Source organism: Ranitomeya variabilis, chromosome 4 (assembly GCF_051348905.1).
Source record: "Ranitomeya variabilis isolate aRanVar5 chromosome 4, aRanVar5.hap1, whole genome shotgun sequence".
Lineage (NCBI taxonomy): Eukaryota > Metazoa > Chordata > Amphibia > Anura > Dendrobatidae > Ranitomeya > Ranitomeya variabilis.
In genome coordinates, this window is record NC_135235.1 from 495,949,233 (window position 1) to 496,237,590 (window position 288,358).

Here is a 288,358-nt window from a genome sequence, read left to right on the forward strand (position 1 = left end):
CTATCCACCACAGAATCCACCCCAGGGCAGTCAGAAGGTTCCACATGACCCGAAGAAAAACGAGGGTGGAAACCAGAGTTGCAGAAAAACGGCGAAACCAAGGTGGCGGAACTAGCCCGATTATTAAGGGCAAACTCAGCTAACGGCAAGAAGGTCACCCAATCGTACTGATCAGCAGAGACAAAACACCTCAAATAAGCCTCCAAAGTCTGATTAGTTCGCTCCGTCTGTCCATTAGTCTGAGGATGGAAAGCAGACGAAAACGACAAGTCAATGCCCATCCTACTACAAAAGGATCGCCAGAATCTGGAAACGAACTGGGATCCTCTGTCTGACACAATATTCTCAGGGATGCCGTGCAAACGAACCACGTTCTGGAAAAACACAGGAACCAGATCGGAAGAGGAAGGCAGCTTAGGCAAAGGAACCAAATGGACCATCTTGGAGAAGCGATCACATATCACCCAGATAACAGACATGCCCTGAGACACCGGAAGATCAGAAATGAAATCCATGGAGATATGTGTCCAAGGTCTCTTAGGGACAGGCAAGGGCAAGAGCAACCCGCTGGCACGAGAACAGCAAGGCTTAGCTCGAGCACAAGTCCCACAGGACTGTACAAATGACCGCACATCCCTAGACAAGGAAGGCCACCAAAAGGATCTGGCCACCAGATCTCTGGTGCCAAAAATTCCTGGGTGACCTGCCAACACCGAGGAATGAACCTCGGAAATGACTCTGCTGGTCCACTTATCAGGCACAAACAGTCTGTCAGGTGGACAAGAATCAGGCCTATCAGCCTGAAATCTCTGCAACACACGTCGCAGATCTGGAGAAATAGCTGACAAGATAATACCATCCTTAAGAATACCAACAGGTTCAGCGACTCCAGGAGCATCAGGCACAAAGCTCCTGGAAAGAGCATCGGCCTTCACATTCTTTGAACCTGGTAAATACGAGACAACAAAGTCAAAACGGGAGAAAAACAATGACCAGCGGGCCTGTCTAGGATTCAGGCGTTTAGCAGACTCGAGATACATCAGATTTTTGTGATCAGTCAAGACCACCACACGATGCTTAGCACCCTCGAGCCAATGACGCCACTCCTCAAATACCCATTTCATGGCCAACAACTCCCGATTGCCCACATCATAATTTCGCTCCGCAGGCGAAAACTTCCTAGAGAAAAAGGCGCAAGGTCTCATAACAGAGCAACCAGGGCCTCTCTGCGACAAAACGGCCCCTGCTCCAATCTCTGAAGCATCCACCTCAACTTGAAAGGGAAGCGAGACATCAGGCTGGCACAAAACAGGCGCCGAAGTAAACCGACGTTTCAACTCCTGGAAAGCCTCCACGGCAGCAGGAGCCCAATTAACCACCTCGGAGCCCTTCTTGGTCATATCCGTCAAAGGTTTCACAATGCTAGAAAAGTTAGCGATAAAACGACGGTAGAAGTTAGCGAAACCCAAGAACTTCTGAAGACTCTTAACTGACGAGGGCTGAGTCCAATCAAGAATAGCTCGGACCTTGACTGGGTCCATCTCCACAGCAGAAGGGGAAAAAATGAACCCCAAAAAGGGAACCTTCTGTACACCAAAAAGACACTTTGAGCCCTTGACAAACAAAGAATTTTCTCGCAAAATTTTAAAGACCATCCTGACCTGCTCCACATGCGAGTCCCAATTATCAGAAAAAAACAGAATATCATCCAGATAAACGATCAGAAATTTATCCAGATAGTTCCGGAAAATGTCATGCATAAAGGACTGAAAAACTGAAGGGGCATTAGAGAGCCCAAAAGGCATCACCAAGTACTCAAAATGACCTTCGGGCGTATTGAATGCGGTTTTCCATTCATCCCCTTGCTTAATGCGCACAAGGTTGTACGCACCACGAAGGTCTATCTTGGTAAACCACTTGGCACCTTTAATCCGGGCAAACAAGTCAGACAACAGCGGCAAAGGATACTGAAATTTGACAGTGATCTTATTTAAAAGCCGATAGTCAATACAAGGCCTCAAAGATCCGTCCTTTTTAGCCACAAAAAAGAATCCCACACCAAGAGGGGAAGAAGACGGACGGATGTGTCCTTTCTCCAGAGACTCCTTGATATATGAACACATAGCGGTATGTTCAGGTATCGACAGATTAAACAGTCTTCCCTTAGGAAATTTACTGCCTGGAATCAAATCTATTGCACAGTCACATTCCCTATGAGGAGGCAATGCACTGGACCTGGACTCGCTAAAGACATCCTGATAATCAGACAAGTACTCCGGAACTTCCGAAGGCGTAGAAGAAGCAATAGACACAGGCAGGGAATCCTCATGAATACCACGACAGCCCCAACTAGACACTGACATAGCCTTCCAGTCAAGGACTGGATTATGGGTCTGTAACCATGGCAGCCCCAAAACAACCAAATCATGCATTTTATGTAGAACGAGAAAACGTATCACCTCGCGGTGTTCAGGAGTCATGCACATGGTAACCTGTGTCCAATACTGCGGCTTATTTTCTGCCAATGGCGTAGCATCAATACCCCTAAGAGGGATAGGATTTTCTAATGGTTCAAGAATAAAACCACAGCGCTTAGCAAATGAGAGATCCATAAGACTCAGGGCAGCACCTGAATCTACAAACGCCATGACAGGATAAGATGACAGTGAGCAAATCAAAGTTACAGACAGAATAAACTTAGGATGCAAATTACCAACGGTGACAGGACTAACAACCTTAGATATACGTTTAGAGCATGCTGAGATAACATGTGTAGAATCACCACAGTAGTAGCACAAGCCATTCCGGCGTCTATGAATTTTCCTCTCATTTCTAGTCAGGATTCTATCACATTGCATCAAATCAGGTGTCCGTTCAGACAACACCATGAGGGAATTTGCGGTTTTTCTATCACATTGCATCACATCAGGTGTCTGTTCAGACAACAACATGAGGGAATTTGCGGTTTTGCGCTCCCGCAACCGCCGGTCAATTTGAATAGCCAGGGACATGGTATCATTCAGACCTGTGGGAATGGGAAAACCCACCATAACATTCTTAATGGCCTCAGAAAGGCCATTTCTAAAATTAGCGGCCAGTGCACACTCGTTCCAATGTGTCAGCACGGACCATTTCCGAAATTTTTGGCAATACACCTCAGCCTCGTCCTGGCCCTGAGACATAGCCAGCAAGGCTTTCTCTGCCTGAATCTCAAGATTGGGTTCCTCATAAAGTAAACCGAGCGCCAGAAAAAACGCATCAATATCAGCCAATGCCGGATCTCCTGGCGCCAACGAAAAAGCCCAATCCTGAGGGTCACCCCGTAAGAATGAAATAACAATTTTTACTTGTTGAGCAGAGTCTCCAGACGAACAAGGTTTCAGGGACAAAAATAATTTACAATTATTCCTGAAATTCCTAAACTTAAATCGGTCTCCTGAAAACAGTTCAGGAATCGGAATCTTGGGTTCAGACCTAGGATTTCTGGTAACATAATCTTGTATACCCTGCACACGAGCGGCAAGCTGGTCCACACTTGTAATCAAGGTCTGGACATTCATGTCTGCAGCAAGCTTAAGCCACTCTGAGGTAAAGGGGAAAAGAAAAAAAAAAATGAGAGAGGGAAAAAAAAAACTCAAAATTTTCTTTCTTATAATCCCACTTCTGCAATGCATTAAACATTTAATACTGGCCTGGCATACTGTTATGACCCCAGTGGACAGGGTCTCAGAGGAACGTGTAAGTATGCAAGATACAAAAATCCAGCTCATAGGGCTGTGGTAACTGGGTTGACCAAATAGCTACTCCTAACGCCAACACTAGAAGTAGCCGGGGATCATGCCTACGGTGATCGCTAGATGACTCGCGCCAGCCGGAGAATCTAATTACCCCTAGGAGAAGAAAACAAAGACCTCTCTTGCCTCCAGAGAAAGGGACCCCAAAGCAAGATACAAGCCCCCCACAAATAATAACGGTGAGGTAAGAGGAAATGACAAACACAGAAATGAACCAGGTTCAGCAAAGAGAGGCCAGCTTACTAATAGCAGAATATAGCAAGATAACTTATCTGGTCAACAAAAACCCTATAAAAATCCACGCTGGAGATTCAAGAACCCCCGAACCGTCTAACGGTCCGGGGGGAGAACACCAGCCCCCTAGAGCTTCCAGCAAAGGTCAGGATACAGATAGGAACAAGCTGGACAAAAACACCAAACAAAACAAAAGCAAAAAGCAAAGAAGCAGACTTAGCTTGAAAAACAGGAACCAGGATCAGAGGACAAGAGCACAACAGATTAGCTCTGATTTCAACGATGCCAGGCATTGAACTGAAGGTCCAGGGAGCTTATATAGCAACGCCCCTGAACTAACGGCCCAGGTGAGGATATAGAAAAAGACAGACGCTCCAGAGTCAAATCACTAATGACCACTAGAGGGAGCAAAAAGCAAAATCACAACACAGGAGATCCTGCATTGCTTAATGTAGATGCGTTTTTTCTGGCGCTTGGATTGCTTTATGACAAACCGAATTCAGTGGATCAGGCAGAGAAAATCTTGCTAGCTTTGTGTCAGGGTCAGGATGAAGTGGAGATATAATGTCAGAAGTTTAGAAAATGGTCTGTGCTTACTCAATGGAATGAGTGTGCACTGGCAGCAATTTTTAGAAAGGGTCTTTCTGAAGCCCTTAAGGATGTTATGGTGGGATTTCCCACGCCTGCTGGTCTGAATGAATCAATGTCCTTGGCCATCCAAATTGATCGGCGTTTGCGCGAGCGCAAAATTGTGCACCATTTGGCGGTGTCCTCTGAGCAGAGGCCTGAGCCTATGCAATGTGATAGAACTTTGACCAGAACTGAACGGCAAGAACACAGACATCAGAATAGGCTGTGTTTTTACTGTGGTGACCCCACTCATGCTATCTGTTATGGACCTGGTGGTTAGGTGCACCAGGAATGACCTGATAGTTAAACACGGAATCGGGACGAGCTCTAGGGAAATGGGAACTCTGCTGACCGCAAACCCTACTCCTATCAACACAACTAGAAATAGCCGTGGAGCGTGCCTGACTCTGCCTAGACGCCTCTTCACAGCCTAAGAGCTAACTACCCCTAAAGAAAGGAAACAAAGCCTCACTTGCCTCAGAGAAATTTCCACAAAGGTAAAAGCAGCCCCCCACAAGTATTGACTGTGAGTTAAGAGGAAATCACAAACACAGGATGAAATAGGCTTTAGCAAAGAGAGGCCAGTCTAACTAAACAGATTGAGGATAGAAAAGGGATCTTTGCGGTCAACACAACAAACTACAAAAACCACGCAGAGTGTGCAAAAAATACCCCCGCACCGACTCACAGTGCGGTGGTGCCACTCTGCACCCCCAGAGCTTCCAGCTAGCCAGGCAGTTTCATGATAGCAAGCTGGACTAGAACTTAGCAAGAAAAACCATAAGTAACAAATGAACAAGCCAGAACTTAGCTTTTGCTGGAGTAGACAGGTCCTTAGAAAGATCCAGGAGAGATCTGAACCAGTACTAGAACATTGACAGCTGGCATGGAGTAACGATCTGAGTGGAGTTAAATAGAGAATCCTAGCCTAGCCCTAAATGAGGGCAGCTGGGGAAGGAATCTCAGAACCAGCAGCTCCCCTCACAGCCACCAGAGGGAGTCCAAGGACAGAACTCACCGAAGTACTATTCATGACCACAGGAGGGAGTTCGAGAACGGAATTCACAACAGCTATCTCTGATTGCCCTAAGCGCACTAAGCGGTTCGCTAAGTCTGTCACCATTGGTACTGTACAGCCTAAATTTCTTTTGTCTGTTACTCTGATTTGCTCTTTGTCATCCTACTCGATTATGGCATTTGTGGATTCGGGCGCTGCCCTGAATTTGATGGACTTGGAGTTTGCCAGGCGCTGTGGTTTTTTCTTGGAGCCTTTGCAGTATCCTATTCCATTAAGGGGAATTGATGCCACGCCTTTGGCCAAGAATAAACCTCAGTACTGGACTCAGTTGACCATGTGCATGGCTCCTGCACATCAGGAAGATATTCGCTTTTTGGTGTTGCATAATTTGCATGATGTGGTCGTGTTGGGTTTGCCATGGCTACAGGTTCATAATCCAGTATTGGATTGGAAATCAATGTCTGTGTCTAGTTGGGGTTGTCAAGGGGTACATGGCGATGTTCCGTTGGTGTCAATTTCTGCTTCCACTCCTTCTGAAGTCCCTGAGTTTCTGTCGGATTACCAGGATGTATTTGATGAGCCCAAATCCAGTGTCCTACCCCCTCATAGGGATTGTGATTGTGCTATAAATTTGATTCCTGGTAGTAAGTTTCCTAAGGGCCGACTTTTCAATTTGTCTGTGCCAGAGCACGCCGCTATGCGGAGTTATATAAAAGAGTCCTTGGAGAAAGGGCATATTCGCCCGTCTTCATCACCGTTGGGAGCAGGGTTCTTTTTTGTGGCCAAGAAGGATGGTTCTCTGAGACCCTGTATAGATTACCGCCTTCTCAATAAAATCACGGTCAAATTTCAGTACCCTTTGCCTCTGCTGTCTGATTTGTTTGCTCGGATTAAGGGGGCTAGTTGGTTCACCAAGATAGATCTTCGAGGGGCGTATAACCTTGTGCGTATTAAACAGGGCGATGAATGGAAAACAGCATTTAATACGCCCGAGGGCCATTTTGAGTACCTGGTAATGCCATTCAGGCTTTCAAATGCTCCATCTGTGTTTCAGTCCTTTATGCATGACATCTTCCAAAAGTATCTGGATAGATTCATGATTGTATATTTGCATGATATTTTGGTCTTTTCGGATGATTGGGAGTCTCATGTGAAACAGGTCAGAATGGTATTCCAGGTCCTTCGTGCTAATTCCTTGTTTGTGAAGGGGTCTAAATGTCTCTTCGGAGTTCAGAAGGTTTCCTTTTTGGGCTTCATTTTTTCCCCTTCTACTATCGAGATGGATCCTGTTAAAGTTCAGGCCATTTATGATTGGACTCAACCTACATCTGTGAAGAGCCTCCAGAAATTCCTGGGCTTTGCTAATTTTTACCGTCGCTTCATCGCTAACTTTTCTAGTGTGGTTAAACCTTTGACTGATTTGACAAAGAAAGGTGCTGATGTGGTGAATTGGTCCTCTGCGGCCGTTGAGGCTTTTCAGGAGCTGAAACGTCGTTTTTCTTCGGCCCCTGTGTTGCGTCAGCCAGATGTTTCGCTCCCTTTTCATGTCGAGGTTGATGCTTCTGAGATTGGAGCAGGGGCTGTTTTGTCTCAAAGAAGTTCTGATGGCTCTGTGATGAAGCCATGTGCCTTCTTTTCTAGAAAGTTTTCGCCTGCTGAGCGTAATTATGATGTTGGCAATCGGGAGCTGCTAGCTATGAAGTGGGCATTCGAGGAGTGGCGACATTGGCTTGAGGGAGCCAAGCACCGCGTGGTGGTCTTGACGGATCACAAAAATCTGACTTATCTCAAGTCTGCCAAGCTGTTGAATCCTAGACAGGCTCGATGGTCGCTGTTTTTCTCCCGTTTCGATTTTGTGGTCTCATACCTTCCAGGTTCTAAGAATGTGAAGGCGGATGCCCTTTCTAGGAGTTTTGTGCCTGATTCTCCAGGAGTCCCTGAGCCGGCTGGTATTCTCAAAGAGGGGGTAATTCTGTCTGCCATCTCCCCTGATTTGCGGCGGGTGCTGCAGGAGTTTCAGGCTGATAGACCTGACCGTTGTCCAGCGGAGAAACTGTTTGTCCCTGATAGATGGACTAGCAGAGTTATTTCTGAGGTTCATTGCTCGGTGTTGGCTGGTCATCCTGGGATTTTTGGTACCAGAGATTTGGTGGCTAGGTCCTTTTGGTGGCCTTCCTTGTCACGGGATGTGCGTTCTTTTGTGCAGTCCTGTGGGACTTGTGCTCGGGCTAAGCCCTGCTGTTCTCGTGCCAGTGGGTTGCTTTTGCCCTTGCCAGTCCCGAAAAGGCCTTGGACGCATGTTTCCATGGATTTTATTTCAGATCTTCCTGTCTCTCAAAGGATGTCTGTCATCTGGGTGGTTTGTGATCGCTTTTCTAAAGCTACGTTCACATTTGCGGCCAGCGCCGCAGCGTCGGGCGCCGCAGCGGCGCCGCATGCGTCATGCGCCCCTATATTTAACATGGGGGCGCATGGACATGCGGCGCACTTGCGTTTTGCGCCGCATGCGTCGCTGCGGCGCCCGCGTCGGGGCGCAAAGGACGCAGCAAGTTGCATTTTTGCTGCGTCCAAATTCAATGAAAAAAACGACGCATGCGGCGCAAAACGCAGCGTTGTGCATGCGTTTTGCTGCGTTTTTGTTTGCGTTGTGCGCTGCGGCGCCGACGCTGCGGCGCACAATGCAAATGTGAACGTAGCCTAAGATGGTCCATTTGGTACCCTTGCCTAAATTACCTTCCTCCTATGATTTGGTGCCATTATTTTTTCAACATGTGGTTCGTTTGCATGGCATTCCGGAGAACATTGTGTCGGACAGAGGTTCCCAGTTTGAATCTAGGTTTTAGCGGTCCTTTTGTGCTAAGATGGGCATTGATTTGTCTTTTTCTTCGGCTTTCCATCCTCAAACAAATGGCCGAACTGAACGAACCAACCAGACTTTGGAAACCTATCTGAGATGCTTTGTTTCTGCTGATCAGGATGATTGGGTGACCTTCTTGCCATTGGCTGAGTTCGCCCTTAATAATCGGGCTAGTTCGGCTACTTTGGTTTTGCCTTTTTTTTGCAAGTCTGGTTTTCATCCTCGTTTTTCTTCGGGGCAGGTTGAGCATTCTGACTGTCCTGGTGTGGATTCTGTGGTGGACAGGTTGCAGCAAATTTGGACTCACGTAGTGGACAATCTGACGTTGTCCCAGGAGAAGGCTCAACGTTTCGCTAACCGCCGTCGTTGTGTTGGTCCCCGACTTCGTGTTGGGGATTTGGTTTGGTTGTCTTCTCGTTATGTTCCTATGAAGGTTTCTTCTCCTAAGTTTAAGGCTCGTTTCATTGGTCCTTATAAGATTTCTGAAATTCTCAACCCTGTGTCATTTCATTTGGTCCTTCCAGCTTCTTTTGCCATCCATAATGTGTTCCATAGGTCGTTGTTGCGGAGGTACGTGGCGCCTATGGTTCCCTCCGTTGATCCTCCTGCTCCGGTGTTGGTTGAGGGGGAGTTGGAGTATGTGGTGGAGAAAATTTTGGATTCTCGTATTTCGAGACGGAAGCTTCAGTACCTGGTTAAGTGGAAGGGCTATGGTCAGGAGGATAATTCCTGGGTTGTTGCCTCCGATGTCCATGCTGCCGAGTTAGTTCGTGCCTTTCATTTGGCTCGTCCTGATCGGCCTGGGGACCCTGGTGAGGGTTCGGTGACCCCTTCTCAAGGGGGGGGTACTGTTGTGAATTCCGTTCTCGGACTCCCTCCTGTGGTCATGAATGGTACTTTGGTTAGTTCTGCTCTTGGACTCCCTCTGGTGGCTTCGAGCGGAACTGCTGGTCACTGAGGCTGGCTTATCAGCTGCTCTCGTTTATTGCTATGCTGGCTTCCCTATTTAACTCCACTCAGATCGTTACTTCATGCCAGCTGTCAATGTTTCAGTATTGGTTCAGATCTCTCTTGGACTTCTCTGAGGACCTGTCTACTCCAGCAGAAGCTAAGTCTTTGCTAGTTCATTTGTTGTTACTGCTTCCTGAATATATTTCTTAGTACTGCTAATTTCTAGTCCAGCTTGCTATCATGATATTCCTTTGCTAGCTGGAAGCTCTGGGGTTGCAGAGTGGCACCTCCACACCGTGAGTCGGTGTGGGGAGTCTTTTTGCTTACTCTGCGTGGTTTTTTGTAGTCTTTTGTGCTGACCGCATAGTTCCCTTTTCTATCCTCTGACTATTTAGTTAAATCTGGCCTCCTTTGCTAAAACCTGTTTCATTCCTGTGTTTGTGACTTTCCTCTTAACTCACAGTCAATATATGTGGGGGTCTGCCTTTACCTTTGGGGAATTTCTCTGAGGCAAGGTAAGGCTTCTATTTCTATCTTTAGGTGTAGTTAGCTCTTAGGCTGTGAAGAGGCGTCTAGGGAGAGTTAGGTACGCTCCACGGCTATTTCTAGTGTGTGTGATAGGAGTAGGGTTTGCGGTCAGCAGAGTTCCCACTTCCCCAGAGCTAGTCCCGATTTTGAGTTTACTCATCAGGTCATTCCGGGTGCTCCTAACCACCAGGTCCATAACAGCAAAGTATTGCTATATATAGCCCATTTCATGGTCTTCTACAAACACCTGCTAGAGGTTGGTATTCACAGGTTTTCCTGTCATGACAATGATGAGGTTTTCTGCAGGACTCGCACTGTAAATGCCGCTGTGAGAGAAGGACAGCAGCATGTAACAGGTTATCAGCTTCAGGCACAGCTCAGCTTTATTCATGGCTGTTGGAAACAGAGGATGGCTGAGCAACACAACCATCATCTGCTGAGAAAGAGGCAGGCTCAAATCTTGAGCCCACTCCATTCATTCACTACTGATGGCGCTCATCGTTATGGGATCAAGTTAAAAAATCTGTAAAATTGCAACTTGCTTATAAAATCAATTTAACTCCCATTAAAAATTCTCTTCATTCTTGAAAACACAAGGATTTATTTTTCTGTACAGCTCAATACCTATGTTATGTCAGTATTCACCTACATTAATGGGTAGATGGGCAGCCTGAAGCTGAAGCTAACTTTCATTATTTAATGAATATATGTAAAATGGTGTCAACAAAAGTGAAAAAAGCTGGGGGTATGTGGTTTGCTGAGGGCCGGGAGCGGCTATGCTTCTACTGAGCTCATAAACAGCCTTCAAAAGAAGCCACAACATCAAGCATTTTGTGGGGGGGGGGATTATTTTAGCACCTAATGTGCTGAAGATTCCCAGAATTATGGCAGATCAACAATATGGAAGGAAATTCCCTTGATTAATGGAGAATCAAGCTTTTTCAAAGCTGGTTGGGAAGCAGCTGAAGGCCACAAGGCCTGTCTTCATACTATCAGCTGCATCACAGAAACAAATGAATGGACCTAGGCCTGCAAAGAAAAACCTTAATTCAGCCCATTCCCATGGAATACAAGGGTCCCAGGACAAGAAGAGTACAGCTGTGCTAACTAATGGACAATGTCAGAGAGACACAATGCAGAGGAACAGACTTGTGATATGAGACAGGAGACTGAGGCTACCGCTCACCCTGAGTCTGTGATCGACAGGGGAGAGTGAGTGGCCGTGGTTATACCTACATAAAGTGTAGAAGACATGCTCCAGCATCACTGTCCCCAAACTGGAGACAAAAACTTATCCCCGTACCTGATCCCTTCAGACCTGTCTTGTCAATGAAGGGAGACATGCATGGGAGCGTAGAGCACAGAAGCTGGGGAGAGACAGGATGTAGAGGCATAGTCTCTATAGAGCAAGCCGGAGGGTACCACAGCTGAGTGCCTCCTGACGAGAATGGATAAGAGGCAAATAGGTGATAAATGGACCAATGAAGAGAATTTGGAGACAAATACCAGGAAGGGATTGTCTTCCTGTCGGAGATATGAGTCCATAGATAGTGACTGTTCACAGCAAGAGAGTGTCCGGGAACTGTCAGTGGCATTCACAGACCACTATTTCAGTATAAAACCTTGTTTCTCCAGCCAAATAACTCCTTAATGGGTTAAGAACAATAAAGGAGTAGAGAATTAATGGAGAGTTATAGGGAGTTTAATCCCTTATAAAGAAACACCTATCTATGCTTCCCCTGAAGTATGTCCAGATGAGGAGCAGTCAGAATCAAATGATCATAATTCCAATTCTTTAGATAATGAAGAGAACTCAAAAAGGGTGTCTCCCACTTGTCAATCCCATGCTGAATCTAATCAAAATACTGACACAATGGTTTTAAATCTACAATAGAGAAATATAGAATCAGCAACCTTACAAACCAAGGGTTTAAATTATACTAATACATACTCCATCTTCTTCTGACTCAATTCAATCTGAATACCCCTTGGACATGTCAGATTCAAGCTCTGAAACCTCAAGAGGCATCCAATCACAAAATAATTATAACAAGTCTAATGGTTGTCAGTCATCTGAGGTAATGAATAATTATTTAATTAAAAACATACAAGCCACAAATGAACCTGTAATGGAAGAGTTTGAGGAGAATTTGCAATGCTCTACTTCTATCCCTTGAATGTCGTTCCATCCGAGCTCAAGTTAATAATTTAGACAGTACTTAACTAACCGAGAAGGTAATTTTCCTCACAAAACTACGACAGCAACCGATGAAGTTAGCCTTATTGAAGCAACTCCATCCGAGACATTCATTAAGGATATATTTTTGAAGGTCAAAATATATCTTAAAAAAAAAGTCTTGATTCACATAGTTTAATTACATCCTCTGAAATTACAAAAACAAAAGTAAGAATCGATAAGGTAGAGAAAATCTAAAAAGACAACACAAAATCATGCGGAGACGGCAAACTCAATTCTTTACAAAGGGAAGTCTCATCTTTTAAAGCTCGGATATCCAATTTTGAAGATATTTCTAGAAGGAACAATTTGAAAATATTCAATTAGATAGCTTTATCATCAAAATGGTAGCTCAACTAATTTCAAACATATAGAACGATAAGATAGTCGCCAAGGCTTATAGAATCACAAAGCCTCATTACATCTATCCTGATATTCCAAGAGATGTTATAGTCACCTTCGACTCCTTTCAAACAAGAAATAGCCTAATAACATTGACTGGGAACTCAAAAAAACTATTGGCCCTTTATAATTTCATCTCTTTATTTAAAGATCTATCAAGAGACACTTTACAAGCCAGGGAATCTCTACAACAAACTACAGAAGAACTACTTTGTGTGGGAATAAGGTACCGTTGGTTCGAAGCAGCAACTTTGCAGGTCAATTTAGGAAGCAAGACTCATTTAATTTCTTCTACAGAAGGACTAAATCTTCTATGAACATTAAAACTGTAAAATATCTCAAACAAGTCTAATCCCAATGCTAATTAACATCAACTGGAATAAAATCCTAGTGTCTCTCCTAGTAATTTACTCAAGTCATCACAGAATACATTGTAGCTAAAATCTATGGATTATATCATTATAACGAGTTAGATTACAATTAGCACTAAATTAGATTATAATATAGGGTCTCTGCCCTGGAATTTATCTGGATTATAATAAAAATATTTAGAATTGAGAGCCCTCAGTGGTTGATACCTTTTAATGGCTAACTGAAAAGATGGCAACAAATTGCAAGCTTTCAAGTCTACAGTCTCGAAAGCTTGCAATTTGTTACCATCTTTTCAGTTAGCCATTAAAAGGTATCAACCACTGAGGACTCTCAATTCTAAATATTTTTCTATCTACTGGCTAACACAGTACCAAGATATATATCTTTCCTGTATCTGGATTATAATATAATTTTCCAGTTTGGACTATTATCATTGGATTACAATCTATATTCAAAAGCCAGATTACAAATAAATCATAATCATATTTTTTCTTCACCTTCCAATTGAAACAATCTTCACGATTTGCAGTAGGTCAGCGAACTTATATTCATACTTCATTCTGACTGAATGGAAACTTGATCCGAACTCCAGGTCCAGGGGTGCCCCCTTTATACCATAACAGCTTTCACACTGCCCCCTATATACCTATATACCATAAGAGCCTGCACACTGCCTCCCTATATACCGTAAGAGCCCATACACTGCTCCTCTATATACCGTAAGAGCCCCCACACTGTCTCTCTATATACCATAAGAGCCTGCACACTGCCCCTACATATCGTAAGAGTCTGCACACTGCCCCCTATATATCGGAAGAGCTCGCACACCGCCCCCTGTATACCGCAAGTGCCCACATACTACCCCCTATATACTGTACTGTAAGAGCTCGCATAATGTAAACCTTTATACCGTAAGAGCCCGCACACTACCCCCCTCTATATGGAAACAGCCCCCATACTGCCCCATGTACAGTATGAGCCCTCACACTGACTCCATGTGCAGTATGAGCCCCCATACTGACCCCATATACAGTATGAGCCCCCACACTACCCCCATGTACAGTATGAGCCCCCACATAGCCCCCATGCACAATATGAGCCCCCACATAGCCTCCCATGTACAACGTGTGCCCCCACATAGCCTCCCATGTACAGCATGTGCCTATGTAGCCTCCCATGTACAGCATGTGCCCTACATAGCCTCCCTTGTACAGCATGTACCCCACATAGCCTCCCATGTACAGCATGTGCCCCATGTAGCCTCCCATGTACAGCATGTGCCCCATGTAGCCTCCCATATACAACATGTGCCCCACATAGAACCCTATGCACAGCATGTGCACCACATAGCCCCCTATATAAAGCACAAGCCCCACATAGTTTCTTATGTACAGCATGTGCCCCACATAGCCCCTTATACACAGCATGAGCCCCCCATATACAGTATGATCCCCACACGGCCCCTTATACACATAGAAATATCCCATACACATGAAAAAAACAACACATACTCATCTTTCTCTGTCCCCCCGCTGCACTGTCTCTGGTGTCTCTGATGCACTGACTCTCCTCAGTGCACAACTGGTGCAATGAAATGAAGTCATTGTGACTGTTAGCTTACATGCTGATTGGTGGAAGATAGAGCCAGCGGCGCCATCCTCCACCAATGTATTCACCTATGTCTGCATCCAGAGGATGTGGAGAGCAGTGACAGCAAGCGGCGGATGGCCGGTGGGCGGGGAAGACCCGATGTGGCCCGTGGGCCACTGCTTCAGCCTTTCGGCTGTCACGGTCTGCGGGCCTAACTGGAACAGCCAGAGGGCTGTATGTGGCCCACAGGCCGCACTTTGCCCAGGTCTGCTGTAGTCATATATTCTTTTATGACACCTATACAGAGAAGGAGGAGGAAAAGACAATGCCAGCTGTAGTCCTTGAAGAAGCAACTGTAGACATAACATTACAGATGCCAGCGGAGAAACATTTCCAGCAGTTTGCCCACAGCTCAAAGTTCCCAGAGAAACCGGTATACTTTCTAAGTTTGTGCACCCAGATTTACAGTTCAGATGGAGAAAAGAGTGGTTCTGATCACGGGATGCTCCTCAGGAATCGGACTAGGCTTAGCTGTACTCCTGGCTTCTGATTCTGGACAAAGATTTAAAGGTAAGTTAAATATTTTTTTTGTGTTAAGAGTACAGTAATTTAGGATAGTTGTATATGAGTACCTGCAAAACTTTTGCTCATTGCACCAATATGAGCTAAGAGCAGAGATCCAAAAGCCAAAACTCTGTTGTAGGCTGATCTTGTGCAAAAAAAAATTCAATTTAAAGCTTATCTACATCTATCAGTGATAAAAAGTCTGATTACTTTTATCAGCACAATGTTAGGAGCTCCTTCCCCAATGGAGACCTTCTAATCTTTCAAGTATGCATTTGGTGACTTTTAACATCCTAATAGTAACCATAACAAACGATCTTCGGCTACCTTGGCCAAATGAGCAGACTGAATATTCTTTACCATTTATCAGATCTGTGGGGAAAAAGTACTGGCATTAAGTGGCCAAAAAAAATGCAAAAACACAGTCTGAATGACCATTCATTGGCCCATACCATATTTGCCTCATGTATATTGGGGTCTTAAATGTTCCTGCTGCTGAAATGCCAGAGTACCTGTCACTTGCCATAAATACACTGATGAGCAAAAGGGTAACAATGTTTTGAACTTTCGACTTTCAGGTTCCATATCTCATTATCTTCCACAGCTTCGAACGTGAGACTAACATCGTTTTATAGACAATCATCTTGGCTATTTCATACATAGTTTTACTTGCAACTATTTAGCATATGATTAGTTATATAGATTATTGTCTTGTCACTGCATTGCTACTGTTTTACTCCTAAAAATCTAAATTTTAATTTTTATTATTATTATGTTAGTATTTTGTAAATCCATATTTGGCTTTCAAAACAGTCTTAATCTTTCTGGGCATGCTTTGGATCAGATTCAAGCATGTCTCGACCAAAATCTGATTCCAGTTTTCTCCTACACATTCCCAAAGTTGGTGCATACTGGTCAACTTACTTGGGTATGTATACAGCTTGTTCTTTAACTCTACCCATACGTTTTCGATCGGGTTGAGGTCTGGGGAATGTGATGGCCAATCCAGCAACTCTACTACATTGCCGTTGAATTATTTTGTCCACAGAGAAGAAAAAAATGTATACCCGCACTGCTGCCTACGCGATCACCTATCTGCGTGCTGTGAAATGCTGTACCAGTGCCTTTACCTCCTACTCAATTGCATGGGCACTAGGGGTGCATAACCAAAAAAGTGCATGACATCCAAAAAAGAAAAAATGTAGTTAGCACTCACCAAGCCCGTTGCTGTAAAAGTCTTTATTAGGACATGGACAGGGAGAACATGATGTCTATAGGATGACAGCTGTTTCGCGCTACATGCGCTTCCACGGATCCCGGTGATCTGTGGAAGCGCATGTAGCGCGAAACAGCTGTCATCGTTGAATTATTTATTTGCCAATCTCGACGTACACTTCGGGTCGTTATTATGCTGAAACACTATGTCATCCATTTCATATTCATAGTACTCGAGTGTGGGAAGTAACTCGTCTTGTAATATACTCACATATAGCTGAGCATTGAGAGCACCATAGGACCTGGTCAAGCGACCAACGCCTTTGGCGTTAAACAACCCCATATCATCAGACTGCCTCTACCGAACTTGACAGTTGATTCAATTTCTTGATCAGTCAGTTCCTTTTTCTCTTGTTTCTTCCAGACACAGTTGTACCCTTCAGCGACTAGTCTATTGACTTTCCTCTCATCGCTCTAAATCATCCGTTTCCAATCTTCTACAGTCCACTTTTTGTACTGTTTTGTAAACTCAAATCAATGCCTCTTATGACGATACTGAAGTTGAGGCTTCTTCACCTTTTTTTGGGCCACCATTCCAGACTTGTGTAGCATGCATCGCATGGGGCTTGCATGGATGTCTGTAATCTCACTGTTACAAAGCATATGAGCCACCTCCATTACTATGATTGTTGTGTCAGAACTGACAGATCGTGTGCAGAGCCAACTTGTTGACTCCAATATTATGCCTGGACATCCACCTCTTGGCTTTTGAATGGCTAGATGGACTTCATTTTGTATTCTCCCAACTGTCATGGCACGCATATGATGCAGTTTGGCAATTTGCTTGGCTGAGAGACCGTTATCGATGAGTTGGATGATGTGGTTTCTCTTTTCTTGGGAAGTCTTCTTCATGGCTGCTCATCTATTTGAGCCAGTGACCTTTTGCTTGGGAATCAACCTAATAACACACTGAGCTATTATGGAATGGGAAAACAGGTTGTATTTTGTAGAATACAAAATACTTTTCCACCACCAGGAGCAGAACAGTAAGAATGAAGTGGTATGGCAAGAATCTGCATAACTAATCATATGCTAAATAGCTGCTATTCAAATAAGCTACACGTATGTATGATATAGACTAAATAATTGTTAATAAAATGATGGTAGTCTCACGTTCGAAGCATTAGTGGATGGTGAAATATGGAGCCTGAGATTCAAAACTTCAAAACATTGTTACCCTTTTGCTTGTTGGTGTGTGTGTGTATATATATATATATATATATATATATATATATATATATATATATATATATATATATATATATATTTTACCTGGCATAAATGTGTCTGTTCTTCTGAATCTGTTGTTTTTCTTTTGTTCTTGTTCCTGCTCTTCTCTGTTTCTCAGATATGACCCTCTCTTGCCTCTATGTTAAGAACTTTATTCTATGGAAGTCTTTTTGAGGACTGCATTCATTTAAATAAAAATATTAGATTTATATGTAGGGAACAGCGGGCTAGATCTCAGGAACAAAGGTGAAAACTGAGACATTTAAACCAGTTTAAAAATGACATATTTTTGGCAACTGACAGGTCCTTGTTAAACTAATCGGCTTTTTATACAGGCCGATGCAAACTGTGTGGAGACAAATGATTAAAGGGAACCTGTTATCTGATTTGCGCTGCCCAAACCAAGGTCAGCATAAACAGAGCTTTGCTGCATCATTGCAGCCATGTATATTTTACGCTGAAACGCTGGAACTTTAGAAGACCATGCCATAACCTGGAACCAGATTAGTCCGGTGCCGACCCTGGTCGGATCTTCCCACCACTGTTGCATATGATTGACAACTCTCTCCCCATATACATATAGGAAGACACTTGTCAATCACCTCCAGCGGCACTGAATAAAACTGATTGTGGCCCCGGACTAGTCTGCTTGCCATGGTCTCTGACTATATCTTCTACCTACATTTTCTCTGAAATGTCAGAGTGATTCAGATAAAAATATACCCAATCGTGCAGCCAGTCTCTAAATTATGCTAATCACGGCTTGGATAGCATGAATCAGATGATAGGTTCCATTTAATATGAAAATTGAGTCCCCATAGAGTTTGCGTACTTTCAGCAGTATATTCCCTATTTACATAGGGTTAAGTGCTTGTGATATGTTTTACAAGGAACAAAGATAGGGAAATAAGTGGTCTTTCCAACACTTATAAAAATTTGATTTAAAAAAAAAATCATCGATGTCCCCATCTTTAGGACAAGTCCAAATATCCCTTTTTTTTATCTGTGACACCATTGTAGCACGTATTGTAATCTCAAGAAATGGCATCTTCCTTTCATTAGTCTATGCCACCATGAGGGATCTTTCCAAGAAAGAATATCTGCTGGAGTGTGTTCGTGGCTGCCATGCTGATACTTTTGAGATTCTGCAGATGGATGTTACAGACCAGCAATCTGTGTTGGCTACCATTGAGAAAATAAAGGAAAATCGAGTGGACATCTTAGGTGGGTGACATGGTTAATTTGTTCTGTGTGCTTGTATCCAGTCTTTATATTATCTTATTTCCTTATAATTAATCCCATAGTGTGCAATGCCGGTATTGGATTGATGGGGCCCTTGGAATGTCACACGTATCACACAATGAAGAAGATATTTGATGTTAACCTATTTGGTACAATCGGCACCATCCAAGCTTTTCTGCCTGGAATGAAGCAAAGGAGATCTGGACGGATCATTATTTCCAGCAGTGTAGGAGGCCTGCAAGGTAGGTGCCAGAGATGTCAGCTGTAAGTAACCACATATCTCATCAACTACTAGAAGGGAAAAATGTTTTACAACTGGAACATTTCACTTTATTTTACATACGGCAAATAGCAAATACTTCTGTTATAGGTGTGCCATTTAATGATGTGTACTGCGCCAGTAAATTTGCCGTGGAGGGGTTCTGTGAAAGCATGGCTATAGTGCTACAACATTTTGATATACAGTAAGTATGAAGAGTATATCTATTTATATGTATATACATTATATTTATATGTTTTGCTTGAAAACCATAGCGTGCCCCATACAAAAAAGTTATTTTTTAACATTCAAGCCTGCATATGTTAATTCACTTCTTTGCACCTTTATTTTTGGGCCTGTTTTATGATTTTTACATTTCGAGGCCTCTTGGATCCCATGAATTGAATTGAGATCATCAAAAGGTTGTATGGCCATGTCATTTTGTTGCAGTAAAACCAAAGAAACCTAAATACAGGTGTGTTAAAATGGCCTTAATCCAGTCACAAGGACACGATCCTGATGAATATGGACATAGTAACATAGTAACATACTGTAGTTAGCAAGGCTGAAAAAAGACATTTGTCCATCCAGTTCCGCCTATATTCCATCAGAATAAATCCCCAGATCTACGTCCTTCTAAAGAACCTAATAACTGTAAGACACAATATTTTTACGCTCCAGGAAGACATCCAGGCCTCTCTTGAACCCCTCGACTGAGTTCGCCATCACAACCTCTTCAGACAAGGAATTCCAGATTCTCACTGCTCTAACAGTAAAGAATCCTCTTCTATGTTGGTGGAAAAACCTTCTCTCCTCCAGACGCAGAGAATGCCCCCTTGTGACCGTCACATTTCTTGGTATAAACAGATCCTCAGAGATATATTTGTATTGTCCCCTTATATACTTATACATGGTTATTAGATTGCCCCTCAGTTGTCTTTTTTCTAGACTAAATAATCCTAATTTTGCTAATCTCTCTGGGTATTGTAGTTCCCCCATCCCTTTTATTAATTGTGTTGCCCTCCTTTGTACTCGCTCTAGTTCCATTATATCCTTCCTGAGCACTGGTGCCCAAAACTGTACACAGTACTCCATGTACGGTCTAACCAGGGATTTGCACAGAGGCAGTATAATGCTCTCATAATGTGTATCCAGACCTCTTTTAATGCACCTCATGATCCTGTTTGCCTTGGCAGCCGCAGCCTGGCACTGGCTGCTCCAGGTAAGTTTACCATTAACTAGGATCCCAAGTCCTTCTCCATGTCAGATTTACCCAGTGGTTTCCCGTTCAGTGTGTAATGGTGATATTGATTCCTTCTTCCCATGTGCATAACCTTACATTTATCATTGTTAAACCGCATCTGCCACCTTTCGGCCCAAGTTTCCAACTTATCCAGATCCATCTGTAGCAGAATACTGTGTTCTCTTGTATTGACTGCTTTACATAGTTTTGTATCATCTGCATATATTAATATTTTACTGTGTAAACCTTTTACCAGATCGTTAATAAATATGTTGAAGAGAATAGGTCCCAATACCGACCCCTGCGGTAACCCACTGGTAACAGCGACCCAGTTAGAGAATATACCATTTATAACACCCTCTGCTTTCTATCACTAAGCCAGTTACTTACCCATTTACACACATTTTCCCCCAGACCCAGAATTCTCATTTTGTGTACCAAACTCTTGTGTGGCACGGTATCAAATGCTTTGGAAAAATCAAGATCTACCACGTCCAATGACTCACCGTGGTCTAGCCTATAGCTTACCTCTTCATAAAAACTGATTAGATTGGTTTGACATGAGCGATTTCTCATAAACCCATGCTGATATGGAGTTAAACAGTTATTCTCATTGAGATAATCCAGAATAACATCCTTCAGAAACCCTTCAAATATTTTACCAACAGTAGAGGTTAGACTTACTGGCCTATAATTTCCAGGTTCACTTTTAGAGCCCTTTTTGAATATTGGTACCACATTAGCTATGCGCAAGTCCTGTGGAACAGACCCTGTCGCTATAGAATCCCTAAATATAAGAAATAATGGCTTGTCTATTACATTACTTAGTTCTCTTAGTACTCGTGGGTGTATGTCATCCAGACCTGGAGATTTATCTATTTTAATCTTATTTAGCCGGTTTCGCATTCCTTTCTGGGTTAGATTGATGACCCTTAATATAGGGTTTTCTTTGTCTCTTGGCATTTCACCTAACATTTAATTTACCACCGTAGAGAAGTTTTTTAGATAAAGTATTTTTCTCCCTATAGTTTTTTAGAGCTTCAATGGTGCCATCCTGCTTTAGTAGTGCAAATGCTTTCTTTTTACTGTTAATTACCCCTCTTACTTCTTTGTTTAGCCACATTGGGTTTTTCCTATTTCTAGTCCTTTTATTCCCACAAGGTATAAACCGCTTACAGTGCCTATTTAGGATGTTCTTAAACATTTCCCATTTATTATCTGTATTCTTTCTGAGGACATTGTCCCAGTCAACCCGGTTAAGGGCATCTCTAAGCTGGTCAAACTTTGCCTTCCTAAAGTTCAGTGTTTTTGTTACTCTCTGACAAATCCCCCTAGCGAAAGACAAGTGAAACTGTACAATATTGTGGTCGCTATTTCCTAGATGCCCAACAACCTGCAGATTTGTTTTTCTGTCAGGTTTATTAGTTAGTATTAGGTCTAAAAGTGCTGCTCCTCTGGTTGGATTTTGCACCAATTGTGAAAGAGAATTTTTCTTGGTTATTAGCAGAAACCTGTTGCCTTTATGGGTTTCACAGGTCTCTGTTTCCCAGTTAATATCCGGGTAGTTACAATCCCCCATAAGAAGGACCTCATTATGGGTTGCAGCTTCATCTTTCTGCCTTAGTAGTAGACTTTCCTGATTTCTGTTATATTTAGGGGTTTGTAACAGACCCCAAATAGAATTTTGTTACTATTTTTCCCTCCATGTATTTCGACCCATGTGGACTCGACATCCTCATTACCTTTGCTAATATCCTCCCTTAAAAACCCCTTCAAGACGCAGCCCTTTTTCGTTTTCATTTTTCTCTCCCCTCCTTCCCAGAGCCATAACTTTTTTATTTTTCCGTCAATATGGCCATGTGAGGGCTTGGTTTTTGCAGGACATGCTGTACTTTTTAATGGCACCATTGGTTTTACCATGTCTTGTACAAGAAAACAGGAAAAAAATTCCAAGTGCGGTGAAATTGCAAAAAAAAAGTGCAATCCCACACTTGTTTTTTGTTTGGATTTTTTGCTAGGTTCCCTAAATTCTAAAACTGACATGCCATTTTGATTCTCCAGGTCATTAAGAGTTCATAGACACCAAACATGTCTAGGTTATTTTTTTATCTAAGTGGTGAAAAAAAATTCCAAACTTTCCTAAAAAATGTTTGTTTTTTTAAATTGCGCAATATTCCGATACCTGTAGCGTTTCCATTTTTCGAGATCTCGGGTTGGGTGAGGGCTTATTTTTTGTGTGCCGAGCTGACATTTTTAATGATACCACTTTTGTGCAGATACTTTCTTTTGATCGCCCGTTATTGCATTTAAATTAACTTAGTTCTGGCGTTTTGAATTTTTTTCTCGCTACACAGTTTTGTGATCAGGTTAATCCTTTTTTTAGTGTCAATAAATTTTATTTTCATTAACATAACTAGTGTTGAGCGATACCGTCCGATACTTGAAAGTATCGGTATCGGAAAGTATCGGCCGATACCGGCAAAGTATCGGATCCAATCCGATACCGATACCCGATACCAATACAAGTCAATGGGACTCAAGTATCGGACGGTATTCCTGATGGTTCCCAGGGTCTGAAGGAGAGGAAACTCTCCTTCAGACCCTGGGATCCATATAAATGTGTAAAATAAAGAATTAAAATAAAAAATATTGCTATACTCACCTGTCCGACGCAGCCTGGACCTCAGCGAGGGAACCGGCAGCGTTGTTTGTTTAAAATTCGCGCTTTTACTTGGTTACGTGAAGTCCCGGCTTGTGATTGGTCAGGGCGGCCATGTTGCCGGGACGCGGACCAATCACAGCAAGCCGTGACGAAATTACGTCACGGCTTGCTGTGATTGGTCCGCGTCCCGGCAACATGGCCGCCATTAACCAATCACAAGCCGTGACGTCACGGGAGGCTGGACACGCGCGCTTTTTAAAATACGCGCATGTCCAGCCTCCCGTGACGTCACGGCTTGTGATTGGTTAATGGCGGCCATGTTGCCGGGACGCGGACCAATCACAGCAAGCCGTGACGTAATTTCGTCACGGCTTGCTGTGATTGGTCCGCGTCCCGGCAACATGGCGCCGTGACCAATCATAAGCCGGGACGTCACTGGAGGCTGGACACGCGCGCTTTTTAAAATACGCGCATGTCCAGCCTCCCGTGACGTCACGGCTTGTGATTGGTTAATGGCGGCCATGTTGCCGGGACGCGGACCAATCACAGCAAGCCGTGACGTAATTTCGTCACGGCTTGCTGTGATTGGTCCGCGTCCCGGCAACATGGCCGCCCTGACCAATCACAAGCCGGGACTTCACGTAACCAAGTAAAAGCGCGAAATTTAAACAAACAACGCTGCCGGTTCCCTCGCTGAGGTCCAGGCTGCGTCGGAGAGGTGAGTATAGCAATATTTTTTATTTTAATTCTCTCTTTTACACATTATTACATTAATGTTGTTGCGATACCCGATACCACAAAAGTATCGGATCTCGGTATCGGAAATTCCGATACAGCAAATATCGGCCGATACCCGATACTTGCAGTATCGGAATGCTCAACACTAAACATAACAATTTAACAACTGATTCCCTTACAAGGGAGTTTAATAAGCTTAAATCTAAACAGAGAAGAAAAAACATACATATATATGACGAGACAAATACATGGGGAAACATAAAAGAGGGAAAATGGGGTGGGAAATGAGATTCTACATTACACTTTATGGAAAACTGCAATATATTTACAGGACGAGGCAATACTTTATTCCGTTTTATGAGTTCCGCCTCCCTCTCCTCGCACCCCAACCAGCACAGGTTCAACCCCTTTGCCATCAGGATCTCTCACAGGATATTGAAGTCTCAAATAGATAAAGTCAAGGTTTGTTCAAGATTCAAATTCGTGTTAAGGTCCATCCACGGCCTCCAAACTTGGTAGAAGGCCTCCCACAGATCATCCCTAGTCGCATGTATACGTTCATATAAGAGAATTGTATTCATCTTATCTCTAACTGATTGCATAGAAAGAAAAGGCGACTTCCAGTTGGTAGCTATATGTAGCTTAGCGGCCATAAACAGCTGGCCTATTAACCTGTGAAATTTGTTAGAAAAGGCCGGGTACCTGGCTCCCAAAAGAAATGTGGTTGGGTCATGTTGTATTGCTTTACCATACATTTTTTCAATTGTTAACCCTACCTCCCGCCACATAGCCGAGGCAACCGGACACTCCCACCAAACATGCTTCATATCTCCCACTGCGCCACATCCTCTAAAACATTTATCTGTGACGTTGGGGTATATAGTGTGGAGTTTACTTGGTACTTGGTATGTTCTATGTAGGACTTTAATGGATGTCTCTGCCAGGGAGGCTTGATGACTACCCCTGGAAACTGTGTCACAGAATCGCCTCCAATTTTCCAAAGTTAAATGAATACCTAGATCTTCCTCCCACTGTTTCATGTATTGTAATTTATCGACTCCGTGTGCAGTATTTAAAGATTTGTACAGCAGAGAGATAGTTCCCCCTCCCAGTGGGTCATCCAAACATCTTCTCGAAGTTAGTCGCATGAAAAGGGATTTTATGCTGTAGAAACTGTTCCGCAAAATGGAAAACCTGATAAACACGTAAGGTTTCTTTAATGGGTGGATTGTATTTATGGAGGAATTCTTGTCTGGTTAAAATTATATTAAAGGGCGAGCAGAGGTGTTTTAGAGTGGTTATTCTATTAACTTTCCACCAGGCATATGAGTGTGGGTCAAGTCCGGGTGCGAACATGGGGTTACAGAAGAGGGGGGTTAGTGGGGAGGATTTAGATTGGAGGTCAAACTTAAACCTCTCTTTCCTCCAGAAGATCGGGGAATGTGCCGTGAATGGTGCTTTAATGTGCAAGCCTTTCGGAAGTTTTTGTATGGACCACATAAGGCCGGGTAAGGAAAATGGACGTAAAAGGGATGATTCCAGGCTACCCCATCTCGGAGCGTGATTGGCAGCACAGGCATTAGTCAATTGGGCCAACTGAGCCGACTTGTAATATAGTGTAAAATTGGGCATGGAAAGTCCCCCCAATTTTCTGTGTATGAACATAGTTTTTTGTTGGATTCTGGGTTTTTTTCCTTGCCAAATAAATGTTGAAATCATAGAGTGAATCTCGTGGAAAGTCTTATGGGGCAACGGAATGGGGAGGGAGCGGAACAGGTACAGAAATCTGGGCAGGGAGCCCATTTTAATTGCATGCAATCTGCCCAACCAAGTCAACTTCATGGCAGACCATCTGGCTACGTCAGCTCGGAGGTTTTTTATTAACGGGAGATAGTTCCACTTAAATAAAGTCGATCTATGGGAGGTGAGGTTGACTCCAAGATAAGTTATATAATGTTCGTTTTTTGCAAATTTGAACTGAGAGATTATATTTGTGTGCGTGTCCTTAGAGGTGTTAAGGAACAAAGCTTCGGATTTGTCGACATTAATTTTGAGTCCCGAGATCGACTCAAATCTACGGAGGGCTGAAAACAAATTTGGGAGAGTGGTGAGTGGGCTGGACAAAGTCAGCAACAAGTCATCCGCAAATAAGCTTGCCTTATATTGCCTGCCAAGCCCCACAGGTCCGAGTATGTTCGCGTTAAGTCTTATTGCCTCAGCTAGTGGTTCCATGGACATGGCAAACAGGGCTGGCGAAAGTGGGCAGCCCTGCCTCGTCCCTCTTTGTATAATGATAGGGGTAGGTCTGGTGGACGGGAGTTTCAAGTAAGCTGTAGGTCTGTCATATAGTAGTTGGAGGCACGAAATAAGGGTGTGAGGGATACCAAATCTAGGTAGGACTTCGAATAGGTAGGACCATGAAACCGAGTCAAAAGCTTTCTCTATGTCTAAAGCTAATAGTAGCAGGGGTTGTTTATGATAGTTTGCTGAATGTATAATATTTAAATTTCTTCTAATATTGTCGGGACCTTGCTTATTAGGTATGAACCCCACTTGATTGCGGTGAATAAGGGCGGGTAATAGTTTGTTGAGTCTGGTAGTGATGATGGACGTAAAGAGTTTAAGGTCAACATTTAACAACGATATAGGTCTATAATTCTTGGGGAGGAGATGGTCTGTCTTTGGTTTTGGGATTACCGTCACATGGGCAATATAGAATTCAGGGGGCATCTGGGTGCCATTTAGTAGAGCATTGCAGTAGTTTTTAATGTGTGGTGTGAGGATGTTTGTTAATTTCTTGTAATAGAGTGCCGTGAGGCCGTCGGGTCCGGGGGCCTTATTTTTCTTTAGTTTTTTAATTACTGCAGAAATTTTGTCGTCAGATATGGGTGTTTGGAGTTGATCTACAGCAGAGTTGGGGATTTTAGGTATTTTCAGTTCATCTAGGAAAGAGGATAGGAGTTGCGGTGAGGATATTTGTGGGGAGGTATATAGTTTCTGATAATATTCTCGGAACGCGTCATATACTATATCTGGGTGAGCTGAGATTCGACCTTTGGAATCTTTGATGGAAGCGACATTGTTTAGGGATTCTTTACATCTGAGCTTACGTGCCAGCATGCCAGACGGCTTATTAGCATATCTGTAGAAAGTTGACTTAGTCCATGTTAAAGCTCTCTCTAATCTGCTTAACCAAAAAGAGGGAGGTAGAGGCTTGGTTAGCAAGTTCAAGTTTCATAAGTTTGTTCTCTAAGCGTGTTTGTAGTTCAGATCTTTGTTTCTTTTTATTAGATGCAATTTTGATTAATGAGCCGGTAATAAATTTTTTGTGTGCCATCCACACAAGCCCAGGGGAGATATTATCATTGGTGTTAGCCTGGAAGTACAGTCCCAACTCTTCTTTGATTTTAGACAGGGTAGTGGGGTCAAAGAGTAGAGATTCGTTCAGTCTCCATTTGAATAATTTAGAGGTGGTGACGCTGAATTTAAATGTCGATAGGACAACATCATGATCAGACCATGATGATGGAATATGACGAGAGAATAGGGCCGAAGGGATCGTTCTTGTTGTAGTTAGGTGTAGGTCTATTCGTGAATAGGACTGGTGTGCAGGTGAGAAGTATTTTACAGGACCATTTAATTCCCTCCACACATCGACCAAACAATTGTTTTTCATTAGATGTAGGATTTTCTTTTTGTCAGCATTTGTTATATCCGAACGCTTCTGAGCGCTGCTATCTAAGGTTAATCCTTTTTTTGATTGATAGGTTGGGCGATTCTACACGCGGTGATACCAAATATGTGTAGGTTCGATTTTTTTTATTGTTTTATTTTGAACGGGGCGAAAGGGGGGTGATTTAAACTTTTATATTTTTTTATTTTTTTCAAATTTTTTAAAACATTTTTTTTTACTTTTGCCATGCTTCAATAGCCTCCATGGGAGGCTAGAAGCTGGCATAGCCTGATCAGCGCTGCTACATAGAGGCGAAGCTCAGATCGCCTCTATGTAGCAGAATTACTGCATTGCTATGAGCGCCGACCACAGGGTGGCGCTCATAGCAATCCGGCATCAACAACCATAGAGGTCTCAAGAAGACCTCTGGTTGTTATGGCGATGCATCGCTGACCCCCGATCATGTGACGGGGGTCAGCGATGCTCGCATTTCCGGCCTGATGGCCGGAAGCGGTAGTTAAATGCCACTGTCAGAGTTTGACAGCGGCATTTAACTAGATAATAGCAGTGGGTGGATCGCGATTCCACCTGCTGCTATTGCGTGCACATGTCAGCTGTTCAAAACAGCTGACATGTCATGACTTTGACGTGGGCTCAGCGCCGGAGCCCACATCAAAGGGGAAGACACGACATGCGAACTAGTACGGCGCATGTCGTGAAGGGGTTAAAGTGGACTTTAGACAAGACTTTACATAAAGACAAACCCCTCCTCCTCTATGATTTTTGCGATCCTTTCTAAACAGACTGTAACCCTGTAGGTTAACTGCCCAGTCATAGCTTTCATCCAACCATGTCTCGGTTATTCCCACTATGTCATAGTTACCTGTAGATATTTCTGCTTCTAGTTCTTCCATCTTGTTTGTCAGGCTTCTGGCATTTGTGAGCATGCAGTTTAGAGGATTTTGTTTTGTTCCAATCTGCTCCCTGTGTATTGTTTTGGAAATGTTCTTACCTCCCTTCCGAGTATGTTGTCTTGGGTCTTCTTTGCCGCACCTCACATCCTTCATCAGTATATTTTCTGGTTTCATGCTCAAGTCTAATGTTTTTCGTGCCATCCCCTCTTCTTCTAGTTTAACGCCCTCCTGATGAGTGTAGCGAGTCTTTTGGCAAATGTGTGTTTCCCATGTTTGTTGAGGTGTAGTCCGTCTCTGGCGAGGAGTCTGTCGTACAGGTAGTTCACCCCGTGGTCCAGGAATCCAAATCCTTGTTGACAACACCATCGTCTTAGCCAGTTGTTCGCATCAAGAATCCTGTTCCATCTCCTGGTGCCTTGCCAGTCTACTGGAAGGATAGAATAAAAAACTACCTGTGTATCCAGTTTCTTTACTTTTTTCCCTAACTCTTCAAAGTCATTGCAGATTGTTGATAGGTCCTAAATATCTATTACTGTCACAAAACCTAGATTAGTATTTAGGGAAATGTAATGGTATTCTGCGCTGCTGATAATGTAATTTCAATAAAATCCAGAAGACGATGTGGATGAAAAAACGTGCAGTTTAATCTTAATGCGTTTCAAAGTTGGACAAACTTCTTCATCATGAGTTTTTACAACTTCCAAACGCGTTGAGATAAAACCACACTGTTTCTTATCCACAACGTTTTCTGTATCTTATTGAATTTGCATTATCAGCAACGCAGTTCAAAATACCTTTGCTCTAACGCAGTTCTAAAATACCTTGTCGACCTTGGTGGGTTCCTCCAATTGCAATATCAACATGGGTTTACTAGGGACCGTTCCTGTCACACAAATCTGATCAATTTCTATGAAGAGGTAAGTTTCGGACTGGACCAAGGGAACGCAGTGGACGTAGTGTATATGGACTTTTCAAAAGCTTTTGATACAGTGCCACACAAAAGGTTGATACATAAAATGAGAATAATGGGGATAGGGGAAAATATGTGTAAGTGGGTTAAGAGCTGGCTCAGGGATAGGAAACAAAGGGTGGTTATTAATGGAGCACACTCGGACAGGGTTGCGGTTAGCAGTGAGGTACCACAGGGGTCAGTATTGGGCCCTCTTCTTTTTAACATATTTATTAATGACCTTGTAGGGGGCATATAGAGCAGAATTTCAATATTTGCAGATGACACTAAACTATGTAGGGTAATCAATACAGAGGAGGACAATTTTATATTACAGGATGATTTATGTAAACTAGAAGCTTGGGCTGACAAATGGCAAATGAGCTTTAATGGGGATAAATGTAAGGTCATGCACTTGGGTAGAAGTAATAAGATGTATAACTATGTGCTTAATTCTAAAACTCTGGGCAAAACCGTCAATGAAAAAGACCTGGGTGTATGGGTGGATGACAAACTCACATTTAGTGGCCAGTGTCAGGCAGCTGCTACAAAGGCAAATAAAATAATGGGATGCATTAAAAGAGGCATCAATGCTCATGATGACAACATAATTTTACCTCTATACAAGTCACTAGTTTGACCAGACTTAGAATACTGTGTAATGTACAGTTCTGGTGTCCGGTGTATAAGAAATAAATAGCTGAACTAGAGCGGGTGCAGAGAAGAGCGACCAAGGTTATTAGAGGACTGGGGGGTCTGCAATACCAAGATAGGTTATTACACTTGGGGCTATTTAGTTTGGAAAAACGAAGGCTAAGGGGTGATCTTATTTTACTGTATAAATATATGAGGGGACAGTACAAAGACCTTTCTGATGATCTTTTTAATCATAGATCTGAGACAGGGACAAGGGGGCATCCTCTATGTCTGGAGGAAAGAAGGTTTAAGCATAATAACAGACGCGGATTCTTTACTGTAAGAGCAGTGAGGGTATGTGCACACGTTGCGGATTTCTTGCAGAAATTTCCTGAAGAAAACCGGAAATTTTCTGCAAGAAGTCCACATTTTTTTTTTTGCGTTTTTTTTTCCGTTTTTTTAGCATTCTGCAAGCGTAATTAGCTTGCAGAATGCTAAAGTTTTCCAAGCGATCTGTAGCATCGCTTGGAAAACTGACTGACAGGTTGGTCACACTTGTCAAACATACTGTTTGACAAGTGTGACCAACTTTTTACTATAGATGCAGCATCTATAGTAAAAGATAGAATGTTTAAAAATAATAAAAAAAATAAAAAAATGCTTATACTCACCCAGACATCTCCTCAGCGGCGTCCGTTCCTCTTTCTATAGCTGGTCTGTGCGCACAGGACCTTCCGTGACGTCACGGTCACGTGAGCGGTCACATGACCGCTCACGACCAATCACAGGACAGTGACGTCATCGGCAAGGTCCTTCGCCGCACATCAGCTACAGGAACCGAAGCGACAGCGTGCAGTGGAGGCGGGAAGACATCGAGGGTGAGTATAGGACTATTTTTTATTTTAATTCTTATTTTTTGACCACTTATATGGTGCCCAGTGCGTGGAGGAGAGTCTCCTCTCCTCCACCCTGGGTACCAACCGCACGTAATCTGCTTACTTCCCGCATCGTGGGCACAGCCCCGTGCGGGAAGTAAGCAGATCAATGGACCCCTAGGTTTGCGGAATCCCCTGCAATTCCGCATTTTAATGAACATGTTGCTTTTTTTTCCGCGATGCGTTTTTTTCGCGGAAAAAAAGGCTACATTTGCACAAAAAATGCGGAATACACTTAAAATAATGGGAGGCATATGTTAGCGTTTTTTTCGCGTTTTTATCACGTTTTTATAGCGAAAAAACGCGAAAAAAACGCGAAAAATACTTAACGTGTGCACATGGCCTGAGACTATGGAACTCTCTGCCGTGTGATGTTGTAATGAGTGATTCATTACTTAAATTTAAGAGGGGACTGGATGCCTTTCTTGAAAAGTATAATGTTACAGGGTATATACACTAGATTCCTTGATAGGGCGTTGATCCAGGGAACTAGTCTGATTGCTGTATGTGGAGTCAGGAAGGAATTTTTTTCCTCAATGTGGAGCTTACTCTTTGCCACATGGGTTTTTTTTGTCTTCCCCTGGATCAACATGTTAGGGCATGTTAGGCTATGGGTTGAACTAGATGGATTTAAAGTCTTCCTTCAACCTTAATAACTATGTTACTATGTTACTAATTTGATGGTACTTCAGCAGCTGGATCCTTTTGGTTTTATACTTTATTTGTGGGTTAGACAACCTCAAAAGGTGACCAGTTACCTTTTATTTCTAAATAATCTTCTTTCTGGTCATCAGATAAGACCCTATTGCACTTGGTGTCCCCATTCTATCACCTTACAAAACCTATATTGCCATTGGGTTCCAGATTTCCATTACAAATAGGCTGTCTGAACTGGACCTTAGTACGTTTTTACATGTGGCCTGTAATGTATAAGAATTAGATCTGTCTCTTTAAGAAAGTGAGGGCGGGAGTTGAGTTTAGTTTCAGTTTCAGTTATAGCCTGAGGAGATGTTATGCTGTGTGCTGGAGGAAAAGAGGAGAAGAATAAAATACAGTTAAAGCTTACTCTCTCTTAGGCCGGCGTCACACTTGGCGTAAGACAATACGCCACGTATTATACGTCCGTACTACGGCCGTAATACGGAGAAATGTTCCCAAAATAGTGATCCGTAGTCAGGGTGTTTCAGCGTATTTTGCGCATGGCATCCTCCGTATGTAATCCGTATGGCATCCGTACTGCGAGATTTTCGCGCAGGCTTGCAAAACCGACATCTAATGGATTTATGTGCTCAAATGTTCGGGAAAACATATATACAGTATATATATATATATATGTCATTGTGACACATATATATATATTCTGTATTTAGATTTCAATCAGCGCGATATCTGTGAACAGCCGGTAATTCAATTGCCGGCTTTTCATTTCTCCTGCACAAACCCGACAGGATATGAGACATGGTTTACATACAGTAAACCATCTCATATCCCCCTTTTTTTGCATATTCCACACTACTAATGTTAGTAGTGTGTATGTGCAAAATTTCAGCGCTGTAGCTGCTAAAATAAAGGGTTAAATGGCGGAAAAAATTGGCGTGGGCTCCCGCGCAATTTTCTCCGCCAGAGCGGTAAAGCCAGTGACTGAGGGCAGATATTAATAGCCAGGAGAGGGTCCATGGATATTGGCCCCCCCGTGGCTAAAAACATCTGCCCCCAGCCACCCCAGAAAAGGCACATCTGGAAGATGCGCCTATTCTGGCACTTGGCCACTCTCTTCCCACTCCCTGTAGCGGTGGGATATGGGGTAATGAAGGGTTAATGCCACCTTGCTATTGGAAGGTGACATTAAGCCAGATTAATGATGGAGAGGCGTCAATTATGACACCTATCCATTATTAATCCAATTGTAGGAAAGGGTTAAAAAACACACACACATGATTGAAAAGTATTTTAATGAAATAAACACAGCGGTTGTTGTAATAATTTATTGTTCTCTCAAATCCATTTGCAGTCCCTCGCTTGGCAACATAATAAACGCACAAGATACATACCTTCTGATGTACTGTCAGGTCCAACGATGTAATCCATCTGAAGGGGTTAACTAATATTACAGGTAGGAGCCCTGCTATAATGCAGCTGTGCTCCGTGCTTGTAATTCCCCTGCGAATGAATGAAATGTAGGTCATTGACCTACATTTCATTCATTCGCGGTGAGGCGCCCTCTGGTGGATGTTCTCATGAACTGCAGCCTGGGAACTTTTTCCCACGCTCCAGGTCATATGAGGACATCCACCAGAGGGCGCCTCACCGCGAATGAATGAAATGTAGGTCAATGACCTACATTTCATTCATTCGCAGGGGAATTACAAGCACGGAGCACAGCTGCATTATAGCAGGGCTCCTGCCTGTAATATTAGTTAACCCCTTCAGATGGATTACATCGTTGGACCTGACAGTACATCAGAAGGTATGTATCTTGTGCGTTTATTATGTTGCCAAGCGAGGGACTGCAAATGGATTTGAGAGAACAATAAATTATTACAACAACCGCTGTGTTTATTTCATTAAAATACTTTTCAATCATGTGTGTGTGTTTTTTAACCCTTTCCTACAATTGGATTAATAATGGATAGGTGTCATAATTGACACCTCTCCATCATTAATCTGGCTTAATGTCACCTTCCAATAGCAAGGTGGCATTAACCCTTCATTACCCCATATCCCACCGCTACAGGGAGTGGGAAGAGAGTGGCCAAGTGCCAGAATAGGCGCATCTTCCAGATGTGCCTTTTCTGGGGTGGCTGGGGGCAGATGTTTTTAGCCACGGGGGGGCCAATATCCATGGACCCTCTCCTGGCTATTAATATCTGCCCTCAGTCACTGGCTTTACCGCTCTGGCGGAGAAAATTGCGCGGGAGCCCACGCCAATTTTTTCCGCCATTTAACCCTTTATTTTAGCAGCTACAGCGCTGAAATTTTGCACATACACACTACTAACATTAGTAGTGTGGAATATGCAAAAAAAAGGGGGATATGAGATGGTTTACTGTATGTAAACCATGTCTCATATCCTGTCGGGTTTGTGCAGGAGAAATGAAAAGCCGGCAATTGAATTACCGACTTTTCACTAACACCGCTGCGTATTTCTCGCAAGTCACACTGCTGGTCCGTGTGGAATCCGTATTTTTCTCGCCCCCATAGACTTTCATTGGCGATTTTTTTGCGCAGTACGCTGACAAACGCAGCATGCTGCGATTTTGTACGGCCGTAGAAAGCCGTATAATACTGAACCGTAATATACGGCTAATAGGAGCAGCCCCATTGAGAATAATTGTGCCGTATGTTATGCGAGTTTTACGGACGTAGTTTCTGCGCTCTTACGTCCGTAAAACTCGCCAGTGTGACGCCGGCCTTAAATTCCTTACACCGTGTGGATGCTACATGGCCTAGTTGTGTTTTCTTCCTTTTGTCTTTAAAGTGTAAGCCTCATTGAGTGTGGACCTGTCAATACTAATTTCATGAACAATCTACATATGAGTAACCTCAGCGATAGTCAACTTCAGGGTGTGGACAGCGATACCCGCTCCCTGTATGCCCAATATCTCCAACATTGTCAGACAATTTTCCAAGATGTAGCACAAGACACAGATGAAATCCTCCAGGTTAGTTTTTTTTTTTTACATATACAGTCTAAAGATACAAATCCATATGGTGCCACACGTTTGACACCTCTGATATTCCAAAAAATGTTTTGCCCTTCTTTCTGAGAAGCAGCATCACACTTGTCCATGTGTGATGGACAAGTCAAGATAATAGGGAAAAGCAGCAACATCAGCGACAACCCATGAACAAGCATGAAACATAACCTTATTTTTTTTCTATTCCCAGGATTTCATATGTCAAAAAAATGTATTTATTATTATTTTACATTCTTAGGCCCCTTTCACACATCCTTTTTTTGCCGTGAGTCACAATCCGTTGGCTTGATGGATCAACGGATCCATCGCAGATTGTGAAAAACTGATGCGACGGATTTGTTTTTTCGACGGACCCGACTAGCGGATCAGGCTAATTGGATCCTAAATAAATCGGAGCATGCTCAGCTAAAAAAACAGAATCCATTGCCAGATTCCATCATTTGACAGATCTGGCTCCCGTAGGCTTCCATTGAAGCAAACGACGTATGGCGACAGATCCGTCGCTGTCTGATTTTTCGACGTACACAAAAAAAGTTACTTTGTCCGTTGTCTCCGGTTGCCAGACAAACAATTTTCGATGGATCCGGTGAACGGCGGATGAAATGTGAGGCCATCCGTCGCAATCCGTCGCTAATACAAGTCTATGAGAAAAAAAACGGATCCGGTGGCATCAGTCGCCGGATTTGTTTTTTTCAAAATTCGACAGATTGCAACTGATGGCAAAAAACTGATGTGTGAAAAGGGCCTTATATATCACTATTACCGTATATTCCGCAGCACTTTACAGACATTGTCATCACATTGGGTCTCACAATCTACATTCTTTATCAGTATGTCTTTGGAGTTTGGGAGAAAACCGGAGACCCCCGGAGGAAACCCACGCAAACATGGGGAGAACATACAAACCGTTTGCAGATATTGCTTTTGGTGGGATTTGAACCCATGACACAAGCGCTGTAAACCAACAGTGCTAATGACTGAGGCATCATGCTGCCCCAAAATAATAGCGTACCGCTAGAATATGCTAAAGACATACTGATAGGGATTCTAGATTGTGAGCAGCCCCATCGGGGACAGCGATGATAATGTGTGCAAACTGTAAAGCGCTGCGGAATATGTTAGTGCTATATAAAAATAAAGATTTTTATTATTATTATTATTATTATTATTATTATTATTATTATTAATATGGCATCAGTTTATAACTGGTAGTGGCCTGACATATGGAAGCTCCTGCCACCTGGGATATAGCACTTTGCCAATACTTCATGCTATCCATTCTCTGGATTGGTGGGGGCCTAAGAAGTTGGTCTCCCACTGATAATAGAATGCTAGCATATCTTACGGCTGCCTTTACTTCTAAAAAAAAAAAAGGAAAACAACATTAAAAATGGGCTTACAATGCTTTAAAGGGCTGTCCCATTTGGATAATCTTTTTCTACATTCCTGTTTTAGCATGTAGATATCATAAAGTATTTTGCCCCTTCAAGAACCCCTTAATGTGTCTTTATATGATCATCCATGTATTTATATGGGCACCACTTAAAGCACTACTCCAATGGGTCTTTTAATTTTACCTTTGTAGTGGTGCCAATAATTGAAATTCCCTGCACCTAGTATCATACTTACCAGCCGTAGTCTTCTTTTTTTATCGGCACCACTCCGGTCGGTCTTCTGCAGGTTGTGACCTGCCGGATCGTTCCAGTGTTTGCTGGGTGAGCCAGAAGTCACAACTCAATGTAATTTTATGAGAGCAGAACAAGGCCAGAACGAGGCTCCCATAGACTTACACTGAGAGCTTGTGACTGTTATCTCTGACGTCTGGTCAGTCAGAAGTTGCAGATACAGATATCTGACCAGGACTGAAGCAGCACCGGGAACAGGTGAAGACGGCAGCTGATGAGTATGAGACTAGGGTAAGGAAACTCAGATTTGTAGCACCACTCCAGCACTGAAATAAAAAAAAATTGGGGCTTAAAAAAGCTGAACTCATGGCAATCAGCTGATAACTGGTTATCTCTATTCAGTTGGAGCAATATAAAATATCTATTGGTTCCAAGTTACATATCTGTAGACTTGTACTGTGCTTTTTTGAAACTGATTATATCATTATACTTTATAGGTGTTTCTGGAAGCAATTGAGGCCCCAATTCCGTCACTACGATACTTCACAACCCAGTTTTTCATGCCCCTTATTAAGCTGAAGCTACAATGTGCAAGCGGATCAGAATATGTCCACGCCATGCACAAGTTTGTATTCTCGGGATCACAGCCAAAAGAGTCGCATCAGTGAACCCTCTACATCTGCCAAGGCAATATTACAACTATGATGTCTTTATCTCCTGATCTGCACAACACTAAAGATACACACATGAAAACAGTGTATTCATAATGTGTGTTACGTGGAAAGAAACCTTCATAATTACATCTTTATATAATCTCTATACATGCACACACACGAGATATATACTGTATATATACACACACACACTCTCTTATGTATTTGGGGGGTTCAGTACCCATGGCCTTCAGCTCAGCAAGCATTCCTTTTTGTACGTCTCGAATAACAAAAATAAATCTTAATATTGACTGTCCAAAAAGTCAATAAAATTCTAGATAAAACTTCCATATCAGTATGTGATTCAGGATGTGAGTCTTCTTCGTATTCAATCATTTCTGTGTACGAACAATAAATGTAGGACTCGATCAGTGTTAAAACTGAGATCTGAGATGACTCAGACACAATAATTAGTGACGTTACAAGCTGGATGTGTAAATCTTGCTTCTATCACATACAAATAAGCTTTTTACTATTCACAGTGATGTGTTCAAATCCAGTTCCCCAACCTCTGCCCATATTCACCAGCAGAGTCATATGCACGGACACACGCAGAAGATTAATGTGACTCGCTGACTGCAGCCCTGCTGCCTCTCATAAGAATTTGACATTAGAATAGTCATCTGGTCAGTGCTCACATTATACTGACGATAGAACAGCTTCTGACAACCGCATGTACTAGACATGGCTCTCCACAATGACTAAAATAGGAAAACCACATGTCAGATTATTCCATCTTTATATTGTGTTACATTCATCTATTACCCATCTCAATGGCTAATTTGCCAAACTAATTTATTCGAAGTGTTAATAGGAGAAAATATTCAAAGAAACCCCAAATTACTAAACTAAGAAAACTGAATTTAATTGTATGTGCTGCAGACCTACAAGTCCAATAAGGCTACTGGCTGCCCAATAATATGGCTGTAGCTTCATGTATTCCCATGCACATTACCAAAGGACTTACTGTTACCAGAGAGCTGGTAACCAGAGATGAGCAATTTGATTCACGCTGACTTGGTCCAGCATCTTTTCTGTTTTGGCATGGCAGCCATTTTTCACTTCTGTAGCTTGGCCGATTTCCTTAGTAACTCAGGCACGTATTAGACCCCGTGACGCCATGGTGTTGCACGAGGTCTAGTCAATATGTCCCACCTGACATCATGATGTGCATCACACCTCTATGATGTTGCAGGCCTAGTAAGCACCAGCCGACCCCAGGAATCCAGGCCAAGCATACCAGGCATAGAAGTGAGGATGGCTGCCATGGTGAACTGGACACTAGACCATGGCAGCATGAATCAAATTGCTCATCTCTACTTTTCACTTTTCTCTCTCCTACACCACTGGTTAAATTGGAATGGGATATAAGCACTCATAAACAATAGTCATTGGCTTAAAAGTGTATTTTGGTTCAACAAATAAAAGGTTATTTTATGTGCAGTCAGGGGCGTAACTATAGTACGTGCAGGGGTTGTACCTTGGCCAGGAGATTAGCCCCATAGCAAAAGAATACTACTATTAAATACCTGTGAAAGTTAATGGCCTTGTTGAAGATTTTGCACTAGAGCCCACAAGATTCAAGTTATGCCACTGTTTGTAGTTATAACTGTACAATATGCCCTTACTATAAATCCCTGTTAATTTTTCAGTTTTCTGCTTGCCCCTATTTCGATAAAAAAATATTTTCTGGCCATGTGATAATTCTTTAAAGGGTTATTCCCATCTCCATGATCCTATCCCAATATGTAGAAGGTGTAAGAATAATAATAGCAAATACCTCTGCAGCGCCCCAGAGTCCTGGTCGTTGCAGTATCATGGCTCAGCCACTAAGGGGGGCCATGGTGCGTTCGATGGCACTGAAGGAGTTCTCTGAGCAGGTATCACAGTCACCAATACATTTCACAGCTGGGCCTCCGGGGGGAGCTAAGGGTGCTATTCATTAGGCCACTCCCCACCATAGTGGGTAAACTGGGGGTCAGGCAGGAAGTTAGAAGAGAACGCTGACGGGATTGAACGGAGCAACACCCTGTGGCAGGGGGTGTTGTGAAGGGAGAGACTGTAGGGTCTCTGCCAGGGGTGGGATCCTGGCAGAGGCTTGGCATTGAAAGAACGTAACGGGTCCGCGCAGGCTCCTGGAAGCGGCGGGACTCAAGAAAGGACTAGAAGCGAGATAGATTGTGCTGAGTGAGAAACGAAGTCAAGCGAAAGGAGATACCAGTGAGGGTTGTGCTGAAAGAGGCAGCACCTTACTGAGGCGCACTACCGGTGGCCGGAACGCCGAGGAGGTAAAGAGTTTCAAGCCATACCTCAGACCTACGGCAGGGCAGTTAGCTTTAGGCGGACTGTCTCACGCATCACCCAGGAAGGCAAAGGGGGGTACCAACAGGAGAGGGGCGCAGATAGAGTCCCGGAAGATCTCCGAGCCTCCCCGTCATACGGGTGCGTTCCTACCATAGTATCTGGAGGGACGAGGAAGATCATTGCGAATTAAGTTGTTGTGAGGGAACACGAGAAACAGACACAACAGTTGTGGGGTACTTTCCGTAAGCACAGCAGGGAAGGACTGCAACACATAGCGCTAGAAGGAAGGCACCGATTTCCACCTGCAAGGAGAGCTCTGGAAGTGCCATTGGACCGGCCGGACTTGCGCAGCCTGGTGAGCCGTATTCCGGACTGAGGACCCAGAGAGCTTCAGTAAAGAGGTAAAGAGACTGCAACCTGGTGTCCTCGTTATTTACCGCGACCTGCACCCCACAACTGCACCGCTACAACATCACTTATTGCACCGGACGTCCCCCACTGACAGACAGGGCCACGGACCGGGTCTAGCCACCGTGACAACCCCAGGACTGAGACCTAGAGGCCCGGCTCCGGGTACCCCTCGGCCCTGCGGCGGTGTGGGGGTGCTCCAACTTGGCGTCACGAACAGGATCTACTTAAGCCTGAAGAATCAGGTCATGTGTGCCTAGAGACTGTGATTTATTGTGCTTGGACTGTACTTTATTGCAAAGACTGTGCTGCGCCATTTACCGCCAAAAGTTCCCGCCAAAACCGCCGCCATTACAGCGCTGAGGAGAGCGCAGGAGAAGAAGAAGGGCGTGGAAGTGGGCGTGAACAAGCTGAAGAGCGCGAAAGACAATGGCCGCCCAGTCTAAATATCTCGGCCCCTTGAGGACGTGTCCGTCAGCAGCCGAGATCCGCCTCCTGATCCTTAATAGTGGGCAGAGACAACGAAAACGAAACCGCCCACGAAGAAGGGAGCGGGAAAAGGACCAGGAAGAAGGAGCGAGCGACATGGAGGACGCCATGGCGAGCCGCCCGGAGCCGGAGCGTGGGGTCGGAGCAGAGGACTCCCCCAGCCACCCGGAGGGGCACCGCAACCAGGCCTCCACCGCTGATGCTGAATTCCTGCAGGCCGGAGTGGACGAGCTCAACGACCGACCCCGGCGGACGCAGCTGAGCACCGAGGCCGGGTGGAAGAAGGCCATCATCAGGAGCCTCACCGGACATCTGTCAGCAGCCTCATCTGGTCCGGAGCAGGGAAGAAGTCCCAGCGCTCCGAAGCTGGAAAGCAAGGCCCTGCCGGAAAGCGAGGTGCTGCAAGCAGAGATGACAGCGGCGCAGAACAAGGCCCTGCAGCCAGCGTTCCAGACCCCAGCGGAGACGGAGCAGACCGGCACCGGAGGGACCGCATCTGAAGCAGGTAGGAAGAGCCACCCTGCCCTGACGACCGACACCACCCCAGCGACTGCTAGTGCCACAGCTGCTGACTCCGTTCCAGTGACTGATCTTGCAGCAGCCGCTACCTCTGCTGCAGCAGATGCCCATACTCAAGCTGCGCAGACCTCCATCGCTGCGCATGATTTAATCGTACATGAAAGACGGATTGACGGCGTTTGTCCAGCACTGGGTGTAACCCTGGACCTCACTTTGCCCAGGCCAAGAAGGGTTAAGTGCCAGGTGCAGCCCTGGAAGCCGTCCAACTAAACCTCGATACCATGGAAAATGTAAATAGTTAACTGTTCATTCCTTTAACTGTTCCTGTTTGCTACTAAACCCGTCTAGGGTTAAAGGTGACCCCTTGTTGACCCGGGGCCACTATTGTTGTTCTCAAAGTTTTTGCACAAGTTTAAAAGAACTGCAGAAATCATGGACTGTGCATGATTCGAACTTCCCTTGTAAATAGTTTGCACCTTCTTAAAGGTGCTCCCTACTGGTTTTAGCCAAAGACACTTTGCGAAGATATTTGCCCTATTGGTTTGAGCCAAAAGACACTTTGCGAAGAAACCTTTCCTACTAGTCCTAGTTAAAGACACTTTGTGAAGATCCCGGGCTGGAACTTTGCATAAGACTGGTAGGCTGAGAAGACGAACTACCTCAGAAAGACTTGGTCCCCTCTTAAAGGGGATGTGACGAAGTAAATTTGAAAGAGATACTGTTACCGAACAGTAATGTGATAATGATGCCTTGAAAAAGAAAATGTAACTGTTTTACATGCCGAGTTATATGTGTTGAAGTTGTTGAAATGTGAAATCTGAATAATGTTTTGTAGAAAGGAAAGATGCAGAGAGCCCGTAGGGGTAGATGTAGAAGCCTGCATAGTTGAAAGTAAAAGAAGTAATAATGAAAGTGAGGATAGAAGGTAAACCCTGCGTCCCCATTGAAAAGTTACTTTGTTACTAAGGACAGAGAGTGAACCCGTAGGGGTTAGAGAGTGAGTCCTTAAAGGGGCCGAGTAGAGCTGGCTCAGAGTTCTTTAAATGAAAGGAATGTTATGTCTATACTGTGTATAGTAGCGAAAGGCAGTAGGCCCTGGCTGAACAGGGCGGTCCTGTAAAAGAAAGGAGAGGCAGTAGGCCTGGTGCCGTAGGGACAGGCGGTCCTGCAGGTTCACAAGAAGGAGAATGTAAAGTTGAAATGCCTTATAATGTGATTATAGGAAGGCCTTTGATAGACTAAGAGTGTGAGTTTCTTAAAGGCAATGTTAAGTTATTGTTCCAAAAATTGCATTAAGTAGAATACCCGGTTGGGTAACAGAAGTTATTTATGCTCTGTAATTTATAATGTTGATTATGTTTGTAACGTTAAAAGTGTCCTCACCTCCCATAAAGGGAAGCCTACTTAAGTATACTTACTGTTATTTGCACTCAACAAAATTGTATGTCTTTTTGCTAACCTGTATTGTTGTTTTTCTTCCCAGTCCCGGAGTACTGTGTTTAACCAGGGGGGAGTGCAGCGCCCCAGAGTCCTGGTCGTTGCAGTATCATGGCTCAGCCACTAAGGGGGGCCATGGTGCGTTCGATGGCACTGAAGGAGTTCTCTGAGCAGGTATCACAGTCACCAATACATTTCACAGCTGGGCCTCCGGGGGGAGCTAAGGGTGCTATTCATTAGGCCACTCCCCACCATAGTGGGTAAACTGGGGGTCAGGCAGGAAGTTAGAAGAGAACGCTGACGGGATTGAACGGAGCAACACCCTGTGGCAGGGGGTGTTGTGAAGGGAGAGACTGTAGGGTCTCTGCCAGGGGTGGGATCCTGGCAGAGGCTTGGCATTGAAAGAACGTAACGGGTCCGCGCAGGCTCCTGGAAGCGGCGGGACTCAAGAAAGGACTAGAAGCGAGATAGATTGTGCTGAGTGAGAAACGAAGTCAAGCGAAAGGAGATACCAGTGAGGGTTGTGCTGAAAGAGGCAGCACCTTACTGAGGCGCACTACCGGTGGCCGGAACGCCGAGGAGGTAAAGAGTTTCAAGCCATACCTCAGACCTACGGCAGGGCAGTTAGCTTTAGGCGGACTGTCTCACGCATCACCCAGGAAGGCAAAGGGGGGTACCAACAGGAGAGGGGCGCAGATAGAGTCCCGGAAGATCTCCGAGCCTCCCCGTCATACGGGTGCGTTCCTACCATAGTATCTGGAGGGACGAGGAAGATCATTGCGAATTAAGTTGTTGTGAGGGAACACGAGAAACAGACACAACAGTTGTGGGGTACTTTCCGTAAGCACAGCAGGGAAGGACTGCAACACATAGCGCTAGAAGGAAGGCACCGATTTCCACCTGCAAGGAGAGCTCTGGAAGTGCCATTGGACCGGCCGGACTTGCGCAGCCTGGTGAGCCGTATTCCGGACTGAGGACCCAGAGAGCTTCAGTAAAGAGGTAAAGAGACTGCAACCTGGTGTCCTCGTTATTTACCGCGACCTGCACCCCACAACTGCACCGCTACAACATCACTTATTGCACCGGACGTCCCCCACTGACAGACAGGGCCACGGACCGGGTCTAGCCACCGTGACAACCCCAGGACTGAGACCTAGAGGCCCGGCTCCGGGTACCCCTCGGCCCTGCGGCGGTGTGGGGGCGCTCCACCTCCAATTAGAAATGTGTTTTTCAATGAAGCGACCACTCATATAGTGACAGTTAGTAAGTTGTTCGTGGTCATAACCATGAAAAACACATTTCTAATTGGAGGTATTTGCTATTATTATAGTACTAAGTTACTGCAATGCCCTGTACATGGAGTAAGCAACATAGCTTATCAGAAAAACTATATTATATTTCTGTAACAGGAGTGGTGGAACCACTGTGCCGTGGTCCGTGGAGAACCTGGAGGGGCATGACCAGGTGAGAACCTGACTCTTAACTAGAGCCCCTGATGGTGGGGCTATGCATGGCTCCCGATGAACAGATAAGCACTGGTAGGAGCGGGCTGGTCCGGTTGGTATACAGATAATCACTGGCAGGTGTGAGCTGGGATGGCTGGTATACAAATAAGCACTTGCAGGTGCAGGCTGGTATACAGATAAGCACTGCCAGGTGACGGCTGGTCAGGCTGGTACACAGATAAGCACTGGCAAGACCAGTGTTAGACCAGCTGGTATTCAGGTAAGCACTGGTAGGTATGGCTGAAATACAGGGAGACAAGTTAAGTACTGAACAGGTAGACTGAGTGGCCAGTACTGGGGTCCTGACAACTAGGAAGCGTGCAATGGGCTAACTTTACACATTGCCCAGGCACCTCCATTCAGGTGGAGGTGCCTTAAATAATATGTATCTCCCTGCCATTGACTGGGGACACTTTAGGATGGCACGTGCGGCCCCTTTAAGAAGGAGGGTGTCCTAAGTACAGTGCCCTGCGGACCTGTGCACCATGCGCAGGCCCCAGGCAGTAGCCAGGACAAGAGAAGGAGGAAGTGCGAGACAGAGGCTGCGGCAGTAAGTGAGTTGGGGTAGCTGCCAAGGGAGGGGAAAAGCGTGCGTTTCAGTTTCTAGCTGGAGGTATTTGCTAACACTATTTTTATTATTACTAATACCTATTACATATTGGGATAGGATCTTGGAGATGGGAATACCCCTTTGAGTGCACCGTTTGTTTCATTTTGGTTATCAAAGCTTTGCCTTGTAACAAGCTGTGCACCTCTGTGTCTATCACATTACTAGGACCAATTTTTATCCCCCTTTCTGGGGAAAGCAAGGCCCACCGTATTAGTCCTACCTCCATGGCAGATGCCAAGCTGCAGAAATAAAAAATCATGTTTAAACCCTTAACGTCCAATGATGGACATAGTTCGTCATTGTACTCTTCCCCCCGTTTAGTGCGGGCTCTGGCGATGAGCCCGCACCTTTTCTGGTACATGACAGCTGATCTGATCAGCTGACATGTGCCTCTAACAGCTGCGGGTAGAATCGCGATCCACCCGCGGCAGTTAACGTATGTTAAATGCCGCTGTCAAACTGTGACAGCGGCAATTAACATGAACGCGCAGGAAGCGCGTCATTACCTCCTCCCATCGGCACTCGTGTCACATGACCACGGGTACGCTGATGGGTCAGCATGACAACCAGAGGTCTCCTGGAGACCTCTATGGTTGTCACTGCCGGATTGCTATGAGCGCTGCCTGGTGGTTGGCACTCATAGCAAGTGTGTAATTCTACTACATACAGGTGATCTGATCATCACCTGTATGTAGCAGAGTCGATTGAGTTATGGCAGCTTCTAGTCACCCATGGAGACTATTGAAGCATGGCAAAAGTAAAAAAAAAAGTTTAAAAAAATATAATATATAATAATAATAATCTTTATTTATATAGCGCCAACATATTCCGCAGCGCTTTACAGTTTAACAGTTTCAAACATAACAGTCATAGGTAACAATGTTAACAATACAGTAATAAAGCAAAATAAGACAAAATAAGACGACCCTGCTCGTGAGAGCTTACAATCTACAATGAGGTGGGGGGATACAAAGTACAGGTGTGTATTTACAATGATGTATTTACAATGATGGTCCAGCCATCTTCAGGGGGTGGGGGGTAGATGGAGATAGTGAATGGGCTACACACACACAAACATAAAATGAGTTTGATTAGGGAACGTGATAGGCCGCTCTGAACAAATGTGTTTTGAGCGAGCGCCTAAAACTATGCAAGTTGTGGATGGTCCTAATTTCTTGGAGTAGAGCATTCCAGAGGATTGGCGCAGCACGGGAGAAGTCTTGGAGTCAGGAGTGGGAGGTACGGATTAGTGCAGAGGTTAGTCGAAAGTCGTTTGCAGAGCGCAGAGGTCGGCTAGGCCGATAGACAGAAATGAGGGAGGAGATGTAAGGGGGTGCCGCACTGTGGAGAGCTTTGTGGGTGAGAACAAGAACTTTGAATTGTATCCTGTAATGAATGGGCAGCCAGTGTAATGACTGGCGAAGAGCGGACACGTCCGAGTAACGATTAGCCAGATGGACGACCCTGGCTGCTGCATTAAGGATAGACTGGAGAGGGGAAAGTCGCGTGAGGGGGAGGCCAATTAATAGATTATTACAGTAGTCCAGACGGGAGTGGATTAGGGCGACAGTGAGAGTTTTTGTTGTCTCCATGGTGAGAAACGGGCGGATTCTAGAGATGTTCTTTAGGTGTAAGAGGCACGAGCGGGCAAGAGATTGTATGTGGGAGGTGAGGGAGAGATCGGAGTCAAACAAAACACCAGAGAGAGATGTCAGATTTAGGGAGGTTAGTAGAAGGCGGGAGCAGAAGAAGTTCAGTTTTGGAGAGGTTGAGTTTCAGATAGAGAGCGGACATGATGTCAGAGACTGCGGACAGACAGTCAGTGGCGTTCTGTAGTACAGCGGGGGTAAGGTCAGGGGATGACGTGTATAGTTGTGTGTCATCAGCATAAAGATGGTACTGAAAGCCAAATCTGCTGATGGTCTGTCCAATTGGGGCCGTGTAGAGGGAGAAGAGAAGGGGGCCAAGGACTGAGCCCTGAGGTACCCCAACAGTGAGAGGAAGAGGAGATGAAGTGGAGCCAGAGAACAGAACACTGAAGGAGCGTTCAGAAAGATAGGAAGAGAACCAGGAGAGAGCAGTGTCCTTAATGCCTAGTGACTGGAGCCTAGAGAGTAGGAGAGGGTGGTCAACAGTGTTGAAAGCTGCAGAAAGATCGAGGAGAATGAGCAGAGTGGTATATATATATATATATATATATATATATATATATATATATATTTATATACACTAGATGGTGGCCCGATTCTAACGCATCGGGTATTCTAGAATATGTATGTATGTATATAGCAGCCACATAGTATATAGCACAGGCCACGTAGTATGTAGGAGCCATGTAGTATATAGCAGACAAATACTACGTGGCCTGTGCTATATACTATGTGGCTGCTATATATATACATACATACATACATACAGTACATATTCTAGAATACCCGATGCGTTAATATAGGCCACGCAGTATATAACACAGCCCAAACAGTATATAACACAGCCCATGTACTATATAACACAGCCCACGCAGTATATAGCAGCCACGCAGTATCTGACACAGGCAAAGTAGTATATAACACAGGGCACGCAGTATATAACACAGGGCAAATAGTATATAGCATAGCCCACGCAGTATATAACACTGCCCATGTAGTATATAGCAGCCACGCGGTATATAACACAGTCCACATAGTATTTGGCAGTGTGGGCACCATATCCCTGTTAAAAAAAATAATTAAAATAAAAAATAGTTATATACTCACCCGCTGGGATCCAGCGAAGCTCTGGCGATGCTCGCGTGGCTGCCGCCATCCTCCGTTCTGAGGATGCATTGCGACATTACCCAGATGACTTAGCGGTTTCGCGAGACCGCTAAGTCTTCTGGGTAATTTCGCAATGCATCTCTGGGAACGGAAGATGGCGGCAGGCGCGAACGCATTGTCGGACGACGGAAGGTGAGAATAGCAGGTTTTTTGTTTTTTTATTATTTTTAACATTACATCTTTTTACTATTGATGCTGCATAGGCAGCATCAATAGTAAAAAGTTGGGGACACACAGGGTTAATAGCAGCGGTAACGGAGTGCGTTACCCGCGGCATATCACAGTCCGTTACCGCTGGCACTAACCCTGTGTGAGCGGTGACTGGACGGGAGTATGGAGCGGGCACCGGGCATTGACTGCAGGGGAGTAGGGAGGGACTAATTGGACTGTGCCCGTCGCTGACGGGTCGCAGCAGCCATGACAGGCAGCTGGCGAGACCAGTGACGCGGGATTTCCGTTACAGACAGACGGAAGTACCCCTTAGACAACTATATATATAGATATATATATATATACCGTATTTTTCGGCCTGTAAGATGCACCGACCTATAAGACACATCCAGGTTTTAGAGGTGGAAAATAGGGGAAAAAATATTTGAAGCAAAAAAAGTGGTAAAATATTTAATAACATACTATTATATGTGGTATTATTATATATAATAGTATTTTGTTATGTTGGAAGCTACATGTAGAAGATGGTGCTGCGAGACCAGTGTGGTGTCTGTAAAGTACTGTATGAAGACCCTGGAGTATAAGAATGGGGGCACAGGGCTTCTATTTAAAGCATCACTCCAGCACTGAAAAATAACACTGGAGTGCTGCTTTAAGAACCCATGGGAGAACTATAACTCCCAGCATGTCCTGCAGGTCCTATGGCATGCTGGGAGTTATAGTTCACCACAGGAATGGCAGAGTGCTGTATTATGTGTTGTAAAGTCTAACGTTTAATTATGGCGGCCAGCCAGCCACACTGAGGTGAGGTAAAGAGCTGGAGCATCCCATGACTACACACACAGAGCCCTCCCTCTTGTTGCCTTTCCACAGCACAGGTCATAAGAGGAAGCGTGCAGATTCTAGTGCGGTGTCTGAAGGACCTGTGATGATGTCAAGAAGAGGGAGGGCTCTGAGCTGCCATGTGATGCTCCAGCCCGCCCACTTCATGACATCACACAGATCCTTATGCCTCAGCATCCAGCACAGCCCAGGCAGGTATGTAGCCATCTTGTCTCTCCTCTGGCACCCTGCTGCTGCCCCTTCCTCCACCGGACACACAGTTCTCCCCAGCTGCTGCAGGAAACCAGTCCCTGTATAAGTGAAGGACTATTAATTTGCTGCTCCCTGCTCAGTGCTGACAGGTGGGCGGGGAGGCGGGGAGGCGGCTAATGAATATTCACTGCACTTTAATCATCGGGACCAAGTGGTCTCACCAGCCTTGGATTCTGGCAGCCGGGACATTTTTCTGCCTCCTGCAAGTGGGATCCCAGTGCGATCCCACTCGCCGCTCCCCTCCCCACGTTACATCCCTACCATAAGACGCACCCACACTTTCCTCCCAAATTTGGAGGGAAAAAAGTGCGTCTTATGGTCAGAAAAAAATATATGTTCAAATCACCCCCCTTTCGCCTCATTCAAAATAAAATTTAAAAAAATTAAACATACACATATTTGGTATCGCCAAATTTAGAATCGCCCGATCTATCAATAAAAAAAAGGATTAACCTGATCGTTAAATGGCGTAGCGAGAATAAAAGTCAAAACGCCAGAATTACGTTTTTTTTGGTCGCCGGGACATTGCATTAAAATACAATAATGGGCGATCAAAAGAAAGTATCTGCACCAATATGGTATAATTTAAAATGTCAGCTCGGTGCGTAAAAAATAAGCCCTCAGAAAACCCGAGATCACAGAAAATGGAGAAGCTACAGGTATCAGAACTATTTTTTTTTTTTAATTTAACAAAGTTAAAAAAAATTTCACCACTTAGATAAAAAAGAACCTGGACATGTTTGATGTCTATGAACTTGAAATGACCTGGAGAATCATAATTCAAGGTCAGTTTTAGCATTTAGTGAACCTAGTAAAAAAATCAAACAAAAACAAGTGTGGGATTGCACTTTCTTTTTAAATTTTACTGCACTTGGAATTTTTTTCCCGTTTTCAAGTACACAACATGGTAAAACCAATGGTATCGTACAAAAGTACAACTCATCCCTCAAAAAAACAAGCTGTCACATGGCCATTTTGACTAAAACATAAAAAAGTTACGGCCATGGGAAGAAGGGGATCAAAAATGGAAATACCTCTGGTCCTTAAGGGGTTAAAACATCCCTAAGCTAGTGTGTCACATAAAATACTATATTACAACACAGTAGTTACCAAACATAACGCAGTTAACTAGAGACAGGCAACCTGACAGGTTCCCTTTAACTTCCCAAACATCAATATGTCTATATTAAATGTGCACTAGTTATGGAAAATCGGGGGTTAATTTTCCCGTAAGTACTAACAACAGGAATCAGAAGAGATGTTAAACATACAAATTTCATCAAGGAGATAACGATCCAGCCCCATTATTTGATTAAGGCATTACACTGAGAAAAAAGCAAAATATGTTAAAAAAAAACAACTAGATCATTATCTCTGGAATGACGTCTTTGGAAGGCAGAAGAGGGCATGAGTATGTCCTAGGCATAATTGTAGACAGCTTCTGTTTTTCATTTGGAGGACCTCTACATATAATATATGGACCTTACAAAAGGAAAACATAAATACTAACCACAGTAACATTATGAACCGTGGCGATTACACAACAGGACATTTAATATCATTAATTACATTATTCTGTCACTTGTCATTGCTCGAATCACCTGTATTAATATAGTGTTTTGTTCATTTCTATATAATTTATTCCTTTCACCGGGCTTTACACTATTTTTGTCTGTTATCCTGACTGTAAAAGGACAACCACAATGGATGGAAATGCTGCTAATTTTTCTTGCAGATCAGTGCACAGAAAATCTGTAGCAAATTACAGTAGCCTGCCATGTTTGATGTCAGATACAGGTGCTTCTCACAAAATTAGAATATCATCAAAAAGTTCATTTATTTCAGTTCTTCAATGCAAAAAGTGAAACTCATATATTATATAGAATCGTTACAAACAGAGAGATCTATTTCAAGTGTTTATTTTTGTTAATGTTGATGATAACTATTGTATCCTCACAATCCCTTGTAGATTGTGAGCCTTCGCGGGCAGGGTCCTCTCTCCTCCTGTACAAGTAGTGACTTGTATTGTTTAAGATTATTGTACTTGTTTTTATTATGTATACCCTCCTCACATGTAAAGCGCCATGAAATAAATGGCGAAATAATAATAAATAGTAATAATGATTACGGCTTACAGACAATGAAAACCCCAAAGTCATTATCTCAGTAAATTAGAATAATTAACAAAAAAAACCTGTCTGCACTACCAAAAGTACCAATACGTGGTTTAAAAACAACAGTATCACTGTGATTGATTGGCCAGCAAACTCACCTGACCTTAACCCCATAGAGAATCTATGGGGTATTTTTAAAAGGAAGATGAGAGACACCAGACCCCACAATGCAGATGAGCTGAAGGCTACTATCATAGCAACCTGGGCTTCCATAACACCTCAGCAGTGCCAAAGGCTGATCGCCTCCATGCCACGCCACATTGATGCAGTAATCGATGCAAAAGGAGCCTGACCAAGTATTGAGTGCATTTACTGAACATACATTTCAATAGGCCAACATTTCGGATTTTAAAATAATTTTTCAAGCTGGTGTTATGAAATATTCTAATTTACTGAGATAATGACTTTTGGTTTTTCATTGGCTGTAAGCCATAATCATCAACATTAACAGAAATAAACACTTAAAATACATCACTCTGTTTGTAATGACTCTAAATAATATATGAGTTTCACTTTTTGTATTGAAGATCTGAAATAAATTAACTTTTTGATGATATTCTAATTTTATGAGAAGCACCTGTATTACATGAGTTATCTACCACTGGACAACTCCTTATTAATGTTTCAATGAAGGTGAAGAGAAAAAAAGATACTCACCTCCCAGACCCTTACTGCTCCTGTGAAGTCAGAACAGTGTCATCCATGACGGTCTTCTGGAATCAACATCCGACGTGGGCGCTGCAGTCAAGCAGTGGCAGCTGATAGGCTGCAGGTTCACATTTTGTCCAAGAGTAGGAAACTCTAATGACTTATTGAGTTTTAATTAGCAGAACTAGCAATGCAGACTACTCACCTCATTGTTCAGAAGATGCCATTTGCTTCATCCCACGCTCTTACAGCATTTCAGCTCTGTCTAGACCAATAATGTATGATATATTTGTAGAAATATCTCTGGGTATGGGCTTAATTAATAGAATGAATGACTTGTGTTATTATTTTTATCATTTGTGAGTTTGAGTCATGTAGGGATTCAAGCTTTCTGGTAGCAGTTTGGGTACACTATTGCATTTGTTTCTAGTGTAAGGGTATGTGCACACGTCAGGATTTCTTGCAGAAATTTTCCTGACAAAAACCGGACATTTCTGCCAGAAATCTGCATGCGTTTTTTTCGTGGTTTTTGACGCGTTTTTGACGCGTTTTTTGTGCGTTTTTTTCCAGATGCATAGAACTGCGGGAAAAACACAGAAAATCCGCAAAATTAATGAACATGCTCATTTTTTTTTACCGCGAAAAAACGCATCCATGTGCAGAAAACATGCAGAATGCATTCTAAATGATAGGATGCATAATGTATGCATTTTTAATGACTTTTTATAGCGTTTTTATCATGAAAAAACGCGAAAAAAACTAGAAAAAACATGAACGTGTGCACATAGCCTAAAACAGTCTTAGGTTTATTCATTCATTTCAGTTAACCTCAAGGCCGTCTCCAGGGATTGGGGAGGGCTTCCCAATAAGGGAACCAGTGGAAGACTGTAGAGATATAGTTAGTACACACTGGGTATGATACAGTTAAATGGATTGATAGTAGCCCACATACTGGGAGGGGTTATAGCAAACAAAAAGGGGAAGCACTTCCTGAATAGCAGTGTTAGTGAAAGGTTTGAGTTCAGTTCACGTACAAGCTGCGATGGGCCCTAACAGAGCTAAGTTTCCAAACAGCATGAGGACGCATGGGAAGGCTAGCGCAAATCCTTGGACTATCCGGGGCCTATGGGCATAGTAGGCATTGGAGTCCATGTCTCATTCTCTCATAAGAGGAAGAGGCCTGTCCAGGAACAGCAAGAGGGAATGGTGGCAGGCCGCAGAAAAGCTGGATTGCCGGACGAGGGGTCCCTAGTAACAACAAAATCGTTGAGGTGGGAACACTTTGGTCAGACCAGAGGCTAGATCTTGTAATGTTTTGTGTAATGGGATCAACAACTGGAGGGGCCTCTGGCACAAATTGCATGCTGCAGCCAAATAAGTCTGAATTGCACAGTAAAAGTGAACTGGTTAAACCGGACCAAATGTCTCCTAGTGTGTGTGTTACTGATTCCATTCCCAAGGACAGAGATGGAGTTGAGGCTTCAGGTCTACAAGTAGGAGGAGCACGAGTACTGCAGCACAGCACACATGGGAAAGATTTCAGAGTGAAGAGAAGACAGAACCAGTCCACAGCGTAAGCCCACTCTTTTGGGTAGGCAAAAGACAGAATGGTCTCACTTGTGCAGCAATAATGAACACAGTGCAGATTTCACATGTAGCCACTTCAACTTACTTTTGAATGACCTTCAAAGCCCGGACTGGAGGTGTGGGAGCTACTTTTCACACCCAGACTCTTTTGGTCACTCCTAAATCCTGGACCCAAAATCTGGTCCCAATAAAAACCACCTCAACCACCTACCGTTGCTGGAGCCTTCAGTTCCGGGACTTACATTACAAAGGCCAGCCACCTTGGTGACACATACTTGCCAGCCAGGACTCTTACTCCTGCTCTTTACAGTCAGAAAAAATATAAAATAGATATTTCCAGCTCCTGGTACTACTCCTCCCATCAGGCTATGTCTGCTGTCGCTGATAACAGAAGCCGCTGATGGGAGAAGTAGTCTGTTAGGAATCGAGCTCCCGCCGCTGCACAGGGGGAATCTTGAACCATGTCTGCTGCGGTCTCCCATTCTGCATCGGCCGCAATGGAGCCTGCTCAGTGGAGACGTCGGTCCCAGCATCTCACTGAATCTAATACTGTGCAAAGGGTTACTGCTGCCTCTCCACGCTCTGCTATTGTACCCTGCACTGGTCTGCGGCGAGCAGGCTATTCTGGGACTAAGTCCTGCTTTGCACACACTGAGCATGCCCAGGGTAAGAACTCTCAGTGGAGATCAAGGGTCACATGCTCAGGTACTGCAGCAACTTCCATTGGTCCTCCAGGAAGGCCCTGTACCTGATCAAGTTCTGTGGCAGTCTTCCATTGGTCCTTCTGGGAAGGTCCTGAAGTTGCTGCAGCTATAAAAGGTTCTCATGACCGCACGGCCATGCGCTAGTATCAAATTGTGTATGAGCTCAGCGCCAGTGTGGTCATGTGTGTGGTCAGGGACCCGGCTGAAATAAGCCCCTAGAATGCTGGCACCTCCGGCGAGGAGTTTCTTATGAGTGAATTCAGGGCTGGCTAATAGCCATTAGAATTCCGGCTCCACCAGAGAGGAGCAGCGTGTTTGCTTTGGACTGCATGACCACTGTCAGCTCTACTCAGTAGCTGTGTTCCCTGTGAGCTAAACAGGGCACAACGTTCTCTTTACTACGGGCTCTGTGAAGAAACAGAGTTCATTTATACTAATTTACTTCACCGCCTTACTTAGCAGCGGGTTCTTTCCTGCACAGTGGATCCCGGGTTGCGAACGCACCTATCTCTCTTAATAAATATATTCAGTGCGTTCCGCCAACCCTAACATAGTCTCTCGGAATTCAGCGCCTGTGCTCAAACTTAAAAAGAGAAAACATGTAAAATAATTGAATACATATTCAAATAAAAATAAAAAAACACATTATACTCACCTAACACCAAATCCCTGATGCCCTTGTCTTCTATAAAAAATGTAACACCTTTTCATTACTAAACCTAGGGCTTGGAGTCAGCTGCTGACACCAAGCCCTAATCACATTACCCTGATGCTACTGCATCAGAATAAAAAAGGTTGTGTAGAACCAATAAATTGCATCATAAAATTTTCTTTGAAAATATCTTTTTTTAGCTCAAAAAAAGCCGTCATTACTGTACAAAATGCATGCAAAACAAGTATACAAAACTGCGGCAAAAATGCACCAAAATCAGCGGCAAAATGCACGTTTTTGCTGCCATGAGATGCACAAATCTTGCAGAAATTTCTGCAAGCAAATACTCAACGTGCGCACATACCCTAAATCTCCGTAACAGTTTCTCAAGTATCAAAATTGATATGAAAAAGAAATGGCAACTGGAGTTTATAGAAAGCAAAAATCAAGAACACAAGGAGAAGTTGAATGGTACATGACACATGTTCAATATATCGCATATATAAATGTGATAATACATATAATAACAGTCAATTATTTGGTCACTCCTGTTCATGCAATGGTTTTCTTTGTTCTTATTGGACCTAGCAACCATATCACTGGTACCAAAAATCCCAGGATGACCGGCCAACACAGAACAATGGACCTCAGAAATTACCTTACTTGTCCATCTATCAGGATCAAACAGCTTCCCCACAGGACAGCGGTCAGGTTTATCAGCCTGAAATTCCTGAAGCAACCGCCGTAAATCAGGGGGGATAGCAGAAAGAATCACCCCTTCCCTAAGAATGCCAACCGGCTCAAGAACTCCAGGAGTATCAGGCAAAAAACTCCTAGAGAGGGCATCTGCCTTAACATTCTTAGATCCCGGAAGATATGAGACCACAAAATCGAAACGGGAGAAAAACAGGGACCATCGAGCCTGTCTAGGGTTCAGCCGCTTGGCCGACTCGAGGTAAATCAGATTCTTATGATCGGTCAAGACCACAACGCGATGCTTGGCTCCCTCAAGCCAATGTCGCCACTCCTCAAATGCCCACTTCATCGCCAACAACTCCCGATTGCCGACATCATAATTGCGTTCCGCAGGCGAAAACTTTCGGGAAAAGAAGGCACATGGTTTCATCAAGGAACCATCAGAGTTCCTCTGAGATAAAACGGCCCCTGCCCCAATCTCAGAAGCGTCAACCTCAACCTGAAAAGGAAGAGACACATCAGGCTGACGCAAGACCGGGGCAGAAGTAAATCGGCGCTTAAGCTCCTGAAAGGCCTCCAGAGCCTCAGAGGACCAATTTGCCACATCAGCGCCCTTCTTCGTCAAATCGGTCAGGGGCTTAACCACACTAGAGAAGTTGGCAATGAAACGGCGATAAAAATTAGCAAAGCCCAAAAATTTCTGAAGGCTCTTCACAGATGTGGGTTGAACCCAGTCATGAATGGCTTGGACCTTAACAGGATCCATTTCTATAGACGAAGGAGAAAAAATAAACCCCAAAAAAGAGACCTTCTGGACCCCAAATAGGCACTTAGACCCCTTCACAAATAGAGCATTATCTGTTGTGAACTCTATTTCTGGGCTCCCTCTTGTGGTCACAAGTGGTACTGTGTGAGTGCTGTCTTTCTGCAGGTTTGTGACTGGCATCGGCTGTCTCGTTATCTGTGGGCTGGTTTTCTATGTAAGCTCACTTGGACTCTCAGTCTATGCCTGCTGTCGTTGTATTCAGTGCTATTCTGATTGCTCCTGTCTACATCCGTAATCAGTCTCTCCAAGAGAAGCTAAGTTCTGTTTGCTTATTCTTGCTCATCTATGTTCAATATGTTTCCTAGAATATTATGAGTTTTGTCCAGCTTGCTAATATGTGATTTCTCTGCTTGCTGGTAGCTCTGGGGTGCTGAGTTGCTCCCCCCACATCGTTAGTTGGTGTGGGGGTTCTCGCATTCTCTGCGTGGATATTTTTGTATAGGGTTTTTTACTGACCGCACAGATCCCTTGCTATTTTCTGCTATCTAGTGTTAGCGGGCCTCATTTGCTTAACCTGTTTCATCTCTGCGTTTGTCTTTTCCTCTTAACTCACCGTTATTATTTGTGGGGGGCTGTTCTATATCTTTGGGGTTATTTCTCTGAGGCAAGTGAGGTCTTACTTTATCTCTAGGGGTAGTCAGTTTCTCAGGCCGTGAAGAGATGTCTAGGATTTCAGAAAACGTTCCACGGCTACCTTTAGTGTGTTTGGTTAGGATCAGGTTTTGCGGTCAGTCCAGTTACCACATCCCCAGAGCTTGTCCTATTTTCTCTGACTTAGCTGGTTAGATTTGTGATCCTAAGCCACTGGGATCATAACAATTATCACGAAGGATCTGGAATACCATCCTGACCTGCTTCACGTGAGACTCCCAATCATTGGAAAAAATCAAAATATCATCCAAATACACAATCAAGAATTTATCAAGATAATTGCGAAAAATATCATGCATGAAGGACTGAAATACAGAAGGAGCATTAGAAAGCCCGAAAGGCATCACCAGGTATTCAAAGTGGCCTTCGGGCGTATTAAATGCAGTTTTCCATTCGTCACCCTGTTTAATACGAACAGGATTATACGCCCCTCGAAGGTCAATCTTGGTAAACCAACTAGCCCCCTTAATCCGAGCAAACAAATCAGAGAGCAAAGGTAAAGGGTATTGGAATTTGACCGTGATCTTATTAAGAAGGCGATAATCAATACAAGGTCTCAAGGAGCCATCCTTCTTGGCAACAAAAAAGAATCCTGCTCCCAATGGTGACGAAGATGGCCGAATATGCCCCTTCTCTAAAGACTCTTTAACAAAGCTCCGCATAGCGGCATGCTCTGGCACAGACAGATTGAAGAGTCGGCCCTTAGGGAACTTACAGCCAGGAACCAAGTCGATAGCACAATCACAGTCCCTATGAGGAGGAAGGGAACTGGACTTGGGCTCATCGAATACATCCTGGAAATCTGACAAAAATTCAGGAACATCAGAAGAGGGGGAAGAGGAAATTGACATTAAAGGAACGTCACTATGTACCCCTTGACAACCCCAACTAGTCACAGACATCGATTTCCAATCCAACACTGGATTGTGTACTTGTAACCATGGAAAACCCAGTACAACAACATCATGTAAATTATGCAACACCAGAAAACGACAATCTTCCTGATGTGCTGGAGCCATGCACATAGTCAGCTGAGTCCAATACTGAGGTTTATTCTTGGCCAACGGTGTAGCATCAATACCCCTCAAGGGAATAGGACTCTGCAAAGACTGCAAAGAAAAGCCACAGCGCCTGGCGAATTCTAAGTCCATTAAATTCAGAGCAGCGCCTGAATCCACAAATGCCATGACAGAAAAAGATGACAATGAGCAAATCAGGGTCACAGACAGGAGAAACTTAGGCTGTACAGTACTAATGGTAACAGATCTAGCGACCCTCTTAATACGCTTAGGGCAATCAGAAATAGTATGAGCAGAATCACCACAGTAAAAACACAGCCCATTCTGACGTCTGTATCCCCTCTGTTCCGCTCTAGTCAGAATCCTATCACATTGCATAGGCTCAGGACTCTGTTCAGAGGACGCTGCCATATGGTGCACCGCTTTGCGCTCGCGCAGGCGCCGATCAATCTGAATGGCTAGGGACATAGATTCGCTCAAACCAACAGGCGTGGGGAAGCCCACCATAACATCTTTAAGGGCTTCTGAAAGACCCTTTCTGAAAATTGCTGCCAGAGCATCTTCATTCCATTTAGTGAGCACAGACCATTTTCTAAATTTCTGGCAGTACAATTCTGCCGCTTCCTGACCCTAAAACAGGGCCAAAAGTGCTTTCTCAGCATGCTCTACAGAGTTAGGTTCGTCATACAATAATCCGAGCGATTGAAAAAATGCATCTACATTAAGCAATGCCGGATCCCCTGACTCAAGGGAGAATGCCCAGTCCTGAGGGTCACCACGCAGCAGAGAAATAACTATTTTAACTTGCTGAGTGGGGTCACCAGAGGAACGGGGTTTCAGAGCAAAAAACAATTTGCAGTTATTCTTAAAGTTCAAAAACTTAGATCTATCCCCGTAAAACAAATCTGGAGTAGGAATTCTAGGCTCTAAGGCTGGAGTCTGAACAACATAATCTTGGATACTCTGAACTCTTGCAGCAAGCTGATCCACACGAGAAAACAAACCCTGAACATCCATGTCCGCGCCCAAATCCACCCAGAGATTAAGAGGAAGGAAAAAGACAAAACAGACTAAAGAAAAAAAAATGGCTCAGAACTCTTTTTCTTTTCCTTCTTTTGAGATGCATTCAACTCATTTTTGGCCAGTTGCACTGTTAAGGACTGGTAATTTAGGAGCGACATGCGACTAGCTCTGGGCAGGTGGTAACTATACAGACCGCAGTTCCTGATCTTAACACAACACTAGCAGTAGCCGTGGAATGTTCCTGTCACTCCCTGGACATCTCGTCACAGCCGGAGAACTAGCTACCCCTAAAGGTAGAAAACGGAAAGCTATCTTGCCTCAGAGAAAATCCCCAAAGGATAGGACAGCCCCCCACAAATATTGGCTGTGAGAGGAGAAGGAAATGACATACATAGTATGAAACAAGATTTTAGCAAAGGAGGCCAATTCTAGCTAGATAGACAGTAAGGAAGGAAACACTGTGCGGTCAGTAATAAAAACTAGAAAAAGTCCACCGCAGAGATATGCAACAATCTCCACACCTGACTAAAGGTGTGGAGGGCAAAATCTGCAGCCCAGAGCTTCCAGCTTAGCTAAATAGATCCATACTGATAAGCTGGACAAATGAGCAAAACATAGAATGTGCTGAACAATAAGTCCACAACAAGTGGACTGCAAAAGGACAAGCAAGGACTTATCTTTGCTGAACGAGTCAGAGTGTCAGGGAAATCCAAGAGCCGTGCCTCCAGGCAGGAACAATTGGCAACTGGCATTGATTGAGGGATAAAGCCAGACTAATATAGCCGAGCAGAAAGAAGATCAATGGACGCAGCTGCTGATGCTAAATCCAAGAAGCAGCTATACCACTCAAAACCACAGGAGGGAGCCCAAGAGCAGAATTCACAAAAGTGCTACTTACAACCACCGGAGGGAGCCCAAGAGCGGAATTCACAACACTAGGTACCTCAAGAGGAAGTAGTGTGCCAACAGGATGGGAGAGGGGCGTCTTAGTCCTAGCGCACGTGGTGCAAGCTGACACGTATGAGACCACGTCCTGTTGGATCTTGGGCCACCAAAACCGACGTGACACCAACTCCAAGGTACCCATAACCCCTGGATGGCCAGCCAGGACAGCATCATGATGCTCCGCCAAAACCTTTAAGCGGAGAAGAAGCGGTACGAACGTTTTGTTGACGGGAAGCTCAGATGGTACCTCCTCCTGGGCCTCGACAATCTCAGCCTCAACCTCGGTAGTGAGAGCCGAAACCACAACACCCTTTTGGAGGATGGGTACTGGATCTTCCCGAGGTTCTCCCCCCGGGAAACACCTGGACAAAGCATCCGCCTTAGTGTTTTTAGAACCAGGTCTGTAAGTGACCACAAAGTTGAACCGCGTGAAAAACAATGCCCAGCGAGCCTGCCTGGGAGACAGACGCTTGGCAGACTCCAAATAAAGCAAATTCTTATGGTCGGTAATAACAGTAACCTGATGAACCGACCCCTCCAAGAAGTGTCGCCATTCCTCAAAGGCCAATTTGATTGCCAACAACTCTCTGTTGCCGATATCGTAGTTACGTTCGGCGGGCGACAGTTTCTTGGAAAAATAGGCGCACGGACGCAAACCGCTCAAGGAGGAGCCTTGTGACAACACCGCCCCCACACCAACCTCAGACGCATCAACTTCTACAACAAAAGGTTTCGATACATCTGGTTGCACCAGAATGGGAGCCGAAACAAACCTGTTTTTAAGAGATTCAAATGCGCACACCGCAGCCTCAGGCCAAACAGAGAAATTGGTACCCTTTTTAGTCATGTCAGTTAGCGGTTTAGCAATGATAGAAAAATCCTTGATAAACTTCCTATAGTAGTTAGAAAACCCAAGGAACCGCTGAAGTGCTTTTAGGTTATCAGGCCGTTCCCAATGCAACACCGCTTGCACCTTGGCGGCGTCCATTTTAAAACCAGAAGAAGACACAATATAGCCCAAGAAAGGCAACTCCTGTACCGAAAATACACATTTCTCCAATTTTGCATACAGCTTATTCTCACTGAGGAGCTGTAACACCTGCCTGACATGATCTAAATGAGTATCACGGTCGCAAGAATATATGAGGATGTCATCTAGGTACACAATAACGAATTTCCCCAAAACATGCGAGAACACATCATTTATGAAATGTTGAAACACTGCAGGTGCGTTTGTCAACCCAAATGGCATCACCAAATTTTCAAAATGACCCTCAGGGGTATTAAAAGCCGTCTTCCACTCATCACCTTGACGGACTCTTATGAGGTTGTACGCCCCCCTGAGGTCAAGCTTGGTAAACCACTTAGCACCTGCCACCTGGTTGAACAAATCCGGTATCAATGGCATGGGGTATGGATAACGAACCATAATCTGGTTCAACTCCCTGAAATCCAGACACGGCCGTAGTCCACCATCTTTCTTCTTAACGAAGAAGAACCCTGCTGCCACTGGTGAGGACGAAGGCCTGATGTGCCCTTTGCTCAAACTTTCAGCAATGTAATCCTTTAGCGCTTGTCTCTCCGGACCAGAGATGTTAAACATCCTTGCTTTAGGCAACTTGGCCCCTGGTTTAAACCTGATAGAACAGTCATAAGGCTGGTTTCACACTTGCGTTTTTGTCTGCAGCGTTTTTTGCACAAAAAACGCATGCGTTTTTTTTCCTATATTTAACATTGAAAACGCATGCGTTTTTTTGCACATGCGTTTGGTCGCGTTTTCAAACGCATGCGTTTTTTGTCTGCATGCGTTCATTTTCAAAAATGCTACCTGCAGTATTTTCTTGCGCGTTTTTTTGCCGCGAAAAAACGCATGCGTTTTTTCGCGGCAAAAAAATGCATTGCTGTCTATGTAAACGCATGCGTTTTTAAGCACATGCGTTTGTTTGCGCTAAAAACGCATGCGTTTTTATAGAAAAAAACCAGAAAACACACTGAAAAGCCACCCACCACCATCAAGGTGATAAAGGGATCTAAACTCTAACCCTAACTCTACCCCTAACCTCACCCCTAACCGTTTAATGAACATTTTCTGACAGTCATATTGCCACGTATTTAAGTGCCACGTATCACGTATTTCAGTGCCACGTGCCACGTGCCACGTATTTAAGTGCCACGTGGCACATATTTAAGTGCCACGTGCCACGTATTTAAGTGCCACGTGCCACGTATTTCAGTGCCACGTATGCCACGTGCCACGTATTTAAGTGCCACGTGCCACGTATTTCAGTGCCACGTATGCCACGTGCCACGTATTTCAGTGCCACGTATGCCACGTGCCACGTATTTAAGTGCCACGTGCCACATATTTAAGTGCCACGTATCACGTATTTCAGTGCCACGTATGCCACGTGCCACGTATTTAAGTGCCACGTGCCACATATTTAAGTGCCACGTGCCACGTATTAAAGTGCCACGTGCCACGTATTTAAGTGCCACGTGGCACATATTTAAGTGCCACGTGCCACGTATTTAAGTGCCACGTGGCACATATTTAAGTGCCACATGCCACGTATTTAAGTGCCACGTGCCACGTATTTGAGTGCCACGTATTTAAGTACCACGTATTTCAGTTGCACGTATTTCAGTGCCACGTATTTCAGTCACGTTTAGGGTTAGGGTTAGGGGTAGGGTTAGGGTTTTCTTGTTTTTTCTTGTGTTTTCTTGTGTTTTCTTGTGTTTTTCTATAAAAACGCATGCGTCTAAAAACGCATGCGTTTTACCGCGTTTACATGCGTTTTTCACACATGCGTTTTTTTTAAAAAACGCATGCAGACAAAAACGCAAGTGTGAAACCAGCCTTAGAGCGATGTGGTGGCAACTCTGAACAACCCTTCTCAGAGAACACATCCACAAAATCCAAAAGTGACTCAGGAACGCTTGGACCCACAGCAGAAACACATGTGGCCAAGCAATTCTCCTGACAGAAATCATTTCACTGAATTATGTCCTGAGTTTTCCAGTCAATAACCGGGTTGTGTGTAGACAACCATGGGAAACCCAGAACCAATTGTGCTGGAAGACTCTTGAGCACTTTACATGTAACCTGCTCGAAATGAAGAACCCCAATGTGGAGTTTAACCTCAGCCACAAACTCAGTAATCTCCCCCTGTGGGAGAGGAGCAGAATTGATGGTGACCACGTGGATAGGATGAGGCAGTTTTTCGATCCTAAAACCAGCAGTGCGCGCAAACTCATCATCAATGAGATTTGTGGCAGAACCACTATCCACAAAAACAGTGATTGGCAGCTCTCTGCCAGCGGCAACAACTTTGGCAGGGAGCTACACCACTAGACCCATATAAAGTTCAAAAGGCACAATTAACCAAATGTTTATAATAATACACAAAGAAGGACCGGTATAAAGTGCCAGTATGCACCAAATAAATATTTTATATTTATTTGGTGCCTCCTGACGAAGAAGCGAAACGTGCGTTGGGGCGGCGGGGACGCCTTTTGGGATCCACACCAGATCTATGTAAGTGCCGCTTATCTTCATTTTTACCCAGCACATTACTTAGATGTATTTAGACAGGGTTTCTTTTTACCCCTACACTATGTAGTATAATTGAGTATACTGAGTTATATGTATGGGTATATTAAAGTAGGCACAGGTGTGGTAATACGTTTATTACCTATAACTTATTGTGGCAGTCTCTGCTTCTTAGTAGCAACCTTGCAGGTATTTTTTGGTTATATTATATGTAAATTCAAAATAAAATATTTATTTGGTGCATACTGGCACTTTATACCGGTCCTTCTTTGTGTATTATTATAACTTTGGCAGGGAGCATGCACTGAGAAACCATCATGGAGGATATACATAAGCTCAGATTGGACTCCTCCACACCCTCAGAGCTAAAAAGTTTTTCCTCCGTTGCGTCTTTCTTTGACAGCAGAGGACAGATATTTATAAAATGACCAGTTTTACCGCAGAAAAAACAGGCTCCCTGCTTCCTGAGTACAGGGGCTCGATTCTTAACATGTGATACCCCTGCGATTTGTATAGGTTCCGTGGGCTCACCTGCAGCAACCTCACGTGAACCTAAACCTTCACCCACAGGCAGCGTCTCATGCTCCCCCTGACGCAAACGGCGATCAATGCGGACAACAAGACTCATAGCGTAATCTAGTGAAGCAGGAGTCTCGTACATCAGGAGGGCTTTTTTAACCCTATTAGAAACTCCATGAATAAAGTGACTCCGCAGCACAAACTCATTCCACTGTGTGTTGACCGCCCAGCAGCGAAATTCAGAACAGTAATCCTCTGCAACACGCTCCCCCTGGCGAATAGTGCGTATCTTAGATTCTGCTAGAGCCATTCTGTCAGGCTCATCGTAAATGTTACCAAGAGAGGAAAAAAAACTCTCCACAGAGTCAAATGCAGCAGAATCAGATGGCAAAGAAAACGCCCATGCTTGGGGATCCCCGCTTAATAATGACAGGTAGACAAGGCTTTACGTTTTGGATCGTTGTCACGTTAGAACGTCCCATACGCAACTTCCAGGCCAATTATAATGTCACGGAAAGCCTAGGTGGGCAAGAGCTAATAACCCGGGCCCCTGCAATTTCCCTCAAACTAGGGAAATCCTGACTGACCCTCTACCTAGAGTTTACACTGATGGTGTGCATGTCTAGGCCTCCACCATCTCCCTGTCTCCTGTTTCAACCCTAGGCTGAAACCACCACCCAGTGAAGAGATCATACACCAATACCCACAGTTAGCACAGACAAGGATAACGGAAAATATACACCACGCCGCAGTCACTCAGGAATGCACTATAAATGCAAAGGGCAAAATAAATACAAATATAGGAAGGAGTAAATAAGACACAGGGAAATACACCACCAGCAACGATACTCCAACTACTAGCTCACCACTCCAGACCGAGATAACATGCACAAGACAGAAGCTATAATCGTCGACGCCCAATGTTCAGGAGAACTATTTAAAGGCAGTGGGCATGGCCCAGCTTCCCATCCGAGCACCAGGTAATTTAACCCTGGACCAGCTAGATAAAATCTAGCCGACGCCAATGAGCGCATAGTGGTCAAAAGCGGAATTACCGCTGTCTGTCGAACGACCTGGTCTGAACAGCGTCCGACATGACACATGTCCATGGTGCATGCAAAGATGCCTCATGCCCTGCATCTGCAGTTGCACACAAACTAGCACCATCAACAAGCACGTCCACGTCCTTGTCCCAGCGCACCGTTCAGTTGTCCATACCTCAGTCCTTTGAACACAAGCGGAAATACGCAGCCAACGCTACAGTACTAAATTCACTAATTTCTCGCCTGCTTGCGCTCAAAATGTTGCATTTTAGGCCCGTGTGGCCTAAGCCTTCAGCAATGAAGTATATCGTGGCACAACTGTGTTGGTGCACAAAATAGGTTCCCCAAACCAGTGAACACACAGTGTAATAATTTGGCACTCAACTTATTTGCGTCTGTTGCTTAGAAATATTTTTTTTATTGCCGCCCAAAATAAACGTTTCGGTCTGAACAAGACCTTCTTCAGTAAACTGCATTTAAACATTATACAAAAGGAAAATCAATGAGGATACATAACAGTGTATACAGAAAAAATACAAATTACAAAAACAACAAAGTAAATCTCATTCCAAATAGGTGCATGGTGGTGGAAGTGAGGGTAGGAGAAATAAGGAAGGGAGAGAGGAAATAAACTACATACCCGACTGCTCTTGTGGTATACCTAATAGGTATCACTGTACATCAGTATAGGCCAATGTGTATGTGGGGGCTCGCTCAGAAAGACCCCTCGGGAGAGTAATCTCCCTAAAGAATAAGAATAAGTTTTGAAAATAGATACACGCATAAAAAAACGTAAAAGGATGTACTAGTAAAAATACTATACTAACCAAATGTAACCATACGTCTAGTAAGACATTGAAGTGTAGGGCTTCAGATTGGTCATGAGGAGGTAACTGTAATAAGGTATTTGGAGCAATATCAATCCTATTGTATAAATTTATAGAAAGTACATAGTATGTCAGGACAATAGGGGAAATAGTATCTCACCTAACATAAATGGCTTAACGTAGATTTAACATAGGAGATATACGGGCCAGACCTAAAAGTGTATATACATACAGAGAGATGAGTAACCAATATTGCATGGGTCAGAATTATAAATACAACGTGAAGCTCACCTAGTGTATGGAGTACAGTGGGATACGTCACTAGAATTGTGGTGGGCGTACCTATAAGATGGGCGTACCTGTAATGCACATAGTGATAAGAGAACGGCCTCTAAAATACAAGTAGAAGGATGCTGGAAAAGTATTTCTTACCTAAATAGAACAGAAAGGCAGCGTATCTAACGCGGTGTCCGCCGCTGGTTAGACAATGTGAGAGCGCCCTGTGTATAACTATATAGGCTGAGGGCGCGACCAGCGGTGATGCCGAAACCGGAAATGCGTCATCGGTTGTGACTAGTGTTGAGCATTCCGATACGGCAAATATCAGGTATCGGCCGATATTCGCTGTATTGGAATTTTGATACCGAGTTCCGATATTTTTGCGATATCGGATACCGGAATCGGAAGTTCAATAATGCACTATAATTGAGTGTGGGCGGTGCGTGGGTGATGCGTGGGCGGATACTGTGTGTCTCTGTGCGGGCGGGGTCTGTGCGCAGTGACGCTGCTACCATGAGGCGAGTTGAGCTCTTTGGCTCAGGCGGCACTGCCGTCCCTGAAGAGAGGGGGCGGCAGATTCTGTCGGTGTAGTAACTGGATTTGCATCGGAGACACATGTTCAGTTACTACGCTACGCTATTGAGTCTATTCAGGGCTCCATCCTGGATCTCCTCATCCGGCCCTCCCCAACTCACGTGACATCATCACAGGTCCTGACACTGAAGTCGCTCTTCTACATGCATCTCCTCGGGTTGCTCATGGATGGTTGCTCTGTGCACACAGGACCTGTGATGAGGTCACAGGAGGGGGAGGAGTCAGCGGTCACATATGCAGGACTCTGCTGTGCTGATTGTCATGGTGCTGGATGAGGGGAAGTCGATGTGTGGGGTCAGGAGGGATTTGCAGGGTGGATGTAGCAGAGCCATGTGTGCACAAGGTATACGGAGCAGAGTCGTGTGTGTACGATGTGTGCGGAGCAGAGCCGGGTGTGTACGGTGCAGAGCCAGGTGTGTTCGGTGCAAAGCCGTGTGTGTACAAGGTGTATGGAGCGGAGCCGTGTGTGTACGAGGTGTATGGAGTGGAGCTGTGTGTGTACTTGGTGTACGTAGCGGAGCCGTGTGTGTACTTGGTGTACGGAGCGGAGCCGTGTGTGTGTACGAGGTGTACGGAGGGGAGCCGTGTGTGTACGAGGTGCACGGAGCGGAGCCGTGTGTGTACGAGGTGTATGGAGCGGAGCCGTGTGTGTACGAAGTGTGTGGAGCGGAGCCCTGTGTGTACTTGGCGTATGGAGTGGAGCCATGTGTGTACAAGGTGTATGGAGCGGAGCCATGTATGTACTTGGCGTACGGAGTGGAGCCGTGTGTGTACTTGGTGTACGGAGCGGAGCCGTGTGTGTACTTGGTGTACGGGAGCGGAGAGTGTGTGTACGAGGTGTACGGAGCGGAGCCGTGTGTGTACGAGGTGTACGGAGCGGAGCCATGTGTGTACAATTTGTGCGAAGCAGAGACACGTGTGTACAAGGTGTATGGAGCAGAGCCGTGTGTGTACTTGGTGTATGAAGCGGAGCCATGTGTGTACTTGGTGTACAGAGTGGAGCCGTGTGTGTACGAGGTGTACAGAGTGGAGCTGTGTGTGTACTTGGTGTACGGAGCGGAGCCGTGTGTGTACGAGGTGTGTGGAGCGGAGCCGTGTCTGTACTTGGTGTACGGAGCGGAGCCGTGTGTGTATGTGGTGTACGGAGTGGAGCCGTGTGTACGGAGTGGAGCAGCATGAGTACGAGATGTATGGATCAGAGCCGCATGTGTACAAGGTTTACGGAGTGGAGCCGTGTGTGTGCGCGAGGTGTACGGAGCGGAACCGTGTGTGTAAGAGGCATACAAAGTGGAACCGTGTGTGTATGAGGTGTGTGGAGCCGTGCGTGTACGATGTCAGTGTATGGTGAGGAGCAAATTTCATACCTCCCAACCATCCCGGATCCAGCGGGACAGTCCCGATTTTGAGAGGCTGTCCCGGCCAGGAGCTTACTTTTCCTGTGGACACAGGAGTACACGATGGAGCCCCGAGGAGCACTTTAAAACTCGCACGTGACGTTCTACCGGAAGTGACGTGCTGGAAGCTGACCAGAAATGATGTAATTTCGGGAGGAGATTGTGAGGGAACGATGGAGGCATTCAGGGAATGCTTCAGATCCATCACCGTGTCCTCCTCCGACAGCGCGGACAGCGGGATCGCCTTGGAATCAGGGATGCCGGCCATGTGAGCGGATCATGATATGTCCTGCAGCGGGATGCTCAGGTGGGCATTACAATGGGAGCCAGGCCGCTATAGTATCTTTATAGAATCTTTCTTTCTCTCTCTTTCTTTCTCTCTCTCTTTCTTTCTCTCTCTCTCTGTTCTTTCTTTCCCTCTCTAATCTTTTTTTCTTTCTCACTCTGTTCTTTCTTTCCTTCTCTAATCTTTTTTTTCTTTCTCTCTTCTTTCTTTCTCTCTCTGTTCTTTCTTTCTCTGTGTTCTTTATTTCCCTCTCTAATCTTTTTTTCTCTCTCCTTTCTTTTTCTCTGTTCTTTCTTTCCCCTCTTTCTTTCTCTCTCTCTGTTCTTTCCCCTTTCTTTCTCTCTGTTCTTTCTTTCTTTACCCTTTCTTTCTCTCTCTCTGTTCTTTCTTTACCCTCTTTCTTTCTCTCTCTCCTTTCTTTCTTTCCCCTCTTTCTTTCTTTCTTTCTCTGTTCTTTCTTTCATTCCCCTCTTTCTTTCCCCTCTTTCTTTCTCTTTCTCTCTGTTCTTTCTTTCTCTTTTTTCTCTCTCTCTTCTTTCTTTCCCTCTTTCTTTCTCTCTGTTCTTTCCTTCCCCTCTTTCTTTCTGTTTTCTTTCCCCTCCTTTCTCTCTCTGATCTTTCTTTCTCTCTCTGATCTTTCTTTCTCTCTCCGTTCTTTCTTTCTTTCTTTCTTTCTCTCTGTTCTTCCTTTCCCTATAACCAACGAACAGAAAAAGGGGGCGGGGGTGTTAACCCCTTAATCCCATATGACGTACTATCCCGTCAAGGTGACCTGGGACTTAATTCCCAGTGACGGGATAGTACGTCATAGCCGATCGGCCGCGCTCACGGGAGGAGCGCGGCCGATCGCGGCCGGGTGTCAGCTGACTATCGCAGCTGACATCCGGCACTATGTGCCAGGAGCGGTCACGGACCGCCCCCGGCACATTAACCCCCGGAACACTGCGATCAAACATGATCGCAGTGTACCGGCGGTACAGGGAAGCATCGTGCAGGGAGGGGGCTCCCTGCGTGCTTCCCTGAGACCCCCGGAGCAACGCGATGTGATCGCGTTGCTGCGAGGGTCTCTTACCTCCTATCCCTGCAGGCCCTGGATCCAAAATGGCCGCGGGGCTGCATCCGGGTCCTGCAGGGATTACTTCTGGGTGCAGACCAGGCTCTGGTAAGCCTGCAGCAATGAAAGCAAGATCGCCGATCTGACAGAGTGCTGTGCAAACTGTCAGATCAGCGATCTGTGATGTCCCTTCCCCCCCGGGACAAAGTAAAAAATAAAAATTTCCACATGTGTAAAAAAAAAAAAAAAAAACTAAATAAATTTAAAAAAAATATTATTCCCATAAATACATTTCTTTATCTAAATAATTTAAAAAAAACAAAAAAAGTACACATATTTAGTATCGCCGCGTCCGTAACGACCCAACCTATAAAACTGTCCCACTAGTTAACCCCTTCAGTGAACACCGTAAGGAAAAAAAAAAAAACGAGCCAAAAAACAACACTTTATTATCATACTGCTGAACAAAAAGTGGAATAACACGCAATCAAAAAGATGGATATACAGTGCCTACAAGTAGTATTCAACCCCCTGCAGATTTAGCAGGTTTACACATTTGGAATTGTGACATTTGGACTGTAGATCAGCCTGGAAGTGTGAAATGCACTGCAGCAAAAAAGAATGTTTTTTCTTTGTTTATTTTTTCTTTAAATTGTGAAAAGTCTTTTCAGAGGGTCATTTATTATTCAACCCCTCAACCCACCAGAATTCTGTTTGGTTCCCCTAAAGTATTAAGAAGTAGTTCAGGCACAAAGAACAATGAGCTTCACATGTTTGGATTAATTATCTCTTTTTCCAGCCTTTTCTGACTATTTAAGACCCTCCCCAAACTTGTGAACAGCACTCAAAAATGGTCAACATGGGAAAGACAAAGGAGCATTCCAAGGCCATCAGAGACAAGATCGTGGAGGGTCACAAGGCTGGCAAGGGATACAAAACCCTTTCCAAGGAGTTGGGCCTACCTGTCTCCACTGTTGGAAGCATCATCCGGAAGTGGAAGGCTTATGGAACTACTGTTAGCCTTCCACGGCCTGGACAGCCTTTGAAAGTTTCCTCCCGTGCCGAGGCCAGGCTTGTCCGAAGAGTCAAGGCTAACCCAAGGACAACAAGGAAGGAGCTCCGGGAAGATCTCATGGCAGTGGGGACATTGGTTTCAGTCAATACCATAAGTAACGTACTCCACCGCAATGGTCTCCGTTCCAAACGAGCCCGTAAGGTACCTTTACTTTCAAAGCGTCATGTCAAGGCTCGTCTACAGTTTGCTCATGATCACGTGGAGGACTCTGAGACTGACTGGTTCAAGGTTCTCTGGTCTGATGAGACCAAGATCAAGATCTTTGGTGCCAACCACACACGTGACGTTTGGAGACTGGATGGCACTGCATACGACCCCAAGAATACCATCCCTACAGTCAAGCATGGTGGTGGCAGCATCATGCTGTGGGGCTGTTTCTCAGCCAAGGGGCCTGGCCATCTGGTCCGCATCCATGGGAAGATGGATAGCACGGCCTACCTGGAGATTTTGGCCAAGAACCTCCGCTCCTCCATCAAGGATCTTAAGATGCGTCATCATTTCATCTTCCAACAAGACAACGACCCAAAGCACACAGCCAAGAAAACCAAGGCCTAGTTCAAGAGGCAAAAAATCAAGGTGTTGCAGTGGCCTAGTCAGTCTCCTGACCTTAACCCAATTGAAAACTTGTGGAAGGAGCTCAAGATTAAAGTCCACATGAGACACCCAAAGAACCTAGATAACTTGGAGAAGATCTGCATGGAGGAGTGGGCCAAGATAACTCCAGAGACCTGTGTCGGCCTGATCAGGTCTTATAAAAGACGATTATTAGCTGTAATTGCAAACAAAGGTTATTCCACAAAATATTAAACCTAGGGGTTGAATAATAATTGACCCACATTTTTATGTTTAAAATTTATAAAAATTTAACTGAGCAACAAAACTTTTTGGTTTGTAAGATTTATGCATCTGTTAATAAATCCTGCTCTTGTTTGAAGTTTGAAGGCTCTAACTTATTTGCATTTTATTAAACCTGCTAAATCTGCAGGGGGTTGAATACTACTTGTAGGCACTGTAAATAATCATGGTACCGCTGAAAACGACAGCTTGTCCCGCAAAAAACGAGCCACCACACAGCATCATAAGCAAAAAAATAAAAAGGTTATAGTCCTCAGAATAAAGTGATGCCAAAATAATTATTTTTTCTATAAAATAGCTTTTATCATATAAAAGCACCAAAACATAAAAAAATGATATAAATGAGATATCGCTGTAATCGTACTGACCCGACGAATAAAACTGCTTTATCAATTTTACCAAACGTGGAACGGTATAAACGCCTCCCCCCAAAAAAATTCATGAATAGCTGGTTTTTGGTCATTCTGCCTCACAAAAATCGGAATAAAAAGCGATCAAAAAATGTCATGTGCCCGAAAATGTTACCAATAAAAACGTCAACTCGTCCCGCAAAAAACAAGACCTCACGTGACTCTCTGGACCAAAATATGGAAAAATTATAGGTCTCAAAATGTGGAGACGCAAAAACTTTTTTGCTATAAAAAACGTCTTTTAGTGTGACAGCTGCCAATCATAAAAATCCGATATAAAAAACGCTATAAAAGTAAATCAAACCCCCCTTCATCACCCCCTTAGTTAGGGAAAAATAATAAAATTAAAAAAAGTATTTATTTCCATTTTCCCATTAGGATTAGGGCTAGGGTTAGGGTTAGGGCTAGGGTTAGGGCTAGGGTTAGGGCTAGGGTTAGGGTTAGGGCTAGGGTTAGGGCTAGGGTTAGGGCTAGGGTTAGGGCTAGGGTTAGGGCTAGGGCTGGGGCTAGGGTTAGAGCTAAAGTTAGGGTTGGGGTTGGGGCTAAAGTTAGGGTTAGGGTTTGGATTACATTTACGGTGGGGATTAGGGTTGGGTGTGTCAGGGTTAGGGGTGTGGTTAGGGTTAGCGTTGGGATTAGGGTTAGGGGTGTGTTTGGATTAGGGTTTCAGGTAGAATTGGGGAGATTCCACTGTTCAGGCACATCAGGGGCTCTCTAAACGTGACATGGCATCCGATCTCAATTCCAGCCAATTCTGCGTTGAAAAAGTAAAACAGTGCTCCTTCTCTTCCGAGCTCTCCCGTGCGCCCAAACAGGTGTTTACCCCAACATGTGGGGTATCAGCGTACTCGGGACAAATTGGACAACAACTTTTGGTGTCCAAGTTCTCTTGTTATCTTTGGGAAAATAAAAATTTGGGGGGCTAAAAATAATTTTTGTGGGAAAAAAAAGGATTTTTTATTTTCACGGCTCTGCGTTGTAAACTGTAGTGAAACACTTGGGGGTTCAAAGTTCTCACAACACATCTAGATAAGTTCCTTGGGAGGTCTAGTTTCCAATATGGGGTCACGTGTGGGGGGTTTCTACAGTTTGGGTACATCAGGGGCTCTACAAATGCAACGTGATGCCTGCAGACCAATCCATCTAAGTCTGCATTCCAAATGGCGCTCCTTCCCTTCCGAGCTCTGCCATGCGCCCAAACAGTGGTTCCCCCCACATATGGGGTATCAGCGTACTCAGGACAAATTGGACAACAACTTTTTGGGTCCAATTTATCCTGTTCCCCTTGTGAAAATACAAAACTGGGGGCTAAAAAATCATTTTTGTGAAAAAAAAATACATTTTATTTTCACGGCTCTGCGTTATAAACTGTAGTGAAACACTTGGGGGTTCAAAGTTCTCACAACACATCTAGATAAGTTCCTTGGGAGGTCTAGTTTCCAATATGGGGTCACTTGTGGGGGGGTTGTACTGTTTGGGTACATCAGGGGCTCTGCAAATGCAACGTGACGCCTGCAGACCAATCCATCTAAGTCTGCATTCCAAATGGCGCTCCTTCCCTTCCGAGCTCTGCCATGCACCCAAACAGTGGTTTCCCCCACACACGGGGTATCAGCGTACTCAGGACAAATTGGACAACAACTTTTTGGGTCCAATTTATCCTGTTCCCCTTGTGAAAATACAAAACGGGGGGGCTAAAAAATCATTTTTGTGAAAAAAAAATAAATTTTATTTTCACGGCTCTGCGTTATAAACTGTAGTGAAACACTTGGGGGTTCAAAGTTCTCACAACACATCTAGATAAGTTCCTTGGGAGGTCTAGTTTCCAATATGGGGTCACTTGTGGGGGGGTTGTACTGTTTGGGTACATCAGGGGCTCTGCAAATGCAACGTGACGCCTGCAGACCAATCCATCTAAGTCTGCATTCCAAATGGCGCTCCTTCCCTTCCGAGCCGAGCTCTGCCATGCACCCAAACAGTGGTTTACCCCCACACACGGGGTATCAGCGTACTCAGGACAAATTGGACAACAACTTTTGGGGTCCAATTTCTCCTGTTACCCTTGGGAAAATACAAAACTGGGGGCGAAAATATCATTTTTGTGAAAAAATATGATTTTTTATTTTTACGGCTCTGCATTATAAACTTCTGTGAAGCACTTGTTGGGTCAAAGTGCTCACCACACATCTAGATAAGTTCCGTAAGGGGTCTACTTTCCAAAATGGTGTCACTTGTGGGGGGTTTCAATGTTTAGGCACATCAGGGGCTCTCCAAACGCAACATGGCGTCCCATCTCAATTCCAGTCAATTTTGCATTGAAAAGTCAAATGGCGCTCCTTCCCTTCCGAGCTCTGCTATGTGCCCAAACAATGGTTTACACCCACATATGGGGTATCAGCGTACTCAGGACAAATTGCACAACAATTTTTGGGGTCCGATTTCTTCTCTTACCCTTGGGAAAATAAAAAATTGGGGGCGAAAAGATCATTTTTGTGAAATAATATGATTTTTTATTTTTACGGCTCTGCATTATAAACTTCTGTGAAGCACTTGGTGGGTCAAAGTGCTCACCACACATCTAGATAAGTTCCTTAGGGGGTCTACTTTCCAAAATGGTGTCACTTGTGGGGGGTTTCAATGTTTTTTCTGCCTGTGTACGTATTTCCTCTTAAACTCACAGTCAATATTTGTGGGGGGCTGCCTATCCTTTGGGGCTCTGCTCTGAGGCAAGATAGGATTTCCCATTTCCATCTTTAGGGGTATTTAGTCCTCCAGCTGTGTCGAGGTGTCTAGGCCTGGTTAGGTACATCCCACGGCTACTTCTAGTTGCGGTGTCAGTATTAGGATTGCGGTCAGTACAGGTACCACCTACTCCAGAGATAGTCTCATGCGGCTCCAGGGTCACCGGATCATAACAGTTTTGGCGGACCGTCGGCACAAAAAAACATTCAAGTGAACGTTTTTTTGTCCGTCACGTCCGCCATTTTCTACCGTGCATGCGCGGCCGAAACTCCGCCCCCTCCTCACTTCAGAATGAGCAGCGGATGCGTTGGAAAACTGCATCTGCTGCCCAAGTCGTGCACAAATTTCACAACATGCGTCGGTACGTCGGCCCGATGCATAGCGACGGACCTGTACCGACGCAAGGGTAAAAGAGGCCTTAATGAGCGTTGAATTTTTAAAAAACAAGAAAAAAAACGGCGTGGGCTCCCACGCAATTTTCTGCGCCAGAGGGGGAAAGCCGACGGCCGGGGGCCAATATTTGTAGCCTGCTATGAATATCAGCCCGCAGCTGTCTGTGTAGCCTTTACTGGCTATTAAAATAGGGGGACCTCCCAAAAAAATGACGTGAGGTCCCCTATATTTTATAGCCAGAAAGGCTACGCAGACAGCTGCGGGCTGATATTCATAGCCTAGAGATGGGCCATGGATATTGCCCCCCTGCTACAAATACCAGTCCGCAGCCGCCCCAGAAATGGCGCATCTGTAAGATGCGCCAATTCCGGCACTTAGCCCCTCTCTTCCCACTCCCGTGTAGCAGTGGGATATGGGGTAATAAGGGGTTAATGTCACCTTGCTATTGTAAGGTGACATTAAGCCGGGTTAATAAAGGGAGGCGTCAATAAGACGCCTATCCATTATTAATCCAATAGTAATAAAGGGTTAATAAAACACACACATTAGGAAAAAAGTATTTTAATATTCTTCATTTAACCATACTTACCATACTTCAGCACCTGCAAAAAATGTAAAATAATAAACCGTATACTACCTGTCCGCCGTAGTCCAATTAATAACGAGTGTCCCACGACGATCTCCCCTATAGAACAGTGACATTGGGTGATGTCACTGCTCTATAGGACGCTCAGTGACACACTGACAGGAAACAATGGCTCCTGCAGTGCATCACTAAGGTTACTATAGTTCAAAGTCTCACTTTATGGCAATTGCTGCGTGAAAAAATTTCTCACACTGCAATGGCATAAAGTGATACTAGGGACTATCTTTTTTACAGTGGCGGAGGAATACAGTGCGGAAGGATACCTTCCTCCCATCATTTTGTTCCTGGAGCCCCTGGAGAGCGGTCGCATCAGCTGATGCTGCCATTCTCCACAGGAGATCATCGTGGGACACTCGTGGATTTCTGCGGACAGGGAGTATATCAGTTGTTTGTTATTTTAATCTTTTTTACAGGTGACACTGGCTTCGGGGATCAAAGTGACAAGTAATGGTGAGTATGTACTCTATATTTAATGTACTGTATGTCTATATGTATGTATTGTATGAAATGTATGAATTTATTGTGTGTAGTATGTATGTAGTATGTATGTATGTATGTATGTATGTAGTATGTATGTTTTTTTGTTTTTTTTTTACATTCAACACATTCGCCGGATGATGGGACTTCTACTGGCTAATGTTTCAATCACTGTCACTGTAGCAGGCATCGCCCAATGCTAACCGCATCATTTGGACTACCGGACACACTTGTGAACTCCTGAAGGAGTTACATACACATTATAGGTCGTTTTTTTCTGTCACTGCATCTATTGTCTGATGAGGGTCATAAAGACCAAAACGTTATATGAATTGCTTTGGGATCATAAAAATAAATAAATAATCTTCATGATTTTTTGAGTGCCGGATTTATATTATATTATTTTGGACTAGATGGTGGCCCGATTCTAACGCATCGGGTATTCTAGAATATGTATGTATGTATATAGCAGCCACATAGTATATAGTACAGGCCACGTAGCATATAGGAGCCATGTAGTATATAGCAAACAAATACTACGTGGCCTGTGTTATATACTATGTGGTTGCTATATACATACATACATAAATAATGTAGAATACCCGCTGCATTAATACAGGCCACGCAGTATATAACAGTGGCCACGCAGTATATAACACAGCCCACGTACTATATAACACAGCCCACGCAGTATATAGCAGTCACGCAGTATAAAACACAGGCGACGTAGTATATAACATTGGCCACGTAATATTGTATATAGCACAGCCCACGCAGCATATAGCAGCCACGCAGTATATAGCACAGCCCCCGCAGTATATAACACTGGCCACGTAATATATAGCACAGCCCACGCAGTACATAGCAGCCACACAGTATATACCACAGCCCCCACAGTATATAACACTTGCCACGTAATATATAGCACAGCCCAAGCAGTACATAGCAGCCACGCAGTATATAGCACAGCCCCCGCAGTATATAATACTGGCCACGTAATATATATCACAGTCCACGCAGTATATAGCAGCCACGCAGTATATAACATAGCCACGTTAGTATATAGCACAGAGATGTAGTATATAACAGATCCCACGCAGTATGTAACACAGCCCACATAGTATATAGCAATGTGGGCACTATATGCGTGGTTAAAAAAGACTTAAAATAAAAAATAAACATATACTCACCTTCCGAAGGCCCCTTGAAGTCCTGGCCCTGTGTGCGGTGCACGCTGCAGCTTCCGGTCCCAGGGTTGGTATGAGCGCAGGACCTGTGATGACGTCGCGGTCACATGACCGTGACGTCATGGAAGGTCCTTCTCGCATAGCATGCTTGGCACCGGAACCTGCCGCTTGCACTGCCGAGGACAGCAGGCGACGTCGGAGGGTGAGAATAACCTTTTTTTTTAATTATTATTATTATTATTTGTAACATTAGATCTTTTTACTATTGATGCTGCATATGCAGCATCAATATTAAAAATTTGTTCACACAGGGTTAATAGCTGCGTAACCGGAGGGCGTTACACCGCGCTCCGGTAAGGCTACTTTCACACTAGCGTTAACTGCATTACGTCGCAAATCCGTTTTTTTGCCGAAAAAACGGATGCGTCAAAAAAGTGAAAAACGGTGACAAACGTATGCCACGCATCCAGCATTTCGACGGATCCGTCGCAAATCCGCTAAACGTTTCCGTCGAAAATACTGGATGCGTTGCATATGTTGCATACGTTTTACCATCCGTTGTATCCGTTTTTCCGACGGATCCGTTTTTAAAAGGGGAGGCTCCCAAAATTTGATTGGCTACTGGAAAATTTGAAAAACTATATAGTACTGTATTTACAGCCCATCTTTGTGGGTTTTAGTTTTGTGGCAGCGATGGAAGGTGTTCTTGGGATTGCTAGTTTGGTTACCGACGTTATCTTTGAGACGAATCGCCTGGATATCATAGTGCGGGAGAAGGAGGCGGCAGCGGAAAGGCGTAGGATGCTTCTGCAGCAACGGAGACGACTGTGGATTCATCCGATTAATCAACTACGGATGACCCGGGGTGTCCAGTCCACTCTCTACCTGGAGTTGCGGCACAATCCACACAAATTCCACAACTACGTGCGGATGAGGATTGAACATTTCGATTTTTTGCTTGCAAAAATGGAGGATGTCATCCGAAGGCAGGACACAAGGATGAGGCTTGCCATCACACCGGCAGAGCGGCTGATGGTGACCCTGCGGTAAGCCTCATTTTTTTATTTCATTGCTGATATTGGATGTTATATTACACGCTGCAGACAATACTGCGCTGCCATATTGCGCACTATTTTCTGCAGCATGTAGTTTTGGTTTTCTTGGCGGACATTCCACTGCTTTATTTAAATGTCATTGCTGATATTGAATGTTTTTCTGCATTTTTTTTTTTGGGGGGGGGTTTTTTGGGTTTGATGACATGCAACTGCTTTTTTTCTGTCATTGGTCATTTTGAATGTTATATTACACGCTGCAGACAATACTGCGCTGCCATATTGCGCACTATTTTCTGCAGCATGTAGTTTTGGTTTTCTTGGCGGACATTCCACTGCTTTATTTAAATGTCATTGCTGATATTGAATGTTGGATAACAGACTGCAGAAAATACTGCGCTGAAATATTGCGTTGCATTTTCTGCATTTTTTTTTTTTTTTTGGTTTTTGGGTTTGATGACATGCAACTGCTTTTTTTCTCTCATTGGTCATTTTGAATGTTATATTACATGCTGCAGACAATACTGCGCTGCCATATTGCGCACTATTTTCTGCAGCATGTAATTTGGGTTTTCTTGGCGGACATTCCACTGTTTTTTTACACTGGTTTCATGCTGGTTTTATTGGGTGTCCCGTCCTTAAAAAAAAAATAACAGTGCCATATTAAAACTTGTTGGTCTGTGCAATTTTTTCTAAAATTTTTTTTTTTTTTTTTTAAAGTTTCCTAGCTACGGGTGAATCTATGACTTCGCTCCATTATCAGTTCAGGCTGGGCATTTCAACTATCTCTGGAATAGTGAAGGACACATGTCGGGCTGTTTGGACCACTTTGCAACCAGAGTATATCCCCCAACCATCCATGGAAATCTGGTTGCGAAGTGCTGAAGAGTTTCTGCAAATTTGCAATTTCCCTAATTGTGTGGGTGCAGTTGACGGGAAACATATAAGGATTGCGAAACCGGCAGGAACAGGATCGGAGTATTATAATAAGGGCTCATTTCCACATGCGAGTCACACGTCCGTACCTCGCATGTGGAAACCAAGCTGTGGAGCCGGCACTGAGGAGCGGAGCGTGCGGCCGCATAGGAACACATGGAGCTGCACAGCTCCGCTCCTGAGTGCCGGCACCAGGGCTTGGTTTCCACATGCGAGATACGGACGTGTGACTCGCATGTGGAAATGAGCCCTTATAAGAAGTATTTCTCCATCGTCCTTATGGCTATTGCAGACGCCAACTGCAGGTTCCTTGCCGTGGACATCGGAGCATATGGACGGTCCAACGATTCGCAAGTTCTTAAAAACTCTCCGATGGGTCGTTGCCTTTATGGAGAGACCTACGATTTCCCGCCAGCCAGACCACTGCCAGGAACAAATGACCCAGCCCTGGAATATGTTTTTGTAGGTGATGAAGCCTTTCAACTGTCGCCGCACCTACTGAAACCGTACAGTAGCCGGAACTTAAAGCATACCAAGCGGGTCTTTAATTACCGGCTTACTAGAGCACGAAGAGTAGTGGAGTGTTCCTTTGGCATATTGACGGCGAAGTGGCGAGTTCTGCTGACGGCTATCAAGCTGAAAACAACAACTATAGACGAGGTAGTTAAAGCCTGTGTGGTGCTCCACAACTTTGTCCTGTCAAAGGAGCCCGTTTCTTTGGATGATGAAGAGTTGGAGACCACCTTGTGGGACTACCGCAGCAGCTCGGTTCGCTCTACAAGTTCAGTTACAAGGATGAGGGACCAGTTTGCCGATTATTTTGTCTCACCTGTCGGGCGGATCCCGTGGCAAGACATGATTGTGTAACCTGTTTCCCATGTGTAACCTGTTTCCCATGTGTTTTGTTTATGTAAAAAAAGTGTTTCAGCCCCCCCCCCCAAAAAAAGGCCCAAAAGCGTGGTTTTCTTGCTAGTAAAACCATTATGTTATACCTTTTACATGTCTGGTGTTTGTTTTTATTAAACCTTTTTTTATTATATTACCTTATTAAATCCACACACACACAAAGAGTAGAATTTTAATCAGAAATTTATTTTATCTCTTTTTTTTTTTTTTGTTTTGCAAAAAAAATATATTTTTATTTTCCAACTTTTTTTTTGAAAAATTTGAACATTTTTTATAATATTATTTACATTAATAACACTTTACAAATTTTCAAAGTGTTGGGTGGAGATATGAGAGGAGGAGGGGCAGGAAGGTTGGACCACGTCGATAGGTGGGGAAACCCTACTTGTTTGGGGTGCAGTGGAAGGGGGGGGGTTAAACCAAGAGGCTGACCAGAGGGGGGTGGTGTTGGGGTAGGGGGAAGAGAAAAGTTGAGTAAGGAAAACATTGGGGAAGTAATTTGGTCTGGGGGCCGGGATTGTTGTGGGGACTGGGTCGGGTATTGTGACTGGGTAGGGTAGTGGGACTGGCGTGGGGTTTGGTAATGGTGCTGGTGTGGGGATTGGAGCTGGGTTTGGTAATGGTGCTGGTGTGGGTATTGGGGCTGGGTTTGGTAATGGGGGGTATGGTGTGGAAATGGGGCCTGGGGTGGAATTGGAGTGGAGGTGTGGGGAGGTGTGTGGGTCGATTCATTAATGGCCTGCAGTGCAGCATTATGGCAGGTATTCATTACCCGCATCTGTTGCTCAAAAGAAAGCTTCTCCATGCTCATGAGCATGGATTGGAAAAAAAGATTGGCCGGATCGGGACTTACAGCTGAATGCAGCCTATCCAAGCGACTGCTGGTTTCACGGCTTGTTTCACTGATGCGTGACTGCACCATGTTGAAACCAGCAGTCACTTGCTCTCCCAAAATTTTGAAAGAGCCTTGGAAGGATGCATTCAGGTGTAAGAACTCAGGAGCATAGCTCCTTTCCTGACCCCTCTGTCGCTGCCGCCACGAACCTAATGGTGGTGTCGAGGTGGCAGGATCAGAGGGGTGGGGTAAAGGGAACGCTAACTGTTCAGCATCAGATGCGAGCAATGAAGCCTGCAATAATGCTCCACTGCTTGGGGCGGATGAAGTGGAGGGGACAGAGGGGTCAGAGGAGGGGACAGAGGTGTGGGGCCTACCGACGTGGCCCTCAGTGGCGGACTCAGGAGGGATCGCTCCAGAGGGCGCAGAGGAAGATGCAGGCGCCCGGTGGCTGGAGAAGGTGCTGTGAAAGAAAAAAAAAAAATAAATTTATACATTGGAATGAAAAAGCCCTGACTGAAAGCAAACTAAGTAGACAGGTTAACATGGTTATTAGTGGGCTGTAGAATACTTACACTCTGCTTAGCATGGTTCGCCTCAGGAAGGAGAGGGCCTGGCCATATTTATATTTGCTCCTCTTCCTTCCTGCAGAGCCACTCGGGGCCTTCATCTCATCGTTGAATTCCCTCTTAAAGCGATCCCTCAGTGACCGCCACCGCTTCCTAATCTTTCCAACTGTGAAGACAAGAATCAAAAGAAAAAACATTACATTAATAATTAAAATACATTACAGTCAGCTCAAAACATCACTGGAAAGTGAATACTTACCTAGTTTGCTCAGCTGCTGAGGATGAAGGCTCTCCCGCCTTGGAAACAGGTTGCGACACACTTCGTCCCAGAGCCGACGGGTGACACCGGTATCAGCATGCCTGCGGTCAGCCATGTTCCACAGCAGCTCCCGCTCGCGAACCTCCTCAATTAGATTATCAATGTCGATGTCATCGTCTTCATCGTCATCTACTGCGGGAGCACGCTGTGAAGCCTGTGCCAAAAAAAAGGAAGAAGAAAAACAAACTTATTAGTACACTGAAACACTAAGTACCAATAGAATCCCCCTCCCAAAAAAAAAAAAAAAAAACTCACTGATGGCCGACCGCGGCGACGAGTCCGCCGACTCTGGGATTGTCTGGGAGAACCTTCAGCGGCAGCAGCAGGAGCAGCAGCAGCAGCAGCCTGAAATAAAGGAAACTAATTCTCAGTAATGTAGGCATATATTTTCTGTGTTTAGTTATGTATGAAAATCTGTTTTGTGTATGGTGCAGTGTGATGTGCGAAAAAACTGTTTCACCACTACTTACACTTGGTTCCTCCTCCACTTGCATCTCTCCACCCGTCTTGCCCCCTTCTGACAGCTCCTCATCTGATTCAGCTTCCTGTTGAAACATAATTTATGCATGTGGTTAGACATCAAAATGTAATTTTAAAAAACCAAAAAAAAATAAACCCATTTTTTGCGTTAACTTTTACCGATACACGCTGTTGCTGTGGAGGAGGGCTGTCAGAAGAGGACATTGTTTTGTGGTCCTGGTGGGCAGCGGCTGTGGTCCTGGTGGGCAGCGGCTGTGGTCCTGGTGTTTCTGTAAGTTAAAGAGACACTTGCAATCTGCTCGACACATTGAAGTAGCAGATTGTGGGTCTTCAAAACTTACTTCTAACACTTAGCTGTGGTCCTGGTGGGCAGCGGCTGTGGTCCTGGTGGGCAGCGGCTGTGGTCCTGGTGTTTCTGTAAGTTAAAGAGACACTTGCAATCTGCTCGACACATTGAAGTAGCAGATTGTGGGTCTTCAAAACTTACTTCTAACACTTAGCTGTGGTCCTGGTGGGCAGCGGCTGTGGTCCTGGTGGGCAGCGGCTGTGGTCCTGGTGGGCAGCGGCTGTGGTCCTGGTGTTTCTGTAAGTTAAAGAGACACTTGCAATCTGCTCGACACATTGAAGTAGCAGATTGTGGGTCTTCAAAACTTACTTCTAACACTTAGCTGTGGTCCTGGTGGGCAGCGGCTGTGGTCCTGGTGGGCAGCGGCTGTGGTCCTGGTGGGCTGGTCAGTGGCTGCGGTCCTGGTTTATCTGTTAATATGTATAATGGATCTATAGTTAGACCACCCCCTGAACTAGGTAATGTTCAATGATAAACACCCTACTGAAATGATGTCAGAAATGTTCATACAGGTGAACAACAAAAACCCCCAAAAAGTTGCACGTTATACCATTCATTTCCATGTCCCAAAAAATAAAATTTTAAAATGTGAACACTATGAAAAAATATATTTGACACATTTTATTTAAAAAAAATAACCTCCCCCCCCAAAAAAAAAACAAAACTTTACAAGTTAACCTTTATTAAAAAAATGAGCCCTCAACCAACCCTGTATTGCATGTGTAACCATTGGTACATACACCAGTTTTAAATTTACCTTTATGAAATAATACTACGGACATTTTTTTAAAACACATTTTATTATTATTATTATTTTTTTTCTCTCTTTTTTTAAAAATCACAATTAGGAGCTGACATGCTCTTTATTTTAAATACAAGTACTTCAACTGCTAATGGTTATAACAGTAATTAAAATAAAATCAACACTTTTATTAAATAGAAAAACCCCACACTCACACATTCAAACCACAAGCTGCAGACCGCTAGACTTTTTTAAAAAACACATCAGATTTAAAAAAAAACAAAAAAAAAAAAAAAAAACCACATTTAAACCACATGCTGCACAGACCACTATACAGTCCATACATCAGAAAAAGGCAAATAACCAATTACAGCATGGACAAATGCACATGCAATCAACAAGACGTACACAAAAAACATGCATGGTATGTTTCCACATTCCGGATTGCATCAGGATTTCCCATCAGTATTTGTAAGCCAAAACCAGGAGTGTAAAAATTAGGTAAAGTATAATAGGAAAACAGGCACACTTTTGATTTTATCACCCACTCCTGATTTTGGCGTACAAATACTGATGGAAAATCCTGACCACATCCTGATGCAATCCTGCACATGGACACATACCCTCCCACATGAACAGGCATAAAATTGGCAAAGGCATAATATGGTGCAGGCACATGATACAAAATCACACAGCCGTCCAAAAATACACACATACACATGCACGCACATAGCTTTATGCAAATACACATATGTACAACAAAGGCAGAAAGGTGAACCCAATCAGAAGACGCATACACACACACACACACATACAAAAGGCTGACAATCCTTTGGCTGAAGCAGCAGGTCTTCACAGTGGCTGGCATCATGGTGGATCTGGACTCTAGCATGGCACTGGCTGGTGCAGGACGATGGCAGGCCTCAGGTTCTCTTCAGGTTTTAAGCTCTTTCTGTAGTCAGTACCTCATATACACACACAAATGCACAGGCACACAGATGCACACAAAAATTGCAATACTCACACTGGCTCTATGGTGGCTGGCTCCTGTGGCTGGAGTCCTGTGGCTGGCTCGGGTCTTGTGGCTGGCTCCTGTGTCAGGCTGTGGTCTTGTGGCTGAGGTTATGGCTGGAGTCCTGTGGCTGGCTCCTTCCTGTGGCTGGCTGGGGTCCTATGTCTGTCTCCTGTGGCTGGCTCTATGGTGGCTGGCTCCTGTGGCTGGCTGGGGTCTTGTGGCTGGCTGGGGTCCTGTTGCTGGCTGGGCTCTTGCTGGCAGTCTTCTCTCTGGCTCTTGCTGGCAGTCTTCTCTCTGGATCTTGCTGGCATATGTGGGGTTGAAGGCCCAGGCCAGGTTTATATAGATTTGGGGGTGTCTGACCAATTGGCAACAAAATACTTCTTCTGAGCATGCTCAGTGTAAAAAAAACGTATTGCAGCGCTGTATTGCGTCGTACGACGTGTCCCGACGCATCCGTCGCTCATAGGCTTCCATTGCAGCCAACGACGTATGCCGCAGGATGCGTCGCGACACGTTTTTTAGGCGGAGACAAAAAACGTTACAATCTACGTTTTTTTGAGACGACGTGTCGCCAAATTTCGACGCATCCGTCGTAAAACGTACACGACGTATGCCAATCCGTCGCCATACGTCGCCAATACAAGTCTATGGGAAAAAAACGCATCCAGCAAAAAGTTTTGCTGGATGCGTTTTTTCTGAAAAAAGACGTTTTGAAACGTAATGCAGTTAACGCTAGTGTGAAAGTAGCCTAATGCTGGCATTAACCCTGTGTGAGGGTTGACTGGAGGGGAGTATGGAGCGGGCACTGACTGCGGGGAGGAAAGCGCGGCCATTTTGCTGCCGGACTGTGCCCGTCGCTGACTGGTCGTGGTAATGGTCGTGGGCGTTTTGCCACGACCAATCAGCGACTTGGATTCCATGACAGACAGAGGCCGCGACCAATGAATATCCGTGACAGACAGAAAGACAGACACCAAGACAGACAGACGGAAGTGACCCTTAGACAATTATATAGTAGATATAGGGGTTGGCATCCCTTCTCTGAGCACCTGATTTATTAAGGAGTGACGTGTCAGACTATTTATATTATATTGGTATCTACCACTGACCATATGGCGGTAATATCCATATTGGTCTTTATATAGAGATTTTCTTCAGTAACAGCGCAGTCATCTGCTGAGGTTCTCCTCCAGTATTAGGGCGCGTCACCGAGTTGTAATCAAGGTTATCTGGTTAGGGGCCCATTGAGAAGCTTCGCCCTCTCCTGAACCAAAACCCTAGGTACGCCTCTGAATGCAGTTTGAGGCCTGGCCAATACCAGTAAAGGAGACTTGCTCCCCAGCAAAGCGCTCCTGCGCAGGCGTACTTCTCTGCCCTGTTGAGGGTAGAGCAAAGTACTGCAGTGCGCAGGTGCTGGGAAAGGTCAAAGAGTGTGCACGCTGCAGTACTTTGCTCTACACAAAACAAGGCAGAGAAGTACGCTTAGGCACGAGCGCCATGCCAAGGAGACTGTGTGGATGATGCAGGGATGCCTCATCCACATGAAGCAAGAAGGAGGACGGTGATCTTAAGAAGATGGGAGGCGCCGGACCAAGAAGAGAGACACCCCTTGGACAGGACCACCCCCCAGGTGAGTATAATAAAAGTTATTTTTCTTCTCTTGCAGGTCGGGTTGAGGGCAGATATGCTGCATTATAGAATGCTGTATATCAGGCTTGAAAGGTGATGGCCGTATCTCATATTTAATTATATGTTTTTAACACAACTTTTATTTATACCTTTTAACCTATAGTAGTATATGTCTTCAATAAAACCAAGGTAATTCACTATATTCTATTTGTTGTTAACTCATCTGAGCTCTTCCAATGGTAAAACACTGTGATATCCACAATAGTAGGAGGCAAGTGTGAATGTACTTAAAACGTATTAGAGCACCACTCCAGCGTTTTTATTTCCCCCTGTCTGATACCCACCTTCTGGCATTTTTATCTGTTTTTGCTGCTTCACCCGTCGGCCTCAGGCGAAAAGTGACCTGCCAGCAGTTCCAGTGTTTCATGGAGCAGTGCGGAGGTCACTTTTATACAAGTCGATGGGAGCCTCGTTCTGGCATCATACTGGCTCTCATAGACTTGTATTGAGAGCTTGAGGCTTAGCTTTTGACTTCTGGCTAGACAAAAGATACAGTCACAAGATGGCACTGCGGAACCAGAGTGGCGCTGGAGGGTGAGTATATGACCGGGGACAGGGGTCTTACATTTAAAATGCCACTCCAGCGCTGAAAACCTGAAAAACAACTAAAAACGCTGGAGTGGCGCTTTAAGCCTCTGTGAATGGCTGGATGAAAATCTAAAAGTAATGTACTGCACATTGGTGTAGACATGCACATTCAGACTCTATGAGTGAAAAACAAAACAAATAAGCTAAAACTGGGTTATACAACAAAACAATGATGCACAGCGCAAATCTTCATCTCAGTGATTGAGGAGAATCTAAGATAAAGGCCGGGGTCACACTTGCAACTGCAATGCTAGAAACTTGTGCGAGTCTCTCACCTCAATACCCGGCACAGCTGCCGACACTCGAGATTGCATATTTCTATGCAGCTGAACACTCCGGTCCGAACCGCCGGCAGCAGTGCTGGGTATTGAGGCGAGAGACTCGCACAAGTTTCTAGCATTGCAGTTGCAAGTGTGACCCCGGCCAAAAGCTTCAGATAACTTTTATTAACTGTTAGTGTAGTGACCAGGAAAGCCATTACTAATGTATGTTATATATCATATGGTAAGTGTGTTCTCTATTCCTTACATGATTACACTTGCGACACCGGCTCCTTGTCTTGCCTTGGGAGGAGGTAAACTATTTAATTCTATGCTTCCCTCTCCTGCCTTGTTTTGGTATTACAACTTGTAGTACTATACTGCCCTCTTCTGCCTTAGTTTGGCATTGCAACGTGTTTTTCTGATTTGAAGATAAGTGGCAGTTAGAGGTCGTGCATGCGGGACAAAAAGCACTTTATGGACGGTTTTGGTGGGGAGAGGAGGTAGAAAATTGGGGCTCCAGGATTGGGACAAGTGGGGTGTACAAATAGCACCCTATTCGGAGTGCCCCGCGTCTTACAGCAACAGAGTGCTGAGACAAGAGAAGGAACTGCAGAACTGCGCAGCAGACTCGATACTCCGATCTGATTAAGGTCAGTTTGATCCTTCCCCTTCATGCAGCACAGTTAGTCAAATGAAAAGTTACCACCATCCTCCCAAGGCCGGGACCGAGAAAAGGCTTTGACCGTTGCAATTGTAAGAAAAATTTTATCGGCTACCCATAACTGTTATATTGAAAAATATAAGGATTGTTACAAGTCTTCAGTAAAGTTCATCTTTCAAGTTTGCACGAGACCCCGGTGTATGCTTCTTTCGTCCGCAGCCTCATCCCTTGCGGGCATCAACATAACTCACAGTCTCATATAGCCGTCGTCTCCCCCTTTATAATTGCCACCGAACCTAGGGATTGTTAGAGCCATCGGAGTCACCGTGACTGAACCATCCTCCGAGATATAGGCCCTGCATCTCACAAGGCGGTGCGTCATTAGCACAACCCTGGTTTCTGTCTCTCTCCTCTCTCTATACAGATGCAAGCTCTACTGAGACACCCCTAGTAGCAAAAGGACCCGGTATCCAAATTCAACATGTCCAATCATTGATTTCACTGGCATCTTTGAGCGAGACTTGGCTGCTCCCATACATAGAGAATGTACCTATCGAAGTTGTTAGGACAGGAAGATTTTTCGCTAATGTATTATTGATGTTTTTTTGTTCTCAGTTTCTAAAAATGTTGCTGTTGCTTATTATACTGAATTCATTGCAGTTGTTTAATTAATGGTAAAGGCATACCCCCTCACTACTTTACAATGAAAATACTTATTTAAATCAATATAACTAATAAGGCTATCAAATACCTCCTTTATTTGCTATACTTGTATCCGAAAAAATCATTGATCACGGCTGCTATAACACATACTCGAGAAGTTTTGTGCTCTAGAAAAGGCCACTAATTAAAGTTTACTGTTTGATTTCAGCTATTAAATGTCTAACATGCCTGTTCACACTATTATAGTGACTGTGTGCTTTGAAGTAAAGTGCATTAAAAGACATAAAAGTAGGCTGACCCAGTGACATCAGTCTTATAGTTTATTAATACCACATTGACTAGTTTACAATGAGTTATTACATATTCTGCTCTAGACATAGAATAATTGTTCCACTACAGCTCCCCTGCAGGTGTATTAAAGTACTGCACAATATCTAATGAAGGGAATTTGTCAAGATTCCCAATCTAAGGAGGAGCAAGGTAAGGAATTATAATTAGCATCCAGATCATGTCCGTGTCATAACTAGCACTGAGCAGTGAAAGAAAAACAACATTATAAATGCACTGCTCTCGGCTTCATTTCTGTCATCAGGTTGGGGTGCAGCACTGAGCAGTCACGATTGTCTTCTATTAATCACAGTTCCTACAGCACCTACAATATTGATGCTATCATATGAAAAATAGTAGCACAGCCTAGTACACAGATTAGGTACCAGAACAAGGTGGGTCCTTTAGGAAACAAGGAGTAACATAACACATGTGTAAGAAGTCAGAATTATGTATTAAACCATAGATTCTGTAATCCCCCTTTTACTTTGGTGACAGTTTTACACCCCCTGTGCATTCACTCAAGCAGCTTCAGCAGGTCTTCACATAGAATTACTTTTCAACAGTCTTAAAAGAACTGCAAGAGGTGCTGAGAACTTTTTGGCTGCTTTGCCTTCACTCTTCGGTCCTACTCATCTCAAACCATCTTAATTGGGTTGAGGTCGGGTGCATGTGGAGGCCATGTGGCAACACAAAGGATGCTCCCACTAAGGGCAAACCAGATGGGATGGCAGCAGATTGCTGTGGAAGCTATGCTGATAAGTGGTCCATGAATTTTTAATAAAAGACCTACAGTGTCACCAGCAAAGCACCCCCACACCATAACACCTCTCCTTCCATGCATCACAGTGGGCACCACATATGTAGAAGCCATCGGCTCACCTTTTCTGCATTGCACAAAGACATGTTGGTTGGTAGCAACACTTTCTGATTTTGACTTATCAGACCACAGTACAGATTTCCACTGATGTCATGTTCAGTCCTTGCGTTGCTTGTGTAAAGTGGCACAGAGCAGTAGCCATTGGCAAAGTACTCGTCTTCCATGTCATGTCACACTACATGAAAATGGGGGTCCTGGCTGTTTGTGTGTTCTTCCTCTTACCTGGGCGATACACCTCTGCAGACTGCATGGTACCACTACATAGGGTAGGCCAGGGCCTGATATTAGTGAACAAATTGAAGCAGACCAAAGACCAACATTAAACTTGTTTTGACTGACCATGAACTTGACATGAACTATATACATTTCATAATAGGCATGTTTTTTCACAAAGGTTTCTCTTGCTTTAAGCAGGCATGGGTACTTTGCAGTTACATGTAATAACATTTCATTTCTCTAGCTTTTCACACTCATGCATCTCGTGACAATCCAGCAAACGATTATGGGAGACTTTGCCTTCCACAGAGGGGACTGCACGGGTCAAGTTACTCTCAGTTCCCAACTGACAGATGAGTACCCCATTACTTGAGGTGTGTCCATGCGACTCCTCACCAGAATCTTGAAAGTCCACTGTTCTCCATAATAGTAATAATTAAGTCCCAATATGGTGACCATTGCTTCCTTTCAATACATACAATTGAGTTCCCTTTCACTGTAGACAACTATTCATTAAATTCCTGCTGATACAATTCCTTCTTGTTCATTCCCCTTTAAGTGGACCTTCTAATTCTCCTGAGTTATGTTCTGTAACATTTAGATGGCCTCTCTGGCCTTGGTTTTAATTTGTCAAGTCTCTCCATCATATAACACTTCACGTTTCCCAGGTCCTTAGGATGTATTATCTGATGTCCTGTAGTCTTCCCTCTTCACACACAACCCACTATCACATGTCAGTCTGCCAACTGTGAGACCGTGAATAAATCTAAAAGTGGGAAACAGCGCGCACAATAAGGTGATACCCTATGAGGAGAGTGCTGGTTACATTCACCTGATGGAGTTGTGATAGGCACAACACCTATGTAGGCATGAAAAAAACAGCTACTGCCCCGTGTCTGGTGGATAAATCCTCCATGAGATATTGGATCCACTTGGATGACCACTTAAGTGGGCTGCGCAACTAGAGTAAATCAATTCTTCATGATGATGAGAATAAGGTTTTTTATTCACAACGCTTTTCAACGCCATACCAATGTCTTTATCAAGTTAAAAAAACAAATGTGAACTGTCGGACCTTAAGTCTGCCTCTACCGAACACTCGGCTACAACTGACTTACTATCAGGAAGTTATATTCTGTCTTCCCACAAAACCCATTCTGGGCTAGTCCCAATTGTTAACTCTATCTATTCCCCAACTAAGTACATGCAAATAGTAAAACATCAAAAATCACATTTAAACAGTACAATGCATTATATCACAACACATATCTTTGCGAGGGTGGGTAGCACTTCCTTTTCCTTACACTTTGACCAAACAAGTCTCTTCTTGTCTGCTGTTCTCAGTAGAGTGTTTTTTACTGGCAATTAGATCATAAAGGTCTGTTTTTGCCAGTCTCCCTTTGAGATGTGAGTGCTACTTCATGACTTCGCATCATCTATGATAGCTGTTATCTGAGGTGCTGTCAACGTGAGGTTTCTGAGGCTAACCGATGAACTTATCCTCTGCAGCAGAGGTAATTCTTGTTTTTCCTTTGCTGGAATGGTCCTCATAAGAGTCAGTTTCATTGCATATTCATTTATTTATTATGACTGAACTTGAAGACACCTTCACGGTTCTAGCAATTTTCCAGATTGACCTACCTTTATGTCTTCAAGTACTGATGGACTGTCTTTTCTCTTATGTGAGTGGTCTTTCCATATTCTGGCTTAGAACAGCTGTGGAATACGGCTCAGCACTGTAATGAATTGCATACCAACAATGCCTCTGCAAAACACTTCATCACAAACAATTTCTTAAGATCAGTAGAAGCCTCTAAACAGTGTGACGAGTGGTAGTGGTCTGATCCATACACTAAAATAATAATAATTTTACTTCTATAGTACCAATACAGTCCGAAGGGATTTACATTTTAGAGGGGACTTGTACAGACAATAAAAGACATTACAGAATAATAATAATCACATAAATCAACAGATACCAAGAGGAGTGAGGGCCCTGCTCGCAAGCTTATAATCTATGAGGAAATAGGGGAGACACGAAAGGTGGATTGTAACAATTGCTTTCATTGTACAGTCCGGCCATCAATGTAATAAATAGGGTGTTCATGTAATGCTGCATGAACTGGTAACCAACCGGCATGCGTAAGAGTACAGACACAGAGGACTGTTAAATGCATGAAGGGTGTGAGGACAGATGATACAAGGGTCCTGGTTTTGAACAAAATTTTGAATGGGCAATACAGGGATAGTTAGATAAATATGTTGAGGCAGTAGGCCAGTCTAAAGAAATATGTTTATAGGGCATGCTTAAAACTGTGGTAATTGGGAATTAGTTGAATTGTCCTGGAGAGTGCATTCCAAAGAATTGGTGCAGCAGATGAGAAGTGGAGATGGGAGTGGGAGGTTCGGATTATTGAGGATGTTAATATTGAGTCATTAGCAGAATGAAGGGCATGGGAAGGGTGGTAGACTAAGACAAGGGAGGAGATGTAGGATGGTGCTGAACAGTGGAGAGCTTTGTGGGTGAGAGTGATAAGTTTATATTGAATTCTGGAATGGATGGGTAGTCACTGCCAGTGCAATGACTGGCACAGGGTAAAGGCATCTGTATAGCGGTTGGTGAGGAATATAATCCTCGCTGCAGCATTCAAGGCAGATTGGAGAGGGGAAAGTTTGGTAAGAGGGAGACCGATTAGTAGAGAGTTACAATAGTCCAGACGAGAATGAATAAGAGAAACAGTGAGAGTTTTTGCAGTAAGAAAGGGTCGAATTCTAGAAATGTTTTTGAGGTGTAGATGACAAGAGCAAGCCGGTGATCGGATGTGGGGGTGAATGAAAGATCTGAATCAAGTATAACCCCAAGACAGCGAGAATATTGCTGGGGGTAATGGTAGTGCCACATACGGAAATGGCAATGTCGGGCATAGGTAGGTTAGTGGAGGGAGGAAACACAAGGAGTTCGGTTCTTGACTAATTAAGTTTCAGGTTGAGGGAGGACATGATGCTGTAGACAGCAGTATGAAATCAGTGGTGTTTTGTAATAATGCAGGCGAGATGTCAGGAGTAGAGATGTTTAATTGGGTGTCATCTCAAAGAGATGGTACTGGAAACCAAATCTATTGATTTTTTGTCCACAGGAGAGAATGGTGTCCTTGAGGCCGATGGAGTGGAGCATAGTAAGGAGGAGCTGGAGATCCACAGTGTCGAATGCTGCAGAGATCTAGGAGAATCAGCAAGTAGTAGTGACCACTAGATTTAACTGTTAGTAGATCATTAGAGACATTAGTCAGGGCAGTTTCAGTAGAGTGTAAAGAGCGGAAACCGGATTGCAGAGGGTCAAGAAGAGAGTGATCTGATAAGACAGGAGTGGACCAAGTGTTCCAGGAGTTTAGAGATGAAGGGAAGATTAGAGACAGGTGTATAGTTAGCAGCATAGTTTTGGACGAAGGATTTTTTTAAGTAATGGATGTATGCTAGCGTTTTTAAATGAGGAGGGAAAGATACCGGAAGAGAGAGAGGTTAAATATTGTTGTTAGGTGAGAAGTGACAGGTGGGGAAATGGAATGCAGGAGATGTGAGGGAATAGGGTCACTGGTGCAAGTAGTAGGGCAAGAAGATGCAAGGCTCCTGATCACTTCTTCCGTGACTGGTTCAAAGACAGAGAGTAAGCTAGATGTAGTGGGGGAGGGAGGACATTGCATAGTAAGAGGGGATTGGGAGAAAAGTTCCTGTCGGATATGGTCAATTTTTTCTTTGAAATGATTGGCCAGTTCGTCAGCGCTGAGATCCATGGTTGGGGCCTGCACTCTTGGATTGAGAAGGGAATGAAAAGTGGCAAAGAGACGTTTAGGATTGTTGAATAGTGAGGTGATGAGGGTGTTGAAGTATGTTTGTATGGAGAGGTGAAGGGCAGAGTTGTATGTTTTAAGCATAAACTTATAATGGATGAAATTTTCGTCCAGATTGGATTTTCTCCACAGAAGTTCAGCACACCTGGAGCACAACTGTAGGAAATGTGTTTGCAGCGTATCACAGGGTTGTCGCTGTCTGTGCCGAGTTGTTCTATGTATAGGAGGTGAAGCTTCATCCAGCGCACTTTGCAGGGTTTCATTATAATGTTTCAGTGCAGGGTCAGGACATGAGAAGGAGGGGATTGGAGCTAATGAGGACTGCAAATTCTCCATAGGTTTCTGGGTGTTAATGGCACTTATATTTTTATAAGGGTGGAACGTGAGGGTGTCATGAGCGGGGTAGCTGATCTTGATAGAGAATGAAAGAAGGATGTGGTCAGAGAGTGGGAGAGAGGAGTTGGTAAAATCATGCACTGAGCAGAGCAGGGAGAAAACCAGGTCCAGGGACTTTCTGTCTTCATGCGTAGGAAAGTTAGTAAGCTGTGAAAGGCTGAAGGAGGAGGTTAGAGATAAAAGGTGAGAGGCAGATGGGGAGTGGGGAAAACCAATGGGGATTTAAAAGTCTCCCATGATATGGGTGGTGATGTCACAGGATAGAAAATGTGGAAGCCAGGTGGCAAAATGATCAAGGAACTGACAGGAGGGGCCCGGAGGAAGATGCACAACCGCCACTTGCAGAGAGAAGGGGATATAGAGTCTGACAGCATGTACCTCAAAAGAAGGGAAGATAAGTGAGGATACTTGGGGGATAACCTGAAAGTTACATTTGGTTGATAGGAGCAAACCAATGCCTCCACCTGGTCCGTTGTCCGATCTTGAGAAATGAGAGATATGAAGTCCACCATATGAAAGAGCAGCAGCGTTGGTGTCTGATTGCTGGATCCAGGTTTCAGTAAGAGCCAGAAGGTTAAGAGAATCAGAAAGGAAGAAGTCATGGATGAAGGAGAGTTTATTACACACTGAGCGAGAATTCCAAAGGGAACAGTTAAAAGAGACGAAAGGCATGCAGGGAAAATTAATGAGATTTGAGGGATTTCTGAGTAGTTGAGGGGATCGACTTACTATAACATGAATGGCCAGAGTTGAGAGAGATATCTCCTGCGACTAGGAGGAGGATAGAAAGAGTGAGAAGATGGTTAAGTGATTTGTGAGAGTGTCTCTTTTGTTGTATGGTGGGACTGAATGGATCTGTGCAGTTTAGAAAAAGAGCGTAAGTACTGTACATCGGAGAGGAGAGGACAGAGGGGCTGATAAGGATGGCGTTGTAAAGAGTTTGGGCAGGGACGGTGTATGTGAGTTTACATCTGTTTACATTTGTCTGCTGACAGAGCTAGTAACACTTCATCTGAAGAGGTTTCAGCCGCCCACCAATATCATTAAAGTTGAAAATCCTTTTAAAGCAATCTTATGGCCTAGGACTGAAAAGTGACTATACATTTTACATGCAAAGTCACCCTAGTGCCCTACGTTTGCCTTCCACTGCATGCTCTGATGAAATTGGCATTCTTTCCTCCTGGTTCCCAGATAGACTCTAAAGTGGCATGGGGAATGTGGTAATAATAAGAAATCACACCTCCCCAGCCTTTTTTTATACCACAACACAGGGAAGGTGTTGTTTAAATTTGCCACTGCAATTCACATGCCACAGTGGTTTTCATCTGGGATGCAGGAGAAAACGAACATTGATGTAAGTAGAGAAGTCACTGGGAGGAAAACTAAGGGAAGATGGTAGAGATACTGTACATGAGAAAAGCATAGTTACTTTTGGCAAAAACTTGTCTAAACTTGTGCTTTTTTACCTACGCAGGTAGTTTTCAGTAAATATAAAAATGGTCAAGATCAAAATGAAAGGGGCTGTCCAGACTTGGTGCTCAAGTCTGCAGTCACTTTATGTTATTATTGAATGAACTGAATAGCCTTAAATCTATTGTAATTTATATATTACAGTTATAATAGGAAGTTAATGCAATGGTAACCCAAGGTACTTTATGGTTAAAAAGTAATTTTTATTGATACAACGATATTAAAAAAGTGTTAAAAAGAAAGGTGCTAGGTTGACGCCTCCCGAAGAAGCAGTGCAAAACGCACATCGAGGCAAAGGGACGCCCGGGTTATTCATGTGCACATCACAGGTAAAATATGCCCAATCACATTTACATTATGTGTACCTGATTTGCCACATTTATACTATCAGCAGCCTTACTGAGTCTACAGTATCCAGATTACTGGACCTTCTGTTGTCTAAATGCGGCATGTGCCTTCATCACAACCCATGTTAGCATAGGTCCAGTCTCCTGTGACTGCTATTTCATCCAGCCTGTCTCTAAAGTTAGCTGCTTTACTTTGCAAAATTTTCAGGTCCTCATTATATATCTTATTCCATTGAATTGTCTATATACACTGCTCAAAAAATAAAGGGAACACTTAAAAAACAAAATATAACTCCAAGTAAATCAAACTTCTGTGAAATCAAACTGTCCACTTAGGAAGCAACACTGTTTGACAATCAATTTCACAGGCTGTTGTGCAAATGGAATAGACAACAGATGGAAATTATTGGCAATTATCAAGACACACTCAATAAAGGAGTGGTTCTGCAGGTGGGGGACCACAGACCACATCTCAGTACCAATGCTTTCTGGCTGATATTTTGGTCACTTTTGAATGTTGGTTGTGCTTTCACACTTGTGGTAACATGAGACGGACTCTACAACCCACACAAGTGGCTCAGGTAGTGCAGCTCATCCAGGATGGCACATCAATGTGAGCTGTGGCAAGGTTAGCTATGTCTGTCAGCGTAGTGTCTGCCCAGAGGCTGGAGGCACTACCAAGAGACTAATCTCACAGAAAAAACCCAAGAAATAATGTACAAATACTAAAAATTAGCCTTTAATTTAAATATTAAAAACATACATGTGCACTTGACAAAACCATCACCAATAAATGCAAGCGTACTACAGGAAAGGCCGCAACAGTGTCAAGCCCTATGCTCTCTAAGTACCCCCTACCTGCCTGCGGAGGTTGGCACCCTATTGTCCTACGCCGTGGCGCCCCCGCTCCTCGTCGGCTCTCCCTACTATCCCTGTTAGACCCTGACGGGATAGGGGACGAAATACTCACATATACAATGTATGAATGTAGATAACTTGGAGGGACATAAATATATCAGTAAAAATATCTAGCTAGAACTAGGGTTCTCAACTAGCTTGGAAAACTGTGTCCCTTTACTCTGTAGTTCATCTTATCCAAACACAACAATTCATGGCAGATAGGAATGCTTAATTAGAGATAGAATCAAACACATCTATGATATTGGTCCGTTTGTTCCTATATAATAGGGACGCGCTACATGGATAGGGGACCGGCCCGGTGGGGCAGCTATCTGAATTGCCAACATGCTAAATTTGTACATAAGCTAAGTAACCCTTTTTGTTATTTGGATATACTCCTGATGAACCCCTTTGAACTAGGAGGGGAGAAACGCGTTGAGTATAAAGGGATATGATTCTTTGCATGAGATACATAAGATATAATGTGGTGTAGTTTTTGGTCTGCATTAGGGTCATAACAACAAAAATACAAATATGTCATTGATTAATGAGCTAATGTTTGGCTGTTTTAGGCCCTTATTATAAATTGAAATATTGCAGTGTGGTATTAAAAGGCTGAACTGTGGTATGGGATATGCCTGACACTACAGCAGATACATCTCCCCATTAGGTTAATAGCATTTTTAGACCCTATTATATAGGAACAAACGGACCAATATCATAGATGTGTTTGATTCTATCTCTAATTAAGCATTCCTATCTGCCATGAATTGTTGTGTTTGGATAAGATGAACTACAGAGTAAAGGGACACAGTTTTCCAAGGGCTAGGGCAAGCATAGGGCTTGACTGTTGTGAATTTGGATTCTGGGCTCCCCCGGTGGCTACTGGTGGAATTGAACTTGTGACATCATCTTCCCTGTTCACCTGTTCTGATTAGATCTGGGTGTCGCTATATAACCTGGCTTCTCTGTTAGATGCTTGCCGGTCAACAATGTTATCAGAAGCCTCTCTGTGCTTGTTCCTGCTCCCAGACATCTACTAGATAAGTTGGACATTCGTCCATGTTTTGTTTTTGTATTTTGGTTCCAGTTCACAGCTGCAGTTTCGTTACTGTGTCTGGAAAGCTCTTGTTGATCAGGAATTGCCACTCTGGTGTTATGAGTTAATGCCAGAGTCCTAAAGTAATTTCTGGATGTGTTTTGTTAGGGTTTTCTACTGACCATGAAAGTATGCTTTCTGTCTTCTGCTATCTAGAAAGCGGACCTCAAATTTGCTAAAACTATTTTCCTGCTGCGTTTGTTGTTTCATCTCATATCACCGCCAATATATGTGGGGGGCTTCTGTCTCCTTTTTGGGCATTTCTCTAGAGGTGAGTCAGGTCTTATATTTCCCTCTGCTAGCATTATTTAGTTCTCCGGCCGGCGCTGGGCATATAGGGATAAAAAGTAGGACATGCTACCTGGCTACTTCTAGATGATGCGGTAGGTTTAGTTCATGGTCAGTACAGTTACATCTTCCAAGAGCTTGTTCCTATAGAGGCTTATGCTAGTTCTCTGGCCATGGAGATCATGACAGTTTGACCGGCCCACTAAGGGGTTAAAATCCTTGGCTGAGAAAGGAGAGAAATAAGAAGTCTGCTGAAAATTTTTTTTTTTTTTTTTTTTCTCTAGTAGTTAGTGTGCTCTTAATTGGATCACTTGCCAGTCTGTCTATGCTGCAGTCTTTCTTTTTTTTCTCTCTCCTTCTAATCTTTGAATGGCTCTATGTTCACCTGTCTATAATGGATCTACAGAGTGTAACTGCAGGTTTGAATAATCTCGCCACGAAAGTACAAAGTTTGCAAGATTTTGTTGTTCATGCTCCGGTATCAGAGCCGAGAATTCCTTTGCCGGAATTCTTCTCAGGGAATAGATCTAGCTTTCAGAATTTTAGAAATAATTGTAAGTTATTTTTGTCCCTGAAATCTCGTTCTGCTGGAGACCCTGCACAGCAGGTTGGGATTGTGATTTCCTTGCTCCGCGGCGACCCTCAAGATTGGGCTTTTGCATTGGCACCAGGGGATCCTGCGTTGCGCAATGTGGATGCGTTTTTTCTGGCCTTGGGCTTGCTTTATGAGGAACCTCATTTGGAACTTCAGGCAGAAAAAACTTTGATGTCCCTATCGCAGGGGCAAGATGAAGCTGAAATTTACTGCCAAAGATTCCGTAAATGGTCTGTGCTTACTCAGTGGAATGAGTGTGCCTTGGCGGCTACTTTCAGAGAGGGTCTTTCTGATGCCATTAAGGATGTTATGGTGGGGTTCCCTGTGCCTGCAAGTCTGAATGAGTCCATGACAATGGCCATTCAGATCGATAGGCGTCTGCGGGAGCGCAAACCAGTGCACCATCTGGCGGTGTCCACTGAGAAGACGCCAGAAAACATGCAGTGTGATAGAATTCTGTCCAGAAGCGAGCGGCAGAATTTTAGACGGAAAAATGGGTTGTGTTTCTATTGTGGGGATTCTACTCATGTTATATCAGCATGCTCTAAGCGTACTAAAAAGCTTGATAAATCCGTTCCCATTGGCACTTTACAGTCTAAATTTATTTTGTCTGTGACCCTGATTTGCTCTTTGTCATCTATTACTACGGACGCCTATATCGACTCTGGCGCCGCTTTGAGTCTTATGGATTGGTCCTTTGCCAATCGTTGTGGGTATGATTTAGAGCCTTTGGAGACTCTTATTCCTCTGAAGGGGATTGACTCCACCCCATTGGCTAATAATAAACCACAATACTGGACACAAGTGACTATGTGTATTAATCCGGATCACCAGGAGACTATTCGTTTTCTGGTGCTGTATAATCTACATGATGATTTGGTGCTAGGATTGCCATGGCTGCAGTCTCACAACCCAGTCCTTGACTGGAGAGCTATGTCTGTGTTGAGCTGGGGATGTAAGGGGACTCATGGGGACGTACCTTTGGTGTCCATTTCATCATCTATTCCCTCTGAAATCCCTGAGTTCCTGTCTGATTATCGTGACGTCTTTGAAGAACCCAAGCTGGGTTCGCTACCTCCGCACCGTGAGTGCGATTGTGCTATAGATTTAATTCCGGGTAGTAAATACCCAAAGGGTCGTTTATTTAATCTGTCTGTGCCTGAACATACTGCTATGCGAGAATATATAAAGGAGTCCTTGGAAAAGGGACATATTCGTCCATCGTCATCTCCCTTAGGAGCCGGTTTTTTCTTTGTGTCAAAAAAAGACGGCTCTTTGAGACCATGTATTGATTATCGGCTTTTGAATAAAATCACGGTTAAATATCAATACCCATTGCCGTTGCTGACTGATTTGTTTGCTCGCATAAAGGGGGCCAAGTGGTTCTCTAAGATTGATCTCCGTGGGGCGTATAATTTGGTGCGGATCAGGCAGGGGGATGAGTGGAAAACCGCATTTAATACGCCCGAGGGCCACTTTGAGTATTTGGTGATGCCTTTTGGTCTTTCTAATACCCCTTCAGTCTTCCAGTCCTTTATGCATGATATTTTCCGCGATTTTTTGGATAAATTTATGATAGTGTATCTGGATGATATTCTGATTTTTTCGGATGATTGGGACTCTCATGTCCGGCAAGTTAAGAGGGTTTTTCAGGTTTTGCGGTCTAATTCTCTGTGTGTCAAGGGTTCTAAGTGCGTTTTTGGGGTTCAGAGAATTTCCTTTTTGGGATATATTTTTTCTCCCTCTTCCATTGAGATGGATCCTGTCAAGGTTCAAGCTATTTGTGATTGGACGCAGCCCTCTTCTCTTAAAAGTCTTCAGAAATTTTTGGGCTTTGCCAACTTTTATCGTCGATTTATTTCTGGTTTTTCGGATGTCGTTAAGCCATTGACCGATTTGACTAGACAGGGTGCTGATGTTGCTAATTGGTCCCCTGATGCTGTGGAGGCCTTTCAGGAGCTTAAGCGCCGTTTTTCTTCTGCCCCTGTGTTGCGTCAGCCTGATGTGACTCTTCCTTTTCAGGTTGAGGTCGACGCTTCTGAGATCGGGGCTGGGGCAGTGTTGTCGCAGAAAAGTTCTGACTGCGCCGTGATGAGGCCTTGTGCCTTCTTTTCCCGTAAATTTTCGCCCGCTGAGCGGAATTATGATGTTGGGAATCGGGAGCTTTTGGCCATGAAGTGGGCGTTTGAGGAGTGGCGCCATTGGCTCGAGGGGGCCAGACATCAGGTGGTGGTATTGACTGACCACAAAAATTTGATCTATCTTGAGACCGCCAGGCGCCTGAATCCTAGACAGGCGCGCTGGTCATTATTTTTCTCTCGGTTTAATTTTGTGGTATCGTACCTACCGGGTTCTAAGAATGTTAAGGCGGATGCCCTTTCTAGGAGTTTTGAGCCTGATTCACCCGGCAACTCTGACCCCACAGGTATTCTTAAGGAGGGAGTTATCTTGTCAGCCGTTTCTCCAGACCTGCGGCGGGCCTTGCAGGAGTTTCAGGCGGATAGACCGGATCGTTGTCCGCCTGATAGGTTGTTTGTTCCTGATGATTGGACCAGTAGAGTCATCTCTGAGGTACATTCTTCTGCATTGGCAGGTCATCCTGGAATTTTTGGTACCAGGGATTTGGTGGCAAGATCCTTCTGGTGGCCTTCCCTGTCACGAGATGTGCGAGGCTTTGTGCAGTCTTGTGACGTTTGTGCTCGGGCCAAGCCTTGTTGTTCTCGGGCTAGTGGATTATTGTTGCCCTTGCCTATTCCTAAGAGGCCTTGGACACACATCTCGATGGATTTTATTTCAGATCTGCCTGTTTCTCAGAAGATGTCTGTCATCTGGGTGGTGTGTGACCGTTTTTCTAAGATGGTCCATTTGGTTCCCCTGCCCAAATTGCCTTCTTCTTCCGAGTTGGTGCCCCTGTTTTTTCAAAATGTTGTTCGTTTGCATGGTATTCCTGAGAATATCGTTTCTGACAGAGGAACCCAATTTGTGTCTAGATTTTGGCGGGCATTCTGTGCTAGGATGGGCATAGATTTGTCTTTTTCGTCTGCTTTTCACCCTCAGACTAATGGCCAGACCGAGCGGACTAATCAGACCCTGGAGACATATCTGAGGTGTTTTGTGTCTGCTGACCAGGATGATTGGGTTGCTTTTTTGCCATTGGCGGAGTTCGCCCTCAATAATCGGGCCAGCTCTGCCACTTTGGTGTCCCCGTTTTTCTGTAATTCGGGGTTCCACCCTCGATTTTCCTCTGGTCAGATGGAATCCTCGGATTGTCCTGGAGTGGATGCGGTGGTGGAGAGATTGCATCATATCTGGGGGCAGGTGATGGACAATTTAAAGTTGTCCCAGGAGAAGACTCAGCTTTTTGCCAACCGTCACCGTCGTGTTGGTCCTCGGCTTTGTGTTGGAGATTTGGTGTGGTTGTCTTCTCGTTTTGTCCCTATGAGGGTCTCATCTCCTAAGTTTAAGCCTCGGTTCATCGGTCCGTATAAAATATTGGAGATTCTTAACCCTGTTTCCTTCCGTTTGGACCTCCCTGCATCCTTTTCTATTCATAACGTTTTTCATCGGTCGTTATTGCGCAGGTATGAGGCACCGGTTGTGCCTTCCGTTGAGCCTCCTGCTCCGGTGTTGGTTGAGGGTGAGTTGGAGTACGTTGTGGAAAAAATCCTAGACTCCCGTGTTTCCAGACGGAGACTCCAGTATCTGGTCAAGTGGAAGGGATACGGCCAGGAGGATAATTCTTGGGTCACTGCATCTGATGTTCATGCCTCTGATCTGGTTCGTGCCTTTCATAGGGCCCATCCTGATCGCCCTGGTGGTTCTGGTGAGGGTTCGGTGCCCCCTCCTTGAGGGGGGGGTACTGTTGTGAATTTGGATTCTGGGCTCCCCCGGTGGCTACTGGTGGAATTGAACTTGTGACATCATCTTCCCTGTTCACCTGTTCTGATTAGATCTGGGTGTCGCTATATAACCTGGCTTCTCTGTTAGATGCTTGCCGGTCAACAATGTTATCAGAAGCCTCTCTGTGCTTGTTCCTGCTCCCAGACATCTACTAGATAAGTTGGACATTCGTCCATGTTTTGTTTTTGTATTTTGGTTCCAGTTCACAGCTGCAGTTTCGTTACTGTGTCTGGAAAGCTCTTGTTGATCAGGAATTGCCACTCTGGTGTTATGAGTTAATGCCAGAGTCCTAAAGTAATTTCTGGATGTGTTTTGTTAGGGTTTTCTACTGACCATGAAAGTATGCTTTCTGTCTTCTGCTATCTAGAAAGCGGACCTCAAATTTGCTAAAACTATTTTCCTGCTGCGTTTGTTGTTTCATCTCATATCACCGCCAATATATGTGGGGGGCTTCTGTCTCCTTTTTGGGCATTTCTCTAGAGGTGAGTCAGGTCTTATATTTCCCTCTGCTAGCATTATTTAGTTCTCCGGCCGGCGCTGGGCATATAGGGATAAAAAGTAGGACATGCTACCTGGCTACTTCTAGATGATGCGGTAGGTTTAGTTCATGGTCAGTACAGTTACATCTTCCAAGAGCTTGTTCCTATAGAGGCTTATGCTAGTTCTCTGGCCATGGAGATCATGACACTTGACACTGTTGCGGCCTTTCCTGTAGTACGCTTGCATTTATTGGTGATGGTTTTGTCAAGTGCACATGTATGTTTTTAATATTTAAATTAAAGGCTAATTTTTAGTATTTGTACATTATTTCTTGGGTTTTTTCTGTGAGATTAGTTTAATTTTCCCAAGTATTCATTCTTTGACTGTGAAAACACTACCAAGAGACAGGCCAGTCCATCAGGAGATGTGGAGGGGGCCGTGGGAGGGCAACAAGCCAGCAGCAGGACCGCTACCTCAGTCTTTGTGCAAGGAGGAACAGGAGGAGCACATGTACACTGAGAGCTACAGTCAATTCCATTTTTAAGCAACATGAATCTGTGATGCTATACTGGGACAATTGTCGATTTGGTTGGAGCACCATAGAGGCTTGTTAGCCAACAGCAGACCACATGGATTCTTGATGAATGAAAGGCAAGAAGGAAGTCCATCAAAAGTGTAATGTGGATCAAGGTTTAAGAAAAACGATGGAGTCTATTGTAATCAAGGAGGTCATATGTAGCATTCTGAAGATTTAGTAAGTGCAGCCAGCAAACTTGCCATCTTGGCATTGACTGTCAAATGCCAACATCTTGTTATCACTTGATCATTAACAGTAAATTTAGTGTAAAATTTAAGACTAGAAGATAAAATCTTCATAGAGAAAAGCTGTAATGTCACTAGCAAGGATATTACTGCAAATACAGTGGCATCTAATATGCAAGGTGAAAAAAATAAGATATATATAAGAAAAGTACAGATGATATATATTTATAGGGACACAAAACTGATTGAATAAATTTCACGATCATACATTGGAAGACACATATAAGTCTGATATGATGGACAGAGAAAACAGGTGTACACCCCCTTCTTCCACTCCACTCCCTCCCGCCTTTTTCATGATTCCATCCTCCAGATTACTGGCTAAGGCATATATAAAGGGATGCAAGGCAAAACCTCCGAGAGTGTGCAAGTTCTTTCTGCAATAAAGAGAACTGCAGGTGAGTGACTTAGCCTTTAATCAGATGTACAGTATACCTATCAGGAGGCTGCAAATAGAAGAGACACAATAGTCATAAGTTATATTATAGCAATAATATTATATGTAGAGTAAATTGTGCAATATCTGATTAGCCTTGCAATGTCTAAGTACATAATAAGGATTATTATCCAATTAATATTTCTTAATGCATTTGTAAAATATTAATATTTTGTAGTTAACAATTTTGTAACTAGGGTGCATAGAAGATTCCATGATTGATTTTATTTACAGTTGTTATTTTTTTATTCAATCAATACAGTTAAAATTATTAATTAATTATACATGCAAATGCATCTTCTGAAAAGTTATAGAAATTAAGTTGGATGCATCAAAATAATAAAGCTGCCGTCTAAACTTTTGCTATATTTTCTTTTCTGGTGACAATTACATCAGAGTGTAAAGTGGCCATACGGTATTAGTTAATATTTGTATTTCTTATAAAATAGCAATTCTTAATCTCCCTTTCTTACATGTCTGCACAGTTGAATAAACAAGTTGCCAAATGGTGTTTTTCCTTCAGCTTAGGCTATGTTCACATGTCCAGTACTTATTAGTTACAGTAGCATGTAAAAGTTAGGGCACCCCTAGTCAAAATTACTGTTATTGTGAACAGTTAAGCAAGTTGAAGATTAAATGATCCCAAAAAAGCCTAAAGTTAAAGATGACACATTTTATTTATTATATATATTTTTCATCTTTTGCATTGTAAAATTACAAAAAAAGAAAATAGATTGATGAAAAATATTGGGCACCCTGTATGGTCAGTTCCTACTAGCACCCCCTTTTGTAAGTATCACAGCTTGTAAATGCTTTTTATAGCCAGCCAAGAGTCTTTCAATTCTTGTTTGAGGGATTTTCATCTATTCTTCCTTGGAAAATTGTTTCAGGTCTGTGAAATTGCTGAGTCTTTTTGCATGCACTGCATGCAGGAGAGGTTTTCTTTTGATGACTCGTCCATGAAGGCCATATTTGTGCAGGTGTCTTTGAACAGTTGGACAATATACCACAACTCCATAGTCTGCTTAATCTTTAGATCTTTTGCAGTCAAGCGGGGCTTCTGATTTGCCTCTCTAGCAATCCTACAAGCAGCTCTCAGTGAAATTTTGCTTGGTCTTCCAGACCTTATCTTGAACCCCGCTGATCCTGTTAACTGTGATTTCTTAATAATTACATTTCAAACTGAGGAAAGGGCAACTTAGAAACGCTTTGGTATCTTCTTATAGCCTTCTACTGCTTTGTGGGCCTTCATCATTTTAATTTTCAGAGTGCTAGGCAGCTGCTTAGAATAACCGATGGCTGCTGTTTTTTGGCACAAGGTTAGAGGAGGAGTTTTCATAAAGCCATAATCTCAAGGTTATGTGCACACGTTGCGGATTTTCTGTGGATTTGTTGCGGATCCACAGCATTTTTTCTGCGCGGAATTGCACCAAATCCACAAAGGATTGCTCATGCAAGGTTAATCAATGGGCATCCAGAACTGGTGTGCACATGCTGTGGAAAATTCCATCCTGATTCGCAGCATTTTATTTTCCACAGCATATCAATTCTTTTTGTGGATCTGCAGCGTTTCTACACCCATTAACTTACATTGAATCAGTCAAATCCGCAGCCAAACCGCAGGTGTAAAAAGGTTTGCGGATTTGTGCGCCAAAAACGTTGCAGAAAGGAAATTATGTCAGAAGGAGGAAGACTATGTGGGTGGAGAATATGTGTGTGGGCGGAGAATATGTGCATGTTTGTGTGTGCCTGTGGATGTCTGCGTCTGTCTGCGGGTGTGTTTGTGTCTGTCTGTGAGTGTCTATGTGTGCATCTGTCTGCGGGTGTCTCTGTCTATCTGCGGGTGTGTGTCTGTCTGCAGGTGTTTGTGTGTGTGTCTGTCTGCTGGTGTCTGTCTGCGTGTACGCAGGCGTCGTCTGATGGGACTACTACTCCCATCCGACTATGTCTGCTGTCACATATAACAGTGACAGCATGAGCCGATGATGGGAGAGTAGTCCCATCATTTGGCGCCTGTGTTCAATTGTAAAAAAAATATATATTTACATTATTACATACAATATATATACTCACCAAACACCTAATCCCCGACGCTCTCGTCTCCTGCAAGCAATCAAAAATAATAAACCAACATATACTCCCTGTCTGCCGTATTCCATTTAACAACTAGTGTCCCACGGCAATCTCACGTGTAGAACAGTAACATCGGGAGATGTGACCGCTCTACCCGGCCTTCGGTGACACACTGACAGGAGGTAACCGCTCCCGCAGTGTATCACTGAGCCACCGGAGTTCATCACCTGATCAGCTCCGCTTCTGTCACGGCACCATGCATGAGAAAATTCTCACCCAGCGGTGCCGTAAGTGACAGCAGCAGAGCTGATGAACTCTGGTGAACTCTCAGTGATGCACTGCTTGAGCGATTACCTCGCCGGAGGCCGGGTAGAGAGGTCACATCTCCCGATGTGACTGCTCTACACGTGAGATCGTCGTGGGACACTCGGTAATGGACTATGTCAGACAGGATAGTATTATATGTTGGTTTATTATTTTATTTTTGTTGCAGGATATGAGGGCGTCGGGGACTAGGTGTTCAGTAAGTATGGTAAATTTAGATCCAATAAAGGAGTCTGTGTGATTATTTCAAATAAAGGACTTTATTCTGGCCATGTCTTTATTTACCATGTAACTATAGGATTAGTAATGGATAGGTGTCTTATAGACGTCTCTCTATTACTAACCTGTGGGACTGATGTCACCTAACAATACAAAGGTGACATCAGTCCCACAAATATGAACCCCACTTGCCACTGCTATAGGGCAAGTGAGAAGAGAGAGGTTAAGTGCCAGAATTGGTGCATCTTTATGATGCACCATTTCTGGGACAGCTGAGAGCTGATGTTTATAGCCTGGGGGGTGCCAATGTTCATGGCCCCTTCCCAGGCTATTAATATCAGCCTGCAGCTGTCTGCCTAGCCTTTGTTGGTTCGATTTTATAGGGGGACCCCACGTCAATTGTTTTCTGGGTTTCCCCTCTAAACTAGCCAGTAAAGGCTAAGCAAACAGTTGTGAGCTGATATTAATAGCGTGGGAACCTTTATGGCTATTGGCTCCTTCCCAGAATATTAACATCTGCCCCCAGCCATTGGCTTTCCCTCTGCCAGTTATTAAAATTATGCGGGAGCACATGCAATTTAAAAAAAAAAAAACACACTGCATTTCACGCAGATTTCTGACAGTTGCTTTTTTGTTACAGTATATGTAGGTTAATTATGTTAATGCTCCTACATTGGCTGGTGTGTATGTGTGTTTCTTTATTTAAAATTAATGAGGGGATCTGGCTGAAGAGGGTGAACAAGGAAATTACATCACAACTCTTTTTTTTTTTAATAATAATTATAATAATATATCTTTATTTAATCCACATGAAAATCCGCATTAAATCCGCATCAAAAACACAGATTTTAAACTTCGTTTTCTGCCAACAGAGGCAGAAACCACGCAGAATTTTACACAGCAAATCCGCAACGTGCGCACATAGCCTAACAGGTTAATTAAAGCCTGAAACCTTGGTAAAAGTTATCTGAGCACTTTTGCATTGGCCCATTTTCCTTTTTGTAATTTTTAAAAAGTAAAAACTGACAATATTTTTTTTTTGCCTAAAATACAAAGGAAATTTGTGATCTTTAACTTTAGTCGTTTTAGAGATCATTTCATCTTCAATTTGTTTAACTGTTCACAATAACAGTCAGAGTGACCAGGGGTTTCCAAAACTTTTACATGCCACTGTAGAACAGATACAGCAGCAATCCATTGAAAAAAGTTGTGTAGATACAACTTTTTTGTCCGCCTGAAAAAAAAAGATTGTAACTGGATCAGTTTTTTATCACTGAAGTCTATGGAAAACGGATCCGTTAAATAGCTATCCATTTTATTCCCCATTTTAAAAGGATCTGTTTTTATTGCTTACTGGGTCAGTTTTAAAAGGATGATTACTTGACAATTCCACATGTCAAGTAGTCATTTGTTTGAAATTGATCCAGTAAGCAAAAAATGGATTAGCTTCAAGAAACACGGATGCTCACTTACCGGTTCCGTTTTCCGTAGAACTTCAATGTTAAAAAACGGATCCAGTTGCAATTTTTTTTTAAGACATACAAAGTTGTGTCTACACAATTTTTTGTCCTGCTAAGATAACTGATTGTTGCTAGATCTGTTTCAGTTTCAAATGGATGATTACTGGACATGTGAACTCAGTCTACGCACTATGATATCTTACACAGATACCATATAATAGAGCATACAGTGGGAACGGAAAGTAATCAGACCCCTTTACATTTTTCACATTTTGTTTCATTGCAGCCATTTGGTAAATTCAAAAAAGTTATTTTTTTTTCTCATTAATGAACACTCTGCACCAGGCCTGGATTGCTAATCTGCCCAGCTGGCAGATGCCCGGTGGGCTGGTGGCTCTGCAATACAAAATGGGCCGCCGCTGGCCCTTTAAATCAGGGGTGGGGAACCTCTGGCCCGCGGGCAGGTCCCCAGAGTCTGCAGTGCTCCGGTGGCAGCCTTATCCTGCCAACTGCGGCCGTTTAATCCACATGAATGATGATGTCATTGGGTGGGCGGGGTTAGCACCAGGGTGGGCAGGATTAGCTCCCAATGCTCTCCCATGCTCCTGAGCAAGAAGAGGAGCTGCTGCCAGAGTCCAGAGCGATCTCTGTGCCCCTCAGCTATGTGCCCTCCAGCTATGTACCCCAATATAACCTCTGTGCCCCATGTAATCTCTGTGCCCCCCAACTATATGCCTCCCTGTGATCTCTGTGCCTCCCAGCTATTTGATCCATGTGATCTCTGTGCCCCCTGTGATCTCCGTTGCCCCAGCTTTGTGCCCCCCCTGATCTCTGTGCCCCATAGCTATATGTCCCCCTATGATCCCTGTGCTCCCTGTGATTTCTGTGCCCCCAGCTATGTGCCCCCTGTGATCTGTTCCCCCTGTGATCTCTCTGCCCCCCTAAGCTATATGCCCCCTGTGATTTCTGTGCCCCCAGCTATATGCCCCCCTGATTTCTGTGCCCCCCAGCTATATGCCCCCTGTGATTTCTGTGCTCCCCAGCTATATGCACCCCTTTGATCTCTGCAGCTCCCAGCTTTCTGCCCCCCTGTGCCCCCCTACTATGTACCTCCATGTGATATTTGTGCCCCATGTGATCTCTGTCCTCTCCAGCTATGTGCCCCCTGTGATCTTTGTGCTCCCCCTGTGATCTCTGTACCCCCCTGTGATCTTCATGCCACCCCCGGTGATCTCTGTGTCCCCCCGGTGATCTATGTGCCTCCCCAGCGATGCCTGTCCCCCCCAGTGCTGTATATCCCCCTTTTTTTGTTTCCTGCTCTACTCTCCATCTGAGCCAGGGACCTGCTCCCGTGCACACCCGACGATGGACGCACTTCAGCTGTTCATCCTTCCCCCATCTCAACGACCTGGGTGAGTCTCAATATGGAAACTTTGTTTTATGTGTGTACAGCACTTGCACTATCACCTGTATACTGTATATAGACTGCTGTGTATACGTTATATAGGTGATACTGCAACTCTGCTATATATACATTATATAGGTGATACTGCAACTCTGCTGTATATACATTATATAGGTGATAATGGCTGCTAAATCTGTGTATAATCACAGTATCATGTATATAATGTATATGCAGTCTACACACATCATATAAGTGATACTGTGACTCTGCTGTATATACATTATATATAAGTGATACTGTGACTGGTGTGTACAGTCGCAGTATCACCTATGTATCAGTAGTCTATATACATTATATAAGGAATAATGTGACTTATAAATACAATATATGGGTGATACTACTGTATATGACCTATTGTAGAATGTACAATAGCTATCACTCACGCAATGTAAGAAGTAACATATACTTTTTATTCTATTATTAAAATATGTATATTTAAAGTAATATACAGTACAGACCAAAAGTTTGGACACACCTCATTTAAAATTTTTTCTGTATTTTCATGACTATAAAAATTGTACATTCACAATGAAGGCATCAAAACTATGAATTAACGCATGTGGAATTATATACTTAAAAAAAAAGTGTGAAACAACTGAAATTATGTCTTATATTCTAGGTTCTTCAAAGTAGCCACATTTTGCTTTGATGACTGCTTTGCACACTCTTGGCATTGTCTTGATGAGCTTCAAGAGGTAGTCACCGGGAATGGTCTTCCAACAATCTTGAAGGAGTTCCTAGAGATGCTTAGCACTTGTTGGCCCTTTTGCCTTCGCTCTGCAGTCCAGCTCACCCCAAACCATCTCGATTGGGTTCAGGTCTGATGACTGTGGAGGCCAGGTCATCTGGCGTAGCACCCCATCACTCTCCAACTTGGTCAAATAGCCCTTACACAGCCTGGAGGTGTGTTTGGGGTCATTGTCCTGTTGAAAAATAAATGATGGCCCAACTAAACGCAAACCGGATGGAATAGCATGCCGCTGCAAGATGCTGTGGTAGCCATGCTGGTTCAGTATGCCTTCAATTTTGAATAAATCCCCAACAGTGTCACCAGCAAAGCACCTCCACACCATCACACCTCCTCCTCCATGCTTCACGGTGGGAACCAGGCATGTAGAGTCCATCCGTTCACCTTTTCTGCGTCGCACATAGACACGGTGGTTGGAACAAAAGATCTCAAATTTGGACTCATCAGACCACAGCACAGATTTCCACTGGTCTAATGTTCGTTCCTTGTGTTCTTTAGCCCAAACAAGTCTCTTCTGTTTGTTGCCTGTCCTTAGCAGTGGTTTCCTAGCAGCTATTTTACCATGAAGATGAAGACCTACTGCACAAAGTCTCCTCTTAACAGTTGTTGTAGAGATGTGTCTGCTGCTAGAACTCTGTGTGGCATTGACCTGGTCTCTAATCTGAGCTGCTGTTAACCTGCGATTTCTGAGGCTGGTGACTCAGATAAACACATCCTCAGAAGCAGAGATGACTCTTGGTCTTCCTTTCCTGGGGCGGTCCTCATATGAGCCAGTTTCTTTGTAGCGCTTGATGGTTTTTGCCACTGCACTTGGGGACACTTTCAAAGTTTTCCCAATTTTTCGGACTGACTGACATTCATTTCTTAAAATAATGATGGCCACTCGTTTTTCTTTACTTAGCTGCTTTTTTCTTGCCATAATACAAATTCTAACAGTCTATGCAGTAGGACTATCTGCTGTGTATCCACCAGACTTCCATAACTGATGATCCCTACATTATTTATAAGGCAAGAAATCCCACTTATTAAACCTGACAGGGCACACCTGTGAAGTGAAAACCATTCCCGGTGACTACCTCTTGAAGCTCATCAAGAGAATGCAAAGAGCGTGCAAAGCAGTCATCAAAGCAAAAGGTGGCTACTTTAAAGAACCTAGAATATAAGACATATTTTCAGTTGTTTCAAACTTTTTTGTTAAGTATATAATTCCACATGTGTTAATTCATAGTTTTGATGCCTTCAGTGTGAATGCACAGTTTTCATAGTCATGAAAATACAGCAAAATCTTTAACTGAGAAGGTGTGTCCCAACTTTTGGTCTGTACTGTATCTCTGCTGTATTTGTGCATTATGAATTGTGGTATGTGTTAAAGGGGCCCACTGAGACTCTTTCAACCGAGCCCACAAAAACCTGGAGCCGGCCCTATATGCACTGCACAGTACCATTTCTCCTGTCCTGTTGTCAAAGAGGCGACATTGGACTTTGGGAGGGTCAATATTGGTTTAGTATTTTTAATGTTACTATGGCCAAATAAAAATAAAATATTGGAAAAGCTGTTTAAATGGATTATCCCAAGTAATCCCCTCTCCTCTGGATAGGGGATAACTTTCCAATTGCTGGAGATCAGACTGCTGGGACCCCCATGATCCTGAAAATCGGAGCTCTGTAGAGCACCATGTAAGTGCAGCTGTGGTCGATAATACGCACTGTGGTGGCATTCACATGTGGTTCTTCAAATATCTCCTTTAAGAGAGTGAGGGGCATGACAAAGTAAAACAAAAGTCACTGATCGGGGTGAGGAGTGTTATAGTATGTGGGCTGGTGGGGTTTGTGTGGCAGGGCTGCTTTTTTGCACCAGCCCGGCCCTGCTCTGCACCCCATCTTGACTGAAAAAAAACAGAAATGTAGAAATTTTTGCAAATTTATTTAAAAAGAAAAACTGAAATATCACATGGTCATAAGTATTCAGACCTTTTGCTCAGTATTGAGTAAAAGCACCCTTTTGAGCTATTACAGCCGTGGGGCTTCTTGGGAATGATGCAACAAGTTTTTCACACCTGGATTTGGGAATCCACTGCCATTCTTCCTTGCAGATCCTCTCCAGTTCCGTCAGGTTGGATGGTGAACGTTGGTGGACAGCTATTTTCAGGTCTCTACAGAGATGCTCAATTGAGTTTAGGTCAGGGCTCTGGCTTGGCCAGTCAAGAATGGTCACAGAGTTGTTCTGAAGCCACTCCTTTGTTATTTTAGCTGTGTGCTTAGGGTCATTGTCTTGTTGGAAGGTGAACCTTCGGCGAAGTCTGAGGTCTAGAGCACTCTGGAAGGGGTTTTCATGCAGGAGATCTCTGTACTTGGCCACATTCATGTTTCCTTCAATGACAACCAGTCGTCCTTTCCCTGCAGCTGAAAAACACCCCTATAGCATGATGCTGCCACCACCATGTTTCACTGTTGGGATTGTATTGGGCAGGTGATGAGCAGTGCCTGGTTTTCTCCACACATACCTCTTAGAATTATCACCAAAAATGTCTATCTTCTTCTCATCAGACCATTTCTCATAGTCTGGGATGTGTTTTTTAGCAAACTCTATGTGGGCTGTCATATGTCTTGTACTGACGAGAGGCTTCCGCCAGGCCACTCTGCCATAAAGGCCCGACTGGTGATGGGCTGCAGTGATAGTTGACGTTGTGGAACTGTCTCCCATCTCCCTACTGCATCTCTGGAGCTCAGCCACAGTGATCTTGGGGTTCTTCTTTACCTCTCTCACCAAGGCTCTTCTCCCACAATTGCTCAGTTTGGCTGGACGGCCAGGTCTAGGAAGACTTCTGGTGGTCCAAAGCTTCTTCCATTTAAGGATTATGGAAGCCACTGAACCTTGAGTACTGCAGAAATTCTTTTGTAACCTTGGCCAGATCTGTGCCTTGCCACAATTCTGTCTCTGAGCTCCTTGGCCAGTTCCTTTGACCTAATGATTCTCATTCGGTCTGACATGCACTGTGAGCTGTGAGGTCTTATATAGACTGGTGTGTGCCTTTCCAAATCAAGTCCTATCAGTTGAATTAAACACAGCTGGCCTCCAATGAAGGAGTAGAACCATCTTAAGCAGGATCACAAGGAAATGGACAGCATGTGACTTAAATATGAGTGTCTGAGCAAAGGGCCTGAATACTTATGACCATGTGATATTTCAGTTTTCTTTTTTAATAAATTTGCAAAAATGTCTACATTTGGTTTTTTTTCAGTCAAGATGGGGTGCAGAGTGTACATTAATGAGAAAAAAATGAACTCTTTTTAAATTTACCAAATGGCTCCAATGAAACAAAGAGAGAAAAATTGAAAGGACTCTGAATACTTTCTGTACCCACTGTAAGTACTAGCAGAAAAGTTGTATTTTCATGCATGCCGATATAAAGTCTCACACTCCCATTTCTTGAAATACTTTGCCTGTGTCATTCAGGCTGATTAACGATAAAGCTGTGGGAGAAATTAGCGCAAATATGGTCTTATTCAATAGGCTTAATTTAGTCTTTATCAGATTATACTAACCTGATGTATCCGTTATAAGAGCATAGAATGTAAGTGACAGCTGCAGCAGACCCATGAGTCAGCAAGTGACAGTTGACATCAATGTAGAAAGGATTTCTGTGGAATAGTTCCGCGCTTGTGAAAATGTGAAGATGTCAATCCAGGCAAGATTTGTTGAAAGAATTGTGGTTTATTTGACACGTTTCAAAGTTAAAATTACTTTTTCAAAACACAACATGAAGAGCAGACTCACCAAAACCTTGTCAGATGACAAATGCACTCGCAGGGTGCACCAGGCCCCCGATAATAAATGTTAAAGCAGCACAGGTGCAAGCTACTGATGAGAGCAACCACCCAAACATGAGAGGGGTTGGCTGCCTAGTAGCAAAAATGCACACAGGTAAGGCTTGCATAAGACACTATTCATATAGATAAATGTGATGCTCAGTGTCAGGACAACCTATTGATCACGCCCATAGTATTAGCAGGCGAACCGTCCAGCACTATATATATACATGCAACACACAAGAAACAACATAAAGGGGCCCTGCGGCACCCTGCAAAAAGATGATAAAAAGTGCAAAAAAGATGAAAAATTAAATAATGTATATAATACATTAGATGAGGTATTAGTTACAATTTTGGCGAAAATGGATAAGCTTGCAACCCAACGTCAAGGGTTCTCATAAACCTCATAAGCTTTATCATCTTTTTGCAGGGTGCGGCAGGGCCACTTCCCTCCCCCACAGATTGCCAGTGAAGAAGAAATTTGCTGACAGTCTGAGTCTCTTGAATAAACTGTACAATTAATATAAAGGTGTAGGAAGTTAAGTATAGTGTGAAGTTGGCCATCCTAATTGACATGCAGACAATCCTTTTTGGAAGTAAAGGACCCCTGCAGCGCCAAGAAGGATGTCTTTCCTGTGTGAGACAAATAGTTTGCACAAATAATTAAGAGAGGAAAAGGTCTTTTCAGATAGTTGGAACAAAGGTACTTGTGTTTACACATAGATAGCAAAATGGAAGAGGCTTTGTCCACAGTGACACTGATGTTTCCGGCGAGGTAAGGCTGTACATTGTCCCAGACGTATGTCTCCAAAAGAACATTAGAAATATTGGAGTCCGTATAGATCCAATAATGATGGGACATATATTTTCAGCTTCAGAATGAATCATGGAAGAAAATGAATGTTTTTCATAACTGCAACCCCTGCCTATAAGCCACAAATCCATAGAAGCCAGATAACTGACAACAGCCATGTCCTGTTTGGTCTCTGGTTAACGATAAATTCCAGATAAAAAATATGGTGGAGATTTTGAACTTCTGCAATCATCAGGAGTCACATTATCACATACATTGGGAAATTCATAAGATCCTCAAGAGCTGAGGACATCCCGGCCAATGTGAGGTCATCGAGGTGAGTGTGTAGGTGTAACTCAGATGCTTATAAAAGGTCAAGACACTTTACGATCTGTGTTCTTATAGAGAGATATAGTTGTGCTCAAAAGTTTACATACCCCAGCAGAATTTTTGCTTTCTTTTCCTTTTTACAGAGAATATGAATGATAACACCAAAACTTTTTCTCCACTCATAGTTAGTGGTTGGGTGAAGCAATTTTTTGTCAAGCTACTGTGTTTTCTCTTTTTAAATCATAATGACAACCCAAAACATCCAAATGACCATGATCAAAAGTTCACATACCCCATTTCTTAATATTATTATTATTATTATTATTATTATTTATTTATTTATATAGCACCATTGATTCCATGGTGCTGTACATGAGAAGGGGTTACATACAAGTTACAGATATCACTTACAGTAAACAAACTAACAATGACAGACTGATACAGAGGGCGAGGACCCGGCCCTTGCGGGCTTACATTCTACAGGATTATGGGGACGGAGACAGTAGGTTGAGGGTTGCAGGAGCTCCGGTGTTGGTGGGGCGGTGGCTTCGGTAGTGATGAGGAGGCAGCGGGGTCAGTGCAGGCTGTAGGCTTTCCTGAAGAGATGGGTTTTCAGGTTCCGTCTCAAGGATCCGAATGTGGTTGATAGTCGGACGTGTTGGGGCAAAGAATTCCAGAGGATGGGGGATATTCGGGAGAAGTCTTGGAGGCGATTGGATGAGGAGCGAATAAGTGTGGAGGAGAGAAGGAGGTCTTGGGAGGATCGGAGATTACGTGAGGGAAGATATCGGGAGATTAGTTCAGAGATATATGGAGGAGACAGGTTATGGATGGCTTTGTAGGTCAGCATTAGTAATTTGATCTGTATACGTTGAGGGAATGGGAGCCAGTGAAGAGATTTTCAGAGGGGGGAAGCAGAGGAGTAGCGAGGAGAGAGATGAATTAGTCGGGCAGCAGAGTTAAGGATGGACTGGAGAGGTGCAAGGGTGTTAGCAGGAAGGCCGCAGAAAAGGATGTTGCAGTAGTCAAGGCGGGAGATGATGAGGGCATGCACAAGCATTTTAGTAGATTGACGGTTGAGGAAAGGACGGATTCTGGAGATATTTTTGAGCTGGAGGCGACAGGAGGTGGAAAGAGCTTGGATGTGCGGTTTGAAGGACAGGGCAGAGTCGAAGGTTACTCTGAGGCAGCAGACTTCCGGTACGGGGGAAAGCATGATGTCATTGATTGCGATAGATAGGTCAGGTAAGATAGATCTATGGGATGGAGGAAAGATGATGAGTTCAGATTTGTCCACATTGAGTTTGAGGAAACGAGAGGAGAAGAAGGAGGATATGGCTGATAGGCACTCTGAGATTCTGGACAGCAGAGCAGTGACGTCTGGGCCAGAGAGGTAGATCTGAGTGTCATCAGCATAGGGGTGGTACTGGAATCCATGGGATTTTATGAGTTGTCCCAAGCCAAGTGTATAGATTGAGAAGAGTAGGGGTCCTAGAACAGAGTCTTGGGGGACTCCAACAGAGAGAGGGTGGGATGAGGAGGTAGTGTGGGAGTGGGAGATGCTGAATGTGCGGTTAGAAAGGTACAAGGAGATCCAGGATAGGGCGAGGTCTTTGATGCCAAAGGAGGAGGAGGATCTGTAGTAGGAGGCAGTGGTCAACTGTGTCGAAAGCAGAGGACAGGTCTAGAAGGAGGAGTACAGAGTATTGTCCATTAGCCACTCCGCAACCCTGGACACTTGCCGGAGCTTTTTAGTGGTGTTATTGTGCCAAGGTTGTCTATTGATACATCACACTCTGCCATGGACGAGGAGGGCAACTGTGTCAATAGCTGATGCAAAAGTGGCATTGTAGAAAGCAGTGGCACTGTCTGTGTCGTGGAGTGAGGATATGGATGCCAGTGGTAGGATAGAGTCAGAGAGTGTGTGGGTGTCTGTTATGACCCCAATGGCGAGGGTCTCAGAGGAACGTGGAAGTCTGCAGAATACAAAAATCCAGCTCATAGGGCAGTGGTAACTGGGTTGACCATATATCTACTCCTAACGCCAACACTAGAAGTAGCCGGGGATCATTCCTACGTTGATTCTAGATGACACGCGCCAGCCGGAGAATCTAGCTACCCCTAGTAGAGGAAAACAAAGACCTTTCTTGCCTCCAGAGAAGGGGACCCCAAAGCTGGATAGAAGCCCCCCACAAATAATGACGGTGAGGTAAGAGGAAATGACAAACACAGAAATGAACCAGGTTTAGCACAGAGAGGCCCGCTTACTGATAGCAGAATAAAGAAAGGTAACTTATATGGTCAACAAAAACCCTATCAAAATCCACACTGGAAATTCAAGAACCCCCGAACCGTCTAACGGTCCGGGGGGAGAACACCAGTCCCCTAGAGCTTCCAGCAAAGGTCAGGATATAGATTTGGAACAAGCTGGACAAAAATACAAAACCAAAACAAATAGCAAAAAGCAAAAGGCAGACTTAGCTGATATAACTGGAACCAGGATCAGTAGACAAGAGCACAGCAGACTAGCTCTGATAACTACGTTGCCAGGCATTGAACTGAAGGTCCAGGGAGCTTATATAGCAACACCCCTAACTAACGACCCAGGTGCGGATAAAAGGAATGACAGAAAAACCAGAGTCAAAAAAAACTAGTAACCACTAGAGGGAGCAAAAAGCAAATTCACAACAGTACCCCCCCCTTAGTGAGGGGTCACCGAACCCTCACCACGACCACCAGGGCGATCAGGATGAGCGGCATGAAAGGCACGAACTAAATCGGCCGCATGAACATCAGAGGCGACCACCCAGGAATTATCCTCCTGACCATAGCCCTTCCACTTGACCAGGTACTGAAGCCTCCGCCTGGAGAGGCGAGAATCCAAGATCTTCTCCACCACGTACTCCAACTCGCCCTCAACCAACACCGGAGCAGGAGGCTCAGCAGAAGGAACTACAGGCACAATGTACCGCCGCAACAAGGACCTATGAAATACATTGTGAATAGCAAACGACACAGGAAGATCCAGACGAAAAGATACAGGATTAAGGATTTCCAATATCTTGTAAGGCCCAATAAAACGAGGTTTAAATTTGGGAGAGGAGACCTTCATAGGAACAAAGCGGGAAGAAAGCCACACCAAATCCCCAACGCGTAGTCGGGGACCCACACCGCGGCGGCGGTTGGCAAAGCGCTGAGCCTTCTCCTGTGACAACTTCAAGTTGTCCACCACATGATTCCAGATCTGCTGCAACCTATCCACCACAGAATCCACCCCAGGACAGTCAGAAGGCTCCACATGACCCGAAGAAAAGCGAGGATGGAAACCAGAGTTGCAGAAAAAAGGCGAAACCAAGGTGGAGGAACTAGCCCGATTATTAAGGGCAAACTCAACCAACGGCAAGAATGTCACCCAATCGTCCTGATCAGCAGAGACAAAACACCTCAAATAAGCCTCCAAAGTCTGATTGGTTCGCTCCGTCTGTCCATTAGTCTGAGGATGGAAAGCAGACGAAAACGACAAATCAATGCCCATCCTACTACAAAAGGATCGCCAGAACCTGGAAACAAACTGGGATCCTCTGTCTGACACAATATTCTCAGGGATGCCGTGCAAACGAACCACGTTCTGGAAAAACACAGGAACCAGATCGGAAGAGGAAGGCAGCTTAGGCAAAGGAACCAAATGGACCATCTTGGAGAAGCGATCACATATCACCCAGATAACGGACATGCCCTGAGATAGCGGAAGATCAGAAATGAAATCCATGGAGATATGTGTCCAAGGTCTCTTCGGGACAGGCAAGGGCAAGAGCAAACCGCTGGCACGAGAACAGCAAGGCTTAGCTCGAGCACAAGTCCCACAGGACTGCACAAATGACCGCACATCCCTTGACAAGGAAGGCCACCAAAAGGACCTGGCCACCAGATCTCTGGTGCCAAAAATTCCCGGGTGACCTGCCAACACCGAGGAATGAACCTCGGAAATGACTCTGCTGGTCCACTTATCCGGGACAAACAGTCTGTCAGGTGGACAAGACTCAGGCCTATCAGCCTGAAATCTCTGCAACACACGTCGCAGATCCGGAGAAATAGCTGACAAGATAACTCCATCTTTAAGAATACCAACAGGATCAGCGACTCCAGGAGCATCAGGCACAAAGCTCCTAGAAAGAGCATCGGCCTTCACATTCTTTGAACCTGGTAAATACGAGACAACAAAATCAAAGCGGGAGAAAAACAATGACCAGCGGGCCTGTCTCGGATTAAGGCGTTTAGCAGACTCGAGATACATCAGATTTTTGTGATCAGTCAAGACCACCACACGATGCTTAGCACCCTCGAGCCAATGACGCCACTCCTCAAATGCCCATTTCATGGCCAACAACTCCCGATTGCCCACATCATAATTTCGCTCGGCAGGCGAAAACTTCCTAGAGAAAAAGGCACAAGGTTTCATAACAGAGCAACCAGGGCCTCTCTGCGACAAAACGGCCCCTGCCCCAATCTCCGAAGCATCCACCTCAACCTGAAAGGGAAGTGAGACGTCAGGCTGGCACAAAACAGGCGCCGAAGTAAACCGGCGTTTCAACTCCTGGAAAGCCTCCACGGCAGCAGGAGCCCAGTTAGCTACATCGGAGCCCTTCTTGGTCATATCCGTCAAAGGTTTCACAATGCTAGAAAAATTAGCGATAAAACGACGGTAGAAGTTAGCGAAGCCCAAGAACTTCTGAAGACTCTTAACTGACGAGGGCTGAGTCCAATCAAGAATAGCTCGGACCTTGACTGGGTCCATCTCCACAGCAGAAGGGGAAAAAATGAACCCCAAAAAGGGAACCTTCTGTACACCAAAGAGACACTTTGAGCCCTTGACAAACAAAGAATTTTCACGCAAAATTTTAAAGACCAACCTGACCTGCTCCACATGCGAATCCCAATTATCAGAAAAAACCAAAATATCATCCAGATAAACAATCAAAAATTTATCCAGATACTTCCGGAAAATGTCATGCATAAAGGACTGAAAAACTGAAGGCGCATTGGAGAGCCCAAAAGGCATCACCAAGTACTCAAAATGACCTTCGGGCGTATTGAATGCGGTTTTCCATTCATCACCTTGCTTAATGCGCACAAGGTTGTACGCACCACGAAGGTCTATCTTGGTGAACCACTTGGCACCCTTAAGGCCCCGTCTCACATAGCGAGATCGCTAGCGAGATCGCTGCTGAGTCACAAGTTTTGTGACGCAACAGCGACCTCCATAGCGATCTCGCTATGTGTGACACGTACCAGCGATCAGGCCCCTGCTGCGAGATCGCTGGTCGTGTCGGAATGGCCTGGACCTTTTTTTGGTCGTTGAGGCCCCGCTGACATTGCTGAATCGGTGTGTGTGACACCGATCCAGCGATGTCTTCACTGGTAACCAGGGTAAACATCGGGTTACTAAGCGCAGGGCCGCGCTTAGTAACCCGATGTTTACCCTGGTTACCAGCGTAAATGTAAAAAAAAACAAACAGTACATACTCGCCTTCTGATGTCCGTCAGGTCCCCTGCCGTCTGCTTCCTGCTCTCACTGACTGCCGGCCGTACAGTGAGAAGTGAGAGCGCAGCAGTGACGTCACCGCTGCGCTCTGCTCTCAGTGTACGGCGGCTCAGTCAGTGAGAGCAGGAAGCAGACGGCAAGGGACCTGGACACCGAAAGGCGAGTATGTACTGTTTGTTTTTTTTGGTAACCAGGGTAAACATCGGGTTACTAAGCGCGGCCCTGCGCTTAGTAACCCGATGTTTACCCTGGTTACCCGGGTGGTGCAGGGGGACTTCGGCATCGTTGAAGACAGTTTCAACGATGCCGAAGTCGTTCCCCTGATCGTTGGTCGCTGGGGAGAGCGGTCTGTGTGACAGCTCCCCAGCGACCACACAGCGACTTACCAACGATCACGGCCAGGTCATATCGCTGGTCGTGATCGTTGGTAAATCGCTAAGTGAGACGGGGCCTTTAATCCGGGCAAACAAGTACATGTCTGGATCTCAGAAACTCACTCAGCTATTATGCACACACACTGATTATAAGCAAATAGGTCACAGATGAGGATGTTACCTTTAGTAGCCATTAAAACTCATTTGTGTCAACTTCTGTGGATGTTATCAGACCAAAATCACCAGGGTATGTGAACTTTTGATCAGGGTCATTTGGATGTTTTGGGTTGTCATTATGATTTAAAAAGAGAAAACACAGTAGTTTGATAATAAATGGCTTCACCCAACCACTAACCATGAGTGGAGAAAAAGTTTTTATGTTATCATTCATATTCGCTGAAAAAAGGCCAAGAAAGCAAACATTCTGCTGGGGTATGTAAACTTTTGAGCACAACTGTACACTGTGGTGTATGCATGATTCCCTCCACTGGACGTTCTTCAAACAAAACACTTTCCTACACTAGGCCGAATCATATCTGTGATTGGTGTAGAAAGTTTCTTTTGTTTTATCCGTTTTATTTTATATAATTGTATATGCTGTATTGATTTGGCCACTTTGTAAAATATTTTATACATTTTTATAAAGACTGCCTATCGTTTGGATTAAATTTAAAATTTAATAGTTCTGTTCCTTTTGTTCTGTAACCCACACCCATGAAGCCATATGCTACCAGAACTAGGCCTCCAGTCAGCCCGCATAAATGACTGGAGGTGGTGGCGAGTAGTCTGGGGTTATGGAGCTTGTAGTGACTGTATTTGGGGTATATACCATATGCTCACTGTTAGTTTCCTGATAACCGGCCTATTAGCGGAAACAGTCTGCGGTCTCCTCCATTGATCGTCGGTCAATCGCATAACTGTCCAGACGATAAGGGCAGCAGAGGCTGTTCGCTCCAAAGATACAACGGGTGGAACTGAGATAACATCCCCCCGGCTGCAATCTTTGACAAATTGGTGGCAGTGGGGGGATTCTGAGTGTCCACTGATTCCGGTGTCCACTCCTTGACAGCCTCGTTGAAATGTTCAGTATTTGGTCAGTATTTTACATCAGTATTTGTAAGCCAAAACCAGGAGTGGGTGATAAATACAGAAGTGGTGATGTGTTTCTCTTATACTTTTCCTCTGATTGTTCCATTCCTGATATTGGCTAACAAACACTGATGTACAATACTGACCAAATAGTGAACATGTGAACGTGGCCTTAGTGTGTTACTAAGAGGCAGGCAGAGGTGCTTGATTGGCAAAGACCTACAGAGGTCTGTGTAGTATGGATTGGCAGTCTGTTCTATCAATGGACCATCCTGGTCTTCCATATATGTAGCAACATGTACTATAAGATATTTATATATTCTTGTTTTTTAGTGGTGTTATTACATGAGGATGCATATCACTAAATTTGGTCTTGATGCATGATGCCCTGGTTGTTAATATCAATTGATGTTGCACACAGGTGAGAGTCAAAAAATGAATCCCTCCATGTTGGGAGTATTTTGTCTGATGTTCTGTGTCCAGAGTCGATCTTTGCATAATGAGCGACTAAATGCATTGGATTTGTCAGAAAACAGAGACCTGGTGAGTAAATTATATATGTCTGTGTTTTGTTTGTCTACTACCGTAGTAAATTTACTTAAAGAGGTATTACAGGCTTACTATATTCAGTGACCTGGGATAGGTAATCAATATCAGATTTGTAGAGGTACAACACTCGGTCACCAACTAATCAGTTGTTTTAATCTCCAGCCAGATGTGAACAGTGAACAAGCAAAACAGCACAGCTCTGAACATTGTATAGTGGCCGTTCCCAAATACTGAAGCTCAGCTCCTTTAGAGGCTGATAGGAGCTGAGCTGCAGAACCTGAAACGGCCACTACACAGTGAACGGAGCTGTGCTGTTCTGAATCATTCAATACTTACATTAAACCACACTAGCTGTGGATAGCTGATCAGCAGGGATTCCAGATGATGGAGCCCTAGGGGCGTAAATATAATAGGTGCAGGGGTTGCAATCGCACGCAAGCACTGAAGCTTAGGGGGGAGCTTTTGCATTTGGGTCCACAAGCTTTAAGTTACGACCCTGTGCACCTCTACCAATTTGATATTGATGACCCCTGTAAAAGTAATCCTAATAAAAATAAATCTTTTTATTTTATTATTGTAGATTTTATTTTATTTTCTGCACAGCACACATCTTGCCTGAGCTGCTGATGACATCATTTACATATGATGTACAGCACCCACATGAACCATAGGAAACAATAGTCAGGAGACAGACTTCTACACAAAAGTTTACTAGCCATCTTCTGTGACTAGTTATTGTGCAGGGGCAAAGGGTGGGTGTGTGTGATTGTGGGTGTGAGGGGCTAGGAAGTGCTTAATCCGTCACTTATAGGGAATGGTATGTCCTGTGTTATCTATTTATAGGTGATATTCATCATTGTAACCCTGTCTTTGATGATAATGAGATGACTGCTGAGAAGTAATCTGTACAGCCTATTGTGAGACTCAGTAGTTACAGTGATTGCCTGGGATTGAAACAAAATGAGCAAACACCCTACAGTGGTCACAGTACAAACTGCAATATTTCACAATTTTTCTAAAATATAGGTTGACATGGAAAATCACAAAAAAATTAACAACAATTCTAAACATGTTTAACCCCTTTACCAAGGGTGGTTTGCACGTTAATGACCGGGCCAATTTTTACATTTCTGACCACTGTCCCTTTATGAGGTTATAACTCCGAAACGCTTCAACGGATCCCGGTGATTCTGACATTGTTTTCTCGTGACATATTGTACTTCATGATAGTGGTAAAATTTCTTCGATATAACTTGCGTTTATTTGTGAAAAAAAACAGAAATTTGGCGAAAATTTTGAAAATTTCGCAATTTTCCAACTTTGAATTTTTATTCTGTTAAACCAGAGAGTTATGTGACACAAAATAGTTAATAAATAACATTTCCCACATGTCTACTTTACATCAGCACAATTTTGGAAACAAATTTTTTTTTTCCTAGGAAGTTATAAGGGTTAAAAGTTGACCAGCAATTTCTCATTTTTACAACAAAATTTACAAAACCATTTTTTTTAGGGACCACCTCACATTTGAAGTCACTTTGAGGGGTCTATATGGCAGAAAATACCGAAAAGTGACACCATTCTGAAAACTGCACCACTCAAAGTGCTCAAAACCACATTTAAGAAGTTTATTAACCCTTCAGGTGTTTCACAGCAGCAGAAGCAACATGGAAGGAAAAAATTATCATTTTACTTTTTAGTCACAAAAATGATCTTTCAGCAATAATTTTTTTAATTTCCCAAGGGTAAAAAGAGAAAATGGACCTCAAAAGTTGTTGTCCAATTTGTCCTGAGTATGCAGATACCCTACATGTGAGGGGGAACTACTTTTTGGGCACATGGCAGGGCTCAGAAGCAAAAGAGCGTTGTTTGACATTTTCAAGCTAAAATTAGCTGGAATTGAGATCGGACGCCATGTCGCTTTTGGTGAGCCCCTGATGTGCCTAAACAGTGGAAAACCCCCACAAGTGACCCCATTTTGGAAACTAGACCCCCTAAGGAACTTATCTAGATGTGTCGTGAGCACTTTTATCCCCCAAGTGCTTCACAAAAGTTTATAACGCCTGGGCGTGAAAAAAAAAATCCTATTTTTTCCACAAACATGATCGTTTAGTCCCCAATTTTTTATTTTCTCAAGGGTAGCAAGAGAAATTGGACCCCAAAAGTTGTTGTCCAATTTGTCCTGAGTACGCTGATACCCCATAGGTGGGGATAAACCACTGTTTGGGCGCATGGCAGGGCTCAGAAGCAAAGGAGCGCCATTTGACATTTTCAATCTAAAATTGGCTGGAATTGAGATCGGACGCCATGTCGCGTTGGGCGAGCCCCTGATGTGCCTAAACAGTGGAAACCCCCCACAAGTGACCCCATTTTGGAAACTAGACCCCCTAAGGAACTTATCTAGATGTGTCGTGAGCACTTTTATCCCCCAAATGCTTCACAAAAGTTTATAACGCCCGGGCGTGAAAAAAAAAATCCTATTTTTTCCCACAAAAATGATCATTTAGTCCCCAATTTTTAATTTTCCCAAGAGTAACAGGAGAAATTGGACCCCAAAAGTTGTTGTCCAATTTGTCCTGAGTATGCTGATACCCCACATGTGGGAGAAAACTACTGTTTGGGTACACTTCGGGGCTCGGAAGGGAAGTAGTGACGTTTTGAAAAGCAGACTCTGATGGCATGGTCTGCGGGCATCATGTTCCGTTTGCAGAGCCCCTGATGTGCCTGAACAGTAGAAATCCCCCACAACTGACCCCATTTTGGAAACTAGACCCCCTAAGGAACTTATCTAGATGTGTCGTGAGCACTTTTATCCCCCAAGTGCTTCACAAAAGTTTATAACGCCCGGGCGTGAAAAAAAAAATCCTATTTTTTCCCACAAAAATGATCATTTAGTCCCCAATTTTTAATTTTTTCAAGTGTAACAGGAGAAATTGGACCCCAAAAGTTGTTGTCCAATTTGTCCTGAGAACGCTGATACCCCACATGTGGGAAAAAATACTGTTTGGGCACACGTCGGGGCTCGGAAGGGATGTGGTGACGTTTTGGAAAGCAGACTTTGATGGAATGGTCTGCAGGCGTCATGTTCCATTTGCAGAGCCCCTGATGTGCCCAAACAGTAAAAAAAAAACCACAAGTGACATTTTGTAAACTAGACCCCCAATGAACTTACATAGATGTGCCCCCTTTTTGGAACTAATCTACTGTTTCCTGTAAAGTAAATTAGTAGTGCATGGAGGTGTGGTACAATTTGAAGCAATCCTTCATACACAGGCCAGGTTTTTCGGGGCAGGTGTCGCATTGATAAATGGTGTCCTTGCGTATTCCCCTTTTGTAACACACTCGGCACCTTTTTTGCGACTTACCTCTTTTTCCAGTTTGCGGTACCTCCCCCGGGAAATGCTGACCTGGTACGATACGAGCACCTTCAGTTCCGGAAGTACTGGGGCCCGCTCCTTCCCTCGTGCCAAATATCAGGGCCTTAATCACTACCTCCTGGAACTGAAGGTACGACGTATCGGTGTGGCGTGCACATCGTGACAGCAGGAAAGCGTTTAGCATTGCCATTTGTACGATGTACACGGACAGCTTTTTGTACCACACCTTGGCCTTTCTCAAAGCACTGTACGGTTGGAGGAGTTGATCAGAGAGATCAACGCCCCCCATGTTTTTGTTGTACCCCAGTACACAATCAGGTTTGCTGACCTGTGTAGAGGTACCCCGTACAGTGCTGAGGGCACTGCAATCACCGTGTATGGTGGTCAAGAGAAGGACATCCCTCTTGTCCTTGTACTTGACCACCAGCAGGTGGTCGCTACATTGGGCTCTGCTCTCACCTTTTCTGAGCATCTGCCCAAGTAGCGTCTTTGGGAGGCCTCTCTGATTTTTGCGGACAGTACCGCAGGCTGCGGTACCTCGCGCAGAGAGGGATTTGTAGAGTGGGATGCTGGAATAAAAGTTATCAGTGTAGAGGTGATAACCTTTATCCAGCAGTGGGTGCACCAAATCCCACACTATTTTCCCACTCACTCCCAGGACAGGGGGACACTCAGGCGGTTCAATCCTGGTGTCCTTCCCTTCGTAGACTCTAAAGCTGTAGGTGTACCCTGAGGTACTCTCACACAGCTTGTAGAGTTTGAATCCGTACCTGGCCCTCTTGCTGGGCAGGTATTGACGGAATCTGAGCCGCCCCTTAAAATGAACCAAGGACTCATCCACGCAGATGTCCCTTTTGGGCACATACACTTCACCAAACTTTTTGTTGAAGTGTTCGATGACCGGCCGAACTTTGAACAGACGGTCAAAGTTGGGGTCATCTCGTGCGGGACACTGTGCATTATCGGAATAATGCAGGAACTTATGGATGGCCTCAAAACGCGTTCGGACCATGACCATTCGGAACACTGGAGTGTTGTATAAAATATCAATGCTCCAATATTGCCGAATTTCTGGCTTCTTCAGGAGCCCCATATGAAGCATCAGGCCCCAAAACTGCATAATTTCAACTGCGTCTACAGGAGACCAGTTAGAATATGATGAACCGGTGTTTTGCTCCAAAAATTGACGAGCTTACAAATTAGTTTGCTCCACCATGAGGTTAACAAAATCCTCAGAGAAAAAGACTTTGAAAAAGTCTATTTCTGTGAGGCCGGTGGTGTCAAACCTGATTCCTGATTCTGCCACAAAATCAGGAATCAGTGGCTCGTAATTTTCGGGGGGCGAGGTCCATACGGCGTCCGAAGAGGGGCGCGCTGGTTCATCTTCAAGAGTGGGCCCTGCCTCATCTTCATGAATGATGGGCACTGCTTCTGTCCTGCGGCGTCTGCGTGGCGGTTCCGCAGGGCCGGAGGAGGAAGATGAGGAGGGGGATGAGGAAGAGGATGAGGAAGAATCAGAAAAATAAAGAAAAGTTGGATCCTCTCCCTCGCTATCAGTGTCGGAGGCAAGGAAAGAATATGCCTCCTCCGCTGAATAGCGCTGTTGAGACGAACGGGACGAGCAGGACATTTTTTTTGTGAGTATGGTGCTTTTGTGTATTTGTGTACTTTATTGATAACTATGTGTACGTGTGGGGGGATAGTGTTTGGTGCAAACTATTCTGAAAAGAAAAAGCTAAAGGAAAAAAAAAGCAAATGGGGAGAAAAAAATACCTGTGAAATGAAAAGTCTAAAACAGCAGGCCTTAGCTCTGATAAGTGAACCGCGTCACTTATCAAATTTCGGCGCCTGCTGGGTGTGCGAATGGGGATGTGGAAAAAACACCAGGCACGAGAGCTCTGATAAGTGAACCGTGTCACTTATCAGAGTTCGGCGGCTGCTGGGTGTGCGAACGTGGATGTGAAAAGGGAAGGCACAGATTAGCCGCCGCGGCTGGGGGAGCGCACGGGGATGGGGGAAAAAAAAAAAGAAAAGGCACGAATTAGACGCAGCGGCTGGGGGAGCGCACGGGGATGAGGTAAAAAAGAAAAGAAAAGGGAAGGCAGAGATTAGGCTCAGCGGCTGGGGGAGCGCAAGGGGATGGGGAAAAAAAAAAAAGAAAAGGCACGGATTAGACGCAGCGGCTGGGGGAGCGCACGGGGATGGGGGAAAAATAAAAAAAGAAAAGGGAAGGCAGAGATTAGACGCAGCGGCTGGGGGAGCGCAAGGGGATGGGAAAAAAAAAAAAGAAAAGGCACGGATTAGATGCAGCAGCTGGGGGAGCGCACGGGGATGGGGTAAAAAAAAAAAGAAAAGGGAAGGCAGAGATTAGACGCGGCGGCTGGGGGAGCGCAAGGGGATGGGAAAAAAAAGAAAAAAGAAAATGTACGGATTAGACGCAGCGGCTGGGGGAGCGCACGGGGATGGGGGAAAAAAAAAAGAAAAGGGAAGGCAGAGATTAGACGCCGCAGCTGGGGAAGGGCAAGGGGATGGGGAAAAATAAAAAAGAAAAGGCACGGATTAGACGCAGCGGCAGGGGGAGCGCACGGGGATGGGGGAAAAAAAAAAGAAAAGGGAAGGCAGAGATTAGACGCAGCGGCTGGGGGAGCGCACGGGGATGGGGTAAAGAAAAGTGAGCACGAGTGTTGATAGGTGAACTGCGTCACCAATCAACGCTCGGAGGCGCTAAGGGGGTGAAAAAAAAGCGAGCACGAGTGTTGATAGGTGAACTGCATCACCAATCAACGCTCGGCGGCTGCTAAATTTGGGCACGGATACGGCGCAAGGTGGGGAAGGGGGGATGGGGGGGCAGGGGGGGATGGGGGGGATGAAGAGAGATCGGGCCGGGATCGGGGTATCAACACTTACGGTTTGTAGTCTCTCTTCTTTCTTCTCTCTTCTTTCTTCTTTCTTTAGCAAGAATTGTGGTGTCACAGGCTACTGTGGCACCACAAGTCTCAGCACAGGAGGGATCTCTCTGAAGGAATCCTCACCAAGTGTGAGGATTCCTTCAGAGCAGTTACACAGGTCAGGGGCAGGTGAGACAGGTCACAGAGCGGTCACACCGCTGCTGTGACCTGTGATTGGTGGGATCGATGATCACATCGATCCCACCAATCAGAAAAGGCCCTGGTGACGCCGGTGTTGCTAGGCACCAGCCTATGATTGGAGCTCACAGCTCCGATCATAGGCAGGTCACCGGCAGGTCACCAGCAGATGACCGGCAGGTCACCGGCAGGTCACCATCAGGGCACAGCGCGGTCACACCGCTGCTGTGCCCTGTGATTGGCGCGATCGACGATCACATCGATCGCGCCAATCAGAGCTGGAGGATCCGGAGCACAGGAGGCTGGAGGATCTGGAGCACAGGAGGCAGGGCAGAGGGGGCTGCGGAGTGCGTTACAGGCAGGGCACAGCGCGGTAACACGATCACATCGATCGCGCCAATCAGAGTGGAAGGATCCATGGCAGGGGATCCGGAGCCATGGCAGGGGACACGGGGCTGCAGAGCGCGCAGGTACAGGCAGGGCACAGAGCGGTAACACCGCCGCTGTGCCCTGCGATTGGCGCGATCGATGTGATCGTCGATCGCGCCAATCCGGGGGGTTGTAGCCGATGCCTGGCGTTGCCAGGCACTGGCCTAGGATCGAGTACATCGGTACTCGATCCTAGCCTGGGACCTCACTGTTTCAGCCAAATTGATTGGCTGAAACAATGAGAAAGGCTGCGATTGGCTGCTCAGAATTGAGCAGCCAATCACAGCGATCGGGAGGCCGGGGGGGTGGCGACAGGCCCTAGGATGCCGACACCATCTTCCTCCAGGTAAGATGGCGTCGGAATTTTAATGCGATCACTGCGACTTAAGTCGCAGTGTCGCATTAAAGGGCATGACGTACTATTCCGTCCTTGGGAAGTAGGGCCCACCCCACATGGACGGAATAGTACGTCTAATGACAGAAAGGGGTTAAAGGAGTTGATTCATGATCATGACTGGTTAAAATTGTAAACTGCTTGTAAAAAACAAGAAATTTAGCAATTTACTTATTATTAAAAATCCTTTGCATTCGGTCTCCTAGGCAAGGAGCTTACAAAGTAGAGATGAGCGAACTTGTTCGGAAAACGTTAGCCAATCTCAAATTTGGCACGAATGGAGCTCATTCTGATTTGTGTTCGGATTCCTGAGCATTTTACCTTAAAGTCGTCAAAATTCGGTCACAGTTCTGTAAATGATCGCGTTTCCACTAATGCTTTTGTTAGGACTTTGGCTAGGATAGTGGTGCTGTATGATGAGCAGGTGGATGTGTTTTGTGAGGGGAGGGGATGGGGAGAGGTCAGAGGAGCCGCAGACTGTATATTTTTTTAATTAACTTAATGTGTGAAGATTCCGCCAGCCAATCAGGGTGCAGAAACCATCCACAACTTTCAGACACAAGGGCTTCTGTCATTGGCTGCTGAAGTTACATGTCTCTCTCCATATATAAAGCGGACATGTTGTTTTGGTGGTGCCATTTTGTCAGTGTAACTGCGCAGAGAGGATGCTCCCTCAAGTTGTCAGATAGATAGGCGGTTTATTGTCAGCTACTTCAGCTAGATAGTGTGAAATTGACCTTCCAGCATCTAACTAGTTTGTGCTAATACTGTTGTGCACGCAGGAGGCCAAATTTCCTAATCAAAATAGTTTTGTCTAGTATTATAGTGCAGGCACACTATCTCAGTGAAGGAATACTGATTGTTAATTTAGTGACAGGTGACTGACAGGTCTTGGCCTAGGCTTGTGAAACAGCTGGTTAAAAGAGGGTAAGGGTAAATAAAACATGAGTGGGAAAAAGCAAGGTCATAGTGGAAGGGCAATAGGCTTGTTGTTCGACGTGTACATAGGTTAGGTGGTAATGTTACTGAAAGCTCTACTGAACCAACACTGTCTTGTCCTATCCAAAGGCAACTGATAACATCTGTTACTGGACTGGCTTCTCGACTCCCTTTCTTTGGCAGCCGCATAGCGGTACACCTTGTAGATGAGGGCCAGATGAGAACCAGAAAGAGCATGTGGCCCAGTAGATGGCAAGCACTGAATCAAGTGGCCTCTCCTCCTCTTTCTCCACCTTAACATCACACACAGTACAATCCTCAGAGATGGCACCCCTACTACCTTTCCCCTGTGTCAGTACTTTAAAACTTCCCAACTGACTGTGGGGAACCACAGATGAGTGAGTCTGCAGAGACTCAGATATCTGAGGCACACATGGATTGTACTGTGCTGTCAGGGAAGGAAGAGGAGGCGGGTTACTGTCATGGCAAGGAGTGGGAGAACATAGAGGATGACGATGAGGTTGTACATCTCACTTGGTGTCAACCCAGAGGCACGTATCTGAGTAGCAGAGGAGGTGGAGGAGGAGGAAGACGAGGAGTGTACGTTATGGCGTGCCGCATAGACACGGAGTGATGCATCCACGAAAAGCACTGCATTCTCAACTACAATTCAGCAGTGGTCAAGGGTCTGCAGTTAGCAGGGGCTGCATGTGCCTTTTTTTAGACCGCAAAGGATGACTCAACTCACACAATCTGCCAACTTTGCAAAAGACTACTCAGTAGAAGCAAAAATTTCAAAAATTTGACTACTACATGCCTGAACCGTCACATGCACGATCAACATGCCTTAGTCTAAGAATCTGACTGCGCTAAAATGTGGACTAGTGGGCCAGCCACCGGCCATCCCATCAACCTCATCTGTTACTTCTTCCTCCTCTGTCACAGTGGCAAGTGTTTTCACACAGGTCTCCGGCCACAGAACCTCTACCTGTTTATCCTCTGCAGTGAGTGAGAGCACGTCAGCTGTGACAGAAGTGGAGATATCTGCTGTTTTTGCTTCAACAAGCACATCACTTCTTTCTTAATCCACCATAACATCTCCACCTTCACTTCACTCACAGTCCATTAGTTTGTAGTGTTCACCGTCCTCCACCCTCTCTCAGCACAGCAGCCAGCCCTAGGTGCCACAGTTGTGGTCATGTAAAAGAATGTTTCTGCCTATACACGTCACAGGTAACAGTTTGAACTCCACAATCCCCAATCTGTTGGCCACGGAAATGCTGCCTTTCCACTTGGTGAATACAGATGGTTTACAAAAGCTGATGGCCATCGCAGTCCCCTAGTACCAGTTGCCCAGTTGCCATTATTTCTCTAAGAAAGAAAAACATCACCTGTTCCTTGAAAAAATCTACCTCTTCCATGGTGCATTTCACAACTGACACCTGGATGAGCAAACATGGCCAGGAGCGTTACATCTCGCTGACTTGGTGACTGGACATTGGGTGACTCTGGTGGCTTTTCGGGCAGGCGGGCAAGGCGCTGCTACACAAGTCATGGAATCCTCAAATCTTGTGGGACAAACCTCTGTATCTAACACTTTCTCCACTGCTTCTGCCACCTCCACATATTCTCGGGCCTCCACCTGCACATTGGGACATTCGCCGAACCGAACCTTGAAAGGTTTGCTCACCTCTACTTACAACGTCTTTTCAATACAGCTTGTAGGTGCTGATCTGAAGCTGGCTAGATTACTGGATTTGGGTTCAGTGTCTCTGGGTGTCTCTAATGCTGCAGCCGCAAAGCTGCCCCTGCTTGAAACATCAAAGGGAAGGCAGATTGAGACAGTGATGCAACCATGCCATAGGCCTGAGCTGTCAATCAGGACAGCATCACCCCCAACATGCAGAAAGTAAGAAGGTGGAGGAGTGACATGCTTCAAAAAAATCCCATTTAAAGGGAACCTGTCAGCCCCAAAATGGAAGGTGAGCTAAGCCCACCGGCATCATTGGCTTATCTACAGCATTCTGTAATGCTGTAGATAAACCCCCGATGTATCCTAAAGATGACAAAAAGAGGTTAGATTATACTCACCTGGGCGGGCGGTCCGATCCACAGCTCCGGCGCAGGCGTACTTTGCCCTGTTGAGGGCAGAGCAAAGTACTGCAGTGCGCAGGCGCCGGGAAAGGTCAGAGAGGCCCAGTGCCTGCGCACTGCAGTACTTTGCTCTGCCCTCAAAATGGCAGACAAAGTACGCCTGCGCCAGATCCACAAGCTGAAGACAAGAAGAGGACGTCAACGTAAGAAGATGGGAGACCCCAGACCGGACTGCGACACCCATCGGACCGGGCCAGCATCGGGAACGCCCCTGGGTGAGTATAATCTAACCTCTTTTTCTCATCTTTCAGGTTACATCGGGGGCTTATCTACAGCATTACAGAATGCTGTAGATAAGCCCCTGATGCCGGTGGGCTTAGCTCACCTTCCATTTTGGGGGTGATAAGTTCCCTTTATGTTTCAAACATGATAATTTTCTAATTACACTTTCTATTTAAACAGATATTGTAATCCTAATCATCAACGGCATATCCAGAAGATATATCATACATACCTGAGGCAGCTCCAACCTCTAGGACTATCGGGAGAATACAGTGCCCTCTCCACTGAATTAAACAGATCATGAAGAGGTGCTGTTCTCCTATCGCTATATCATTAATGTTCAAAGTGTACTTTCAGTTATTCATGAAAAACAACAGTGCAAGCACATTAGTGATTTTGCCCTATATAGCTGCATGGACTGGTTGAGGTTCACACTGTGTCTTAAGTTTTAGTCAATAGCACTGTGCACCCATATTACCCTCAACCAATTGCTAATCCCAACAGAATTAGAAATACTATTATAACACATAATAATTTTTCTGCATCACGTAAAATACATTTTAAAGGGGTTGTCGTCTAGTGCCACACCCAGGACATGTTGAGGCGCATGCAGCGCAAAATGCCCGTCGTCCACAGAAGGTTTCCGCTCCTCTCCCGCTGTACCCGTTTTATGGATTAAATAAAAGACTGTTTTAATTGGATGGTGAGTGCCACCTTTTTTCTTTTTTTGGACAAAGGTGTGGAAAATAGTTGTCTTGCCCCAGCACTGGCAACACACGCTATGCCACTGATTTTATGCAGGGGTATGTTTTATATTTTGATTACCATAGCATAGTATGGCATAGTAGATCTAGCAACACACAAAATTTGTGCTGCATACAGCGTCGGACTGGAGCACCTTGGGCCCACTAGAGAAAATCATTCTTGGGGCCCACTATGTAGCTACATAGAAATAGATACAAGACCACCAATTATGTGGTAAAAAGCGCTAATATCAGGGTATAATATAAGGTAGTTCACGTCTTAATTATGTAGCAAGGGTTGGGGTAGCCCCCTCACAGAATATAATGTAGCCCCCTCATAAAATATTATGCGGTCCCCTCTCACAGAATATAATGCAGCACCCCACAAAATATAATGCAACCCCCTCAGGTGTGACGCAGTCCCCACCATAGAATATAATGTAGCACCCCCATAGGGTATAATGCAGCCCCCCTCATATAGTATAATGCAGCCCACCACAAAATATAATGTAGTCCCCCCATAGAGTATACTGTAGCCCCCTCATATAGTATGATGTAGCCCCCATAATATAATGTAGTCCCCTGAGAGAATAATGCAGCCCCACCACAGAATATAATGCAGCCCCCATAGAGTATACTGTAACCCCTCATATAGTATGATGTAGCCCCCCATAATATAATGTAGTACCCTGAGTATAATGCAGTCCCCCCACAGAATATAATGTAGCCCCCCAGGGCAGTAATTAGAGTTTCTGCTGCCCTAGGCACTTTTAGTGCTGCCTCCCCCTTTGGTGAGTATGACACTATCGGCAGTGACTTTGGAAAGAATCGCTGATGTGAAAATCGCCTTTTGCAGCAGATGGGGCAGTTTTTCTGCATCTGCCGCGTAACGGATCACTTACAGCAACACTGCGTTCGGCCTCATTCATTCCCTATGGGATTTGCGGCACTTGCTGTGATCTGGCAAATGCGGTACCATACCTCCCAACTTTTGAAGAAGGGAAGGAGGTATAAAGTTTGCGGCGCACATAGTGCGCCACGGCAAATTTTAGGCCACGCCTCTGACCACACCCATTTCACAACTAGTCACTCCCATATCCATGTCCCAACCACAGCCATTTAGCACTGCTGATCACACTGTTTTATATACAATAATTATAAACAAAAAAAAAATATGGCCACACAGTGCTCCATACTGTATAATGGCCACACATGATGCTCAATACTGTATAACGGCCACCACACATGATGCTCCATACTGTATAATGGCCACACACAGTTCTCCATACTGTATAATGGCCACACATGATGCTCAATACTGTATAATGGCCACACATGATGCTCCATAGTGTATAATGGCCACACATGATGCTCCATAATGTTTAATGGCCACACAGTGCTCTATACTGTATAATGGCCAGACAGTGCTCCATACTGTGTAATGGCCACACATAGTGCTCCATACTATATAACGGCCACACAGTTCTCCATACTGTATAATGATCCCACATGATTCTCAATACTGTATAATGGCCACAAATGATGCTCCATACTGTATAACGGCCACACATGATGCTCCATACTGTATAATGGCCACACACAGTTCTCCATACTGTATAATGGCCACACATGATGCTCAATACTGTATAATGGCCACACATGATGCTCCATAGTGTATAATGGCCACACATGATGCTCCATAATGTTTAATGACCACACAGTGTGGAGCCACACAGTGCTCCATACTGTATAATGGCCAGACAGTGCTCCATACTGTGTAATGGCCACACATAGTGCTGCATACTATTTAACGGCCACACACAGTTCTCCATACTGTATAATGATCCCACATGATGCTCAATACTGTATAATGGCCACAAATGATGCTCCATACTGTATAACGGCCACACATGATGCTCAATACTGTATAATGGCCACACACAGTTCTCCATACTGTATAATGATCCCACATGATGCTCAATACTGTATAATGACCCCCCCTCCTGTATGCATGGCTCATCTCTCTCCCATCCCAAATGCATGGCTCATATCCCCCTCCTCCTGTATGCATGGCTCATATTCCCCCTCCTGTATGCATGGCCCATATTCCCCCCGTATGCATGGCTCATATTCCCCCCCCCTGTATGCATGGCTCATATTCCCCCCCGAATGCATGGCTCATAATTCCCCCCGTATGCATTGCTCATATCCCCCCCTGTATGCATGGCTCATATTCCCCCCCCGTATGCATGGCTCATATCCCCCCCCCCCGTATGCATGGCTCATATTCCCCCCCCTGTATGCATGGCTCATATTCCCCCTCCTGTATGCATGGCTCATATTCCCCCTCCTGTATGCATGACTCATATTCCCTCCCTGAATGCATGGCTCATATTCCCCCCCCGTATGCATTGCTCATATCCCCCCCTGTATGCATGGCTCATATTCCCCCCTGTATCATTGGCTCATATTCCCCCCCCCCCCCGTATGCATGGCTCATATTCCCCCCCTGTATGCATGGCTCATTTCCCCCTCCTGTATGCATGGCTCATTTCCCCCCCCTGTATGCATGGCTCATATTCCCCCTCCTGTATGCATGACTCATATTCCCCCCCTGAATGCATGGCATGGCTCATATTCCCCCCCGTATGCATTGCTCATATCCCCCCCTGTATGCATGGCTCATATTCCCCCCTGTATCATTGGCTCATATTTCCCCCCCCCGTATGCATGGCTCATATTCCCCCCCCCCCTGTATGCATAGCTCATTTCCCCCTCCTGTATGCATGGCTCATATCCCCCCCTGTATGCATAGCTCATATTCCCCCCTGTATCATTGGCTCATATTCCCCCCCCCCCGTATGCATGGCTCATATTCCCCCCCCCTGTATGCATGGCTCATTTCCCCCCCCTGTATACATGGCTCATATTCCCCTCCTGTATGCATGGCGGGGGGGGGGGCCCCTGGAGCAGTGGGGGCCCTAAGCAGCTGCTGGCCAGTATGCCAGCAGGTGTCAATGCCTGGGCCCACCTCCGGTTCTCCGGTGGGCCAGTCCGAGCCTGGCTGCATAGTGATAAAAATAATCAGAGTTATTATTAATTTTATCATTTCTTTATAATTCAAAATAGTGACATCCCCTTCTTTTGCCTTCGTCATTACTACCTCCGGGGCAAGCCATTCCACTAATTTAAAGGAATACAAAAAGATACCTGTAAAAAGAAGCAAGCTGTAAAAAAAATCAATACTGCAGCTGTCTACTTCCGAAGTCTTAGCTATTTATCTATAGGCAAGCTTGGTGTCAATGAAAGTAATAAGAGACTAAACACAAAAAATGTGAAGGGGGCACCCGGATTTGAACCAGGGACCTCTCGATCTGCAGTCGAATGCTCTACCACTGAGCTATACCCCCTACCTATGCCTCTCCTCAAAGAACAGGTTAGGTGTAACCAATATGAGTCACCTTTGCATCTGCTTAGCAATGTTTGCATTTTACAGTTAGCAGCATGGATGATTCTCATAGGGAAACAACTGTACAGTGACCAAAGGCACAAAGCTCTACACATTTTTTGGAAAGTGATAAAAAGAAGTTAAGTAGGAGAGGAATTCACCTATGACACTATCCACAGATTGTATCTATTATATGACAGGTGGTCATCACCTGTTGCAAATTATTGGGGCATGTTGATGTGCTCTTTCATGGAGGTCTGTAGCTGTAGCTGGCGTTGTTATGTTATTAGCGTCTGACACTATGGAGATTTGTGGTAATGAAAATTCCCATTATAAATTCTGTAACAGGGTGCCAACATTCACATCAATGAAATCCTCATATAGGGTAGAGACCTCATATCCCCTTAGGTTTTAAGACCCAGGTGCAATGGCAACTTCTGCTATCTTATAGTTACCCAGCTTCACATAGCATGCTTTAGAAACCATCATTCAGGTAAAGTATAATTATCCCTATTTTAGAAGCAATAGGCTACCAATAATAAGCTCACAAAATTGTTTGAGTGCATATGTCAAACCATAAATTGCCAGGAGTATTAGTGGCACGACGTGATATAATTTATATGCTAATAATGTTTTATTTTATGTTTGAGATATTGTTACAGAAAGCGAACACACTAGTTTAGGTGGATCCTCTATAATCCATCGGTGCAGCAGGCGGGTGTTGCATGTGGGAAACAAATAACAAAGTTAGGCTACGTTCACATTTGCGTTGCGTCAGGCGCAGGTTCAGCGATGCATAGCAATGCATGCGTCATGCGCCCCTATATTTAACATGGGGGCGCATGGACATGCGTTGTCTTGCGTTTTGTGACTTTTTTGGCGCAAGCGTCAGGGCGCAGAGGACGCTGCATGATGCATTTTTTTTGCACCAAAAATCATGCCAAAAATGGATGCATGCGTCACAAAACAATGCGCTTTGCCTAGAAGCGCAGAATCCGTGCGTCTGTGATAAATATTGTAATGGATAACAGAATCTTCATTTATTTTTTTCATACAAGAAAAACACTGATGAAACACTGATGGTAAAAACTGAAACACTGGCCAAATGTGTGATAAAACTCGGATTCTAAACACTGAGGAACCCCTGTTAACACTGTTTTTTTGCATATCAGAAAAATCACTGACATCTGAATGAAAAGTCCAGGACATATGCTGAAAATGTGATGCCAATGTTTCAAAGTAATGATGAAGTGTGGCCTACAAGTTCTGTAATGTTTGTTAAAGGGAACCTGTCACCACGTTTTTGGAAGATGGGATAAAAATAGCGTTAAATAGGGGCAGAGGTGGGCGTTACATTAGTGTGTGTGTTATGCGTTTATTACCCACCTAAGTTGCCGAAATAACTTTGCAAAGTCTCCGTTTTCGCCTGTCAATCAGGCTGGTCAGGTCACATGGGCGTGGTGTCTTCACCCAGATTTGGCGTAGTTTTCCGTTGGTGGCGTAGTGGTGTGCGCATGCCCAAAGTCCGGAATCCTCTTCCAGGGGATTTAAAATAGCGCGGTGTTCGTTATTGCATTGGTGATCGGTGGGCGCGGCCATCTTCCTTTGGCCGCGCGTGCGCAGAAGCGGCGCTCTGCTGGCCGCGGCTTCAGGAAAATGGCCGCGGGATGCCGCGCGTGCGCAGATGGATATCGCGGCGGCCATTTTCCTGAAGCCGCGGCCAGCAGAGCGCCGCTTCTGCGCACGCGCGGCCAAAGGAAGATGGCCGCGCCCACCGATCACCAATGCAATAACGAACACCGCGCTATTTTAAATCCCCTGGAAGAGGATTCCGGACTTTGGGCATGCGCACACCACTACGCCACCAACGGAAAACTACGCCAAATCTGGGGGAAGACAACGCCCATGCGACCTGACCAGCCTGATTGACAGGCGAAAACGGAGACTTTGCAAAGTTATTTCGGCAACTTAGGTGGGTAATAAACGCATAACACACACACTAATGTAACGCCCACCTCTGCCCCTATTTAACGCTATTTTTATCCCATCTTCCAAAAACGTGGTGACAGGTTCCCTTTAAGCCTTACATAATAGAACAAAATGTCTCCAGGCCGACAAATCATGTAACAGAGCTTCTCGTGACATATTAAACCTTTGGAGGCAAAGTCTTCTAAGCATTTTAAAGGCAAAAGTACAATATAGGCTGAGACTAAGGTCCAATGCACGGTAATCTCATGGGGTGAAATAGTTGGAAGGGTTCACTGAGTTCATTTAAACCATGCAATTTTGCATCATCTCGGTAGACCAGTTTCCTGAGACATGGAATTTATAGTTTTGTCTTATCTCAGCAATGATGAAAAAGTCCTTTCATTTCCAGACTCTTGGAGGTAATTTATGATATATTTTATGTTGTTGCTGATATAGCTATGTCAGTCTACAACACAAGAATATCTATAAATCAGCAATTTTTAAACAGTGATTGACACTAATTATTTTTAATAGGATATGATACATTGCAACTAATTTCTCTAAATTTCTCCAAATCATCTCAAATAATTAAAAATATATTTCTATGCAGCTGCAAAAGCTATTGTGTAGTCTTGTCCTGCAGTCTAGCGCTTCTCCCTTTCATCTGCCTATGGGCAACATATATTCACAGCAACATGTAGTGAATTGTATCATTTGTGTTTGCTTTCCTTATGGATGACTATATTTTTATTCCTTGTCCTAAAAGATTTTCCCTTTCATATCAACTTTTTTGGAGGCCAATAGAATAAGAGCCTGAGCATCATAACCTGCAGGCTACACATATCTGGCAACTCAATTCTCCCTTAAGAGAGCTAGGGGAATCATTAAAGGGTTATTCTTATCTGGTGTAGTTATGGCATATCCACATCGTAGGCAACTGTGAAATTCCCATGCAAATGAATACCAATTCTCCACTGACAGCACTTCCCGTTAGGGCCCCATCCTTTAAATATATGAAGGTCCCAATGGTAGGGTCCACATCTACTTTATATACTTATGGCATATTCTGTGCATATGCTATAAGTGCGCAAGATAGAAATACCCATTTAATTTATTTATAACAGTTCTTGGTTAATGAACAGGCCATGATATAGACATCAACAACTTATTACACTTGGGATATTTAAAGGGGTTGTCCAGTCAAAACCAATAAGTGTGCAGTCATATGAATACCCCAGTGCATGCAATGTGCGCTGCAGGGATTCGCCAGATCCAGACCCGGGGAATGGTGGGTATGTATGGGATATACATACCCCCAATTGGAACCCAGCCTCGTGCTCCATACACTTGTATGGAATGAGATCCCGCCCTCTAGTCGGTCATGTCCATTTGCTGCCCGCATCACTGGTTGGGGTGCGGCCTCGGTTCAATACAAGTGTATGGAGTGAGTCTGCGCCCACTGGCCGGGAGTATGTGTAACGCATACATTCCCTCCGTTCCCAAGTCTGAAACCGGCAAATCTCTGCAGCGCACAGTGCGTGTGCTGGAGGGATTCATAAGTCTGCAGGCACACAGCGTGATTGCAGACTTATCTGTTTTGACAGCACAACCCCTTTAAAGAGAATCTGTCAGTAAGATCAACACTCTTAAGCTGTCTATATATGTATGTAAGTCATAGAAAGTTGAATAAAATTATATATCCACATTTTTCATTACATGTACATGAGCTGTTAAAATCTATGGACTGGACATACAGTTAGGTCCAGAAATATTTGTACAGCGATACAAGTTTTGAGATTTTAACTGTTAATGTAAACATATTCAAGATACAGTTATGTGATTAATATGAGCTTAAAGTGCCAACTCTCAGCTTTATTTTGAGGGCATTCACATCCTAATTGGAGAAAGGGTTTAGGAATACCAGCTCTAATATTTAGCTGTCTCTATTTAAAGAGACCAAAAGTAATTGGGAAATTATCTCAAAAGTTCTTTAATGGGTTGCATGGGCTATCATCATCAATTAAGCAGGTAAAAGGTCTGGAACTGATTCCATGCGTGGCTTTTGCATTTCGAAGCTGTGGTTGTGAACCCACATGTGGTCAAAGTAGCTCTCAATCGAAGAGAAACAGACCATTACTAGGCTGAAAAAAAGAAGAAATCCATTAGAGAGATAGCAGAAATGTTAGGAGTGGCCCAATCAACAGTCTGGCACATTCTGCAACAACAAAAAAAGAGTGCACTACTGAGCTTGGGAACTCCAAAAGGTCTAGATGTCAAAATCTTTCAGCGGTGAAGAAAAACCCCTTCATAACATCTAACCAAGTGAAGAACACTTTCCAGGAAGTAGGCTTTTCAGTATCTAAAAGAAAACAAGCAAATACAGAGGGCTCAACATAAGGTGCAAACCATTGATCAGCCTTAAAAATAGAAAGGCCAGGTTATACTTTACCACAAAACATTTAAAGAAGCCAGCCCTGTCCTGGAAAAGCATTCTTTGGACAGATGAAACTAAGATCAACTTGAACCAGAATGATGGGAAGAAGAACATATTGAGAAGGTGCAAAACAGCTCATGATCCAAAGCACACCACATCCTCTGTACAACATGGTGAAAGTAATGTGCTGGCATGGGCACGCTTATCTTCCAATGGCACTGTGTCATTAGTGTTTATTGATGATATGAATATATTGATGAATTCTGAAGTGTACAGGGCTAAACTTTTCTGCTCAGATCCAACCAAATGCAGCAATGTTGATTGGACGCCGCTTCATAGTACAGATGGACAATGACCCAAAACATACTGCGAAAGCAACTGAGGAGTTTGTAAGGCAAAGAAGTGCAATATTCTGCAATGGCGAAATTAATCACCAAATCTCAGCCCCATCGAGAAGCATTTCACATTCTTAAGACAAAACTTAAGGCAAAGAGACTCACAAACAAGCAACAAGTGAAGACGGCTGCAGTAAAGGCCTAGCAAAGCATCACAAAGGAGGAATTTTGGTGTTTAGTGATGTCCATGACTTCCAGACTTCAAGCAATCATTGCCTGGAAAGGATTCACTACAAAGTATTAAAGATGAAATTTTTATTTATGATAAAGTTAATTTATCCAATTACTTTTGAGCCCCAGAAATGAGGAGGCTTTGCAGAAAAATGGTTGAAATTCCTAAACATTTCACATGATTTTTTTGTTCAACCCTTTTATTTAAACCTGAAAGTCTACACTTCAATTGCATCTAATTTCTTTCATTTTAAACAGAAAATAATGGCCTGCCGAGCTGACATCACAAAGATTCAGTCACTATCAAAATATTTCTGGACCTAAAGGTACCTTCACACTGAACGATATCGCTAGCGATCTGTGACGTTGCAGCGTCCTGGATAGCGATATCGTTGAGTTTGACACGCAGCAGCGATCAGGATCCTGCTGTGCCATCGTTGGTCGGAGCAGAAAGTCCAGAACTTTATTTCGTCGCTGGATCACCCGCTGACATCGCTGAATCGGTGTGTGTGACGCCGATTCAGCGATGTCTTCACTGGTAACCAGGGTAAACATCGGGTTACTAAGCGCAGGGCCGCGCTTAGTAACCCGATGTTTACCCTGGTTACCAGTGTAAATGTAAAAAAAAACAAACACTACATACTTACATTCCGGTGTCTGTCCCCCGGCGCTGTGCTTTCCTGCACTGTCAGCGCCGGCCAGCCGTAAAGCAGATTACAGCGGTGACATCACCGCTGTGCATTCCGGCCGGCGCTCACAGTCAGTGCAGGAAAGCACAGCGCCGGGGGACAGACACCGGAATGTAAGTATGTAGTGTTTGTTTTTTTTTTACATTAGCACTGGTAACCAGGGTAAACATCGGGTTACTAAGCGCGGCCCTGCGCTTAGTAACCTGATGTTTACCCTGGTTACCTGGGGACTTCGGCATCGTTGGTCGCTGGAGAGCTGTCCGTGTGACAGCTCTCCAGCGACCACACAACGATGAAACAGCGACGCTGCAGCGAACGGCATCGTTGTCTATATCGCTGCAGCGTCGCTAAATGTGACGGTACCTTAAGTGTAGATCTGCATGAGAATCTACCTCCAAAACTTATTGTAAATTAAAGGGGGTGTTACCACTGTGAGACTGACAGTCTGCCCTCTTAATTTACATGTCTCACACTGGCAACAACCCCTTTCATTTACAATAAGCTCTGGAGGCAGATTCTCGGGGAGATCTGTGTCTGGCCCATAGATCTTAACAGCTAATTTACTTATTAAGAAAACTTGGATTTTTTACAAATACAGTGCCTTGCGAAAATATTCGGCCCCCTGGAACTTTTCAATCTTTTCCCACATATCATGCTTCAAACATAAAAATACCAAATGTAAATTTTTGGTGAAGAATCAACAACAAGTGGAACACAATTGTGAAGTTGAACTAAATTTATTGGTTATTTTAAATTTTTGTGGAAATTCAAAAACTGAAAAGTGGAGCGTGCAATATTATTCGGCCCCTTTAACTTAATACTTTGTTGCGCCACCTTTTGCTGCGATTACAGCTGCAAGTCGCTTGGGGTATGTCTCTATAGGTTTTGTACATCAAGAGACTGAAATTCTTGCCCATTCTTCCTTGGCAAACAGCTCGAGCTCAGTGAGGTTTCATGGAGATCGTTTGTGAACAGCAGTTTTCAGCTCTTTCCACAGATTCTCGATTGGATTGAGGTCTGGAGTTTGACTTGGCCATTCTAACACCTGGATACGTTTAGTTGTGAACCATTCCATTGTAGATTTTGTTTTATATTTGGGATCATTGTCTTGTTGGAAGACAAATCTCCGTCCCAGTCTCAGGTCTTTTGCAGACTCCAACAGGTTTTCGTCAAGAATGGTCCTGTATTTGGCTCCATCCATCTTCCATCATTTTAACCATCTTCCCTGCCCCTGCTGAAGAAAAGCAGGCCCAAACCATGATGCTGCCACCACCATGTTTGACAGTGGGGATGGTGTGTTCAGGGTGATGAGCTGTGTTGCCTTTACGCCAACCATATCGTTTGGCATTGTTGCCAAAAAGTTCGATTTTGGTTTCATCTGACCAGAGCACCTTCTTCCACATGTTTTGTGTGTCTCCCAGGTGGCTTGTTGCAAACTTTAAATGACACTTTTGATGGACATCTTTGAGAAATGGCTGTCTTCTTGCCACTCTTCCATAAAGGCCAGATATGTGCAGTGTATTGTTGTCCTATGGACTCCCACCTCAGCTGTAGATCTCTGCAGTTCATCCAGAGTGATCATGGGCCTCTTGGCTGCATCTCTGATCAGTCTTCTCCTTGTTCGAGATGAAAGTTTAGAGGGACAGCCGGGTCTTGGTAGATTTGCAGTGGTATGATACTCCTTCCATTTCAATATGATCGCTTGCACAGTGCTCCTTGGGATGTTTAAAGTTTTGGAAATCATTTTGTATCCAAATCCAGCTTTAAAATTCTCCACAACAGTATCACGGACTTGCCTGTTGTGTTCCTTGGTCTTCATGATGCTCTCTGTGCTTCAAACAGAACCCTGAGACTATCACAGAGCAGGTGCATTTATACGGAGACTTGATTACACACAGGTGGATTATATTTATCATCATTAGGCATTTAGGACAACATTGGATCATTCAGAGATCCACAATGAACTTCTGGAGTGAGTTTGATGCACTGAATGTAAAGGGGCCTAATAATATTGCACACCCCACTTTTCAGTTTTTGAATTTCCACAAAAATTTAAACTAACCAAAACATTTCGTTCAACTTCACAGTTGTGTTCCACTTGGTGTTGATTCTTCACCAAAAAAATACATTTATGTTTGAAGCATGATATGTGGGAAAAGGTTGAAAAGTTCCAGGGGGCCGAATACTTTTGCAAGGCACTGTAAGGCTATGTGCACACATTGCGGATTTGGTGCAGAAAACGCAGGTGCAGACTTGACGCTTTTTTATGTGGATTTGGTGCATTTTTGTTGCGGATTTTGTGCGGATTTTCTGCGTTTTTTACCCCTGCGGATTTCTATAATAGAAGGGTTCAGAAACGCTGCAGTTCCGCACAAAAGAAGTGACATGCTACTTCTTTTGATCCTCAGCGGGTTTTCATGCGGATTTTTCCGCACCATTAGCACAGCATTTTTTTTCTATTGATTTACATTGTACTGTAAATCATTTTGCGCAACTGCAGCGTTTCTGCAAGGAAAAAAACGCTGCGGATCTGCCCTAAATCCACATCGTGTGCACACAGCCTTAGACATCGGATCGCAGATGTCAAGGTATCATTTCATTCAACTTTCTATTACCTATATGCCCATATAGACAACTTAGGAGGGTTGATCTTGGTGACAGATTCCCGTTAATGGATCATACTTTAGAACACCAGCTTGAAAAATGATTATAAAATCCAAAATGTTGGCCTACTGACATGTACTGTATATTCAGTAAATGCACTCAATACTTGGTCGGGGCTCCTTGTGCATCAATTACTGCATCAATGAGGCATGGCATGGAGGCAATCAGCCTGTGGCACTGCTGAGGTGTTATGGAAGCCCAGGATGCTTTGATAGCAGCCTTCAGCTCATCTGCATTGTTAGATCTGGTGTCTCTCTTCTTCCTCTTGACAATGCCCTGTAGATTCTCTATGGGGTTAAGGTCAGGCGAGTTTGCTGGCCAATCAAGCACAGTGATACTGTCGTTTTTATACCAGGTATTGGTACTTTTGGCAGTGTGGACAGCTGCCAAGTCCTGCAGGAGAATGAAATTCCATCTCCAAAAAGCTTGTCAGCTGAGGGAAGCATGAAGTGCTCTAAAACTTCCTGGTAGATGGCTGCACTGACTTTGGTCTTGATAAAACTCAGTGGACCTATACCAGCAGATGACATGGCTCCTCAAACCATCACTGATTGGATTGTGGAAGCTTCACACTAGACCTCAAGCAGCTTGGATTCTGTGGCCTCTCCACTCTTCCTCCAGACTCTGGGACCTTGATTTCAACATGAAATGCAAAATTTACTTTCATCTGAAAACAACACCTTGGACCACAGAGCAACAGTCCAGTTCTTTTTCTCCTTGGCCCAGGTAAGATGCATCTGGCATTGTCTATTGGTCATGAGTGGCTTGACACAAGGAATGTGACACTTGTAGCCCATGTCCTGGATACTTCTGTGTGTGATGGCTCTTGAAGCATTGACTCCAGCAGCAGTCCACTCCTTGTGAATCTCATCCAAAATTTTGAGTGGCCTTTTTTTAACAATCCTTTCAAGGCTGCGGATGTCTCGGTTGCTTGTGCACCTTTTTCTACCACACTTTTTCCTTCCACTCAATTTCCCATTAATATGCACTCCTCTGTGAACAGCTAGCTTATTTAGCAGTGACCTTTTGTGGTTTACCCTCCTTGTGGAGTGTCAGTGACTACTTTGGTCAAGACAGCAGTCTTCCTCATGATTGTGGAGCCTACTGAAACAGACTAGGGGACCTTTTTAAACACCTTGGAAGCCTTTACAGATGTTTTTTATTATTATTTTAATTTACTGAGATAATGACATTTGGGTTTTCATAAGCTGTAAGCCATAATCATCAACATTAACAGAAATAAACACATGAAATAGATCACTCTGTTTGTAATGACTCTATATAATATATGAGATTCACTTTTTGTATTGAAGAACTGAAATAAATTCACTTTTTGATGATATTCCAATTTTGTGAGAAGCACCTGTAGTTACCAATAAGATGGAAGGAGGACAAGATCTTCAAATTTTTTATTCCAATTCATTAGAGATCTTATATGCAAAGATAGAGCTGGATGATACTGTATATCATGCTTTTTAGTAACATTATGTCAGATACACTGGTGGCTCTTTAACAGCAGTTGATTAATGAAGCCTTTCATTCTTTCATCAAAGTAAACCCTCAATATATGGTGCGTATTGATCTGTAACAACTTATTGTGTGGTAAGTGCGCAGATAATACTCCCGGATCCTCTATCTATGGATGGCTAAGAATAGGCTTGTGAAGTGCCCTTATATTTGGGTAGTGTGTGCTTACTTATGCTTCTTCAAGTATGTGGGATATATTTATACAAAGAAATGCGGCCAAATGTTGAGTGTGTTAGCGTATATCTAATCATTGAAGATATGAATGACTGCCGTATAGACTATAATTATAGAATTGAGGTACTTAGCACACAATTCTTGTGTATCCATCGGCATAAAAAATGCATACTCAATAGATGAAAACCTATAAATGTAAAACTACCTCTCCAGGGTCAAGGCCTCCAAATTTGAAGGGAATCCGTCACCACGTTTTTGCTACCCCCCTCTAAGAGTGAACCTAAGATAGAGACAAAATGAGCGAAAACCCTGCTGTAACTAAGTAAAACGTAAAAGTACATATAAATAACGTAGGGTACATTCCACTGTGACAAAGTGTACCCAAATCAGGACGGTCCTATACTATTTGCAAAAATTAAAACCTAACCATGTGTCAAAATTACCTCAATGTGAATAAGTGCAAAGCAGAGTGGAATGATCTAGGGCAGAAACCTTGATTCCAGTGATGTATCACTAACTGGGCTGCTTGCTGCAGTTTTGATAAGATCGGGTTTATTCTGCTGCAGACATACCAGTTCTCTGAATGCTGAGCTCCGTATAACCCCGACCCATAACTGATTGGCAGCTTTCTGTGTACACTATGCATAGGCAGAAAGCTGCCAATCAGTGGTGGGGATGGGGTTACACAGAGAACGTGAATATGATGGACTACATGGCAGCAAGTTTTCTAGTCCTCTAGTCATAATCTCTTGCTGATAAAACAATGATTTCATCAAAACTACAGAAAGCAGCCCAGTAAGTGATACATTGATGGAATCAAGATCTCTGTCTCTACATTTTGTTGCTATCAGAATGGGTGGCAAATACCTGGTGAAATATTCCATTTTAAGGTCAGGTAAGATCCAAAGGAAAGCCCTGTTTTAGTATTAATAAAATAAAATTAAAAATGTATGAAAAAGAAAATAAAGTAAAAAAACAATATTTTATAAGGCTAAGTTCATACTATTTTGCAGCTTTTTTGATGTGTTTTTATGCTAATTTTCAGCTGCGCTTTACAGTACCAGCAAAGTCTATGAGATTTCAAAACTTTCATGCACACAGCTTGGTTTTTTGTCATCAGGATTTTGTGCTTTGCATGTTTTTTGCACATAGAGCATGTCACTTCTTTCAGCGTTTTTTTCAGCATTTTTCACCCATTTTAATTAATGGGTGGTGGGAAAAACGCACCAAAAACGCAGATATCAGGTTGTGCTGTGTTTTTTTTGTGTGTCAAAACATGAGTCTATGGAATAGGACTTATTTTTCAACACTAAACTTCATCAGCGTGCACAAGAGACAAATCTAGCATGCCAAAACCACATAAAAAATGCAGCAAAAAACACACAATAAAAACCTACTTTTTTTTTTTTGCACCTTTTTTCCTGCCAAGAGATCAGGTTTTACGGTAGAAAAAAAACACTGAAAAAAATACCTAGTGTGAACTCACCCTTAGTGCTACACCAAATATAATACATGGCTAATTGATGGTAAGATATATTTAGCCATATGTTTTCATTTTTTAGCAATTTCATGGAATATGATAATAAAGCCAACTAGTTTCCTTTCTCTGTTGCAGTTTTTAAGCGCATTGCAAGCATATTTTAGCAGACGAGGCATCCATGTAGACAGGACAGCTCCCTCATACATTATCTTGTCCTCAAAGCCTCGGAGTAGCAGAGATTCTTTTCTTGATGAAGACAGGCTTTTAGAGACGCAAATACGTGGTGGTTCCAAGAAGGACACTCAGTGGGTAAGTTGGGGCTTTATATACTGTGCTGGGTCAGATTCTCATCGGTTCTTGGTCCATATGTCTGTTTTTATTATCAGGGTTTCATCAGATTTTCTCATGCAAAAAACTGGTGGAGGTTTCTGAAGTTGTATTGTTAACGGATGCAACTTGCAGTGTCGGACTGGGGTGTCAAGGGCCCACCAGTGACCAACTAAGGAGCCCCACTTTACAACTACATGCAAATGTTACATTATCCTCAATCATAGATGTATATATCTGAGAACTGGGCAGATTGTTAAATGAATAAGATGCTGCCTTTGTCATAGTGATTCAAGTACATTGTGCCAGGTGCTGCGCATATGAAGGGCGGTTACCCACTCCTGCACAGGGGCCCACATGAGAATTCTCCTGCTCTCCTGTGGGCCAGTCCAAGCCTGGATGCAAGTGTGCTACAAAGACAGACAGGACACATATGCAAATGACGCTAGTCTGAATGAGGCACATAGCAGTTATTGAATTTGGGGCTATTCACATCTCCGTGCTTTTTTGTGAACAGTGTCCACACAAAAACACAAAGACATATCAGATTTTAATCCAAGTGATGCATCAAATTTACTCATATAAGTCTAGGGGCCCATGAATATCATGGACAACATTGGTGTGTAAGCCATGTATTGTAATTGATAGGAGAAGCTTTGCAATTTTTTGATACTTTCTATGAGAAAATCACTGAAAAAGCACTGATGTCTGAGTGAGGCCTTAGGCTATAGATTCACACATCCATGTCTATTTTCATATTTGTGTACAACGGACTGTTTATCTCTCACATATAATTTGCATTGCCTCGGAGTTGCATCCGTTTTTCTCTCATCCTTTTTTAAAAACTGAATCCGGTCAACTTTTATTTATCCATTGGCCCTTAACAATGGATCAGTGAAAGACGGATGAAACACAGAAGGAAAACTGAGATATAAAATATGTTTTCCATTTTTTATACGTATCCCCATAGACTTTAGAGGGGTTGTCAACCTTAGGGGACAATTTATTTTCTTACTTAAATGCATGTAGTTCTGGAAAACCCCTTTAAGGCCGGTTTCACACGTCAGTGGCTCCGGTACGTGAGCCTTAAAGGACACTGACACACGTAGACCCATTAAAATCAATGCATCTGTGCAGATGTCATTGATTTTTTGCGGACCGTGTCTCCGTGTGTCAAACACGGAGACATGTCAGTGTTCGTGGGAGCGCACGTATTACACGGACCCATTAAACCGTGTAAAACACGGACCGCACACGGACGTTCTCCGTGTGCAGTCCCTGTGGCGTGCAGGAGACAGCGCTACAGTAAGCGCTGTCCCCCCCACATGGTGCTGAAGCCGTGATTCATATCTTCTGTGCAGCAGCGTTTGCTGCATAGAAGATATGAATAATAGTGTTTAAAAGAAAGATCTATCTGTCCGCCGCCCTCCCACCCCCTGTGCGCCCCCCCGCTGTTCTGAAAATACTCACCCGCCTCCCTCGTTGGCTGTCGCTGCTTCCTGTCCTGGCGGCACCTTCTACTGTATGCGGTCACGTGGGGCCGCCGATTAGAGTCATGAATATGTGGCTCCACCTCCCATAGGGGTGGAGCCGCCTATTCATGACTGTAAATGAGCGGCCCCACGTGACCGCATACAGTAGAAGGCGCGGCCAGGACAGGACGCTGCGAGGGAGGCGGGTGAGTATTTTCAGAACAGCGGGGGGGGGGCACAGGGGGTGGGAGGGCAGCGGACAGATAGATCTTTCTTTTAAACACTATTATTCCTATCTTCTATGCAGCAAACGCTGCTGCAAAGAAGATATGAATCGCGGCTTCAGCACGATGCAGGGGACAGCGTTAAACTTTAGCACTGTCTCCTGCACGCTCCGTGTGGTACCCACTCGGCACACGGGCGGCACACGTGTGCCGCACGTATGGCCTACGTGAGCTCACGGGCACACGGACACGGATAACTCCGGTACCGATTTTTTCCGGTACCGGAATTATCTGGACGTGTGGGACAGCCCTAAAGCACATTTTTTTTATTTGACTGCTGGAGTGATATCTAATCCATGTTCCCTGCCCCTAGTAATACACTTATCAGCCGCCGTTTCCCGTGGCACAGCTACGGTCTAAATCCACCATCCTGTGACCGCAGAAATCAGAGATAACGGTCACAAGCTCTCAATGCAAGTCTACTGGAGTCTCGTTCTGGACTCTTTCTGTCTCTCATAGACTTACATTGAGGTGTGACCACCAGCTAGCCCAGCAAACACTGGAGCGATTCGGCAGGTCACAGACTGCAGAAGACGACTGGAGCGGTGCCAAGAAGACGGCGACCGGTGAGGATATTATTAGGGCAAAGAACTTTACATCAATGAATCTGGCAGTAAAATAAAAATAAAAAAACGCTGCAGTGGTGTTTTAGGCCATGTGCACACGCTGCGGATTTCATTGCGGAATTTTCCGCAGCTGATTTGATTAAATCCGCAGTGCAAAAAGTACTGCGGATTTATCGCGGTTTTTTGTGCGGATTCTACTGCGGTTTTAGACACCTGCGGTTTTTTAATATGGAGCAGGTGCCAAACCGCTGCGGATTCCGCACAAAGAATTGACATGCTGCGGAAAATAAACCACAGCGTTTCCGCGCGTTTTTTTCCACAGCATGTGCACAGCGGTTTTTGTTTTCCATAGGTTAGGTTAACATTGTACTGTACACCGCATGGAAAACTGCTGCGGATCCGCAGCGTCAAAAACGCTGCGGATCCGCAGCAAAAAACGCAACGTGTGCACATAGCCTGAATGGTCAAGTCTGATTTGCAAACCAGACGAGAATAGGACGAGTCTCATGGATCCATTTTAAACTGGATGTGTACGGTATATGGGTTGATGAAACTCTATGCCAGACAGATGTGTAAATATATATAGCCTAGGGGTTAGGTTACTCCACCCTCTTCTTTAGCTAACTTTAGTCAGAAGATTGATAGAAACCTGTCCCTTATACCAAATCAAGTCTAGACACATGGCATACAAATTGCCATGTTCACTAGTGACACAAAATGTAATGAACGTCTAATTACCGTGCATGTGGTGCTAACATTATGTACTGAGAATAACAAGATATATTCTTTTCTTTCAGGCCCAGGAAAGTTTCTACTAATCAACATCAAAGAAGACTGCCATGGACCAGACACAGCTTTTTTTATTGCATTATTTATTTCTGTTACAAAATGATTAATTTAACAAATTTCTAATGGAACTACTGTGCTATATAGTATACATGATGTAATAAAGTTTCACGTCAAATTGGCACATTATTCAGATTGTTTTATATACGGTATGTGTATTGGATTTCATCCAGGAATTAAATTTCCTTTGAAGCTTTTATTACTTTCCTATAATTTATGTTTTTGTTTTTTATATGTGTGTTGACATTCATGTTTTTTTTTATTTGTAAACACTTTTTTGGGTAAAATTATATGTGTGTATTTACATATACAGTATGTAAGCATGTTTCAGTGTATATATGATGGCTTCTTTGGATCACAGTGAGCATTTTTAGAGGCATTGGAAAACCAAAATGATTCATAAAGATGATACATAATTTATATGTACAGTCTGAAATGCTGATTTGATTAGCCACTTTAGCCACACTAATCACGGTGACTTTAAAATGATTTAAAATCACAACAACCAGTGTCCCCAGGTTCAATGAAATCACACAGGCATGAATTCATATGGATATATGTGAAGCATCTCCAAAGTCAAGGCTAGTGCCAGTACACAGGGAACCTGAGCAAGGGTTAGGGCTCGCACAGCCTGGGGGGCCCACTGTTTATCTTGCAAGTGGAGTGCTCTGCATGTATGGAACAGGCTCAGGAGGTGAATTAACACCATACAGTGTGGGTGTCATCTATGATCGCAGCACAAGGTTCAAGGATAAGAGAAAATGAGCGGCACATCCTTCTGACGATAAGTGAAAATTATTTCATGCTTTATTAAAGATCCATTAGAAACATGGAATCCAAAAAATATATAAAACCTGACGCGTTTCTGGCGTCTAAGCGCCCTTAGTCATAGGATATGATTCCATGTTGGATTCCATGTTTCTAATGAATCTTTAATAAAATATGAAATAGTTTTTCCTTTTCGTTGGACGGATGTGCTGCTCATTTTCTCTTATCCTTAAACCTTTAGCTGAACTTATCCAGCAGGACCGACACCTGACACACAGATTTCAACCCTCAACATTGGATGACATGGCTTGGTGAGCTAATAATCCCCCCTCTATCAAGTGATGATAGCAGCTTCTATGTAAATGAGTTGATAAAACACAAATCTTCCTGACACTCTGCCCCCAGAGTTCATTTTAAATGAAAGGAAGTGTTACCAGTATGAGACATGACAGTCTGCTCTACATGTCTCACACGGGTAATGCCCCCTTTAATTTAAAATAAGCTCTGGAGGCAGATTCTCGGGGAGCTCTATATCCAGCCCATAGATCTTAACAGCTCATTTACATAATAAGAAATACATGGATTTCTGTGGAATAAGACGTTGGATCGTAGATATCAAGGTATCATTTTATTCGGCTTCCTATAACCAAAATGCCCATACAGATGGCTTGGGAGGGTTGTTCTTTCTGAGATACTCCCTTTAAGAGTTAAGAAAAGGAAGGTTTGCATTCTGATGCCTATTAACAACCCCAACACCCTGCAACATAATTATGGGGTGACGTTCTCCATGACAGTGTTAACTTTACAATATACAGCAGAGTACAATTACAGTATTGCAGTGAGATAGTGCAACCAATAAAGAGTGTAAAAATTAGTCATAAAAAGAATAACTATTTAAGTTAATAAGTTTAGATATAGATATATTAATATAGATGATAGATAAAAAGTTAGATGCAGATAGAGATAGATACAGATAGACAGATAATGATAGATAATAGAGAGAGATAGATAGATAGATAGATAGATAGATATGGGATAGATAGATAGATAGATATATAGATAGATAGATAGATAGATAGATATGGGATAGATAGACAGATAGATAGATAGATAGATAGATAGATAGATAGATATGGGATAGATAGACAGATAGATAGATAGATAGATAGATAGATAGATAAATAGATAGATAGATAGATAGATAGATAGATATGGGATAGATAGATAGATAGATAGATAGATAGATAGATAGATAGATAGAGATAGATATGGGATAGACAGATAAGCAGGCTCAGACTGACAAAACTACCCAGCTTGATGTCATATAGAAGCATTTGCGAATGTTGCCAACCAGTGGGTGTAATATATATACTGTAACTTAGGGTATATATGTGAAGTGTGAAGTGTATTTGTAGTAAGACACTACTCTTCAGCTCTTACTTAGCTGAGGACAGTTCCTGGAAGCTTCTTTTACATACACTTTCCAGCACAATGTCGCTAATATTCATGTAGCAAGCCCCAGGGGGATCTCTACACCCTTTGTACCATTTCTATATGTAGCTCTTTCTTTACTAGAGAAACAGTTTGCAGCGTACCACAAATTTCTTGCATCAGAAAAGTGGTCGCCGAGAAAATGGCCGCCTTCCTAAGCCTGCTCTCGTACGAGCCGTACTGTTTTGCCTCTGCTAACTGGCTCTGGTCACGTGACTACTGTACAGGCATTGCTCAGCCTACTTTTGTCATTTTGTTATAAAGTTATTGAAGAAAAAAAAGGATTCCTGTCACAGAGTGAAGTGCAGGAGAGCCGGGTGGTGAAGGCGGAGGAGGCGCCGGGGCTTCTGGAGCAGTCACCTGAGTGTACGTATGGATGGCACAGGCCCGAGTTCTGTATATGCGGTGCCCCTGACAGTACGGTCTCCGGTGTAGGTAGCCTGTGCTCCGGTATGACGCCTGCTGACGGCCGTAGTCTGCTGCCCAGTGCTGCTAGCTGTGACTTCCACCTGTACACAGTGCAGATCCCCCCAGTGAGCGAGCCCTGTCTGACACATTATGGAGCCTTGGTAAAACATCTCCTTTAAGAAGAAAATGCCAGTTTACTGCAGTGGGGCCAGCAATAATGCAGCTGAAAAAGACACCAGATCCTGTTTGGTAGTGATTGCTGAGAGATAAGGAAGGCATTAATTTTCTAGAAGTTTTTGTATAAATATATATACAGTATATAGATCAGCCTCAGGGCACGGAGCATTGGGGGTGTAATAGGGCTTTTTACATCCATATCCGGGAAATCCAATTATCATAACAGCAAACTTATCCAGAAAACTCCATATTAAAGGGCTATTCCTCCAAAAAGCAAGTTATCCCTTATCCATCCAGCGCTGCAGAGCTTTCTCCTCCGAGCCCAGAGCTTGGGATCGCTGGGAGCTTCTGCCATAACTGCTGATCACTGGGGGCTTTATCTTCTACGGAAAGTGATACTTTTATTTTGAGGTTTTTCTCCAAGTTCTTGAATGGGTAAAATTAAAAAGTGCTTGTTAGAACAGAGAGTTTTTCCGTTTACTTCTTATTAAAAGTCCTCTTCGCGCTCAAGGACGGAGAGATTTTTAATTCTTTTGTTTACTGAGTGTTGCCTAGGCTACCAGCCACCTCTGCAGTCTATCAGTGGTGGCCAGGCTGTTTGCTATAGGGCAGGAACCCATGATGGAGTGCTCTTCTGAAAAGATAATACTGCAATTAATCATGCGCTTCATATTTTGATGTCGACCCATCTTCCTGCTGCCACGTGGCTTGTAGATTTGTTTTTACTATTGGAGGGGGTGCTGCCTCCATATATAGAATAATAATAATAATCTTATTTTTATATAGCGCTAATATATTCTGCAGCGCTTTACAGTTTTGCACACATTATCAGATCATATTTGGCTGAGCACTCCTCCCATCAGCCTAACGGTAGGTTCACACATATTTTTGGTTTGAGTGCTGTCCATGAAAAAACAGAAAGCCCACAGACCAATGATACTCAATGGCAGAATGCCGATGAGCGTTTTTTAAGCTGTTTTAAAATCGTATTCTACCAGCATGAAAATCGGACGACACTCGTCAGACTTTTCTGGACTGAAATCGGACCGATTTTTTTTCACGGTGATGGGTATCCGCCCTTAAGTAGTAAATGAACTTGCCTTGGAGAGATGTCCACCGGCTGCAGGCACATTATTTGGGTGACACCAAGCACAGTACACTTTGCCTCACTATGCATATACATTACTCCGGTGCAGCCAGTCTCCAGTGCCTCACTGTGCATGTGTAGTGGAACAAGGTGAACTGTATCCGGCTTCATCTGCACTATGCACGTGCTTCTCTTCTGATTGACTCTTGAATTCATCCAAGTAACACATAAATCCTTTAATGACCTAATGCTGGAATATCCTGGCTACATAACTTGCTGTTGGGTTGGTGGCCACAAACCTATGACACGCACTCCCTTTAGAACTCCTATGACTTGAAATTTGCGGCATGGAAAGTTGTGTGACATTGCAGGCATAGAATTGCACGTTGCTTGATGCAGCCGTGACGTGAAGGCAACTTTTTTTGTTGGGAAAGTCAAGCTCTAAAAGAAGTCGCCTATATCTTAGATTAAACATGTGTGAAAAAAATAAAGTACTGAATTAATAAACTTTTTTACAATTTCTTTCTATTTAAAGGTGATCTTCGGCAATGTCTGTCTTTCGCTCGGGTGTGCTGGTCTTAACATCTCCTCTCTCTGCCTTGTCTATGAGATTGGCCCCCATTCTTGCCTCTGCTGCCAAAATTGTCCAGGATACCTTGTACATCCACCTGCAACCTGGACTTCACCTGACCGGTTCTTCTCAGCCCACTTCTACCTATGTCCCGGCAACCCATGAAGTCTGCTGCCTCATATCCAAGGTGTATGCCGATGCTGATCTCCATAGGAATCTGGATGTTCGTGTGCTGTTAACTAATATTAAAAATCAAAGCGACAGCCAGCAAACTCTTTCCTCTGTCCAGAACCTGTCTCACCCACCGGAGGTGGTCCTCACAGACTTCCAGACCAGTGATGGTGGGCAGTACAATCCAGCCAAGCAGCAGCTAGAACGATAGGCAGCTAACTGTTACAGTTGTAATCCTCACCTCGTGTCAGTATTACTGTATCCAGAGTATGGACTAGAAGATGATGATATTAATGTTAAGGAAGCAGAAGAAGAAGAAGGAAGCCCTCTGCAGAGTCACAGCGATGTCGTAGTTGGAGGCACTTTCGATCGGCTACATAATGCCCATAAAATCCTATTGAGTGTTTGTTGTCTGCTGTCAGAAAGGCGTCTTCTCATTGGTGTGGCCGACAGAGAACTGTTGGATAGTGAGTAGCCTTTTTGATAATTGTCAATGCATGAAAGCCAAATTTAATGCAGGAATCTGCAAAAAAAAAATGACCAGTTTCTAAATGAACCTGAGGTCCTGCAGTCCGGACATCCGATATTCTGCTGAACATGAATATAGACAGCACTTTCATTGTACTGCAGGTCGCAGGATCCAGGGGAATCGTCATGTCGATGACCAGGTAGTTCATGACCACTTTTGGTGCAAGACCACTTTGAATATCTGAATAATTGTCTTCTGGACTCTGAGTTTAAGGCCAGGTTCACACAGTGTAGAAAAAAAATCAACAGCGGTTCATCCAGAAAGCTCGGACAATATTTCTCTAAGCTGGTTTCACACTTGCGTTTGGCTGGTCTGTGCATGGCTGCGTACATCCTCCGTTAAGCTCCCCCTACTCTCTGCCTACTTCTGCATGCATCCTGCGTCATCCTGCATACCTATTTTTAACATTGGGTACGCAGGGACATGCATTGTATGTGGATGCGTCGGCATTTTGATGTGCCCGCTGACCGCACGGGAATGCAACTTTTTGGACACGTGGTCAAAATTGTTGGTACCCCTCGTTTAATGACAGAAAAACCCACAATGGTCACAGAAATAACTCGAATCTGACAAAAGTAATAATAAATAAAAGATAGGCCTGGACAGAAATGATGGTACCCCTGAAAATAATGTGACAAAAGGGACATGTTAAAACAAGGTGTGTCCACCAACTCGCATCACAGGTGTCTACAATCTTGGAATCAGTGAGTGGGCCTGTATATAGGCTACAGATACTCACTGTTCTATTTGGTGACATGGTGTGTATCACACTCAACATGGACCAGAGGAAGCAAAGGAAAGAGTTGTCTCGGGAGATTAAAATGAAAATTAAAGGCAAACATGTGAAAGGTAAGTTATATGACCATCTCCAAGCAGCTTGATGTTCTTGTGACTACAGTTGCACATATTATTCAGAAATGTTTGATACATGGGACTGTAGCCGACCTCCATGGACGTGGCCGCAGGAGGAAAATTGATGACAAATCAAAGAGTCAGATAATACGAATGGTAACAAAAGAGCCCAGAAAAACTTCTAAACAGATTAAGGGTGAACTTCAAGCTCAAGGAACATCAGTGTCAGATCGCACCATCCATCGTTGTATGAGCCAAAGTAGACTTCATGGGAGACGACCATGGAGGACACCATTGTTGGAAAAAAATCATAAAAAAGCCAAACTGGAATTTGCCAAACTACATGTTGACAAGCCACAAAGCTTCTGGGAGAGAATGTCTTATGGACAGATGAGGGAAAAATTGAACTTTTTGGCAAGGCACAACCGCTTTGTTCACAGATGGAAAAATGAAGCATATCAAGAAAAGAACACTGTCCCTACTGTGAAACATGGAGGAGGCTCTGTTATGTTCTGGGGCTGCTTTGCTGCATCTGGCACAGGGTGTCTAGAATCTGTGCAGGGTACAATGAGATCTCAAGACTATCAGGGGATTCTAGAGAGAAATGTGCTGCCCAGTGTCAGAAAGCTTGGTCTCAGTCGCAGGTCATGGGTCTTGCAACAGGATAATGACCCAAAACACACAGCTAAAAACACCCAAGAATGGATAAGAGGAAAACATTGGACTATTCTAAAGTGGCCTATGAGCCCTGACCTATATCCTATTGAAAAGAGCTGAAACAGGCCGTCTGGAAAAGGCAACCTTCAAACACAAGACACCTAGAGCAGTTTGCTCTTGAGGAGTGGGCCAAAATACCTGTCGAGAGGTGCAGAAGTCTTATTGACAGTTGCAGGAATAGTTTGCAGTGATTGCCTCAAAAGGTTGTGCAACAAAATATTAAGTTAAGGGTGCCATCATTTCTGTCCAGGCCTATTTCATGATTTTTTTTTTTTTTATTATTTTTTTTTAAATTCTGTGGAAGCATGGTTGAAAAGCAATGTCTGACTTTCATTTGTTAATTTTCCTACATCTTTTATTTATTATTACTTTTGTCAGATTCAAGTTATTTCTGTGATCATTGTGGGTTTTCCTGTCATTAAACGAGGGGTACCAACAATTTTGACCACGTGTGTATGGGCACCTAATGGGCATGTAAAGTTCTCATGACCTTATATTATTCTAGCCTGTGTTATGAGTCTGATGGCACTGGAAAAGGTCTACAAACCAGTAAAACCTGTCCAATTGAGATCACAGCTCTCTATTTTACATAACCTCTGGCGACACTTTTTGAAAGCCAGTGCCATTTTTCTTTAGCCAAATTGCTATTTCTAAACCACACATGAAAAAAGAACTATTGGGATTGGCCTAGCGTTTGATGTGTGTGAGGGCTTCATGATTTTACCCAGACATATAATTCCAGTGGGAAAGGATAGGAATTGGGTATTTTGAACTCAAACGTTCAGACCCCTTTGTTCTGCAGGAGGTAAGCCACTACCAACCACACAGATTAGGGTGCATTTACACTTACTGATGGCAATGGTAAGTGACCGCTGATTGGCAGTCATTTAATAGCTTGTTTTAGACAAGCCAGCTTGACATGTACATCAAATGATTGGTAATTGTTTGTTCTGTACCTCATTCTGTCAATGTTCTCGACAGCACTGTGCTGTACACAGAATAATGTGCTGCTGAGAATAATAATTTTTAAGCTTATTAATCATTTCATCCAATGAACCAGCATTTTACTTGTCCATCAGGTGATCGTCAGCTTGTTTACATAGGCCAATTATCGGGCAATGAGCATTCCTAAGAACGCTGACTCGTGATTATTCGTGAATGTGACTGCCCCCTTACTCTGCTCACTTGTCCATGCTGAATGTTCATGTACATGGGGAAGTAAAAAGACATGTCTGTCAGCTGAATGAGCCTCAGCCAACATTTGTCTAATGTTCATGGCCACCTTTAGTGATAGTCTTGCTCTCATGGCCTCCACAACCTGACATGTCCAAGGCTTAGTGCTTTCTATTTGTGTTCTTTGGTGTAACTTGTATGATATATATTTTTTGTATCTTTCAGATAAGGTACTGAAGGAACTGATAGAGCCATATGAGACAAGAGTAGATAAAATGTCTGAATTCCTGGTTGATGTGAAGCCTTCTCTTGGATATGACATAGTGCCGATATCGGATCCTTTTGGGCCTTCAATCACTGATCCAGAACTGAAATGTATTGTTGTCAGCGAAGAGACCCAAAGAGGAGGACAGTCAGTGAATAAGAGACGTCTGGAAAATGTACGGTAATCATTAAGTCTTTTACGATCATGTTAGCTTGTTACCGTTAAAGGGGTTATTCACCCTTTAAATAAGCTTGAGTGTGCACTAAAACCATTTACTAATTCTGCACCACTGACCCTATCTTTTGTGGTTTCTAATGAGATACTGTGAAGAGGTGGGGAGTTGTGACCTCATCTGTTGTCATTGGTGGATACTGTACTATTCGATATGTATAGAGGTATTACCTGTCAATTTAATCCTGCCTCTGCTGATGAGCCTGCTGTAAACTCTTCCTGAAAGGACCGGATGTAGGAATCTAAAAAAACCTCGATTGGCCAGTGTGAAAACTGTAAGATTGATCATTTTATTTTTTAATAAAGATCGTGTGGAAAAAAAAAAATGGCATTGTATTAAATACTTGGAACACACAACTTCATTTAAGGACAGTTTCTTTCCATAGATTTCCTTTAAGTTTTCCGCATTACCTTATTCTTTTTTTTCTACCCTATACTCCTGTCTTGTGTTATTCAGGGGCTTGATGAATTGACCATCCATGAGATCCAGCTAATAACAGACCCCAAGCACTCTGAAAATGAAGAGGAGAAAATCAGCTCTTCTAGCTTTAGGAATCGTCTACTGGGAACCTTACTGAAGACCCCCTCTGTAAGAATCCTCCTATCATTTATTTTAGGTGATTTTTTTTTTTTTTTTTTTTTTAATCATGCCCTTTTAAATGGCTTGTTTATATTGAGTATACTATTATTATTATTATTATTATTATTATTATTTATATAGCACCATTTAATCCATGGCGCTGTACATGAGAAGGGGTTACTTACAGTAAGCAAATTAACAATTACAGACTGATACAGAGGGGCGAGGACCCTGCCCTTAAGGGGTTTCATACTACAGAATGGTGGGGATGGAGACAATAGGTTGAGGGTTGTAGGAGCTCCGGCGTTGGTGAGGCGGTAGCTTGGGTAGTGGTGAGGAGGCAGCAATTTCAGTGCAGGCTGTAGGCTTTCCTGAAGAGGTGGGTTTTCAGGTTCCGTCTGAAGGATCCGAATGTGGTTGATGTGTTGGGGCAAGGAATTCCAGAGGATGGGGGATATTCGGGAGAAGTCTTAAAAGCGATTGGGTGAGGAGCAGATAAGTGTGGAGGAGAGAAGGAGGTCTTGGGAGGACCGGAGATTACGTGAGGGAAGATATCGGGAGATTAGTTCAGAGATATATGGAGGAGACAGGTTATGGATGGCCTTGTAGGTCAGTATTAGTAGTTTGAAGTGGATACACTGAGGGAATGGGAGCCAGTGAAGAGATTTGCAGAGGGGGTAAGCTGAGGAGTAGCGAGGAAAGAGATGAATTAGTTGGGCAGCAGAGTTAAGGATGGACTGGAGAGGTGCAAGGGTGTTAGCAGGGAGGCCACAGAAAAGGATGTTGCAGTAGTCAAGGCGGGAGATGATGAGGGCATGCACAAACATTTTAGTAGATTGACGGTTGAGGAAAGGACGGATTCTGTAGATATTTTTGAGCTGGAGGCGACAGGAGGTGGAAAGAGCTTGGATGTGCGGTTTGAAGGACAGGGCAGAGTCAAGAGTTACTCCGAGGCAGCGGACTTCCGGTACGGGGGAAAGCGTGATGTCGTTAATTGCGATAGATAGGTCAGGTATGGAAGATCTATGAGATGGAGGAAAGATGATGAGTTCAGATTTGTCCACATTGAGTTTGAGGAAGCAAGAGGAGAAGGAGGATATGGCTGATAGACACTCCTGGATTCTGGACAGCAGAGAGGTGACGTCTGGGCCAGAAAGATAGATCTGAGTGTCACCAGCATAAAGGTGGTACTGGAATCCATGGGACTTTATGAGTTGTCTCAGGCCAAGTGTATAGATTGAGAAGAGTAGGGGTCCTAGAACAGAGCCTTGGGGGACTCCAACAGAGAGAGGGTGGGATGAGGAGGTAGTGTGGGAGTGGGAGACGCTGAATGTGCGGTTGGAGAGGTATGAGGAGATCCAGGATAGGGCGAGGTCTTTGATGCCAAAGGAGGAGAGGATCAGTAGTAGGAGGCAGTGGTCAACTGTGTCAAAAGCAGAGGACAGGTCTAGAAGGAGGAGTACAGAGTATTGTCCGTTAGCTTTGGCTGTAAGTAGGTCGTTAGTGATTTTGGTCAGGGCTGTCTCAGTTGAGTGATGGGGGCAGAGAACAGATTGTAAGAAGAGCAAGTTAGATGAGAGGTGGGAGGAAAGTTCAGCGTGGATGTGCTGCTCCAGGAGTTTGGAAGCGAATGGGAGCAGCGATATTGGGCGATAGCTGGACTTAGCAGTTGGATCGAGGGTTGGCTATTTAAGGATAGGCGTGATTGTGGCATGTTTGAAAGCAGAAGGGAAGGTGCCAGAAGTTAGTGATAGGTTAAAGAGGTGGCTTAGGGATGGGATAAGTGTGGTGGTGAGGTTGGGGAGGAGGTGGAATGGGATGGGGTCGAGCGAACAGGTGGTGAGGTGCGATTTGGAGATGAGACAATTAAGCCCCCTTCAGTGATCTTGGAGAGGGAGGTTATGGGGTTTGGGCATTGGTCTGGTAAACAAAGGGGTTGTGGTGGTTGAACAATGAAGACTTGCCTTGTTTGGTCGATCTTCGTTTTAAAGTGTGTGGCAAAGTCCTCAGCAGAGATGAGGGAGGTTGGAGGGGGCAGTGGGGGGCGGAGGAGGGAGTTAAAGGTTTTGAATAACTGTTTGGGGTTGGAGGATAGGGAGGAAACGAGGGTTGTGAAGTAGGCCTGTTTAGCAGACGTGAGAGCAGATTTAAAAGCGAGTGTTGCCTGTTTGAATGCAGTGAAGTCATCTTGCAAATGTGTTTTCTTCCAATGCCGCTCTGCAACTCTGGACAGTTGCCGGAGCCTTTTAGTGATGTTATTGTGCCAGGGTTGTCTGTTGATACGTCGCACTCTGCCATGAACGAGAGGGGCGACCGTGTCAATAGCTGATGCGAGAGTGGCATTGTAGAAAGCAGTAGCGCTGTCTGTGTCATGGAGTGAGCATATGGATGCCAGTGGTAGGATAGAGTCAGAGAGCGTTTGGGAGTCTAGGTGTGCAAGGTTTCTGCGGGGGTGCGCATGTTGTTGGACATGGGTGACCGGTGAGGAGGACAGGGACGAGAAAGTGAGTAGATGGTGGTCGGATAAAGGGAGAGGGGAGGTGGTGAAGTTAGATAGAGAGCATAGACGGGTGAAGACCAGGTCTAGTATATGTCCGTCTGGGTGGGTTGCTGAGGAGGACCACTGAGTAAGTCCAAAAGATGAAGTAAGGGACAGAAGTTTGGAGGCTGTTGACTGAAGGGTATTAGTGGGGATGTTGAAGTCACCCATGATGATGTTGGGAATGTCAGCAGAGAGAAAGTGGAGAATTGGTCAATAAAGGCAGTGGCCGGGCTCGGAGGTCGTTATATGACGGCCACTTGGAGGTTAGAGGGAGAGTGGATGCTGACAGAGTGGACTTCAAAAGAGGGTAGGATAAGGGAGGGTAGAGGTGGGATTGGGTTAAAGGTGCAGTTATAAGAAAGGAGAAGACCCACTCCTCCACCATGTCTGTTGCCGGGACGAGGGGTGTGGGTGAAGTGGAGGCCGCCGTAACACAGCGCAGCAGGGGAGGCTGTGTCAGAGGGTGTTAGCCATGTTTCTGTGAGGCCGATGAAGGCAAGCTTGTGAGAGAGAAAAAGGTCATGAATCACATGAAGCTTATTGCAGATTGAGCAGGCATTCCAGAGTTTTCCAGAGAGAGGGAGCCGGGGGGGTGGGTGTCAGGGGCACGGGTTTTTATGTTGGAAAGATTGCGGTAGTTTGTATTAGATAGGGAGCGATAGGAGTGGGTAGTAATGGGAGGTATGAGCTGTGGGGGTCCTGCCGTTGAAATAACTGCGGCATCTTTATGCTTAGCTGCGTAATGCTTTGCAGCAGGAATGCGCGTGCCTGACCCCACACACGTGCACCCCTTAAGATGCTACTAAATTTATAGGGCATAGTAAAGGATCAGGTGAGAGGTATTGTGGGTCTTTATTTGGGATAAATTAGCAATTGGCCAACACCCCAGGGGAGGTTATATGATCAAAGGCACTGAGCCTGGCCACAACCATATGCTCTAACACCTCTTGCACAAGATAATATCTCCTGTGACCCCAGCATGGATGTGCAGCAGTATTTAATACAATACAACAAATCAATTTAGCAAACATTCAGCAGGCACATTAACCCCTTCCCGACCTGTGACACAGCGTATGCGATGCGTCATGAAAGTCGGTGCCAATCCGACCTGTGACGCATATGCTGTGTCACAGAATGATCGCGTCCCTGCAGATCGGGTGAAAGGGTTAACTCCTATTTCACCTGATCTGCAGGGAGAGGGGGAGTTGTACTTCAGCCCAGGGGGGGTGGCTTTGCCCCCACGTGGCTACGATCGCAATTTGCAATATTTCACCTATGAAAATGGTGAAATATTGCAATCCAGCCATGGCCGATGCTGCAATAGCATCTGCCATGGCTGGAAATCATGTTCTGCCCCCCACCGCCCCCGATCTCCTCCCCAGTCCTCCGTTCTGTCCGGTACCCCCCTCCGTCCCCCTGTCCGCTCCCCCCGTCCTCCGATTTCCCATCCCCCCCCCCATGCTCCGATCCACCCCCCTGTGCTCCGATCCACCACCCCCTCATACTTACTGAGCCTCCCGAAGTCGGTCCGTTTTCTCCCTGGGCGCCGCCATCTTCCAAAATGGCGGGCGCATGCTCAGTGCGCCCGCCGAATCTGCCAGCCGGCAGATGCGTTCCATGTACATTTTGATCACTGTGGTAAACTTATCACAGTGATCAAAATAAAAAAATAGTAAATGACCCCCCTTTATCACCCCCATAGGTAGGGACAATAATAAAATAAAGAAAATATTTTTTTTTTCCACTAGGGTTAGAACTAGGGTTAGAGTTAGAACTAGGGGTAGGGTTAGGGGTAGGGGTAGGGTTAGGGTTAGAACTAGGGTTAGAACTAGGGTTAGCGTTAGAATTAGGCTATGTGCACACTGTGCGGATTTGGCTGCGGATCCGCAGCGGATTGGCCGCTGTGGATTCATAGCAGTGTTCCATCAGGTTTACAGTACCATGTAATATAAAAAAGAATGTCCCGGCACTCAAAATAGTACTATTTAGACAAAAGTAATTTTATTGAAGAAACACGTTCCAGAAATTCGTTGTAACGTTTCGGTCTTTACATTGACCTTCGTCAGACTGGAGTACATAAACAGAACAAAGAACAAATTAAATATTTACAAAGTATGTACAAATTATAATCCACGTACATTAATTACCAGATAATGCATAATCCATGATACTGTAGATACACATCATTTTAGAACAGAAAAATTATTTTATTAAAGAAAAAAATGAAACAGAAAAATATTATTGTGCTAGTCTAATAACAATATGGCGACTGATGGGTGACTAGCTGCAGCAAAATTCCACATAGGACTGATATATATGTAAGAATCTCTTAATAGTGGGTCCATACAAGATAATCTGGTCACATAGTTATTATCACTCTTTCTAATGAGGACATATTAAGTGAAAGAGATGTCTCCTAGTATAAAAAAATTATCAAAAAAAACCAAGTAAAAGCAGAAACCAAGGAAGAAAAAAAGTAAAAGAACAAAGAAAAATAAAGGAAATAAAAATAGGCTGGTTATCTTACCAAGGAACTATAAAGCGTATGTGCTCATATGTGAAGTCCTATGAGTTGCTATGGGCAAGGAGAGGCCATCCATGTTAAAGTCCTAAAGGTGAGACACCAGACAAATGGTAGTATATCGAGAAGCCCTCATGAGTAATCAGAACGCTGAATATCAGTGGATACAAAATCCCTGGTGTATAAGTGAAGATTCTTACCAGTAATGGACATAGTAGTGGGATCCGACGCTTCCGCGTGTAAGGTGCAGAAAATGGTGGATGGACGCCATGAACTTACTAAGGACGGCTCCTTCTTAATGTAGTGGCTAGACCGGAAGATCAGGTATGTAAGTGACGGCGCCTGTGTGACGCGGAGAACGTCACTGGACCGCACATGGAACGCGGCCCGGCCCTGTGCGGCGCTTACAATAAGCATCATTTTGTGTAGGGCCCTGTATACTACGGCGCGTCTTTACCGGAAGTGCGTCACAGTGTTTCTCGGTCCAGCGGAAGTGCTCAGTGAAACGCTCTTGTGGAACGCAAACAGATGCCCAGAAGCAAAAGGAAAGAAAGGGCGGTGCAGGAGGCGGTCCTCATCGCTGGAGCATTAGGTGAGTATAATGTCCCAGAGAACAAGAAAGGAGAAGAGAAGAGGGGGAAGAATATCATGTAGTAACCTAGGAGATATCAAGAAAAAACCAAATCAATAAATGGAATAGGCACAGTATACAAATAATAACGGCATATCCTACATAAATGTTAAAATAATACATGAACATATGGCACATGAGGCGAGCAGCAAGCAGTCATAATGGAAAAAAGAATTTTAAAATAAGCTAATAACATCAAAGTCTCTATTAAGACCCCGTGGTTCCATACTCTGTAGGAAATGAATCCAAAATGCCTCTCTTGCTAATAATTTCTTAGTTATGTCTCCGCCTCTTCTGTTCATGGAAATTTGCTCCAAAACCAAAAATCGCAACTGAGCTATTGAATGCCCTACTGTATTAAAATGATATGGTATTGGAAGATGATTCTTTTTGCAGCGGATATCAGATTTATGGTGGGAGATGCGGTCTTTGATCGCCTGTGTGGTTTCACCCACATAGATCTTACCGCAGGGACACTTAATTGCATAAACGACTAATTTGGAGTTGCAGGTAAAGAAGCCATTAATTGGAATGTCAGCTCCTGTCTGAGGGTGAGATATTTTGGGACCCTTAAGAACATTTGCGCATTGTGCACATTGTAGGCAAGGAAACGTTCCCTTGCGTTGGGTGGACAGAAAAGTTTGCCTAGAGCTAATCAGGGCTGAGCCTATATCTGCTCTGATAATCTTATTCTTAAGATTCTTCGGTCTCCTAAAACAGGGCAAAAATGGTGCTTGGAATTCTGGAATGTCAGGAAAACTCTCTTGCAAAATGTGCCAATGTTTGCGAATTTTTCTATGTACCCTATACATAAATGGATGAAACGTATGTACAAAAGCCACACGTCAGGAGGCGTTTAACCTTGGAGGTCTATTCTCAGTATCTTGGGCCTGATGAAGGAGTTGTGGAGGATAGCCTCTCTGTAGGAACTTGTCCTTCATCTCTTCTAAACGTTGTGTACGTATTTGAGGATTACTCACTATCCTCCTAACCCTTTCGAATTGTGAGATTGGTACCGACCTCTTTACAGCCTTAGGATGACAACTCTGGAAGAGCAATAAATTGTTGCGATCAGTGTCTTTAGTATAAAGATCTAAAGTTAAGTTGCCATCCTCCCCTTGCAGAACTTTAGTGTCTAGAAAATTTATCTCATGTTGATTAAAATTGAGCGTAAATTTCAACTCTGGCCAGATAGAGTTAATGTCATCCAGAAATTGTAATAGACTCTCACTCGTGCCTTGCCACAGGCAAAACACATCGTCAATATAACGACGCCATAATAGGCAATGTGCTTGGTAGAGCCTATTAGGATAAATGTAGTCCAACTCGAAACGAGACATGAAACAATTCGCATATGGTGGGGCCACATTGGACCCCATCGCCGTTCCCTGTAATTGAAGATAAAATTGGTCCTCAAACATAAAAAAAATTTTTGTGAGGACAATTTCCAGAAGTTCCATAAGAAAATCCGTCACATTAGATTGCATACGAGATTCCTCCAGTAATGCCTTCATCGCCTTAATGCCTTTGAAGTGCTGGATAGACATATACAAATTGTTAACGTCAAAGGTTGCCAGTAGGGTATCTGTTGTGAATTTGGATTCTGGGCTCCCCCGGTGGCTACTGGTGGAATTGAACTTGTGACATCATCTTCCCTGTTCACCTGTTCTGATTAGATCTGGGTGTCGCTATATAACCTGGCTTCTCTGTTAGATGCTTGCCGGTCAACAATGTTATCAGAAGCCTCTCTGTGCTTGTTCCTGCTCCCAGACATCTACTAGATAAGTTGGACATTCGTCCATGTTTTGTTTTTGTATTTTGGTTCCAGTTCACAGCTGCAGTTTCGTTACTGTGTCTGGAAAGCTCTTGTTGATCAGGAATTGCCACTCTGGTATTATGAGTTAATGCCAGAGTCCTAAAGTAATTTCTGGATGTGTTTGTTAGGGTTTTCTACTGACCATGAAAGTATGCTTTCTGTCTTCTGCTATCTAGAAAGCGGACCTCAAATTTGCTAAAACTATTTTCCTGCTGCGTTTGTTGTTTCATCTCATATCACCGCCAATATATGTGGGGGGCTTCTGTCTCCTTTTGGGCATTTCTCTAGAGGTGAGTCAGGTCTTATATTTCCCTCTGCTAGCATTATTTAGTTCTCCGGCCGGCGCTGGGCATATAGGGATAAAAAGTAGGACATGCTACCTGGCTACTTCTAGATGATGCGGTAGGTTTAGTTCATGGTCAGTACAGTTACATCTTCCAAGAGCTTGTTCCTATAGAGGCTTATGCTAGTTCTCTGGCCATGGAGATCATGACAGTTTGACCGGCCCACTAAAGGGTTAAAATCCTTGGCTGAGAAAGGAGAGAAATAAGAAGTCTGCTGAGAGTTTTTTTTTTTTTTTTTTTTTCTCTGTGCTCTTAATTGGATCACTTGCCAGTCTGTCTATGCTGCAGTCTTTCTTTTTTTTCTCTCTCCTTATAATCTTTGAATGGCTTTGTGTTCACCTGTTAATAATGGATCTTCAGAGTGTAACTGCAGGTTTGAATAATCTCACCACGAAAGTACAAAATTTGCAAGATTTTATTATTCATGCTCCGGTATCTGAGCCGAGAATTCCTTTGCCGGAATTCTTCTCAGGGAATAGATCTAGCTTTCAGAATTTTAGAAATAATTGTAAGCTATTTTTGTCCCTGAAATCTCGTTCTGCTGGAGACTCTGCACAGCAGGTTGGGATTGTGATTTCCTTGCTCCGCGGCGACCCTCAAGACTGGGCTTTTGCATTGGCACCAGGGGATCCTGCGTTGCGCAATGTGGATGCGTTTTTTTTGGCCTTGGGCTTGCTGTATGAGGAACCTCATTTGGAACTTCAGGCAGAAAAAACTTTGATGTCCCTATCGCAGGGGCAAGATGAAGCTGAAATTTACTGCCAAAGATTCCGTAAATGGTCTGTGCTTACTCAGTGGAATGAGTGTGCCTTGGCGGCTACTTTCAGAGAGGGTCTCTCTGATGCCATTAAGGATGTTATGGTGGGGTTCCCTGTGCCTGCAGGTCTGAATGAGTCCATGACAATGGCCATTCAGATCGATAGGCGTCTGCGGGAGCGCAAACCTGTGCACCATCTGGCGGTATCCACTGAGAAGACGCCAGAAAGCATGCAGTGTGATAGAATTCTGTCCAGAAGCGAGCGGCAGAATTTTAGACGGAAAAATGGGTTGTGTTTCTATTGTGGGGATTCTACTCATGTTATATCAGCGTGCTCTAAGCGTACTAAAAAGCTTGATAAATCCGTTTCCATTGGCACTTTACAGTCTAAATTTATTTTGTCTGTGACCCTGATTTGCTCTTTGTCATCTATTACTACTGACGCCTATATCGACTCTGGCGCCGCTTTGAGTCTTATGGATTGGTCCTTTGCCAATCGTTGTGGGTATGATTTAGAGCCTTTGGAAACTCTTATTCCTCTGAAGGGGATTGACTCCACCCCATTGGCTAATAATAAACCACAATACTGGACACAAGTGACTATGTGTATTAATCCGGATCACCAGGAGACTATTCGTTTTCTAGTGCTGTATAATCTACATGAGGATTTGGTGCTGGGATTGCCATGGCTGCAGTCTCACAACCCAGTCCTTGACTGGAGAGCTATGTCTGTGTTGAGCTGGGGATGTAAGGGGACTCATGGGGACGTACCTTTGGTGTCCATTTCATCATCTATTCCCTCTGAAATCCCTGAGTTCCTGTCTGATTATCGTGACGTCTTTGAAGAACCCAAGCTGGGTTCACTACCTCCGCACCGTGAGTGCGATTGTGCTATAGATTTAATTCCGGGTAGTAAATACCCAAAGGGTCGTTTATTTAATCTGTCTGTGCCTGAACATACTGCTATGCGAGAATATATAAAGGAGTCCTTGGAAAAGGGACATATTCGTCCATCGTCATCTCCCTTAGGAGCCGGTTTTTTCTTTGTGTCAAAAAAAGACGGCTCTTTGAGACCATGTATTGATTATCGGCTTTTGAATAAAATCACGGTTAAATATCAATACCCATTGCCGTTGCTGACTGATTTGTTTGCTCGCATAAAGGGGGCCAAGTGGTTCTCTAAGATTGATCTCCGTGGGGCGTATAATTTGGTGCGGATCAGGCAGGGGGATGAGTGGAAAACCGCATTTAATACGCCCGAGGGCCACTTTGAGTATTTGGTGATGCCTTTTGGTCTTTCTAATGCCCCTTCAGTCTTCCAGTCCTTTATGCATGATATTTTCCGCGATTTTTTGGATAAATTTATGATAGTGTATCTGGATGATATTCTGATTTTTTCGGATGACTGGGACTCTCATGTCCGGCAAGTTAAGAGGGTTTTTCAGGTTTTGCGGTCTAATTCTCTGTGTGTCAAGGGTTCTAAGTGCGTTTTTGGGGTTCAGAGAATTTCCTTTTTGGGATATATTTTTTCTCCCTCTTCCATTGAGATGGATCCTGTCAAGGTTCAAGCTATTTGTGATTGGACGCAGCCCTCTTCTCTTAAAAGTCTTCAGAAATTTTTGGGCTTTGCCAACTTTTATCGTCGATTTATTTCTGGTTTTTCGGATGTCGTTAAGCCATTGACCGATTTGACTAGACAGGGTGCTGATGTTGCTAATTGGTCCCCTGATGCTGTGGAGGCCTTTCAGGAGCTTAAGCGCCGTTTTTCTTCTGCCCCTGTGTTGCGTCAGCCTGATGTGACTCTTCCTTTTCAGGTTGAGGTCGACGCTTCTGAGATCGGAGCTGGGGCAGTGTTGTCGCAGAAAAGTTCTGACTGCGCCGTGATGAGGCCTTGTGCCTTCTTTTCCCGTAAATTTTCGCCCGCTGAGCGGAATTATGATGTTGGGAATCGGGAGCTTTTGGCCATGAAGTGGGCGTTTGAGGAGTGGCGCCATTGGCTCGAGGGGGCCAGACATCAGGTGGTGGTATTGACTGACCACAAAAATTTGATTTATCTTGAGACCGCCAGGCGCCTGAATCCTAGACAGGCGCGCTGGTCATTATTTTTTTCTCGGTTTAATTTTGTGGTGTCATACCTACCAGGTTCTAAGAATGTTAAGGCGGATGCCCTTTCTAGGAGTTTTGAGCCTGATTCACCTGGCAACTCTGACCCCTCAGGTATTCTTAAGGAGGGAGTTATCTTGTCAGCTGTTTCTCCAGACCTGCGGCGGGCCTTGCAGGAGTTTCAGGCGGATAGACCGGATCGTTGTCCGCCTGATAGGCTGTTTGTTCCTGATGATTGGACCAGTAAAGTCATCTCTGAGGTGCATTCTTCTGCGTTGGCAGGTCATCCTGGAATTTTTGGTACCAGGGATTTGGTGGCAAGATCCTTCTGGTGGCCTTCCCTGTCACGAGATGTGCGAGGCTTTGTGCAGTCTTGTGACGTTTGTGCTCGGGCCAAGCCTTGTTGTTCTCGGGCTAGTGGATTATTGTTGCCCTTGCCTATTCCTAAGAGGCCTTGGACACACATCTCGATGGATTTTATTTCAGATCTGCCTGTTTCTCAGAAGATGTCTGTCATCTGGGTGGTGTGTGACCGTTTTTCTAAGATGGTTCATTTGGTTCCCCTGCCCAAATTGCCTTCTTCTTCCGAGTTGGTGCCCCTGTTTTTTCAAAATGTTGTTCGTTTGCATGGTATTCCTGAGAATATCGTTTCTGACAGAGGAACCCAATTTGTGTCTAGATTTTGGCGGGCATTTTGTGCTAGGATGGGCATAGATTTGTCTTTTTCGTCTGCTTTTCACCCTCAGACTAATGGCCAGACCGAGCGGACTAATCAGACCCTGGAGACATATCTGAGGTGTTTTGTGTCTGCTGACCAGGATGATTGGGTTGCTTTTTTGCCATTGGCGGAGTTCGCCCTCAATAATCGGGCCAGCTCTGCCACCTTGGTTTCCCCGTTTTTCTGTAATTCGGGGTTCCATCCTCGATTTTCCTCCGGTCAGATGGAATCCTCGGATTGTCCTGGAGTGGATGCGGTGGTGGAGAGATTGCATCATATCTGGGGGCAGGTGATGGACAATTTAAAGTTGTCCCAGGAGAAGACTCAGCTTTTTGCCAACCGTCACCGTCGTGTTGGTCCTCGGCTTTGTGTTGGAGATTTGGTGTGGTTGTGTTCTCGTTTTGTCCCTATGAGGGTCTCATCTCCTAAGTTTAAGCCTCGGTTCATCGGTCCGTATAAAATATTGGAGATTCTTAACCCTGTTTCCTTCCGTTTGGACCTCCCTGCATCCTTTTCTATTCATAACGTTTTTCATCGGTCGTTATTGCGCAGGTATGAGGCACCGGTTGTGCCTTCCGTTGAGCCTCCTGCTCCGGTGTTGGTTGAGGGTGAGTTGGAGTACGTTGTGGAAAAAATCCTAGACTCCCGTGTTTCCAGACGGAGACTCCAGTATCTGGTCAAGTGGAAGGGATACGGCCAGGAGGATAATTCTTGGGTCACTGCATCTGATGTTCATGCCTCTGATCTGGTTCGTGCCTTTCATAGGGCCCATCCTGATCGCCCTGGTGGTTCTGGTGAGGGTTCGGTGCCCCCTCCTTGAGGGGGGGGTACTGTTGTGAATTTGGATTCTGGGCTCCCCCGGTGGCTACTGGTGGAATTGAACTTGTGACATCATCTTCCCTGTTCACCTGTTCTGATTAGATCTGGGTGTCGCTATATAACCTGGCTTCTCTGTTAGATGCTTGCCGGTCAACAATGTTATCAGAAGCCTCTCTGTGCTTGTTCCTGCTCCCAGACATCTACTAGATAAGTTGGACATTCGTCCATGTTTTGTTTTTGTATTTTGGTTCCAGTTCACAGCTGCAGTTTCGTTACTGTGTCTGGAAAGCTCTTGTTGATCAGGAATTGCCACTCTGGTATTATGAGTTAATGCCAGAGTCCTAAAGTAATTTCTGGATGTGTTTGTTAGGGTTTTCTACTGACCATGAAAGTATGCTTTCTGTCTTCTGCTATCTAGAAAGCGGACCTCAAATTTGCTAAAACTATTTTCCTGCTGCGTTTGTTGTTTCATCTCATATCACCGCCAATATATGTGGGGGGCTTCTGTCTCCTTTTGGGCATTTCTCTAGAGGTGAGTCAGGTCTTATATTTCCCTCTGCTAGCATTATTTAGTTCTCCGGCCGGCGCTGGGCATATAGGGATAAAAAGTAGGACATGCTACCTGGCTACTTCTAGATGATGCGGTAGGTTTAGTTCATGGTCAGTACAGTTACATCTTCCAAGAGCTTGTTCCTATAGAGGCTTATGCTAGTTCTCTGGCCATGGAGATCATGACAGGTATCCTGCGGTAATGTACCAAAATTTTGAATAAGCTGCAAAAAAGAACCCATATCTAGCAAAAATGAGGGAGTATTTTTAATGAGGGGTGTTAAAATCCTTTCCAGTAGGATTGACAGGGGGGAAAGGACCGAGTCTGTGGAAGCCACAATGGGTCTTCCTGGAGGTTTATCGAGTCTTTTGTGTATTTTTGGTAAAATATAGAAAATAGGGATTAATGGATAGCTTTTTGTCAAATACTCCTTTGTTTTTATATCTATAATTTGTGCTTGTAATGCTCTATCTAGTGTTACCGCAATTTGTTGCTGAATGGCAAAGGTGGGGTTATTTGGTAAAGGTTGATAGATCTCTGAATTAGTTAGTTGGGAAAGAATCTCTTCCTTGTATGATGAAAAATCCATGACCACAATGGCCCCCCCTTTGTCAGCAGGTTTAATCACTATCTCTTTATCCTCGATCAATGCCCTTAACGCTGTTTGATCGACCAGTTTAAGATTGGGTCGTAAACTAAGGGTACCGTCACACAGTACCATTTACATCGCTACGACGGCACGATTCGTGACGTCGTAGCATCGTATGATTATCGCTCCAGCGTCGTAGACTGCGGTCACACGTTGCAATCACGGCGCTGGAGCGATGCCGAAGTCCCCGGGTAACCAGGGTAAACATCGGGTTACTAAGCGCAGGGCCGCGCTTAGTAACCCGATGTTTACCCTGGTTATCAGCGTAAACGTAAAAAAAACCAAACAGTACATACTTACATTCCGGTGTCTGTCCCCCGGCGTTCGGCTTCTCTCCACTGTGTAAGCGCCATAGCCGGAAAGCACAGCGGTGACGTCACCGCGTCACCGCTGTGCTCGCTTTCCGGCTTGCCGGCGCTCACAGTGCAGAGAAGCTGAGACGCCGGAGGACAGACACCGGAATGTGAGTATGTACTGTTTGTTTTTTTTACGTTTACGCTGGTAACCACGGTAAACATCGGGTTACTAAGCGCGGCCCTGCGCTTAGTTACCCGATGTTTACCCTGGTTACAAGCGAACACATCGCTGGATCGCTGTCACACACAACGATCCAGCGATGTCAGCGGGTGATCAAGCGACGAAAGAAAGTTCCATACGATCTGCTACGACGTACGATTCTCAGCAGGGTCCCTGATCGCTGCTGCGTGTCAGACACTGCAATATCGTATGGATATCGCTAGAACGTCACGAATCGTACCGTCGTAGCGATCAAAATGGCACTGTGTGACGGTACCCTAAAGTCCCCTCTAGCTATTTGCTTGGTGTAATCAGATATCTCCCTATCAATGAGTGCAACAAAGTCTCAATAGGATGACTTTTTAGGTGGAGAAAAAGTACTACGTACTTTCAGACCTAAGTCAGTTAAGTTAATTGGTGTTGGACGTATAGTAGGAAATGTCATATTCTCAGTATTCCTAAAAAATGCCTTAAGACGCAAAATCCTGTAGAACCTCTGCAAGTCTACTTCCAGTTGGAAAGTGTCAAAACGATAAGTTGGACAGAACGAGAGGCCTCTTTGTAACAGATTTATCTGAGAATTACTTAGACATTTAGACGAGATATTGACTACTAGGTTAGAATTACGTGGGATCTGGTGTGCATCCCTTGTCGATTGGTCTCGACGGCATTGACCCCCCCCTCCTCGTCCTTTTCTTGGGTAAGTTCTCCTGCTGGAGCCTAAAAAAGAAGAAGAAGAAGGTCGAGCAAAATCTGGACGTTCGCTGTCGGAGCTGGACGCTGAGGTTCCATCTATGTTCCTGTAGGAGCGATAACTTCGACGGGAGGAGGAGCCTTGCCATCTATACACTCGTTTTTGTAAATAGTCCTGTGTGTCCCGTATAAATTTCTGCCTCTTTCGTTTCTCTGTGTCCTTTTTGAAGATATCTATATTCTCCTTGGTACGAGATTTAATTACTTCGAATTCTTCCTTAGACAAGGAGTCTTTTAGTTGAGTCTCAATGGTTGATACCTTTTCTTGGCAGTTCTTTACCTCTTTGTTTAGGTTATCCAAAGTCAGTGCCATAAGATCTAGAGAACACTTATTTAAAATTGACTCAAATTTCTGGCAGAAATCTGGATTATCCTGAAAAAGGGTTGGTCTCAGAGAAACTCGAAGACCCCGTGGAATCCTGTGGGTCTTGATGTATTCGGCAATAGTGATACTGTGCAATTCTAAGCCTACCAGATGTCGGGTCTCTCGTTCCAAATCACGTGATTTAAATTCACTTCCAGAAATTTGCAGAAAGTCACCAGACGTCGTCACTTGTGCAACAATTTCGGCTATCTCTGTTTCATTATAAGAGAAGCCCGTGGTGGACATCTCGTATTTTATCCACAGAAAAAACTAGACCAATAAAAAATAGAAAAAAATGAAAATTGGAAAAATAAGAATAATCGGACTTTTTCTCGGAGGGTGCCCGTGAAATATAGGTCGTGCTTAAATTGAAGAAATTGACACGTCACTCCTCTTCATGTGTATAAGAATTCCGGTGCCTGAGACAAGGGTCACCACTCCCTTCTCATATAATATAAAAAAGAATGTCCCGGCACTCAAAATAGTACTATTTAGACAAAAGTAATTTTATTGAAGAAACACGTTCCAGAAATTCGTTGTAACGTTTCGGTCTTTACATTGACCTTCGTCAGACTGGAGTACATAAACAGAACAAAGAACAAATTAAATATTTACAAAGTATGTACAAATTATAATCCACGTACATTAATTACCAGATAATGCATAATCCATGATACTGTAGATACACATCATTTTAGAACAGAAAAATTATTTTATTAAAGAAAAAAATGAAACAGAAAAATATTATTGTGCTAGTCTAATAACAATATGGCGACTGATGGGTGACTAGCTGCAGCAAAATTCCACATAGGACTGATATATATGTAAGAATCTCTTAATAGTGGGTCCATACAAGATAATCTGGTCACATAGTTATTATCACTCTTTCTAATGAGGACATATTAAGTGAAAGAGATGTCTCCTAGTATAAAAAAATTATCAAAAAAAAACAAGTAAAAGCAGAAACCAAGGAAGAAAAAAAGTAAAAGAACAAAGAAAAATAAAGGAAATAAAAATAGGCTGGTTATCTTACCAAGGAACTATAAAGCGTATGTGCTCATATGTGAAGTCCTATGAGTTGCTATGGGCAAGGAGAGGCCATCCATGTTAAAGTCCTAAAGGTGAGACACCAGACAAATGGTAGTATATCGAGAAGCCCTCATGAGTAATCAGAACGCTGAATATCAGTGGATACAAAATCCCTGGTGTATAAGTGAAGATTCTTACCAGTAATGGACATAGTAGTGGGATGCACCTTACACGCGGAAGCGTCGGATCCCACTACTATGTCCATTACTGGTAAGAATCTTCACTTATACACCAGGGATTTTGTATCCACTGATATTCAGCGTTCTGATTACTCATGAGGGCTTCTCGATATACTACCATTTGTCTGGTGTCTCACCTTTAGGACTTTAACATGGATGGCCTCTCCTTGCCCACAGCAACTCATAGGACTTCACATATGAGCACATACGCTTTATAGTTCCTTGGTAAGATAACCAGCCTATTTTTATTTCCTTTATTTTTCTTTGTTCTTTTACTTTTTTTCTTCCTTGGTTTCTGCTTTTACTTGGTTTTTTTTTATAATTTTTTTATACTAGGAGACATCTCTTTCACTTATTATCACTCTTTCTAATGAGGACATATTAACTATGTGACCAGATTATCTTGTATGGACCCACTATTAAGAGATTCTTACATATATATCAGTCCTATGTGGAATTTTGCTGCAGCTAGTCACCCATCAGTCGCCATATTGTTATTAGACTAGCACAATAATATTTTTCTGTTTCATTTTTTTTCTTTAATAAAATAATTTTTCTGTTCTAAAATGATGTGTATCTACAGTATCATGGATTATGCATTATCTGGTAATTAATGTACGTGGATTATAATTTGTACATACTTTGTAAATATTTAATTTGTTCTTTGTTCTGTTTATGTACTCCAGTCTGACGAAGGTCAATGTAAAGACCGAAACGTTACAACGAATTTCTGGAACGTGCTTCTTCAACAAAATTACTTTTGTCTAAATAGTACTATTTTGAGTGCCGGGACATTCTTTTTTATATTATATGAGAAGGGAGTGGTGACCCTTGTCTCAGGCACCGGAATTCTTATACACATGAAGAGGAGTGAGGTGTCAATTTCTTCAATTTACAGTACCATGTAAACCTATGGAAAACCAAATCCGCTGTGCCCATGGTGCGGAAAATACCGCGCGGATATGCTGCGCTGTATTTTCCGCAGTATGTCAATTCTTTGTGCGGATTTCGCAGCGTTTTACAGCTGTTCCTCAATAGGAATCCGCAGGTGAAATCCGCATAAAAAACACTGGAAATCCGCGGTAAATCCGCAGGTAAAACGCAGTGCCTTTTACCTGCGGATTTTTCAAAAATGGTGCGGAAAAATCTCACACGAATCCGCAACGTGGGCACATAGCCTTAGGGTTAGGGTTGGAATTAGAGTTCGGGTTGGAATTAGGGCTAGGGTTGGAAATAGGATTAAGAATAGGCTTGTGGTTAGGGTTAGGGGTGTGTTGGGGTTAAAGTTGGGGTTGGGATTAAGGTTAGGGTTGGGATTAGGGTTAGGGTTGTGGTTAGGGGTGTGTTGGGTTGTGATTAGGGTTATGGCTAGAGTTGGGATTAGGGTTAGGGGTGTGTTGGGGTTAGGGTTGGGATTAGGGTTAGGGGTGTGTTGGGGTTAGTGTTGGAGTTAGAATTGAGGGTTTTCCACTGTTTAGGCACATCAGGGGTCTCCAAACGCAACGTGGCGCCACCATTGATTCCAGCCAATCTTGCGTTCAAAAAGTCAAATGGTGCTCCCTCCCTTCCGAGCCCCGACGTGTGCCCAAACAGTGGTTTACCCCCACATATGGGGTACCAGCATACTCAGGACAAACTGGACAACAACTATTGGGGTCCAATTCCTCCTGTTACCCATGCGAAAATAAAACATTGCTTGCTAAAACATAATTTTAGAGGAATGAAAAATGATTTTTTATTTTCACGGCTCTGCGTTATAAACTTCTGTGAAGCACTTGGGGGTTCAAAGTGCTCACTATACATCTAGGTAAGTTCCTTGGGGGGTCTAGTTTCCAAAATGGGGTCACTTGTGGGGGTTTCTACTGTTTAGGCACATCAGGGGCTCTGCAAATGGAATGTGACGCACGCAGAACACTCCATCAAAGCCTGCATTTCAAAACGTCACTACCTCCCTTCCCAACAGTGGTTTACCCCCACATATGGGGTATCAGTGTACTCAGGACAAACTGGGCAACAACTATTGGGGTCCAATTTCTCCTGTTACACTTGTGAAAAAAAAAATTGCTTGCTAAAACATCATTTTTAAGGAAAGAAAAATGATTTTTTATTTTCACGGCTCTGCGTTGTAAACTTCTGTGAAGCACTTGGGGGTTCAAAGTGCTCACCACATATCTAGATAAGTTCCTTGGGGGGTCTAGTTTCCAAAATGGGGTCACTTGTGGGGAAGCTCCAATGTTTAGGCACACGGGGGCTCTCCAAACGCGACATGGTGTCCGCTAAAGATTGGAGCCAATTTTTCATTCAAAAAGTCAAATGGCGCTCCTTCCCTTCCGAGCCCTGCCGTGCGCCCAAACAGTGGTTTACCCCCACATATGAGGTATCAGCGTACTCAGGACAAATTGGACAACAACGTCCGTGGTCCAGTTTCTCCTTTTACCCTTGGGAAAATAAAAAAATTGTTGCTAAAAGATCATTTTTGTGACTAAAAAGTTAAATGTTCATTTTTTACTTCCATGTTGCTTCTGCTGCTGTGAAACACCTGAAGGGTTAAAAAACTTCTTGAATGTGGTTTTGAGCACCTTGAGGGGTGCAGTTTTTAGAATGGTGTCACTTTTGGGTATTTTCAGCCATATAGAACCCTCAAAATGACTTCAAATGTGAGGTGGTCCCTAAAAATGGTTTTGTAAATTTTGTTGTAAAAATGAGAAATCACTGGTCAAATTTTAACCCTTATAACTTCCTAGCAAAAAAAAAATTTGTTTCCAAAATTGTGGTGATGTAAAGTAGACATGTGGGAAACGTTATTTATTAACTATTTTGTGTCACATAACTCTCTGGTTTAACAGAATAAAAATTCAAAATGTGAAAATTGCGAAATTTTCAAAATTTTCTCCAAATTTCCGTTTTTTTCACAAATAAACTCAGAAATTATTGACCTAAATTTACCACTAACACGAAGCCCAATATGTCACGAAAAAACAATCTCAGAATCGCTAGGATCCGTTGAAGCGTTCCTGAGTTATTACCTCGTAAAGGGACACTGGTCAGAATTGCAAAAAACGGCAAGGTCATTAAAGGGCCACTGTCACCCCCCCCCCCCCCAACTGTTATAAACTAAAAGAGCCACCTTGTGCAGCAGTAATGCTGCAGTCCAATAAGGTGGCTCTTTTAGTTTTTGATTAAGTTATTACCTCAATAAAGCGTTTTAAAAATTGGCCACAAAGACCAGATATTGTACCGGGAGGCGGTCCGAATCGTCTTCTATGAATATCCCAACTGCCGTCACTCTTCTCTTCAGGGGTGATGGTCGCCGCCCCCTTCGCGCTGTTGCTTCTTAAATCCGGCGCCTGCGCTGTGCGTGCCTGCCTGGGGCAGGCGCAGTCTTCATTGTCAGTCACAGCTCAGACGCAGGGTGCCTGACTGCGCAGGTACGGGCAGTGTGGCCGCCCTGTTACTGAATCCCCGCCCCGCACTGTTATTCATTATGCACAGTGCGGGGCTGGGGTTCCTGGGCATGCGCACTGCGCTTGTCAGATGCTCCCCCGGTCCCCCGCCTTCCAGCGTTGTTCTTTGTGGCTGTTCAAAACGTCGGCAATGAAACCTGTATATTCCGGCAATGCTGGAAGGCGGGGGACCGGGGGAGAATCTGACAAGCGCAGTGCGCATGCCCAGGAACCCCAGCCCCGCACTGTGCATAATGAATAACACAGTGCGGGCCCCAGGCAGGCACGCACAGCGCAGGCGCCGGATTTAAGAAGCAACAGCGCGAAGGGGGCGGCGACCATCGCCCCTGAAGAGAAGAGTGACAGCAGTTGGGAGATTCATAGAGGACGATTCGGACCGCCTCCCGGTACAATATCTGGTCTTTGTGGCCAATTTTTAAAACGCTTTATTGAGGTAATAACTTAATCAAAAACTAAAAGAGCCACCTTGTTAGACTGCAGCATTACTGCTGCACAAGGTGGCTCTTTTAGTTTATAACAGTTGGGGGGGGGGGGGTGACAGTGGCCCTTTAAGGCCAAAATAGGCTGGGTCATGAAGGGGTTAAAGGAATTGTTGCAGGGTGATAGGCAGCAGTTGACAGGAAGCAGAGATTGTACCTGTATGAAGAGAGGAGATGGATGTTAATTCCCGGCCGTTTGAAATAACTGCGGCGTATACAGTAGATGTACACAAAGCAAAAGGGCCTTGTCACAGACGTTATTTGGAGTCCACCAGCACTAAATATCATGTGAATACCCTTTACGGAGCTTGGTGTCACTTTTGCAACATATTTGGAAAAATCAACTTTTTGGCTGTCGGCTAATAGTTTTTCAGCGAAGGCCCATTACATCTAACATTGTGTAATGCATTTATTCTGTAATTCTGTTCAAGCCCATACTCTTCTATCTTGAAGGCTACTTCATTCGAGCAAAAGAGTTGGGGGGCATCAGAAATCATGAGTATCCAATAATGGATTTCGGAGTTGTGTAATTAAATTACAATTTTATTCACATATATAAAAAGGAATCTCTTTCTACAGGTGAACCCCAGCATCCCTTCCCGGCCGTATGTCATTGGTCTAACGGGAGGCAGCGGCAGTGGAAAGTCCTCTATTGCACAGAGACTGGAGAAACTGGGAGCTGCTCTAATAGACTGTGATAAGTTAGGACACCAGAGTTACAAGCCTGAAGGACCGGCCTACCAGCTAGTTATTGATGAGTTTGGCACAGGTATATTGTATAATATTAAAGGGGGTCTTCAAGTTTCAGAAAATCCCTGTCCCTTGGCTGCAGTTTGTTTAAAAAAAAACAAAAAAAAACAACCTTACTTTACTCACCCTTCTTGGGTCCAGAGTTGAGTCTCCAACGCTGCTCCTGGTGGCTGTTATTGTCTTCAGCACTGACATCACATCAACAAACTGCAGACAATAACTGAGCTCAGCAGCTCTGCTAGACGGAGACCCTGAGCACCTAGGATGGCTGCAATGGCCGAGACTCTGCGCTAGACCTATGGAAGGTAAGTAAAGAACGATTTGTCTGTTTTTAAAACGCATTGCAACCAAGGATCTGGGGTTTCAGAAAACAGAAAACTTCTTGAATAAATAAGTCTGCAGACAGAAGCTTTCCGTGTTTTATTGGTTACTTTGATTGTAGTTGCTGTCACTACTTATTGATGTGATAGCAGCTGTAATGTATTTTATTTTAATGTTGTCCATGAATTCTGTGATTTATTCCATGACTTTATTTCTTATCACCAGATATCCTCTGTGAAGATGGGACCATAGACAGAAGAGCTATTGCCAGCAAAGTGTTTGGGAATAAGGTGAAAGAAAGTTCTGTAGAATATCATTATTTCACATGATCACTAGGGTTGATCGAATAGCTTCGGATAAGTGCCTATCCGAATAGCTAGAGCACTTCCCAAATAGCTGCATCGGGAACCCGGATACCTGGAGCGCTCCCGATAATCAGTTGTCCGACTCCGCAGCTGCATGTGTCGCTGCTGTGTGACAGTCACATGCATTGAGAGCCCATCAAACAGGAGCGCTCAGGTATCCGTGTTCCGAAGCAGCTAATCAGCTGTGAAATTCCAGGTTATGAATTAGCAAAACACGAAAAAGGCCAGAGGGCAGTGGGGGTTGAAAACTTTAGCAAGCCACTGTAAGCTCATAAGCCCTAGTTCAGCAAACCGTTTCATCAGATTGTGGTGTGAAGCTGTTTAAAATGTCACAGAATTTTTACTCAGCTCGTAGACGATTTTTTATGCCAGGTTTGTCAAATTTTCGAAAATTCCTCAGACCTTCTTGTGGAGGTAGGTGGTTGAGCGTGACCCACAAATTTATTCTGGAGGTGGCATAAATTGCATCAGTCCCTGAGCTGAGTACATTTCCTACAGTGGTGCATGGCAGTTGAAAGTTGTGCCAAATTAATTAGGAGTCTCCTCGCCTTCACCATGACTGCTGTGCAAAATGTCGGTCTTGATGAAGCGGGACTATAGATTTTCTATTGAACTCGTACATCGCTCTGTGTGTGCGCTTCTACAAGAACTCAGAACAGCTGCATGCAGAAGTGAGAACATCAGAACATCATTTTGAGCAATAGGTTGGAGCCTGAGGCCCTGACCCCAATAATCTGCAGCATGTTTAAGTATGGAAAAAATAAATAAAAATAGAAGGTACCCTTTAATTAAACACTTTTTTTTCATTTAATTTAGGACCAATTGAAGCGTCTGACAGACATTGTGTGGCCAGCAATAGCGAGTCTTGCTAAAGAGGCTGTGGAGGAAGCTGCTGCTGAAGGTAACTCCGGATTCATTGAAGTCTATATAGAATTGGGATCTTTATCAGCTGCTACATTCTGAAAATGATTTCCTAGCCACAAATACAAATCAAGGGCTAACCTGTAAGATTTCAGGTATCAGGCTCTCTATGACCACAGTGACTTTTATTTTTTTACAGAAGGTTCTATCTGGGTTCTATTTTGCAGAATAGCTTAGAAGGTTATCCAGGTTTTTAAGGGGGGGGGGGGGGGGAATGGGGGGGTTGATGGCAAGACCATCAATATCAACCTGTTGGCTTCTAGCTTTTCTCGCCCTCACTGATTCAGCTTTTTAACAAGCTTTTTTCCAGAAGTGCAGAGTCCCCCTTCATTTTTTAGGCTGCTGTTTGCACCATCTCACTTTACATTTAGTAACCACTGTGCTGGGTATTGCAGGTTTGTTTCATTCAAATCTAGGAACAAAGCCTCAGTGCCAAGCACATCTGCTTCTAATAGTACAGTACTGACCCTGGTAAGTAATGAAGCCGCTGCTCTTCAAAACAGCAGGGAGGCAGGGTGTTGGCCAGGTTAACAATATATAAAGATTGGCCATCACTTTTTTAGACTGATCACCCGCTCTGATGTTAAATAAGTTTCTGTCCATCAATTTTTCTCCCACGCCTCATTGGGGGACACAGGACCATGGGTGTTATGCTGCTGCCCATAGGAGGACACTAAGTAATACAGAAAGAATAGCTCCTCCCCTGCAGTATACACCCTCCTGCTGGCTCCAAGTGAACCAGTTCTTGCTTAGTGTCTGTAGGAGGCACTTGGATCTGTTTCAGACCCCACCGCTTTTATTTAAATTTTTACTTTTTATTCTATTTTTTCCTTAGCGGAGCGAATGGGGCGACGGACCCTTTCTAGGTTCCGATCTCCCCCGAACCATCAACAGGCAAGTACGTGGAGCGTCCCTCCCATATTCTTTCCTGCAACGTTGGATGCCAGCCCTGAGCTCACCTTGCGGGCGACGGTTCCTTCGCGTTCCGATCTCCCCCCTCCATAGCAGGCGACCACATGGAGTAGCCCTCTATCTGCCTCTCCTGGAGCCAGGTGCACAGCCGGACATATTATGTATGGCGTCCGTGCAGCCCCCCTCTGCATCACCACTGATATAGCGGATGACGCATGGCGGCAGAAGCTCTCCACCCCCTCCCTGACTATTGCGACGGTGGATTGAGCACCGGCCCACCGCATCTACCGTGAGTACACTGCGGGGGGCCGAGGCGCTTGGGGGGTCCTGGTCCCAGGGGTATGGGAGGTCCGCACCTTAAAGCCCGGGTCCGTGGGTGGTCTGCAGTGCGGCAATTCCTTCAGAGAGTGTGGCTTAAGAATGGCGCTAATAGCGGTCGCGGCGCCGCAGGCCGCAACCGCAGGTTTAAAATTTAGCCCCCGGCTTTTCCCCTTCATACAGGCTGGAGTTTTGGCCACGCCCACCGGCAGTTACCGCCGCCCACTCTTTCTGGCGCTTCTCGTTCCCTGAGAGACACTCTCACTTCCTGATCTCGGTAGCCATCTTGGTACACCCACAGGGCTGATGCTGCAGCACTGCTCCAGCCTTTTCAATCACAGCCTTCAGGACTAGCGATTCCTGTGCATAACTCCCGTGGCATTACACTGCGGACCTCCCCTGGGGACTCAAGACACAGGACCATGGGTAAGCTCCAGAAACATAGCTTAACCCTTCCCCTGTTAGTAAGCGCTCTCCTTGAGGCTATGCTATGCCTCAATCAAAGCCTCAAAAAGTCTGGGAAAACCCACACTATGTTTTTTGCGGCATGTACCGCTCGTAAGGTGTCACTATCCCGCGGTCACAATACTGCATTATGCACAGCTTGTGAACCGGTGACTGCTCAGGAACCACCTGTTACTGATACCGAACCCTGTGAGCCTAGTCCCCCTAAGTGGGCTACCTCCCTTACCCGGTCTATGGCATCCCTGGCAAAAGCGTTAGAATCGTTCCGAGACCCCCCCTCTAACCAGGGCACTATTTCAGACGACGCTTCCGATGATCAGTACCTCTTGTACTTCAGGGGTCGTACCTTGCCAAGGAGCTCTCGCTCTTCCAGGAACAGGACTCATGCCATATCCTCAGACCATCACCGGGATTCGGGTTCTGAGAGCTCCATTTCTCGCTCCCCTTCCATTGGGGCTAGTAGAGAACCTGTTTCAGAGGACGATTCTGATACGTCCCTAGATCAGGAATTTCATCATGATCAGGAGACTCTCAACTCTCTCATTGAGTCAGTGAATAAGGCTTTGAAGCTTGAGGAGGAACCTTTATCTAAAATGGATCATGCCGTGTCCTTTAAGAGGACCAAGCGAGCTCACAGAATGTTCGCCACACTCCTGAATTTAAGGAAACCGTTGATTCTCGCAAGATCCATCCAGATAAACGTTTCACAGGGCAAACCCATGGAGTCAAAATATTCCTTTGCCCAGGATCCAAGAAAAGATTGGTCGCAGTCTCCCCCGATCGCACCTGGCTAATAAATCTGTTTTATCCTCCTCGGAGGGCGCCTCTATTAAAAGACCCAAACGATCATCAGATTGGCAATATGGCGCGGTCAGCCTTTGAGGCCTCAGTAGCCGCACTCTTCCAATCTTTTGCCGCTACGTGGGTGGCTAAGGCTATGACCCACTGGGCTGAGGTCTTGTCTTCAGCGGTGCTGGATACCAATCTATCCCTCGGGATAGCGGGCCTCGCTACTCAGATAGCCAGAGTTGGAGACGTCATAGTAACCGCGTCCCTGGATGCCGCTAACTGCGCTTCTCAAGCAGCAGCAAACGCCATCACCATCCAGAGGTCCTTATGGCTCAGGGACTGGCGTGCGGATTCTGCTTCCAAAAAGTCATTGACTTCTCTACCATATTAGAGCGGTCGCCTTTTTTGGCGAAAAGCTCAACCAATTGATTTCCGACGCCACTGGAGGGGAGAGTAAATTTCTTCCACAACCACAGGCTCGGTCCCGATATTTTATTTTATTTATTTTTTTTTTCGTTACAACTCCAACTGGTCCTCTACTTCCACATCTCCCGGTTCCGGCTGGGCACAACGTGCAGACAGAGGTTTCCAGACATCTGATACCCCTTTCCCTTGATGGAAGGGCAGGCCTAGGCAGTCGGGACCCAGAGGCTCCAGAATGTGCAGATCTTCCACACAATGACTCCTTGTGGTATCCGAGGGACACCCTCAAAGTAGGTGGCCGCCTGCTTTCCTTCAGTTCTGCGTGGCTCTCGGACATTCACGACGAGTGGATCTGCGACTTGGTGTTCTCCCAGGGCAAAAGCTTCAGAGTTCTTCCAAGCTATATGCTCTCTGAGTAAAGACGGACTTATTATTCCGGTCCCTCAAAGCGAACGGTTTCAAGGTTTTTTATTCAAAGCTCTTCATGGTTCCAAAGAAGGACACTACAGTATGGCCCATACTGGACCTAAAACTGCTGAACACGTTCGTCAGGATGCCACGGTTCCAGATGGAATCACTTCGTTCTCTCATCGCCTCCTTGGGAAAAGGCGAGTTTCTGGCATCTATAGACATCCAGGACGCATACTTCTACATTTCTATTTTACCTTCCCACTAAAGGTTTTCTTTTCTTCGCAGTTCAGGAACAACAGCTCTGCTCTTCGGCCTTGCCATCGCCCCCAGGGTACTCACAAAGGTCATGGCAGCTGCAGTGGCCATACTCCACTCCCGAGGAGTGGTAGTGCTACCTTATCTTGACGATATCCTCATCAAAGGCCCCTCTTTCCGCACCTGCAAGGAGGCCATGAACATCACAATAGATACTCTTTCTCGTCTGGGTTGGAAGATAAACTTTAAAAAAAAAATAAAAATCTTCCCCAGTACCGGCTCAGCGAATTTCCTCTCTAAGATTGATACTGGACTCGTCCCAGGGGTTGGTGCTTCTTCCCCTGGAAAAGATCTCAGCCTTACAGCGGGAAGCTCAGAAGCTCTTCCAATCGCATACTCACTCTCTGCGTTTTCAGTATGGAACTCCTCGGCAGGATGGTAGCAGCCTTGGAGGAGGTTCCATTTGCCCAAATACACCTCCGTCCCTTACAGCATGCCCTCCTGGCCGTTGGGGACAGGAACCCGCTCTTCCTCGCCCATAGGTTCTTCTTTCCCCAGCGAGTCAGACAGTTTCTCAGGTGGCGGACATTAAAGTCCTCCCTGAATCAAGGGAAGTCTTTTCTTCCAGTACATTGGCTAGTTGTGACAGATGCCAGTCTTCTAGGCTGGGGAGCGGTGTTCTTACATCACACTGCTCAGGGCCGCCGGTCACTTCAGGAATCACGCCTTCTGACTAACATCTTAGAAATTCGGGCAATCAGGTTAGCTCTTCTCCAATTCTATCCCTTCCTGGCGAGTCGTCCCATCAGGATGCAGTCAGACCATGCCACTGCAGTGACATACATCAACCGGCAAGGGGGAACCTACAGCATGGCAGCCATGAACGACATTCTCTGTTGGGCCGAGGAAAACCGCTCAATGACTTCTGCGGTTCACATCCCGGGAGTGGACAATTTGGGAGGAAGATTTCCTCAGTCGTCAAGGCCTCGACTCCGGGGAGTGGTCTCTTCATCCGGAGATTTTCCACCAGATCTGCTGTCGTTGGAGCTCCCCTGACGGGGATTTGATGGCCTTACGGCTAAATTCCAAGGTTCCCGACTTCATAGCTCAGTCCCACGATCCAGCAGCAATCGGGGCAGATGCACTTGTACTTCAGTGGCGTCATTTTCGGCTTCCGTACATATTTCCCCCACTCCCTTACTGCCGAGAGTCATCAGGAAGATCAGAGCGGAGGGAGTACCGGTAATCCTGATTGCGCCAGATTGGCACGCCGGGCGTGGTACGCGGAACTAGTTCAACTAGTCGCTGATGTTCACTGGCAATTACAGAATCGCGCAGACCTCCTTTCACAGGGCCCCGTTTACCACGAGAACTCCGAGGCCCTGTGTTTGACGGCATGGCCGTTGAGTCCTGGGTTCCAAACCAGGCAGGTTTCTCTCCGGAAGTCATCTCTACCATGATCAGCGCCAGAAAGCCTACGTCTATGCGCATTTATCATCGCATTTAGAAAATCTTCTTTTCCTGGTGCAACGACCGGGGTCGTTCTCCTCTTGCATTTTCCATTCCTTCCACCCTCAAATTTTTACAAACGGGTTTGGACTTAGGTCTCGCCCTTAGTTCTCTCAAGGGGCAGTTTTCAGCCCTAACCGTTCTTTTTTGTCTAAGTAGTGAAAAAAAATTCCAAACTTTGTTAGAAAAAAAATAAAAATTGCGCCATTTTCCGATGCCCGTAGTGTCCCCATTTCTCGGGTTGGGTGAGGGCTTATTATTTTGCGTGCCGAGCTGACTTTTTTAAATATACAACTTTGGTTCAGATGCGATCTTTTGATTGCCCGTTATTGCATTATAATGGAATGTTGCGGGACCAAAAAAACGTAATTCTGGCGTCTTTACTTTTTTTCTCGTTACGCCATTTAGCGATCAGGTTAATTCCAAATATGTGTATGTTTTTGATTTTTTTTTTTTTTTTGTTTTATTTTGAATTATATATTTTTTTTTTTTTTATTTTTTTTTCACTTTTGGCATGCTTCAATAGTTTCCATGGGAGACTAGAAGCTGCCCGATCGCCTCTGCTACATACAGGCGCTGATCAGATCGCCTGTATGTAGCAGAATTGCTGACTTGCTATGAGCACCAACCACCAGGCGGTGCTCATAGCAATCTGGCAGTGACAACCATAGGGGTCTGCTGGAGACCTCTGGTTGTCATGCCAACCCATCGGCGGGTCATGTGACATGGGCGCCGGTGGGCTGGATTTCCGGCGCGCTTGCTGGAGGCACGTGTTAAATGCCGCTGTCAGTCTGACAGCGGCATTTAATAGGTTAACAGCCGCATGTGGATTGTGATTCCTCCTGAAGCTGTTAGCCGTTCAAAACAGCTAACGTGCCGGTAAAGATGTGGGCTCACCGCCGGAGCACACATCAAAGGGAGAGTTTCCGACATCGTTACGCCTGATGTCTGAAAGGGGTTAAAATGGGGGACCACCCAAAAAAAATGACGTTGGGTCCCCCTATAATTAATAACCAGCAAAGGCTTTGCGGACAGCTGCGGACTGATATTAACTAGGAAGGAGCCATGGATACTGGTCCCCCACTCCCCCAGGCTAAAAATATCAGCTCTCGGCTGCCCCCAAAAAGGCGCATCTCTAAAATGTGCCAATTCTGGCACTTAGCCTTGCTCTTCCTACTTCCCCTGTAGCGGTGGCAAGTGGCGTGATGGTGGGGGGAGGTTGATGTCACCTTTGTATTGTCAGGTGACATCAAGCCCCAAGGTTAGTAATGGAGAGGCTTCAATAAGACGCCCCCATTACTAACCCCATAGTGATATTATAAAAAAACACACACCCAGAATAAAGTCCTTTAATTGAAAGAATGACACACTCCTTTAATAAATCTTAATTAAACCATGCTTACGACCTCGCCCATTCCTCTGATGCCCTTGTCGTCTGCAAAAGAGCTAAAACTAAAAAACAACAATATTCCTCACCTTTCCGCAGAGATGCTGCTAATTAATTTGTCCCCTGACGGGTCTAGCTCTGCTACATCTAGATGGCAGGCTCCATGGTTGCATGATGCGACCATAAAGCCTGTCATCCAGCAGAGAGACTGAGCAACTTGTGCCCATTGTTTCCCTGTGAACTGCTATTCCCTGTCTGAGGGCACCGCGAGCGTGAGAAAGTTCTCCTGCTCACGGTGCCGTCAAATAGGTCCTGCCGAGTTCACATTCAATTAACTCCCTTCACCTTTCCGACATCAGCGTGAGCACCGTAGGAAATTTTCCCACGGCACTCGCGCTGACGTCACATAGGTGACGTGGGATTCAGTTGTAAATACATGGTGGTCTTATGTTACACTGAGACTAAGCATGTTAATTTAATCCAGGTATTTCGGTTTGTGTGATGGATGCTGCTGTTCTTCTGGAGGCCGGGTGGAATGAAATGGTTCATGAGGTGTGGACCGTAATTATACCAGAACAAGAGGTAAGAGTAACTTTCGCAATAAGAAGGGTTCTGATTACAGTACTTATCTTAGACCCTTTTCCCCCTCACCTCCACACACATTGCCTCCTAGTGGTGTGGCCCACAGGCAGCCCAAAATGAGTTTAAGGTAGCAGGAAAATGGTGTCCTGTACCAAAGAAACAGAACACAACAGTTTCATGAAGTATATAAGGAAACACTCCAAAGAAGCAGTGATTTTGTTCTGTTTTCAACTGACGGAAAGTTTTCAGTCTGTAGAATACTAGTTAATGGGTAATTATGGTACATGTAACTCATGCCAACCTACCCTCCAGCAATGCATCAGTTGTGGGCCAGCTAACCAGATAGTCTGATCCAGTTTTATTATTAATTTCTTAAAATTCTTGTGTTAAAGTCTATAAACTATTAATAAACCCCCTGACTGTCCAGTCTCTGATATCTCCTCTGTGTTTGGCTACTTTAGGCTATTTCCCGTATAATAAAACGAGATGGCGTCAGTGAAGAAGCTGCAAAGAACAGATTGGCAAGCCAGATGTCCAATAGGGAGCGGGTAAAGGCATCAAATGTTGTCCTGTCCACACTTTGGGAACCAGAGATCACACAGAAACAGGTAATATGTAGACTCATTCACCTTCCCAAATCTTTTGACTTTCCAAAATCTCTGACATGCCCAATTTTCCCTTTTTTTAATATCTTCAACTTAGGCACATCTTTACTGCACAGTTTAACTCCCATCAAATACAATTAGGTTGCACAAAGCTAGCGTTGTTTGTTGAGTTTGACAGACATGGCTAAAGGTACCTTCACACTAAGCGACGCTGCAGCGATACAGACAACGATGCCGATCGCTGCAGCGTTGCTGTTTGGTCGCTGGAGAGCTGTCACACAGACAGCTCTCCAGCGACCAACGATGCCGAGGTCCCTGGGTAACCAGGGTAAACATCGGGTTACTAAGCGCAGGGCCGCGCTTAGTAACCCGATGTTTGCCCTGGTTACCAGTGTAAAATGTAAAAAAAACAAACACTACATACTCACATTCGCGTCCTCCGGCGTCCGCTTCCTGCACTGACTGAGCGCCGGCCCTAACAGCAGAGCGGTGACGTCACCACTGCGCTCTGCTTTTACTTTACGGCCGGCACTCAGTCAGTGCGGGAAGCGGACGGCAGGGGACGTGAAGGTGAGTATGTACTGTTTGGTTTTTTTTACATTTTACACTGGTAACCAGGGTAAACATCGGGTTACTAAGCGCGGCCCTGCGCTTAGTAACCAGATATTTACCCTGGTTACCATTGTAAAACATTGCTGGCATCGTTGCTTTTGCTGTCAAACACGACGATACACGCCGATCTGACGACCAAATAAAGTTCTGAACTTTCAGCAACGACCAGTGATATCACAGCAGGATCCAGATCGCTGCTGCGTGTCAAACTCAACGATATCGCTAGCCAGGACGCTGCAACGTCACGGATCGCTAGCGATATCGTTTAGTGTGAAGGTACCTTAAACCTTTGACGTTTACATACAATTTTTTTTTTAACTACATCTTACCTAAACCTTTTGCAAATACCATGATTAAGTGGAGGGTGACTTACTGGAGCTTGATGATGGTAATTATTGAAAAGTAAAGTACTCATTTTTGTGTTCGGTTGTGATCTGAAAAGATATTACAAAATAGATTTACTACATGCTGACTAGACTGCAGAAAATGGCCATTTCTGATTCCTAATCTTTTATACATTGATCCTGCCCTGAGCTCCCACCATTCTAGTAAGAGATGGTCCCTTTCATACATACCCATTTTGAGTTCCCTAGAGTCCTCTCCCCACAAGAGTGCCTCCAAAGGGTCTTGGATGATTTGATCCAGAATTCCTACAAATAGTCTTCTTTTGCATTCTTCTATTGTGTTGCCAGGAAAGTGGTCCTAATAATGTGGAAGTTGACTTGTAAAGTACTTTTGTAGACGTGAATATACATTTTATAGCCAATGTCACGGTAAGGCCCTCATGCAGTCTCCTCCTTGACGTGAGGTGGGGGACTAAATGGGGTCCACGTCATTTTACACCTCCGTCTCAGTCACCTCTCATTCAGGCTATAAATTGAACACAATGTATGCCCAACCAGTCCACACTCCCAAGACTTTCAATGCTGCCACTATTTATCTAAAGGGAGATGACTTCCAATGTCATGCACCCAATGTACTCAATGCTCGCAGGCCATACACAGGTCACATGCACAAACTACCACTTAGTCTGTACGAAGACACTTAGGTTCTTTAGGGCAACAAGGCAAACTATTAATGTTTTCGGCTTTAACACAAAAATAATATAAAATGTACAGTGCTTAATATCTGTCAAGGATCTCAGCCTGGGAAGTCGCGCAGAGGCATCTGCTGTTATCTTTGGAGCGAACAGCTCTCTGTTCTCCCTATCGTGCGGACAATTACGCAATTGACCGACGATCAACGGAGGAGGCCACAGGCTGTTACCACTACTAGGCCGATTATTGGGAACTTACAGTGAGAGTATGGTGTGTATACACCTCCAATTCCAACGTATGAAATAAACACTGCTCAAAAAAATAAAGGGAACACTCATATAACACCTCCTAGATCTGAATGAATGAAATATTCTCATTGAATACTTTGTTCTGCACAAAGTTGAATGTGCTGACAACAAAATCACACAAAAATCATCAATCTAATCTAATTTATTAACCAATGGAGGCCTGGATTTGGAGTCTCACACAAAATTAAAGTGGAATGTAATGTCCTTCAAACCAGTCAAAATGATTCTCAGTATTGTGTGTGTGGCCTCCAAGTGACTGTATAACCTCCGTACTGTACAACGCCTGGGCATGCTCCTGATGAGGCGATGGATGGTCTCCTGCGGGATCTCCTCCCAGACCTGGACTAAAGCATCCGCCAACTCCTGGACAGTCTGTGGTGCAACATGACGTTGGTGGATGGTGCGAGACATGATGTCCCAGATGTGTTCAATTGGATTCAGGTCTGGGGAACGGACGGGCCAGTCAATAGCTTCAATGCCTTCATCTTGCAGGAATTGCTGACACACTCCAGCCACATGAGGTCTGGCATTGTCCTGCATTAGGAGGAAGCCAGGGCCAACCGCACCAGCATATGGTCTCACAAGGGGTCTGAGGATCTCATCTCGGTACCTAATGGCAGTCATGCTACCTCTGGCGAGCACATGGAGGGCTGTGCGGCCCTCCAAAGAGATGCCACCCCACACCATTACTGACCCACTGCCAAACCGGTCATGCTGAAAGATGTTGCAGGCAGCAGGTCGCTCTCCACGGCGTCTCCAGACTCTGTCACGTCTGTCACGTGCTCAGTGTGAGCCTGCTTTCATCTGTGAAGAGCACATGGTGCCAGTGGTGAATTTGCCAATCCTGGTGTTCTGTTCGAAATGCCAAGCATCCTGCACGGTGTTGGGCTGTGAGCACAACCCACATCTGTGGATGTCGGGCACTCAGACCATCCTCATGCAGTCGGTTTCTAACCGTTTGTGCAGACACATGCACATTTGTGGCCTGCTGGAGGTCATCTTGCAGGGCTCTGGCAGTGCTCCTCCTGTTCCTCCTTGCACAAAGGCTGAGGTAGCAGTCCTGCTGCTGGGTTGTTGCCCTTCTGCGGCCCAATTTACGTCTCCTGGTGTACTGGCCTGTCTCCTTGTAGCGCCGCCAGTTTCTGGACACTACGCTGACAGACACAGCAAACCTTCTTGCCACAGCTCGCATTGATGTGCCATCCTGGATGAGCTGCACTGAGCCACTTGTGTGGGTTATAGAGTCTGTCTCATGCTACCACGAGTGTGAAAGCACAACCAACATTCAAAAGTGACCAAAACATCAGCCAGAAAGCATTGGTACTGAGATGTGATCTGTGGTCCCCACCTGCAGAACCACTCCTTTATTGAGTGTGTCTTGTTAATTGCCAATAATTTCCATCTGTTGTCTATTCCATTTGCATAACAGCATGTGAAATTGATTGTCAAACAGTGTTGCTTCCTAAGTGGACAGTTTGATTTCACAGAAGTTTGATTTACTTGGAGTTTTATTCTGTTGTTTAAGTGTTCCCTTTATTTTTTTGAGCAGTGTATTTATATACCCCTGATACATTCACTGTGAACAACACAATAAACCAAGACGACTCACTGACACCATCAGTCTTGTTTTATACAGTCTGATTAGATGTCTGGTTTTAGTTCTGGTAGCGTATGGCTTTGCGCAGGTTACAGAACAAAAGGAACAGAATTATATAAAGTGCCTGATGTGCAAACAGAGAATTAAACATATAATAAAGTGGGCTATTACCTACATGATATGGAGAGTGGATGGACCCCGACTTGCCGCCCCTACGTGCGTTTCACCATGTCTTCGTCAGGAGTATTTAACTATATAGTGATGTAGAAAAGGGAGTACGCTGAGTGGAAAGGTTTAAATAGTGAATTTTATTAGTAAATTTATTTTAGAATAATAATTTTGCAAAAAAGGCAGCCATGGGTGCATCCAAACCACAACCGATTAAGTGAAATCTTGAGGGGATCTTAATTCCCTTGAGAATGCGTCATCCTAATACGCGAAACACGCGTCGGGTCTTGACGTCCGTTTTTCTTGACAGCCTGAGCCTCTCCACATAGGCACGATGTACCCTTTCCAACTATGTATTTATGTCCACTTGATTTGAGAAAAATGTCGTAATGGGTTGGTGTTGTGCTGCTCTTACCTATAAACGCATCCTACGAAGACTTCACTTGATCTGTTGTGGTTTTTATGCACCCGAGTCTGTTGTTTGCCTGTCTTTTTTACACACTTTTTTACAAATTGTTATTCTAGAAGAAATTTGCTAATAAGAATCACTATTTAAACCTTTCTACTCCACTTCTGCTTCTACATGATTGCTTGGAGTTAGTTCTTTTTGTCTGTTTTTATTGCACTAACCTTTGGTGCAGTGCTTCACATGTAATATGCAACTGGGTTTTTTGTGTTTCTATGGGGAGTTATGGTGGGGCTTGTACTGTATATAGGGGGAGATGTGGGGGTTTGTGTTGTGCTGTGTATAAGGGCTCTATGGGGGCTCTTGCTGTATATAGTAGGCTATGATATAGGGGTTATGTGGGAGCTCGTACTGGATATACGGGTGCGTCTGCATACTTCTGTTCAATGAGTGTTATAATTTTTTTTATATTAATATGTTAATATTAAGCAGAATTAATTTCATCCTATTTGTTTGGCCCTCCACGAAACTCACGGTCTCTCATCTGGCCCAATTAGAGCAGGGATGGGAAATTTATTTTCCTATTTTGCATAGCTATATTTTGCACAGCACTATACATAAGGGAAAAACTTGCACTGCGAGCTATGTGCGCTGCTATCTCTTGTGATTTTCAATCTCCAGATGTGCACAAAAGTACCTGTGTGTTAAGTCATGTGATTATCACATGATCTATCAAAGGGGATCATATGAAAAATCGTGAGATACATCATGTACCAGGGTGGAGAGGGGTGGCACGCCTTCTAAAATGCCCTTCTATTTTTTTTTTTCACCACTTAAATAAAAAAGAATCTAGACATGTTTGGTGTCTATGAACCCTTTAAAAAAAAAAAAAAAATCCCAGCACCTGAACATGTTGTTTTTTGTAAATAAAAACACGCTTTACTCCCGGTCCCTAGTGTAATGTGCTGCTGCAGTGCAGTATAGTGCAACCTCCACCAGGGGTGCTGGTGAAGGAAGAGAGGTTGTACACACAGCGTAGCAACACTGAACAGCAGCACAGGTAACGAAAGAGTAGTCAGACAAGCCAAGGTCATACACAGAGAGGTCAGCACAGTACACAGGGGCAGTCAGAAGAATAGTCAGGGACAAGCAAGAAATCAGAGCCTACCGGGAACGTGGTGACCAAAACGTGAGACGTAAGACGAAGTCAGGTTACAAACGAAGCCAGTCGGGGAGCATGGTATCAGAAACGGAAAACCAGGGACAAAGTCCAGAGATCAGATCAAGTCATACACGGATACAGGCAGTCAGAAGCACAAAGATCACTAATACAGGTCAGGGGCTCAAGCCTGGAAGCAAGAACTATCACTAACACTGGTCAGCATGCTGTGACGGACTGAAATAGCCCAGCTAGCTCCAGAACAAGGCTGAGGAGATTTTAACCCCTGCATGACCAGTCTCGAGAGAGGAAAGAAGAAGGTAAACTCCGGACTGGACCATGACACCTAGGTCCAGCATCGAGTCTGCATCTGCTCCCGGTGTCTAATATTGGCTACAGCACTACCATCACTTCAACAGCCAATCACTGAGCTCAGCGACTCTGCCCGTTTAGACAGAACACGCCGCTCAGAGCCGCTGAGCTCCCTGATTGGTTGCCTTACTGTCGACTTGATGTCAACACTGCAACCAATAAGAGAAACCAGGAGTAGTGGCGGAAATGAACTGCTTTACCTGGGAACGGTGAGTAAAACCCAGCTTGTTTGTCCATTATCATAGTAAAACTGCACCTAAGGGCTGGTATTTTTTTGAAAAGGGACAACCTCTTTAACTGGGTCTCTCCTAGTCTGATTGATAGCTCCTCAGTGTGCTTTCTCCCTGCTGCTCTCATACTGCTCAGTACAAGCTGCGGCTGTCATTCAGACTGGGTGAGTAGAGATTGAATACACTTAAATTCATGAGCCTGGTCACTATGTCGTTGGTCTAATAAAATGCTCATCTTGATGGTGGGGATAATCCCAGCATTAAGACATGGAGTTTTCAAAGTACCGGTAAATACATCAGCTTCATTGGGTCTGAGAACCATTATTGTCTACAGTTTGGATTGTGAAGTCTGTTAATAGAACTTCTTAAAAAAAAAAAATTGAATTGAGATATATATACATCATTAGAATTTTTTTTTTCTTGTTCCCCCTAGAAAGTAAAAGCTAATCAGTGGGGCTATTAAAAAGTATATCATATCCTGCAATACACAAACTCTAATATGGCTGTGTAGATGGAAAAGTTATACTTGTCAAAATGTAATATTGAAAAACAATAACCGCTTGTGCCGTCATTAAAGAGTTAGGATAAGTTCACACAGGGTGTTTTTGCTGTGTTTTTTCATGATAATTTTCAGCTGCTTTTTCCATTACCAGCAAAGCCTATGATATTTCAGAAATCTCATGCACACACATTGGTTTTTTGTATGATCAGTATTTTGTGCATTGCTGCGTTTTTTTGGACAGAGCATGTCACTTCTTTCAGCGTTTTTGCTGCGTTTTTCCAGCTTTTTTTAAGCCATTGACTTGAATGGGTGATGAAAATATGCAGCAAAAACGTAGGTATCATTATTTGCATTATTTATGTTGGTGCTGAAAATCCAAGGACATTTGCATGGACAAAGAGGAAAAAAAACGCAACAAATACGCAACAAAAAATGCACCTAAACCTGCGCAGCCTCTTTCCTGCCAAGAAGATCAGGTTTTGCTGCAGAAAAAAAAAGCAGCAAAAACACCCTGTGTGAACTTACCTTAGTGTGGCACTGCTCATCCCAGCATCGGGAGCTGCGCCATGATGATGACGCCCCACCTATAAACTACCTTACAGGGGTTGATCTTCATGTATAGAGCAAGTTCTACAAAGGCATAATGAGAAGTGAAATCGATAATGTGGTTGTGACCGTAGCCATCTCTGCTGTGTCACCCTGATCATAGGGCATGTATGGAGTGTCTCACTCATGTTTCTTACCATTTAGATCCAGAAGGCCTGGGATCTTCTCCAAGAGCGGATAAATCCACACTTTTCCAACAACAAGCCCTTTCTAAAGTCAAGATTTTAATTTTGCTATCTGCCAAACCAAGGCTGTGATGCAGTGGAACCAGGAAAATGCCCGATGGGGCACAGAGGACGACGCATGCCTTATTTTACAGTGAAATGTGACATTTTATCTCTTCACAGTTCCATCTCCGTAGACCTTTTTTTATTTTTACTACCTTTTTTTTTTTTTTACGTGTTTGATGTGTATCTGGACTGAAAAATCCTCACGGCCTACTGTAATGTTCTAAATACTCACAGGAACCAAATGACATTTTATAATTCTACACTACAATATGAAATTCTAATCACTGAACTTAATTGTCCGGGAAACTTTGGATTTCTTCTGGAATGTTAGTAAGAAAAACCCTCTTGAGTAGGGTTGAGCGACTTTTCCTTTTTTGAGGTCGAGTCGGGTTTCACGAAACCCGACTTTCTCAAAAGTCGAGTCGAGTGAAATCGGCCGATCTTCTTGAAAAGTTGGGGTTTCAGCCGAAACACGAAACCCAATGCAAGGTAATGGAAAATCTATATATTTTTATATTTACTTCAGCGCGATATATGTGAAAAGCCGGTACCCATGTCATATCACCCTTTTTTTTTTTTTGCATATTCCACACTACTAATGTTAGTAGTGTGCATGTGCAAAATTTCGGCGCTGTAGCTATTAAATTTAAGGGTTAAATCGCGGAAAAAATTGGTGTGGGCTCCCGCGCAATTTTCTCCGCCAGAGTGGTAAAGCCAGTGACTGAGGGCAGATATTAATAGCCTAGAGAGGGTCCATGGTTATTGGCCCCCCCTGGCTACAAACATCTGCCCCCAGCCACCCCAGAAAAGGCACATCTGGAAGATGCGCCTATTCTGGCACTTGGCCACTCTCTTCCCACTCCCGTGTAGCGGTGGGATATGGGGTAATGGGTTAATGCCACCTTGCTATTGTAAGGTGACATTAAGCCAGATTAATAATGGAGAGGCGTCAATTATGACACCGATCCATTATTAATCCAATTGTATGAAATGGTTAAAAAAAACACACACACAATATTGCAAAGTATTTTAATGAAATAAACACACAGGTTGTTGTAATATTTTATTGTTCTCTCAATCCACCTGAAGACCCTCGCTCTGTAACAAAGGAAACATAATAAACCAACAATATACATACCATCCGTAGATCTGTAACGTCCCACGATGTACCGTATTTTGCGGACTATAAGACGCACCGGACCATAAGGCGCACCCCAAATTTGGGGTGAAAATTGCAGAAAAAAAGATTTTTTATAAGATGGGGGTCCGTCTTATTGTCCGAATTTACAGTATCTTTCCTGAGGGCTGGCGGTGGCAGAGCAGGGTCACAAGAGGCATGGTGTCGGCAGAGGTGGGGTGATGCGGTACGGCGTGCACCTGAGCAGGGTCCCTTCCTGCTTAGGTGGGCGACGCCACGGCCTGGTGTCCATGGGAGGGTTGCAGCAGTGGTTACCGGCACAGGTGCTGGGATGAGGAGGAGCAGTGTGAGGTATGGCGTGAGAGGGGTCTCTTTCCCCGGTGAGGTGATGCAGCAGCCCGGTAATGCAGCAGAGCCGGGTGAATCCTGTTGTTACCGGTGGTGGCGGCAGCCATCTTCCTGAGGCCGCGCGTGCGCAGATGGAGCGCTCTGCTGCCCGGGGCTTCAGGAAAATGGCCGCGGGATGCCGCGCATGCGCAGATGGGGATCGCGGCGGCCATTTTCCTGAAGCCGAGATGCGAACTCGGCTTCAGGAAAATGGCCGCCACGATCCCCATCTGCGCACGCACGGCATCCCGCGGCCATTTTCCTGAAGCCCCGGGCAGCAGAGCGCTCCATCTGCACACGCGCGGCCTCAGGAAGATGGCCGCCACCACCGGTAACAACAGGATTCACCTGGCTCTGCTGCATTACCGGGCTGCTGCATCACCTCACCGGGGAAAGGGACCCCGCTCACTGTGCCTCCTCATCCCCGCACCTCTGCCGCCACGGTAAGCCTGCATTGCGACTATTAGACGCACCCCCCATTTTCCCCCCTTTTTTGGGGGGGAAAAAGTGCGTCTTGTAGTCCGAAAAATACGGTAAATCCATCTGAAAGGGTTAAAATATTTTACAGGCAGGAGCTCTGCTAATGCAGCAGTACTCGTGCCTGTAAACCCCGGGGAATGAAGGAAATGTAGGTCAATGACCTATAGTTACCTTCAGTCGTGGTGATGCGCCCTCTGCTGGATGTCCTCATATGACGTTGAGCGTGGGAAAAAGTTCCCAGGCTGCAGTTCGTGAGGACATCCAGCAGGGGGCGCATCACCGCGACTGAAGGTAACTATAGGTCATTGACCTACATTTCCTTCATTCCCCGGGGTTTACAGGCACGAGCACAGCTGCATTAGCAGAGCTGCTGCCTGTAAAATATTTAACCCTTTCAGATGGATTTACATCGTGGGACGTCACAGATCTACGGATGGTATGTATGTTGTTGGTTTATTATGTTTCCTTTGTTACAGAGCGAGGGTCTTCAGGTGGATTGAGAGAACAATAAAATATTACAACAACCTGTGTGTTTATTTCATTAAAATACTTTGCAATATTGTGTGTGTGTTTTTTTTAACAATTTCATACAATTGGATTAATAATGGATAGGTGTCATAATTGACGCCTCTCCATTATTAATCTGGCTTAATGTCACCTTACAATAGCAAGGTGGCATTAACCCTTCATTACCCCATATCCCACCGCTACACGGGAGTGGGAAGAGAGCGGCCAAGTGCCAGAATAGGCGCATCTTCCAGATGTGCCTTTTCTGGGGTGACTGGGGGCAGATGTTTGTAGTCAGGGGGGCCAATAACCATGGACCCTCTCTAGGCTATTAATATCTGCCCTCAGTCACTGGCTTTACCACTCTGGCGTAGAAAATTGCGCGGGAGCCCACGCCAATTTTTTCCGCGATTTAACCCTTAAATTTAATAGCTACAGCGCTGAAATTTTGCACATACTACTAACATTAGTAGTGTGGAATATGCAAAAAAAGGGGGATATGACATGGTTTACTTTATGTAAACCATGTCTCATATCATGTCGGGTTTAGGCAGGAGAAATGAAAACCCAGCAATTGAATTACCGGCTTTTCACATATATCGCGCCGAAGTAAATATATATATATATATATATATATATATATATATATATATATATATATATATATATATATATATATATATATATATATATATATATATATATATATATATATATATATATATACGAAACCCGACTGGAGCGAAGATCGCCGACGGCCGACCCGATCCCACAGTGAGATCGGGTCGGGTTTCACGAAACCCGACTTTCCCAAAAGTATGCGACTTTTGAAATTGGCCGATCTGTTTCGCTCAACCCTACTCTTGAGTCTTCATTTATTAATTCATTTTCCCACAGATCAGTTGTCTGTTATTTCAGAATAAAGTGAGTATCATTTTTAAAAGCCGTATTTCTTTTGTTCTGTTCGACACATTCGATTATTTTTAGATAATTATCAGTACAGAATTATACAGACTGCTAGTAAAAGATATCCATGATTAACGGTATGTACAGTGGATATGAAAAGTCTAGAAATTCTTGTAAAAATTCCATTTTTTGTCATAAAAAAAAAAATCATACCAAGAAGAATCATTTCAGAACTTCTTCACCTTTTAAAGGTAGTATCCGGGACTTTATAGGAAAACAAAAATTTTGCCTAAGCATTAACAGGTGGATAATTGCAACTTGCCTGCCTGTTGTGCCCGGCGCCGCTCTTCTCCAGCACAGAGCGGTCACAGACTGCTCATGCCAGGGATTCAGCTGCATCTGCTGATGTGATGGGGCGTGACTTCCGATATCATTCTGATTGGGGCATCTGGCTGTCAATCAGAATGACGTCGAAGTCCCGCCCCGTCGACAGAGTGGAGCAGAAAAGAAGCCTTCGCTCTGTAGACATGATGTCAGCAGAGGCTTCTGAATTGGTATGTGCCAGAAAAGAAAGGCGCTGTGCACAAGAGGCAGGTAAGCTGCAATTACTTGCCTGTTTGTACGTGGGTACAATTTTTTGTTTTTAAGTCCCGGATATACCCTTTATGTGTGACATTAATATGTACAAATCTAAATCCATTGAGAATCAAACTGAAATAATTTTGAGAAGAGAAACAAAAATAACAAAACTAAAATAATATAATTGCATAAGTGTAAAGCTCCTCATTAGGGATATGGTTGTGTTCACAGTTGGCCAATCAGATTCAAACTCACGTTCAATAAGTCAGTACACAGCTGCTATCATTTTATAGTGATTCTGATTAATTCCATATAAAATTTAGCTATTCTAGTAGGATATTCCTGATATTTGCTTACTTTCATTTTACAGCAAAAGCCATGGTCTGTTAACCAGTTACAACACAAAGGGATCTCACTGTTTATAGGTATCAGTTAGGAGTAGGGTATAAACATTTTTTTTTACAAGACACTAGATATATCATGGAACACTGTGAAGACGATCATCAAGTGGCTTCAATTTGGCACAGTAATAACATTACCTAGAACTGGACAATGAGACCGAGGTTGAATTTTTTTGGCCATTATTCCAAAAGGTATGTTTGGCACAAAGCCAGCACTTCATATCACGTCACCAAAAGAACATTATACCAACAGTGAAGCATGGTGGAGGCAGCATTATGCTTTGGGGTTCTTTTTCAGCAGCTGGAACGAGGCTCTAGCCAAGGTGGAGGAAATTATGAACATTAGTTTTGCAACAAAATCTTCATACTTCAGCTAAAAAGATGAAGAGGAATTTCAACTTTCAGAATGACAACGACCCTAAGAATACCACCAAATCAGCAGAAAATTGGCTTCACCAAAAGAAAATCAAAATTTTGAAATTACCCAGACAGAGCAAAGACCTTAATCTAATTGAAAACCTGTGGGTTGACCTGAAGAGGGCGCTGTACACATGAGATGTCCTTGGAATCTGACAGATTTGGAGCACTACTGTAAGCAAGAGTGGACAAAGATTGCAAATTCTAGATGTGCCATGCTGATACAGTGGGTGGAATGAGTATTTGATCCCTTGCTGATTTTGTAAGTTTGCCCACTGACAAAGACATGAACAGTCTATAATTTTAAGGGTAAGTTAATTTTAACATTGAGAGATAGAATATCAAAAATAAAATCCAGAAAATCACATTGTATGAATTATATAAATTTATTTGCATTTCGCAGTGTGAAATGAGTATTTGATCCCTCTGGCAAACAAGACTTAATACTTGGTGACAAAACCCTTGTTGGCAAGCACAGCAGTCAGACATTTTGTGTAGTTGATGATGAGGATTGCGCACACGTCAGGAGGAATTTTGGTACACTCCTCTTTGCAAATCATTTCTAAATCCATTAAGATGTTGAGGCTGTCGCTTGGCAAGTCAGAGCTTCAACTCCCTCCATAAGTTTTCCATGGGATTAAGGTCAGGAGACTGGCTAGGCCACTACATGAACTTAATGTGCTTCTTTTCGAACCACTCCTTTGTTTCCTTGGCTGTATGTTTTGGGTCATTGTCTTGCTGGAAGACCCAGCCACAACCCATTTTTAATGTCCTGGCGGAGGGAAGGAGGTTATCACTTAGGATTTTATGATACATGGCTCCATTCATTCTCCCACTGATGCGGTGAAGTAGTCCTGTTCCCTTAGCAGAGAACCCCCCCCCAAAACAATGCTTCCACCTTCATGCTTGACAATGAGGATGGTTTTCTTTAGGTCATAGGCAGCATTTCTCTTCCTCCCAACACAGCGAGTTGAGTTAATGCCAAAGACCTCAATTTTTTTTCTCATCTGACCACAGTACCTTCTCCCAATCACTTACAGAATCATCCAGGTGTTCACTGGTAAACTTCAAACGGACCTGCACATGTGCCTTCTTGAGCAGGGGGACCTTGCGGGCACTGCAGGGTTTTAAACCTTTGCAACGTAATGTGTTACCAATGGTTTTCTTGGTGACTGTGGTCTCAGCTGCCTTGAGATCATTAACAAGTTCCCACTTTGTAGTTTTAGGCTAATCTCTCACCTTCCTAATGATCAAGGATACCTCACAAGGTGAGATTTTGCATGGTGCCCAGATCAATGTTAATTGACAGTATTTTGTATTTCTTCCATTTTCTTACTATTGCACCAATAGTTGTCTCTCACCCAGCATCTTACTTATAGTTTTGTAGCCTATTCCAGCTTTGTGTAGGTCTATGATCTTGTCCCTGACTTGCTTATAAAGCTCTTTGATCTTGCCCATGTTGTAGAGGTTAGTCTGACTGATTAATTGAGTCTATGGACAGGAGTAGGGTTGAGCGACTTTCATTTTTTTAAGATCGAGTCTGGTTTTGTGAAACCCGATTTAGTCCAGAGTCGAGTCGAGTGAAGTCGGCCGATTATCGCTAAAAGTCGGGGATCGACCGAAACACGAAACCCAATGCAAGTCAATGGGGAAGCATAGCCGGCAGTGAGTGGAGGCCAGGAAAACACCTACAGTGCCCATTTTACTGCCAAAAACATCCATTCTTGTTTTCTGAAGCTTGTCAATCTTAATTAACTTTATAATAATAGTTGGACACTGGAAATTGGGGGTCATTTGGCAAAAGTTGTGGGGGGTAGGGCTGGTTCAAGGTTTTAGTGGGCCCAGGAAACGTGGACTACGTCATGGCGGTGGAGCAGGGAGAGGTAAGTATTTCAACGTTGCAAGTGCTGTGATCCTGAGCAAGCAGGGGGGGCCCACTCGTTCGCATTGGCACTGGCACAGGGCCCCTCAAAGTACGGCGGTGTGTTTGCATGGCGGGGGCGCCTCCCACCAGCAGCGACACTTTTGCGTACTCTGAGTGGCCCTGTGCCAGTGACGTCGCCAACGAGTATGCCCCCCCCACCTGATGAAGGAACCTGCACTTTCATCTGCACCTTCCTCTTTGTCCCTGTGTAAGGTGGTATAATATGCGGGAAGGGGAACCTTACTTTCAGCAGGGTCAGATTCTGGCTGTGTAGAGTACAAGGGGAATGTAGTGGTCTAGGTCAATGTACCAGCAGACTCATCTAGCAGTGGCTGGGCAATGGGCAGGATGAGGAGGAAACAGATATAGGGCCAAAGAATAAAGTAGGCTAAATGCAGATCAAAATTGGTAACAGGACTAAACAGGCGGCATTGCTTTGTTCAGTGGAGTAGCAAACCCAAGAGCAGCAGACACTGTTTCAAGGGCCTAACCACACTAGTAGGCCAAATGCAGTTTAATATCTGATAGTATAGGCCGAAAGCCAGAATGTGGAAGCTCAGCTTTGTTCAGTTGAGGACAACACCAGGGAGGGGCAGAAACCGTTAGTAGGCCCTAACCACCATTTTGTTTTTTAAAAAACACTTAATGAGAGCCAGAAGGTTGAAGCTCAGCTTTATTCAGTTGAGGACAACACCAGGGAGGGGCAGAAGCCGTTAGTAGGCCCTAAACACCATTTTGTTTTTTAAAAAACACTTAATGAGAGCCAGAAGGTTGAAGCCCAGCTTTATTCAGTTGAGGGCAACACCAGGGAGGGGCAGACACCGTTAGTAGGCCCTAAACACCATTTTGTTTTTTAAAAAACACTTAATGAGAGCCAGAAGGTTGAAGCTCAGCTTTATTCAGTTGAGGGCAACACCAGGGAGGGGCAGACACCGTTAGTAGGCCGTAACCAAAGTTGAAGGCCAAATGCAGTTTAATATCTGATACTATAGGCTGAAAGCCAGAAGGTTGAAGCACAGCTTTATTCAGTTGAGGGCAACACCAGGGAGGGGCAGACACCGTTAGTAGGCCCTAAACACCATTTTGTTTTTTAAAAAACACTTACTGAGAGGCAGAAGGTTGAAGCTCAGCTTTATTCAGTTGAGGCCAACAACAGGGAGGGGCAGCAACCGTTAGTAGGCCCTAAACACCATTTTGTTTTTTAAAAAACACTTAATGAGAGCCAGAAGGTTGAAGCCCAGCTTTATTCAGTTTGAGGGCAACACCAGGGAGGGGCAGACACCGTTAGTAGGCCGTAACCAAAGTTGAAGGCCAAATGCAGTTTAATATCTGATACTATAGGCTGAAAGCCAGAAGGTTGAAGCACAGCTTTATTCAGTTGAGGGCAACACCAGGGAGGGGCAGAAGCCGTTAGTAGGCCCTAAACACCATTTTGTTTTTTAAAAAACACTTAATGAGAGCCAGAAGGTTGAAGCTCAGCTTTATTCAGTTGAGGACAACACCAGGGAGGGGCAGAAGCCGTTAGTAGGCCCTAAACACCATTTTGTTTTTTAAAAAACACTTAATGAGAGCCAGAAGGTTGAAGCCCAGCTTTATTCAGTTGAGGGCAACACCAGGGAGGGGCAGACACCGTTAGTAGGCCCTAAACACCATTTTGTTTTTTAAAAAACAATGAGAGCCAGAAGGTTGAAGCTCAGCTTTATTCAGTTGAGGGCAACACCAGGGAGGGGCAGACACCGTTAGTAGGCCGTAACCAAAGTTGAAGGCCAAATGCAGTTTAATATCTGATACTATAGGCTGAAAGCCAGAAGGTTGAAGCACAGCTTTATTCAGTTGAGGGCAACACCAGGGAGGGGCAGACACCGTTAGTAGGCCCTAAACACCATTTTGTTTTTTAAAAAACACTTACTGAGAGGCAGAAGGTTGAAGCTCAGCTTTATTCAGTTGAGGCCAACACCAGGGAGGGGCAGAAACCGTTAGTAGGCCCTAAACACCATTTTGTTTTTTAAAAAACACTTACTGAGAGGCAGAAGGTTGAAGCTCAGCTGTATTCAGTTGAGGACAACACCAGGCAGGGGCAGACACCGTTAGTAGGCCGGAACCACCAATGTGTTTAAAAACAGCAGTTAATCAGAGCCGGAAGGTAGAAGCTCAGCTTTATTCAGTTGAGGACAACTTGAATTAGGGACTGCAGACAGACTTAGCAGGCTGTCCCCTGTGTGGACCATGCATCCAATACATTAACCCATTGAGCCACAAAGGACACGTAACCTTCCGTGGCCATGCCTACAGGTCCATGTGTCTGTTGTCAGGTGTACCTTTGTCAGTGTAGGCCTAGTGGAAGGAGGGACCGCAGACAGGCTTCGAAGGCCTAACATAATAAAATGTGCTGGCTGTAGGCACTTTAAAATTGGTTCCAGGGGTACACGGGCAGCAGTGGTCTGGTCAGTGTAGGCCTAGTGGAAGGAGGGACCGCAGACAGGCTTCGAAGGCCTAACACAATAAAATGGGCTGGCTGTAGGCACTTTAAAATTGGTTCCAGGGGTACACGGGCAGCAGTGGTCAGGTCAGTGGAGGCCTAGTGGAAGGAGGGACCGCAGACAGGCTTCCAAGGCCTAACATAATAAAATGGGCTGGCTGTAGGCACTTTAAAATTGGTTCCAGGGGTACACGGGCAGCAGTGGTCAGGTCAGTGGAGGCCTAGTGGAAGGAGGGACCGCAGACAGGCTTCGAAGGCCTAACATAATAAAATGGGCTGGCTGTAGGCACTTTAAAATTGGTTCCAGGGGTACACGGGCAGCAGTGGTCAGGTCAGTGGAGGCCTAGTGGAAGGAGGGACCGCAGACAGGCTTCGAAGGCCTAACACAATAAAATGGGCTGGCTGTAGGCACTTTAAAATTGGTTCCAGGGGTACACGGGCAGCAGTGGTCAGGTCAGTGGAGGCCTAGTGGAAGGAGGGACCGCAGACAGGCTTCGAAGGCCTAACACAATAAAATGGGCTGGCTGTAGGCACTTTAAAATTGGTTCCAGGGGTACACGGGCAGCAGTGGTCAGGTCAGTGGAGGCCTAGTGGAAGGAGGGACCGCAGACAGGCTTCGAAGGCCTAAAATAACAAACAATAGGCTCATGGCAGTTTTACATCGGTTACATGGATACACAGGCAGCTTGGTGGTCAGTGGAGGAGTATTGCAAGGAGTGTCTGTCCCAGTACTCCCAAAATATAAATAGATGTTAATGTCTCGCAAAACAACCAAAACAAAAAAAAAGGTGGCATACTTAGGTACAGGGGTGGGCTCATCTGCTGAGTTTCTGACATAGTAATTTGGCGGTAACTATTTAATGGTGCCAATATAGGACACAGACACAGACTACTTTAAGTTGCATCATAGATGTCTACAAATTTGTATTGTCAGTGCCAGACATTGAATGATGTCAGCGAATAGACTAAAGATTGGTGGAGCTGTGCGACATAATTTTGCACGTGGTACAGCACATTTTGAGCTGGGGGAGGGGGGAACTCTCTTGAGGCCGGCGGGACCGCCCCAGGGCCCCTCATGTTACAACGGTGTGTCTGACGTTGGGTGCGCACCACCACCGCCAGAGACACTACATTGTACTATGAGGGACCCAGTAGCAATGCCGTCAACCAAAAGCGAGCACACCCACCTCTTCAGACAAACAGCAGTCTCACGGGTGCTTGCGCCAAGTCGCGATACCACGGCCCCGTGTGGGGAGTTTGGCCATTTAGGGAGGTGTAAACATGTCGTATGCTGTACAATCAGCTGCAGCAAATTAGACATTAGAAAAGTAATTCACAGGCAAGAGCTTTTCATAGGAAAGCTAGGTGTCGGCCGGGCAAGGTGGGGCAAAAGATTTCGAAATCCAGTTGTGGTTCATTTTAATGAATGTTAGATCGTCAACATTTTGGGTAGCCAGACGAGTCCTTTTTTCGGTTAATATTGAACCTGCAGCACTGAATACTCTTTCTGATAGGACACTTGCTGCCGGGCAAGCAAGCTCCTGCAATGCATATTCTGCCAATTCTGGCCAGGTGTCTAATTTGGAGGCCCAGTAATCAAATGGGAATGACGGTTGAGGGAGAACATTGATAAGGGATGAAAAATAGTTAGTAACCATACTGGACAAATGTTGTCTCCTGTCACTTTCAATTGATGCAGCAGTACCTGTCCTGTCTGCGGTCATAGCAAAATCACTCCACAACCTGGTCAGAAAACCCCTCTGTCCAACGCCACTTCTGATGTGTGCACCCCTAACACTCCTAGTCTGCTGCCCCCTGGAGCTCGTGTGAGAACGATCACGTGCGCTGTGTGCTGGGAATGCCTGAAGCAAACGGTCAACAAGAGTTGATTGTTTGGTTGCTAATATTAGTTCCAAGTTCTCATGTGGCATAATATTTTGCAATTTGCCTTTATAGCGTGGATCAAGGAGGCAGGCCAACCAGTAATCGTCATCGTTCATCATTTTCGTAATGCGTGTGTCCTGTTGTGAATTTGCTTTTTGCTCCCTCTAGTGGTTACTAGTTTTTTGACTCTGGTTTTTCTGTCATTCCTTTTATCCGCACCTGGGTCGTTAGTTAGGGGTGTTGCTATATAAGCTCCCTGGACCTTCAGTTCAATGCCTGGCAACGTAGTTATCAGAGCTAGTCTGCTGTGCTCTTGTCTACTGATCCTGGTTCCAGTTATATCAGCTAAGTCTGCCTTTTGCTTTTTGCTATTTGTTTTGGTTTTGTATTTTTGTCCAGCTTGTTCCAAAACTATATCCTGACCTTTGCTGGAAGCTCTAGGGGGGCTGGTGTTCTCCCCCCGGACCGTTAGACGGTTCGGGGGTTCTTGAATTTCCAGTGTGGATTTTGATAGGGTTTTTGTTGACCATATAAGTTACCTTTCTTTATTCTGCTATCAGTAAGCGGGCCTCTCTGTGCTAAACCTGGTTCATTTCTGTGTTTGTCATTTCCTCTTACCTCACCGTCATTATTTGTGGGGGGCTTCTATCCAGCTTTGGGGTCCCCTTCTCTGGAGGCAAGAAAGGTCTTTGTTTTCCTCTACTAGGGGTAGCTAGATTCTCCGGCTGGCGCGTGTCATCTAGAATCAACGTAGGAATGATCCCCGGCTACTTCTAGTGTTGGCGTTAGGAGTAGATATATGGTCAACCCAGTTACCACTGCCCTATGAGCTGGATTTTTGTATTCTGCAGACTTCCACGTTCCTCTGAGACCCTCGCCATTGGGGTCATAACAGTTTGCCAGGCCAGTATTAAATGTTTAATGCATTGCAGAAGAGGGATTATAAGAAAGAAGATTCTGAGTTTTTTTTTTTTTTTTCTTCTTCCCCTTTACTTCAGAGTGGCTATGCTTGCTGCAGACATGAATGTCCAGACCTTGATTACAAGTGTGGACCAGCTGGCTACTCGTGTGCAGGGCATACAAGACTATGTTATCAGAAATCCTAGGTCAGAACCTAAAATACCAATTCCTGAACTGTTTTCCGGAGACAGGTTTAAGTTTAGGAATTTCGTGAATAATTGTAAATTGTTTTTGTCCCTGAGACCCTGTTCATCTGGAGATTCTGCTCAGCAAGTAAAAATTGTTATTTCGTTCTTACGGGGCGACCCTCAGGATTGGGCTTTTTCGCTGGCGCCAGGAGATCCGGCATTGGCTGATCTTGATGCGTTTTTTCTGGCGCTCGGTTTACTTTATGAGGAACCCAATCTTGAGATTCAGGCAGAAAAGGCCTTGCTGGCTATGTCTCAGGGGCAGGACGAGGCTGAAGTATATTGCCAAAAATTTCGGAAATGGTCCGTGCTGACACATTGGAACGAGTGTGCACTGGCCGCTAATTTTAGAAATGGCCTTTCTGAAGCCATTAAGAATGTTATGGTGGGTTTTCCCATTCCCACAGGTCTGAATGATACTATGGCACTGGCTATTCAAATTGACCGGCGGTTGCGGGAGCGCAAAACCGCAAATTCCCTCATGGTGTTGTCTGAACAGACACCTGATTTAATGCAATGTGATAGAATCCTGACTAGAAAGGAGCGGAAAATTCATAGACGCCGGAATGGCTTGTGCTACTACTGTGGTGATTCTACACATGTTATCTCAGCATGCTCTAAACGTATAGCTAAGGTTGTTAGTCCTGTCACCGTTGGTAATTTGCAACCTAAATTTATTCTGTCTGTAACTTTGATTTGCTCACTGTCATCTTATCCTGTCATGGCGTTTGTAGATTCAGGTGCTGCCCTGAGTCTCATGGATCTCTCATTTGCTAAGCGCTGTGGTTTTACTCTTGAACCATTAGAAAATCCTATTCCTCTTAGGGGTATTGATGCTACACCATTGGCTGCAAATAAACCGCAGTATTGGACACAGGTTACCATGTGCATGACTCCTGAACACCGCGAGGTGATACGTTTCCTGGTTTTACATAAAATGCATGATTTGGTTGTTTTAGGGCTGCCATGGTTACAGACCCATAATCCAGTCCTGGACTGGAAGGCTATGTCAGTCTCAAGTTGGGGCTGTCGTGGTATTCATGGGGATTCCCTGCCTGTGTCTATTGCTTCTTCTACGCCTTCGGAAGTTCCGGAGTATTTGTCTGATTATCAGGACGTCTTCAGTGAGTCTGAGTCCAGTGCACTGCCTCCTCATAGGGACTGTGACTGTGCTATAGATTTGATCCCAGGCAGTAAATTTCCTAAGGGAAGACTGTTTAATCTGTCGGTACCTGAACATACCGCTATGCGTTCATATATCAAGGAGTCTCTGGAGAAAGGACATATTCGTCCGTCTTCTTCCCCTCTTGGTGCGGGATTCTTTTTTGTGGCAAAAAAGGACGGATCTTTGAGACCTTGTATTGATTATCGGCTTTTAAATAAGATCACTGTCAAATTTCAGTATCCTTTACCGCTGTTGTCTGACTTGTTTGCCCGGATTAAGGGTGCCAAGTGGTTCACCAAGATAGACCTTTGTGGTGCGTACAACCTTGTGCGCATTAAGCAAGGTGATGAATGGAAAACCGCATTCAATACGCCCGAAGGTCATTTTGAGTACTTGGTGATGCCTTTTGGTCTCTCCAATGCGCCTTCAGTTTTTCAGTCCTTTATGCATGACATTTTCCGGAAGTATCTGGATAAATTTTTGATTGTTTATCTGGATGATATTTTGGTTTTTTCTGATAATTGGGATTCGCATGTGGAGCAGGTCAGGTTGGTCTTTAAAATTTTGCGTGAAAATTCTTTGTTTGTCAAGGGCTCAAAGTGTCTCTTTGGTGTACAGAAGGTTCCCTTTTTGGGGTTCATTTTTTCCCCTTCTGCTGTGGAGATGGACCCAGTCAAGGTCCGAGCTATTCTTGATTGGACTCAGCCCTCGTCAGTTAAGAGTCTTCAGAAGTTCTTGGGCTTCGCTAACTTCTACCGTCGTTTTATCGCTAATTTTTCTAGCATTGTGAAACCTTTGACGGATATGACCAAGAAGGGCTCCGATGTAGCTAACTGGGCTCCTGCTGCCGTGGAGGCTTTCCAGGAGTTGAAACGCCGGTTTACTTCGGCGCCTGTTTTGTGCCAGCCTGACGTCTCACTTCCCTTTCAGGTTGAGGTGGATGCTTCGGAGATTGGGGCAGGGGCCGTTTTGTCGCAGAGAGGCCCTGGTTGCTCTGTTATGAAACCTTGTGCCTTTTTCTCTAGGAAGTTTTCGCCTGCCGAGCGAAATTATGATGTGGGCAATCGGGAGTTGTTGGCCATGAAATGGGCATTTGAGGAGTGGCGTCATTGGCTCGAGGGTGCTAAGCATCGTGTGGTGGTCTTGACTGATCACAAAAATCTGATGTATCTCGAGTCTGCTAAACGCCTTAATCCGAGACAGGCCCGCTGGTCATTGTTTTTCTCCCGCTTTGATTTTGTTGTCTCGTATTTACCTGGTTCAAAGAATGTGAAGGCCGATGCTCTTTCTAGGAGCTTTGTGCCTGATGCTCCTGGAGTTGCTGATCCTGTTGGTATTCTTAAAGATGGAGTTATCTTGTCAGCTATTTCTCCGGATCTGCGACGTGTGTTGCAGAGATTTCAGGCTGATAGGCCTGAGTCTTGTCCACCTGACAGACTGTTTGTCCCGGATAAGTGGACCAGCAGAGTCATTTCCGAGGTTCATTCCTCGGTGTTGGCAGGTCACCCGGGAATTTTTGGCACCAGAGATCTGGTGGCCAGGTCCTTTTGGTGGCCTTCCTTGTCAAGGGATGTGCGGTCATTTGTGCAGTCCTGTGGGACTTGTGCTCGAGCTAAGCCTTGCTGTTCTCGTGCCAGCGGTTTGCTCTTGCCCTTGCCTGTCCCGAAGAGACCTTGGACACATATCTCCATGGATTTCATTTCTGATCTTCCGCTATCTCAGGGCATGTCCGTTATCTGGGTGATATGTGATCGCTTCTCCAAGATGGTCCATTTGGTTCCTTTGCCTAAGCTGCCTTCCTCTTCCGATCTGGTTCCTGTGTTTTTCCAGAACGTGGTTCGTTTGCACGGCATCCCTGAGAATATTGTGTCTGACAGAGGATCCCAGTTCGTTTCCAGGTTCTGGCGATCCTTTTGTAGTAGGATGGGCATTGATTTGTCGTTTTCGTCTGCTTTCCATCCTCAGACTAATGGACAGACGGAGCGAACCAATCAGACTTTGGAGGCTTATTTGAGGTGTTTTGTCTCTGCTGATCAGGACGATTGGGTGACATTCTTGCCGTTGGCTGAGTTTGCCCTTAATAATCGGGCTAGTTCCGCCACCTTGGTTTCACCTTTTTTCTGCAACTCTGGTTTCCATCCTCGCTTTTCTTCGGGTCATGTGGAGCCTTCTGACTGTCCTGGGGTGGATTCTGTGGTGGATAGGTTGCAGCAGATCTGGAATCATGTGGTGGACAACTTGAAGTTGTCACAGGAGAAGGCTCAGCGCTTTGCCAACCGCCGCCGCGGTGTGGGTCCCCGACTACGCGTTGGGGATTTGGTATGGCTTTCTTCCCGCTTTGTTCCTATGAAGGTCTCCTCTCCCAAATTTAAACCTCGTTTTATTGGGCCTTACAAGATATTGGAAATCCTTAATCCTGTATCTTTTCGTCTGGATCTTCCTGTGTCGTTTGCTATTCACAATGTATTTCATAGGTCCTTGTTGCGGCGGTACATTGTGCCTGTAGTTCCTTCTGCTGAGCCTCCTGCTCCGGTGTTGGTTGAGGGCGAGTTGGAGTACGTGGTGGAGAAGATCTTGGATTCTCGCCTCTCCAGGCGGAGGCTTCAGTACCTGGTCAAGTGGAAGGGCTATGGTCAGGAGGATAATTCCTGGGTGGTCGCCTCTGATGTTCATGCGGCCGATTTAGTTCGTGCCTTTCATGCCGCTCATCCTGATCGCCCTGGTGGTCGTGGTGAGGGTTCGGTGACCCCTCACTAAGGGGGGGGTACTGTTGTGAATTTGCTTTTTGCTCCCTCTAGTGGTTACTAGTTTTTTGACTCTGGTTTTTCTGTCATTCCTTTTATCCGCACCTGGGTCGTTAGTTAGGGGTGTTGCTATATAAGCTCCCTGGACCTTCAGTTCAATGCCTGGCAACGTAGTTATCAGAGCTAGTCTGCTGTGCTCTTGTCTACTGATCCTGGTTCCAGTTATATCAGCTAAGTCTGCCTTTTGCTTTTTGCTATTTGTTTTGGTTTTGTATTTTTGTCCAGCTTGTTCCAAATCTATATCCTGACCTTTGCTGGAAGCTCTAGGGGGCTGGTGTTCTCCCCCCGGACCGTTAGACGGTTCGGGGGTTCTTGAATTTCCAGTGTGGATTTTGATAGGGTTTTTGTTGACCATATAAGTTACCTTTCTTTATTCTGCTATCAGTAAGCGGGCCTCTCTGTGCTAAACCTGGTTCATTTCTGTGTTTGTCATTTCCTCTTACCTCACCGTCATTATTTGTGGGGGGCTTCTATCCAGCTTTGGGGTCCCCTTCTCTGGAGGCAAGAAAGGTCTTTGTTTTCCTCTACTAGGGGTAGCTAGATTCTCCGGCTGGCGCGTGTCATCTAGAATCAACGTAGGAATGATCCCCGGCTACTTCTAGTGTTGGCGTTAGGAGTAGATATATGGTCAACCCAGTTACCACTGCCCTATGAGCTGGATTTTTGTATTCTGCAGACTTCCACGTTCCTCTGAGACCCTCGCCATTGGGGTCATAACAGTGTCCCTTTTTAGGATACGTAAGGCATAATCCGCCATGTGGGCCAAAGTTCCAGTTGTCAAATCTCCGGTTGTGATTGGTTGAGGGGCAGTTGCAGGCAAATCTACGTCACTTGTGTCCCTCAAAAAACCAGAACCCGGCCGTGACACGCAACCAATTTCCAGTGCCCCCGGGAAAGGTTCCGCATTAAAAATATACTCATCCCCATCATCCTCCTCGTCCTCCACCTCCTCTTCGCCCGCTACCTCGTCCTGTACACTGCCCTGACCAGACAATGGCTGACTGTCATCAAGGCTTTCCTCTTCCTCTGGTGCAGACGCCTGCTCCTTTATGTGCGTCAAACTTTGCATCAGCAGACGCATTAGGGGGATGCTCATGCTTATTACGGCGTTGTCTGCACTAACCAGCCGTGTGCATTCCTCAAAACACTGAAGGACTTGACACATGTCTTGTATCTTAGACCACTGCACACCTGACAACTCCATGTCTGCCATCCTACTGCCTGCCCGTGTATCCTCCCACAAATAAATAACAGCACGCCTCTGTTCGCACAGTCTCTGAAGCATGTGCAGTGTTGAGTTCCACTTTGTTGCAACGTCTATGATTAGGCGATGCTGGGGAAGGTTCAAAGACCGCTGATAGGTCTGCATACGGCTGGCGTGTACAGGCGAACGTCGGATATGTGAGCAAAGTGCACGCACTTTGAGGAGCAGGTCGGAGAACCCAGGATAAGTTTTCAATAAGCACTGCACCACCAGGTTTAAGGTGTGTGCCAGGCAAGGAATGTGTTTCAGTTGGGAAAGGGAGATGGCAGCCATGAAATTCCTTCCGTTATCACTCACTACCTTGCCTGCCTCAAGATCTACTGTGCCCAGCCACGACTGCGTTTCTTGTTGCAAGAACTCGGACAGAACTTCCGCGGTGTGTCTGTTGTCGCCCAAACACTTCATAGCCAATACAGCCTGCTGACGCTTGCCAGTAGCTGGCCCATAATGGGACAACTGGTGTGCAACAGTGTCATCTGCCGATGGAGTGGTTGGCCGACTGCGTTCTGTGGAAGAGCTGTAGCTTCTGCAGGAGGACGAGGAGGAGGGGGTGCGAACGCCTACAGCCAACTGTTTCCTAGACCGTGGGCTAGGCACAACTGTCCCTAAATTGATGTCGCCTGTGGACCCTGCATCCACCACATTCACCCAGTGTGCCGTGATGGACACATAACGTCCCTGGCCATGCCTACTGGTCCATGCATCTGTAGTCAGGTGCACCTTTGTACTCACAGATTGCCTGAGTGCATGGACGATGCGCTGTTTAACATGCTGGTGCAGGGCTGGGATGGCTTTTCTTGAAAAAAAGTGTCGACTGGGTAGCTCGTATCGTGGTTCAGCGTACTCCATCAGGGCTTTGAAAGCTTCGCTTTCAACTAACCGGTAGGGCATCATCTCTAACGAGATTAGTCTAGCTATGTGGGCGTTAAAACCCTGTGTACGCGGATGCGAGGATAAGTACTTCCTTTTTCTAACCAGAGTCTCATGTAGGGTGAGCTGGACTGGAGAGCTGGAGATCGTGGAACTTTCGGGTGTGCCGGTGTACATGGCAGACTGAGAGACGGTTGGAGACGGTATTGTTTCCGCCGGTGCCCTAGATGCAATATTTCCTCCTACAAAACTGGTGATTCCCTGACCCTGACTGCTTTTGGCTGGCAAAGAAACCTGCACAGAATCTGCCGGTGGTGCGGAAAATGGTGGCCTTACAGTGACGGAAGGGATGTTGCGTTGCTGACTAGCTTCATTGGCCGAGGGTGCTACAACCTTAAGGGACGTTTGGTAGTTAGTCCAGGCTTGAAAATGCATGGTGGTTAAGTGTCTATGCATGCAACTAGTATTTAGACTTTTCAGATTCTGACCTCTGCTTAAGCTAGTTGAACATTTTTGACAGATGACTTTGCGCTGATCAGTTGGATGTTGTTTAAAAAAATGCCAGACTGCACTCTTCCTAGCATCGGATCCCTTTTCAGGGATTGCAGACTGAGCTTTAACCGGATGGCCACGCTGTCCTCCAACAGGTTTTGGCTTTGACACGCGTTTTGGGCCAGATACGGGCCCGGCTGATGGAACCTGTTGCGATGTTGATGCCTGCTGCGGCCCCTCCTCCACCTCCGCTTCTGAACTACTGCCGCCTGCACCCTGTTCCCCCAATGGCTGCCAATCGGGGTCAATAACTGGGTCATCTATTACCTCCTCTTCGAGCTCGTGTGCAACTTCGTCTGTGTCACTGTGTCGGTCGGTGGTATAGCGTTCGTGGCGGGGCAACATAGTCTCATCAGGGTCTGATTGTGGATCTGTACCCTGAGAGGGCAATGTGGTGGTCTGAGTCAAAGGAGCAGCATAGTACTCTGGCTGTGGCTGTGCATCAGTGCACTCCATGTCAGAATCTACTTGTAATGGGCATGGCCTGTTAAATGTTTCACTTTCTAAGCCAGGGACGGTATGTGTAAAGAGCTCCATGGAGTGACCCGTTGTGTCGCCTGCTGCATCCTTCTCTCTTGTTGTAGTTTTTGCTGAGGAGGACAAGGAAGCGACTTGTCCCTGACCGTGAACATCCACAAGCGACGCGCTGCTTTTACATTTACCAGTTTCTGAAGAGGAGGCAAAAGAGCTAGAGGCTGAGTCTGCAATGTAAGCCAAAACTTGCTGTTGCTGCTCCGCCTTTAAAAGCGGTTTTCCTACTCCCAGAAAAGAGAGCGTTCGAGGCCTTGTGTAGCCTGACGACGAAACTGGCTCCACAGCTCCAGACTTAGGTGGAATATTTTTATCCCCACGACCACCTGATGCTCCACTACCACTACCATCATTACCAGCTGACAATGAACGCCCACGACGACCTCTTGCACCAGACTTCCTCATTGTTTTAAAATCTTAACCACAGTAACTTTATTTGTTGCTGTCAAACAACTTACACGGTGAGCTATAACTTCAGTATGATTTCAATATCCCTTAACAGGTTGGTGAGACCACAAGGAAAATCAGGCACAATGTTACACACTCTGTTTTCTGTGGCACCAAATCACAGAGATGACACACAAGCAGGACTGTCACTCAAGCACTAATGTCAATATTAATCTCCCACCTAATTTATTTATTTTTTTTTTTCAGGGAGACTTTAGAAACCAAATAATATTTAAAAAAAAAAAAAAAAAAAAAAAGGCTTTCTATGGCCCACTGAATGAGAGATGGCACGCACAGGAGTGGCACACAAGCCCTGACTGAGGCCAATATTTTTCTCCCACTGATTGATGTAATGTTTTTGTGTTGAGGTAGATTTTAAAACACAAATGAAGGAAAAAAAAAATTAGGCTTTCTATGGCCCACAATTACAGAGAGAGAGGTGGCACACCCAGGAGTCAAGACTGGCGCACAAGCTGAAAGGGCAATATTACTCTCCCACTGTTTTTTTAAGTTTTTTTTTTTTTATTTTCAGGGAGACTTTAGAAACCAAATAATATTAAAAAAAAAAAAAAAAAAAAAAGCCTTCTAAGGCCCACTGAATGAGAGATGACACGCACAGGAGTGGCACACAAGCCCTGACTGAGGCCAATATTTTTCTCCCACTGATTGATGTAGTGTTTTTGTGTTGAGGTAGATTTTAAAACACAAATGAAGGAAAAAAATAAATAGGCTTTCTATGGCCCACAATTACAGAGAGAGAGGTGGCACACCCAGGAGTCAAGACTGGCGCACAAGCTGAAAGGGCAATATTAATCTCCCACTGGTTTTTTTTTATGTTTTATTTTTTCAGGGAGACTTTAGAAACCAAATAATTAAATAAAATAAAAAAAAAGGCTTTCTATGGCCCACTGAATGAGAGATGACACGCACAGGAGTGGCACACAAGCCCTGACTGAGGCCAATATTTTTCTCCCACTGACTGATGTAGTGTTTTTTTATTAAGGTAGATTTTAAAACCCAAATCAAGGAAAAAAATAAATAGGCTTTCTATGGCCCACAATTAGAGAGAGAGAGGTGGCACACCCAGGAGTCAAGACTGGCGCACAAGCTGAAAGGGCAATATTACTCTCCCACTGTTTTTTTAAGTTTTTTTTTTTTTATTTTCAGGGAGACTTTAGAAACCAAATAATATTTAAAAAAAACAAAAAAAAAGCCTTCTAAGGCCCACTGAATGAGAGATGACACGCACAGGAGTGGCACACAAGCCCTGACTGAGGCCAATATTTTTCTCCCACTGATTGATGTAGTGTTTTTGTGTTGAGGTAGATTTTAAAACACAAATGAAGGAAAAAAATAAATAGGCTTTCTATGGCCCACAATTAGAGAGAGAGAGGTGGCACACCCAGGAGTCAAGACTGGCGCACAAGCTGAAAGGGCAATATTACTCTCCCACTGTTTTAAGTTTTTTTTTTTTTATTTTCAGGGAGACTTTAGAAACCAAATAATATTAAAAAAAACAAAAAAAAAGGCTTTCTATGGCCCACTGAATGAGAGATGGCACGCACAGGAGTGGCACACAAGCCCTGACTGAGGCCAATATTTTTCTCCCACTGATTGATGTAGTGTTTTTGTGTTGAGGTAGATTTTAGAACACAAATCAAGGACAAAAATAAATAGGCTTTCTATGGCCCACTCAGTGAGAGATGGCACACACAGGGATGGCACTGTAGCAGAAATGCCAATCTTAATCTCCCACAAAAAAAAAAAAAAAAAACAGGGACTGTCCTACAATTACTATCTCCCTGCAGTAATCTCAGCCAGGTATGGCAGGCAGCAATAGGAGTGGACTGATGCACAAATTAAATAAAAAGTGTGGACAAACAAAAAAGATAGCTGTGCAGAAAGGAAGGAACAAGAGGATATGTGCTTTGAAAAAAGCAGTTGGTTTCCACAGTGGCGTACACACAGCAATACAGCTATCACGGAGCCTTCTAGGGCAGCCCAATGAGCTACAGCGCTGAGGGGAAAAAAAAAAAAAAATTGCTTTCACTGTCCCTGCACACCGAAGGTGGTGTTGGACAGTGGAAATCGCTACAGCACAAGCGGTTTGGTGGTTAGTGGACCCTGCATAACGCTCTCCCTGCTTCTGACGAAGCGGCAGCAACCTGTCCCTAAGCTCAGATCAGCAGCAGTAAGATGGCGGTCGGCGGGAACGCCCCTTTATAGCCCCTGTGACGCCGCAGACAGCAAGCCAATCACTGCAATGCCCTTCTCTAAGATGGTGGGGACCAGGACCTATGTCATCACGCTGCCCACACTCTGCGTTCACCTTCATTGGCTGAGAAATGGCGCTTTTCGCGTCATTGAAACGCGACTTTGGCGCGAAAGTCGCGTACCGCATGGCCGACAAGCACAGGGGTCGGATCGGGTTTCATGAGACGCCGACTTAGCCAAAAGTCGGCGACTTTTGAAAATGAACGACCCGTTTCGCTCAACCCTAGACAGGAGTCTTTTATAAAGGTGACTATGTAAGACAGCTGTCTTTAATACAGGCAACGAGTTGATTAGGAGCGTCTAACTGGTCTGTAGGAGCCAGAACTCTTTAATGGTTGGCAGAAGATCAAATACTTATTTTTCACTGCAAAATGCAAATTCATATAATTTATACAACATTATTTTCTGGATTTTGTTTTTGATATTCTATCTCTCAATGTTATAATTATCCTACCCTTAACTCCTTAATGACAGCCAATACGTCTTTTAACTGACCTATATATAAGAGAATAGCCTCCCCATACAGGTGACAATCCAGCAGCTGTCTGCTGTACACTATAGCTGACACCTTGCTGCATCAGCCATGATCAGTGTTGGCATCGTCCATATCTGTTTAACCCCTTAGATGCTGCTGTCAATAGTGACTACATCATATAAATGGTTAACGGAGTGTGGGGGTTTTCCTCTTTATCCCAATTGGTGCCCTCAGATCATGATTTTGTGGTCCTGATGTTTGCCATGGCAATTCATGACCAAATAGCGGCCTTACAATCTGCCGGCTGTTGTAACCTGTTCAGAAGTTAGCAACATTTAGGTGGTAAAAATACACATTTTCATTTCTGTCATGCCACTTTGCATTAATTCCTGAAAATCACATGAAGGGTTAATAAACTACCTGACAGCAGTTTTCAGTATTTCAGGGGGTGCTGCTTTTAAAATGGTATAACTTTTGGGGGTTTCCCAATATCTGGGACCCCTAAAGTCACTTCAAACCTGGATAGTCCCTAAAAAAATAAATTTTGTAAATTTCCTAGAAAAAATTAAAAATTACTGCTACATTTTTAAACCTCCTAAAATGCTAACAAAATAAAAGAATATTTTACAAATGGTGCTGATGTAAAGCAGGCATCAGGGAAATGTTATGTATTAATGTTTTTCTGTGGTATGACTATCTAGCTTAAAGGGATAGTCATTCAAAATTTGAAAATCGCTTATTTTTTAACATTTTTCTCAAATTTGGATATTTTTTTATACATAAGCACAAAACATATCAACCTAAACTTACTATTATCATAAAGTATAATGTGTCATGAAAAAACAGTCTCAAAATCACTGGTATTTGTTGAAGCGTTCCAGAGTTACTACCAAATAAAGTGACACTGGTCAGATTTAAAAAATTTGGCTCCGTCACTAAGGGGTTAAAATTATAGACTGTTTATGTCTTTGTCAGTGGGCAAACTTACAAAATCAGCAAGGGATCAAATACTTATTTCCTTCACTGTACAGGGTCGGCCATGTATATGGATACACCTAAATAAAATGGGAATGGTTGGTGATATCAACTTCCTGTTTGTGGCACATTAGTATATGGGAGGGGGAAAACTTTTCAAGATGGGTGGTGACCATGGCAGCCATTTTGAAGTCGGCCATTTTGGATCCAACTTTATTTTTTCCAATGGGAAGAGGGTCATGTGACATCAGACTGATTGAGAATTTCACAAGAAAAACAATGGTGTGCTTGGTTTTAACGTACCTTTATTCATTCATGAGTTATTTACAACTTTCTCTTTGTTTACAGCCATTGACATGTCACAGAGGTTAACACGTGAGGAGCGGATAGAAATTGTGTTGATATCTAGTGAACACAGTACCTGGGTCATTGCAGCAGATTTCAATGCAAAACACCCTACGCAAGAAAACTGTCACCATTCCCATGTTATTTAGGTTATAACAGGTGGTCCTGTTCCAATTTTTGTTTTGCCCATTCTGCAAATTCAGCTCGCCGATCTGGCATCAGTCGAACATCCCTTCGGCAGATATTAGCTAGTTGTTACATGTGGACGAAAGACAATTATGGCAGCCAAATAGGAAAGGGTTCTTTACAGTAAGAGCAATCAGACTGGAATGCCGACCACAAGAGCTAATGGCAGTTACTATAACATTTACAAAAGGTCTGAATGATTTTTTAACAAGTGTGACATTGTGAGTTATAAATAATCTAGCAATATAAAATATATAACTTTGAAGATAGGCTGAACTTGATGGTCCTAGGTCTTTTTTCAACATATGTAATTATGTGAACTGTACATTAGGAAAATGCTTGAAATGTAATTTGATACGGCGTACGGACACCCCCTGGGAACTAATCAAGGAGGACTGGCGGGTGTAGCGTCTGAACTGTGAGTTAAAGCCATATATGAAGTATCTAAGTTAAAGCTGCTACTTAATATCATCTGTTGGTGCCTATTGTGCTCCATGAAGTATATAATGAACTGTGCATGACCCGGTTTATGACTGTATAATAAACCGCACGGACTGTTAATAGACAAAATCGTGCCTACGTGACTGAATGCCATTGCTAAGCGAGTGTCCCCCAACACATGCAGTAAGCGCTATCTCACACAACCTATGCAATTATGTGAATTGCACATTAGGTTAATGCTTGAAATGTAATTCCCCATAATATTATTTTACAAGTAATTTCCCCTTCTCTTTTCTGTGTAAAGTGCTAGCTATAAATCCAATCTCTGGATTTAAAAAGTGCAAAACACTCCTGAAACACTTGCACGTTTAATCTGTATTTCTTATGGTGCCTAAGGGAAGCCATAATGATAGGTGCCTGCTTGGTAACAAGTGCAGCTATTTGCCTCTATAATTAAGTGAATTACCAATGATGAAAGGGTTAATACTTGGGTCCTGCATCAGTAATAGCCTCTGCAGTAACCATGACAACTATTAGGAGGTCATAAACAAGTGTGATGAAGAAGATTCCATAATAGAAGGCCGCACTGCCACGATCAGCGCCATTACTGATGCGCCTGAGGACGTTGAGCTTGACCACCCCACATAATGTGTCGACCTTGGTGAAATTTGGAGGTCCTAGCAGGGTAAGGGTTTGTCTGCTTTAGACACCCCCAGGGCATGGGAAAGTAACCGAGGGGGGTGCCCAGCACAGGATCCCCTTCTGTTACCCTCTACAAAGAGCTGCTCTCCTTTGGGAGTTCATGGAAGCACCTATGACTTTAATGGGTGATAAATTGGGATGGGAGAAGTGGGGAGGGGGTATTTCTCCTATTAGAGGTTATCCATGTAACCGAAAGTCTAAATTTAAGTGGCGGACCTGGATCTGTAAGGAAGAAATGATTCATCTATCTGGGCAATCAGATAAACTAAATTGGGTCCAACAACCAATGTGGTGACCAATATCGCAGCCAGATCTCTCCCACATCCGGATTATCACATTTATAGTCTATATTTGTTATGTCGTTCTCTGTAAATCTGGTAAAATGTACAAATGTTAAAACTTGTTACATCTGTTATATATCGGCACTAACTCTCTAAGCCCAAGGGAAGGGCGATCCTCCAGCCATGGTTTCCTAGAGGTTTCCACCATGGGGTTTTTCCTCTCCTGAGTGCTGGAGGGTGACTCTTCGTGAGTCGGGGGTTGTGCCATTTTTGGTGTCATGTGAATGTAAATAAAATTGAGAACGTTTGACACCTAATTACAATGCTTAGTGTATTTATTTTGTGTGCGTCTGTGTTATTCATTTTGTTTGGGAGTCGGGGTCTATCACATGTAACTGTGTCATAGGGCCAGACATCCGCCGGCCACAGTTTTGCCCCAGGTGTTCCTCCTGCTCTGCTGAATATCATAGAACAGAGAAGACAAGCAAGTGTGCACTCATCATTGGAATAAGGACTTGTATTACAGCAGGATTACAAGCAGCTTCCTCTCCTAATTCGCACATTGAGTATTTTGGCCAGTATTTTACATCAGTATTTGTCAGCTAAAAAAACAGACAGGAGCAAACACTGAGAAAAATAGTAACTGAGTGACTTTCACCTCTTCTGTGTTTTGGATCTACTCCTGGAGTCTGTTAACAAATACTGATGCAAAATATCGCCATGTAAAAGTGCTGCAAATCCTTCCTGACTTCATCATTACATCGATGACAGCACTGCAGTCAGTAACTTAGCTCAGTGACTCTGCTTGAGTTGACATCATAAGCTGCTGCGCTCACTAATTGTCTGCAGCGCTGTCGATGTGAAGTCAGCGCTGCAGACAATAACAGATACCATGGGTGGCACCAGAGATTCAGCCCTGGAACAGGCAAGAGTGTGTAAAGTATAGGGGAACAGAGATTTCACTTTCTGAATACCCTTCATAAAAACCGACGCATTTCGAACCAGGGCTAAGAATGTTGTAACTTTTGAAACGCGTTGGTTCTTATAGAAAGTGTTCACTTCAACCTTTTGCAAAGTTTGTATATTTTTTCACTTTTTTAATGGATTAAGTTAAAAAATTATACTCTGGAAGCTGAATCCTTTACTGTTCTTGGACTTGTTTACTTTTTTTAATACTACAAAAATTGAGGTGTGTTGAATTATGAAATCTTGCGAATTATGTGTCTTATTTGCTGGATTTCCCCATACACTTTAACCCCTTCCTGACATCAGACGTACTATCCCGTCGAGGTGGGGTGGGCCCGTATGACCGCCGACGGGATAGTACGTCATCACCGATCAGCGGCGCTCACGGGGGGAGTGCGGCCGATCGCGGCCGGGTGTCAGCTGCATATCGCAGCTGACATCCGGCACTATGTGCCAGGAGCGGTCATGGACCGCCCCCGGCACATTAACCCCCGGCACACCGCGATCAAACATGATCGCAGTGTACCGGCGGTATAGGGAAGCATCGCGCAGGGAAGGGGGCTCCCTGCGGGCTTCCCTGAGACCCCCGGAGCAACGCGATGTGATCGCGTTGCTGCGAGGGTCTCCTACCTCCTTCCTGGCTGCAGGTCCCGGATCCAAGATGGCCGCGGCATCCGGGTCCTGCAGGGAAGGAGGTGGCTAACCGAGTGTCTGCTCAGAGCAGACACTTGGTAAGCCTGCAGCCCTGCACAGCAGATCGTCGATCTGGCAGAGTGCTGTGCACACTGCCAGATCAATGATCTGTGATGTCCCCCCCTGGGACAAAGTAAAAAAGTAAAAAAAAAATTTTTCCACATGTGTAAAAAAAAATAAATTAAAAAAAATTCCTAAATAAATAATAAAAAAAATATATATATTATTCCCATAAATACATTTCTTTATCTAAATAAAAAAAACAAAACAATAAAAGTACACATATTTAGTATCGCCGCGTCCGTAACGACCCAACCTATAAAACTGCCCCACTAGTTAACCCCTTCAGTAAACACCGTAGAAAAAAAAAAAAAAAAACGAGGCAAAAAACAACGCTTTATTACCATACCGCCGAACAAAAAGTGGAATAACACGCGATCAAAAAGACTGATATAAATATCCATGGTACCGCTGAAAACGTCATCTTGTCCCGCAAAAAACAAGCCGCCATAAAGCATCATCAGCAAAAAAATAAAAAAGTTATAGTCCTGAGAATAAAGCGATACCAAAATAATTATTTTTTCTATATTTTAGTTTTTATCGTATAAAAGCGCCAAAACATAAAAAAATGATATAAATGAGATATCGCTGTAATCGTACTGACCCGAAGAATAAAACTGCTTTATCAATTTTACCAAACGCGGAACAGTATAAACGCCTACCCCAAAAGAAATTCATGAATAGCTGGTTTTTGGTCATTCTGCCTCACAAAAATCGGAATAAAAAGCGATCAAAAATGGTCACGTGTCCGAAAATGTTACTAATAAAAACGTCAACTCGTCCCGCAAAAAACAAGACCTCACATGACTCTGTGGAGCAAAATGTGGAAAAATTATAGGTCTCAAAATGTGGAGACGCAAAAACTTTTTTGCTATAAAAAGCGTCGCTGGTTTCACACTTGCGTTTTTGTCTGCAGCGTTTTTTGCACAAAAAAACGCATGCGTTTTTTCCCTATATTTAAGATTGAAAACGCATGCGGTTTTTTTGTACGCGTTTGGTCGCGTTTTCAAACGCATGCGGTTTTTTTCTGCATGCGTTCATTTTCAGAAATACAACCTGCAGTATTTTCTTGCGTTTTTAAGCACATGCGTTTGTTTGCGTTAAAAACGCATGCATTTTTATCGAAAAAAAACAGAAAACACACTGAAAAGCCACCCACCACCATCAAGGTGATAAAGGGATCCAAACCCTAACCCTAACTCTACCCCTAACCTCACCCCTAACCGTTTAATGAACATTTTCTGACAGTTATAGTGCCACGTATTTCAGTGCCACGTGTTTCAGTGCCACGTATCACGTATTTCAGTGCCACGTATCACGTATTTCAGTGCCACGTATCACGTATTTCAGTGCCACGTATCACGTATTTCAGTGCCACATATTTTAGTACCACGTATTTCAGTGCCACGTATTTCAGTGCCACGTATCACGTATTTCAGTGCCACGTGTTTCAGTGCCATGTATTTAAGTGCCACGTATCACATAATTCAGTGCCACGTATTTCAGTGCCACGTATTTCAGTGCCACGTATTTCAGTGCCACGTATTTCAGTGCCACGTATTTCAGTGCCACGTATTTAAGTGCCACGTATTTCAGTGCCACGTATCACATATTTCAGTGCCACGTATTTCAGTGCCACGTATTTCAGTGCCACGTATTTCAGTGCCACGTATCACGTATTTCAGTGCCACGTATTTAAGTGCCACGTATCACGTATTTCAGTGCCACGTATTTCAGTGCCACGTATTTCAGTGCCACGTATTTCAGTGCCACGTATTTCAGTGCCACGTATTTCAGTGCCACGTATTTCAGTGCCACGTATTTCAGTCACGTTTAGGGTTAGGGTTAGGGGTAGGGTTAGGGTTAGGGCTAGGGTTGGAGGTAAAGTTAGGGTTGGGGCTAAAGTTAGGGTTAGGGTTTGGATTACATTTACGTTTGGATTAGGGTTGGGATTAGAATTATGGGTGTGTCAGGGCTAGGGGTGTGGTTAGGGTTACCGTTGGGATTAGGGTTAGGGGTGTGTTTGGGTTAGGGTTTCAGGTAGAATTGGGGAGTTTCCACTGTCCAGGCACATCAGGGGCTCTCCAAGCGCGACATGGCGTCCAATCTCAATTCCAGCCAATTCTGCGTTGAAAAAGTAAAACAGTGCTCCTTCCCTTCCGAGCTCTCCCGTGCGCCCAAAAAGGGGTTTACCCCAACATATGTGTTATCAGCGTACTCGGGACAAATTGAACAACAACTTCTGGGGTCCAAGTTCTCTTGTTATCCTTAGGAAAATAAAAATTTGGGGGGCTAAAAATCATTTTTGTGGGAAAAAAAAGATGTTTTATTTTCATGGCTCTGCGTTATAAACTGTAGTGAAACACTTGGGGGTTCAAAGTTCTCACAACACATCTAGATAAGTTCCTTGGGAGGTCTAGTTTCCAATATGGGGTCACTTGTGGGGGGTTTGTACTGTTTGGGTACATCGGGGGCTCTGCAAATGCAACGTGATGCCTGCAGACCAATCCATTTAAGGCTGCATTCCAAATGGCGCTCCTTCCCTTCCGAGCTCTGTCATGCACCCAAACAGTGGTTCCCCCCCACATATGGGGTATCAGGGTACTCAGGACAAATTGGACAACAACTTTTGGGGTCTAATTTATCCTGTTACCCTTGTGAAAATACAAAGCTGGGTGCTAAAAAATCATTTTTGAGAAAAAAAATAAAAATTATTTTCACGGCTCTGCGTTATAATCTGTAGTGAAACACTTGGGGGTTCAAAGCTCTCAAAACACATCTAGATAAGTTCCCTAGGGGGTCTACTTTCCAAAATGGTGTCACTTGTAGGGAGTTTCAATGTTTAGGCACATCAGGGGCTCTCCAAACGCAACATGGCGTCCCATCTCAATTCCAGTCAATTTTGCATTGAAAAGTCAAATGGCGCTCCTTCCCTTCCAAGCTCTGCCATGCGCCCAAACAATGGTTTACACCCACATATGGGGTATCATCGTACTCAGGACAAATTGCACAACATTTTTGGGGGTCCAATTTCTTCTCTTACCCTTGGGAAAATAAAAAATTGGGGGCAAAAAGATAATTTTTGTGAAAAAATATGATTTTTTATTTTTACGGCTCTGCATTATAAACTTCTGTGAAGCACTTGGTGGGTCAAAGTGCTCACCACACATCAAGATAAGTTCCTTAGGGGGTCTACTTTCCAAAATGGTGTCACTTGTAGGGAGTTTCAATGTTTAGGCACATCAGGGGCTCTCCAAACGCAACATGGCGTCCCATCTCAATTCCAGTCAATTTTGCATTGAAAAGTCAAATGGCGCTCCTTCCCTTCCAAGCTCTGCCATGCGCCCAAACAATGGTTTACACCCACATATGGGGTATCAGCGTACTCAGTACAAATTGCACATTTTTTGGGGTCCAATTTCTTCTCTTACCCTTGGGAAAATAAAAAATTAGGGGCGAAAAGATCATTTTTGTGAAAAAATATGATTTTTTATTTTTACGGCTCTGCATTATAAACTTCTGTGAAGCACTTGGTGGGTCAAAGTGCTCACCACACATCAAGATAAGTTCCTTAGGGGGTCTACTTTCCAAAATGGTGTCACTTGTAGGGGGTTTCAGTGTTTAGGCACATCAGGGGCTCTCCAAACGCAACATGGCGTCCCATCTCAATTCCAGTCAATTTTGCATTGAAAAGTCAAATGGCGCTCCTTTCCTTCCGAGCTCTGCCATACGCCCAAACAGTGGTTTACCCTCACATATGGGGTATCAGCGTACTCAGGACAAATTGTACAACAACTTTGGGGGTCCATTTTCTCCTGTTACCCTTGGTAAAATAAAACAAATTGGAGCTGAAATAAATTGTGTGTGAAAAAAAGTTAAATGTTCATTTTTATTTAAACATTCCAAAAATTCCTGTGAAACACCTGAAGGGTTAATAAACTTCTTGAATGTGGTTTTGAGCACCTTGAGGGGTGCAGTTTTTAGAATGGTGTCACACTTGAGTATTTTCTATCATATAGACCCCTCAAAATGACTTCAAATGAGATGTGGTCCCTAAAAAAAAAATGGTGTTGTAAAAATGAGAAATTGCTGGTCAACTTTTAACCCTTATAACTCCGTCACAAAAAAAAATTTTGGTTCCAAAATTGTACTGATGTAAAGTAGACATGTGGGAAATGTTACTTATTAAGTATTTTGCGTGACATATGTCTGTGATTTAAGGGCATAAAAATTCAAAGTTGGAAAATTGCAAAATTTTCAAAATTTTCGCCAAATTTCCATTTTTTTCACAAATAAACGCAAGTTATATCGAATAAATTTTACCACTAACATGAAGTACAATATGTCACGAGAAAACAATGTCAGAATCGCCAAGATCCGTCAAAGCGTTCCAGAGTTATAGCCTCATAAAGGGACAGTGGTCAGAATTGTAAAAATTGGCCCGGTCATTAACGTGCAAACCACCCTTGGGGGTGAAGGGGTTAATGAGATGCCGAATATTCACATATATAAAAAATTCATATGGGGTTTTTATGACATTTCAGCAGCAAAAAAATGGATGTTATCCACATGCACACATAACATTATCAATAAAGCATTATCAAAGCTCACAGCAAACAGGAAGTGTACAAAACAAAGTAATTTTAATTAAAAAATTATATTCAAAAAGAAGCAAGAGCGAAACTGAAAAAAAATGCAATAAAAATATGTAAAAAAAACACTCAAAAGGCAATGAAGAAACACAAACAACCTAATCTGGCAAGTTGAAGAATGAAATTCTGCAGGAAATCTACAGCGTCAAAATCTCGCCAAATACTCATCGTAGAAACATAGCCCTAGAGGGTAATTTCACTGATTGGGAAATGAGAGACAAGTCTGCTGCCAATGGGAGAGAATTTGTGGTCTAAATTATGAGATTGTCCAGCTAAGAAAAAAGTGCACAAAAAACCCCAAAACAAAACATTTTGATATGGTATCTTGAAGAATACTAAGGTATATATGGGTGTCCTTTGTCTGTGATCCTCATGGTCAGTGTGGTTACAGAGAACATGTCTTGCTCTTGCCTCCAGACGGCTGTTATACCCTGCAGAAACTGACTATCCACAGATATGAATAAGGATTGTATTGTGAGCGGCAGCCAGGGCCGTAGTCATTGCCCACATAGGTGTCTGCTTTAGCGTGCCCTGACCACCCGCATCACATATATACAGTCCCACTTGCCCAGTTCTCAGAGGCCTCCCTTAGACGCAGAGACACTTCAAGAGACAGAGTCCAATTCCAACTTAAAACGTAGAACTTTGCTCGCTTCCAATCGCATCACGTCCACATCAGTTACAGCATCAACACAGAGTTCTGCACAGTTCACATCCTTCTCTTTCCCTGTGCTCTTCCCTATGTCCTTTAGGTTGTTCCAGGGTTTGTCCCGTCTCGACTGGTACTGCAGCGTCCTCCCTGTTCAGCTTTGCAACGTTAAGGATTCCCTTGTCCGTTTTGACCCAGACATAAGGGCATCTGCCCAACTAGAAAGCTGCCACATTTTGGAGCGACCTGCGTTTCTGTTCTGCTTTCACTTCTGCTGTTTGTGCTGCTCTCACTTCTGCTGTCCTGCTGCTCTCACTTCTGCTGTCCTGGATGACTGGGCTTCACACTTAATGTTACGTGGCCCACTTAGCTGGGGCCCCCAGGCCTAGCTGACCTGCCTGGCTCCCTAGCCTGACTGACCCAAAACCAGGAAATCTTACCCACAGTTGGTCCCTCCTAAGTTAACTGTTACTGTTCCCATACCTCCCAACCATCCCGGATCCAGCGGGACTGTCCCAATTTTGACAGTCAGCCCCGCGATTCCGGGCGGGACATTAGTTGTCCCGCACTGGTTGGGAGGTGTGTATATCACCCGGTCAGCTCCCTGAGCCCCTGCACCCTTCCCGCAGAGAACTGCAGCATATTGGCAGGCTCAGGACCTGTGATGAAGTCACAGGATGGGAGGAGTCAGGGGGTCACATGATCGGGAGGACCTCCGTGTACAGGACTCTGCTGGTTGTCATGACGCTGGAAGGTAAGCGTATGTGTGAGGTCAGGAGGTGTTTACAGTGTGGATGTAGCAGAGCCGTGTGTGTACAAGGTGTATGGATCGGAGCAGCATGTGAAAGGTGTATGGAGCAGAGTTGTGTGTGTAAGACGTGTACGGAGCCGTGTGTATGAGGTGTACGGAGCAGAGCGCCGTGTGTACGAGGTGTGCGGAGCAGAGCCATGTGTGTACAAGGTATATGGAGTGGAGCAGCGTGTACAATGTGTATGGAGCGGAGCCGTGTGTGTATGAGGTGTACGGAGCGGAGCCGTGTGTGTACGAGGTGTACGGAGCGGAGCCGTGTGTGTATAAGGTGTATGGAGCAGAGCCGTGTGTGTACGGAGTGGAGCCGTATGTGTACGTGGTGTATGGGGAGGAGCCGTGTGTGTATGAGGTGTTCGGAGTGGAGCCGCATGTGCAAGGTGTACGGAGTGGAGCCGTGTGTGTACGAGATGTATGGAGAGGAGCCGTATGTGTATGAGGTGTACGGAGCGGAGCCGTGTGTGCAAGGTATACGGAGCAGCGTGTGCAATGTGTACGGAGTGGAGCCGTGTGTGTGCGAGGTGTACGGAGTGGAGCCGTGTGTGTGCGAGGTGTACGGAGTGGAGCCGTGTGTGTGCGAGGTGTACGGAGTGGAGCCGTGTGTGTGCGAGGTGTACGGAGTGGAGCCGTGTGTGTATGAGGTGTACGGAGTGGAGCCGTGTGTGTATGAGGTGTACGGAGTGGAGCCGTGTGTGTATGAGGTGGAAGGAGTGGAGCCCCATGTGCAAGGTGTATGGAGCGCAGTTGTGTGTGTATGAGGTGTACGGAGCGGAGCCGCATGTGCAAGGTGTATGGAGCGCAGTCGTGTGTGTGTATGAGGTGTACGGAGCGGAGCTGTGTGTGTACGAGGTGTACGGAGCGGAGCCGCATGTGCAAGGTGTATGGAGCGCAGTCGTGTGTGTACGACGTGTATGGAGCGGAGCCATGTGTGTACGAGGTGTACGGAGTGGAGCCGTGTGTATGAGATGTATGGAGAGGAGCCGTGTGTGTATGAGGTGTACGGAGCGGAGCTGTGTGTGTATAAGGTGTATGGAGTGGAGCCGTGTGTGTACGAAGTGTATGGAGTGGAGCCGTGTGTGTACAAGGTGTATGGGGAGGAGCCGTGTGTGTATGAGGTGTACGGAGCGGAGCCGTGTGTGTACGGAGCGGAGCCGCATGTGCAAGGTGTATGGAGCGGAGTCGTGTGTGTACGAGGTGTATGGAGCGGAGTTGCATGTGTACGAGGTGTACGGAGCGGACGCTGGCTGTGTCGGATCGGAGCAGATATTGCTCCTCGCTCTGACACTGACTGGCACAGGAGACACCGAGGTCTTTATCAGTGGCGTATCACAGCTGCAGCGACGTGAGCAGTCAGCGGCGCAGCTGGATGACATCATTCAGCGCCGTGGGAGTGGAAGCTGCCGGCTGCTGCGAGGGAGCGCGGTGAAAGGTGTCTGTGTGTAGTGGAGAAGGCAATGATGGGGGTGGGGTAACCATGTGTGGCCATTATACTGCACCCAGTATTGTGTGGGGCCAGTATACTGCATGGAGCATCGTGAGGGGCCATTATACTGTATGGAGCATCGTGAGGGGCCATTATACTGTACCCAGCATTATGTGTGGCCATTATACTATACCCAGCATTGTGTGGGCCATTATACTGTACAAAGCATCATGTGGCGCCATTATACTGTATGGACCATCACGTGGGGCAAGTATACTGTACGCAGCATCATGTGGGGCCATTATACAGTATGGAGCATAATGTGGCCAATGGCCATTGTACAGTATGGAGCGTCATGTGTGGCCATTATACAGTATGGAGCGTCATGTGTGGCCATTATACAGTATGGGGCGTCATGTGTGGCCATTATACAGTATGGAGCATCATGTGTGGCCATTGTACAGTATGGAGCGTCGTGTGTGGCCATTGTACAGTATGGAGCGTCGTGTGTGGCCATTGTACAGTATGGAGCGTCGTGTGTGGCCATTGTACACTATGGAGCGTCGTGTGTGGCCATTATACAGTATGGAGCGTCGTGTGTGGCCATTGTACAGTATGGAGCGTCGTGTGTGGCCATTGTACAGTATGGAGCATCGTGTGTGGCCATTGTACAGTATGGAGCGTCGTGTGTGGCCATTGTACAGTATGGAGCGTCGTGTGTGGCCATTGTACAGTATGGAGCGTCGTGTGTGGCCATTGTGCAGTATGGAGCGTCGTGTGTGGCCATTGTACAGTATGGAGCGTCGTGTGTGGCCATTGTACACTATGGAGCGTCGTGTGTGGCCATTGTACAGTATGGAGCGTCGTGTGTGGCCATTGTACAGTATGGAGCGTCGTGTGTGACCATTGTACAGTATGGAGCGTCGTGTGTGGCCATTGTACACTATGGAGCGTCGTGTGTGGCCATTGTACAGTATGGAGCGTCGTGTGTGGCCATTGTACAGTATGGAGCGTCGTGTGTGGCCATTGTACAGTATGGAGCGTCGTGTGTGGCCATTGTACAGTATGGAGCGTCGTGTGTGGCCATTGTACACTATGGAGCGTCGTGTGTGGCCATTGTACAGTATGGAGCGTCATGTGTGGCCATTGTACAGTATGGAGCGTCGTGTGTGGCCATTGTACAGTATGGAGCGTCGTGTGTGGCCATTGTACAGTATGGAGCGTCCTGTGTGGCCATTGTACACTATGGAGCGTCGTGTGTGGCCATTGTACAGTATGGAGCGTCGTGTGTGGCCATTGTACAGTATGGAGCGTCGTGTGTGGCCATTGTACAGTATGGAGCGTCGTGTGTGGCCATTGTACAGTATGGAGCGTCGTGTGTGGCCATTGTACAGTATGGAGCGTCGTGTGTGGCCATTGTACAGTATGGAGCGTCGTGTGTGGCCATTGTACACTATGGAGCGTCGTGTGTGGCCATTGTACAGTATGGAGCGTCGTGTGTGGCCATTGTACAGTATGGAGCGTCGTGTGTGGCCATTGTACAGTATGGAGCGTCGTGTGTGGCCATTGTACAGTATGGAGCGTCGTGTGTGGCCATTGTACAGTATGGAGCGTCGTGTGTGGCCATTGTACAGTATGGAGCGTCGTGTGTGGCCATTGTACAGTATGGAGCGTCCTGTGTGGCCATTGTACAGTATGGAGCGTCCTGTGTGGCCATTGTACACTATGGAGCGTCGTGTGTGGCCATTGTACAGTATGGAGCGTCGTGTGTGGCCATTGTACAGTATGGAGCGTCGTGTGTGGCCATTGTACAGTATGGAGCGTCGTGTGTGGCCATTGTACAGTATGGAGCGTCGTGTGTGGCCATTGTACAGTATGGAGCGTCCTGTGTGGCCATTGTACAGTATGGAGCGTCGTGTGTGGCCATTGTACAGTATGGAGCGTCGTGTGTGGCCATTGTACAGTATGGAGCGTCGTGTGTGGCCATTGTACACTATGGAGCGTCGTGTGTGGCCATTGTACAGTATGGAGCGTCGTGTGTGGCCATTGTACAGTATGGAGCGTCGTGTGTGGCCATTGTACAGTATGGAGCGTCGTGTGTGGCCATTGTACAGTATGGAGCGTCGTGTGTGGCCATTGTACAGTATGGAGCGTCGTGTGTGGCCATTGTACAGTATGGAGCGTCGTGTGTGGCCATATTTTTTTGTTCATAATTATTGTTTACGAAACATTGTGATCAGAAGTGCTAAATGGGTGTGGTTGGGGCGTGGCTAGTTGTGGGTGTGGTCAGAGGTGTGGCCCTCTTTCCCTTCCTCGAAAGTTGGGAGGTATGCTGTTCCTGAGTTCCTATCTCTAATCTCAGTGTGCTATAATGCCCCCCTCTAGTGGCTAACCCAGACTCTTAGAGCTGCTTAAAATGTACAGAAATTGGCCAATACCCCATCAACATTTTTTTTTCCAACCAAAATTTAGAAAATTTAAGGGAAATAACAGTTTAATAAAGAGGCACAAGTCTCCTTTAGAAGCCTCTAAAATCCAGCAATGGTCTTTGTCCAGCACTGGACAATGTACAATGGTAACAAATATATATGCCCTATCTAACAATTTTGACAGTGAAAAGTGAACAGCATTATGATGCCACACGGATAGCATCAATTTATCTATAAAAAAGCTGGACAAGTGAGCATGCCCATAGACTATAATGAGTACTTGGATATATATACCAAAAAGCGCTAACACACCTTTGAGACCTGCAGCTGATAGTTGCACAGTACTACCAACTGTGACAATATAAATAATCAATTAAAAGAGGAAAAAAAAACTATCTGCGCTGGAGTCAAAACGGTAAGAGGACCATATGTGGGCAATGACTCATAAACTCATTAAAACTACTACGAATAAATATAATAGAAACATATGTGTAATAACCTGGTGATGAAGGAACCAGAAAGGTACGACCGCTGATATAGTTGTCTTTCTCCGCTGTGTCTTGGTGATGTTCTGTTCGTTCATGTAATCCAAGGTCAATGCAGTCTGTTTTGCAGGCTTGGCAACAAAATCTTTTAGATTTACGAGGTGCAGATACTGTCCCGGCCGGTAACAGAAAATCTCGCACTCGTTATCTCTGTGCAGTCTCTGCACGCTGCTCGGCTGGGCTGATAGGTACACTGCTGACCGCAGGACCTTCCGTGACGTCACGTACACGTGATAGCTCACGTGACAGCCTATGGAGAGTGTAGAGGGCCAATTCCTACGCGTTTCGGAGCAAGGGAGTACTTGTTTATAATGGATAGAACACTATGAGAGTATTGGATGAGTGAAAATGATCTAATATTTATTTACTCTATCTTATACACATCATCGATTACAGGCTGTTAATAGCCAACAGCTGCATTCACAATTTTACAGAATAAATAGCAGTAATCTGCCAGCAGTAATTTCTGACTCAGTGCCTTGAGGTTTAGGTTATTGATACTTAGAATAGGCCAGTGTGATCAGATCGGTGGGACTCTTCACACCCCATAAAGATCAGCACAAGTGCTGTTAGGCCGGGATCACACATGCGAGAAATACAGCCGAGTCTCTCATGTTAATACCCGGCATTGCTGTCGTCACTCAGGAGCGGAGCGTGTGGCCGCATAGGAATACATTCAGCCGCACGCTCCGCTCCCGAGTGACGGCGGCAATGCCAGGTATTAACATGCGAGACTCGGCCGTATTTCTCGCTTGTGTGATCCCGGCCTTAGAATGAGTCACAGCACTTGTGCAAGCACTACAACCAGTGTTGGACTGGGGTGACAAGGGCCCACCAATAACATGTCAACAGCTGACATGTGCCCGCAATGGGCGCGAGCAGAATCGCGATCCACCCGCGCCCATTAAAGGGAACCTGTCACCCCCAAAATGGAAGTTGAGCTAAGCCCACCGGCATCAGGGGCTTATCTACAGCATACTGTAATGCTGTAGATAAGCCCCCGATGTATCCTGAAAGATGAGAAAAAGAGGTTAGATTATACTCACCCAGGGGCGGTCCTGCTGCGGTCCGGTCCGATGGGAGTTGTGGTCCAGTCCGGGGCCTCCCATCTTCTTACGATGACGTCCTCTTCTTGTCTTCACGCTGCAGCTCCGGCGCAGGCGTACTATGCCCTCAACAGGGCAGACATAGTACGCCTGCGCTGGAGCTGCGGCGTGAAGACAAGAAGAGGACGTGATTGTAAGAAGATGGGAGGCTCCGGACCGGACCGCGACACCCACCGCAGAGGGACCGCCCCTGGGTGAGTATAATCCAACCTCTTTTTCTCATCTTTCAGGTTACATCGGGGGCTTATCTACAGCATTCCAGAATGCTGTAGATAAGCCCCTGATGCCGGTGGGCTTAGCTCAACTTCCATTTTGGGGTTGACAGGTTCCCTTTAACTAGTTAAATGCCGCTGTCAAGCGCTGACAGTGGCATTTAACAAGCACTGCCATTCGTGTGGCCGGAAATATGCTCATCGCTGACCCCGTCACATGATCAGGGGTCATCGGCGCATTGCCATCACAACCAGAAGACCTCTGGTTGTTGATGACGGATTGCTATGAGCGCCACCCTGTGGTCGGCGCTCATAGCAATGCTGTAATTCAGCTACATAGAGGTGATTTGTGCATGACCTCTATGTAGCAGTGGCGATCAAGTAGTGGATGCTTCTAGCCTCCCATGGAGACTATTAAAGCATGCCAAAATAAAAAAAATGTGTTTTTATAAATATAAGGAAAAAAAAACCCATAAAAGTTCAAATCACCCCACATTCGCCCCGAATCAATATAAAACAATAAAAAAAGAAACAGACATATTTGGTATCACCGCATTCAGAATCGCCCGATCTATCAATAAAAAAAAGGATTAACCTGATCGCTAAACTACGTAGCGAGAAAAAAATCAAAACGCGAGAATTACATTTTTTTGGTCACCACGACGTTGCATTAAAATACAATAACGGGCGATCAAAAGAACGTATCTGCACAAAAGTGGTATCATTAAAAATGTCAGCTCGACACAAAAGAAAATAAGCCCTCACCCGACCCAGGTCACGAAAAATTGGAGATGCTACGGGTCTCGGAAAATTGCATAGACACCTAGACGTGTTTGGTGTCTATGAACTTGTAATGACCTGGAGAATCATAATAGCAGGTCAGTTTTAGCATTTAGTGAACCTAGCAAAAAAGCCAAACAAAAAACAAGTGTGGGATTGCACTTTTTTTGCAATTTCATCGCACTTGGAATTTATTTCCTCTTTTTTGTTACACAACATGGTAAAACTAATGGCATCGTTCAAAAGTAAAACTTGTCCTGCAAAAAATAAGCCCTCACATGGCCATATTGATGGAAAAATAGAAAAGTTATGGCTCTGGAAAGAAGGGGAGCGAAAAATTAAAATGAAAAAAGCTCCTGGGGTTAAGGGGTTAATGGTGATATAAGTTCTGAAACCATTTTTCTTGGTATGATTTTTTTACATGGCAAAAACCTTCCATCTCAACAGGGGTGTGTAAAAAAAATGTAAATTTTAATTTTTTTTTCTATTGTCTGAGGCCATGTGCACACGTTCAGTATTTTTTGCGTTTTTTTGCGTTTTTTCGCTATAAAAACGTGATAAAAAAGCAAAAACTCGAAAAAAACGCTTACATATGCCTCCTATTATTTACAGTGTATTCCGCATTTCTTTTGCAAATGTTGCATTTTTTTCCGCGAAAAAATCGCATCGCGGAAAAAAAAGCAACATGTTCATTAAATTTGCGGAATTGCGGGGATTCCGCACACCTAGGAATGCATTGATCTGCTTACTTTCCTCATGTGGCTATGCCCACCATGCGGGAAGTAAGCAGATCATGTGCGGTCGGTACCCAGGATGGAGGAGAGGAGACTCTCCTCCACGGACTGGGCATCATATAATTGGTAAAAAAAAAAGAATTAAAATAAAAAATAGTCATATACTCACCCTCTGATGGCCCCGGAGTCTTCCCGCCTCTCATCGGTGCATGCTGCCGCTTCCGTTCCTATAGATGGTGTGTGTGAAGGACCTGCGATGACGTCGCGGTCTTGTGATTGGTCGCGTGACCGCTCATGTGACCGCTCACGTGACCGCGACGTCATCGAAGGTCCTGCACACACACACCATCTATAGGAACGGACGCCGCTGAGGAGATTGGCTGTCTGCAGGTGAGTATAACCTTTTTTTTATTTTTTTATTATTTTTAAACATTCTATCTTTTACTATTGATGCTGCATAGGCAGCATCTATAGTAAAAAGTTGGTCACACTTGTCAAACACTATGTTTGACAAGTGTGACCAACCTGTCAGTCAGTTTTCCAAGCGATGCTACAGATCGCTTGGATAACTTTAGCATTCTGCAAGCTAATTTCGCTTGCAAAATGCTAAAAAAAAAACGCGAAAAAAACGCAAAAAAAAAATGCGGATTTCTTGCAGAAAATTTCCGGTTTTCTTCAGGAAATTTCTGCAAGAAATCCTGACGTGCACATACCCTAAGGGTATGGCTCCACGGTACGGTTTGCCGGCGGGATCGCCGCAGCGGCGAAGCCGCTGGGCGCTAAGCCCCGCCCCCATTCTGGGACGCGATGGTGCCGGATGTGTACAGTACACATCCGGGATCATCGCACCCCTCGCCATAGGGCCCTGTGATATGCCTTGCGGGGACGCTGCGTCCCCGCAAGGTGTACGGACATGCTGCGTTCTGAAAAGACGCGCAGCATGTCCGGAGTCGCAGGGCCTCCGCGTGCGGGTTTCCACGCATAGTGGAGACGGGATTTCATAAAATCCCCTCCACTATGCTGGAACATCTGGACGCTGCTTGTTTGACGCTGAAGCGTCAAACAAGCAGCGTTTACGTACCGTGGAAATATACCCTAAGGGTATGTGCCCACGTTCAGGATTGCTTCAGGATTTGGTCAGGATTTTCCATCAGTATTTGTAAGCCAAAACCAGGAGTGGGTGATAAACACAGAAGTGGAGCATATGTTTCTATTATACTTTTCCTCTGATTGTTCCACTCATGGTTTTGGCTTACAAATACTGATGGCAAATCCTGACCAAATCCTGATGCAATCCTGAACGTGGACACATACCCTAATTGTATGTTTCCACGGTCAGGAAACGCTGCTTTTTTGACGCTGCGCAGAGCTGCAGCGTCAAAAAAGCAGCGTCCAGATGTTCCAGCATAGTGGAGGGGATTTTATGAAATCCCGTCTCCACTATGCGTGGAAACCCGCACGCGGCGGCCCTGCGACTCCGGACATGCTGCGCGTCTTTTCAGATCGCAGCATGTCCGTACACCTTGCGGGGACGCAGCGTCCCCGCAAGCAAGGCATATCACAGGGCCCTATGGGAGCGAGCGATCATCCCGGATGTGAAGAGTTAACACATCCGGCATGATCGCGTCCCAGAAAGGGGGCGGGGCTTAGCGCCGAGCGGCTTCGCCGCTGCGGCGATACCGCCGGCCATCCTGAACGTGGAGACATAGCCTAAGGGTATGTGTCCACGGTCAGTAAACGCTGCGTGTTTGACGCTGCAGCGTCAAACACGCAGCGTCCAGATGTTCCAGCATAGTGGAGGGGATTTTTGGAAATCCCGTGTCCACTATGCGTGGAAACCCGCACGCGGCGGGCCTGCGACTCCGGACATGCTGCGCGTCTTTTCAGATCGCAGCATGTCCGTACACCTTGCGGGGACGCAGCGTCCCCGCAAGGCATAACACAGGGCCCTATGGGAGGGGGGCGATGATCCCAGATGTGTACAGTTAACACATCCGGCATCATCGCGTCCCAGAAGGGGGCGGGGCTTAGCGCCAAGCGGCTTCGCCGCTGCGGCGATACCGCCGGCCATCCTGAACGTGGACACGCAGCCTTATAGAGCACAAAGATAATCTGTTCCTGTTATCTAAGCAACATATTGTTCTACCACAAGGTGGCGATAGAATAAAATGAAAAAAACGCAATAGGATGTCCTATACTGCCACTTTTTGTAGCACTGCTGATTGATTTTAACCTTTAAGTGGTGGCTGCAGTCCATCCAGTTGCTTGCAATTAATCATTATTGCTACAGAAAATCTCAGTATAGCCCTGGTCTATAAAACCCCTACCTGATAGGAATCGTCAGGGACAGAGGCTGCATCATTTGCCCAGGTTTTGACAAAATACCTGTCTACTATAGCAGGTACCCAAAGGTCCTGGAGAAGATAACTTTTAGTCCACCAGCTGCTTGAGTCAATAAACCTATTTGTCCATGCTTAAATGTTATATATGTTGTGTATATAATATATATTGGGGGAATTTAAAAGGGATTGTCTTAAGATCCTATCCCAGTGTGAGGCCGGTTTCACACGTCAGTGGCTCCGGTACGTGAGGTGACAGTTTCCTCCCGTACCGGAGACACTGACACACGTAGACCCATAAAAATCAATGCATCTGTTCAGATGTCATTGATTTTGTGCGGACCGTGTGCGGACCGTGTCTCCGTGTGCCAAACACGGAGACATGTCAGTGTTCGTGGGAGCGCACGGATTACACGGACCCAATAGAGTCAATGGGTCCGTGTAAAACACGGACCTCACACGGACATTCTCCGTCTGGGGTCCGTGTGGCGTGCCGGAGACAGCGCTACAGTAAGCGCTGTCCCCCCCACATGGTGCTGAAGCCGCCATTCATATCTTCCCTGTAGCACCGTTTGCTACAGAGAAAATATGAATGATAGTGTTTAAAATAAAGATCCATGTGTCCGCCGCCCCCCCACCCCCTGTGCGCCCCCCCGCTGGTCAGCAAATACTCACCCGGATCCCCCGTCGGCAGTCGCTCCTTCCTGGTCTGGCCGCGGCTTCTCTACTGTATGCGGCCGATTACACTCATGAATATGTGGCTCCACCTCCAATAGGGGCGGAGCCGCCTATTCATGACTGTAAATGATCGGGCCCACGTGACCGCATACAGTAGGAGGCGCGGCCAGACCAGGAAGGAGCGACTGCCGACGGGGGATCCGGGTGAGTATTTTCTGACCAGCGGGGGGGCGCACAGGGGGTGGGGGGGCGGCGGACACCTAAATCTTTATTTTTAACACTATTCTTCATATTTTCTCTGCAGCAAACGTTACTGCAGAGAGGATATGAATCGCAGCTTCAGCACCATGCAGAGTGGGTACCACACGCTCCGTGTGGTACCCACTCGCCATACGGGCGGCACACGTGTCCCGCTCGTATGGCCTCCGTGAGTTCCCAGGCACACGGACACGGATAACTCCGGTACCGATTTATTCCGGTACCGGAATTATCTGGACGTGTGGGACAGCCCTTAGGCCGGTTTCACACGTCAGTGGCTCCGGTACGTGAGGTGACAGTTTCCTCCCGTACCGGAGACACTGACACACGTAGACCCATAAAAATCAATGCATCTGTTCAGATGTCATTGATTTTGTGCGGACCGTGTGCGGACCGTGTCTCCGTGTGCCAAACACGGAGACATGTCAGTGTTCGTGGGAGCGCACGGATTACACGGACCCAATAGAGTCAATGGGTCCGTGTAAAACACGCACCTCACACGGACATTCTCCGTCTGGGGTCCGTGTGGCGTGCCGGAGACAGCGCTACAGTAAGCGCTGTCCCCCCCCACATGGTGCTGAAGCCGCCATTCATATGTTCCCTGTAGCACCGTTTGCTACAGAGAAAATATGAATGATAGTGTTTAAACTAAAGATCCATGTGTCCGCCGCCCCCCCACCCCCTGTGCGCCCCCCCCGCTGGTCAGAAAATACTTATCCGGGTCCCTCGCTCCTTCCTGGTCTGGCCGCGCCTCCTACTGTATGCGGCCGATTACACTCATGAATATGTGGCTCCACCTCCAATAGGGGCGGAGCCGCCTATTCATGAGTGTAAATGAGCGGCCCCACGTGACCGCATACAGTAAGCCGCGGCCAGACCAGGAAGGAGCGACTGCCGACGGGGGATCCGGGTGAGTATTTTCTGACCAGCGGGGGGGGCGCACAGGGGGTGGGGGGGCGGCGGACACATGGATCTTTATTTTAAACACTATTCTTCATATTTTCCCTGCAGCAAACGTTGCTGCAGGGATGATATGAATCGCAGCTTCAGCACCATGCAGAGTGGGTACCACACGCTCCGTGTGGTACCCACTCGCCATACGGGCGGCACACGTGTGCCGCAGGTATGGCCTCCGTGAGTTCCCAGGCACACGGACACGGATAACTCCGGTACCGATTTATTCCGGTACCGGAATTATCTGGACGTGTGGGACAGCCCTTAGGCAACGTTCACACATTCAGTATTTTACTTCAGTATCTGTAAGCCAAAACCAGGAATGGGTGATAAATACAGAAGCGGTGATATGTTTCTTTTATACTTTTTCTCTGATTATTCCACTCCTGATATTGGCTTACAAATACTGAGGTAAAATACTGAACGTGTGAATGTGGCCTAAGGCTATGTCTCCACGTTCAGGATGGCCGGCGGTATCGCCGCAGCGGCGAAGCCGCTCGGCGCTAAGCCCCGCCCCCTTTCTGGGACGCGATCATGCCGGATGTGTTAACTCTTCACATCCGGGATGATCGCTCGCTCCCATAGCGCCCTGTGATATGCCTTGCGGGGACGCTGCGTCCCCGCAAGGTGTACGGACATGCTGCGATCTGAAAAGACGCGCAGCATGTCCGGAGTCGCAGGGCCACCGCGTGCGGGTTTCCACGCATAGTGGAGACGGGATTTCATAAAATCCCCTCCACTATGCTGGAACATCTGGACGCTGCTTGTTTGACGCTGCAGCTCTGCGCAGCGTCAAAAAAGCAGCGTTTCCTGACCGTGGAAACATACCCTTACACTGGGTTTGGTTCTAGAAAAAAAACACTTTAAAGAAAATCTGTCACCCCCAAATTCGCCTATAAGCTAAGGCCACCGGCATCAGGGGCTTATCTACAGCATTCTGTAATGCTGTAGATAAGCCCGCGATGTAACCTGAAAGATGAGAAAAAGAGGTTAGATTATACTCACCCAGGGGCGGTCCCACTGCGGTCTGGTCCGATGGGCGTCATGGTCCCCGTCCAGCGCGTCCTAGCTTCATATGATGATGTCCTCTTCTTTGCTTCCTGCCTCGGTTCTTGAGCAGGCGTACTATGTCTGCCCTGTTGAGGACAGAGCAAAGTACTGCAGTGCGCAGGTGCTGGGCCTCTCTGACCTTTCCCGTCGCCTGCGCACTGCAGTACTTTGCTCTGCCCTCAACAGGACAGACAAAGTACGCCTGCGCCAGAGCCGCAGCATGAAGAAAAGAAGAGGACGTCATCGTATGAAGGTGGGAGGCGCTGGACCCGGACCGCAACGCCCATCGGACCCGGACCGCAGCAGGACCGCCCCTGGGTGAGTATAATCTAACTTGTTTTTCTTATCTTTCAGGTTACATCGGGGGGCTTATCTACAGCATTCCAGAATGCTGTAGATAAGCCCCTGATGCCGGCGGGCTTAGCTTATAGGCAAATTTTGGGGTGACAGATTCCCTTTAAATGCCCCTAAATTGTGGAGTTAGAAGAAAAAAAAAATCACACTTGCCTCTTGGACTGGCCAAATACATTTACAGCTTCTGTACATGGTTTTACAAGTCTTTTGTCACATGTAGCTTAACTGCATATGGTATAAAATGCTTTTCTCAATGCTACAAGGAAATTTATATGGAAAAGCTCGTGGCTGGATTCTAATGATAAACAGAAGCCAATATGAGAATATTTGCACATTAAGGCTATGTGCACACGCTGCGGATTTTGCTGCAGATCCGCAGCGTTTCCGCAGCTGCGGATCTGCAGCGGTTTCACATGAGTTTACAGTACCATGTAAACCTATGGGAAACCAAATTCGCAGTGCACATGCTGCGGAAAAAAACGCGCGGAAACGCAGCGGTTTATTTTCTGCAGCATGTCAATTCTTTGCGCGGATTCCGCTGCGGGTTTGCACCTGCTCGAATAGAAATCTGCAGGTGAAAACCCGCAGAGGAAACTGCAAAAGAAACCGCGATAAATCCGCAGTAAAAACCGCAGCGGTTTTTCACTGCGGATTTTGCAAATCCGCTGCGGAAAATTCCGCAATGGAATCCGCAGCGTGTGCACATGGCCTAAGGGTATGTGCACACATTGTGGATTTTTCAGCGCAGATTCTGAAAAATCTGCAGGTAAAACGTCCTGCGTTTTACCTGCGGATTTTGTGCGGAATTCGCCTGTGTTTTTACACCTGCAGATTCCTATTAAGGAATAGGTGTAAAACACTGCGGAATCCGCACAAAGAATTGACATTCTGCAGGAAAATAAACCGCAGCGTTTCGGCGTGGAATTTTCCGCAGCATGTGCACTGTGGATTTGGTTTTCCATAGGTTTACATGGTACTGTAAACCGCATGGAAAACTACTGCGAATCCGCAGCCAAATCCGCAACGTGTGCACATATCCTTAGTCTACTTTCACAAATTCTGTATTTGATCAGTATTTTACCTCAGTATTTGTAAGCCAAAATCAGGAGAGGAACAATCAGAGGAAAAGTATAATAGAAACATATGCACCACTTCTGTATTATCACCCACTCCTGGGTTTGGCTTACAAATACTGAGGTAAAATACTGACCAAACACTGATTGTGTGCATGTGTCTTTAGTCACTAATTCATCAAGATGAGCGATGTTCACACCAGTCTAAAGGCCCCGTCTCACATAGCGAGATCGCTAGCGAGATCGCTGCTGAGTCACAAGTTTTGTGACGCAACAGCGACCTCCATAGCGATCTCGCTATGTGTGACACGTACCAGCGATCAGGCCCCTGCTGCGAGATCGCTGGTCGTGTCGGAATGGCCTGGACCTTTTTTTGGTCGTTGAGGTCCTGCTGACATCGCTGAATCGGTGTGTGTGACACCGATCCAGCGATGTCTTCACTGGTAACCAGGGTAAACATCGGGTTACTAAGGGCAGGGCCGCGCTTAGTAACCCGATGTTTACCCTGGTTACCAGCGTAAATGTAAAAAAAAAAAAAACCGTACATACTCACCATCTGATGTCCGTCAGGTCCCTTGCCGTCTGCTTCCCGCTCTGACTGTCTGCCGGCCGGAAAGTGAGAGCAGATCACAGCGGTGACGTCACCGCTGTGCTCTGCTCTCACTGTACGGCCGGATCTCAGTCAGAGCAGGAAGCGGACGGCAAGGGACCTGACGGACATCAGATGGTGAGTATGTACTGTTTGGTTTTTTTTACTTTTATGCTGGTAACCACGGTAAACATCGGGTTACTAAGCGCGGCCCTGCGCTTAGTAACCCGATGTTTACCCTGGTTACCAGCGAACCTCGGCATCGTTGGTCGCTGGAGAGCGGTCTGTGTGACAGCTCCCCAGCGACCACACAACCACTTACCAACGATCACGGCCAGGTCGTATCGCTGGTCGTGATCGTTGGTAAATCGTTATGCGAGACGGTACCCTTAATGAGGGGGGCGTCCTGGAGTCCGATTCATTTAAGAGGTACACGTGTTGGCGCCTGTCAATTTACATGGGCCTCACTACAAATTATAGTCCAGTTGAGAATAGGATAATCTGACCCCAATGCACAGCAACTGTCAGTCAGTGCCGGGTGCGCGGCTGGAGCTGTCGCTCTGTATTCTCAGAGTGGTGATTGTGCCAGCGCTGCACCCGTGACTGAAGCCAGAACGCCACCGGGGGAATAAAGTTAATATTCTGCACAGCAATGTTCAGCTAAGTGTGGGCAAATTAGTAACACTATTAGCCTGCAGATTAACCCCATAGATGCAGGCTATAGCGTTTTTATGGTTACAGGTTCCCTTGAAGGTGTTTGTCCTTCAGTCCTCTGGCTTTCTGAAGACCCTTTTTAGGCTATGTTACCATGATAAGTTATTGGTTATTTTTTTATGCTATATATTTTTGCTTCATCTTACAGTTCTAGTGGATAGGATTTATAGAAATCTCATGCCCGCTGTGCTTTTTTATTTTAAACTAATCTGCAGGGTGTGTTTCACATCATCAACATGTCCGTTTCCTTTGCAGTTACTCTTAGTTTTATGTGTAGATTTTCCCCCTAGAATTGCATTAGATCTGGAAAACGCAAATGTCTTTGTAGTGTTCTTCTGCTGCTGAAACGCACTAAAAATGCAGGTATGATTGTATCATTAAAGTTTTGTCAAAGCCACATACCGGGAAGTTAAACAAAAAAAATGCCTTATTTAAATCCTATCAACAAAAAAAGACAGCCGAAGCTTCAAAATAACACATAAAAAAGCCTACACTCAAAAACACTGAGAAAAACATGACTGTTGTGTTTGAAACTATTAAACTGTAAAGCGCTGCGGAATATGTTGGCGCTATATAAATAAAGATTATTATTATTATTATAATTATTAAAAACACGAGTAACCTAATTTACCTTAATATGTGCAGAAATGCTGCAGAAAATCCGCAACATCAAAAAGTCATCATGGGAATGTAATGTTACGACGTGTAAATGTCTCAATTGAATTCACAGTCACTGAAAGTTGATAAAAATGGTATTTTAAAATAAACAGCAAAGTAATCTCATATGAAATTTTTTAGTGGTCTGTTGAAATTAAACCATGGCCGGTTTTCACAGCTGTTGCAACTATTTGGAAACTGGGCCAAAGACCTTGATCAGGCCAGTGCAGTTTACTTTAGCAGTTACACAACAGTCTTATTAACGTTTTCAAGCCATCATCTGCTTAGTGGCAACTTGTATTGGCTATTTGGTATTATCAATGTGACCGTGTGAATCATATCAAACTTAGAAATCAAGTGTCCCCAATGGACACCCTCTATAAGCAAAGGCCTGTGTCATAACATTCTTTCACATGTTTTTTTCTGATGCAGTAAATCACGGACTGCAGTTCCCAGACTGTCAGCGGATCCTCCAACCTGAGCTTGGCAGTCACATAGACAAACAAGTGTTTCTCACTAAATTAGAATATCATCAAAAAGTTAATTTATCTCAGTTCTTCAATACAAGAAGTGAAATTCATATATTATATAGAGTCACTAGCTGAAGAGCCCGGCGTTGCCTGGGCATAGTAAATATCTGTGGTTAGTTATAGCACCTCACTTCTCTTATATTCCCATCAGGCTTCTCATTTAGCACCTCACTTCTCTCATTTTTCCATCACGCCTCTCATTTTTCCCCTCACGTTTCATTTTCCCCCTCACATGTTTCATTTTCCCCCTCACATCTCTCATTTTCTCCCTCACACCTCTCATTTTCCCCCTCACTCCTCTTATTTTCCCCCTCACTCCTCTTATTTTCCCCCTCACTCCTCTCATTCCTCCCTCACTCCTCTCATTCCCCCTAACACTTGTCATTTCGACCTCACATCTGTCATTTTCCGATCACTCCACTATTTTCCCTCACTCCTCTCATTTTGCACTCACACCTTTTCATTTTCACCTCACACCTCTCATTTTCACCTCACACCTCTCATTTTCCCCTCAGTATATACATGTTTGTCATCTCCCTTATATATAGTATACACCTGTATGTCATCTCCTGTATATAGTATATACCTGTATGTCACATCCCCTGTATATACTGTAGTATATACCTGTATGTCATCTCCCCTGTAAATAGTATATACCTGCTGTATGTCATCTCCTCCTGTATATAGTATATACCTGTATGTCATCTCCTCCTGTATATAGTATATACCTGTGTCATCTCCTCCTGTATGTAGTATATACCTGTATGTCATCTCCTCCTGTATATAGTATATACCTGTATGTCATCTCCTCCTGTATATAGTATATACCTGTGTCGTCTCCTCCTGTATGTAGTATATACCTGTATGTCATCTCCTCCTGTATGTAGTATATACCTGTAAGTCATCTCCTCCTGTATATAGTATATACCTGTGTGTTATCTGCTCCTATATATAGTATATACCTGTGTGTCATCTCCCCTGTATATAGTATGTACCTCTATGTCATCTCCTCCTGTATATAGTATACATCTGTGTGTCATCTCCTCCTGTATATAGTATATACCTGTATGTCATCTGCTCCTGTATATAGTATATACCAGTGTGTCATCTCCCCTGTATATAGCATGTACCTGTATGTCATCTCCTCCTGTATTAGACCTCGTTCACACATTATTTGATCAGTATTTTTACCTCAGTATTTGTAAGCTAAATTGGCAGCCTGATAAATCCCCAGCCAACAGGAAGCCCTCCCCCCTGGCAGTATATATTAGCTCACACATACACATAATAGACAGGTCATGTGACTGCCAGCTGCCGTATTTCCTATATGGTGCATTTGTGGTACGTTTTGAGTATGTGCAAGTTTTGTGTGAGGCAACTTTTGCATGTGTTGCAACTTTTGTGCATGTGGCAATTTTTCCACGTGTGCAAGTTTTGCCTGTGGCGAGTTTTCCATGAGGTGAGTTTTGCACGTGTGGCGAGTTTTGCGTGAGCCTAGTTTTGCATGTGGCGAGTTTTGCGCGTGGCGAGTTTTGAGCAGCGACTTTTGTGTTTTGACTTTTATGTGGCGAGGTTGGTGTATGTGTGGTGAAATGTGTGCTGAGGGTGGTATATGTGTTCAAGCACGTGGTAGTGTGTGGCGCATTTTGTGTGTGTGTTCATATCCCCGTGTGTGGTGAGTATCCCATGTCGGGGCCCCACCTTAGCAACTGTACGGTATATACTCTTTGGCGCCATCGCTCTCACTCTTTCAGTCCCCCTTGTTCACATCTGGCAGCTGTCAATTTGCCTCCAACACTTCTCCTTTCACTTTTTTCCCATTATGTAGATAGGGGCAAAATTGTTTGGTGAATTGGAACACGCGGGGTTAAAATTTCGCCTCACAACATAGCCTATGACGCTCTCGGGGTCCAGACATGTGACTGTGCAAAATTTTGTGGCTGTAGCTGCGACGGTGCAGATGCCAATCACGGACATACACACACACATACATACACACACACATTCAGCTTTATATATTAGATTACAGAGTGATCTATTTAAAGTGTTTATTTCTGTTAATGTTGATGATTATGGCTTACAGCCAATGAAAACCCAAAAGTTATTATCTCAGTAAATTAGAATAATTAACAAACTACACCTGCAAAGGCTTCCTAAGCATTTAAAAAGGTCCCTTAGTCTGTTTCAGTAGGCTCCACAATCATGGGGAAGACTGCTGACTTGACAGATGTCTAGAAGGCAGTCACTGACACACTCCACAAGGAGGGTAATCCACAAGAGGTCATTGCTAAAGAAGCTGGCTGTTCACAGAGTGCTGTATCCAAGCATATTAATTGAAAGTTGAGTGAAAGAAAAAAGTGTGGTAGAAAAAGGTGCACAAGCAACCAGGATAACCGCAACCTTGAAAGGATTGTTAAGAAAAGGCCATTCAAAAATTTGGGGGAGATTCACAAGGAGTGGACTGCTGCTGTAGTCGTGTCCCCATAAAACCCATACCCAAATAAAAAACATACACAGATTCAAATTTGGAATAAAAATGGCCGTGAGGTTTTATTTTGGGTTACATAAATACTTTTTTCCAAAATCCAAAACTTCCAAATGACCAAATCCACCCATAAATGAGTGATTTTTCCCCACAAGTAAAACCACACGACAAATATAACAAATAAATAAAGGGAGGGAGGGTGGGCTCTTCTTTCTTTTTGCGCCAGCAACTGAGGTATCTTAGACAAACCGGGGGTTTATATAAAACTAAAAAAGACCGCCAAAACGCCAATGGCCAATGAAATTGCGGCAAAAAGAGGCGCGCAAAACAGGCTAGAACTGGTTTGACTCAAATCTAATAAAAGATCTAGCCCTCAAAGAGACATTAATATGACTCGTAAATCACCTCAAAATAAAGGAAAACAATATTAAGGGTCTGTGTGGACATGAGACCCCCGCTATATTTCTTTTGTTATTTAAGCGGGGGGGCCTAACATTACTTCAAGAGCCATCACACACAAATGTATCCAGGACATGGGATACGAAGTGTTGCATTACTTGTGTCAAGCCACTCATGACCAAAAGACAATGCCAGAAGTATCTTATCTGGCCCAAAGAGAAAAAGAACTGGACTGTTGCTCAGTTGTCCAAGGTGTTGTTTTCAGATGAAAATAAATATTACATTTCATTTGGAAATCAAAGTCCCAGAGTCTGGAGGAAGAGTGGAGAGGCCACAATCCAAGCTGCTTGAGGTCCAGTGTCAGTTTCCACAATCAGTGATGGTTTGGGGAGCCATGTCATCTGCTGGTGTAGGTCCACTGTGTTTTATCAAGACCAAAGTCAACGCAGCTGTCTACCGGGAAATTTTAGAGCACTTCATGCTTCCCTCTGCCGACAAGCTTTATGGAGATGGAAATTTCATTCTCCAGCAGGACTTGGCACCTGTCCACACTGCCAAAAATACCAATACCTGGTTTAAAAACAACACTATCACTGTACTTGATTGGCCAGCAAACTCGCCTGACCTTAACCCCATACAAAATCGATGGAGTATTGTCAAGAGGAAGATGAGACACCAGACCCAAGAATGCAGATGAGCTGAAGGCTGCTATCAAAGCAACCTGGGCTTCCATAACACCTCAGCAGTGCCACAGGCTTTATAACAGGTGTTGTAAAGTATTCTAATTTACTGAGATAATGACTTTTGGCTTAACAGAAATAAACACTTGAAATAGATCACTCTGTTTTACTCTATACAGTGGGGGAAAACAAGTATTTAGTCAGCCACCAATTGTACCATACCAGGAAGTATTAAAAACAAAGAGGCTTTATTTAAAACCTGACCAGTAGCTTAGCTACCGGGGCAGAGGGGGAAGTCGCTCCAGGCCCTGCACTCTAAGTGGGCCCACCCGTAGCTATGTTACTGTAACTGTATTGGCAGGCACAGCGCGCCAATACAGTTACATTCTGCATCAGAGCAGGGAGAATAGATCTCCCTGCACTGCCACCCGGCCGCTATGGGGCCCCTGACCAGGCGGTGGGGGGCCCGGTGCCAGCAGTGGGCCCTCCGCCCGTCATCGAATGTTCAACTGTATCGACATCTAGCCGATATAGCTGACCGCATTGATGAGAGGAGCGTTACGCTCCCGTTCCCATCATTCCTATGTCAGCGACTAACGTCACCGACACTGACTCTGACAGCGGGTGCGATGACATCACTGCTCGGTACCCCCTGTACAGAGGTGTGCGGGTGCTCAGAGCAGCGGAGGAACCAGGAGGAAGAGAGGTGAGTATTGGATTTATTGTTTTTATGGGGTGCTTTATATTATGTGTGTGCAGTATACTATAGGGTCTGCCTATGGGGAGGGGGTGTGTGCAGTATACTATAGAGTCTGCCTATGGGGAGGATGTGTGTGCAGCATCCTATACAGTCTGCCTATGGGGAGGAGGTGTGTACAATATACTATAGAATGTCTATGGGGAGGGGGTGTGTGCAGTATACTATAGAGTCTGTCTATGGGGAGGGAATGTGTGCAGTATACTATGGAGTCTGCCTATGGGGAGGGTGTGTGTGCATTATACTATAGGGTCTGCCTATGGGGAGGGTGTGTGTGCAGTACACTATAGGGTCTGCCTATGGGGAGGGGGTGTGTGCAGTATACTATAGAGTCTGCCTATGGGGAGGATGTGTGTGCAGCATACTATACAGTCTGCCTATGGGGAGGAGGTGTGTACAATGTACTATAGAATGTCTATGGGGAGGGTGTGTGTGCAGTATACTATAGTCTGTCTATGGGGAGGGAATGTGTGCAGTATACTATAGAGTCTGCCTATGGGGAGGGTGTGTGTTCAGTATGCTATAGAGTATTCCTATGGGGAGGGTGTGTGTGCAGTATACTATAGAGTCTTCCTATGGGGAGGGAGGTGTGTGCAGTATACTACAGAATCTGCCTATGGGGAGGGGGTGTGTGCAGTATACTATAGAGTCTGCCTATGGTGAGGGTGTGTGTGCAATATACTATAGAGTCTGCCTATGGGGAGGAGGTGTGTTCAATTTACTATAGAATCTGCCTATGGGGAGGGGGTGTGTGCAGTATACTATAGAGTCTGCCTATGGGGGTGCATTATGCTATAGAGTGTGCCTATGAAGGGTGCATTATACTATAGAGTCTGCCTATGGGGGGTGCATTATACTATAGAAACTGACTATTGGGGTGCATTATACTATAGAGTCTGCCTATGGAGGGTGCATTATGCTATAGAGTCTGCCTTATGAAGGTGTGTTATACTATAGACTCTGCCTATGGGTGGGGTACATTATACTAAAGGGTCTGCCTATGGGGGGTGCATTATACTATAGACCAGTGTTCTCCAACTCCGGTCCTCAAGAGCCACCAACAGGTCATGTTTTCAGGATTTCCTTAGTATTACACTGGTGATAATTGCATCACTTAAACAGGCAATAATTCTATCACCTGTGCAATACTAAGGAAATCCTGAAAACACGACCTGTTGGTGGCTCTTGAGGACCAGAGTTGGGAAACACTGCTATAGACTCTGCCTATGGGTTGGGTGCATTATACTATAGAGTCTGCCTATGGGGAGTGCATTATACTATAGAGTCTGCCTATGGGGGGGTGCATTATACTAAATAGAGTATGCCCATGGGGAATGCATTATAATATGTGGAGGCCTATGGGGAGTACATTATACTATAGAGGCCTATGAGGAGTTCATTACACTATATTGAGAACTATATGGTGCATTATACTATATGGAGGCTATCTAGGGGATCATCTTATAGTATAGAGATTACAGTGAGGGGGCTATCATTCAGTCTTGGAGCCATTAAACAGTTTGGTGGATACTAAGCAGTCAGTATACTGTGTGAGTGGTACTATACAGCGAGGGGTCATTATACTGTGTATAGGGGAGCTGTACGGGGGGGAGACTCGAGACATTATTAAATATAAAGTGGGCACTTATTGTTATAGGGAACTCGGGTTAGTGTGACTGTCAAAGGGGCACACAGGGCATTATTGGTTTCTAGGGGACAAAATGTGGGCACCGTTTTCTAGGGCACTTGCACCCGGCATTAGTATATTCTAGAGGGGTTTTTTTTTACCATCTAGAGCAGTGATGGGCAACCTTTTGAGCTTGGTGTGTCAAAATTCGCCAAAAAACCGAGCATAACTTGGGTGGTGTGTCACCTTGATAAAAAAAACATAATTTTGCGACATGTATAGTTTAAATAACAAATATGTATAATTATAATTATTTAACTTACCTGCTTAGTGACTTCTTTGTTCATCTGTCAGTTGTTTTATTTTGTTGGTCTTGTTCTTGCTATTATTTAACTTGTGTGGGGTGCAGTGAACTAAGATAAGTGAGGGGGAGGGGGAATTCTTGCGATGGCGAACCTGTGGCATTCCAGCTGTTGCAAAACTACAATTCCCATCATGTCTTCACAGCCAAAGCTTTTGCTTGGAATGGCCAGGCATGATGGGAATTGTAGTTTTGCAACAGCTGGACTGCCACAGGTTCGCCATCACTAAATTTAGTGACTTTTTTGTTGCTGAATTTCACTAGCTAAATGTTCAATTGAAGGTTGGTATTTTGTACACTTCAAGCCCAAGCAAGCGCTACTAAGTTCATCTGTCAATCTGTTTCTTTTGTTGGTTTTGATATTATTTAATGCTGAGAATAAGGTCTCACAAAAGTAGGTAGAGGGAAAAATAGTGAGTAAAGCCATTGCTATATTTTTCAGGGTGCTAAAAGTGTCTGGTAACCTATTCCAGGCACTCCAAAGTTCCTGTTCATAGTGGCACTCCTCTTGATTCTCCAAGCGGCACCTTTCTAGATTCTCAAGCTTTGACCTCAAGTCAACAAACACCTGAGCCCAGATGCTGTCCTGAAATTCTGCAAGTTGCATCTCCAAATCATCAATTTGTATCCACTGGAAACCATTTAATTCCAAACTACTGTAGACTACTACATCAGGATACTTAATTATTTTCATGGTCTGTTCTAGGCTTCTAAATTGATGAAATCTATCACTGAACTGGTCAAGTAACGAGTCTAAAACATGCTGGTACTGTATATGCAAGGGTTCCATTTCATTTTGTACAGCTGCACTGGCCTTCTCAAAATACTTTGTTACTCGAGGAAAATACTTATAAGTTTTAGTTTCTACATCTCGCTTGAAAATTTTAAGTTTACTTTCAAAAGCTTTTATGTATCCAAACATAACGTCAATACTTTTGCCAAAACCTTGTAGCTTTAAGTTCAGTTCATTAATATGAACAGAGAGATCTGTAAAAAACATCAGGTTGTTGACCCACGTAGAATCATAGAGCTGAGGAAAGTTTCCCAGATCCTTATCCTCAAGAAATAGCTTAATTTCTTCAAAACACTCCACAAAGCGCTCAAGAACTTTGCCTCGGCTCAGCCATCTTACATTACTGTACATCAGCAGTCCACTGTAGGTGGAATCAACCTCCAGTAAAAGTGCAGAAAATTCTCGCTTGCGAAGGGGGCGAGCAGCTATTAAATTAACTATTTTTGTAACAACTGACATTAAGTCGTTTAAGTCAGTGAATCCTGCTTTGGCACATAAAGCCTCCTGATGGATAATGCAATGAAAAGGCACAATCGGATGTCCAATACCTTCCGTAAACAATTTAACAAATCTGACTTTTTTCCCCACCATGTTTGGTGCCCCATCTGTCGTCACTGACACAACTTTAGAAATATCAATGCTTAGGTCACAGAATGTTTGCATAACAACCTTACATATTTCACTTCCTGATGTACTTGTTGGCACTGATACTAACTGTATCAACTCTTCTCTCATTGTGAGACCATCAGAATATCGACCAATAATGGCCAACTGAGCATGTGATGTGACATCAGTAGTTTCATCAAGAGAGATCGAAAAATATTTACAATTACTTATGTCTCTCTTTAATTGATGTTGTACGTTTGCGTTCAGTCTCATTATTCGGTCTTTTATGATATTTCTACTCAGTGGTAACTCAGATATTCTCTTAATAATTGCATCTTTATTCTGCATATCATGAAACAGAACTGGTGCACATCTTAAGAGAGTATCTTTAATAAATTCTCCCTCACTGAGTGCTTTTCCATGCTGAGCTATGGAGTGAGCAATGCTCAGACTTGCAGATGTTAAATTTGTAGAGCTTTTTACAAATTTAAGGATGGAATTAGATTGGCTCTTATGAAGGTGTAGCTGCCTGGAAATGTATTCCTTCCTTTCATCCTCACTTTTTTTCAAGAGCTGGGAATGATTAGTTTCAAAATGTCTATTTACATTCCACGTTCTGCTTACTAACGTTTCACTACATAGAACGCAAAATGATCTGCCATTTTTTTCTATAATGCCGTACATCTCAGTCCATGACTCTTGAAAGGGTCGGCTACTGCTACTACCACTCCCTTTACTCAACTTTGGTTTCTTATTTTGTGGCTTCTCCATGAGAGAATATTTATAGTTAGCCCTGCAATTAGCAGAAATAGGGGTTAATAAGGATGCACCACAAACAGTAATGGTGGTGAAATTGAGTCTGTACTGCAAGATGGCGTTCCTAATGGCGGGAAACGGCACCCATAGCACAGGCCTCTTCCAGCCTCCCCCTCACTTATCTTAGTAAAATTGGCCAATGACACCCCACAGTTCACTGGATGATGGTTGCTGCCTGCAGACAGCAATCACAGGGCCTCCGGACAGCTATCTCCTCAGGCCTCAGAAGTGCAGCCTGGGACTTCTGGTCGGCGCAGCAGGGAGCAGCGCAATGTCGCCCAAACAACACAGATCCGACGCAGAGGCCTGGGACTTCCGGGAGCTGCGCCTGGCCTACCGGAAGTCCCAGGCCTAGACGCTCTGCACCGGAGCTCTGTTGTTTGGACCCACAGACCTCCTGCATGGCATCCGATCCGATAAAAAATCGGATCGGATGCCATTGTTTAGCATTCCGATACCGCAAGTATCGGGTATCGGCCGATATTTGCTGTATCGGAATTCCGATACCGAGATCCGATACTTTTGTGGTATCGGGTATCGGTATCGAAACAACATTAATGTGTAAAATAAAGAATTAAAATAAAAAATATTGCTATACTCACCTCTCCGACGCAGCCTTGACCTCACCGAGGGAACCGGCAGCGTTGTTTGCTTAAAAATCGCGGTTTTCCTTCCTTACGTGAAGTCCCGGCTTGTGATTGGTCGCTTGCCGCCCATGTGGCCGCGACGCGACCAATCACAGCAAGCCGTGACGTAATTTTAGGTCCTTCAGGATTTTAAAATCACGTTCTGGCTTGTGATTGGTCGCGTCGCGGTCACATGGGCGACGCGACCAATCACAAGCCGGGAGGCAGGACAAGCGCGCATTTTAAAATGCGCGCTTACATGCCTCCCGTGACGTCCCGGCTTGTGATTGGTCGCGTCGCCCATGTGACCGCGACGCGACCAATCACAAGCCAGAACGTGATTTTAAAATCCTGAAGGACCTAAAATTACGTCACGGCTTGCTGTGATTGGTCGCGTCGCGGCCACATGGGCGGCAAGCGACCAATCACAAGCCGGGACTTCACGTAAGGAAGGAAAACCGCGATTTTTAAGCAAACAACGCTGCCGGTTCCCTCGGTGAGGTCAAGGCTGCGTCGGAGAGGTGAGTATAGCAATATTTTTTATTTTAATTCTTTATTTTACACATTAATATGGTTCCCAGGGCCTGAAGGAGAGTTTCCTCTCCTTCAGACCCTGGGAAAGAAGCAATTTCTATGGGGCCGGCGGCCGGCGTGTCACTGAAAATGACTACGCGTGTCATAGGTTCGCCATCACTGATCTAGAGGCACAATGTTCCACAGAGCAGATGCACTAATAGGGACACATACGGTAGCAGTGGCTCAGTATTGGGATATCAGCAGGATGAGGAGTTTTTGTGGGTTGGGAATAGATGGTGATGGCTGGAATATGAGAAGTTAAATGTGTTTTTGTTGTAATCTCTGCAGACAAATCCTGGCTGGAGACGTTGTCTTGTTGGTCTGGACCAGATGGAAAAAAAAAATCGGGAAAAGTGAATGATTCCATCAGAAAGAACGTCAGCGGTAAGTCACCATCTATAACTGTGCTGCCATTTCTTATATGTTCTGAAGGACTGGTATCTACCACTGACCATATGGCGGTAATATCAATGTTGGTCGTTATATAGAGATTATTTTTAGTAACAGTGCGGTCATCTGCTGAGGTTCTCCTCCACTATAAGGGTGCATCACCCAGTTATAATCAAGGCTACCTGGTTAGGGGCCCACTGAGAAGTGTCGCCCCTCTCTGAACTAAAACCCTAGCTACACCTCTGAACCGGACACATCATAAAGAGGCAAAAATCGTAGTGTCAAAAATATGTAAAAAGCGAACTCAAAAATGCAATGAAAAAACGTAACTAACCTAATTTATTTAACCCCTTTATGACCTTGGGATTTTCCGTTTTTCCGTGTTCGTTTTTCGCTCCCTTCCTTCCCAGAGCCATAACTTTTTTATTTTTCCGTCAATATGGCCATGTGAGGGCTTATTTTTTGTGGGACGAGTTGTACTTTTGAACGTCATTGGTTTTAGCATGTCGTGTACTAGAAAACAGGAACAAAATTCCAAGTGCGGTGAAATTGCAAAAAAAGTGCAGTCCCACACTTGTTTTTTGTTTTGGCTTTTTTGCTAGGTTCACTAAATGCTAAAACTGACCTGCCATTATGATTCTTCAGGTCATTACGAGTTCATAGACACCTAACATGACTAGGTTATTTTTTATCTTAGTGGTGAAAAAAAATTCCAAACTTTGCTAAAAAAAAAGAAAAAAAATTGCGCCATTTTCCGATACCCGTAGCGTCTCCATTTTTCATGATCTGGGGTCGGTTGAGGGCCGAGCTGGCATTTTTAATGATACCATATCGGTGCAGATACGTTCTTTTGATCGCCCGTTATTGAATTTTAATGCAATGTCACAGCGACCAAAAAAACGTAATTCTGGCGTTTTGAATTTTTTTCTCGCTACGCCGTTTAGCGATCAGGTTAGTGCTTTTTTTATTGATAGATTGGGTGATTCTGAACGCGGCGATACCAAATATGTGTAGGTTTGAATTTTTTTATTGATTTATTTTGAATGGGGCGAAAGGGGGGTGATTTACACTGTGTTCCAAATTATTATGCAAATTGGATTTAAGTGTCATAAAGATTTAATTGTTTTGTTTTTTCAAATAAACTCGTGGATGGTATTGTGTCTCAGGGCTCAATGGATCACTGAAATCAATCTTAAACACATGTGATAATTGATTTTCCAGGTGATTCTAATTAAAGGAAAACTACTTAAAAATGATGTTCCACATTATTAAGCAGGTCACAGTTTTCAAGTAACATGGGAAAGAAAAAGGATCTCTCTGCTGCTGAAAAGCATCAAATAGTGCAATGCCTTGGTGAAGGGATGAAAACATTAGAAATTTTCCAAAAACATAAGCGTGATCATCGTACTGTTAAGAGATTTGTGGCTGTATCTGAGCACAAATGTGTTTGTGCTGATAAAGGCATAATGAGGAAGATTTCTGCCAGGCAAGTTCATCGGATTAAGAGAGCAGCTGCTAAAAAGCCATTACAAAGCAGCAAACAGATATTTGAAGCTGCTGGTGCCTCTGGAGTCCCTCGAACCTGAGGGTATGTGCACACGTTGCGGATTTCTTGCAGAAAATTCCTGAAGAAAACCGGAAATTTTCTGCAAGAAATCCGCATTTTTTTTTTTGCGTTTTTTTTCCGTTTTTTTCGCGTTTTTTTAGCATTCTGCAAGCGTAATTAGCTTGCAGAATGCTAAAGTTTTCCCTGCGATCTGTAGCATCGCTTGGAAAACTGACTGACAGGTTGGTCACACTTGTCAAACATAGCGTTTGACAAGTGTGACCAACTTTTTACTATAGATGCTGCCTATGCAGCATCTATAGTAAAAGATAGAATGTTTAAAAATAATAAAAAAAATAAAAAAATGCTTATACTCACCCAGACATCTCACCGGCGTCCGTTCCGTATAGCTGGTCTGTGCGCACAGGACCTCCCGTGACGTCACGGTCACGTGAGCGGTCACATGACCGCTCACGACCAATCACAGGACAGTGACGTCATTCGGCGAGGTCCTTCAGCGCACACCAGGTACAGAAACCGAACGGCAGCGTGCAGTGGAGGCGGCAAGACATCGAGGGTGAGTATAGGACTGTTTATTATTTTATTTCTTATTTTTTGACCACTTATATGGTGCCCAGTGCGTGGAGGAGAGTCTCCTCTCCTCCACCCTGGGTACCAACCGCATATAATCTGCTTACTTCCCGCATGGTGTGCACAGCCCCGTGCGGGAAGTAAGCAGATCAATGGACCCCTAGGTGTGCGGAATCCCTGCAATTCCGCATTTTTAATGAACATGTTGCTTTTTTTTCCGCTATGCGATTTTTTCGCGAAAAAAATCGCAACATTTGCACCAAAAATGCGGAATACCCTGTAAATAATAGGAGGCTTATGTAAGCGTTTTTTTTCGCGTTTTTATCACGTTTTTATAGCGAAAAAACGCGAAAAAAACGCTAACAATCCTGAACGTGTGCACATGGCCTCAAGGTGTAGGCTCCTTCAAAGGCTTGCTGTGGTGCATAAACCTACTATTCGGCCACCCTTAAAACAGTGTTCACAAGCAGAAATGGTTGTATTGGGCCCACACATACATGAAGACTAATTTCCAAACAGTCTTGTTTACTGATAAGTTTTGAGCAACCCTGGATGGTCCAGATGGATGGAGTAGTGGATGGTTGGTGGATGGCCACTATGTCCCAACAAGGCTGCAACGTCAGCGAGGAGGTGGAGGAGTCATGTTTTGGGCCAGAATCATGGGAAACAGCTGGTAAGGCCCTTTAAGGTTCCTGAAGGTGTGAAAATGACCTCTGCAAAGTATATAAAGTTTCTGACTGACAACTTTCTTCTATGGTCTAAAAAGCAGAAACATGCCTTCAGGAGCAAAATCATCTTCATGCATGACAATGCCCCATCTCATGCTGCAAAAAATACCTCTGAGTCATTGGCTGCTATGGGCATAAAAGGAGATAAACTCATGGTGTGGCCACCATCTTCCGCTGACCTCAACCCTATAGAGAACCTTTGGAGTATCATCAAGCAAAAGATCTATGAGGGTGGGAGGCAGTTCACATCCAAACAGCAGCTCTGGGAGGCTATTCCAACTTCATTCAAAGAAATACAAGCAGAAACTCTCCAAAAACTCACAAGTTCAATGGATGCAAGAATTGTGAAGGTGACATCAAAGAAGGGTCCTATGTTAACATGTAACTTGGCCTGTTGGGATGTTTTGGCATTAAATAGCTTTTTTGTTCAGTGAATGTGACCTCCTAATGCTGCAAATTCCACAAATGAGCATTTTCAGTTCTTTAAAACATATAAAATGTTTAGAAATTCTACTGTGCATAATAATTTGGAACAGTGCATTTTGAGTTTTTATTCATTTTGGAGATTATACTGTTATCATTGGGAGGTTTCTTCAATAAAATTTGATGTATAATCTAACGGGTGATGAATTTTATTAGACTGACTGTCATTTGCACCGACCATTTAGGAAAATCTGATAAAAATGTAATTTGCATAATAATTTGGAACATAGTGTAAACTTTTAGATTTTTTTTTTTTTCACATTTTTTTTAACTTTTTTTTTTTTTAACTTTTGCCATGCTTCAATAGCCTCCATAGGAGGCTAGAAGCTGGCACAACACGATCGGCTCTGCTACATAGCAGCGATCATCAGATCGCTGCTATGCAGCAGAAATGCAGGTGTGCTATGAGCGCCGACCACAGGGTGGTGCTCACAGCTACCGGGGATCAGTAACCATAGAGGTCTCAAGGACCTCTATGGTTACTATACAGAAGCATCTCTGACCCCCGATCATGTGACGGGGATCAGCGATGTGCTCATTTCCGGTCTCCCGGCATTTAACTAGTTAATAGGTGCGGGCAGATCGCGATTCTGCCCGCGCCTATTGCGGGCACATGTCAGCTGTTCAAAACAGATGACATGTCCCGGCTTTGATGCAGGCTCACCGCCGGAGCATGCATCAAAGCGGGGGTCCTGACCTCGGATGTACTATCCCGTCCAAAAGTTTGGACACACCTTCTCATTTAAAGATTTTTCTGTATTTTCATGACTATGAAAATTATACATTCACACTGAAGGCATCAAAACTATGAATTAAACCATGTGGAATTATTTACTTAACAAAAAAGTGTGAAACAACTGAAATTATGTCTTATATTCTACGTTCTTCAAAGTAGCCACCTTTTGCTTTGATGACTGCTTTGCACACTCTTGGCATTCTCTTGATGAGCTTCAAGAGGTAGTCACCGGGAATGGTTTTCACTTCACTGGTGTGCCCTGTCAGGTTTAATAAGTGATATTTCTTGACTTATAAATGGTGTTGGGACCATCAGTTGTGTTGAGCAGAAGTCTGGTGGATACACAGCTCATAGTCCTACTGAATAGACTGTTAGAATTTGTATTATGGCAAGAAAAAAACAGCTAAGTAAAGAAAAACGAGTGGCCATCATTACTTTAAGAAATGAAGGTTAGTCAGTCCGAAAAATTGGGAAAACTTTGAAAGTGTCCCCAAGTGCAGTGGCAAAAACCATCAAGCGTTCCAAAGAAACTGGCTCACATGAGGACCGCCCCAGGAAAGAAAGACCAAGAGTCACCTCTGCCTCTGAGGATAAGTTTATCCTTGTCACCAGCCTCAGAAATCGCAGGTTAACAGCAGCTCAGATTAGAGACCAGGTCAATGCCACACAGAGTTCTAGCAGCAGACACATCTCTACAACAACTGTTAAGAGGAGACTTTGTGCAGCAGGCCTTCATGGTAAAATAGCTGTTAGGAAACCACTGCTAAGGACAGGCAACAAGCAAAAGAGTTGTTTGGGCTAAAGAACACAAGGAATAGACATTAGACCAGTGGAAATCTGTGCTTTGGTCTGATGAGTCCAAATTTGAGATCTTTGGTTCCAACCACCGAGTCTTTGTGCAACGCAGAAAAGGTGAACGGATGGACTCTACATGCCTGGTTCCCACCGTGAAGCATGGAGGAGGTGTGATGGTGTGGGGGTGCTTTGCTGGTGACACTGTTGGGGATTTATTCAAAACTGAAGGCATACTGAACCAGCACGGCTAACACATCTTGCAGCAGCATGCTATTCCATCTGGTTTTTGTTTAGTTGGACAATCATTTATTTTTCAACAGGACAATGACCCCAAACACACCTCCAGGCTGTGTAAGGGCTATTTGATCAAGAAGGAGAGTGATGGGGTGCTACGCCAGATGACCTGGCCTCCACAGTCACCAGACCTGAACCCAATTAAGATGGTTTGGGGTGAGCTGGACCGCAGAGCGAAGGCAAAAGGGCCAACAAGTGCTAAGCATCTCTGGGAACTCCTTCAAGATTGTTGGAAGACCATTCCTGGCGACTACCTCTTGAAGCTCATCAAGAGAATGCCAAGAGTGTGCAAAGCAGTCATCAAAGCAAAAGGTGGCTACTTTGAAGAACCTAGAGTATAAGACATATTTTCAGTAGTTTCACACTTTTTTTGTTCAGTATATAATTCCACATGTGTTAATTCATAGTTTTGATGCCTTCAGTGTGAATGTACAATTTTCATAGTCATGAAAATACAGAAAAATCTTTAACCCCTTCCCGACCTTTGACGCCACGTAGGCGCCATGAAAACCTGTGCCAATCCGACCCATGACGCCTATGTGGCGTCATGGAATGATCGCGCCCTGCAGATCGGGTGAAAGGGTTAACTCCAATTTCACCCAATCTGCAGGGACAGGGGGAGTGGTACTTCAGCCCAGGGGGGGTTGGCTTCACCCCCCATGGCTACGATCGCTCTGATTGGCTGTTGAAAGTGAAACTGCCAATCAGAGCGATTTGTAATAGTTCACCTAAAAAACAGGTGAAATATTACAATCCAGCCATGGCCGATGCTGCAATATCATCGGCCATGGCTGGAAACACTGATGTGACCCCCCCCCACCCCACTGATCGCCCCCCCAAGCCACCGATCTGTGGTCCGCTCTCCTCCGTCTTGTGCTCCGCTCCCCCGTCCTCCTGTCCGCTCCCCCCGTGCTCATATGCCACCCCCCGTGCTCCGATCTCCACCCCCTTATATTTACCGAGGCTCCCGGTGTCCAACTGTCTTCTCCATGGGCGCCGCCATCTTCCAAAATGGCGGGCGCATGCGCAGTGCGCCCGCCGGATCTGCCGGCCGGCAGATTCATTCCAGGTATAGTTTGATTACTGTGATAAAACCTATCACAGTGATCAAAATAAAAAAAATAGTAAATGACCCCCCCCCTTATCACCCCCATAGGTAGGGACAATAATAAAAAAAAAAGAAAATATATTTTTTTCTTTTTCCACTAGGGTTAGGGTTAGAACTAGGGGTAGGGTTAGGGGTAGGGTTAGGGTTAGGGTTAGGGGTAGGGTTAGGGGTAGGGTTAGGGTTAGGGCATGTGCACACAGTGCGGATTTGGCTGCGGATCCGCAGCAGATTGGCCGCGGATCTGCAGCGGATTGGCCGCGGATCTGCAGCGGATTGGCCGCGGATCCGCAGCGGATTGGCCGCTGCGAATTCGTAGCAGTTTTCCATCAGGTTTACAGTACCATGTACACCTATGGAAAACCAAATCCGCTGTGCCCATGGTGCGGAAAATTCCTTGCGGAAACGCTGCGTTGTATTTTCCGCAGCATGTCAATTCTTTGTGCGGATTCTGCAGCGTTTTACACCTGTTCCTCAATAGGAATCCGCAGGTGAAATACGCACAAAAAAAACACTGGAAATGCGCTGTAAATCCGCAGGTAAAACGCAGTGCCTTTTACCTGCTGATTTTTCAAAAATCGTGCGGAAAAATCTCACACGAATCCGCAACGTGGGCACATAGCCTTAGGGTTAGGGTTGGAATTAGGGCTAGGGTTGGAAATAGGGTTAAGATTAGGCTTGTGGTTAGGGTTAAGGATAGGGTTAGGGGTGTTTTGGGGTTACAGTTGTGGTTAGGGTTGGGATTAGGGTTGGGATTAGGGTTAGGATTAGGGTTAGGGTTGGGATTAGGGTTACGGGTGTGTTGGGGTTAGGGTTGTGGTTAGGGGTGTGTTGGGGTTAGGGTTGTGATTAGGGTTATGGCTACAGTTGGGATTAGGGTTAGGGGTGTGTTGGGGTTAGTGTTGAAGTTAGAATTGAGAGGTTTCCACTGTTTAGGCACATCAGGGGTCTCCAAACGCAACATGGAGCCACCATTGATTCCAGCCAATCTTGCGTTCAAAAAGTCAAATGGTGCTCCCTCCCTTCCAAGCCCCGACGTGCGCCCAAACAGTGGTTTACCCCCACATATGGGGTACCAGCGTACTCAGGACAAACTGGGCAACAACCATTGGGTCCAATTTCTCCTGTTACCCTTGCGAAAATAAAAAATTACTTGCTAAAACATAATTTTTGAGGAAAGAACAATTATTTTTTATTTTCACGGCTCTGCGTTATAAACTTATGTGAAGCACTTGGGGGTTGAAAGTGCTCACCACACATCTAGATAAGTTCCGTGAGGGGTATAGTTTCCAAAATGGGGTCACTTGTTGGGTGTTTCTACTGTTTAGGCACATCACGGGCTCTGCAAATGCAACGTGACGCCCGCAGACCATTCCATCAAAGTCTGCATTTCAAATGTCACTACTTCCCTTCCGAGCCCTGCCGTGCGCCGAAACAGTGGTTTACCCCCACATATGGGGTATCAGCGTACTCAGGAGAAACTGGACAACAACTTTTGGGGTCAAATTTCTCCTGTTACCCTTGGGAAAATTAAAAAATTCTGGGCTAAAAAAATATTTTTGAGGAAAGGAAACACATTTATTATTTTCACGGCTCTGCGTTATAAACTTCTGTGAAGCACTTGGGGGTTCAAAGTGCTCACCACACATCTAGATAAGTTCCCTTGGGGGTCTAGTCTCCAAAATGGGGTCACTTGTGGGGAGTTCCTACTGTTTAGGCACATCAGGGGCTCTGCAAATGCAACCTGACGCCCGCAGAGCATTCCATCAAAGTCTGCATTTCAAAACGTCACTACTTCCCTTCCGAACCCCGACGTGTGCCAAAACAGTGGTTTACCCCCACATATGGGGTATCAGCGTACTCAGGAGAAATTGGACAACAACTTTTGGGGTCCAATTTCTCCTGTTACCCTTGCAAAAATAAAAAATTGTGGGCTAAAAAATCATTTTTGAGAAAAGAAAAATTATTTTTTATTTTCATGGCTCTGCGTTACAAACTTCTGTGAAGCACTTGGGGGTTCAAAGTGCTCACCACACATCTAGATTAGTTCCTTGGGAGGTCTAGTTTCCAAAATGGTGTCACTTGTGGGGGAGCTCCAATGTTTAGGCACACAGGGGCTCTCCAAACGCGACATGGTGTCCGCTAATGATTGGAGCTAATTTTCCATTCAAAAAGCCAAATGACGTGCCTTCCCTTCCGAGCCCTGCCGTGCGCCCAAACAGTGGTTTACCCCCACATATGGGGTATCATCGTACTCAGGACAAACTGGACAACAACATTTGGGGTCCAATTTCTCCTATTACCCTTGGGAAAATAAAAAATTCCGGGCTAAAAATCATTTTTGAGGAAAGAAAAATTATTTTTTATTTTCGCGGCTCTGCGTTATAAACTTCTGTGAAGCACCTGGGGGTTTTAAGTGCTCACTATGCATCTAGATAAGTTCCTAGGGGGGTCTAGTTTCCAAAATGGGGTCACTTGTAGGGGAGCTCCAATGTTTAGGCACACAGGGGCTCTCCAAACGCGACATGGTGTCCGCTAACGATTGGAGCTAATTTTCCATTCAAAAAGTCAAATGGCGCGCCTCCCCTTCCGAGCCTTGTCGTGCACCCAAACAGTGGTTTACCCCCACATATGAGGTATCGGCGTACTCAGGAGAAATTGCCCAACAAATTTTAGGATCCATTTTATCCTGTTGCCCATGTGAAAATGAAAAAATTGAGGCTAAAAGAAATTTTGTGTGAAAAAAAAGTACTTTTTCATTTTTACGGATCAATTTGTGAAGCACCTGAGGGTTTAAAGTGCTCACTATGCTTCTAGATAAGTTCCTTGGGGGGTCTAGTTTCCAAAATGGGGTCACTTGTGGGGTAGCTCCAATGTTTAGGCACACAGGGGCTCTCCAAACGTGACATGGTGTCCGCTAGCGATGGAGATAATTTTTCATTCAAAAAGTCAAATGGCGCTCCTTCCCTTCCGAGCCTTACCATGTGCCCAAACAGTGGTTTACCCCCACATGTGAGGTATCGGTGTACTCAGGACAAATTGGACAACAACGTCCATGGTCCAGTTTCTCCTTTTACCCTTGGGAAAATAAAAAAATTGTTGCTAAAAGATCATTTTTGTGACTAAAAAGTTAAATGTTCATTTTTTACTTCCATGTTGCTTCTGCTGCTGTGAAACACCTGAAGGGTTAATAAACTTCTTGAATGTGGTTTTGAGCACCTTGAGGGGTGCAGTTTTTAGAATGGTGTCACTTTTGGGTATTTTCAGCCATATAGAACCCTCAAAATGACTTCAAATGTGAGGTGGTCCCTAAAAAAAATGGTTTTGTAAATTTTGTTGTAAAAATGAGAAATCACTGGTCAAATTTTAACCCTTATAACTTCCTAGCAAAAAAAAATTTGTTTCCAAAATTGTGCTGATGTAAAGTATACATGTGGTAAATGTTATTTATTAACTATTTTGTGTCACATAACTCTCTGGTTTAACAGAATAAAAATTCAAAATGTGAAAATTGCGAAATTTTCAAAATTTTCGCCAAATTTCCGTTTTTTTCACAAATAAACTCAGAAATTATCGACCTAAATTTACCACTAACATGAAGCCCAATATGTCACGAAAAAACAATCTCAGAATCGCTAAGATCCGTTGAAGCGTTCCTGAGTTATTACCTCATAAAGGGACACTGGTCAGAATTGCAAAAAACGGCCAGGTCATTAAGGCCAAAATAGGCTGGGTCATGAAGGGGTTAAATGAGGAGGTGTGTCCAAACTTTTGGTCTGTACTGTAATATATATATATATATATATATATATATATATATATATATATATATATGCAGCGGGTACAGAAAGTATTCAGACCCCTTTAAATTTTTCACTCTTTGTTTCATTGCAGCCATTTGGTAAATTCAAAAATGTTCATTTTTTTCTCATTAATGTTCACTCTACACCACATCTTGACTGAAAAAAACAGAAAAGTGGTAATTTTTGCAAATTTATTAAAAAAGAAAAACTGAAATATCACATGGTCATAAGTATTCAGACCCTTTGCTCAGTATTGAATAGAAGCACCCATTTGAGCTAGTACAGCCATGAGTCTTCTTGAGAATGATGCAACAAGTTTTTCACACCTGGATTTTGGGATCCTCTGCCATTCTTCCTTGCTGATCCTCTCCAGTTCCATCACGTTGGATGGTGAACGTTGGTGGACAGCCATTTTCAGGTCCCTCCAGAGATGCTCAATTGGTTTTAGGTCAGGGTTCTAGACAGGCCAGTCAAGAATGGCAACAGAGTTGTTCTGAAGCCACTCCTTTTGTTATTTTAGCTGTGTGCTTAGAGTCATTGTCTTGTTGGAAGGTGAACCTTCGGTCAAGTCTGAGGTCCAGAGCACTCAGGAAGAGGTTTTCTTCCATAATATCTCTGTACTTGGCCGCATTCATGTTTCCTTCAATGACAACCAGTCATCCTGTCCCTGCAGGTGAAAAACACCCCATAGCATAATGCTATCACCACCATGTTTCACTGTTGGGATTGTATTGGGCAGGTTATCAGCAGTGCCTGGTTTTCTCCACACATACCGCTTAGAATTATCACCAAAAAGGTCTATCTTTCTCTCATTGGACCAGAGAATCTTATTTCTCATAGTCTGGGAGTCCTTCATGTGTTTTTGAGCAAACGTTATGTGGGCTTTCATATGTCTTGCACTGTGGAGAGGCTTCCGTCGAGCCACTCTGCCATAAAGACCAGGCTGTTGGAGAGCTGCAGTGGTAGTTGACTTTGTGGAGCTTACTCCCATCTCCCTACTGCATCTCTAGAGGTGAGTTACAGTGATCTTGGGGTTCTTCTTTACCTCTCTCACCAAGGTTCTTCTCCCATGATTGCTCAGTTTGGCTGGATGGCCAGGTCTAGGAAGACTTCTAGTGGTCCCAAACGTCTTCCATTTAAGGATTATGGAGGCCACTGTGCTCTTAGGAACCTTGAGTTCCTTGAGTACTGCAGAAATTCTGTTGTAACCTTGGCCAGATCTGTGCCTTGCCACAATTCTGTCTCTGAGCTCTTTGGGCAGTTCCTTTGACCTCATGATTCTCATTTGGTCTGACATGCACTGTGAGCTGTGAGGTCTAATAAAGACAGGTGTGTGCCTTTCCAAATCAAGAACCATCTCAAGGAGGATCACAAGGAAATCAACAACATGTGACTTAAATATGAGTGTCTGAGCAAAGGGTCTGAATACTTATGATCATGTGATATTTCAGTTTTTCTTTTTTATTACATTTTCAAAAAATTCTACATTTCTGTTTTTTTTCAGTCAAGATGGGGTGCAGAGTGTACATTAATGTGAAAAAAATATCTTTTTTGAATTTAATTAATGGCTGCAATGAAACAAACAATTTAAAGGGGTCTGAATATTTCCCGTACCCACTGTGCATGTGTATGTATATATATATATATATATATATATATATATATATATATATATATATATATATATATATATATATATATATATATACACACACAGTTATATGAAAAAGTTTGGGCGCCCCTATTAATCTTAAGCTTAATGTTTTATAAAAATTGTTTTTTTTTGCAACAGCTATTTCATTTTCATATATCTAATAACTGTTGGACACAGTAATGTTTCTGCCTTGAAATGAGGTTTATTGTACTAACAGAAAATGTGCAATCTGCATTCAAACAAAATTTGACAGGTGCATAAGTATGGGCACCGCACCAGAAAAGTGACATTAATATATAGTAGGTCCTCCTTTTGCAAAAGTAACAGCCTCTAGTCGCTTCCTGTAGCTTTTAATGAGTTCCTGGATCCTGGATGAAGGTATTTTTGGCCATTCTCTTTACAAAACAATTCAAGTTAAGTTTGATGGTCGCCGAGCATGGACAGCCCTCTTCAAATGATCCCACAGATGTTCAATGATATTCAGGTCTGGGGACTGGGATGGCCATTCCAGAACAGTGTAATTGTTCCTCTGCATGAATGCCTGAGTAGATTTGGAGCGGTGTTTTGGATCATTATCTTGCTGAAAGATCCATCCTCTGCGTAACTTCAACTTTGTCACTGAATCATGAACATTATTGTCAAGAATCTGCTGATACTGAGAGGAATCCAGGCGTCCCTCAACTTTAACAAGATTCCCGGTGCCGGCATTGGCCACACAGCCCCAAAGCATGATGGAACCTCCACCAAATTTTACTGTGGGTAGCAAGTGTTTTTCTTGGAATGCTGTGTTTTTTTGCTGCCATGCATAACGCCTTTTTGTATGACCAAACAACTCAATCTTGGTTTCATCAGTCCACAGGACCTTCTTCCAAAAAGAAATTGGCTTCTCCAAATGTGCTTTTGCATACCTCAGCCGACTCTGTCGCGTGCTTGCAGAAACGGCTTCTTTCGCATCACTCTCCCATACAGCTTCTCCTTGTGCAAAGTGTGTTGTATAGTTGACCGATGCACAGTGACACCATCTGCAGCAAGTTGATGCTGCAGCTCTCTGGAGGTGGTCTGAGGATTGTCCTTGACTGATCTCACCATTCTTCTTCTCTGCCTTTCTGATGTTTTTCTTGGCCTGCCACTTCTGGCCTTAACAAGAACTGTACCTGTGTTCTTCCATTTCCTTACTATGTTCCTCACAGTGGAAATTGACAGGATAAATTTCTGAGACAGCTTTTTGAATCCTTCCCCTGAACAACTATGTTGAATAATCTTTGTTTTCAGATCATTTGACAGTTGTTTTAAGGAGCCCATGATGCCATTCTTCAGAGGAGATTCAAACAGGAGAACAACTTGCAAGTGGCCACTTTAAGTAGCTTTTCTCATGATTGCATACACCTGGCTATGAAGTTCAAAGCTCAATGAGGTTACAAAACAAACAAAAGTGCTTTAGTAAGTCAGTAAAAAGTAGGTAGGAGTATTTAAAACAAGAAAATGATAAGGGTGCCCATACTTATGCACCTGTCAAATTTTGTTTGAATGCAGATTGCACATTTTCCGTTAGTACAATAAACCTCATTTCAAGGCAGAAACATTACTGTGTCCAACAGTTATTAGATATATGAAACTAAAATAGCTGTTGCAAAAAAAACAATTTTTATAAAAATTAAGCTTAAGATTAATAGGGGTGCCCAAACTTTTTCATATAACTGTATATATATACAGTATATATATATACAGTATATATATATACAATATATATATATATACATATATATATACCAACTCAACAACACTAGAGAAATACCCGTGGCTGTGTACCTAAAGAAAGACTATAGTATTGATTCACAGAGATATGCGATATATATATATATATATATATATATATATATATATATATATATATATATATAGAACAGCACTGCACTGATACTTATCTTCGGGTGCAGGGCCCCAGGCAACCAGTCCAATTGATTGCACCAGATTCACAGAGATTCAAAAAAGAGGCAGCACTCCATAGTAAGGTGAAAACATGTGGTTGGTTTAATCGACCCACATAGACTCCGTGTGGCAATTTTTTCATGGCGCATGCGCAGTAGCGCTATGCACCGCCATATTGGTTGTGGCTCCCTGTTTCTACTCAGCGCTACATTGCAGCATCTGTGCAGTGGCATAGAGACGCAGTAACCGTCCCATGCCGCTAGCGCTAGCATTATTATGCATTGCAAACTATCTGATTAGAAAAAAGATTTTTTTTAAAAGGATCTAATGCTCTCTACCGTCCGGCCACAAGAACTTATACTTTCCATGTTCTTTACTATGAAATTACCGGATCTGTCACCTGGTCTCATAAACCATATATACTATAGGCGGTGCATAGCGCTACTGCGCATGCGCCATGAAAAAATTGCCACACGGAGCCTTTCATTGGCTGGAGTGGCTTCTCTGCACAATGATGCGGTCTGGACATGCGCAGTGGATAGCGGAAGACGCCGATAACATGATACTGTGTCCTCCATGGGCCTGCCAGGAGCTGTGGGTGAGTGGCCAATAATATTGGCATTATGTAAATATAATGAAGACAGATGGGAGATCATTTATTCTTAATATCATGGATAGTTAAAGCAATATAGCTTAAGCAGAAACTGGGAGTTGAGAGTTATTTTCTTTTTTTGCACATATGCACAGAGCACAAGGCACTTTATACAGAGGCAATGTACACTAGCAGATGATTTGTATTATTAATGTTTTATTGCTAATCTCTATATATTAAATCTAATTGGAAGTAATGTAACACATGTTGAAACACGCTTAAATAGGTAGAAGGTATGGTTACTCACTGCTTGAGAAAGGCTCAGATTGAGCTGAAACGTCGCCCGGCTATGTGGGTCGATTAAACCTGCCACATGTTTTTCACCTTACTATGGAGTGCTGCCTCTTTTTTGAGTCTCTGTGAACCTTGTGCAATCAATTGGACTGGTTGCTTGGGGCCCTGCACCCGAAGATAAGTATCAGTGTAGTTGTTCCTTTTTTCTTATAATGTTTATGTCCGGAAATTTTTGCACACTGTTATATTTTTTCTATTTGATTTTTTGTGTATTCAACAATTTTAAGCCATTTTTTGGTAACATGAATGAAAATTCAGTGGAACCTGGGGTGTTTAATTACACACCTGAGGATGAGGAGCGCATACTCAGTGGGGATATGGGAGATGCTGCTTTCCTTAAAACACCATCCATTAATGAGATGAAAAAAAGATATGAAAATGAAATGAGACGTTTAATCACCTTACAGCTACATCTAACAACGCTGGGACAGTACCATAAGGAACGTAAAATTCCAAGGGGACTGAGGTCTAACATTAGACCAAATCTTTTTCTAGATAACCCGACTTTTTGCACAAGATTTACCATGATTTCCAATAAGTATGCCATGGATGTAATGTTGTTAAATATAGAATTCCTTCAAGCTGACATTAAGAAATTACAGCAAAATATAGTGGATTGGGAAGTGAAAATACAACAGATCCTAAAAATAGAGGAATGGACAATGTTCAAAGAGAAGATAGATAAGGACATGGGCAAGTTTCGGGGTGAACTGGAGGAAACTAAAAGAAAAAAGTGGAGCAGAGATACAGGAGATTATGAAACGGGACATGTATATGCTTGGCAATTCGACAACTCAAAAATGTCTTGGAAGAAAAGAGGTCAATTGGAGGATAGGAGTGTACAAAGGTTTTATGACTGTATGACTAATAAACTATTTATCCCCCATAGAGAATGTAGGTGGAATGGAGGACGCAAAAGGAGAGGAGGTAAACGTCACCATAGGAAACAAAAAGAAAATGGACAAATCCAAATCACAACAACCAACACAGAGACAACTGAACCTCAGAAAACGGGAACAGAACTTGTAGTGAACATTTCGTGCAAGGAATTGACTGTAAACCAGGTATCAGTATTAAGCAAAGGACTGTCATTCAGTCCATGTTCACACATGGATTGGTTTGAATTGCAAGTGGATTTAGCACGTTTCTTTCGTACAATAAGATTGAAGGAATGGTTTTCTAAGAAGGAGATTATCGCCAAGAATAGGATAAGTGAATTTGATATGGAAAATTTAGAACTAAAAAATAAGAGTAGCTTTGTTCCAACCAGCAACTCAGCAGCGATAGATGCATTTGAAAAGGTAGTTACAATGGAGGTTGAGAATCTAAGACAGATGAATGTGGGAACTTATAAACATCCAAATATTTCCAAAGATGAATTTTTGGCCTTGCAGGAGCTTGTCCATGACGACGACATCATTATCAAACCCGCTGATAAGAGGGGTGCTGTCGTCGTCATGGACAGGCGGTTATATATGATGGAAGTAAATAGACAACTGGCAGATGGGGAGGTATACCAAAAAATGGATGGTGATCCAAAATTTAGTATTGGTAAAGAGATAGAAGCCTGTTTAAGGGAAGCATTGGGGCTACAAATTATTGACCAACAATTGTATGAATATTTATGGGTGGAAACCCCTAGGACACCAATGATGTATATAATCCCCAAGATACATAAGAGATTAGAGAACCCACCGGGACGCCCCATAATCTCAGGGGTGGGATCCATATTCAATAAAATAGGAATATTTCTGGACAGAATTTTCAACCCCATTGTGAGACAAGGAAAATCATATATAAAGGATACTACCGATTTCCTTAAGAAGCTGGAAGGGATTGAATTGGGGGGAGAGGTGATAATGGCGTCATTTGACGTAGTTTCATTATACACTTCGATAGACCACAGGAGAGGCATGAGTGCAATAAAAAAGAAGTTGGAGTTGGCTGGCTATACAGAGGAGGGTAATACATTTCTACTTAAACTTTTGGAGATAATTCTGACTAAAAATTATTTTCTTTTTGGCGATAGTTTCTATGCACAAAAACGAGGTACGGCCATGGGGGCCAATATGGCCCCCTCGTATGCAAATCTGACCATGGAGGTCATGGAGGAGGACCTCGTCTATGTATCCCACCACTTCCAATATGTCAAGGTGTGGTGGAGGTACATAGATGATGTCTTCCTCCTATGGACAGGTACCAATGAGATGTTAAGTGAATTTCATCAGTATCTCAATACGATAGATGAAACCATAAAATTTACATTAGTGTCCTCAACGAAAGAAATGCAATTTCTGGATGTACTAGTCCTACAGGAAAATAATGAGTTAATCACGAAACTTTATGTCAAAAAAACAGACAGAAATAACTTACTGGTATATGACAGTCAGCACCCACGGAAAATGGTTGAGTCGATACCGTTGAGTCAATTATTAAGGGTGCGCCGAATTGTGAAAAGAGAAGAGGATGTGGATGAGGCATTGGAGTTATTAATAAATAAATTTAAAGAGAGGGGGTACCCCAAAAAAGTATTGAGGTCGGCCAAGGACAAAGTAAGGAAACAAGATAGAAAAACTTTGATCATGAAGAATACGGGTGGTAAGAAACTTATGAATCGAGTTCCCTTTGTCAGTACATATGTGGAAGAGAGCAGGGGGGTGACCAACATTATCTCAAAGCATTGGGCTATGTTGGGTAGGTGTCACCCAGAAATAAGAGAATTTGCGTTGCCACCACTATATTCTTATAAAAGGAGTAAAAATATAGGGGATTATTTGGTCAAGTCTGACATTGGGTCACCATTAAGTTACCAACAATTGACATTAACAGGCAAAAAAAGAAGGGGATGTTTTCCTTGTTTATCGTGTGTGAATTGCTCACACATGATAAAGGGATCTACGTTTGAACACCCAGTGACGGGTAAAATTTATCAAATTAAAGAATTTTTGACATGCGATACGGACCATGTAATATACCTTTTGTCATGCCCGTGCAATCTTTGGTACGTGGGGGAAACAATATGTTCATTTAAGGTCCGGATGAACCAGCATAGGTACACAATTAGGAAGAAAAGGAAGGATCTCCCAGTACCTAAACACTTTTTTGAGTGTAATCATCAGGAGAAAGATTTAAAATGCAGAATAATAGACGCAGTCCCAGTCCAGAGAAGAGGAGGTAATAGGGAACAGATTTTGAAAAAGAAAGAACTCAAATGGATTTACGAGCTAAAAACACTAAAACCTAAAGGCTTGAATGCAGACTTTAATATACATACGGTGTTTTAGGGGGGTATGTGGGGATTGTTCTCAGTGATGTGTACTTGATACCCAGATGTTTTTAAATAATCTGTAATTTTAACTGAACTCTCTTTACTCCTTAGAATGTAAGTTTGAAAAACTCACCAACAGAGAAGGAGGCACATGGAGGATGAAAAAATAGTTGTTTTGCATTTCATTTCATATATATAACTTTTTGAATTAATTTTTATAATTTTTGATATCTCCTACTGTTGGACCACTTTATGAGTAATATTTATTGATGGATCTGTCGCCTTGTCAAAATAAAGCATACCGTATATACTCGAGTATAAGCCGAGATTTTCAGCCCAAATTTTTGGGCTGAAAGTGCCCCCTCGGCTTATACTCGAGTCATGATCGGTGGTGGGGTCGGCGGGTGAGCACTGTCATATACTTACCTGCTTCCGGGGCTCCTGTCGCTCCCCCTGCACGTCCCACTGTCTCCGGGTGCCGCAGCCTCTTCCCATGAGCGGTCACGTGGGACCGCTCATTAGAGAAATGAATAGGCTGCTCCACCTCCCATAGGGGCGGAGCCGCCTATTCATTTATCTAATGAAGCGGTGCCGGTGACCGCTGACAGAGGAAGAGGCTGCGGCACCGAAGACCAGCTGTCTGGGGGAAGGAGCGGGACGCCGGGAGCAGGTAAGTATCGCATATTCACCTGTCCTCGTTCCACACGCCGGGCGTCGCGCCATCTTCCTGGCGTCTCTCTGCACTAACTGTGCAGGTTAGAGGGCGCGATGACGCCTATAGTGTGCGCGCCGCCCTCTGCCTGATCAGTCAGTGCGGAGAGACGCCGGGAAGATGGCGCCGAGGAGCTGCAAGCAAGAGAGGTGAGTATGTGTTTTTTTTTTTTTTTTATTGCAGCAGCAGCAGCACAGATTTATGTGGAGCATCTATGGGGCAATGGTGCAGAGCACTATATGGCAGAGCTATGGGGCAATAATGGTGCAGAGCACTATATGGCAGAGCTATGGGGGAAAGGTGCAGAGCACTATGTGGCACAGCTATGGGGCAACGGTGCAGAGCACTATATGGCAGAGCTATGGGGCAACGGTGCAGAGCACTATATGGCACAGCTATGGGGCAACGGTGCAGAGCACTATATGGCAGAGCTATGGGGCAACGGTGCAGAGCACTATATGGCACAGCTATGGGGCAACGGTGCAGAGCACTATATGGCACAGCTATGGGGCAATGGTGCAGAGCACTATGTGGCACAGCTATGGGGCAACGGTGCAGAGCACTATATGGCAGAGCTATGGGGCAATAATGGTGCAGAGCACTATATGGCAGAGCTATGGGGCAGTAACGGTGCAGAGCACTATATGGCACAGCTATGAGGCAACTGTGCAGAGCACTATATGGCACAGCTATGGGGCAATGGTGCAGAGCATTATATGGCACAGCTATGGGGCAATGGTGCAGAGCACTATATGGCACAGCTATGGGGCAACTGCAGAGCACTATATGGCACAGCTATGGGGCAGTAACGGTGCAGAGCACTACATGGCACAGCTATGGGGCAGTAACGGTGCAGAGCACTATATGGCACAGCTATGAGGCAACTGTGCAGAGCACTATATGGCACAGCTATGGGGCAATGGTGCAGAGCACTATATGGCACAGCTATGGGGCAACGGTGCAGAGCACTATATGGCACAGCTATGGGGCAATAATGGTGCAGAGCACTATATGGCACAGCTATGGGGCAATAACGGTGCAGAGCACAATATGGCACAGCTATGGGGCAACGGTGCAGAGCATTATATGGCACAGCTATGGGGCAACGGTGCAGAGCACTATATGGCACAGCTATGGGGCAACGGTGCAGAGCACTATATGGCACAGCTATGGGGCAATAATGGTGCAGAGCACTATATGGCACAGCTATGGGGCAATAACGGTGCAGAGCACTATATGGCACAGCTATGGGGCAATAACGGTGCAGAGCACTATATGGCACAGCTATGGGGCAATAATGGATGGTGCAGAGCACTATATGGCACAGCTATGGGGCAACGGTGCAGAGCACTATATGGCACAGCTATGGGGCAATGGTGCAGAGCACTATATGGCAGAGCTATGGGGAAACGGTGCAGAGCACTATATGGCACAGCTATGGGGTAACGGTGCAGAGCACTATATGGCACAGCTATGGGGCAACGGTGCAGAGCACTATATGGCACAGCTATGAGGCAACTGTGCAGAGCACTATATGGCAGAGCTATGGGGCAACGGTGCAGAGCACTATATGGCACAGCTATGGGGCAATGGTGCAGAGCACTATATGGCACAGCTATGGGGCAACGGTGCAGAGCATTATATATATGGCACAGCTATCTATGGGGCAACGGTGCAGAGCATTGTATATATGGCACAGCTATGGGGCAACGGTGCAGAGCATTACATATATGGCACAGCTATCTATGGGGCAACGGTGCAGAGCATTGTATATATGGCACAGCTTTATGTGGAGCATCTATGGGGCCATAATGAATGGTGCAGAGCATTATATATGGCACAGCTTTATGTGGAGCATCTATGGGGCCATAATGAATGGTATGGAGTATCTATTTCTAATTTTGAAATTCACCGGTAGCTGCTGCATTTTCCACCCTAGGCTTATACTCGAGTCAATAAGTTTTCCCAGTTTTTTGTGGCAAAATTAGGGGGGTCGGCTTATACTCGGGTCGGCTTATACTCGAGTATATACGGTATCTAAAAAATACGGCAGTGATTGGTTTTAAAAGAGGAAATCTAAGGTTTGAGTAAATATATAGTACTATAAACCCTAATAGTTATCTACTATGAAAGTTTGTTGATATATACCCCAGAATAAGAAATTAAATTCCAGTATGTAGCCTTTTTCTTTTTGCACCCCTTAAATTCGTAATATTATAAGGTACCATATAGGTGTCAGTGTTGCACCTTCTTGGTCCGGAGGGACAACTAAGGTGCGATATGGCTCTATTGGCTCACGGGGATAATATGGAAAATGTTGTCATCCGTGGAGTCAAGGTACAATGGATCTTATATAATTACATAAGAGTACCCTTTGCACTTAGAATTTATGGCTACAATCTCTGGATCTGGAGGGACAATGGAGGAGTAAAATGACCCCATAGATAAATGAGATATAATGGTGTGTGGAAAAAGATGTATTTAGGTATTTTTTAATAGTGAACGAAAAATAGTATATATGGTTTATGAGACCAGGTGACAGATCCGGTAATTACATAGTAAAGAACATGGAAAGTATAAGTTCTTGTGGCCGGACGGTAGAGAGCATTAGATCCTTTTAAAAAAAATCTTTTTTCTAATCAAATAGTTTGCAATGCATAATAACGCTAGCGCTAGCGGCATGGGACGGTTACTGCGTCTCTATGCCACTGCACAGATGCTGCAATGTAGCGCTGAGTAGAAACAGGGAGCCACAACCAATATGGCGGTGCATAGCGCTACTGCGCATGCGCCATGAAAAAATTGCCACACGGAGCGTTTCATTGGCTGGAGTGGCTTCTCTGCACAATGATGCGGTCTGGACATGCGCAGTGGATAGCGGAAGACGCCGATCACATGATTCTGTGTCCTCCATGGGCCTGCCAGGAGCTGTGGGTGAGTGGCCAATAATATTGGCATTATGTAAATATAATGAAGACAGATGGGAGATCATTTATTCTTAATATCATGGATAGTTAAAGCAATATAGCTTAAGCAGAAACTGGGAGTTGAGAGTTATTTTCTTTTTTTGCACATATGCACAGAGCACAAGGCACTTTATACAGAGGCAATGTACACTAGCAGATGATTTGTATTATTAATGTTTTATTGCTAATCTCTATATATTAAATCTAATTGGAAGTAATGTAACACATGTTGAAACACGCTTAAATAGGTAGAAGGTATGGTTACTCACTGCTTGAGAAAGGCTCAGATTGGGCTGAAACGTCGCCCGGCTATGTGGGTCGATTAAACCTGCCACATGTTTTTCACCTTACTATGGAGTGCTGCCTCTTTTTTGAGTCTCTATATACACATATATATATATATATATATATATATATATATATATATATACACACACTGGTTCAAGGTTCTCTGGTCTGATGAGACCAAGATCGAGGTCTTTGGTGCCAACCACACACGTGACGTTTGGAGACTGGATGGCACTGCATATGACCCCAAGGATACCATCCCTACAGTCAAGCATGGTGGTGGCAGCATCATGCTGTGGGTCTGTTTCTCAGCCAAGGGGCCTGGCCATCTGGCCCGCATCCATGGGAAGATAGATAGCACGGCCTACCTGGCGATTTTGGCCAAGAACCTCCGCTCCTCCATCAAGGATCTTAAGATGGGTCATCATTTCATCTTCCAACAAGACAACGACCCAAAGCACACAGCCAAGAAAACCAAGGCCTGGTTCAAGAGGCAAAAAATCAAGGTGTTGCAGTGGCCTAGTCAGTCTCCTGACCTTAACCCAATTGAAAACTTGTGGAAGGAGCTCAAGATTAAAGTCCACATGAGACACCCAAAGAACCTAGATAACTTGGAGAAGATCTGCATGGAGGAGTGGGCCAAGATAACTCCAGAGACCTGTGCCGGCCTGATCAGGTCTTATAAAAGACGATTATTAGCTGTAATTGCAAACAAAGGTTATTCCACAAAATATTAAACCTAGGGGTTGAATAATAATTGACCCACACTTTTATGTTTAAAATTTATAAAAATTTAACTGAGCAACAAAACTTTTTGGTTTGTAAGATTTATGCATCTGTTAATAAATCCTGCTCTTGTTTGAAGTTTGAAGGCTCTAACTTATTTGCATCTTATTAAACCTGCTAAATCTGCAGGGGGTTGAATACTACTTTTAGGCACTGTATATATACATCTATATATATAATTGTCTAAGGGTTTTTCCGTCTGTCTGTCTGTCTGTCTGTCTGTCTGTCTGTCTGTCTGTCTGTCTGTCTGTCTGTCCTGGAAATCACTCCATATAAGGTATGGTCTACAAACAGGATACCTTATATGGAGTGGTCGGCGGTTTGTAGACCATACCTTATATGGAGTGGTCGGCGGTTTGTAGACCATACCTTATATGGAGTGGTCGGCGGTTTGTAGACCATACCTTATATGGAGTGGTTGGCGGTTTGTAGACCATACCTTATATGGAGTGGTCGACGGTTTGTCGGGCGGCCTCGACCAATCAGAGATGGGCACAGCATGGCGACGATGATGTCATAATGGTTGCCATGGCGACGATGATGTCATAAAGGTTGCCTCGACCAATCAGCGACGGGCACAGTCTGCCGCGAATCACATACTACGGGGACATGCATATTCTAGAATACCCGATGCATTAGAATCGGGCCACAGTCTAGTACATATATATACACATATATACACATATATACACATACATATATATATACATATATACATATATATATACATATATACACATACATATATATATACATACATATACATACATATACACTCACCGGCCACTTTATTAGGTACACCATGCTAGTAACGGGTTGGACCCCTTTTTGCCTTCAGAACTGCCTCAATTCTTCGTGGCATAGATTCAACAAGGTGCTGGAAGCATTCCTCAGAGATTTTGGTCCATATTGACATGATGGCATCACACAGTTGCCGCAGATTTGTCGGCTGCACATCCCAAAGATGCTCCATACAAGGCAGGATGGATCCATGCTTTCATGTTGTTTACGCCAAATTCTGACCCTACCATCCGAATGTCGCAGCAGAAATCGAGACTCATCAGACCAAGCAACGTTTTTCCAATCTTCTACTGTCCAATTTCGATGAGCTTGTACAAATTGTAGCCTCAGTTTCCTGTTCTTAGCTGAAAGGAGTGGTACCCGGTGTGGTCTTCTGCTGCTGTAGCCCATCTGCCTCAAAGTTCGACGCACTGTGCGTTCAGAGATGCTCTTAGGCCTACCTTGGTTGTAACGGGTGGCGATTTGAGTCACTGTTGCCTTTCTATCAGCTCGAACCAGTCTGCCCATTCTCCTCTGACCTCTGGCATCAACAAGGCATTTCCGCCCACAGAACTGCCGCTCACTGGATTTTTTTTCTTTTTCGGACCATTCTCTGCAAACCCTAGAGATGGTTGTGCGTGAAAATCCCAGTAGATCAGCAGTTTCTGAAATACTCAGACCAGCCCTTCTGGCACCAACAACCATGCCACGTTCAAAGGCACTCAAATCACCTTTCTTCCCCATACTAATGCTCGGTTTGAACTGCAGGAGATTGTCTTGACCATGTCTACATGCCTAAATGCACTGAGTTGCCGCCATGTGATTGGCTGATTAGAAATTAAGTGTTAACAAGAAGTTGGACAGGTGTACCTAATAAAGTGGCCGGTGAGTGTATATACATATACATATATATATATATATATATATATATATATATATATATATATATACAGTACAGACCAAAAGTTTGGACACACCTACTCATTTAAAGATTTTTCTGTATTTTCATGACTATGAAAATTGTACATTCACACTGAAGGCATCAAAACTATGAATTAACACATGTGGAATTATATACTTAACAAAAAAGTGTGAAACAACTGAAATTATGTCTTATAATCTAGGTTCTTCAAAGTAGCCCTTTTGCTTGGATGACTGCTTTGCACACTCTTGGCATTCTCTTGATGAGCTTCAAGAGGTAGTCACCGGGAATGGTCTTCCAACAATCTTGAAGGAGTTCCCAGAGATGCTTAGCACTTGTTGGTCCTTTTGCCTTCACTCTGCGGTCCAGCTCACCCCAAACCATCTCGATAGGGTTCAGGTCTGGTGACTGTGGAGGTCAGGTCATCTGGCGTAGCACCCCATCACTCTCCTTCTTGGTCAAATAGCCCTTACACAGCCTCGAGGTGTGTTGGGGTCATTGTCCTGTTGAAAAATAAATGATGGTCCAACTAAACGCAAACCGGATGGAATAGCATGCCGCTGCAAGATGCTGTGGTAGCCATGCTGGTTCAGTATGCCTTCAGTTTTGAATAAATCCCCAACAGTGTCACCAGCAAAGCACTCCCACACCATCACACCTCCACCTCCATGCTTCACGGTGGGAACAAGGCATTTCGAGTCCATCCGTTCACTTTTTCTGCATCGCACAAAGACACGGTGGTTTGAACCAAAGATCTCAAATTTGGACTCATCAGACCAAAGCACAGATTTCCACTGGTCTAATGTCCATTCCTTGTGCTCCTTAGCCCAAACAAGTCTCTTCTTCTTGTTGCCTGTCCTTAGCAGTGGTTTCCTAGCAGCTATTTTACCATGAAGGCCTGCTGCACAAAGTCTCCTCTTAACAGTTGTTGTAGAGATGTGTCTGCTGCTAGAACTCTGTGTGGCATTGGCCTGGTCTCTAATCTGAGCTGCTGTTAACTCGGATAAACGTATCCTCAGAAGCAGAGGTGACTCTTTGTCTTTCCTGGGGCGGTCCTCATGTGAGCGAGTTTCTTTCTAGCGCTTGATGGTTTTTGCCACTGCACTTGGGGACACTTTCTGTAATAATTATAGGGGATAACTCAGGAGACTCTTTGCGTGGAACAAGACAACTACAGGACACAGTTTTATAAGTGGTAAAGTCTATATTATCACACGGTGATTCAAACAGGTGCAGAGAGAAACTCAAGTCCACAACACTTGGTGTAAATATAAATATAGTCTATGAAGCACAGTTATTTTTGAGGATACTTGACACAAATAAATCCTTGTCTTAGTCCAAACACAGATAGATAAGCTTATAAGGCAGTTCAAATCATATCTTAGCTCAACCAGGGAGACCTGGTTAATAGTCTCAGGTTCTTGTAGAGCAGAAACAGCTTACATGTCCAGCAAATGCAGATAGAAGTAAACACGAGCAGCAGATGAAGGGGGATTAATGGAAACTGGTGTATGCAGCAGAAACTCAGAGCAGAGTAGCAGGATCACCACACAGGTTCACAGGAGCAGGTATATAGCCAGGGAGTAATCAGAGGTCAGGAGCTGGATGCAAGGCAGAATACTCTAGCACAGACTGAAGGCTGGGGTGGAGTTTTATAGCAGGAAGACACAGTGCACATGAGACCAAAGACGCCATCTTGGAAAAGGGCAGTAATGCACAAAAGGTAAAAAATGTTCAGAGTCCTGACATTACTCCCTCCTTAGAAGCTGCCTCAGGACGATCCTGGACCTGGTTTCTCTGGGAATCTCTGATGAAAACGAGAAATCTTCTGTTGGGCATTGATGTTTTCCACAGGTTCCCAAGAGTCTTCCTCAGGGGAATATCCCTGCCATCTTATCAGATATTGGTGCCGATTCCTGCAAATCCTGGAATCAATAATTTCCTCCACCACAAATTGTTCTTGCCCATCAATCACCACAGGCTGTGGAGGTGGCACAACACGCCCCTGGAAGGTATTAGGAGATACAGGCTTTAGTAAAGATACATGAAAAACTGGGTGTACCTTCATAGTCCTAGGCAGCTTCAGCCGGCAGGCCACAGAGCTCACAATACCGTTGATCTTGAAAGGGCCAATTAATTTCTGTCCAAGTTTTTGTGAAGGAACGTTTAACTTTTTGGAAGTGCATTTGAAAAGCAAGGTGGATTGCTGTTGAGGGGAAATAGAGAAAAAAAAAAATCTATAAATCTTCAGCATAGCGAGTGTGAACGAGCTGAGTGTGACCTGAGCATAAGTGTGAACGGTGGTAAGTGTGACTTGTACCTGAGCGTAAGTGTGAACGGTGGTAAGTGTGACTTGTGATTCAGTGACTTTGGAATCAGGGAGTTTCCAATGGAGGAATTGCTGTCTGTTTTTTATTAATACTTTGTATTTATTTTTTATTTAACGTTTCTGTGTGGTGCAATCCCCATTAGGAAACGTGTTCCACTATTGTTAATGCCATCCAGTGCACATCTTGCCACATGTATGCAATCCTTGATCAGCCGGTCGAGGGTGCATACTGCTGTGCGAGATGTGAGCACGTTGTGCATTTGGAAGCCCAGATTCTGGATCTAAATGTGCAGCTGGCAACACTGAGATCCATTGACAACATGGAAAGGAGTCTTCTGCTCACTGAGCAGACGCTCAATGGGATAGATGAGGGGGGGATGGTAGGATGGAGCTGCAGGACAGTGAAGTAGCAAGCTGGGTGACATTTAGGAAGCGGGGCAGGGGGAAGAGTGCCAGGGAGGCTAGTCCTGATCTGGCACACCCCAATAAGTTTGCTAAGTTGGAAGATGAGGGGGGTGCCAGTACAGGAGTAGCACTGCTGCAGCCAGGCATGTCCTCTGAAAGCCGGAGGAGTGACTGCTCCAGTAAGGAGGGAAATAGGAGAGCAGGGCAGGCCAGACAGGTGCTGGTAGTGGGGGACTCAATTATTAGGGGAACAGATAGGGCAATCTGTCACAAAGACAGGGATCGTCGAACGTTGTGCTGCCTACCTGGCGCTCGAGTCCGACACATCGCTGATCGGGTGGACAGATTATTGGGAGGGGCTGGTGAGGACCCAGCGGTCATGGTGCACATTGGCACAAATGACAAAGTTAGAGGTAGGTGGAAGGTCCTTAAAGATGATTTCAGGGAATTAGGCTGCAAGCTGAAAGCAAGGACCTCCAATGTGGTATTTTCCGAAATACTGCCTGTACCACGTGCCACGCAAGAGAGGCAATGGGAGATTAGGGAGGTTAATAAGTGGCTCAAAAATTGGTGTAGGAAGGAGGGGTTTGGGTTCCTGCAGAACTGGGCCGACTTCTCAGTTGGCTACAGGCTCTACGCTAGGGACGGGCTGCACCTCAATGGGGAAGGTGCAGCTGTGCTGGGGGAGAAAATGGCTAGAAGGTTGGAGAAGTGTTTAAACTAGGGATTGGGGGGGAGGGTATTCATTTTATAGGAGGGGAAGATAGTGCAGATAGAGACCTGGGCACAAATAAGGAAGTTGGGGGTGGCGGTGGCATGGGGGGTGGGGTTAGAACAGTTAATAATTTAAGAAAGAATAGAGGTACAGAGAGGAACATCAAGTGCATGTATACTAATGCCAGAAGCCTCACCAACAAAATGGACGAATTAGAACTAATGTTGTTGGAACATAATTATGACATGGTGGGGATATCTGAAACATGGCTGGATGGGAGCCATGACTGGGCTGTTAACTTGCAGGGCTATAGCCTGTTCAGAAATGACTGTACAGATAAGCGAGGGGGTGGGGTGTGTCTATATGTAAAATCGTCCTTAAAACCCATCCTGCGTGATAATATAGGTGAATTTAATGAAAATGTAGAGTCCCTGTGGGTGGAGATAAGGGGAGGGGGAAAAATAATACATTACTGATAGGGGTTGGTTATAAGTCCCCAAAAATAATGGAAGCAACTGAGAATATCCTCGCAAAGCAAATAGATGAAGTTGCGACTCATGGAGAAGTCATTATTATGGGGGCCTTCAACTACCCTGAAATAGATTGGGGAACAGAAACCTGCAGTTCCAGCAAAGGTAATCGGTTTTTGACAACTATGAGAGACAATTACCTTTCACAACTGGTTCAGGACCCAACAAGAAGTGGGGGCACTGCTAGACCTAATATTAACCAACAGGCCAGACCGCATAGCAAATATAAGAGTTGGGGGTCACTTGGGGAATAGTGATCACAAAATAATTAGTTTTAATGAATCCTTTAATAAGATGTGTAGTAGAGGGATTACACGGACACTAAACTTCAGGAGGGCAAATTTCCAACGGATGAGAGAGGATCTTGGTGCAATTAACTGGGATGATATCCTGAGACACAAAAATACACAAAGAAAATGGGAGACGTTTATTAGCATCCTGGATAGGACCTGTGCACAGTATATACCGTATGGGAATAAACATACTAGAAATAGGAGGAAACCAATATGGCTAAATAGAGCTGTAAGGGGCGCAATAAGTGACAAAAAGAAAGCATTTAGAGAATTAAAGGAAGTAGGTAGTGAGGAGGCATTAAATAAATACAAAACATTAAATACATTCTGTAAAAAGCAAATCAAGGCAGCTAAGATTGAGACAGAGAGAATCATTGCCAGAGAGAGTAAAAATAATCCCAAAATATTCTTTAACTACATAAATAGTAAGAAACTAAAAAATGATAGTGTTGGCCTCCTTAAAAATAGTCTGGGTGAAATGGTGGATGAGGATGAGGAAAAAGCCAATATGCTAAATGACTTTTTTTCAATCAGTATTTACACAAGAAAATCCCATGGCAGACAATATGATCAGTGATAACAAAAATTCCCCATTAAGTGTCGCCTGCTCAACCCAGCAGGAAGTACGGCAGCGTCTAAAAATCACTAAAATTGACAAATCTCCGGGCCCGGATGGGATACACCCCCGAGTACTGCAGGGATTAAGTACAGTCATTGATAGACCATTATTTTTAATCTTTAAAGAGTCCATAACAACAGGGTCTGTACCACAGGACTGGCGTATAGCAAATGTGGTGCCAATATTCAAAAAGGGGACAAAAACTGAAATCGGTAATTATAGGCCAGTAAGCTTAACCTCTACTGTGGGTAAAATCCTGGAGGGTTTTCTAAGGGATGCTATACTGGAGTATCTGAAGAGGAATAACCTCATGACCCAGTATCAGCACGGGTTTACTAGGGACCGTTCATGTCAGACTAATTTGATCAGCTTCTGTGAAGAGGTAAGTTCCGGACTGGACCAAGGGAGCCCAGTGGATGTAGTGTATATGGAC

The 288,358-nt window shown here is 44.5% G+C and overlaps 4 protein-coding genes and 1 non-coding gene across 8 annotated transcripts; 3 read left to right on the forward strand and 2 right to left on the reverse strand.

Moving 5' to 3' along the window:
- Positions 1–14,968: 14,968 nt before the first annotated feature.
- On the forward strand, positions 14,969–37,257 carry HSD17B1 (hydroxysteroid 17-beta dehydrogenase 1). Its single transcript, XM_077257649.1, has 6 exons — positions 14,969–15,182; positions 18,744–18,905; positions 18,986–19,165; positions 19,294–19,387; positions 34,411–34,594; positions 36,753–37,257. Exons 1-6 carry the CDS (start codon positions 15,086–15,088, stop codon positions 36,921–36,923), a joined length of 888 nt encoding a protein of 295 aa, XP_077113764.1. The 5' UTR covers positions 14,969–15,085; the 3' UTR covers positions 36,924–37,257.
- Positions 37,258–78,937: 41,680 nt separating this feature from the next.
- On the reverse strand, positions 78,938–81,676 carry LOC143769066 (uncharacterized). Its single transcript, XM_077257650.1, has 4 exons — positions 81,451–81,676; positions 81,136–81,349; positions 80,883–81,042; positions 78,938–80,770 (listed from the first exon to the last, which is right to left on the reverse strand). The coding sequence occupies exons 2-4, from the start codon at positions 81,248–81,250 to the stop codon at positions 79,756–79,758; spliced, it is 1,290 nt and encodes a 429-aa protein (XP_077113765.1). The 5' UTR covers positions 81,251–81,349; positions 81,451–81,676; the 3' UTR covers positions 78,938–79,755.
- A 5,132-nt stretch (positions 81,677–86,808) lies between these two features.
- LOC143769067 (uncharacterized) lies at positions 86,809–152,669 on the forward strand. 4 transcript variants are annotated; one of them, XR_013214196.1, is made up of 5 exons: positions 103,545–103,611; positions 122,301–122,422; positions 148,858–149,031; positions 151,265–151,371; positions 152,169–152,669. XR_013214196.1 is itself a non-coding variant. In XM_077257652.1 (4 exons), the coding sequence occupies exons 1-4, from the start codon at positions 103,554–103,556 to the stop codon at positions 152,187–152,189; spliced, it is 375 nt and encodes a 124-aa protein (XP_077113767.1). In that variant the 5' UTR covers positions 103,545–103,553; the 3' UTR covers positions 152,190–152,669. The 4 variants fall into 4 exon arrangements, 1 of the variants encoding a protein (XP_077113767.1); XR_013214197.1 differs by lacking the exons at positions 103,545–103,611; positions 151,265–151,371 and adding an exon at positions 86,809–86,971; XM_077257652.1 differs by lacking the exon at positions 151,265–151,371.
- Positions 137,111–137,182, reverse strand: TRNAC-GCA (transfer RNA cysteine (anticodon GCA)). Its single transcript has one exon. It is a non-coding gene; the product is annotated as a tRNA-Cys (tRNA).
- A 2,075-nt stretch (positions 152,670–154,744) lies between the features above and the next one.
- On the forward strand, positions 154,745–199,318 carry COASY (Coenzyme A synthase). Its single transcript, XM_077251986.1, has 10 exons — positions 154,745–154,842; positions 156,684–157,357; positions 160,387–160,601; positions 161,115–161,246; positions 182,111–182,300; positions 182,828–182,892; positions 183,784–183,868; positions 190,842–190,939; positions 191,401–191,547; positions 198,686–199,318. The coding sequence occupies exons 3-10, from the start codon at positions 160,437–160,439 to the stop codon at positions 198,767–198,769; spliced, it is 966 nt and encodes a 321-aa protein (XP_077108101.1). The 5' UTR covers positions 154,745–154,842; positions 156,684–157,357; positions 160,387–160,436; the 3' UTR covers positions 198,770–199,318.
- The last annotated feature ends 89,040 nt before the right edge of the window (positions 199,319–288,358 follow it).

Excerpts from the sequence above, each read along its gene's own strand:
- HSD17B1 (XM_077257649.1), top strand. The coding sequence starts at position 15,086 with ATGGAGAAAAGAGTGGTTCTGATCACGGGATGCTCCTCAGGAATCGGA. Across the intron at positions 18,906-18,985 it reads AAATCGAGTGGACATCTTAG|TGTGCAATGCCGGTATTGGA; the intron begins GTGGGTGACATG and ends TTAATCCCATAG. Across the intron at positions 19,388-34,410 it reads CTACAACATTTTGATATACA|TGTAAGCCTCATTGAGTGTG; the intron begins GTAAGTATGAAG and ends TTGTCTTTAAAG.
- LOC143769066 (XM_077257650.1), bottom strand. The coding sequence starts at position 81,250 with ATGGCTGACCGCAGGCATGCTGATACCGGTGTCACCCGTCGGCTCTGG. Across the intron at positions 81,043-81,135 it reads TCAGCAGCTGAGCAAACTAG|TTGGAAAGATTAGGAAGCGG; the intron begins GTAAGTATTCAC and ends TTGTCTTCACAG. Across the intron at positions 80,771-80,882 it reads CGAACCATGCTAAGCAGAGT|CACCTTCTCCAGCCACCGGG; the intron begins GTAAGTATTCTA and ends TTTCTTTCACAG.
- LOC143769067 (XM_077257652.1), top strand. The coding sequence starts at position 103,554 with ATGCAAGGCAAAACCTCCGAGAGTGTGCAAGTTCTTTCTGCAATAAAG. Across the intron at positions 103,612-122,300 it reads TGCAATAAAGAGAACTGCAG|GTGAGAGTCAAAAAATGAAT; the intron begins GTGAGTGACTTA and ends TGTTGCACACAG. Across the intron at positions 122,423-148,857 it reads TGTCAGAAAACAGAGACCTG|TTTTTAAGCGCATTGCAAGC; the intron begins GTGAGTAAATTA and ends TCTCTGTTGCAG.
- COASY (XM_077251986.1), top strand. The coding sequence starts at position 160,437 with ATGTCTGAATTCCTGGTTGATGTGAAGCCTTCTCTTGGATATGACATA. Across the intron at positions 182,301-182,827 it reads TATTGATGAGTTTGGCACAG|ATATCCTCTGTGAAGATGGG; the intron begins GTATATTGTATA and ends TCTTATCACCAG. Across the intron at positions 183,869-190,841 it reads GGAGGAAGCTGCTGCTGAAG|GTATTTCGGTTTGTGTGATG; the intron begins GTAACTCCGGAT and ends AATTTAATCCAG.